Source organism: Microcebus murinus, chromosome 14 (assembly GCF_040939455.1).
Source record: "Microcebus murinus isolate Inina chromosome 14, M.murinus_Inina_mat1.0, whole genome shotgun sequence".
Taxonomy (NCBI): domain Eukaryota; kingdom Metazoa; phylum Chordata; class Mammalia; order Primates; family Cheirogaleidae; genus Microcebus; species Microcebus murinus.
This window is the reverse complement of record NC_134117.1, coordinates 8,955,677-9,244,034: the sequence shown is the minus strand read 5'-3', so window position 1 is coordinate 9,244,034 and position 288,358 is coordinate 8,955,677. Positions and strand designations below refer to the sequence as shown.

The following is a 288,358-nucleotide window of genomic DNA, read 5'->3' as shown; positions in this document are numbered from 1 at the left end:
TACTTAAGTTTAGCACCATGCCTAACAGTAATTTTTAAATTTACTTCTTAAAATACATTACTTCCTTGTACCAAAATGAGAACTGCAAGCATACTTAACAGAAACCACCAGATGAAGTAGAACAATGATGTTTAATAGGAAATTCTAATTTTTACCAAAAAAAATTACAAATGAATTCTTTTTAAAAAGATAATATTACCATTGATGTTTGCTCTAACTACCATTTCCTAAGCATCTCAACTTGAGATTCTTCATTAAATATGTTGAGAAGCAACAAGCATTTCAAAGTCTCCCTGAATTATCAAAGAACCAAAAATAAATCCCAAATTGCCTTTTAAGTGTAAAACGTGTTTTTTTTCCACTCCCAGTTGAAAAATGGCTGCAGAGGTTGTACTCACATTTTCCAAGCCATAAATCCTCTCCAGCTAGGACTGGCCATGAACGTTTTTAGCCTTGGAGAATATTTTTGTCAGAAAGATACGGCTGAAGGAATCAGGGAGTTGTGGTGGCCAATCTACACGTTTCCTTGGCTGCAGAGGTTGTTGCTGGGAACCAGAAGTGGTAATGCAAGGGCATTACCAAGATACAAGAAAGAAAGAGACACAACAACAACAGCAACAACTCCTAGAAAAACTCACACAACCCAGTCAAATCCAACAAAAACAATATGCATCAAGAGCCATAAAAAAGGTTCCTGTCCTTTGGCCCAGTGTTCCTGTTTTTAGTAATTTATCCTAAACGAAAGCAAACCACTGCAACATGATTTATAATAGCAAAAGATTATAGGCAACCTCAACATGTGACAATAAGGATCAGATAATTAAATTACAGTATGTCCTTTTGATGGGATGTTATGGTTCTGTAAAGACTACAAAAAGGCATGGAAATGTACTTATGATATAATGTTAATGGGGAAAGGATAAAATACATGAACCCTATAACAATTATGCAAGCAAATATGTATATATGGAAAAAGATTACAAGAGACTACATAAAAGTATAAATCATTGTGCTAGCATGGTGGGCCTACTCATTTTTTCCCCATGTTCCCAAATCGCTGAACTATTATCACATAGTCTTTAAAAAAATTAAGTCAACCATACACATTTTATGAGAAATAATTTCATTAATCAAGCTACACTATTACTACCAACTATACTTTTACTTGTGCTTTTTATGTCAAAATAATGGTCATCGGAGACCCCCAGTCAAGAAGCAGGGAAAGGAATCCTCGGGCCTTAGCTGAGAGTCTACTGGGATTCTGTTATAAACTTAGCCCTGAGAATAATTTTCTGGATAATGGAAGTCACAGAAGAGGCTCCTTCTACTTTCTGAACTCCACACACGTCCTGCTAATTTTTCTCATTAAATTTCTATTCCATCTCCTGGGAGGAAATTGCATGGGAGGAAGGTCAGAAGCCCCTTTTGTTTCCTACTGAGCCTTGGCCAGTGACTTACCCATCTGACCAGTCTATAGGGACATCCCCAAGCACTCCCTAGGCATGGCAGCCCCAGGCAGGTAAGCACGGACTGGCAAGAGGGCCAGAGGGACACTTACCCGCAACCTCAACACTTTTGCCCAGCATGCAACAAAAACTCCATGATGGTTAATTTTATGTGTCAACTCAGCTGGGCCATGGTATGCAGATAGTTGGTCAAACATTTGTTATTCTAGACGTTTCTGTGAAGATACTCTTTTAGATGAGATTAACACTTAAATCAGTAGACTTCAGTAAAGGAGATTGGAGTGGGTGGCCCTCATCCAAAGAGTTGAAGGCCAAGATGGGAAAAAGACTGACCTTCCCCAAAGAAGAGAGAATTCTGCAAGCATAGGCCTTCTGACTCGAACTGAACGTTAGCCCTTTCTTAGATCTCTGGCCTGCTGCTCCACCCTGCAGATTTTGTCTCTCTCTACCCCTCTTTGTGTGTGTGTGTGTGTGTGTGTGTGTGTGTGTGTGTATATATAGATATATACACACACACACACATATGTATAAAACTTCTGCATAGTCATGCACTGTATAACAATATTTTGGTCAATGATAGACTGCATATATGATAGTAGTCCCATAAGATTATAGTGGAGAGGAAAGATTGCTATTGCCTAGTGATGTTATAGCCGTCATAAGGTCATAGTGCAACACGTGTTCATGTGTTTGTGGTGAGGCTGATGTAAACAAACCTACTGTGCTGTCATATAAAAGTCTAGCACTACAATTACGTGCAGTACATAATACTTGATAATGATAATAAACAATTATGTTACTGGTTTATGTGTTTACTATACTTTTAATCATTATTTTAGAGTATACTTCTACTTAATGAAAAAAAATTAACTCTAAAACAGCCTCAGGCAGGTTCTTCAGGAATTATTTCAGAAGACGATATTGTTGTCATGGGAGGTGACAGCTCCATGCACATTATTGCCCCTGAAGACCTTCCAGTGGGACAAGATGTAGAAAAGAGATGGAAGACAGGGATATTGAGGATCCTGGCCCTGTCTACATAGGCCAATATGTGTGTTTGAGTCTTGGTTTTTACAAAAAAAGTTTAAAAAGCTTAAAAAAATTTTTTTAATAGATAAAAGCTTATAAAGATACAAAGAAAGAATACTGTATATGTTTATACAACCATACGCTTGTGTTTTAAGCTAAATATTATTACAAGAGTCAAAAAGTTACAAAAACAGCAAGTTTATAAAGTAAAAAAGTTATAGTAAGCTCAAGGTAATTTATTGTTGAAGAAAAAATACTTTTATAAATATTAGTGTAGCCTAAGTGTACAGTGTTTATAAAATCTGTAGTAGTGTACAGTATGCCCAGGCCTTCACATTCACTCACCACTCACTCACTCACCCAGAGCCACTTACTGTCCTGTAAGCTCCATTCATGCTAAGTACTCTATGTAGGCATACCTTTTTTCTTATCTTTTATACCACATTTTGACTGTACTGTTTCTATGTTTAGATACACAAATACTTACCATTGTGTTACAATTATTTATAGTATTCATCACAGTCACATGCTGTACAGGTTTTAGCCTGGGAGCAACGGGCTACACCCTATAGCCTAGGTGTGTAATAAAATATACTATCTAGGTGTGTGTATGCATACTCTATGAAGTTCACACAAGGACAGAATCACCTAATGATGTGTTTCTCAGAACACATCACGTGACTGTATATGCTAAGAGACACGTGACTGTATGTGTGTATTTTATATACACACACACATACACATGTATGTACTTGCTATTATACATACACACGTACTTCATCTCCTGTTGGTGCTGTTTCTCTGGAGAGCCCTGACAAGCACAGAGCCCTAATCCCTTAAATCCTGTGTGCACTGTCACCAGGTGTTTTGAGGACACCTGTTGAATGAGGAGGGAAGCAGAGAGCCACCCTTGGGTCCTAGAATGGATCTCTCTCAGGCCAGCTGCTTGCATCCTTCTGGGAAACTCATGTAAATAAAACACTAGCAAAATGATCAAAGTTACGGACTCACAGAGCTCCTGTCCCTTTATGCATGCAAGTTTTGTTGATATTTTCAATGTTTGTTAAAAAATCTTGTTTGACATTTCGTTTCCCACACCTGGTTCGCCTGAATCTGAGATCTATAACTGCACACCTGAGGATTCAACTGAGGCTGTTAGTTGTGGTGTCCAGTGAAATCACAGTTTTTATATTTACAAATGATTCGCTGATTCAATATGAAGTCCTAGTAATTACCAGACTTGGTCCTGTTCTCCAGTTTCCACCTTCCATATAAACATTGGTAGTACAAAAACAATATACTCATTTTTCTCTAACATGGGATTAATATTTAGTCTGGAACAGATAAGACCACCCCATCTTTTAGTGTTCTTTCTGATGAACCCTATTAATTAGTAATACATTAAAGAATTCTCACATTTCAAGACATATAACAGCTTATGTTTGAGTTACTATTTAATTTTCTACTCCTAACTTTTAAGGATTAAAATCTTGTAGTTCAGTCCAAGTTACACATTTTTGGTATTAAAAAAAATTACCCTATAAAGTTTTTCTTTTAATGGTAATAACAAAAGTTCTGATTTGAACACGACCTTTTACATAACTGGTTTCAATTAACAAAATGTATTCAAAACACACTTACTAGGTTAATGCATTTTGCTGAAATGAATAATTTCTTACTTAAATGATTAAACTGCCTGATTGTTTTATTATCCTTAAACCAGCTTACCCAGAGGAACACACACCTTGAACCCCAGGAGGGCAGCCATGCCAAGAAAAGGACATAAGATGACCCCATTTGAGGCTTAGGATTTCACTACCTTCATAGGCAGAAATCAAAAATTAAAAAATTTTCCATTTTTCATTCTTTATTTTACTTTCAGTGAAGACTATTCTGAGGTTCAGTCTTTTATTAAAAAAATGGTTAAGGGTCAGTCTTCTTTGAAACACTTGCTCTGGCATGGAGCAAATGAGACCCAATCTTCTTTAAGGTAGCATTACATTTATGCTTTGAGGAAGTCAGTCTACGGACAGAGGACATTAGAAAAACCACGAGTGCATTAGCTCCCCAGGAAGACAAATCCTACACCATGGACCACAAACACGGCATTTGCAACATGCCAAATATCCGTTTACATCCCCATGGCTGGTCTTGCATCACTTTTCTCTTAGGTAGCTTAAATTAAGTCTGTCAACATCAACCACCAGCTCACCTTCCTTAGGCCACATCTGGGGTGTAGATTGGAGATTCTTAATCCTAACTGCAGTCATCAATCAGACTGCAATGGTCTAGGGGGACTTCCACAAAGTGTGACTCCTGAGTCCCCCCCTGTCGGATCAGTTAGATCGGAACTGATTGGGATGGAGTCCGGGCTGACTCTAATGAATCAGGTAAGGTGAATGCCCAGACCCACAAGACAGACGGGCTCGCTACAGCAGACCTTGAGAGTCAGTGCAAAGAAACCTCATCTGAAAGCTGCGCCACAAATTATTCCGGGCCACATGCTTCACTGCCCAGATAACGAGAGGCGCTGGCTCCAGAGGTTCATCCACCGTACTCTTGAGGTACTTTGCTAAAATGACAAACCTTCCAAAGAATTCTCCAGAGTTTTATGTGTGCAACAGTTGAAACTATGTTGTGTTGGGTTGTTGTTTTTTTTCTCCCCTGAAAACACATGTGTCCTTTTGTTTCACGGTCTCACTTGGCACCAAGCACCGAGTTCATTTGCCCATCAGATTAGCTCGAATTACATGCTTTCACTGCTCCTACAAGCTAATGCAAGAGACCTACAATTAACTGTGGGCTGGTTTAAGCCCTAAATGGAACTAATGTCTGCCCCGACCAAATGCCTCAGGACCCGCTTTTTTTTTTCTCCCATATAAATTGCTATTTTTGTAGGCTGTCTTCCAGAAGTGGAGCCCCAAAACAAGTTGGAACTGTAAGCCTACTAGATTCTACTCACAATTATTGTTGAATCCTTGCCACTTTCACTGTCTCCAAAAGCTCAGCAAAATGCACAATATTGTCCTTATGATGGAAGATAGAATTGCCACCTTTAATGTCATCTCAAGTTCAAGTTTATATAATTGCAGAAGTGAGAGGAAACCACCAATACCCCTTTTTTCCATAGGTAGGTGTCATGTGTCAAGACATAACACGGCATAATATCGCCCATCTTTGTATCTGCAAATTGAAGAGCTAATTCATTTCTAAGGGAAAAAGAAATCTATTTGGCACTCATGTTGAAAATACCAGGAATGTTGGAAAATTCCAGCGCCAGTTCTAAAATGATGACAGGGTACACAAATTTGTTCTGGCTGGTTAAATTTTGCAAACTTCAGAAAGAGAAAAAGATGAATGGATAATAAGCATGATCCTTGCTTATGGGCCCCCATGGAAAAGTAGCATAATATCAGTATTACATTACCTTTCATTTCTATTACCAATGAGTTACTCTATGTCAGTCCCTGGGAGGAACAATCAGATAAAACCCTACCCAGCGCCTGTGGAATTTGCCGCTCCTGGCACCGGGACTGAAAGACCAGGAGTGAATCAAGCACAGCCACTTGTGCTTGGGGAGGTGGGAGGGTGGGGAAGAATGTATCTATGTAACTCTTCAGCAGAGCTGCAGGCTTCATTGGCCAAAGATCACGTTTCCCTCAACTGCTATCATAAAAGAACCAGCAAAGGCTCTCAATAATAGGAGTTGGAATTTGAAAGCAGGGTCCTGAACTTTCGTCTTCACTTGCTTGGCTCTGAAACCATGTCTTCTGTGATGACTTTAATGGAACGAATCGTATCCATTACTTCCCCTGAGATCCAGGCTCTCAGCCTGACATCCTTAATAGCCAAATTAGACTGCCATTTCCTGGGGCTCAACTTTTATTCTTGAACAAACCATACTGGGTGCATGGTCAAATGTTGGATTATACAGAAAGCCAATAGGTCCATTTGATGCTAAAGAGACAAGTATCTTTGTACTACTTGAAAAGTATCCACCCCTCTCTCATTTTAGCATTGAAACAAACCTGGAAGGGTATCTCCTAACCACTGTGGACCAATAAGCGCACCTGCCCTAAAAGCATGGTCTGTGTCCTAAGTAATTATACTGTCACCTCTGTGTACAAATTGGAAACCTCTGTGTTTCCAAATATGTGTAAATGATGTCCTAACAGTAACATGCAAAGTCATTTAAAAGCATTTCATCATCTAGAGTAGCTTTTTGACATCATGCATTTCATAACATTGGATACTAAATATACAACCACAGTCCATGAGCACCTGCAAGACTTTTTGATGTTATGTGTAGCTCTTCCATGTTAGGAATCTCTGAGCTAGGACGCCATCAGATCTTGTGGCTGTTTGAAGTTACATTCAGATCCCCATAAATGTTCTTTCAACAATTTGAGAAACAAAATGCTCCAATCTTCTCCTTCCTGTTACACATGCTGGTAGTGACACATCATGATGACAGTAATGACAATGGCATCGGGAACAGCATACAGCCACATCATGACAGTAATGACGATGGCATCAGGAACAGCACACAGAAATAACGATGACTTGCCTGAAGCTGCAGAGATCTTTAGGTTTGTGAGCTGAGGTCTCCTCCTTCAGTGCCCCTCCCACCCCATCATGTGGCCTCTGTTGGCCATTTCCATGAGATCAAGCTCACCTTTGCTTAAGGAATAGCTGAGAAGACAGGCTTTAAATCTCAGTTCTCCCTCTCACTAGCTGTGTAGCCTCAGGATGCTCATCTGAAAAATGGGTCCCCAGTGAGTTGGGCCATGGAGGGCCTTGGCCTCAGAGCCTGGTCAAGTGTTTGCTAGCCACACTGGCTGTTTCCTTCTCATAATCCCCTCTTGTCAGCTGATCTGTTCATCGTGCGCTCCTAAACAGATCATTTCAGAACATCTCCTCCAAGCCAGGCACTGACCCAGAGCACTGCTCTGTTTCTATCTCTTCTAGAAAATTCCCACATTTCACTTCTTCTCCCCCCATTTTCCACATTTTCAAGCTTTGCAGATTTGTTCACAATACAATGCTTTACAGCTCTGGATCTTTATTTATGGGTCCTTCCCCCTCTTGCCCAGGTAAGGAATATAGAATATGCTCCCTAGTTGCCTGCAACGACATGGTGAACCAGAGCCTGCATGTGTGCACACTCTTACACACACACACACACACACACACACACACACACACTCATCCAGGTACACATCAGAGACCTGTCAGCACGTAATTATCTTCCATGTTGATGGCTCTGAATTGCTGGGTGCCTTCCAGCTACATTCACTCTTCAAACTTCAAACTTGACTTCCTGTCCTCTGTGCAGCTGTTTCTGACTTCAGGAGCCCTGGGGCAGCAGATCTGCTCAGCCCTCTCAGTCTTGCCTCTTCTTGCCCCTATAAAGATTTGCTGCCCTGAGCTACACAATTTCCAGAGCAAACATGTAAGATGCTTTACAACCCAGCCTAGTCCAGGAGCAGAAAGCTATCTATCTTTCAGTAAAGCCAGTCCAACTGTTATCTTATTAATTTGTATTTTATTGGCCAAACAGTGCTTGCCCAGACACAGTGGGGCAAGTTTTACCCAGGCTATCCCTGTACAGGTGTGGCATGCAGTGCAACCTGGACCTGGGTGGTGTCATCCAACACAGGGATCCAGGGGGAATACAGGGGTGGGTTTGCTGAAATCAGCCACCTATGGGATACTCCTGCCCCTTTTTCTGCTTTGTGTTGTCCTCCCCTTCCCCTGGTGGCTTGGTGCAAGAGTAAATTAGGAGAAGTTACCTGGCTATGATGCCAGGTAAATAGGAAGACTATTTCAATGTACACTTCCCAAGGGAATGGTGGATAAGAGGACAAGCTGGAGGAGGGGTTAAGTGGTTCTGCAGAGCTGGTCTGACATCGAGGGGGAACAGTCAAAGGATCACTGTTCCCGCTGCTAGTCAAATTGTGCCAAGGTCTAGGTCTGCAGTATTATTCTGCAGTCCATCTGCACTTGCATGATAGCTTAATGCTTTCAAAGTTGACCTTGTTATAGGAAAATTGTTTGCATTTGGCACTTTGGGGATAATATGTAATTTCCAAGCCAGGGTGTGAAAGAATTGTAACTATTTGAAATTCCATATGCTAAAATTCATTCAAAAACTTTGTGTGTGACTCTCTCACTCTTTCCATTCCCCAAATAACCAACCAAATGAGCATTGTTGTTTTTTTTCTCCAAGCTTTCTGAGATCTTCACTAAAAAGCTCAATATGTGCTCATGACAAATACACCCCTGTGGCTACTTGCTGAGTGAAACAAACCCCAGCCTGAAAATACCAAGGCTTTCCTCTTTTCTTATGTAAATAAATCTCCAGATGGCTCATTTGTAAGACTGTGTTGACTAATTCGTGTTTTCTTTGTAGACAATCTGTTCCTGGTAACTATTCTATCATTGAAACTGGAGGTAATGCTTACAATTGCATTTAATAAAAAGTCTATCAGAACACTTGGTCCACAGGGGTAGAGCTGGTGGTGCCAATGCCACACACACACACACACACAAAGCTAACAATCCTTGTGCTGTTGCTATTGTTGTTGGACAGGAGATATTTTAAATTAGAGTCAGAAGAGAATAATTCAAACTTAGTATAATATCAGAGCTGGAAGGGGCCATAGGCTCATCTAGTCCAGCAATAGAAATGCATGCCATGCACACTCTTCACCCTTACTCCTGTCTAGTGCCCATGGCAGACATCACCAATCAATCATGCATGTCATCCTTTCCCGTTGGCTGAGAGGTAATTTCACAACTTGCCTCACCAAGTCACTAGCAATCGATCACAGGTAACATGTAAGATGATACACCTTTGCCATCACTAAGCCCTTCATTTTACTGATGGGGGCAATTGAGATGGTGACAATGGGAACAATATTATTCAATATCTCTTGGCCAGGCGGGGCGCTGTGGCTCACGCCTGTAATCCTAGCTCTTGGGAGGCCGAGGCGGGCGGATTGCTCAAGGTCAGGAGTTCAAAACCAGCCTGAGCAAGAGCGAGACCCTGTCTCTACTATAAATAGAAAGAAATCAATTGGCCAACTGATATATATATATATAAAAAATTAGCCGGGCATGGTGGCGCATGCCTGTAGTCCCAGCTACTCGGGAGGCTGAGGCAGAAGGATCACTCGAGCCCAGGAGTTTGAGGTTGCTGTGAGCTAGGCTGACGCCACGGCACTCACTCTAGCCTGGACAACAAAGCGAGACTCTGTCTCAAAAAAAAAAAAAAAAAAAAATATCTCTTGGCCAGTTAAGAGCATGAGTTTAGAGGCTGGGAAATTCAAACGGCAGTCTATGATATCAGGTGGGAAATTATATCTTCACTTTTGCTACCGCAGCTGTAATCTAGCATTTCTTTCATTTATGAAGGAAGGTGACAAACCACTATAGTATGAGCATATCTGACTTTGCCACCAATAGAAATCACAGATAGTTTCATGGAATATTCAGTTGTTACAGATTTCTCAAAATATCACTAATGCTCATTGCGAATTCTAAATTATAGGAGTTACTAGACTTGCAGCTAGATCTTATATTTTCATGTATTAAAAGCACATATATTACTATATCACAAATTTGTTTTTTAGTATTTTGATAATTATATTTCAATATATTTGGCTTCCTTTGTAACTATATATATTTCATTTAATCTATGTAAGGCATTGTTCTGAGAAGGGATCCAAAAATGTCATTGTACCATCACAAGGGGCCATGGCACAAAAAAGATGAAAAACTCCTGGTTAGGAGTAAAACAAAGTCCCTAAACTCTTACCTGCATGTTCTATCCACAAGAAAAGGGCCTCATCATAAGACCCCTGCCAATTTGGGCTGACCTGATATTTACTTCCGTATTATTAGAGATTTTTTTTTAGTTAAAAAGTATTCACGCTGAGTAGACAGAGGGGGGCTGGGGGGAAGCCAGAGATACATAAAAATAAAAAGTACAAGTTCCCAAGCTCCATTTCCCCAGTATAACTATCATGACCAATTTGGTATATGGCTGTTCCGACACTACACTCATTATGTAATAAAAATGGAATAAAACAATCTACGCTCTTCTACAGCTGGCTTTTTGCACTTAACAAATTGAAAGAATAAAGAATGATATTGTGGACATCTTTCCTTTATATAGCTTTGCCTCATTCTTTTTAGTGACTATAGTGTGTTCCACTACCTGTATGTACCCCAATTCATTTTACAAGCCCCAATAAAGGAGATTCATAATCCAAGGTTTTCCTGACCAAAGGTGACAGGGAGAAGTTATCATCTGAACCTGAGAAGCTTAGCAATCTGGCTTTCACATCTGCCACAGAGCTCTGTGAAATAGAGTCTACGGTGACGAAGGCAGTAGCGGAAGGGGTCACTGGTGAAATGAACCACAGGCTGCAGCTCTCCAGCCCAAGGAAGGGGCACTTTGTCCTTCGTAAACAGATGTGGCCATTCCAGCCCGCAAGCGTGTGGGGAAGAGTTGGAACAGAGGTAGGGGAGGATCAGTCCCCCAGCCTGGGGACTCCTGGGGGGAGTGGCCAAGTCCAAGAGCAGAAACCAGGCTCTGGGCCCTACCTGGTCCCAGGAACGCTGCAGCAGGCACGGCCATCCACATGTCACGGTTGGCCATGAGTCTGTCAGGTTCCGTGTGATAGGATACCCACTCGTGGCAGTGGGACAATGCCCCCGCAATCCTCTTTCCCAATTCTATTCCTTCCAAGGCTGTGCACAGCCCTGCAGCTAGGCAAACCCCTCCTACTTCACAGCCACTCGTGATCTGCAGGTTTGGGGAACTATTGTCATCACTTGCCTCCTCGGGGTGGATAAAACGGGGAGGAAGAAACTCTTGGGGCACAGTCAGTGAAAACATAACCTGGTGGACAGGGTCTGCTGAACACTCAAACCAGAGAGCTCAGGCAAGGCCAACACGAGACCAGAGGCCCCAGATGAAAGGGGAGAACTTGGTTTGAGAGAGTGAAGGGGCGAGACGGCAAGGCGCCCGGGGCACACATGGAGACCCCGGAGAAGCCAGCTCCCCGTCCGGTGGCTCCTGCGCGCGAGCACTGCTCTGGGAGCCACAGGCCCAAGCAAGCGCCCGCTGCTCCGCCAGGCCCCTGTGGTCCGGGGAGCGGCTTCCCCGCTGGGTGCTCGTTCCTCCAGCCACGGAGTCGGGGATTGGACGTGAGAGCACTTTTCACTGGACCCTCGGCAGGGCCCACCGCCGCCCGCCCGCCCCCATGCCTGAAACCCTTCTCCCCTTTCTGTGCCTGTGCGATTCCCACACGCCGGGCTGCCGCTTTCTCCCGCCCCTGCCTCGGCGAGACCGTCTCATTTCCCTCTGCAGATGCGCTCCCCTTCCCATCGCATCTCGCGTCTCCATCCTGCTTTGGGTTTCAGCACTTTCGAATTCCCTGGCTGGGAGTCAGCTCCTCTATCAGAGCCGGCGGGCTCCAGCCTGCGCCGCCGCTCCGAGCAGGGACGGAGACAAAGCCCGGCTTGTTCGCCGCTCCACAGGCTGCGAGTTTAGGGAACGGGGGCTTCAAATCTTTTCACGATTTTGTTTTGGCACCAGAGCGTCTGTGTTTAATTCTGCGTCTCCTGCCAGACCTGGGAAGCCGAAGTGATAATATCAACACGCGGAGGGACGGGGAGCGCGCCCGCCACCCCCGCCTCCCGCGAGGGTGGGGAGGAGGGCCGGGTCGCGCAGGCGCACATGCTCGCACATGGGAGGCACACGCTCACGTGCACGGGCACACGCACGCGCACACTGCCTCAAACACATTCACCCACGCACACGGACACATGTGTGTGCATACACACATACACACACGCATGCAGACACTGATACCCACACTCCCACAAATACACAGCCACATGCACACACAGCCATGCATACACACAGACATACACTCACCCACCCACAGACATATATTCACACCAGACACACACAGACTCACATATACAGACGTGTGTGCACACTGATACACACATATACCCAAACACATGGTCACACTCACACACAGGCACATGTTCCCATTTAACCATAGGCACACAGCCATGCACACACACAGACACACTCATACATCGAGACACACGTACACGTACAGATGCGCATGTGTGCACACTGACGTACATACACACACAGGCAAAGGGAGGTGTGGGCTCTGCACAGCAAGGAGTGCAGAAGTGTCACAGGGTGAGCTGTCACAGCTGACTCCCAGCTCCTAGGACCTGAGAGAACACAGTTTCTGGTCACGAGGCATCTCCGAGGGGCCCATCAATTAAGTTCAACCAATTAAGCAGACAGTTTCTATGGCGACGTTTACTTTTCTCAGCTCTGAAGTTCAGCAGCGCCGGTGTCCGGCAGATACGAGGTGGGTGCAAGCTGTGGTCAAGCGCAGCAAAGCGAAAGGCCCCTGATCTCTCTGGATTACTCTGCAGATAACTGAGTTTATCTGCTCTATTTTTAAATAACAAGACGTGGGAATGAGATGGCATTCGTTGACCTAGCGCACCCAACAGATGTCCAGAAGGTGTCAGCAAGGGTTCCGAAGCAAGGCCACCCCAGAGACTGTCCCATCATCCACTCATGACAACTGCAGTAAGATCCCCAATTCTCTCATGGAGCAAGAGAGGGCAACAACTCCCTGTCCCATGCAGTGGGGAGGCGGGAGGCCAGGTGAGATGGACAGGGCAAGTCTACCTACAGATTGGGCCCATGTGGGGACACAGTTGGCTTCATTGTCATTGTCATCTACCTCCGCAGTACCCAGGATCCCGGACAGAGGAACTTCAGATCATCTAAAAACTCACGATCAACACATATGCACATACGTGTATGCACACATGTGCGTGTGTGTGTGTGTGTGTGTGTGTGTAGCTGCAGACATCTTTTCATGCTTTCAACAGGAGAACCAGACTTAGGAGAAACAGGCTGCTGTGAGGAATGAACAACGAACATGCAATGCCTCACAGGTGCCCAGCACCTAGGAGCTGCCTAATCAAAGCGGCTGGTGTGGTTCTCATGTTCTTTAGGGTCCTAGTTATGCTTGGCTTCAGTCTCCCGCAGAGAGCTTCGCATCCCTCAGAGAATAAAGAATGGCCATGAAGGTGGGGGGGGCCCAGTACCCCAGCGTGGAGAGAGAGCGCTTGGGGGCGGAGGCCAGGCAGGCGGGGTTACAATTGGGCACTAGCTGAGCTGAGAAAGGATCAGCCAGCACCGACTCAAACCTCTCTTCTATCTGATGCATCAGACCGATTTTAAATGTGTAATATATAAAAATATGGAAAGGAGAACATTATCGTAGATGTGTTGAATAATGTTTATGAAATAGGTGAAATCAAGGCCGCTGTCTTTTCTGAACCGAGTGCACTGCCAACACCACTTCCCCCTAAAGCTGCTGGCCTGGCCGCCAAGGACTGGGGAGGGAGGGAAACCACCAGCCCGGGTGCCAAGGTGGCCACCCTTTTGTGCACTCTTTCTCCTGGGGCTTCACCTAAGGTGTTTCCCGGGACGCCTGCCTTAATCTCTTGGTCGCCTCTGGTTCCTCATGGACATGGAGACCCGCCCTGAATCTCAGTCCACGGTGACCCTTCTGGGCTGGAAAGCAGGGTTTTGGAAATGTATCTGCTTATCCAGGGAAAGCAGTATAATGTACTGGGTCTAGGATTCCGACAAACCCCCATTTAAATTCCACTCTGACACTTACTGAGGACCTTGGGCAAGTCACTAACCACTCTAAGCCTTGGCTTCCTTATCTATGAAATGGGGAGAATAAGACCTGATTGTGGAGTTACTGTGAGCATTAGATAAGCTTTTCTTTATTTGTTTATACTACATCTCCTTCCAGAACAGGGCTCTGTGTGTGCGTGTGCACTCGTGTGCGTGTGTGTTGAGCAGGGTGAGAAGAATAGGGACAGATAAATAAAGCTGAATCAGGCATCCCATAATGACACAGAGCAGGCCACCAACACAGCTCTGTCATTCTAACGCCTCCCCTTACAGAGTCTCTAAGTTAAGGTTGTTCAGCAGAATGCCACATTTCTTACTGGTAAGATCAGATAGAACTTTCTCCCAGGGATACACTTTTTAAAAAAAATTATAACCCTATTCCAGTCGACGCCTTATGATCAAAATGGATTCAAATAATCTCTTTGTGATAGTGATTTAAGGCTTATTAATCACTATAAATTATTTTGACACCCAAGTGAAAAGTCCTCCGTAACGCTTTTAGAATCCCATTTTCATTTAACGTTAATTAAAGGCCACTAACCGTAAAAGTATTAATAAAACCAAATTCCCAAAAGTAGCTCCCAGCTGACAGGCTTCAGCTCTGGGCGAGTTACGGGACCCTGAGCAAAACACAGGCCCTAATGAAATTTTAACCACGGAAATGTAATCAGCAAGACCGTGATAAAGAGACAGCATTTCTCAGGGAGATAATAGATACTTTCGATAATAAACTTTATGATCATCATTAGCCTACCTCCAGTGGTTTATGGCTATTTAGCAAAAGACTTTCAAATCAAACAGCCTTACTGCCACACTTTATTGTTGTTTGGGGACTGTATTTGATTATCCTACTATTAATAATATTGGGCCCAGTACACACGTTGAGGGCAGAGGAATGTGAGGCTGAGTCCAAATGACGATCAGAAAACAGAAAAGGTTCGTGCCATTCTCACGGTTTATGTCCCGAAAAAGTAAAGGTTGCCCACGGACTCCGTTCTGTAAGAAAGAGTGAATGTCAACCACTTTGCCGTTTCTTATTTATTTATTTGTTTATTTTTAAAGAAATTTGGGTTAGTCCTAAACACAGTGATGTCTGGAGCATAAGGATTAACTTTGGTTTTTTGTTTTGTTTTGTTTTTTGTTTTTTTTGAAACAGAGTCTTACTCTGCTGCCCTGGCTAGAGTGCCGTGGTGTCAGCCTAGCTCACAGCAACTTCAAACTCCTGGGTTCAAGTGATCCTCCTGCCTCAGCCTCCCGAGTAGCTGGGACAATAGGCATGTGCCACCATGCCCAGCTAATTTTCTCTATTATTAGCAGAGAGGGGGGCTTGCTCTTGCTCAGGCTGGTCTCAAACTGCTGACCTTGAGCGATCCTCCCAATTTAGCCTCCCAGAGTGCTAGGATTGCAGGCAAGAGCCACCATGCCCAGCCTCTGGTGTTTCTTTGATCTTGTGTCACTGGGGATGGACTGGTTGATCACAACACCCAGCCCAACTGCTCGGTGCCTTGTGAATGGCTGGAAGATAGAGTTCATGTCCTTTGGCAGCTCCACTTCTGAGGCAGCACCATGAAGCCACCATAGCAAAAGTCACGGCGCTGAGAGGAAGGCGCTGGGAGAAGATGGAGGCAGGCAGGCAGGTTTAGGTGCTGCCAAAAGGGCTTCAAAGTGTTTGCCATATTGTCTTTCCCTTCTCCAACTGGACAACCGAATGGAACCAAGAAATTTTTAATCTACATTTCAGGAACAAAAAGCCCCAATTGTACACCTTAAACACTTTTTGCTTTAGCCCACTGTCATCTGGAATTCCACGACTTACTGGAAATAGAAGCTGAGGCTGTAGTTAATAAAGATTTTAGCTCAGATTCTGACCTCACCTTTAAACGCTAGGGGCTTTGTTACTATTAGACAAGGCTCTTTGGGGGTGATGAAAGACCTCCCCTTATCTTGAATCCATAACGTTCTTGTGGAGATCTATTTTTAAATCATTTTTGAGTGCTGCTCACCACAACTAAGGACACGGTGCAGGGAGTGCCCATCGTCTAAAGTGAAGGTGCCCGTTGTAACAGCTGATACCCAGAGCAGCCCCGCAAAAGTCCTAGAAATCTGTATTCAGGGCCATCTCCATTTCTAGAGCTGCCGGGGGAGAAGGAAGAACTCAGACGTCCCCCAACTGCGTCCCTTCATGTAAGATACATCTGCATAAAATGAATGCGGAGCCCAAATTTTTGCTGGAGGGGCACACTCAGACCTTCCTCTGGGAGAAGGAAAGATATTGAGAGATGCCAATTTCAGCTATGAAAATGTCTGGGCCCATGAATACCATTCTTCCCAGCCATGGCAGTCACTATTTGGTCAGGGTCCCCTAAAGCACAACTTCCCAAAACATGAAACCCCAAGAGAACACTGAGATCCCTTTTGACAGGCAGCCCTGTCCACTTAGGTGGGCAGTGAGATCCCCCAGTGCTCTGCCCTCAGGTTTGCCAGCTGAGCAGGCAACAGTGAACGTGCAGAGCAGATGGACAGCCCCATCTGCTCACAGAAGTGGTGACAGGCCAGCCCCCGGCCCCCACCAAGTCACTTGAAGATAGGACTCAGTGGGCACATGACCAGCGTGTTCATAAACCCGTCAGAACTTACCCATCCGAATAATGGCTGTTCTCAAAGAGATCACTTTAAAAGGAATTATAATTGCTCTTTTCCTTAAAATCACTTAGCAATCCACTCTCCATAGTCAGTTCCCAAGCCACTGGTAAAAGTGAATCTTGACGATTAAATGACATGATTAAATAAGGAAGGTCTGCATGCCTACCATGGTGCTAAGTATACAGCAGGCACTTAATAGATGTTGACTGTTATAATTATTACCCTTCTGACCTCTTAAGATGTGGCTGGATACGCTTGGACAAGGAAGTATAAACCTCAGTGAGTAGAGGCTGTTGGTCACCCAAATTACTTTCCATCTTATTCCCATGAGGCCCTGGGAGCACATGAGCAACAAAACCACAGTCTCGAATTGAATAATGTCACTATGGTACAGAGCGATGACAAGGTAAGCGTGGGTCAACGCCTTCAGGAGCACAATGGAAATCACACATTTCATTCTGAGATCTACCCAGCTATGCCATGAGGGCTGAGGGTAATCATTCGGCCTCTATCTCTTCTTCCCTCCAAAGCAGGAGACAGGTTTCTACGGCAGAGATAAGATCACTTGCTCACCAAACCTGCTTCCTCTTCCCCCCATGCAGGAGGGCTGCATTCCCAGCATCCCTTGCAGTTTGGTTGGAACCACACAATTTCTGGTGCCATCTTCTTGCTCCCCCTCTCTCTCCCTCTTCTGAGCTGTAAGCATGGATTCTGAGCTGAAACCAAAGGATGGAGAAGGCCTGGTCACAGCTCAGAGAAAAGGCTCTTCCCCCAATGAGAGCCACCAAACCAGGAATATCAACGTAAGACTTTGTGAGAGCGAGCCATACAATTATGTCTTAAATCACTGAGATTTGGGGGGCTGTTATTAGCAGCTAGCACCAAGTATACTGATTACTATAATTCTCTTCCCATTAAAGTTCTAGGCAACTTCCTATTTGTATGACAGATCCAGGTGGAGAAGTAGATTAACTAAGACCTGGGTAAGGATGCCCAAGACTTTTCCCATCTAAAGCAACTTGGAGCTATAAACTGCAATCCAAAACAAAAAAAACAAAACAAACAAACAAACAAAATGCTGCTTTGTGTTTGTGGAGAAGGACTGAACACATAGACAATGATGGGTATCTTTGTAGATTATTTCTTACTTGCAAACTACTTTTGCAAGCAGTTCAGATAAAAATATCAATCATAGAAACTTAACTTTAGAGCTAGAAATTAGAGTCACAGGAAGCATTTGATTTTTCTGACCTAGAGAAGGGTTGATGGTTTTAGACCCATGTGAGATGAGGACACTGAAGCCCAGAGAAGTTGAAGTGACATACCTGAGGTCACTAACAGTTAGTAAAGGGGCCAGGGGCCACATCCTCCAGTTCTAATCCGTCCTGTCCCTTGCCTTTATAGTGTAAAAAACTAAAGCCCAGATTCTCAAGTGAGAGCGAGATGGTAGAATCAGATTTGTAGATTTCTAGGGCAGGCCCCAGGTGGTTGCATCTTTATGAACTGCATCTTTGAAAACCCATTTAATGGTTGATTCAGCACTGTCAGGACCTGACTTAAGACAAACAAAAAATCACTAAGGAAAATGGTGACGGAGACAAGCAGAAGGTAAATAGCTTCTCAAAGAAGCTGCCCACCTTGCATCTGGGGTACACTTGGAATTTCACTACTGAAATGGCCTCGATTTGACACAGAACAAATAGGATCCATCTCTGAAAAAGAGAAGGATATTGTTCTTTCACCAATGCTTAGGCCAGTTCAAATACTGGCTAAAGCAAAGAAGATATTTTCCAAACTGTCTATACGAAAATAATTAACAGGCTGCTAGGTAGTGAGTTGTTAAGTAAGAAGGCATTTTGTTCAGTTGCATATGCACAAGTAATTAGAAACTAATATGGATGCTTGGCCTTGCTCCTCAGGGAAAAGGCTTCATGTTAGAACAAGTGACCCAGAATGGAAACAAAGGCAGAGGAAAAGTCAAAGTCCTGCATCTCCTCTTCAGGAATAGGGAAGAGTAGGTGGAATTGGAGAAGGGGCCACAAGACAGTCTTGATCTTGAATGTCTACTTGGGGGAACCCAAATCCCATCCAACCAACCCAAGGTCTGGTCTTTCAGATGGAGACCATGAACCTCTGAAACCCAGGCCCCTCTGTATGACTCACATTGGGGGGCTGAAGAATGGCCCCCCAAAAGATATATCTACATCCTGCTCCCCAGAAACTGTAACTGTCACCCTGTTGGAAAATGGGTCTTTGCAGATACAATTAAGTTAAGGATCTCAAGACGGGATCAACCTGGGTTACACGGGTGGGCCCGAAACTGAATGATGGATGCCTTGGGAGAGAGAACACGAGAAGGTCACGTGAAGACAGAGGCAGAGACTGGAGTGATGTAGCCACAAGCCAAGGGACAAGTGAGCCACCAAAAGCTAGAAGAGGCAAGGAAGGATCCTCCCCTGGAGCCTTTGGAGGGACAGTGGCCCTGAGAACACCTTGACTTTGGACTCCCCACCTCTGGAACTATGAGAGCATAAACTTATAGTTTGTGTAATTTTTTTACAGCAGGCCTAGGAAATGAGGCAGGAGGCTGCCGGGAAGGGAGCCCCATGAAATATCTGGGAAGTTCCTCCAATCAAACCCGGAAGGCCCTGCTTCCTTGTAGAGTCCCTGGGAGATACTCAGCCATGACTCATGTATTCATTCACTCAGCAAACATTTGCCAGTGGGGATGTCTCTCGATCTTCGTCTAGTTCACAGGTTGGTGGAGAAGGGTGGTCTTGGGAAAAACTAACCAGAGCGCTGGGAGAAGCAAGAAAGGGGATACGACATGGATGGAGGCTGGAGTGGGGCTCAGCCACCAAAGGGGTCTCCCAGAGAAGAGCATGCAAGGTTGCCCCCTAAGGTCCCACTGTGAATGGATAGTTTTCTATCCTAAGAATGCCAGAGTTGTGAGCAGTATGCCTGCTCTATATTACTCCTCCTTCTCTTGCCTACACCCCTGACTCTGGGCAGGGAAAGAGGAGTGGAGGGTGGCAAGTGGTCTCTGCGGAGAGTTCAAGGCTCAGATTTTCTCAGAATTCTCTCCTGGGTCTTGGGTTGGGACCAAAGCTGCCATCGGCACAGTGGCCAGGTGGGAACACCTGGAACTTCACACAGTGGAAGTCGAGTCTGTCCAACAACACTGCAAGCAAAGGCGCCTAGCAGAAGCAAGAGCCTGCATGAGAAAGTCGTCTTCCTCAGCTATCACAGCCATCAATTAAATATGAAGGCAAGCAGGAAAAAATCCTCCAGAAAACCCACACTTTCCACTTGGTTTTCCTCAAATTGGAAAATGAAAGGCCAGTCATAATCTGCTGAAAATAAACTGTTGGGAGAATTCACAGAATCTGAGCATGGAAGATCAAATGTTGCAATCGAAGGGAATGAGGATGTTTAATCTAACCGGAAAAGAAAGATCCACACTGTAGAACAATTGGAATTCACTCTGTCTGTGCTTTTGTGACAGGAAACCACCAAGCTGAACATTAGAAATGTTCATTCAGAAATCCAAGTCTTGGTTTTTGATGGCTTGGGTCCTTAAAAAATAATGGCAGGCGCCAGGTCAGCCCTGAATAGAGGGTGCAGCGTGGAGAGCAGGCAGATGCCCACGTGACCTCCAGAGTCAAGTTCAAGGAGGGCCCGGGGTCAGCGACCCCAAATGAAATCGCACAACTGGTCAGCAGCCTTTGACTAAAACCAGTTCTGGGAAAGAGACGATCTCCCTGGAAATGTTTATAGCACATACTGGCTCCATCCTTTCCTGCTCTCCGGCGAGGACTGAATCCATTTTGCTCAACGCAGCATTTTTAGACAATGTGGGTTTTATGGTTTTTGTAAAACAGGGAGGAATGAATTGCAAAACCAAATATAACTAGAAATGGCTTTGTAATTTTAAAATAAAATAAATGAAAACAGTTCAGACCAAGGATTGCCCTCCAAGAGTGGAAACCCAAACACAATCACTTTCTGCAGAAATATAGGGGAAGGAACAGAAGCAAATCCAAAGGGACTGAGATCCAAAACTTAAACCCAATAAACTCAATAGTAGAAATTAAATACAAGTTATGAAAATCTTACCAACCCTAGAGGCTAGGAGTAACACACACAAAGAAATCTATTGTCCTTTCAGATTTTCATGGGCAAGAACCAAATTTGGATTTTAACAGCTTCCCAATGCTTTAGGAGTACAGACATTTATGTTGTGATAAGCATTTGTATCTGAGCAATCCTGTCTCTAGGAGCAAAAGAACTAAACGAACTGCAAATGCTTTGCAAACCCCCCGCTAAGGCACGTTGTAGGTCTGTCTAAATTATTCTGCTACCAGGGTAAGTGGAGGCATAAAATCTCGGTAGTCTATATTTACTCCACCTGTCTAAATGTCCAGAAGGAGAATGATTGAGTAAATTCAGAATAGCCACTTAAGAGAACGATATGCAGTCCTTTAGAAAACGTTTAGGAAGCCTGTATTGCTAAACAGAGACTGCTCATTATATAATGTTAAGTGAAAAGCAAAATTAAAGATTGGGGTGGAGAGGAACTACCCAAAACATTATCAAGAGCTGTCCTTGGGTGCTAGGATTAGGTATGTGGGTTTTTTCTATTTTCCAAATTTAATAATGTCATTAGGATAAAGAAAAAATGATTGATAGAAGCTTTTAAAAGCTTCCAGAAAAAATATGACCCTACATTATTAAATGTCGCCTTTCTTATAGGGATGCCAGGCAAGAATTTACAACACAATAAAACATGGAATTGTTTCTTACCCTAAACTTTCCTTGTTTGGGTCCCTGGGGAGCAAATTTGGAGGAAATTAATTAAGTGTCTCGTCTTGGACACTTTGGGTCTGAGATCTCTGAGATATGGAAATGACAATACCAGCTAAGTGGTTGAGTCTATAAACCTTCAATGGAGATTCTTTTTACTTTAAATATGGCAATCGGGGGACTATCCAGGGGAAAAAATACATTCCATCTTCACTTAATGTTTCTTTTGCTCACATACAAAATTATGATACAAAAAAAAAAAAAAAGAAGAAGAAGAAGAAGAAGAACCTGGCCAAACTTTCACATCTCACTTTAAATGCATTTAGGGTTTTTCTTTAAGTTTCTTCCCAGCTGAAATTCTACAGTTCCTAGGCAAATGCAAATCAATATTACTGAAACAGGATTCTTGCTTGCAGGGACTAGAAACCAACAAGAGAAATTATTGGGAACAAACAGAACTGAAGAAAGGGGTAAAATACCAGGCGTCAGAGAAAGAAGAATCAGAGAACCATCAGGAATTTGGGTAAGAGGAAATAATGACAGACCCTTTAGGGGGCAATTGTTAAAAGAATCAACTCAAATGGTGTCCATCCTTGTTCGATATGCAGATTCCCAAGAGAGGTCATTCTGACTGGCTTAGAACTATCATGAGCTCAAATCCTGGCCAAGAGAGGGCAGGACATCCCAACTGACAGTCCCACCAAGACTGCACATGAAGTAGGAAGATGACACATAACTTATATGAGAAGGAACGCATGCCAGGTAGGAAGATAACTAATATCCCTATCATCATCCAAACCCAGGACCCCATGCTACGTTTTACACAGATGTGGTGCAAAGAGAAAACAAGAGCAATAGTTACAACTGGGTCTATGGAAGCCCCTGTATGTTAAAGCCATGTGCATAACCACTGACATGTGGATGACTCTGCCTAATAAATACTTTGAGTATACACACTGCACACAAAACCCATGGCTCAGAGCTTCAGAAAAATCAAACAAGAAATTAATAACAAAGACAGTGACTTTGCAATTATGTTTATAAGCAAGGAGTTTAAAGTTAAATGAGCCAAATAGTGAGGGGGGAGGAAAACTCTTTTGAATTCGGTGCCTTGAACAATAAAATTAACAACAGAAGAATTCCCATTGTACCATGAGGCTGTGTTTTATTGACTTGTTTTTGAACTCTACTTTTGAACACAATGAAAGTTGTGTGTTTTGCAAACAAAATAAATATTTTTTTTTCCTCTCCCAATACTACATAGAAACCTTTAGGGCAAAGTTAAAATAAAACCTCATTATTTCAGATTCTACTCATTCCAGAATTATAATAATTTGGCTTGGGCTATATTGAAGCCTGCCTTTGTACTCTCTCTGAGTAGTGGTTTTACTAAACAAATCAATAATACAAACAAGATTGCTGGGAGGCATGGTTAAGGCTGCAGCCACAGCTTGCATGCAAATGACAGAGCTTCTCAGAGAGGTGTCTTAATCGTCCTCAAAACGGAACTGGCAGGGCTTGTTAGCAGCAAGTTCAAATGTCCACAGGCCCCCTGCATTTCTTCTAAAACTCTTCTCTAGTTCAAATCCTCACCCATTCCAGTGTTTTCTTTCCCTCTGTTAGTTCAATCAAATGTTGTTTGGCGTGCTTTTTAGGTGCGGAAAAAGTAGAGAGTAAGGAACCTGTTTGCCAGCTAGTCTTAAAGACAGGCTGCTGTTTCTACATCAAGGTGAGGCAGCAATAAGAAACGGTGAGTGGGCACAAACGCCAGCAAATGCATCTAAAGGAGCTCATGTCTTGAACGGAATGTAAAGTAATATCATCCTCTTACCAACATCACAAATTATTTATAATGTACTTTATTCCACCTCACCGGTACATCACAGAACATATGAGAGACAAACATGGCAACAACAGGAAGTGGTCACCACATGGTCCCTGTGCTCTCTTCGAGACATGGAATGTGAGCAGAAGTAATGAGTGGCACTGCCAGGTCAGGACAGGTAACGGGAAGTGTGCTTCCTCCAGCTTCCCCCTTTTCCCTGCCTGGGTGACTTTGGAAGCCCCTTAGTGAAGTAGTGAGAAGATGAAGACAGCCTAAATCTCTGACTTAGACTCTGATATGAGTTGCCAGATGGAAGAGGGACCCTGAAAAACACCAGCATGAGATGCCCAAGGATTAAATAAATACATTTTGCTCAAGGAAACACTGAAACTTTGTGACAAAGCCACAAGGCCTTGGAGTTGTATTGGTTGCTGTGATGCAGTTTAGCCCGTTCTGGCTAACACACTACCTATTATTATTCCCATCTCACAGACAAGCAAACTGAGACTCAAAGAAGACATATGATGTGCTGAAAATCATATTGACAGTAACTGGCAGGGCTCAGAGTATAGCTCAATTTCCCTAAGATCCAAATGTTAAGATGCTGCCTGACTGCATAAATTAATGACCAGCTGGTATTCAATGACAATCTGTACAATTAATACATGATGCCAGGAAAGACACCATCATTCTTAATATGTTTGTTTAATCCAGGGCCTCTTTAACTTTTTCATTTGCAGGCATTGGGGACTAAAGAGACGCTACACGCCAACAAAGCCCAGAACCTTCCACGAACCTCTGCTGCATTTCATTTTTCTTTGTGAAGGCTTCTTCATAAAAATCAAAAGAGTATTGTTAAGGGTGAGTGGTGAGAACAGACTTGGGAACCAAAAAAAAAAAAAAAAAGTAAATATAAGTCCAATTTTTCATTCTGCCAAATTCAAACAAACATCATTTTAATGACCTGGCAGCCCCCACAAAGTCAGCAGCCACCAGTTAAATAAAAAGCCCATTCATTTAGGAAAAGAAGTGTCAACATAGACATTTAACATAAGTCAGGTTTCCATAGCAGAGTGACCCTGTGCAGGGTGACAGGCACATGAGGGCTGGGGTTGGTTAAACAGCATCTCCCAAAGTAAATGCAAGGAACATATATAAATCTCCCCTCTAACCTGGACCCAACTCACACCCCATCTCAGGGGCAGATCTTAATGTAAATATGGGAACTTAGCTGGGATTTTCAAAGGTCTCCATAATTCATCAGTCTGGGAGGTAATGTCTCCATCAGTGTTCAGGAGGAATAAAAAGTAGCATCTACCAACTTTTCTTGGTAAGAAATATAAATTGGCATAGACTACCCAAAACAACCCAGCATACGCCTTGTAAACATACAAAGCTCCTAGAAGAAAACTTAGGAATACATCTTTATGAACTTAGAGTAGGCAAAGATTATTGAGAGAGACAGACACAGAAAGCAATAAACATCAAAGGAAAAAACAATTATTGAACAAAGTCAAAATTTTACATTTTTTGCTTGTCAATAAACACTGTAAAGAAAACAAGTAGGCAAGCCACAGACTGGAAAAGAACATTTGCAGCACACATTTCTGATAAAAGACTTGATTCTGGAATATACAAAGAATTCATATAACTCAATAATAAAAAGGCAAACAACCCAATAAAAAATAAGCAAAAGATTTGAACAGACATTTCACCAAAGAAAATATTCAAATGGCCAATAAGCACATGGAACAGTACTCAACATCATTAGTCATTAGGGAAATATAAATTAAAATGACAACGAATACTGTCACATACCCACCAGAATGGCTAAAATGTAAAAGACTGCTAACGCCAGGTATTGGCAAAGATATGGGACTATCAGGACTCACACATTACTGCTGCAGTATCCAATGTCACAGCCACTTTTGTTACATGGTTAAATAAGCATCTATCCTATGACCTAGCAGTCGACTAAGTATTTATCCAAGAGAAAGGAAAATACATGTCCACAAAAAAACTCATTCATAGCACCTTTATTCATACAATTACAGACTGAAAGCCACCCAAGTGTCAATTAACAGTAGAATAGATAAGTGAATTGTGATAGATTCATACAATGGAATACTAGACACCAGTAAAAACATTCAAATTGCAGAGACATGAAACAATATAGATGAATTCCCAAGACATAAAGTGCTGAATGAAAACATTATGCTGAGTGGAGCCAGACACAAAATAGTACATGCATGATGATTCCATAGAGTGTGGAGGGGGATTAACAGGGAAAAGTTACAAGGATACTTTTTGAGATGATGGAAATATTCTATATCTTACTAGGCGTCTGGGTTACACAGATACATGCATTTGCCAAAATGGATAGAACACTTAAAATCTGCGCATTCCACTATATGTAAATTATACTTCAATTTTTAAAATGCATTAGGGAAAAATTATCTTTTCTATATTAGGCCAAGGCTAAGGACAGACCGGTAAGAGAACTCTGGAAACATCTGAGGACAGAATCCCACCAGGAAGCAAAGGCCTCATCCAATCCGGGGGAGGTGGCAGGGGGTTTCTCCCCAACTAATTTGCAGTCTTCGACCAAGACCAAAAATACGATGATGACATTAACCAACCCACAAATCACAGTGAAAGCATATCTCAGACACCTCCTGTGTGTGCACCTTTTCAAATCTTCCCATTCAACCTTGCACTCCAGGTTCCACCGCCATGACCTCACGCCACGGCAGCCTGCAGTGCCTGACCAGGCCCTTAGCTCAGAGCTCCCACTGCCCGCCTCGGTTCTCTGATGCCCTGGGGCGGGAGCCAGCACACGCAAGTGCCTCCAGGAAGTGCAGGCGAGTTAAGAGCCTTGGGACCACCTTGGCCAGAGCCAGACAGGGAACTGGCAGTCAATGCGTCCCTCTGAATTGCTGTGCAGGCAATGCTAAGTGCACTTCCTCAGGCTCCTCGGAAGTTCCCTTGGGATGGAGCGCCCGTCACCAAGACAGTGGTCAGTTCAGTCACACATCCTGTTACTGACCTGTCCCCGCCTTCCCTTTGCCTCTCATGCTCCCTGGGACGACTTTTCAAATAAACCATCTGCAAGCAAATCTTTGTATCAGGCTCTGCCTTCAGGGGAACTAGGGCTAAGGCAGGCTTGTGAATGTACAGAAATTCACGTCTACATGCACAGATGCTTCCCTGGGTGCTGAAACCTTGTACAACACAGGCCCCCATTCGACTGGCTGCTTGCCTGGAATGCTGTCCCTTGTATAAACTAGCAGGAGACCGATGGTCTCCTGCTAAGAGTCAGCTCTTGCTAAGGTACACACCTTGATAGGAAGCATAGCAAGAATCATTGCCCAGTGTCGGCTCCAGAACCAACCCCTCTCTACCTCGGTAATGGACCCATTCCTGGGCTGAATGCAAGCCTGGGAGGGTCGGGTCACTGGGATTCTACCACTGATCCTGCTGCTACTGACTAATAACTAATAACTGAGTGAGGAACAGAACAACACTCCAGGGAGGCACCTACCTTGTCAAAGACAAGACTTAAAACTTGTGATTTTAAACTTTTAACACATTGACTGCCACATTAGAAAATTTTTCTGCCCTGGGGCTACAGTGTTTTATTACAAAAATAGAATAAAAACTTCAAAAACAAAATGAGCCTCTCTAATTTAATGAAAAATCTGTTAGTTTTTATTGTTTTCTGTGTGTGAGTTATATGTAACTCATGCAGCACTAGAATCAATTTTTACACTGCACGCCACTTGAGTTGTATGAAACTCACACACACTTATTGAATTTGTTTCAGAGAATTGAGTCTTCCCAAGCTTCACAAGGCCCCGGGCTCAAAACTAGCGTGAGTTCAAAACAATTCACGTAGCAGTTAATGTGTTAAATGGCTATTTTTCTAATATACAGTGAATTATGGTAAAATATCAAACAAATATTGAAAGAACACCAACACAGTGGCAGGCACCAATGCTGTTTCTGGTTGCATCTCTTGTCGGGCTCCATGGCCCAGCCAATCCTCAACCACCACCAGAGAGTGTGGGCTTGCGGGCTCACCTAGCCCTTCTCCATTCATCTGCTGTATTTACAAGGCTGCAAGCAAGGAATTTCACCCTTTGTATGTCTGTCTTTCTCCTGGGCAGTGACTCACTTTTTTTTTTTTTTTTTTTTTGCTTAAAAAGAGACTAGTTACTGAAAGACACAGTGTAAATATGACAAACCCATTCAATAGGGATAGTTCGTTAAAGTCAAATGGCTTGTTCCAACAGGTTTTCGGCTGAATTGCTTAATGTATGTTTTATGAAACTTTACAAGGCATCTGCCAACGTTTAGCCAGAATGGCGGGTTGGTGTGTTGGTTTTCCTCTGCAGGGAAGATTCAAGAAAATGGTAATGGGATGTGAGGACAATTACTTAGAAGCATGTTGATGAAGACTGGAAAACTAGATGAGGAGCTATTAAATCTGCTGGAATCGGAGCCAGGCTGTGACTATGCGTGGAGACAGGCAGGCTCAGACTCTGTCGAGGCACGTTGAGATCAAGGCCGGGGAATTCGTCAGCCTCAGCTCTCAGCTCCATTCTCACCCCGGATGCAGGCAGCGTCAGAAGCACAGAGAATCCGACAGAAATGCAATTTATATTTTGGAATTCCGGTGTATGCAGAGGAGGGAGATGAAATGCATCCTGGCTTTGATTGTGTTCTCTCTAGTTTACAGACTAAAGAGACTCTGGGTTTTGTGACAGCCAAATAGGATACAGGTCTCTACTGGGAGGAAAAATCCACCGCTAAGTGCACAAATGATTGTCCACAACTTCAGCTGCACAAACTTAAATAGTAAGAAGTCCTCACAAGTGCGTCATCCGAGGCTGTCTACCTCCTCTCCACATCTGACCACCACCCCTTTCCAGCCGCCTTCACCAAATAGGCACACTTTGCAAACTTTCGAGTTCCCTGCTGCTCCCTGCACACGCCAGGCGGTTTCATGGCTCTGTGCTTTCTGTCATCCTGCCCCTCCACCCTGAAACGCCACTCCTGGTCCCCTCATCTTTCACAACACAGCTCGTGAATCAGCTTCTCTAGGAAATTTCCCACCCAGACTTTTCAATTTGAACTAGACTTGCCCCTTTCCTCTCTGGGATTCCCGCTGTACCCTGTACTTCCCTGCATCTTGCACCCCAGAACGCTTGGGAGTAGAAGCCATGTCTGACTTCTGTCTGTACCTTCACTGCACTTACAGTACTGAGCGCATGCTGTGTTTTACGACTAAAGGAATGAATACTATACAAGGCAATTTGATCAGTTGAGAACGTGAGAAAATATTGGAGGATTGCTGCCTTGAAAAACAGTTGGAAGGACTCGGGGCTGCATTCATCTAGAGACTCCAGAGTATTGCGCACAAAACCCCGATAAAGCCAGGGAGAAAACACATTCTGCAAAATCACAAAGGCTTCCCCTACCCTGGGAGCCGATGCCGACACAGGCTTAATCCACAGGCTGAGCCGTGTGCCACTTCTCATTTCCTGATTAAAATGCACACTGGATTTCCAGAAGAAAAGTGCAGCCGAACAGATGCATGAGGAAGATAAGGGAAAAATCATTCAGATGGCACACAATGCAGGCTCTTCCACTTCGGACTTCACTAACTTATGACAATGTTCCTTCTAGAAGAATCTTGGAGAGAAACTGCACTTAGATCCTGAGAGTAACCTCTCTCGGACTCTGAAGGGAGGCGTTAGAAACCACAAAGTTCCTAATAACTCGGGGATCCACAGACCCCTTAATAATATTTCCATTTCTTCCTGTCTTCCTCTTAACCAGATCATGATTATACAACAAGCCTTATTCAAAGGCGCAAATTTTACCTCGAGCAAAATTCAGAGGTAAACTAGGGAAGGAACTAGCACAGAGAGAAGAATATAATTTAGAAATACTTTTCCTCCTACGTGGGGAGCAACTAGTTATTTTGGCATTGTTAAAAACAATGGTTTCCTGCAATTCATCAAAGAGATAAATCTGAGCACGCCAGACCTCTTCATTACCCCTGTGGCCCGACAAGCTCCTAAAGGCGAGGGGGCCAGTTTTCTGCCAGCCAAGGGACTCGGCCCCGCACTCCACAGGGGAGCGAAGGCTAAATCAGCCGGAAAAAGGTAGAGCTGCACAGCTCGGTGAGCACGGGTGCAGACAAGCGTGGATAATTTTCACTCCCGATACAGCTGGACTGACCACTAAACTGTCACCTCATATTGAGCCTGTAACTGAGAAACCACAATTATCCTTTTGAGCACATTTACGAGGAGACACGGGGAGCCCAAGGCGCTATGGGTGAGACTATGTAGAACAGGTGGATGGGGCAGGGAGTGAGGACTGTCACATGTGCTTCCCTGCGGGGACCAGAGAGGGAAGCCAGAAGGCCAGCTTCACGGCAGTCTGTACTATAACAGAGACAGAGCAGAGCAGAGGATGGGATGAGATGGAGGCGGAAAAAAAAAAAAATGGAGAAAGGCAAATGACTTCTTTACCAGAGTCCCGGCAGCTTCCAAGCTCCAACACTGCTAAGCCTTTAAGGCCAAAGAGGTAACTCTAAAGTCAAGGAACAGGCCGGGCGCGGTGGCTCACGCCTGTAATCCTAGCACTCTAGGAGGCCGAGGCGGGCGGATTGCTCAAGGTCAGGAGTTCAAAACCAGCCTGAGCGAGACCCCGTCTCTACCATAAAAATAGAAAGAAATTAATTGGCCAACTAATATATATATATATAAAAATCAGCCAGGCATGGTGGCTTGTGCCTGTAGTCCCAGCTACTCGGGAGGCTGAGGCAGGTGGATCGCTTGAGCCCAGGAGTTTGAGGTTGCTGTGAGCTAGGCTGACGCCACGGCACTCACTCTAGCCTAGGCAAGAAAGCGAGACTCTGTCTCAAAAAAAATAAATAAATAAAAATAAAGTCAAGGAACAGCCTTGTTTCTTTTCTGTCTTCCTTTTCTTCCCTTGCACAGGAAAAGTCACCCCCAACTAAATCTGACTGCCCGCCCTTTCCAATTTCTAGGCCTCAGGCAATGACACATGATTTTATCTATAGCACGATCCGATATTTAACTGCAACCTCCAAATATGATATGTATTTCTGACACTTGCTGACATGTTTGGGATCATGAAAATAATGAATCATTTACATTCTGTGAATTCCTTCAAAACTTTTCCAAAGCAATAATTCATTAAGGCTCCCTGCCCCTCCTCATTTTGAAAGCACAGATGAGTCCTGTTTCTAATTGTCTTCAGCAACTCCCAAGTTTCTATTTAGAAAGATAATTAAGTATTAAAATTCTCTGTTGCTTTCACCATTACAAGATTTTCTTACTAGTTCTTACTTAAAAACCCTGGTGCACGAACATCTCCACAGGTTTTACCTTGATCATAAATACAATTTTTTGGCAGTTTTGGATTTGGGGATTGATAACGCATGGCACTGGTGTTTTTTACATAACCTGAGGACTTCCATTTAAAGCACTCTCAAGGCATGGCCAAAGATTTAGGAGCCCATTTCTACAAAGTCAGCTATTAAATGTCTACTAATGTCAGACGTTAAAAAACTCAAGTGACCAGTGGAGAGTTTAATTCTAAGAGTGTGTCATATACAATTAGTTAATCTACAGGACAGGAGAAATTTCTAATGACAAGGTAAGTGCCAAGTGTTGAGGCAGAATAAATAGGTAAAAAGTGGCTGGGAGGAGTGGTTACAGCATCAAGAAAATGATGCAGTCCCAGACCGTACAGGCAGAATGTGTAACCTGGAACCCTCCTCCTTCCCTAAATTTTCCTACTCAGCTGTCCCAGGGAATTCCACGTTCAGGGAATAATACACCCCTGACTTGAGGTCAGTGAGCAGACAGGATTCATTTGTATGGAGATTGCTTTGTTCTATTCCGTGAAGCCAAGAATGTCTGCATTCACATTTAAAACAACAAAATCATCTTTCATAAGATGTTTTCTCCTTCAAACAGGACAAGAGAATTGAAGTATTATGTCCAGCATGGAATTTCAGCCCCTCCCCTTTTGACCTCCACTGACAAGGCCCTTTGTGCCTTTTTTACCCGGTGTCAGTAGTTCTCAAACCCAGCTCTCTGGACTGGCCGCATCAGCATCCTACGGGAACTTGCTAGAAATGCTGATTCTCAGGACCCCCTCCCCATGCCTGACCGAAGCAGAAACTCTGGGGACGGGGCTGCACGGTGCAAGTTTTCTCATAAATTCCCCCAGCGGTGCTGATGCTCGTTCAAGTATGAGAACCATTGCTGTTCATGAACCGACTCCCCTCAGCTAATTCTGGCCACAGTGAGGCAGGGGGAGAGAAAGCTCCGCGTTGCACTTGCAGGTAAATTCTAACAATTGCCTTTCTCCCTTTGGTGTTTATAGGTCTGCCTTATTCTTCCCATTGACTTGATGGGCACGTGTTTGACGTAGAACAATATGGCTCTGCAAACAGGGTGAGCATCTCATGCTAAGTTTTTTTTAAAAAAACAAATTTTATTTTATTTTTTTAGCCATTTCAGGTAACAATCCCCCACGTGGCCCGTAACACCCAGAACTCTGGTGAATGTTACAATTGTTTTGCAGACAGGAAGTGACTGCAGCATTAACACTATCCAGAAGTGAGTGGTGATAAACTCTGGCACCGCTACAAAAAGCAAAAACCAGACTCGGAGAGGCAGAAAGTCAGAGAATACATTCTGCAGTTGAGAGGAAAAACCCACACAAACTCAAAACAAAACCAGTTCAAATAAACCTCGTTCCTTGCCATCTATAAACACAGTGAGTTCAAGGGAGAATCTTTTGGCCCCAACAAGAACCATGGAATGAGATAAGATGTTTTCTCCTTTATTTTAATGTGGGGACCGCATTGGCGCCCCCATTATAAAGGCATTTCAAATATCCATTAATGATTTAATTGACTAATTCCCATCTTCCCTGACTGCCGTATTGGGTTTATCTGTGCAGCGCTTCCTGCTATTATCGCAAGTCTCTGGCAGCTTAATGAAGGCTGTGTGTCAGCAAACGCTATTTTTTAAAAATTGGAGGATAAACTTACAAGGGGTAAACGTTCCATTAGCCGCCGAGAGGTCACTCGTGCCCCGACTTGCCTTGCATGCCTGACACCACTGCCTCGAGGAGTCCACGTGGCCCCGGGCGACAGAGCCGTTAAATCTTGTCCACGGAGGACATTCCTCTTCTGGCTTGAAATACAACCTGATTAATGAACTCACCTTCTTCAGGCCCCAGGTACCTGTCACAGTACCCAACGTGACATTCTTTCGTGCTGAATGTTTTTACTGTCACGTAGAATTCCTATAGGAAGTCAGTGTTTTGTTTTGTTCCTCTTAGAACTTCCAGTCTGTTGTGACATATCAGAACTGCGAGACCTGGCCGGGCTTTCCAGGAGCAGGAATTGGAGTTCTAGTCTCTAACCCAACCCAGCTCCTTTCAGCGAGTTCAGGGGGATCGGGGTGTTTGTGTTGGCCGGCCGGCGCGGGGGCTTAGAGGCCGGCGGCGCCAGCCCAGGCACGGAGCTGCGCCTGGCCTGGCCGGGAAGGCATCAGCGTATCGGGCGTAGCTGCCCCTCGAGCTTCACGGCCAAGACCCAGGCCGGGGAGCTGGAGCGATCAGTGGCTTTAGGGAAACAAATGCCAACGGCGCAAGAATCAGCGTCCCCAAGGAAAGGTCAACAGGCCTCCCTGTTGTAACGAATGTAGCAAATATTTAAATAAGGATAATATAAAAATGTGTTCAGTCATGTTGATGTATCTCCAATTACTTGGCTTTCCCTCCGCTGAGTGGTTCAGAAACGCAAACTCGATTTCTGCTGACTTGTCAAGCCACACCGCTTCTATTTTCCTTCCTTGTGCATGCCTTTCAATCACATTTTACAGTCCCTTCCAAAAGGACCACAAAGTACAGCACCAGAGATAGTCTCAGTCTATTAAGCGGCCGAGTACAATGTTGTTTTATAACGCAAGGAGCACGAGCCAAGCTTTTGTACAACGCAGAGAAAAAGTCAAGGTTCTAGAGAGACCGCTCCGGGCCACGGTGCATGGCCAGGCCCTGTGAGATCCAGCTGTCAGGGCAGCTTCTTCCCTTTCCTAGACATGAGTCCCACAGGAATGAAGATGGGAACCTCGCTGAATTTAGCATTGCATTGTGTCTCAGCTGGGGGAGGGGGCCCAAGAGATCCCCTACATTAGCCCCAGGAAGCAGAGGCGGGGCCAGAGAAAGTGGACGGCCCGAGATTCTCAGGAGCCAAGAGGAAGAACGCCGGCCTGTTCTCCTTCCCGCCCACCCCACTGCAGGCACGCGCACGCGCCAGTTTAGTCGTAAGGGAGCCTCGAACCACGGTGGGGCGCTGGAAATAATCCCAGTGGGGTCTCTGGGTAGAGGGAAGCCTGTGGTTGAGAGGGGAGGTGCCGGGCGGGATGTGCTCCACAGGCAGGCAGTTGCACCCACCTCCATGTCCATCCCACTGTGTCTCAGGAAACCAACAGGCAGCAGGGCTCCCCTCCAACACCTGACCATGAAAAAGTTTCTGTGGGTGCTCCGGCACCGCTTCCCCCGGTCATTGGCTGCATCCCTGCCATGAAGCCCGTTGGTCTCTCGATGAGGACAGGAAAGCGACAGCCTTTAACTACAGGTCTTCTTCCAACTCAAGTTGTTACCATTTATTGAGCACATACTATGCACCAGGAGCTGCAGAGGTCCATTTCCTCTTTGCTCCTCACAACCCCTCCAGTGGATAAGCTTTGTAACTGCTCTATAAGTATTAATACTTGTGCTGTATCACTATCATATTTTTATTTTTTGTTGGCACTTAAATGTCAACAAGAATGGAAGTTCCACAGAGAGGTGACCTGGCCTCTCTTGTCAACAATGCTATTCCCAGCACCCAAAACAGTGTCTTTCACACATGGTAGGTATTTAATAAGTGCTTGCTAAGTGAATGAAGGAATCCTCATAGGCGCCGGAACCTGTCTTAGGGAGGTGAATTAACTTATTCAAAGCCATCCAACTAATGAGAGGAAAAGGTGCCTTTCAAATACAGGTATATTTTTATAAAGGTAATTAGATCCAAAGATGTGCTCATGATAAAGGTAACTGGAAACTCAAGACTCTCAATTATTCTACCCAAGGCCCATACAACGCAGGTGTGCTTACTTACAGGCCCCGACCTCTCTGATCCCTGAACTTGTTGTAGTGAGAAATAACAAAATTTAATACTTTTAATAGATGGAGTATTCTGCCTTAATGACATGTTTCTCCTACTCAGGAGACCGGTAATTTGTTATGAAATAGCATCTACTACTACTGACCTTACTTGAATGACGGAGGCTAAGTCAACACCAAAGCCATAGGAAAAACACTGGGTTTTTCAGATGAAGCACAGACGCTGACAAACTCCAGGTGCGCGCCCACAATCACGAAATGGACCGTTATTAGAGAATCTGCTAAATACCTAGAATTACAGCCTTCCACAGTAGTCTCATCGTTAGAGATGTTGATATAACAGAAATTGATTAGGGAAAGGAGTAACGCCTGCTTGGGGAACTGTTAATAGGCTTCAGGTTCAGGGACATTTATTGAACAAAGGATCTTTTCCAGATGCTCTGTGTCTTCACAGAAAAAAAAATAGTCACGGAGGCTGAAACCTGCAGGATGGAGGACGTGGCGTCGTATAAGATGGAGGTGGGAAAATATCAGATCCAAGGTTTTTCCAAAACCAGGACCAATACACCAGGAATCGTTGTAACCTAAGCTTAAGGCCAGAGTTAGAAGACCTGGCCTGTCAGAGGCCCCATAAAAATGCTTATTTTTAACTTTAGGAGGGGACAAAGGCCACCTCAGAAGAAAAGTCACGGGCTTTCAATTAATCTGGTTTGTACCATGTTACAAATAAAATTTAAGGAATCTAACAGCCTTTTAATGAAAAAAATAAATCTTCAGAAGTTATTATCTAGGAAACCTGGACATTGTCTGAGGACCAGGTTGCCTGTGACAACCTGCGTTTGCCGGGTGGGATTGCCAGGGGGTCAGGTATCAGCCCATAAAGTTGCTAATATGGCTGATGCAGCTCGACGAGAAGAAAAGCATCCATCAAAGTGGGAGGGTCTGGGTAGGCCAAGTGGGGGTGGGGTGGGAGGCCTGCTCCAAAGCCTTCATACCGCAGAGTGTCTCCCTGGAATTTTCTGTAGGCTACAAGGGGAGGCCAAGTAAAACCAGGTGCCAAGAACAGTTAAGGAGCGCTGGACTGGACCTCTCTAAATTAAGGACGCAGACCGCTTCCTTCCTCCGAATCGTAGCAACCGGAAATTTAGTTCTTTCTTTCAATGGTGACTTCAAAGTTTTAAAACCTCTCATTTTAAGCCGTCCGTGTTAGGTGGGAAACAAGAAAATAAAGACACATGGACATATATGTATAAATGTAGAATCATTTTGTCTTCCCTTCTGCATTTCAAAGGCAGATGGTTGAGTTTATCTCCTGCCTGGGTTCATGGCTAATATCACCATCGGCGCAGGCTAGTTTGCTCTCCTATTTTACTATTATATTGCCTTCCTACTTTTGTAATCTAGTACTGCCATTCCCCTCCTCCTACAGGCAACAGTTCAAATACATTTTTATGTATCCTCAAATGTGTAGATATCTCCAGAAAATGTAGAACTGTTTTTGTGTGTGTGTGTATAGTTTGATTTACATAAATCACATTGGGCTAAGGACCATACTTTTCTCCCTTTTTAAATTCAGTGCTAAATTTGAAAGATCTGTCCCTGTTGCTCTGAGTACCTCAGTTTTGTGGCCCTTGTCTACTGGGTAGTATCCCCTGATGCCCACCCACTACATTTTACTGAACAGTTTCCCCTCTGGGGGACACACAAGTTAACTCCATTTCCGCATGACACAAAGAGTAAGCAGCAAACATTCACGTTCATAGTTCCTCCAGATTTATGCAAAAAAATTTTCTGAGATCACCCACAAGTGGGATTCTGCATTCCTACCATAAACACTTACATCATTTAAGCCAGCCCTGCCTCAGTTGTTCTCCTGGATGTCTAACAAGTTTCCATTCCCAATAGCAGGTCACAAAAGTCCCTGTTATCCTGCATACTGCCGAACCACGGATATAAATTGCATGCAATTTTTGCTAATTAAAATGAGTACAGAATTTTATCCTATTCTTAATTTGCATTCCTCTGAATATTACTGAGTTTGAGCATCTCTTAATATATATGCTAGCCATTCACTTTTCCCTTCTGTGAATTGCTGTTCATATCCTTTGCTCATAATTTTCTTGAGTTTTTTTTTTTTTTCTTGTTTATTTGCAGAGTTCCTTGCATTCTAGATATTGATCTCTCTTTGGTCCTGGACATGGCAAATATTTCTCTGTTTTCTCATCTGTTAACTTTTTCTGTGTTGTCTTTTTTAATACAAAACTCCTTAAGTTTTGTGTAATCGGAATCATCGATTATTCCCCTAATGGTTTGTTTTATTCAGGGTATGTTAAAGAATCCTTCCTTTCCTCTCCGTCCCATATATTCTTCTATTACTTTCTGGTTTTACTTCTCACATTTAGGTTTTCCATTCACCCAGGTCAACTTTGTATACAATGTAAGGCTCTAGCTTTTTCTCTGTATATTGGGCCAGCTCTCTCAACACTTTATATTAACTATTAATACTTTGTCCTGTTGCCCATTGACCTTTATGACATCAAGTTTCTGCATATATTGGAATCAGTCTATGAGTTATTTCTGTTCAATAGGTCTATTCTTCTGTTCTTGTACCAAAAACACACTATTTTTATTTCTAGAGTTTTGTGCTATGTCTTAATAGCTGATAACGGAAGTTTTACTTCTTCTTTTCCAAAGTAAACATCAATATTCATGAACCTATACACTCCTGTACATAAAATACCTTTGTCACATTCCTAAATCCATTAGAATTTTGGTTTGGATCACACTAAAATTGTCAACTATTTTAGACTTGAAATCTTTATAATGTTAAAACATCTCATTCATATATATGATATAATTCTGTACTGATTCATCTTTTTTTAAATGTTATTCACAGAAATTATGTTTATTTCTTGTTAATTTCCATATGTTGTATAAATTTTGTTGCCATTATGAAGGCTCCTGGTTTTCTATTTTGTTCTGATTGTTTGCTGGTGTTACAGAGAGATATAATTGATTTTTCTGAGTTGATCTGTGTCTTGCAATTTCCTGAGCTCTCTTATTCCATTTTTTTTCCTGTTGATTCTGATAGATTTCTATTTAGATCATATCATCAGTAAATGATCATTTAATACTCCTTCTCCCATTCATTAGACTAATATTGCTTTGTTTTTAGCTTATAGAGTTGGGCAGTACCTTTTATATTATATTAAGCATCAGCATATGTTCCTAATCTTAAAAAGAATGAATTCAAAGTCTAAAGTATGTCGTCTGCTATAGGTTAGGGGCATAAATCTTCACCACATTAAGGAAGTTCCCTTCTGCACATAGTTTGCTAAGACATTTTAACATAAATGGATGTTGAACTTTATAAAAATGCTTTTTTAATATCTATTAAGATGGTCAAGATTTTTCTTTTTTGGATTAACATGCCAATACATTTTCTGAGGTTGAACCATCTTTGCTCCTCTAGGCTAAACCCTCCATGGCCATATGTTACTTTTACTCTTTTATATTTGTTTAGCTAATATTTCATTTTGCATTTTTCACATCTATGTTCAAAAGTTAAATGGGCCTTTAGTACCATTTTTGACAGAATTTGGAATCAAAAATACAATAGTTTCATAAAATGATGTCTAATGTTTCACCATTTTTCTGTTTCCCAGAGTTGTCTATTTCTTAAAACTTTGGTAGAACTTACTTTAAAACCACTGGATTTGGGGCCTTTGTGGAAAAAAAAGAGCTTGATTATCATTTTAACTTCATTATTGCTTATTGGTCTATTAAATTTTTCCAGTTTCTCTTTCACCAATTTTGGCATTTTATATTTTCCAGAAATGAATTTTCATGGAAAACTTCCCATGAAATTTTCCATTTCACATAGTTTTCAAATCTATTAATGGATAGTTTTTCATAATATTCTTCTATAATATTTTTCTCATCTGTATCTATTTTATTTCTTTTTTTCATTCTCTATTTTTGTTATTTGTCTATTTTCTCTTTATCCTAATCATTCCTGCAAGGAAGAAAGCACTTCTCTTATTAATGTCTTCAAAGTACTAGAATTTGGTTTTGTTAATCTTTATTATTTTTAGTGCACCTTAAATTTTTATCATAAATGTATAATATCTCTACTTCTTATTTCTTTGGATTGGTTTTTTTTTTCTAACTTCTGTTTAAACCCTTAAATAATTTGTTTTTAGTCTTCCTTGTTTTCAAATAAATGTGTCTAACACTATACTTTTTCACTAATTACCGTTGTAATTATCTTACAAATTTTGATAGGTAGTTTTTATAAAATTTCTGTTTGGTTCTAAATATTCCATAAGTTCCCTTATGATTCCTGTTTTAACCTGGGGTTATTTAGGTTCCAGACGTATGGTCTACTTTTTAGCTTTCTTTTGAAACACTGATTCCTCATTTTATTACATTTTTGTCAGAGAACATATTCTGCACTAAATAGTATTCTCTGGAACACAGAACCTTCTTTAGTGGCACAGTAAAAGTTGACTTTGTTTCTGTAAATGATTTTATTTTGCTGTTTCTTTGATACAGAATTTCATACATGTCTATTAGCTTCTCAGCTTATTGTATTAGTATTATTATTAATATTATTCAGATCATTTATATCTTTGCTCACCTTTGGTCTTAACCCATCAGTTTAAGAGAGCTGTTTTAAAATTTCTGTCTACAATTGGTGATTATCTATTTCTTCCTACAGCTCTATCGATTGTCATTCTATATATTTTAAGACATTATTATATCAAGTGTGTTTTTGTTCATAATGATTATATAGTACTCTACTGTTGCACTTATGTCACATCCCTCTTTGCCCCTTAATGCTTTTTTGTCATTAATTTTATTTCTTCAGATATGAATATTGCCATTCCAGCTTTCTTTTGGTTCACATTTTCCTGGTATATATTTTTTCATCCTTTTGTTATAGGCCTAACCCAATTCTTCTCTATCACTGTTCTCTTACTGATAAAATATTGCCAGATCTTATATGTTCAGTATCCAATCGTAACACTTCTGCTTTTGATTGGTAAGTTTATATGTAGTGTAACTATAGTTACATTAGTATTTATTTCTGTCATCTTAATATATTTTCCCCCCATTTATTTCTTACATTTCTCCCCCTCTCCTTTCCTGACTTCCACTTATCAAATGCTTTGCCTGTTTGAAACATATACATTCCATTTTAGTTTCCTGGTAGTTGCTTTTAACTTATTCAGATCCATAGTTATGTTTTCCCCCATTCATTTCTTAAACTTATCAATGCTTACATCCTGCACTGAACAAACAAGCACCTTGGCAAGCCCTAACCTGCCGCTGTTCTCCCCTCCTTCTCCTGGCCCATCTTGGCCAGGTTCATCATGTCTCAAATTTTAGCTTTGGGTTGTTATGCCCGTTGACAGTTGCAGTTCAGGAGACACACATTGGTCTCTCTTCTGGAGGAGGATGACTTCAAAGATGCTTCTCTGGGCTTTTCCTTCTTTACCTAAATAAACTTGAAAGTGTGTACAGCAGAGAGTGGGCTGCTTTCTCCCGGTAGAGCGTGGTATGGTTGTTGCCTCACAGGCAATTAACGAAAATAAACTTTACCACATGAAGGAACATCAAGTCATCACAAACAACACTTTGGCCTTGGAATCCTCGCGGGTGAGAAGGGAATGTTTCACCATTCCCAGGAGACAAGTGATCCCATTTTATTTCTTGACGGTAAGTAGCCAAGGGTGCTGCTTACCCCAAGTCCCAAACCACGCTCTTCTGCACAGTCAGGCACCCGTGTTTATGAAGGGTTGTAAGTGAAAGGTGCACAGCAAGCAAATATAAATAAGCCAAGAAACATACCCATAGTGTACAATTCCACAGGTGTATACTGCAGTACAACCATACTTCAGTAGTTTTATGTGTGTTTCTACACACATACATACACACGCACACGTGCGCGCACACGCGCTCTCACTCTGAGCAATACTTTAGTTCCAGAGTATAGTAATTAAACCAAACTATCTTGGACTCATTTTTTTAACATAAGCTCCGCATTACCTCGAACAATGGCATTCAGCAACAAATAAAAGCTATTCTGTTCAAGGGGAACCAATACCTAAAACATCTAAATCAGCAGTCCCCGACCTTTTTGGCACCAGGGACCAGTTTCATGGAAGACAGGAGCTGGGGTGGGGAGATGGTCGGGGGATGACTCAAGCACATGGCACTTATTGTGCAGTCAAACCTCTCTGCTAATGATCATCTGTCTTTGCAGCTGCTCCCCAGCACTAGCATCACCGCCTCAGGTCCACCTTGGATCATCAGGCATTGGATTCTCATAAGGAGCTGCAACCTATGTCCTTTGCATGTGCAGTTTACAGCAGGGTTCACGCGCCTGTGAGAATCTAATGCCGTCCCTGGTCTGACAGGAGGCGGGGCTTATGCGGTGATGGGAGTGATGGGAGCAGCTGTAAATACAGATGAAGCTCCGCTGGCTTGCCCGGTTCCTAACAGTCCTCAGCCTGGGGGTTGGGGACTGCAGACCTCAATGGCCCTTTTGCTGAGGCTCCCATTCACAGATCTTTGCATCAGCCAATCTGTTTAGCCCAGTCCTTCCTTTCCACGTGCTGTTTAAAATCTGTCTTTAATTGGCACATAACTGAAACTTCCCCAGGCTTCAAACACTTGTGGAAATAAATGATATTATGTTAAACCAATGCCCAGACTCTGGTGGTGCTTACGTTTCACCTGCTTATCTGCAAGAGATCAGCCCTCTGCCTCCGTCTTCCCCAGCTGATTCTGGGAGACCACAGGAGCATCTCACTACTTCCCCATCCAGCCTCCCTGGGGGAGCCCGCCGCCCACCGCGCCACCCAGGAAGGCACCCACGCCCGCTGCTCCACGGCCCGGGCGGTGTCACAGCCGCCCTGACGGGACCTCCCTGCAAATCCATGGCCAGATGAGGAGGTGGCTCCTCTTTTCTAACCTAGGTGCTTGGTCACCATCCAGGCACCCAACCTACGCTAACGTCCAGAATTTCACAAGTGAGTTGTCCAAACCACTCCTTCAGCTTCATTCATGGCCTCCTCTCTCCCAGGGCTCAGACTTCTTGGTCCGTGGAAACAGGCTGGGAAAGAGCACAGGTCACTACAGTCTCCACCGTTTCTCCCAGAGACACACGTACGATATTCTTCACACAAATCTCTGACCCCACAGCCTTCTCTAGTACGTAGGGATAAATGTTAAATCATCACAGACACTAAGTGATGGGAGAGGCACAGTTCAGACATAACCAAACCCCAAATTTTGAGTTAGACTTGGTGGGAACATTTACTATGCTGATAACTCCTTTCCTAACTTCTTCTCCCTGAAAAAATGCTGGATATTTTGAGATACTTATTTTATGCAACAAATATTTTTGACCTCCTATCACCAAGGTGGGAAGGTATCCCATGAATGATGTATATATTGATTCTTAGCTATGATAGTACTATTTTTTTTTTTTTTTATTTCACAGCTATGGTGGTTAAGAGTCCCCTCCTGCCAGGTACATGGTGGAACTGTCCTTCCCTGCCTTCTTAAGTTAGGCACAGCCACACTTAAAGCTTGGTTTGACCAATGAAAAGTGTGCGTAGCTAATGCATGTTCCTTTCAAAAATACACAATTGCCAGTGTGGGACACCATGGCACTCACTTTTCTCGGCCGTGCAATTGTGAACGCCCATGTCAAGGTGGAGCCTGGGTCTCTGAGTAACTATAAGGAGAAGAGTCCTCTCTGACCCACAGGGGACATTTAGCATGAATGGAAAACAAACCTTTGAAGTTTTAAACATCTGGGGGATGTTTGTTACTGTGGCATACCCTTGTTCCTCCTAATCGGAAGGGAAAATTTATGCTAGGAATTTCTTTAGGATCTGAAAATCCAGGGCTGCTGCCTGCACAAACTCCAAGTGGCATCATTTGTGCTGTGCTCTGTGAGAACTGCGTGCCTGGCGCACGGCCACTCACCCCGTGTCCGTGTCCCTGGAACTGGGCAGCACTTTGACAGTAAATAAATACACACATGTATTTCCTGAGTCCTCTCTGTCAACCTTAACCCATGAATGGGAGCATTCTTACTGGGGTATATCAGAATACTATGATTTACCATAAGGCAGGAGTTCTGAGCCAGGGCTGCAGGGGGGGAGGAATCCTGCTTCCTGGGGGACATCTGGAAATGTCTTGAGGCACCTTTGGCTGTCTCAGCTGAGGGCGCAGGATGCTACTGGCATCTGATACTCAGAGGTCAGGGTTGCTGACAAACATCCCACAATGCACAGGTGGCCCCCGCAACAAGGAAGTATCCTGCCCAAAACAACTCTAGTGCCACTGCTGAGAAGCCTTATATCAGAATCGTCCTCAGGTAGATAATGCTCACTTTATACTGATCAAATGCCCTCCTACCTGGCGAATAGAAAGGGGAAAATTTGTTTACCGGTCTAAAGCTCCAGGCAGTGGAGCATGACGTTCCACTCCTTAGTGTGGGCTGTACCTAGTACCTCCTTCCCAGAGCGCAGTACTAAAAGGGAGGGAAAGAGTAGCAAGCTCTCCAGGGGCGCAGCCTGGCACACGCTGCCAGCCAGGTGGTCAAGGTCAATGTCAACAGTGCTCAGTCTTGTTGATAGCAGGCACCCCTGACATGGGATGATGAGAATGGCACTTTACCTCCCCCAAACCCATAATGCCCATCTGAGCATGAAAAAAAGGAATCAGGAAAAAAAGTCCTAATTGAGGGACATTCTACAAAACGCTTGAGCAGTGTATCTGAAAACTGTCAAGGTCATCAAAAACAAGGAAAGTTCTGAGAAACTGTCACTGCCAAGAGGACCCTAAGGAGACATGACAGTTAAATGTGTTGTGATATCTCGGATGGGATCCTGGAACAGAAAAAAGACATTAGATGAAAATAAGGAAAATTTGAATGGTGTATGGACTTAATACAAATATATTAATATTGATTCATTTGTCATGGCAAATGTACCACACTAATGTAACATGTTAGTAACAAGGGAAACAGTGTGGGATACATAAGAACTTGACCATCTTTGCAATTTTTTATAATCCTAAAATTATTCTAAAATAATATTTTTTAAAAAGATGGTATGAGGGATGTTGAACTATAAAGAGTTCTCTGGCAGTTACAAAGGTCAAAGTGCAATTGCTCATAAAGAGATATTACAGAAGTCTATAATAAACCGGACAGGTGATCACTCATCAACTTTGATGTGTGGCAGTTCTGTCTGAAGACAAGGGGATAAGCCTGTGAGTGATTGAACAATAATTTTTTGAACACGTATTATAGGTAACATGCTGAGAAAGGACTCAAAATAAATGTGGCCTGCAGTTAGATTGTAATCTACTCGAACACTTACAAATGAGATGATTGAACAAGACTAAATAGTCTCTGATAAGATGATGTGAGTGCTGGTTTTCAAACTGTGTTCTGTTGAACCCATGACCTGCCAAAGTCTGGTCTAGATCTGTTTAAATATATTTAGAACTATTTTTAAAACCTGTAATAAAAAGCAACACAACACAACCGTCTTTTATAACCCGGCACACGGGGGAGATCTGTAACACAAGTCTACGTTTGGTTCTAAGAACAAAGCTTCTCCTGCCATCTCTGAACATACTTTGGATATTATAAAGTGACATTAAGTGGGAGGGATGGTGGCTTCATGCTCATCAGCTTACAAACACCTACCTCTATTTGAGCTCTTGCATAGAATTGTGCAAGTGAAGATTCCATACAATATTAGGCAAATTGCTTTCTCTCACACAGGTAAAATCGAGGGGGTAAAAATCAGAGCTGTTGGGAGAATTAAATAACCTAATTGACGCAAAGCCCTTAGCATGCACCTGGGACACAGCAAGTGCTCAAGAAATGCTAGTTTGCTTTTTTTCCCCACTATACTCTTTTCAGCCTGTTCTACTCACCAACCTTGCAAGAGGATTTATGTTCTAAAAACAAACCATGCTTGTTCACACTTCCATGCCCATACCTCTCTCTACCTGGAGCACATTCCCTTCCCCTCCAGGTCCTACTCGGATGACGTCACCTCCTTCCACAAACATGTCCCACCCAACACTCCCACACAGGGCACCTGTGGCCCCACAGCACGGGGACCACACATTTCGTATAATCCTCATGAAACCATGAGTAGTTTTTTTTTTTAAAAAAAAAAAAACTAATTTATTGATTAGGGTGAAATTGACACAATAAAATTAACCATTTAAAATACACAATTCAGTGGCATTAAGTACATCCACATAGTTGTGCGTATATCACCACTAATTTGAGACATTTTCATCACTCCGAAAGGAAACTCTGTACCCATTAAACAGTCACTCCTTGTTCCCATCTGCCCCTGCTCTGGCAACCACTAGTCCTTCTGTCTTATAGATTTACCATTTTTTGATGTTTCGTGTCAATGGAATCATTCAATATGTGGCCCTTTGTGTTTGGCTCCTTTCACTGAACATAATGTTTGCAAGGTTCATCCACGTGGTAGCACAGATCAGCACCTCACTCCTCTTTACGGCCCAATAATATTCCACTATGTGGACATGCACATTAGGTTTCGTTCATCTGGTGACAGATATTTGAGATGTCCACATCTCTTAGCTATTGTAAACAGTGCTGCTGTGAACATTATGTATAGTTTTTACTTAAATGTCTATTTTCAGTTCTTTAGGATATATACCTCGGAGTGGAATTACTGGATCATATGCTACTTCTGTGTTTCTGAGAAAACTCCAAACTCTTTTTCACAATGCGATCTTTTATATTTCCACCAGCAGTGCATGAGGGTTCCACGTTTCCATATCCTTGCCAACAGTTGGGATTGCCCTTTTTTTTTTTTTTTTTACCGTAGCCATCTTAGTGTGTATGAAGCAGTTTTCCACTGTGGTTTTGATTCACTATTCCTTAATGACTACAGATGTCGTGCATCTTTCATGTGTGTGGGGCCATTTGCGTATCTTCTGTGGAAAGATGCTGGCTGTTGGGTATTGCGCTGGTCTTGTCTTCTGGGCTACGAGCGCAGTGACAGTGGAGGGCGCCTCTCTTTCTTCTTTGAGTCTTTCATGCAAAGAGCAGCTGACATTATAGGGAAAAAGAGAAAATCTCCTCTTTTGAATATGGGCTGAATAAAGGGGTCACCTCGAGATTTGAGTAAAGAAAGGCCTGAGAGAGTCTCCTGATGGTAGAAGCTGTGGGAATCGAGGTGGAAAGGAACCTGCCGGGGAAAAGAGCACAGCGGTGAGGTGGGGCTGGAACCCGGAGGATGAGCAGAATCTCATCTAGACCCCCAGCTCTTCTGACATCTCCGTTGATTCATTTGTTCGTCAGTGCAACAAACAAATCCTGGGTCATTATGTCAGGCCAGGAGGTAGGAGCTTTGGCCAGCTCCTGTGTGCCTGAGATGAGGAGGGTGTCCACCCTGGAGACCTGACCCCCACCCCGGGCCCTCTCCCCTGCAGGCACCTCCCCATCCCCCACCTGGGTGTTGTCCCAACCTTCTGCCACTTCTCTCTCTGTTGAGGGAACTGTTGATCACGCCAAGCTGATGGCCTATAATATGTGGAAACGAGAACGAGATAAGGGCTCACAGTACTTTATTAGCTTATGGGATTCAGAACAGTATCAGATTTAAACCTGGTGCAGACTTGTTCTCCTTTTCTTTTTCCTCGCCTTTGGTTGCAATGTTTCCCACCATCTTCCAAATCCACTCTCCCAGGGTTGGAGCTGACACATTTGCCCTGGCTTGTTTCTTTGATTATTTAATTAAATAGCTCCAGGGATTTTCCAAAATGTTGAAATTCTTATTTCCTAACTCTCTATAACTGCAGTGCTCGATGGTGACCCTCAGCTCGCAGATACCATCAAAAAAATTATCATACATATTTGCACATACTTGAAAGTTGAAAAAGGCCTTTCACAAACACGATCTCATTTATTCTTCTCAAAAACCTGGAAGGTGTACAGGACAATACAGATGAGTAAATTAAGGCACAAAGAAGTTAGATGACGTGCCCAAGTACACACCAGTCATAGGTGACAAAGCCAAGGTTTCATCTTAGACTTCTTACTTTTAAATCTTCCAATATTTCTACTTATCCATAAGAGCTTTGAACAAATTAGAGCATAGAAACAAATAATAAATTATTAACATGATAGAATTACTTAGCAATCCTATTTTCTAACAGGTTAGCAATAGTTAAAATCTGGCAAACAGAGCTCTTTGCCTTAGTTTCCAATTCTCTTAACATTTTTCATATTTAATTTTTGGACACAAATTTCTTGGCAAGTGATCCAAACAAAATTTCAAACCTAAGCTGTACCCTTGATCAAATGACTGTTTTTCCCAAAATAGTCCATGGGCAAACTGTTACACGTTGTGCTCAGTGACCAGGACATAGCTGGCGAAAAGCACCATATAAAGTTTTTTCTATTTGCTGAGATGGTTTTGTGCTTGATCCTCAGGATTGCTCTTAGTAATTTAGTCACGCACGGCTCCGCGGCATATTGCTTCCTCGATGCTAATTTAAACCATGTCAGTGTGCTTGCAATATGACTGACAATAGCCAAAATTTTAAAAAAATGAATCGTTTCTTCGAATTAAATGTGTACTATTCATCTGTGAACATCATGCTTGAGATGCTAGTTAAAATTCTCTCTCCCTCTGTCCTTTTCTCTCCCTCCCCCCTCCCCCTTACCATTTCCTCTCCCTACTTCTACTCCCCCTCCCTCCCTTATCACACACACACACACACACACACACACACACACACACACACACACACACACAGTGCCCGTTGGATAATTTCCAAGCATCTAACATACACTGTTCCGAAGCAGGCTGGATTGGACCACACACACAATAGCAAATTGCCTAAATAAGTCAGATGCATAAGCAACAGCCACTCAAGTGCAGAGAATGTTTAAACTTTAGGGAAAAAACAATAAATTAAAGCACAGCCTTTCTTCTAAAGTGATTCCTTATTGAGGCTTCTGCTCTGAATTAGGAGGAGGTTGTGTCAGGGTGGTGTGCATATCTGGGGCCACCCTGGAATCTCTTTCTCCAGGATGAGTCAAGAGGCTCGTGGGGACAGGAAACAGAGAGCCCATGCTCTGCAACAGGACAGAGGACCAGGGATGGACCACACTGTCCTGCAGTTCACTAGGGTCACCTTTCAATCCTTTGAGAAAGACAAGCCTCTGAAGTGTAAGGTCATCCTTCTTATAGGTTTTCCAAGCTAGCCTGCCCTGTTTGCCTTCCCTGCCAGCAGCAGATACCAGACACAGCCAGAGTTTTCTTTTAGAAGTATAAGTAGACATGTCACCCCCATCCTTTCCGCTGCAAAACCTAAACTCCGCACCGTGACCTACAAGACCAGGCGCCTGCCTAGCTCTCCAAGTCCCCTCTTGCTCTCTCCCAGCCAGTCACGCTTGATTCTTGGGTTTCAGCCTCTCCTCCAAAGCTATTCTGCCCTGAGCCCTCTGCCTAGAACCCTTCCTCAGGATCATGGCAGGGCTGGTTCCTTCTCTCTGTTTAGGTCTCAGTTTAAATGTCACCTAGCTCGAGGGCTTCCCAAGCTGTCTGGGGTAGACTAGATTATGGGTCTCAGTTCTCAGTTCCCTGTACCATGTCCCTGCCCTGCCTGGTGTCTTTGCAGAAACTCTCACTATGGGCAGAGCAGCTGCTTCTCTCCACTAATATCAGTCATAGGATTTGCTTTGGCCAGAAACATGTGAGTGTAGGTGACAGTGGGCCATGTCCGGGCTGAAGCCCTAAGGGCTATTGTATGTCTTTGCTCAGCCACTTGCTCTGCTGAGATCCACCACGGAAGGTACGTGCCCAAATAGCTGCTGATTCCATTAGTCCAAGGTGCAGGAGGAACCCAAAACAAATCTTTGTTATCATAAGCCACTGAGATTTTAATGTTGTTACACAGCAAAAAAGCTATTAATAACACACTATGCAATCTAAAGAGCCCCTCAGGCTCTGTTGTATCGCTGTTTTGTTTTCATTATAGTGTTTACATTTCTAACATATATTTTCTGATTTATGTGTTTATTGCTCATTTCCTTCCTATCACTATAAGTTCCAAGAAGTCCTGTCCCTGAGCCCCCAAAACAGTGGCTTGCTCATAGTAGGCACTCAGTAAATAATCGTCTGTTAAATGAATGAATGAGATCCCAGTTCTTAACCTTAGAAGGATTTGTGTGTTTCCTAATCTGAAGACCCATATCCTATTCGGCCTGAGGCAAAGGACTGTTGTTTTTTTTTTTTAAGTTAAAAAAATCAGCTAACAAACAGCATAATATCATTATCTGAGGCAAACTTCATCAGAATTCTGATGTTCCCAGGAAACTGATAAATGTCTGGGTATGTCTCTTACTGGGGAAATACCAACTGGTCTTATGGTGATGCCAGGGCTAAGATGACCATGACGATGAAGGAGGAAGAGGTGGAGGTGGTGGTGGTGACGATGAGGATGATGCTCATGACAGTGCTGGTGGTAGTCGTGATGGTGATGATGATGGTGGTTCAGACCAGTTACCCCTACCCAGTTATCTGAGATTCACACCACCACACCCTCCAAACATACAGGGGAATTTAGTACCCACCAATTGCTCCTGGTAAGGAGACCTCTACTCAGTCTACAGTGCCAAGTACTATACTGGCAGTGGGGGCAAAAGTAGGCATGGTCCCATGCCCATGGAGGTCATAGGCTAGTGGAAGAGAGAGACTCACAATCAGTTGTCACCATGAGAAGGGCTACATCAGGGCAGAATGGTGTCATGACAGTCTGCAGGAGAGGACTCACCCCAGCCAGGAAAGGCATGCCTGAGCAGTGTAAGGAATTGGAACCACAAGATGAGTATGACTCACCCAAGCAAACAAGGAGTCAAAGAGGGTTCCAGACAGAGGGAATGGGGTGCAAAGAGCCTACCATGTAGGAAGAAGAGCAGCTTGGCCGGACTGGAGGGAGCATGGGGGAGCATGGTTTAAGATGAGGCTGCAGAGGATGGAAGAGGCCAAACTCAGCAAGGCCCTGTAGGCCAAGTTGAGGAATTCCATTTTTATTCTAAATAAGCAACAGCTGGAGAGTGTTAGGCCCTGGAGTGGCACGCTCAGATCTGCCTTCTGGAAGGATCACTCTGGCTGCTGTGTGGTGAAGGGGAGCAGAGGGGGATACTCCCCCAGGAGCTCGGACGAGGGTGGTAGTGAGGGGGGAGAGAACCACGCACACATCAGAGCTATTTCGGAGCCAAAGTGGTCCTGGGTGGAGACGAGGGAGGGAAAGGTGTAAGTGGTGAACTCCCTGTTTCCTGGCTTAGGTAATGGGGCGAATAGTGGTGATACTGAGACAGAAAACACCAGGTGAACAACAGGTTTGGGGAGTGGAAATCTGTTTGGACAAGTTGAGTTTTCCTTCCAAGAGATCAAAGAGATCAAGCAGACAGTCAGATACTCAGGCACGAGGCAAGGTCCGACAGGATGAAGTCAGTTTGTGATTCCCCTGCTCGGAGGAGGTGACAGTAGCTGTGGGTATGAACGAGATGCCACAGGAGACAACAGGAAGTGAGGAGACGATAGAGTCTGCCATGACCTTTCAAACTTGACCTCTCCTGGCCGGGGAGTAGATCAGATTCCGGAGGGATGGGGAGACGGGGGTGAGCCAGGTGGCTGGAGGGAGCTTGGAAGTCGAGGGCTGCAAAGGGGGAGAGGTGAACATTTTCCCTGGGGAAACCCACCGGCTCCCCAAATTGCCCTCCTCACATGTTGGAGAATCCTTTTCACTTGTTTCAAGTTACAGAAAATACTGGTAATAAATCTTTCGAGAGCAGGAATAGCTCTGAGTAAGGCCAGTTCCTGGAGCGCAGGACCAGCTGCTAGTTAGGAGAAGGCAGTGCCTGCTACCTAGGGAAAGGCTCCCTGGACAAAGAATAAAGGTCCTCCTCACCTACTGGAAGATGCCTAAAGTGTTTCAATGCCCGAGAAAGGTAAGGCATTGATTCGAGTCACACTGGGGCACCGAGTGTTGAGACTAACTGCTACCCTACAGTCGGCCAATCCATGCAACCACACGTGGTTACCGAGGACTGCACAGCACATGCTCTCCCCGGGGCCTGGGTGTGAGCAGAAGGAGCTGGCTCCCTCCAGCTGGGGTGGGAAGGGCACAAGCAGGAAGACCATAGGCAGAATAGGCTGAAGATTTAGACTCTGAAGACCACGTTGAAATCCTGGCCTGGCCACTTGATATCTGTGCAGCTCGGACAGTCATTCAACTACTCTTCAGAACTGCAGTGTCTCCATCTATAAAACAGGATGAATTACATTTTTTCAGAGGGTTCATGTGAGTATCAAATGCGATATTAGTTGAGAATGTGCCCTGAAACATGACAACAGAAGGCAGTCACGATGATTGTTTATATTCAAGATGTGGGACACAGGCCCTGCTGGGACTCCAGGCTGAGCATAGCAAATCGGAGTGAACTGAATTCTAAGTCCCAGGTCATTTCAGCAGCTACATAAATCCAGAGAAACACTGAAGCCATGTGTCGGCTTATGTACTATGGAGTTCAGCGATAAGCAGATACCTGGATGGTCTAGGCATTAATTCTCAGTTCTCTGGTACATGTCATCCAAATGAGATTGTTAATTTGTTATTCTACTTCATAGGGGATAAGACCATCAACAAAGTGGTGCTGTGAAACAACAAGAACGGAGGAACCAGGAAGAGAGGCTTATGTGCTGTGTGACCTTGGACAAGTCACTTAACTTCTCTGACCCTTAGTGTCCTTAAAAGTAAAACAGAGACAACTTACTAGGCCAAGTAGCTCTCTCCTAGTTGCTCTTTATCTTATGCTCTGTGTATTTTCTTCATAACACTTACCACTACCTAAATTTATCTTATTCATATTGCTTTTCATTAATTGGCTATCGTCTCTAAGTAGACTGTAAGCTCCACAAAGGCAGGAAAAATCTCATCTGCCCTACCCTGATGCACAGCAGAAATGCAGTAAGTGTTTGTGGGATGAATGAACAAAGGAATGAATAGATCCCCAAGGCATTAACCCTATTTTGCAGCTGGAATCCAAGGCTCAGAGACACGAAAGGCTTGCTCGAGGTCATGCTTGAAGGAGACGGAGAGGAGACTCAAGTCAAGGTCTGTTTAAGTCTCAAGCCCACAAGTCCTTCAGGGCTCCACTCAGTCTTCCAAGAGGAACATGGCGACTGCATGCCTGTGAAAGGCACAGCACTCCTTGAAACAGAAAAAAAAACCCCGATGCTCCTATGTGGCCTATAAGATCCTTCCTGCCTTAGCCCTGCTTCTTCTTTGACCTCATCTCATACTATGCTCTTTATTCATTAAGTTCCAGCTACATGAGCCTTGTCTAGGTCCCTCAATCACACAAAGCTTGCTGTCACCCCAGGGCCTTTGCACTTGCTCTTTGCTATACCTGGAGCATTCTTCCTCCAGATCTTCCTAAGGGTGGTGTTTTCTCATCATCAGAATCTCACCTCCGATAACAGGTGGGAGGGGTGGGTAGGGAAGAGGCATTACCTGACAACGTCAACCATAGAGGCCTCTCATGTCCACTTACCCCCCCCCCCAGTCATTCTCCAGTCTACCCACCTGTTGCAAATTCTTTACAGTCTTTATCAGTGTCTGCACACATGCTGTGTGTTTTGCATGGTATTGTCTGCATCCCTCTACCCAGCTAGAGTAAAAGCTTTGAGAGAAGGAGCATCAGCAACGCTGAGAACAGCACCTGGCACTTAGCACTGATTTACTTATTGCATGAGTTCTCATTCGTACGACAATTACTCAGACCAATTTCTGCTCTTCCGAAAAAGTCCTTTTCTCGGAAACAGTCACTCCATGTTGAAACGATGATGACCTGACTTAAAAAGGCTGTTCCAAGGACTCCAGTGAAATGGCACTGCATTTCATTTTCATCCAAAATCCAGATTAGAGTGACATCATTCATTGTTTTTTTTAAAAAAAAATATTTATTGCACAACTACTATGTCCTAGGAACCAGGGTTATGGCAATGAAAAGAGAGTTCTGACTCCATAGAACTTAGAGTCAAAGACAGACGTCTACCCAGGCAACGACAAGGAGGCGTGGCAAGTGTGTCCGGGCGGCACAGAGCAGAGCCAGCTAAGCTCACACAGGAATCGGCGGAGGTGGGGTGAGGAGATGACATTTAAGCTGAGAACTCACAGAAGAGATAGATACTTCAAGCACAGGGGATGTAAGTACGAAGGTGACAAATGCAAATGAATTCAGGGGCCCAGCAAGTACTGCAAATGAGCCTGGCCATCAGATATCGGCACACGACACACAGCATGCTCCCCATTTTGTTAAGCACACATGCATCTGGGCAATTTTCTATACTTCCACTTCTGATAAAGACAGAAATATGTCTCTACTCTAGGAAAAACACCAGGGTTTGATAAATTGCAAACTGACAGCTTCAGGGACAAAGAGAACAGGGAGTGGCAGGGAAGAGGAACTCAGGGTCAGCACAGGCCCTAGGTGGACTTGGTATAGCTATCTCAACAGCAGCTAGAAATTCAGATTTTTATTTTAAAAATCATTTTATGCTGACTCATAAAATATTTTAACAGTATATAAACCAAGCAAAACACACAAGATGAGGATCAGGCCTATGGGTACATAAAGTGGGATTAAAATAAAAGTTTCCAAACAAGGTCATTTTGAATTTGATAGAATTAGTACTATTCGAAACCACATTCATCTTGAAAGTGCCCGCTGGCAGTAATAACAATAGCCTACTCAATAAGAGAAAGTAGTTAACAAGTAAGCACTTTATTAAAAGTTTTAAATAATGGCATAATACTGGTAATCTAGATCTTTTCAAAATTACTGTAGTACCATATCCATGCACAGGCTAAATTTAATAAACAATTACTAGGATTCTAAGTACAAAAACATCTGTGCATTTTTTTGAGAACTTCTAATTGCAGATGTAGATTTAGAGAAAACCTTCTCATGAAGTTAATCTTAAGTGCATGATAAGGAATATATGGAATGTCATAAAGTAAATAATTAAGCCCCTCCCTTCCTTCTTAGAATGGGGGTGGGTGGTCTTTTCTTATATTTTTTTCCCCCGTTTTGCAAGTATGAACTCCGCGGAGCAAATGGTTTCTGTTCAACTATTCCACTCAAACACCCTTGTCATTCTTCAGCAAGAGCTTTATTTAGAAGTTCCCAGAGAAATGAAAGTGAGAAAACCCGGTTCATAAAGGGAATGGATATAAAGAGCTCCATTAATACAGCTGCTATGCCTGGAAAGTCAACAAAGCCTGATAATGTGTTTTATTTGGACCTATCCTCTACTGCGTGCTGGTGATAAGGAGGTACTTGGAGCTCAGACGTTCACTGCACTACACGGATTCAGCCCCTTATTGATTCTGAAACAATGCTCCCTTTCAGATCACACCCACTGAAGTGCATAGTAATAAGGCGGCACTGGGGGAAGACGCAGACAGGACTTGGAGCAACACAGTGGGGCTTTATCTCAGGTGCTGCCCACTGCCTTGTTGAGTCACTGCGGCCAATCCCTCTGCCCCCACCGTACCATCGCTTCTCTGTTTGCAAAACAGGGCTGGAGTGCTTGTTTGCAGCTACATGACTACTTCTTCTTTTGTTTTAGCCTCTTTATTGAGGTATGGCTGGGCTGCTGTGTAAAAAGCCGTGCATATTTGATCCATGCAACTCGATGAGTTTGGGCCTAAGAAGGCACCCGTGAAACCCTCACCACCATCAAAGCCATAGACATGTCAGGCCGGGCGTGGTGGCTCACGCCTGTAATCCTAGCACTCTGGGAGGCTGAAGCGGGCGGATTGCTCGAGGTCAGGAGTTTGAAACCAGCCTGAGCAAGAGTGAGACCCCATCTCTACTATAAATAGAAAGAAATTAATTGGCCAACTAATATATATAGAAAAAATTAGCCGGGCATGGTGGCGCATGCCTGTAGTCCCAGCTACTCAGGAGGCTGAGGCAGAAGGATTGCTTGAGCCCAGGAGATTGAGGTTGTTGTGAGCTAGGCTGATGCCATGGCACTCACTCAAGCCTGGGCAACAAAGCGAGACTCTGTCTCAAAAAAAAAAAAAAGCCATAGACATATCCGTCACCTGTCAAAGTTTCCTTCTGCCCCCATAATTATCATCATTTCTCTGAGGAACTCTGTAAGACTCAAGCTCTTGTTTTATGGAAGGCTTGGCGGCCAGCCCCCATACAGCCCATGCCGGCAGCAGCCAGAGTCCCAGAATCAGATTTAGAAGGGATGTCAACAGGCACCTGGTCCTACCATGGGTATCACGCCCAGAGCCTGCTCCGGGATCCCTCTTGTGGCCTCCACAGCCTGACCCCAGCCTGCAAGGACCTGCTCCACTGTCATCCCTTCCATTCCCCACCACCACCACCACCACCACCCTGTCATCCTTTCTGCTCCAGCCAGGCTGGACTTCTGCAATCTCATTCCAGCCTCCTGGCTTTACACTTGCTATTCCCTGTGCACAGGAGTGTCACAGGGCTCAGCTTAGTGTCACCCTTACAGTGACCTCCCCTCACCATCCATGCAAAGTTTTCCCCCTGTCACCCTCTGTCATGCTACCCCATGCTGTGTTCTAGTGAGCACGAGACACTGTCAGAAGTGATCTTGGTAATTATTTGTTAGGTTGTTTCCTTTTGGTGTTGCCTCCTCCAACAAAAGCTTCATGAGGGCAAGGGTCTTGCCTGTCTTGTCCACAATTCTACATCCCCAAGTGCCTGCAAGTGTGCCTGGCAGAATCCCAAGTGCCTTCAGAAGTCAGGCAGGTGACAGCAATCAGTGACAAGGTCTGGGCATACAGAGTGGGGAGGAGTGTGGCCTTCTGTGAGGCCACCCTCAATGAAAACCGTTCCACATGCAAATCACGTGCCAGGTCAAGCCAAAACACCAGGAGGTTGAAAGCTCTCTGGGTCACCAACTCTGACTTGGCAGAGTTTGTCTTTAAATGCAGTTCCCAGCGTGGTACCTGCTGAGCCAGCTGGAGCCTGGCAAGCTCAGAGCACACTCTCTCCCCTCCGGATCCTGTGTCCTCCTGGTTTTTTGTTTTTGTTTTGTTTTGCTTTCAGTGACTATTTTTCACCATTAGCAAGTATCATACACAACCAAAGAACCACTGTGTTTGTTTTCAAACTTGTCCCCAAAACACAACTAACTACCTTTTTGCAGAAAGTGCAACTAGAATTATAAATCAAATTTTAATCAAGAGAACTAAAGAATTAGAACAGACAGAAATCAAGAATAGCAGATTATTTAAAAAAAAAAATCAGTGATGGGACAGGGCAGAATGAATCATCTGATTTATTTTTTTTGACATGACTTATCATCTGAGTCTCATTTGGTGTAGACTACCAGTAGAAAGAAATTTCTTTCTCGAGTCTTGGAGCATGCACTCACAGACACATGCTGCCCAGAAGCCGAAAATCCACATCAACGGAGATTAAACATTTTGCTATAGGTTACCCGCAATCAGTGTAATCACCTCGGAGGTCTCTGAAATAAACTTTTATATTCACCAGGAGTAGCAGAACCCTCAAAGATAAGAAATTCATAGTCCTCAAGCAAATTCTAAGCAGATCTGAATCAGAATATCCTTTTGAGGTTGGAAAATTTGGGCATTTCTCTAGCTTAGAGAAAACCAAAAAGTAAAAGTATATGTCCTCAAAAGAGACTGTTTGCTCTAGGTTTTCTGTTTAATCCAAACCCAAAAGCTATGGAAACACATCAGAAGCAGGGCTATAGGTTTCATCCCAATTTCCACTGCGGTTGGGGACTTTTATGCAGAGACCTTTAAAATCTCAGGGTTTCCTTCTCCAAATCAAGTTCAAACCTCTGCAGCTCTTCTACCCCTAACCATTATAATTCAGGAATGGAATTAATCTTCTCTACATTTCTCAAATCAGAAATGGATGTGAAGAGAGTAAGGCCAAACTCAGTAAAAATCAAAGTACTGATAACCCAAAAACTCCCCCCCCTCACCCTCCCAAATTCTTTTTCTGGTTGGGAGACATTTGAGCGTCAGCTCTTTAACAAGAATGATTTGGGGGCTCCTTTAATTTTGCCAATATTGAGTGATGACTAAAAGCATTTTTGATCTGCAGACTTAAGTCTGCTTCAAAGCAACGTCTTTCATGGCCCGCCGTGGCTACCGGGCACAGGCAGGGATCGCAAACGTCTGAAAGAAAATCAGAAGCTCTTAGGATCATGACCGCCCCTTGCTGACAGAGCCATCACCCCATTTCATGTGGCCGAACATGGATTACTCCACGCCGAGACCCCCTCCCTTCCCTGACCGTCTTCCATCTGGAAACAAGATTCAAGCAGAAATGCAAAAGCGCTGGCAAAGCTGCTTAGGTTTTGGCATTCCCACCATTCCATTGTTTGGTCTAATTCGGGGAGGTCAGAGGAGGAGAGTTCAGAGGGGCACAGGGCTCTGAGCTACAAAGCACCAGCCCCATTGTTCCCAGAGCTGGCTCGCTCCCTCCCCGTCCTCTGAAGTGGGGAAGCCACCCCCACCTCGGTGGCCTCCCAGTCTCTGAAAGGCTCCGGCATCCGCTTCACATAATGCCGTAGGAGGAATATTTAGGTTCCCGGAGACAATGCCCTGAACAGTTCAACAGCCTCTCTCCAGGACCGAACAGCGGACAAGAAAAGACCTGGCCTGTCTCAAAGCCCTCGTCCCGGTGGTAGACTTTTAAATAAAGTCCTCTGGTGTCTTCATCCCTTTGGACTTGTGTAATCAAATGGACTAAACGTTCAGTGTCTTTATTACTGCATCATGGGGGCCTGGGCTGCGCTCAGCGCGGGGACAAGAGCTCTACCTCCCCTCCTGCCCAGAGCTGCAAACCCTGCCTGGAAACAGACAACCAGGAGGGGCCAGGATTTCCCTCCTTCTCCCATTGTCATGCAGAGGTTTATAAGAGGGGAGGAGAGGCATGTGAATGAGTGACACCAGCGTGTGGGAATGGGACATGAGCCGCATTGCAAAGCCAGAAAACTTTCCTTGGGGTGCAGGTTATAACATGAGGGCACATTTAAGGGACCTTCTTGGCAGCGGCTTTTCGGGGACTAATGTTGGGTTCTAGACAGATGCTGGCAGCTGGGTTTATACAAGGCTCAAGGTTGGATGGAGACAATAGGTCCAGAAAGCAGGACCCCCATTGTTAACCAGGAATAAGTGCATTAGTGATTCCTTTCCTAAGGATTTCTCTTCTGGCAAAGAAGTCTTTAATAGAGAAAACACACACATACATTATATATAATATATATATTTTATATATATATATTATATATATATATAATTACTCATCAAGTTACAACATTTTTTCTGATTCTAGAAGAAAAATAGTCCATTCGCTTTGTCTGATTACCCAGCAAATTGAGGGCAAAGGAAGAGCTCCCTGTTGAACTGGCCGAGGCCAGCTGAGCCCTGGCTGGGATATTCCTCCAGTGCTGCCGGCTTTTTCCCTTTCTTTGGGGCAGACCCCAAGATAGAGACACTGGGGAGGAGTCCTGGGCTGTGAATGGACCCCCAAGGGCTGCTGTCGTCGCCAGCCGTGAATGGCCAGGAGGCCGGCGATGGCACGAAGCAAACGAGATGGCCAGGGAGAGCCAGCACCCCAAGGAGCTCCGCCGGCCACGCCACCGTGCACCGCCACCATGCAGCTGGCGTCGAATATAAAGCCCCATAAATTGGTTACAGAAACGCAGGGCAGGAGGAGAAAGCAAATCAAAATGATCAAAAGCAGGGGCGCTTAATACCAATGGACACCTCGGTAAAACAACTGTAAAACCTGAGCCGCTGCTAGGAGTGCGAGGGTATCTGAGGATCTGCGTTTACACACAGAGCTGGAATCCGCAGAGCCGGCCACAAAGATGGTTTTGCTTTTTTGGTTGTTTTTTTCAATCTGCCGGTGACGATACTTTTTTTTTTTTTTAACTTCTAGATTGATTCATCTCTTTTAAATGTGGGGAACTCATCCAGCAAATATAACTTCTTCCAGTCTCTCCAGATTCTTAACATTAGTTCCACATTTTTAATTAATAACATTACAGTGTGTCAGATATCGCAATTTACAGAAGATGAACACATGAAACAGACGTACTTTGAATTGGCTATTTGGTGTTCTCTGGAGGGGAAGAGGCAGGAAGGGGAGCATTTGTCGCCACCCCCAACGACAGCGGGGTCTGACCCTGTTCTGAGCCCGGGCGGGCCCTTCCTGGGAAGGAGCCGCTCAACCATGTGAGATGAATTAACTGTTTAGGGCAGAGGAACCTGATACTGTTAGTTTCTCCTCGCACCAAAGTGGGGCTGTCAAATTGGAGTTAAGGGCAAGGCAATGACCCATATAATTTAGAGCTGGAAGAGGGGGAGATTGTTTGGATATATATTTGATGGCTAGATATCAAACAAAGGCTACTGTCCAAGGCAGAATGGAACAACCAAAACCTAACCATTTAATAAGAAAGTTTTATACATTCTTCCATGCCGAAAGATAATTATTTATTTAAAGAAAATCTAATCTGTTGATTGTAGGCACCAGCACTTGAGAATGTTGACTCAGCCTGCTCATTTTAAGACCGTAATCCATTTCTGGGAAGACAAATAGGGCTTGCCCCTCTTGTGATCACTGGTGTAATTCGAACGAAGCCCAATGGCAAAGACAGTCATTTCTTGGAAGACAACACCATAGAGACACAGAATGTTAGGTATGTAGTGAACAGGCATCTTGTTTTCAATTCCAGGTGCGCTGGCTCGTGGGCCTTACTTACTAATGATCTACATATTTTGCTGATTTTCCTTTTGAGGCTGGTGTTGCGTCCTATGTGTCTCTGCTAGAAACAAGAGCCAGAAAGGGTCCCCTCCTCCATGCCTTTCCCCTCCACTGGGCACAATCTTGCTTACTGCTCTTTCAAGTCTTAGTTAGAGCAACTGTCACCTCCGCTGAAGGTCTTCCTTGGCCAGTTCTGCATCCCTCCCCCAACATAATGAACCACACTCTCTTCTAGACTCCCATAGCACTTTGTATTGACAATAGCTAAGTCGCTTTATCTGCCCAAGAGAATGGAGATCATGACTTATAAGAGGGATACGAGGAAAAGATACCACGTGGAAGACGACACACAGTGTCTAGTGCACAGTGGGCATTTAACAAACATGGCTGCTTCTTTCCTCCTATTTATATCACTATTACAGCATATATGCTTGAATGTGTTATTTTACCTGTTCTGCTAGTGTCTTGAGTGCAATGGACATGTGCTGCTCTCTTTATTATGCCCTGAATCTAGCACAAAGCCTAGAACATAGTTATACATGATGTTTGATGAATGAGTTAGAAAGCGATAATGAGTTACTTGGTTTGATGAATATTTATTTAGCAACTACTATGTGCCAGGCAGTTTTCTAGGTATTGAGGACATAGGGGTGAACAAAACAGATACGACCTGAACCCTCATGGAAGTTACAGTCTAAGGCACAGTTGGGAGAGTAAGGATGATAATAAGCAACCATACGATGTCAGTTTCTTCGGGTGAGGGCAAGTTATGTGCAGGGTTCAGAGATGGATGGATGGAAAATTTGAGTGAAGTTAAAAACAGACCCACCAGTAACCCCATTTGGGCCAAGGGAAAACTAAACCGTAAATCAGAATGGTTCCTACAGAAGCCTTCCCGGAAACAAAGCAAAGTGCCCCAGTCCCGATGGCTGCCTGCTTTGCTGCTCTTCCCTCTGCCACCTAGGGGTCAATCGTCCTCCCAGCCCAGGCTCGAGGTGGCCTTCAGCACGCACACCTTCTGCATGTTCCTGTCCTCGCCCCTTGCTCAAGGGTCCTCCTTCCTCTAATCCTCGAAGCCTCGCTGGGATCCCACGTGCCTCTCACCACCCTGTCCAGCTTGAACACTGTGTATTACATGACCCCCCCCCCATAAAAGGTGTTTGAGATGCAATTATCGGGGTGTCCGCATAGCTCTCCCTCGTTAGGCTGTAAGTCATCAGACGCTGGACTGCCAGAGAATAGTTTACTTCCTTCAACTCCCCACAGAGTCTCAGCCCCAAATAAAATGAGAAGTGCTTTGTTTTGTTTTTAAATAAAAGAAGTGCCTTTTAAGTCCAAGATTTCAAAGTGCTCTTCGAACATGTCGTATTTATCCCTCCATGTAAGGGCTTTTGTTAGAGGGGACGGAGAGGCAAGTGCAGTGAAGTGGCTTGACCAAGGGAACGGCAAGTGTGCTTAGTAGACCCCACAAGAGAAGCGAGATCCAGAACGCCCAATCTGACGAGCACCTGCCGAAGCTTCAGGACACCCCCCCATGACCCTGCACCACCCTGCCGTTCTGCTCTGGCACCCCGTCCTGCCCCCAGCTGGTCTCACATCCCACGAGGCTGGTTCAGGAGCCCCACTCCAGTGGGAGCGGGCAGCATGCCTCACGCAGACCATGCTCTTTCTGCCCACTCCTCTCACTCCCTGCACACCTGGCTATTTTCCCTGCATAAACTCCCCTCCCCTCCCTCACTTCTGGGAATTAAATAACCATCTGCCTTTCAAGGGCCAACTCCACGGTCATTTTCTCTATGAAACCTTCTCAAATATCCCCGGCAAGTAAGCGCATTTGCCCTTTATGTAGAATTTGTTGTGCTAATTATAGGGCACATTCCTACCTGTTTTGTATCGATACTGCAAATCTGCATAGCCTGCATTCTCAATATATTCTCCAGCAAACTGGTATTAACTGAGTAGCACCTAAGTGGACACATAGGTACTACAGTAATAGGGTATTGGGCAGGTGGGAGGGGGGAGGGGGCGGGTATATACATACATAATGAGTGAGATGTGTACCATCTAGGGGATGGTCATGATGGAGACTCAGACTTTTGGGGGGAGGGGGGGAAATGGGCATTTATTGAAACCTTAAAATCTGTACCCCCATAATATGCCGAAATAAAAAAAAAAAAAAGAATGCTGATGTCAAAACTGTCTCATGTAGTTTTTGGATGGAACTTAGCATGACGCAAGGCAGGTGGACCCCGCACAGCTAATGCTCACTGAATGAATGAATGACTCAATCCTTGTTTGCGGAGGGCTCGTCTTTGACACTGACGATTTCTCCATCACAAATCTAGTAACTATAAAGATGAGTGAGTTAATTTTTTTCATCTCTGGGGCCTAATTGTAAGTCTCTCGAGTTAGATTTTTCTGTTAAAACACCTTTCAAAAGTCCCCTAGGTTTTGTTAATAAGACTAATGGAAATTTCATTTCCACCATCGCTACCTTCTAATGGAATTTTCCAGAGGTACTTTTCTTTCTTTATTCACTTTTTCAGACAAAATACTATTTTTATTTTATATCAATAACTTTAAACATTCAGAAACACTGATTCTAATGCATAACTGAAGCCAAAACTGCCTTAAAAAAAAATCTTAGATCTCAGAGATAGTGAGAGAAAAAGATTTAATGCCATTTTCCCTGTAATTAGGAAATTTCCAACGAGCAAGCTACTTGGCAACTCTTACGGAGATGTGCGAATATATTTTGCTTCTGAAAATTGAGGCCAGGTGAGCTAATTATTAATTTACATTCAGGTTTTAATTCCTGGAGAAGCTCTCTAGGTAACTTTATAGTCAATAACTCATTCCTTCTTGAAAATGGATAATTCAAGAACCAGGGAGGAGTTTTACAAAGATGAACATCAATAAGCAAGCCCATGACATGGCTCTGGGGGTAGTATTTACGCTGAACAGCACCCCCACACACACACACCACAATGAAATGTCGGCACTGGAGCTGTCTTAAAATAATTATTTTGAGAAACTAGATTTTTGTCCTATTAGAAAGTCTCTTTGAAGACAAATTAAATGCTATAATAAGTGTGCTCTCTCTAAATTGACCTGGAGAATTACTAGAAAAGTAATTGTTATCTACTAGAGTCAAAGCATTGATCTAGTTTCTTCTGTTTCCTAAATGGAATATGCTTTTCTACTCGGATAAACTGAAGTAGATGAAAAGGAAGGACACTTATAATCCCAAATAAGTTCCTTTATCTGGTTCCCTGAGCAATCGTACACACCAGGAGACTTTTCTCCTTCATGGAGATAAAATTTACATAAAATTTACCATTGCAACCATTTCAAAACGCAGAGCCCAGTGGCATTTAGTATATTCCCAATGTTGTGCCATCATCAATTCCACCTAGTTCCTAAACATTTCCATCACCCCTGGAGGTAACTCAATACTCACCAGGTGCCATTTCCCCTCCCCAGAGGACTCTGCTCACACCTCCTGGCAACCACTAATCTCCTTTATGTTTCTACAGGTCTACCTATCCTCGATATTTCATATAAATGGAATCATGCAATATAGGACCCTTTGTGTCTGGCTTCTTTTAGCATAAAGTTTCCAAGTTCATCCACATGTATTGGAATGTCATTCCTTTTTATGGCCGAATAATATTCCATTGTGTGGATATACCATATTTTCCTATCTATCACACCAAGTAGTTTTCTTCTTTCTATGGTCTGTGAGCAGTACAAAGATACCCACCATTTGGGGCATTAGTGTCCATTTCTGGTTTGGAAAATTGGGAGAAGAGCATAAAAATAGTATCCCTGTGGTAGAAGCAAGTTTACCAAATGAGGAAGGGTTTACTCCCATCTAAGAATAAATGGGTCAACAGGGGGCTCTGACAATTTGATAAGGTGCACCAAAAACCTGGAACATGTTAATACTGCAAGTAATTAGACATCTAAGGATTTATTCTAGGGAAATGAGATTAAAAACAAATATTATGTCCCAGGGTGGTTGTCACATGGTTACACATATTAGCAAAAATCTGAAGGTGACATAAATGCTTACCAAAATGAGAGCAACTAAAGAAATTCTGGCATGTCCTTTCAATAGAACACTCTGCAGCCATTAAAATAATATTCTCATAGGCCGTTTCAGACTATGAAACAGTGCTCACAATACATAATTAAGCATGAAGCACAACAAAAAGCTTTCTTTAGTACTAGGAACCCATTTTTTCTTAAAAAACATGTGTGGCTATGCATCAATACACACATGCTTGTGTAAGTAAATAGACTCAGATGCTGTGCTGACAGCAATCATCTCAGAACAGCAGGATTATGAGCTATTCTTACTCTTCATAATTTCTGTATTTCCCTATTTCTGCATTGCACATGCATGACTTTTAAGATTAGAAAGTCCTTTAGGATTAGAAAGAAGTCCATAGATGAGTGTAAAATCAACAAAGACATGGCCCTGGAGGCACCCATCCCTCCGTCCCTCCCCGAATCAGAGCTTTACTGATGGCCTGCCGGTTTCTTACCCACGACAGTCCGTTCATTATGTCTATAGTAGTGAATCCCTCATTCCCAAGAAGTCATTTTCCAGACAAAGTCTGAGCCCATTCAGCCTCATGAAGTAAGGCTGTGGCTTCCCCCAAGCACTGCCCTTCGCCATGGCTTCGGCGCCGCTCTCCCAACCACGGAGCCTCCCTTCTCTGCGTCCGCCTGTGACCCTCACCTGGCACCGTGGCCAGCCCTCCCTCCCCCTCTGCCCGCCTCCCCACCCTCTCCTGACCCCCTTTCCCACTACAACCTTTGAACTCTCCTTGCCCTTTCTGTCTGAACCATCACCGTGGCGCTTCCCTAACAGGACCTCGCGGTGGAAGAATCGGGTCCTACGTCCTCATCGGATTGTAAGCTCGGTAAAGGCAGAGCGGTGGAATCTTCTCTTGGGGGAGCGAGGGAGGGATCCTTAGAGAACGTGACCCCATACGCAGCACAGAGCACACACGTTGACTGCATGCGTGTCAAACGGACAAATGAAAAGCAGTTCTTCACGTCCAACGTTGTGTCCCTTTAAAAATCATTTTGGTAGGAAGTTTGACAGAATAGAATTTCCTTTTATCCCGTCATACAGTAGACAATTCAGAGAACCAAAGTCAGATTGCTACTTCACTCTTCATTTCTCAGGGATTTCTTCCCCCAAAGTGATCTGGCCAAGTCCCCATGGCCTCGGCCAACAAGGTGGGAGACAGATACGTGGAGTTGTATTTTACTCCTGGTTTCTCTCTTGCAGTCTCGCTGGTCACGGTGAAGGCCTCTGAACGGTTTGACAATGACATTCAACCCTAGGATCTGAGCAAGTAGTAGGTTCCTCCCTCCCCCTCCAAATCTGTGCATTTCAAAATAACTGAAGGGATATTTATAGAGATTTATTGACATGACAGAGATTTCATTGATACAAGGAAGTACAGCACAACAAAACGGAAATAGGTCTGTCGCAAGTCTTTGAGTCTTTGCAGACGATGAACTCCAACACGAGCCTTCTTTCCTCTTGGCTGTGGTGGTCCAACCAACAGCAGAGGTAGAAGTACTGAAACAGCAAGGCCAAAGTCCCCCACACGCACGCGCTGCAAAGTGACTTATGTCAACAGGTTGTGAATTCCTGCCTGGGTTCTGTAAAGATTTTTATTAAATTGCCGTAAGGATATTTTATTTTCCAAAGTTGAATCAGAACCTTCATAGAAACTCAAAGGAGGTCCGGTCCTCTTCCTCGTGGAGGGTGAAAAACGTCTCTCCGTGAGACAGGCTTGTCCTTCGCAAGCAACCTCCTGTCCCCCCGGTCTCCACCCTTTCTCCCCGAAACTCTCACTACTGATCCAGCCACGATGTCCAAGGGGCCACGCCCGTCCCCACAGCACGGCCTGTGCACACGCCCTGTGCACACGCCCTTCCCTCCACCAAAAACATTCTCTCCTCTCTCCCCTCTGGTCAACTGCAACGTCGCGTCTCAATGGAAATGTCACTTCCAGGGGCGAGTGCTCTCCAAATGCCCCTCAACCCCGGCGATCTCAATAGGATTCCCTGGTTTTGCTCCTGGAGAGTGTCCCGTGCTGAATTTTACTAGCAGTGAGCACAGTGTGTCCGTACACGTTTGTGTGATTTCTTATTTGAAGTCTGCCGCCCCGGCTGACAGTGTGAAGTCTGTGAAAGCTGGGAGTTTGCCGATTTTGCTCATCCCGGGAGCTGGCGCCTCGGAGGTGCTCAGTAAATATTTGCGGGATGGAAGAGTCGATGACAGCCTCCCCAACCTGGACTCGGACCCTCTGACCCGGCTCTTCGCTCCAGCCTCCTCTCTGCCTTCAGCAAACAGGCAGCTTCTGACCATTTCAACTTCCCACCCTGCACGTTCAAGCAGGGGACAGACTTAGCCCACCTCAGGTGGCACTGCAGGGGTCTGCGCATGTTTACTGCGGACTCTGAGACTGACAGAAGAGCCAAGTTACTGTGAATGTGTCTTCCAAATTCCCAAAAGAAAAATATGATCACACGGATGTGGTGTCACACACATGTGTCTGTTGGAGCAGCAGCACTCTCCGTGGTGTCTGTTTATTTCCTGAATGTTACGGTTCTTTTGGAAACTCAGATGAGTAGCGAATTGGACGTGGAAATGGCCGCTCCGCTGGCAGCCACCGGAGGTAAGGCGCGGCGGCGCCGTGGGGGAAGGGGCGACTCAATGCCCTGATTGTGACTGTGCATTCAAGATGGCTGCGGCAGGAAAGGCCAGGCTGAAGCTATTAGACGTTTAGAAGCTGGTTTAAAAAAAAAATTTTTTTTTTAAATGGATGATTGTATTTTTAGCTTCCTATAATTCACTGGATCCCTAGTAAATGATTCCTTTTAACATCTGCTGCTGACAGTTCAATATTCCCTCTGATAATGTTCTCAGGTGTCAACACGCAGAGCATCAAAGCTTTGATCTCCATGCAATAATTGTCATCAGTCGCCACACTTCGGAGACGTTCCCCTTGGAAACCCATCCAACAAATCGGACATTTACAGGGTGCATGTTTCAAATGTGGTCAGACTCTAAGGCCCCTGCCTAAAAATGGGCCTAAATAGCTTCCACTGAATAGTGCCAGATTCCTGACAAAAAATAAAAAATAAAAATAAAAAAATAACCCTCCACCCCCACCTGTTTCCCTCTCTCCTTCCTTAATCTGTATCCCCGCTTCTCTGGTTTTTATAAAAAAAAAAAAAAAGTTTGCAGCCCTGCCAAAGTCTTTTAAGAACCCTTCCAAGGAGCCTCGGACAGCCCTGGCTCTCTAAAAGGATGCCATTGTAAAGGCTCGCGCTCATATTTCAATGACATACGCGTATGTCTCGCAGAAACCAAGGTCTGTGCGTCTCAGGATTTCGCCTTAGTTAACCACAATTGCAGGGAAACGGTACCATGTTCATACAGTTAAATGTGGTAGCAATTACTCTGCTGGCAAAAGAGGAGGAGGGTCTTGATGGCCTAAGTCCTACGAGTCAGGATTAAATAAACGTGTCTCTTAGAGTTACGCTGATAACTTGGAATGCTCCCTCTGTGCCGTTTGATGCTGCAAGTGCTTCGGAACCGACATTTCTTGTAGACAAGCCCATTGTGACCTGGCCAGAAGGCGTGTGGGACAACTTCGGGGGGGGGGGGGGATAAATAAATCCATTTTAAGAAAAAAAGTCAATACATATGTGTGCATACACACACACTGATTGAGAAAACTACTCCCAAATAATCTTGAGCTTGTAGATTATTAAATGCTTTCAGATATCAGGAAATAACCTGAAAATTGCTTTCCTGTATCATATTTACCAAAATGGTGCTATCGAATACTTTAGGGAAGGAAAGATACGGGTCGGGTAACCTGAGCATTGTTTAATGGTCACCGATTTTACTAATGGCCAGCCAGTCTTTTGGATTTCATTAGAACACAAGAATGTGATAAGATTCCTGTGAGTGTGATAAAACTGGAGAGCCATTTTTAAATGCAATATGGTTTATGTTTACGATCCCAGTTCTAGTTGGAACAGAAAATAATTCCCTTTCTATATCTTTTCCCCAGTGGCTAGGATACCACATACAAATAATCGAGACAAAGAGCTTCACAAGTCAAAAAAATATAAACAGACATATAGATCCTATCACATCTTCTACCACCAAAATGTGTCAACTCCTGGTCTGGAAAACAGCAACTGTATGAAATAGGACACAGCAAAAGATCGAGTCAGGAAGGAAGCATTTTCCCAACATCAAAAATGGTGGAGAAGTCAGAAGTTTTCTTCTAATTGGGAATGACAGAGATACTGAGTTCAGAAATCCAATAATCCTACAAATTCACCAGTGTGTCTAATAGCTCTGGCCAGCCAGCCCAATGTTAAAAAACAATCCCTAGGAAGAATGCCCTAAAGGAAACAGATGAGGTGGCTACAAGGAAATAAAAATTATATATACAGCAGAGAACATTTCTCAGAATAAAAAAATGTCCTAAAAGAGAAAGAAACATTTTTAGATAGGTACGGAGGTGGGTAGGTGGATGGATGGATGAATAGATACCAACCTGCCTATCTAGGTAGATAGATGTAGATAGAGCTGAAGATAAAAATGCAAGCATGATTCATTTCCAATTTATCCCAGACTCTGAGAGGTAGAAATATGTTTCTTACTAGTTCTGGTTTCAAATAACTGTTTTCTACAAATCCCTTTTGAGATCAAGTGGCCAGGACTGACTCTAACACTTACAGAGCCCAGAAAAAGAAAGACAGAGGCCCATATTCCATAAGTATAAATATTTAAAGATCATAAATCACAGTAACAAATTGTTAAGTAAAATCCATTCTGTCCTCCCTTGACAAATACACCTCTGTAACCACTTGGAAGGCCCAGTTGGAATTGAGAATCCTCAGTTTCTTGCCAGAATGTTGAGGAAGACCCAGACCCAGCCCCAGCCCTGTGGCATGCCCTCCTCTCTCCTGACCCGCCACCAGCCCACACTATGTCACCTCATGAGCACACAGGGAATGTCCTGGCCCATGGATCCCAGATCTGCCTACAGCCACAGGAACACTCAGCCTTTGCAACCCATGGACCTGGGCTTAGCACTAGCAATTTCATTCACTCTCAGGAGGTCAAGCCCAGGGATGGTGCCACCAGGTCCTGGAAGCAAGTTGGGTATACCTGGATAGTTACCATGTGGGGGACATCAGGTGGTACAGGCTGTAGTCCTCTTGGTCCTGCAGATGCTAAGTCTATAGAAAGAAGCATGACAGCAGAAGGGCCACAGCAGGACTCTGTGAAGCCTGGGACCAGGCATATCTTGCACCAATCTAAGGCCAATATTTCAAGTAGCCGAATTCGTGAGTAGCCAGTGTAGATTTTGGAGAGTAGGAACAGGAAAGCGAATGAAGATAAGAGAAGGTAGCCTTTATGTTAGTTATCTATTGCTGTATTACAAATCATCCCACATCTTAGCAAATTAAAACAATGAACATTTATTATATCAGATTTCTCTGGATCAGGAATCTGGAAGCAGCTGGTTGGGCTGGTTCTGGTCAGGGACTCTCATGAGGTTCAGCTGAGCTGTTGGCTGGGGCTGTGGTCTCATCTGAAAGCCCAAGAAGGGAAGGGAGGAAGGTCCTACCTCCAGACTCACTCATGTGATGGTTGACAGGACTCAGCTCATCACAAGACTCTGGCAGAAGAGCTCCACTCCTTGCCACACGGACACTCCCCTGAGTGTTCTCTTGATGGGGCGGATCAGCTGCTCCCTCCCCCCCCCACCCCAGAGCAAGTGATCTGAGAGAGGAAGAGCACATCTGAGATGGAACCACAGTCTTTTTATAACCCAATCTCAGAAGTGACATACCACCACTTCTGCCCCAGGCTATTGGTCCCACAGACCAACCTTGGCACAGTGTGAGAGACAACCACACAGGGGTGTGAAGACAGCAGGCCAATGGTCCCATTCCCATGCAATGAGGATTTGGCCTCCAGCTTTGGTCCAGAGGAAGGAAGGGAGAGGAAAGGAGAGAGGGAATGAGGAAGGAACAAGGACAATTGCAGAATCATAGTGTTTCTTCAGTCTAACTCCACTTTCCACGCCCAACAGTTGCCTGAAGGATCAGTGGCCCCTTCCCTCACTTCTCTACAGATCAGTCCTTGGTTCTCAGACTTGAAGGTGGAATGCCTCTTCCTGACTACACCCCTCACCCTTCAAGCCACTGGATACCCCTCGGGTCCTGCCCAAATGTTCCTCATGCTATCTGTGAACAATTTCCTGGCTCACCAAATCCCACCTGGCCATAGCCCTCCTGCTCACCACACTCCTCTGTGGCACTTTTCAAATTCTATTTTATATATATATATATATATATATATATATATATATATATATATATATTTTTTTTTTTTTTTAATTTTTAGTTTCCTTATTGAATATGCAGCTCCAAGGCTCAGCTCTTGGGGGGTGGGGGGCAGTGGAACACTTTCCACTTGAATAGTAAATCATAAATACTGCTCTTGCTCTGAAGCCTTTCCCACATGGGACCCTCTGTCCACACACTGTCCCCTGCCCACCCTCCAGTCTCCCGTTTTGTGTGCCCCACCCGCAGGGCATGGTCCCTCGTGCTCCTCCCTCAGCCCGGGTCTCTAGCACCGGAGCATGGCCATGTAAGGTCTCGGGAGCCGTGTGACAGATCCCTGCAGATAGAGGCCCAGCCCGGCTGCAGCACCACGGAAGAGATTTCAGCCTAAAGAGAAAAAGTTCAATTTCTCTTTTTCTCCCATTCTCTTCCATCTAGCCCTGTAACCTTCTTCCTTAAATCACCCTGGAGTCACACAGAAAATGGAACAATGTCTGTCTAGGTTAAAAACCATTCTCTGTGAAACTCTGCATCGTAGCAACATCACAAAAACTTGGATTAATACATAGAAGTCATTTTAAGACATTTCTTTCCATTATAGCCTTTAGAAATACAGTCACTTAAAAGCTTTTTTTTTTTTTTTTTATTTCCTAAAAGGATAATCTTCCCCCCAGCCCCAGTAAGGCAGCCAACGGTAACAATATAAGCGATCTCTTGCACAGGAAAAATGGCTAAGACGTGTATTGATTCTGTACTTATTCTCTCTTTCATTACGTTCATAAAATCTGTTATAATTTTTAATAAAATCTCAGACAACTTATGACTACGACTGACTACTTAGCAGCTAGTAAATCATCCCTTATTTCTAGGGGTCGCTCAACACACACACCAGTCAAACGGAAGCAGAACCGTGGGGAGCGGAAGTTCGGATAAAGGCATGATGCTGCTGTCTGCCCCATCCCAGTGGACGGGCAACAGGATGCAAACCTTCTGTTTCTAAGAGCTCTGTCACAGGTGATTCAGGTCGTGATGGTCCACAGTGGCCCATGTTTATTGCCATCCAATGGCCACCTGGCCTTGTCGGGCTGTCTAGGGCCGAGCCTGAGGCCTGACACCCACATCCGCTGCTCGCCTCTGAATCCCCGAATCCCCACCCTGTGACCTTCTCACTGGCCACCAGGGTGTCAAATGCACAGTGAGTCAAGCGGCCGGGCCCCTGACTTAAGGGTCACAGACATCAGCTCGGTGCGACCCTGGAGTTCACAGGGCAGAGCGACCTCCTGTAGTGGACAGGAGGGAAGAAGCCATTTGTCCCAGGGCCTCCAGCGCCTGGAGGGAGAGCTGCTGGAAAGATCTGTCCCGGGGCACAGCCGTGAAGTCTCAGCCAGACAGCATGGGCTGGAAGGCCAGCCAAGCCACAGACTAGAGCCTGGTCTCCACCTGTGCCTCAGTTTCCCCATTTGCAAAATAGAGACAACAGCAGTACCTACCTCTTGGCATGGGTGTGAAGATTAAAGGAGAAATGAGTTTATATTTGTGACACCCTTAGAATAGAGCCCAGCACCTTGGAAGTACTACAGCTGTTCCTTGAATCAATCAATGAATAAAAAGTAAATAAATTAATAAATAGGCCATTTAAATCTAACAATGATTTTGAATTTTCCTTTGTTAAAGCTGAGGAATTCTTTCTTTAAATCAAATGTTACAGAGAAACCACATGTCTGTACTTTAAATATGTGTGTATATACTTATATATAACAAAGATCTTTGCCATGATTAAGATCAAATCTGCTGTAACTATACGCACAGGATATTATCTGAGATTTCACTCTACTTTGCCACTTGAAGGCAACACTCCTTGAATTATGGTGACTGGCTCAGATGGCCTCTGGACTGAGGCTCTGTATCGAAATCCTGGACTGCCGGACTACTGTCCCCCAAGCCCAGAATCTTCTGGTCCACAGGACTGACCCCAGCAGTCCCGACCCCAGCAGTCAGGACATGCCTGGCCAGCTCAGGTGAGTTCTCAGGGGAGGGACCGCTTTGCCTGGCACCTTCATCGTCCCTGGCTTTCCCAGGGACTCCGCCAGAGGGTGTGGCTTCTGTCCCGGAAGCTCTGAGCCAGTGCAGCTGCCTGAGAGAGTGACGGAAGAGTCCCCATTTCTAAAAACTCACCGTTAAGGTCACGCCTGACCACGGTGGGCATCTGAGTAGAGACGTCAGCCTGTCACCACCCCCACGACGGGGCAGTTTCGGGGTCAGGCAGGGTCATAGGGTGTCTGAGGAATTTCCTGGCGGCCTTGGGAAGTGGGTCTGTGGGGTCAGGAGAAGGGGACTTTGAGCTCAGGGGCGGTCGGCACAGCACCTTGAGGAAGCCATTTAGTCCTCCTTTCCCGTCCTTTCTTGAATGTGACATAAACAGAAAAATATAAATTAAAATTTTAAATTAAAAAGTGAAAATAGAAAAGAAAAACTAGGAACTTTCATTTTCGTTTTTAAGGTCACGGGCTTTTTTCCTCCTCACCCCTTGGCTATCCGTGTTGTCCGTTTGTTTTGCAATCTGGTGAAACGCCGTTATTTCAGGGGCTGCCTACGAAGGACCCCGGATAGCTCAGACAGAAACGTGCCTGAGATTAACGTGGCCTCGTTCACTAAAAGGGGAACAGGCAAAGCGGGCGCTGGAATCGCTTCGGGTCCGTAATTCACACCGCCGCCGCGGCTGTCGTTGACTTCATTGGAGCGGCTCTGTGGGTTGTGGCGATCCGTGTCGCGGACCACCCAATATGAAAATAAACTCAACCACTAATTCTTTCAGCACATGGCCATGCTGAACAAAACCAAGAGCAGCAGGCAGGCAGACCACGACCACCCTCCACCCCTGCAGGAGGTGATGTGTGTGTTGGGGGGTGGGGGGGTTCGGTCCCATGACGACTGGTCGCTGCCTCCTGGGTCACATGACCCAGAAGGGCCATGAGCCAGGCAGCCCCTCGGAGGCAGCAGCAGGACCTGGCCCGGTCTGAGCCTCTGTCTTCTTACTCGATAAGAGCATCCTTCATCTTAAGAGGTGACAATCTATTTACTCAACACCTATTTGGAAGATCACTCAACAGTTCATTCAATAAACATATTCCGAGTACCTAAGATGTGCAACGTGAAAACCAAGAAGACAACAACAAAGAAAAAGCGGATGAGAAGGAGAAGGATGAAGCAGAAGAAAAAAGATAAACTCCCCGCTCCAAAAGCCCCCAGTCCTCAGGGGCGTCAAATGTGGCAAGCTGACAAGTAGCCCATCAACACTAGAACCTGAGGTGCAAACTGTCTCAACGACACACAACAGGAAAGGAAGGTGAGGCACCTTCTCAGAGAAAGTGATATTTAAAAACTTGGCCTTAAGAGATGAAGAAATTCATTTAATGGAGAACTTGGGGGGAGAATATTCTAGACAGAAGAAACAGAATAAACACTCTGCACAGCACACAGTAGGTACTCAAACCACCTGTGCTGAATAAATGTCAAAAAGCACATTCTTCTCTTATCACCAAGGGTAGCACCCAATGTTCCAATCCTTAGAAAATTCAGACCATTCATTGAAAATGATAAATCAATATCTGAAAGAATATGGCTCTTTTAAACTTTATCAGAAAACCTTTCGAAAATTGCTGAACACCAGGATTAAAAACTGACTCCACTTGGTCACTGTTTCCTTGTGTACCTGAACTGGACCTGTCTCGGTGAAGGTACGTCTTCAGACCCCAGAAAACATTTCATAATCGTCACATTAGATGAACTGAGTTAAGGCACCCAGGATAAAATATGAGGGCTTTAGATTTCCGGCAGAAACTTCTTTCCGATAAACTTGATTAGGATAATTGGTAGATGGGATTTAAAGAAGAAAAAAAAAGGCATCAGGGGAAACCTGTCATATCAGGAATAATGTTAGAACATTCCAGGTAAGAATCAAAGAACAAAAGTAGCTCTTTGCTTCACTCCAAAGGAAATAGAGTTTGTTTCATCCAGCTGATTTCATTTTAAAAATTAGTAACTCACTGGACCACAAATCTATTTATCTTAAAGGTCAGTGCCTGTCCCTAGTTCGTGCTGGCCCACTGGGCTATGAAGGGAAAGTGTACAACACAGAGTCAGTCACCTCCTAAGACCAAAATCACAACAGCATTCAATGTGGGTCTCCTTGAAAACACTCATTGGAAGCCCTAAGAGGGCTGGAAAACACGGGAACTATAAGCGGGACTCGGGCTTTTATGGGGGAGGGGCAGTGGTAGGGGGGAGAGAGGAAGGGAGGAGGGGGAGGGGGGGAACACCCAGGAGAACAAGTACAAATGCGCACGTTTGAAATACCCATTGCGTGGAAGAGTATGCTTGTCCCAGGAAGGAGAGGGCTGCATAGCTATAACCCCCGGGTGTAATGAGCACAGTCCTCTCTTCCCACAAAATAACCATCTCTTTGCCCCAAGTTTAAAATGAACCTGAACAAAAAACATTTGAGATTCAGAAAGCATCGCTTCACTCTTTTGATATTATTCTTGAGTTCTGCACATCGCTCCGTTTCCCTGTTCCGGCCGAGCCCTGCCAAAACACACAGGGAGGCCCGTTCTCACGGTGCTGCCCAGACCAGGAAGCTCCAGAAAGCCTTCTTGTGAAACCAGAGCTCCATTTGCACACTCAGGAGATTTAGATAAGAGCCACAGGATGTCCTCAAGGGTTAGGTGCTCCTGGGAAGCCCAGTCGTACATGCCGGAGATTTATCCGAGGCTACAAGGGCCATCTTTGGGCACAGCCCAGGAGTCTCTCCTCCCTTCTCCTCCAGCAGCACCAAGAGGGCTTGAATCAGGTCCCAAATGGACCCGTCACAACGTTGACACCTGGAACCCAAGTCACCTGAATTCCTGATTTACAAAACTTCTTGCCTGTATACTGCTTCCATTTAAGAAGGCGGGTTGGGTTACAAACAGTGACAGGCTGATAACAAAAACACAACCAAGCCCTGAGCCTACACCCAGCACTGTCCTAGGTACCTGATTTGGTCCCCACATCACCCCTGGGAGCTGGTAGGATCACCACCATTTAACAAACAAGGACACTGAAGCTGAAAGAGGTTACAAATAACCTGCCAAAGAGATGTAGTTTGGAAGTAGAGGAGCCAGGATTCAAACCATTTATTCGGACACTGCCCACATAGCTCCACACTGGGGTGATAGCAAGATTTTCATTAAAAAAGCCACACCCAGGTCCGTTCAGTCTGCGTCCTGAACTCTGAATACCTTTAATGACAACGGGAACTGAAATCCAATTCTAGGCAGGACACAGTTCTTAAAACGCCATCACGTTCACCATACAGTACTATGCCAGCAAGAAAGATTTAACTCCAGAACAATTTTCCAACCAGCATTACAATTTCGAAGGCTTTCTGGTTGACCCCAGAAATCTAGGTCACCAAGAGCCACCACATCCCGAGCCTCCTTCCATCGAAGACCTTCCCAGTGCTCCTTCCCCAGCACGTTGGACGTGTCCATGGAACTGCACCGCACACACCAGCCAATGAGGTCTGGCTCTGTACCCAAGTGAAGACTGTTCCCCTCACCATCAGCGCTCCGGTGTCAGGGACTGAACATAATCACCCAGAAGACAAACAAGCACAGAGGCTGTCTGTTTCATTGGACTTGAGCGGCAAGACTTCATGTTCTCAGGCCACCATGTTTCGTCTTATGACCGAGGGTACATCGTCCTGGGGGCACTTTGGGAACTGTGCCAAGGCACCCAGGAAACCCAGCCCAGCGTCCTAGCCAGGAGCATGAATTTCTCCCCACAGGAACCCTAAAAGGGTACAGAGTATCGGGAGACAAAACAATGTGTGGGAGCTGGTACAACTGCAGGGCAAGGGAGAGATTTGGAGATTTGGGAGAGGTGAAACTTCTCTCCTCCAGTCCCAAACCGTTCCCACCGCAGAGCTGATGGCACAGGCTGGGATAGGGCTGGTACCGGGAGAGAAAGGATCGTAACACTTAGACAAAAGGTTTCTCAGCTCCTCTGGAATCTTTAGGCATCTGACTTTTTCAGCATTTGTTTTTGTCATTGGTGTTTATTTTGTGGAGGGCTTATTGAGGGCTCTTTGCTTACTGGAGTTTAAAATATTTGGAAGCCTTTATACATACGGAGATTTCTAGAATTCCTTACAGAGTGAAGAGGTATTGTCCTATCCATAGGGCCTTCTCAAAGCTCTAAAAAAAAATTCCAAAGCTTCTAACATTCTTAAAAATAGCTCTTCACCTGGTGCTGGAAGCGCCCACACACATCCACACGACAGGCACCTGGCTTCGACTTGGCCATCTCAGGTGACTTCCGCTGTCGAGGCTGCTACCCTAGAGGCAACTCATCCTTCTCCGAGTTGGACATGGTCTCCCTGTAGCTCCCACCCCCTTGTCCCGGCTTTGTCCTTAGTCACTGCAGTAAATAAACAAGTTTAGGCCCTCGACCAGAGTGATGTCTCTTGGTCCCTGTCTTCCATGACGAAGTTAGCCCAGCTGGGTTTGGAAGACATCTGTGGTTCCAATCAGACATGGGACAGTTTTACAAATAAACTATTGAGGAAGGAAGAACCACTTATCTACCACAAATCACTCACCCTATTCTCCTGTAGAAACCAGAATATCAAAAGACTTAAAGTTTCTTCTCTTCTCCTATTTCTAACAAAGTTGTTCCATAGCCCATCAACATACTCCTTAGAGCAGAGGTCCTCAAACTTTTTAAACAGGGGGCCAGTTCACTGTCCCTCAGACCGTTAGAGGGCCGGACGATAGCTTTAAAAAAACTATGAACAAATTCCTATGCACACTGCACATATCTTATTTTGAAGTAAAAAAACAAATGGGCAAAAACACCTGCATGTGGCCTGCAGGCCGTACTTTGAGGACGCCTGCCTTAGAGGGTTAGAATGCCAGAGCCAAAAGGAGAGATTGTAGAGCCCATTTCACAGGGAAGGAAGACTAAGCCCCAGACACTAAATTTCCTGCCTATGTGTCTACGACCACATTTCCTGAAACAAAAGCAGGGACTCGTGGTCTGGCAAGTGTGGGTGAGCTTGAGGTGGCCAGAGAACATTTGACACTGGAACTCTCCCAAATCAATGGGGATGTGGACTCATGCTATGCGAATAAGACGATAAACTATGTCTTCCTTACATACCTCAAAGGATTAATATAAAAATACAGGAGATAATATGGATAACATAACGTAAGATAAACTACAAAGCAAGAAACATTTCTCGTACCTGGCCACCCACACTTGCTTTCCTCACTCTGTCCTTGCGCCTGGAATGCCCTCCTCAAACCCCCCCCCCCATTTCTGCATGTTCAGATTATAGGATTTAGATCAAATGCCACAGCAGGAGTTTGCATCAATCTGACCTGAATTCACATCTTGACTTTGCCTTTTAGTAGTTCTATGACTTAGAGAAAATTCCCTTTCTGGGACTTGGTTCCCTCACTTATAAAATTATAATAATAATTGCTATTAGGAATTAAACTAGCAAATCCAAAATTTAGGCTACATTTTAATTTCATTCAATAGATTATCTTCTAGTTAGCTAACAGTGCATGCACAAATCACACCAGAACGTTGATGGCTGCCTTTACTTTCTCAGCTATGTATCTGTCACTCTGGTTCAGGCCCTGCCTTGAGCCTCTCTTCCTCTTGGGCAGAGCGCACCAGCTGAGTCAGCAGAGCAGGGACAGTGGGCAGGCAGGAGTGAAACGGAAAAGGAAAAATGAACAAGCGAGGAAATGAATGCATAAAAAGAACAACTATATCCCCAGCACCTGGCACATAGTAGGTACTTAATAAGTGTTTCTTATACTAATGGAAAACTGAAAATTAAATGTACAAGGCAAAAGGGGAACGCAGGGTTGGGGACAAATGGATCCAGAGAAGAGGCAGCAACCTAGCTGAGTTCTGAGGCTGTGTGAGCCCATGGCATTAGGGCAGTTCAGAGGAAGGGGGGAAAGAATAGGTTCTGGAAGCTTCTGCATACAAAGGTAAGGATGGAGAATGAAGATATATACAGGGCAGGCTTCATGAACATGTGACCTGGGCAGGCACAGGGCCCTGTGCTCAGAGGCACCATGCTTGGTTTAATTGTCTGCTGTCACCATCTTGAAATTATTAATACTTTTTGAACAAGAGGCCCTTCCTCCATTTTCATTTTATGCTGGGCCCTGCACCTTATGCAGGCATAATTCCTACCTAACTCTGAATATACAACAGCACTTTTTCCACTTACCCCAGAAAACCATTCATTCAAATATTTGAGATACTTGCACAGCCTCATCACCCCCTAGACTGAGTAAACTAATTGCAGGAAGGCTTGGAACTGAAACCATAACTATGAAGCAGGGAGGGCCTGTGGGCAAGGAGAGAGAAGGCGATTTGCATCTGATTTTCCTGGAGAGGCCCCTTTGTGCAGGAAAACAGTTTGTACCAGGTGACACTGGGCTGTTTATTATGAGCTGGGGCAAAGCAGGGACTATAAGCTGCAGGGTTAGTTATTTGCTGACATTCCAAGAAACATTAAAAGGAAGGTCACTCATGTGAGTAGGATCCAAGGGGTTAACTTTTCCCCATGTAAAACAGTAGGGTCTCAAAGAAGTTTTGCACTGAGCAAAATATATATATACAATACGACAAGCAAAGGGGGTTGGCTTTCAAGTCTCTATGTAAACATCACAGCTGACTTTGGAGTTCTGGAACTCTTACTCCTGAAAACCTTATATTTTATTTTCAAATGCCGTCCCCCCCTGCCAAGAAGTTACATTTTTCCCCTTCTTTAAATAAGCAGCAAGGATAATGGCATGATGAACAAATTTCATTTCTTCTGTTCAGCTTTTTCCATCCCGAGCGCGGCCTCCGCGGGGCCAGATGGCACCAGAGCAATTGCTAGTAAGTCAATACATCTGGCGACATTCCTGAAATGACAAATCTGATGGAGCGACGTCCAGCTCCTGCACAAAGCCTCTTTTCAGAGCACTTTCACTGGTACTCGTCTGCTCCGAGCAGAACCTAACGTGTGAAAACAAAATAAAGTCGCGCGCTTTCGCCGCCCCATGCTGAAGTTTCATTCTCGCTGCTTTTATTTAACGCGATTCTCCCCTTCCCCGACTCCTGCACCTCGGCCTGGAACTGCCTGCTCTGCAGCCTCTAGTCGCCGGTTGTGCTGGGGCTCCTAGGAGTTGAGCAGCCGGCAACAACCCTACCAGTCGTTGCGTTACAGGCTCATTCGGAGAATGGCCTGCGGGATAGCAGTGAGAGGTGAGCCCGGCAGGGAATTGGAACCCGCCCCCGCGCTGATCTTTCACCAGTGGAGTTTATCGGTTAGGCTTCGTGAGTGACCTCTGACCCCAGGAAGGACAACAGTCTGTTAGACAGCTGCTGGCATGGTCACAAAAACTGATGAGATATGGCCACAAGAAAAAAAAAAAAAAAAAAGAGGGTTTTTGGAATTTAGAGGTTTCGAAAACTCAAAGTCACTCCCCAGATATCATTCAGTTGGATCTGCCCTATTCAGCCAGCACCATTCTATTTTCGGCACCATTCTTCAGAGAAGTCAAAACCTGGTATAGATGTGGTCGTCTGGTCTACTTTAGCCAACATTTTTTCATAATCCTACTCAACTGAAAATTATTGCATGCCAACAACGTGTTAGACTTCAGGGTGTAGTGAAAAGCAATATAAGCATGGTTTCTATTCTTGGAAGCTCACTTCCATATAGTAAATTACTTATAATCAGCTTACTCTGGTAGGAGACAGATAATAAGAAAACAAAGGAATACACCTGATCGTTTGGTAGGGATAAGCATAACGAAGAAAATAAGAAGTTGTAACAGAAAGGGAGAAAGTAACTAGCCTGGTAAGTTTGGTGGCTTCAGACAGGAAGATCAGGAGAGCTCTTTGGCAGGAGCCTAAAGAACGAGGCAGCCCTGCAAAGACCTGAGAAAAGAGCCTTCCGGGCTAAGCTGTCTGCCTCAAGCAGAAACTCTAAGGAGGGATGAGCTTGGCTCAAAGAACAGAAGATGCAACGAGGCAGGGGCGGAGAAGTCACAGAGGAAGCTGAGAGCTTTGTTGGCCATGGCAGGAGCTTAGATATTATTCCAGTTCAGTGGTTCCCAGCAGGGAGCAATTTTGCCCCTAGGGGACATTTGGAATGTCTGCAGACATTTTTGGTTACCATGATTGTGGGGGCAGGGACTGGTGCTACTGGCAACTAGTTGAGTAGGGGCCAGGGATGCCGTTAAACATCCAGGACAACCCCCCACGGCAAAAAGCCCTCTGGCCCCAAAAATCAAATAGTGCCCATGTTCAGACACCTTGCTCTTAGTGGGAAAATAATGAAGAGATTCAATTAGGGAGATGGCATGATGTGGCAAAAAGAAGATATTGGAAAACAAAATATGACATGAACATCATTACTGATTGCACGGAAACATTAACTTGCTGGTGAGAACATTTGTTCTCCTGGAGAGAGGCATATAAACATCTCAGGGCCATAGTTCCACTCCCCGAACGTCCCCATGGATAGGCACCACCAAAGCCCAAACTGCAGCAGCCAACGTGACATCACTTGCCCGGGCTCGGGTTGCCGAAGACCATTGAAAACATGAACGGCAGGGTGCTCTCGACTCGGTCTTGGTGGTGGGCTCAGATGACCCGGCAGTAATTCACAGACACAAAATCTGTCTGAAGGAGAAAGGAGTTAAAAATTCTGGCCACAGCCAGCCCACTACTTCCACTTTGTAAAAGGCGGCAGGAGTCACTCTGAAATGTAGTCAGTACCAGCAATGTCCCATTTCCTTTCTTCAGGAAGGTATGGTTTTAGAATCACTCAACATCACCAGGGCCTATTAATCAGCGAAAGTGAAGATAAATGGCATTTACGGTGGTGCTATGTGAGTTCCTTCCATGGCTATTAATGTCCTACAGGATCCTCCCAAGCTAACTCTGCTCCTCCTTTCTTATTCCTTATTTCCTCCATCATAAAATATAGAAAATATGCCCCCCATATACTTGCTAATATGTTGCAATGAAGCCGTTGCTTAATCATTTTACGTTGAACATTCTAACACTCACAACTAGCTTACAAACTCCTTCCCAGGTAGAAATGAGATCTGCCCATCTTTGCTCACCTAGCTGTGCTCCCCGTCCCATCCTCCTTCCTCCAGTTTTGCTGTAAAAGGTTAAACTCTTTGTAATAGTCCAGATTTGTTTTATTAATAGGAAGCACTTCTCTCTTTGAAGTCAAACTCTGGAAGAATTTAATAAAGCATGTGAGGCATTTAGCATCTTAGGTAGGAAATGAAAAACACGTTCAAAAGTCAAATCAACCGGCAATTTAGATTATGGGCCCAGCAAAATTGAAGCTATTGTGTAAGACTAGGAGCATTCATTACATTTGGCAATAAGTAAGGATGTTACTTGAAAGTCAAAAATGCAAGATTTGTAATGTTTCTGTTCACATTCCGCTAAAGGATTGTTTCACCAACTCATTTCATTCATTTCACAAAAACACTGAAGGTTGTTTTTAAATGCCACCGCACTCTCAGTCTAAAGGTATAAACTATGGCAAAACTACTTTTAGGGATAATTTGTCAATCTCTAATAAAGTCAAAGATGTTCTTCCTTTCACATTTTATACTCCAAGAATTCTGCTTCTATAGACAGTTTCGTACAGAAGCACTGCCACGTGCCATGGACAATTGAGACTGTTCATTACAGCTTTGTTCAAATGGAAACAAACTGTACCTTAAACACTGGAAGAACTTAAAGCACATGGGATATTTAGCATCTTGAGAAGAAATGAAAAAATATGCAAAAGTCATACCAATTCCATATTTGGATTATGGGTCTAGGAGGTGTATGAGTAAATAAACTATGTTTTAGTTATAGAATAGAATTTCATTAAGTACAATGAACTGACAATATGCATGTATAACATCATTCATATAAAGTTTAAAAGCACATGAGGATTTATTGCTTATGAATACATACACATGGTTTAAAACATAAAAAAAAAACCACAAGAATAATTTACATTAAGTCCAAGTGTTAGAACTGTGGTCTGGAGGCATTGATTAATAGTGACAATATTAACATTTTAAAAACCCTGACATTTACGTAGCATGTGGACTGGGAGAGAGAGGATGGAGGAAGGATCAAACTTCAGCTACATCTGTAGTATGTTTTTTTTAAAATGGGATCTGAAGCTAATTTGATAATGCTTACTTTTTTAAAAATTTTAATTTAATTTAATTTTTTATTTTGATAATGCTTACTTTTGATGCTGGTATGTAAGTGACTGTTTTGTTGGTTTCTGGGCTCTTATTTCTGTTGAAAAGAATAAAGATCAAGAGTTTTAAAGTCCAAACTGAAGCCAAGTGTTAAAAGTTGAATGCTGCCCTTTTACCGTTCTAAAGCAGAGAGACTCTCTCTCCTGGTTATAATTTCTACTTCCCTAATCGCCTCAGCCCCAAATTCTGCAAATTTTCCTATTTTCCCCAGCCTATCACCTCTGCCTGGAAACTAATCTAGAAAACACGGTTATCGATTCTGAAGTTGCTCAAAATGCAAAATAATTGAATCATGGGGAAGGCATCTGAGAAAACTCAAAGCCTAGATTTCCTTTTGGTTCGACTTTTAGAAACCGGAGTGAGCAAGCACTCACCCCGAGATGCAGAACTGTGGTCTCCACACCCTGGGGGAGCACCGTACCGGCAACATTAACGCCAGCACCCAGGGCACGTGGCCGGCCCTTGCCACCTGCCACCTTAGCCCAGTGATGTCTGCCTTCCTCACCCACATAGGCCATGCACCACGTGGGGAAGGTCCCCTTTGTTTCCGTTTGAACAAAGCTGCAGTTATCCCTCTGCCACGTGTGGGGGAACCGAGGCACAGGCAGGATAAGTCACTTGTCCAGGGTCACACAGCTGGCATTGCAGGCAAAATCCTATTGCTTCTGAGCATACTAATCACAAAATCCCTCATCCCTTCCACCCGCCTTGAGCTGTAACTAAATAGGTTAAACTCCTGACTGGGTCCTTTGGCCTTTTAAGTATCAGGAGACTATAGAAAGTTGGCCAAAACTGCGGATCCGAGGTTTAGCATACCGACTCGGACCTGTGTCTTCCTGGCAGTGTTTGGAGCACACGTTCGTTTTCTTGTGACCGCCACCAGACTTGGATGTAGATCAGTGCAAGGACCAGGCTCTGCGGCTGAGGTCAGGGCAGGACAGAGGCCAGCTCCGTCCCTAAGGGACCAGAAGGGAAAGCAATAACAGAGAGGGAAGGAGTCCCGATTTCTAATCCGGGTGACACCAAGCTGTTGTGTCTCGTGACCCGCTGGGAATGCCCAAACAGTAGCCACGTCAAGTCAGAACTCAGTACCTACGCATGAGGACGGATGACCAAACCCTGGCTGCCCCACACCGCATCTGGCCTTAAAAACAGTAGGACAAACTACCACTTATTGGGCCCCTCTTATGTCCCAGGCACTGTCCTAGGTCCCTGCCTTACCTCATCTCCCTTAATCAGACAGAAACCTGTGGGTTCAGCATCCCAACTTCAGGTCACAGATGGAAAAACTGCAGCTCAGAGGGGTAAGCAGATTCACAGAGCTTCCCAGTGGCCGAGCCGGGATTAGAATCAGTTGCTCTAATTCCAATTCCATGCTCCCTGCTCCGCCCTTCCTGCCTCATCTTTGCAAGGCGCTTCTAGTGAGATGAATAATATCCCCACCACCACCACCACCACCACCAAAATATGTTCAAGTCCTAAGCCCTGGTACCATAAGTATGACTTTATTTGGAAATAGGGTCTTTGCAGCTGTAATTAAGGCTCTCCAGATGAGATCATCCTGGATTTAGGATGAGTCCTAAATCCAATGACAGGTGTCCCTATAAGAGAAAAGAGATCTGTCACACACAGACACAGAGGGGAAGGCCACGTGAAGAAGCACAGGAAGGTAGAGGCAGAGATTGGAGTTACGTTGCCACAAGCCAAAGAACACCTGTCCCAGCAGCAGGCAGGAGAGAGGCCAGGGCCGGACTCAGAGCCCCAGAAGGAGCCACCTGCCAACACCTGGATTCCAGGTTCTGGCTCCAGACCTGTGAGCAATACGTCTCTGCTGTGTTAAGCCACCAAGTGTGTGGTAATTCATTGCGGCCACCCTAGGAAACCAACACTCAACTGTCACAGGGCCCAGGAACTTTCTAAGTCACATCACAAAACCCTGCAGGTAGACGACCGCTGAAAGCAGCGTCCGGCTCAACAGTTTAAGTCCCAGCTGGCTCTTAGCAAGAATGCCCTTCACTCTGCTCTTTAGACTCTCAAAGGCGAGTGAGAGCACAATAGAAAGTGTACACTTCACAAAGAGCTCGCCATTTCTGCACACGAGAGTTAATTTGGTGTAGTTGGGGGCTGTTTCCACTAGCTAGACAACTGACACGGAGAGAGTCCGATTTATAGCGCCGTCTGCTAAGACGCGTCACCAACGCACACACTTTCACGCGGTCTCCTCTCCAGGCCAAAAGGGGGAAAATACAATTATTTGTGTATTAAATTAAATGTGGCACATTTCCCCCCACCACGTTCTAAAATCTCCAGTCATAGTTGCGATACTTTCAGATAGCCTTCGAATTCCAGCAAATCCACATTTTTAAATATCACTGCTTTATGCTAAGCTCCAAGCTGTCAAAAGGAAAAAAAAAAAGATGAGTCTCATTTCCATGGCCCCGCTGTGTGGTCTACTTGAAACCCCCTACTAAGGAGACTGTGGAAGTCACCCCAAGCTCTACTTCATTTGGGGCCTGGGTTATCGCAGAAATGACAGCTGCCATTCTCACGTGGAATAAGGGCTGGTAGGGCTGCCCTGTGTAGGCAAGTCAACAGAAGAGTGCTCAGTGGTGGCCACTGTCGCTTGTAACAGCAGAGATTACAGTTTTATAGTCTAAACACTTCTAAAATTAATGTCTTCTTGACATTTTCTCATATCTTTAATGAGGTGCTAGGTTATTAAGTGAGGGAATCTTTAACTATATTCAAGCTGTGGATGACATTTTTGCACCCAAAATAGACTGCGGGTGACGTTTCTAAATGAGAACATTGTTATCAAAAGATATCTCACATCTCAAAAATCCAAAAATGCAATGCCTTTCTCCAAAATTCTACTTCACTGAAACGAGTTCTTCATAGCAAATGTGACAAGCCATGTGGCCTTACAGAATGCTGCACATGTATTAGGACACACAGACAGCTTCGTGTCCCACAGCCCTTAGTACCTACACCATTGCCCTGAGTCACCCAAACTCTAATGCTTTTTGTTTGCAACCTTGAACATCTCCCTCATTCCCACTATATAGAATGAACCCCAGGGTATGGGGACTGTTCTTGACTTATCTGAGCAGTGATGGTAGACCATTTGGCTTCTCTGTCCCTGTTACCACACTCCAAAGTCTAGGGAAAGGCAGGGGCTGGCTGTGGGATTCCAAGGGATCTTAACCTGAGTTCACAGTATGTATGTATATGTGTGTGTGTGTGTATATATATACATACACACACAGTCCATGAACTTAGATGGGGAAAACAGCACATCTGATCTTTCTTAACCTCTAACTGAAGTTTGGCACTTCCTGTAGTTATGAAAGTAGGCAACCAACCATGACAATATGAGTAAGATTTAAATATCAGGATATTTCAAATTGTGTTATAGTTGCTACAGATATCAAAATCTTATATATACCATCACTATTCCAAAGTTACATGAGTGAGTAAACCTGCCTATGGCTCATTTAATACCGTTAAAACTATACATATTATGATTTTTAAAGTTTTGTTGATAATTTTATTCCTCTATATTCAGTTTCCCTTATCATCCTGTGCACTTTATTTTATGCACTTAAGTATGGTATTCTGAGGTTGCTAAGGGTGTCCATGGCACAAATATAGGCGAAGAATCCTCTGCAAAATGACCTGCAGCACAACCAGAGCTGCGCAGGCATCAGCCATCTCTCGGCACCCTCCTTTAGCCCCTCTGCAGTCTCCGGCTCACCCCTTGTCCAACTCGGCCCCCCTCCGTCAGCAGGACCCCTGTGCCCAGCCAGGAGGACGCTCCCTTCCCCCTCCCTGTCTCCCAACTCCCAAATGCCTTTAGCATTTTATTTCCTATGTTTCTTGTCATTAAAAGTCTATTTGGGAGGGAGGATTCCAAATATAGAATGATATAATATTGAATGTGCCTTTTTATTTTTTAAGATAGGGTCTCACTCTGTCACCCCAGCTAGAGTGTAGTGGCATTGTCATAGCTCACAGCAACCTCGAACTCCTGGGCTCAAGCCATCATCCTCCTGCCTCAGCCTCCCGAGTACCTGGGACTACAGGTGCATGCTGCCACGCTTGGCTAATCGAATGTGTCTTTTTCAAAGACCCAGGGTCTCCATTCTACTTCTCTCTCTGCAGGCCCATGGAGACGTCCACCACAGCAGCCTTCCAACTCAAAGCCCACCCCGCCTTCCGGCTCCATCAGATCCCATCACCCTGTGTCCCCACTCTAACACTGCCTCCATGACCAAGTAGAGACTGCTCAGGAGGCCAGGAAGCCTGTGGACAGCGACACAGTTTCACCCCCTGCATGTACCCACACTTTCCCTCGTCCCCTTCCTGGGGCCTTGTCCTAAGCTGTCCCACCTAGGTCTCGAGTTCCCCACCTGTCCAAACCACACCCATCCTCCAAGGCCAGCTCCCCCACTCACTGCCCCACAGACTTGCCCCAAACCTCCCTGGTGGGACTCAATCTCCCCTCTTCCTTTCCCTGAACTCCCTTTCTGCAACTGTAAAGCCCCTGCCTCACACCAGAGGTCAAATAACTTACCCCTCATGTGAAACAAAAGTACGTATATTCATCCCCGAGAAGAACAAGGCAATAGCACAGGGAATTCCTCCTGCAGGTCCACTCGCTAGAAATATACCTCAGAGGAACATCTGGGCAGACACGCACTTCTGCCACTTGTCCCGTGGGCACTACCTTCCCTGTGTGGGAATGATTCTAGACTCTAACGACGCACACTTTTAGGATGGCATGGCCCCAAACACGAGCCGACGCTTCTAGCTGGAGCATAGATGGATGAAAGAGCGGCCATCCATTCCGGTGCTGGAGAAGTCGCAGGCTGGGCGGGATCTGCCGAGATGACACCGAGCTCCGTCGCGTTTGGACTTTACGCAGTGTCGGCCTGTGGTCTAACTTCAGAGCTCCCCCACTTCTGAGACGTGGCTGCCTCTCTCATCTATTTGGTCCCTGCCCTACACCTTGAACCCTTCGAATTCGAGGATGTGTCACTGACCTGTCAGCCCCAGGACCCAGCACACCTTGAAGGGACATCAGTAATAACAGTGGGTACCTCCAGGTGAGCAAAGGGATCAAAGGTATAACCACCACCCTCTGAGTAAACGGTGATATTACTTACCCTCCCCTTGTCTGAACTTAAACACAGACCTCCTGAAAATACTTCGGGATCATCTATTCCCATCAACAAAATCATCATTCAACTGATGAGTGTATAAAGTTTCTAAAATTCTCAAATCTGACATTTCACTTTTCCCCCCATATTGAGAATTATAATGTCGTGGTAAAATGTACTGATTGAGCCTGGCACCGGCGTCTTGTCAGAAGTTTTGAACTCTTTTTTGAACTAGGTTCTCGTCTCTGCCACCTGCCTTTGAAAGAGGGCATGTCCTCATTTATTTCTGGCCACTGGCCTAGAAGGAAAGCAAACCAAATAACAATAACAATGAAATACACACTACATTAATTGCGAAAGGAAATGAGTTTTAAACAAAGCAAATGCTGCAGGCAACGAGTTGCCCGGCTGTGTTCTGAGCATTTCAAAGAACAAAATAGAAAATTGGAAAAGATCGATATCGAGGCAGCAGTGATCTGCAGCAGTCATAAATAAAGATGTCTTTCAAGGCACATTAACTGCTAATCACATCTCTGATCAAAACTAGCAGAACAGCTCCCCGGGCTCTTCTAAGGGGCTGCTGTTGGGTCCTCCTGAAAAATCAGACAGGGCAGCCTGGGTTCATCTCATGTAGATAAAAAACCTCCATTGTTTTGCTGCCGGTTAGAGAGATGGAGAATTTTGCAGAGGGTGTGAGCACGTGCTCAGTACTGTGCACTGGGTAACTTAAGGTACCTTCCAATCTGCAATTATACGGCTCAGAATAGTGCAGACTCTGCAAAGAGAAACGACAAAAGGGAATATGTATCATTCCTGAAAAGAGCCTGCTGGGGCACCAGCGTGGATTACCTGGCTGAGCTACACCTTGCTGTGGAGTTGGATTTCAAGGACTTGAGCCACAGCCCCAGGCCTCATGGGCAAGACCTCCCCCAGCTTTTAGGTAAAAAGAACAAAAACAAAAAACAGGCATGGATCCAGGGAAGGAGACCTCCAGCCTCTAGTCAACCACTCAGTTCGTCCTACGACTAAAGCAATGCAACAAACATCCACAAACTTCCTTGGGTCTAGGATTACTACTCCAACTGCAGTTTGTGGCTAAGCAACACCTACCTAGATTGAAAGCTGGTCAGGAATGCAGACTCTCAGGCCTTCCTCAGACCTACCGAGTCATCAGCTGCCTGACGACAAGATTCCTGTGTGATCTGTGGGCACATTACAGTTGGAGACTTCCAGGGAATGTGTCCTCACCTTTGGCTGCACGTGAGAATCACCTGGGAGGCTTTGGTGGCGATTGTTTAATATTGATGTCTGGGCTCCATCCCGAGATTCTTACTGGACTCGAGTGCAGTATGTGCAGGCATGTGTTCTAAAAAAATTGCCTGGAAAACAGCAAGTCCCAATAAGGATTGCTGAGTGCTCTGTACTGAGGACCTAATGCGCCGAGTATAATCACAGATACTCTCCCTGGGGTCCCTCACTGGACAAAGGAAGAAGCAGAAAAGGATTAGAGCAATGAGAAGGGCTTTAAATAACATTAGCTTTCAAGTGCCTAGCTTAAATTTTCTTTTTTCCCCTTTTTTAAGAAAAGCTCACCAGGCTGGGCATGGTAGCTCACGCCTGTAATCCTAGCACTCCGGTTGGCCAAGGTGGGAGGATCGCTTGATCTCAGGAGTTCGAGACCAGCCTGAGCAAGAGCGAGACCCCGTCTCTACTATAAATAGAAAGAAATTAGCCAAACAACTAACAATAGAAAAAATTAGCCAGGCACAGTGGCACGTGCCTGTAGTCCCAGCTTCCTGGGAGGCTGAGGCAGGAGAATCGCTTGAGCCCAGGAGTTTGAGGTTGCTGTGAGCTAGGCTGATGCTACGACACTCTTGCCTGGGCAAGAGAATGAGACTCTGTCAAAAAAGGAAAGGGGGAAAGGGAGAAAGAAAAGGGAGAAAGAAAAGGGAGAAGAAAGAAAAGGGAGAAGAAAGAAAAGGGAGAAGAAAGAAAAGGGAGAAGAAAGAAAAGGGAGAAGAAAGAAAAGGGAGAAGAAAGAAAAAAGGGAGAAAGAAAAGGGAGAAAGAAAAGGGAGAAAGAAAAGGGAGAAAGAAAAGGGAGAAAGAAAAGGGAGAAAGAAAAGGGAGAAAGAAAAGGGAGAAAGAAAAGGGAGAAAGAAAAGGGAGAAAGAAAGGGGAGAAAGAAAGGGGAGAAAGAAAGGGGAGAAAGAAAAGGGGAGAAAGAAAAGGGGAAAGAAAAGGGGAAAGAAAAGGGGAAAGAAAAGGGGAAAGAAAAGGGGAAAGGGGAAAGGAAAAGAAAAGCTCACCATATTCTTATACTTAAAACCCAAGACTTAGAGGCTGAAAGTTAAAAACAAAAACCCTTTATATCTAATCTCCCCTTTGCCTCCTCTCCTCTCCATGGAAGAGAAGACAATCACCCACCCTCGAACACAGGTCTTAATGTCATAACCCTAAGGCGCCTTCCAATTCAGACACCTGTGCTCCCCTGGGGCTTTATGTCATGACTTGGAGTCTCTTGACTGAGCATTTGTGGATCATATGCAGTTAGTCACTATGTGTGCAAATAGGAGATTATAAAAATTGGTTATAAATAACTGGGCGAGTGTTTCACCCGGCAGGCTAGACTATTGCACTAAACCCACAACACAATCAGAAGTACAGTCCATTTCCTAATCGACAACCTAATCCAGATTGTTGAAGTCCTATCTGGAAATCTACACTGAGGTTAAACAGGGTTAACCTTGCTTGGGGAAAGGCTCTCTACCTACAATTTATACCTACAGGCAATAAAAGAAAAGCTTCACAGATTTGGATATATAAAAGTTGTAAAAAAAAAAATTGTTTATGGTGTTATTTGCTATTCAAAGTCAACTGAAAAACTATAAAAAAGAATTCACAGTATATACAACAGACAAAGAGTTAATATCCCCAATATATAAAGACCTCTTAAAATGTGTGGGGCAAAGGGCTAAAACCCCCCCCAAAAAAAAACAAAAATGAAAATGACATAACCAGACAATTCACATGCAAAAAAACTAACACTGACCTTTGAATAAATGAAAAAATATTCAAACTCACTCATAGTTAGAAAAATTCAAATTAAAACATTACTGAGACACCATTTCTCACCTACTAGACTAACAAAAATTTGAAAATATGACAACATATTCTATCAGTCAGGCTGTGGGGAAACGGGCACTCTTGTACATTGCTGGTGGGAGTACAAACTGGCGAAATCTCTCCGGAGGGAAATTTGCCAATACCTAACAAAACTACACATGTACTTACCTTTCTACTCAGCCATCCAACTTCTAGAAATCTACCTTAAAGATGAACCTACAACAATATGAAAATACATATGCACAAAGTCATGTAGTGCAGCATCTTTAGTAACTGCAAAGTCTTGGAAATAACCTAAATGCTTATGCACAGGAGAGTAGTTGAACACAGTACATCACATAATGAAATGAATGCAACTATTTCTAAAAGGAATGAGGAAGACCTCTACATGAAGTGATTTCTAGGACACATGATATCAAGTGAAAAAAAGCAAAGAGCAAAAGAGTTCCTATAGTACATTATCCATCATACTTTTTTAAAAAAGGGAAAGAGGATATATTAGTTTGCTAGCACTGCTGTAACAAAATAGCACAAATTGGGTGGCTTAAATCTGTGGTCCCCAACCCCTGGACCCGTCCCGGTGCATGGCCCGTTAGGAACTGGGCTGTATGACAGGAGGCGAGAGAGCAAAGCTTCATCTTTATTTATAGCCGCTCCCAATCACTCGCATCACCGCTCCACCTCCTGTCAGATCAGCAGAGGCATTAGTTGCAGGAAGATAAGTTCAGGGCTCCCACTGATTCCGCATTATGGTGAGTCGTATGATTATTTCATTATATGTTATAATGTAATAATAGAAATGGTAATAAAGTACACAGTAAACGTAATGCGTTTGAATCATCCCAAACCCGATCTAAAGGCCATGCAGGCCGGGCGCTGTGGCTCACGCCTGTAATCCTAGCTCTTGGGAGGCCGAGGCGGGCGGATTGCTCAAGGTCAGGAGTTCAAAACCAGCCTGAATGAGACCCCGTCTCTACTATAAATAGAAACAAATTAATTGGCCAACTGATATATATATATAAAATTAGCCGGGCGTGGTGGCGCATGCCTGTAGTCCCAGCTACCCGGGAGGCTGAGGCAGAAGGATCACTCGAGCCCAGGAGTTTGAGGTTGCTGTGAGCTAGGCTGACGCCACGGCACTCACTCTAGCCCAGGCAACAAAGCGAGACTCTGTCTCAAAAAAAAAAAATAAATAAAGGCCATGCACAAGGATCCAGAAGGCCACATGGCTGCTAGCCCCTTTCACCTTGTGAGCACACAGTGGGAAGGTGCCATCTGAGAGGAAGTGGACCCTCACCAGACACTGCCAGCGCCTTGAACTTGGACTCCATGGGCTCCAGAACGAGGAGAAATATTAAATGAATTTCTGTTGTTTCTAAGTCATCAAGTCTAAGGTATTTTGTTATTGCAGCTCAAACAGAGAACGTAGAATGGTGGTTCTCAGGGGCTGGGGGAAGGAGACCTGGTGATTCAAGGGGTACAGCGTTTTGGTTTGTGAAGATAAAAGACTTCTGGAGATGGATGGTGGGGATGGTGGCACCACAGTGTGAACGTACTTAATGCCACAGCACTGGACATTTAAATGGTTAAAATGGTAAATTTTATGGTATGTATATTTTACAGCAATTTAAAAACAAAAGAACAAAAGCTAATGGGGCTCGACCACATCATCAGTTTAATTTACTCTGATGTGTTTAGAGCTTTAATTTCTCTCATTTGGATTATTCCATCCATCTCTGGGCTGTCTTTCCACCACCCACCTTCCCCCCAAATAATTTCTCACTCACAATGCCCAGAGGAATCTCCCAAGGAATAAACATGGTCAACAGCCCACTCCAGCTTAAGTTTTTTGGTGTTGGATTATGGTCAAGATGTTTCCAAATGAGTTTTCAGTACAAATGCTTTAATGCTCAAATTCATCCTCCTCGTGGTCTCCCATAGAGTAGGAAGGGACACAAATTTCTACTTTGATAGATTCAGTGTAAGAGCCATCACCTTCCACCCCAGGAAGCTCAGGCCATCTGCAAACTTTCTCACCTTGCTGCTTGGGCGCCTCCCACACGTGCTCCTCCTCCCACCTTGGACTGAACTGCCTTTTCCTTTGCCTGCTCTCCCTTGTTCTTCCAACTCCTGGCAGATTTTCCCCATGAAAACCTTTCTCCACAGCCCCCAGGCAGAGCTAGCCCTACTTTTCTTGTTCTCCCACTGTTCCCCAGCATGCTGTACAGAATGACACCTTAGCACTTCGTGCCACATCTGCGCTGCTGGCTCCGCAGAGAGACTAAGCTCTGTGAAGACCAGGAGACTCAAACCTACCCTGAGTTGTGACAGGAGACACATGTGTTTTCCAGCCAGTCGCGCACAGGGTTATGAACATCAGAACATGCTTGCCACTAGTCTGCCCCGGGACATGGGCTCTGGGGCAAATGCTTGGGTTTCCAAGCATACTGTCCCCACCCCTCTGTGGTTTCTCCATTCTGATCCTGGAGCCATAACTTTTCTTCTTAGCCCAGGTTTCTCCAGTTATCGAAGCTCTTGTTTTATTAATACAAGGAATGTGTCTTGCTGTGCTCTGTCCACTGTCCAGGGGCCAGAATCCTCAGGTGGAAGCTGCACCCGTTTTCTTGTGGACAAGGATGTAAGATGCAGACACCCTCGCCTCTCCAGACCTGCCACTTGCTGCACAGCATCCCTCCCCTCCCCCGCTGCCTCCCACCCTGGCCACGCGACACGCCCTACTGTAGATAAACACTATCTAGAGATCGAGCTGTTACCCAGGTCCACCTGGTTCACTGTTTCCAGAGCAGAAAAGAAATCCAGAAAACTCCTAAATTAACACAACAAAATTAACACAACGTAATATAATCCATAGCCATCTTTTCTACACATCTTAATTTATATGATTATACATAATCATTGCAACTGTTCCCCACTCCCAGTAAGAAAGTCCTACACTTTCATAAGCAAGTTATTTAACTTAAAAAGAATCAGCCACTGTTAACCTACAGCTTTTCTCTTCTGCCTCTGCCCTCCCTGGTTTGTAAGTTACATATTGTGAAAAACACATGCTGCGAAAGATATTGGCACTTGTGAAAATTTATGGCGTTTTAAAGTACAAGAAGGAAAGGGGACTGAGGGGGGATGGAGGGAGGGGGACATAAATGTCATCGGGGGAGTTAGTCTCCCTTGGAGCTCTCAGTCATTCACAGATTCATATGAATTTGTTAAATCAGATTGCGTCCCTCCTAAACCCTAGCTAATTGAGATTGCTTGCACTAAGGAAATAGGAGTTTTAACATAAGATGAGAAATGGGTAATTTGGGTTCAGTAATTTGGGTTCAGAGATCATCTGAGGGACTAGGGCAGGCTGGATAAAAATTTATATTTGGGGAATTAGGAGATTATGAAAGCACTGAGTGGAGGAGCACAGAAATACCCAAGGGGGTTCAAAAATGGCTTGAGAGTTTCAACAAAGACCAACAGTGAACTTTAGGGAGGCTCCTCAGCCTGCAATCCATGGAAATACTCTTCTCAAAATAAAAAATAAAAATAAAAAAATCAAGAAACACATTCTCACACAGGAGATAGAATCCTTGGCACCAAAAACATGAAAATCCCAGAATGTACTGTAGCCTTACCCAAAGGTCACAGAATCATGAGAATTTAGGCAGAATAAAAAAGGTCAGACTTGATCTCATCCAATGGTTCTCAACTTTAAGTGAAGAACAATTTTTAATGTCAGAAAACTGCATAAATCCCAACAGTATTTTATCTCCTGATTAAAAATAAGTACAAAGTTACTATTAATTCAGAAACTGAATTGATTACACTTTTAATCCTGAAAGCATCTACACATATTAGACACCAGTTGTGTGTGTATGCATGAGCTTTAGCGTGCACATGAATTCACAGAGTTTTCTATCCTGGGATCCTGCACATCATGTCCAAAACGGCACAGCAACCACACCTGGGTAGAAAATTCATCCAGCGAGTTTGGGAAAGGAGGTGCCATCCTCAAACTAGCACGACTATGGGAAACTTTCTTTGGAGAGAAAGACAAAGAAACCAAGATGCCATGTTACCCTCTCCGAGAGAGGTAGTGGGCAAGGGAAGTCTCGCTTTTGGCTGGGACACCAGAATGGAGAAGCACCTGATGCAATTCCTAAACCATTTGATTTCTGGCACAGAAAATGAATCATTGCTATTATACCTGGAGATTGTAACATGTGCTCCATTCTTTCCTAAGAGATATTTCCATTTTTATTAACTATGCATTTTGCAACATGACAGCCAAAAGTGCCCCTTCTTTTATGATACAAACAGCTAAATGATTCCTCTAGTCCCTGGAAGTGTGAGATAGCATGCCCCTTCACAAGGGACCCTGATCTCCAAACCCTATCAAATAAAACATTTTAGAGAGCTTGCTCAGCATAGACGAGAACAACTGGTGGTCTAGGGTGGTATGGTTTGAAGTCTCTACATTGAATTAAAGAACATCAGATAGTCTCACCTGAAACATCCATAAAAAGGCATTCAACTCTTTCTTAAGCTGGCTGGTAGGTACACAGACATTCTTTATTTTCTACACATCCTATAAAAGTTCTTTTGTTTTTGTTTAATATTTGACTTTTAAATTTTCCTTTAAAAGGACTGAAACAACAACAAAAATGTCATAACCAAGAAAGGAAAAGATGTCTCTAAATGCGAAAGTAATTGCACAGGACAGAGTTAGTAAAACCATCATAATGAGTAAAAATGATTCTGAAGGCAGCTGCCTGCTTTGTTCAAATATCAGAGTGAGGGCTTTGCAGAAGGGTGAGATTTTGGACTGTGTAGCAATACTTTAGTAGTGTTAGAAGGTGGGCTGAGGTAACTAAAGGCTATTTTTTTTCTTATCCCCTATAAGTTTGTTTGTTCTTCCATGATATGATAAAAATTTCTTGACCAATGGTTACAGAAATGAAATTATACAAAGCATGTGAAATAGCATGGGGCATGCTGCATGGGAAATGTCTAATAAGGCATAACAATTATCATCATGCTATGGGCAAGAGTTCTCTGTGGGTGGGGGGGGGAGAAGGAGTGATCAGTGCATAAAAACCCCAGTGCTATTATAGTTTGCTGATGTTGTCATAATTTTTATTTTTTAAACTCAGAAACCTGGGTGCTCACTGCTTACCCCAAAGCTACTAGTGAATCAGAATCCCCAGGGCTAGGATCTGACCATGTGCATTTTGTTTAAAGCTTTACAGATTTTCCAGTTAAGCTAGAGTAACAGGAATGGATTTCTTCTCTCATCTGCAACCACCAAAAACCCAGGAAAAATATAGGAAGCAACAGTTACGACTCTAGGCATGAGTAACAATGAACAACAATGATCCCTGGGAGCCTGCAATTGCCTTGAGAGAATTTGCAGGATGTGGCACAAAGGGGAAACTGAGGCAGAGCTTTACAGATTTCCTAAATTGAGGATACAAAGCTGAGAGTCTGGGAAGACCAAGGTACCTAGAACTCATAAGACAGAATACCAGAGAGAAATGAACTGCACAAAAAGAAAACCCCAGAGATCTACAGAGGATTCTGTTCAAAGATGCAGCAGAGTACTAACCAGTGCATGGGTGTAAAAAAACTACTCAAGACCAGGGAAAGAACCATACAAAAGGAATACAGAAAACAATGTCTGACACTCACACAGGACCAGGGTTCACGCTAGTTCCCTCCAGTAAGATTGGAAAAACTCACAATTCATGGGGCATTATACAAAGTACTCAGGAAGGTTTTGTCTCAGTAGTGGGGATTAATTAGTCCTACAATGAGCTCTTCTCTGGACCAGCTTAACAAATCATTAACTTAAGGAATTAAACTTTTTCCAAGTAACTTAACTGTATCCCAGAACAAAGCTCTAGAATATTTATAGTAACACAAAAATAGTGAGCACCTAACAAGGTAAATATCACAATGTCTAGTGTTCAAAGATTACTAGAAATAATATTTGTACCTCCATAATATGATGAAATAAAAATCATGTTCTAATAAAAAAAAAAGATTACTAGAAATACAAAAAGGCATAAAAACAATCCATAATGAAGAGATTAATCAATTGATTGAAACTGACCCAGGTGCTAGAATTAGCAAAGAAAGTGCATTAAATCAGTTATTATAACTTTTTGAACATATAAGTTTAAGCAGTGACATAGAAAAATTTTAAATCCCAAATTTAAATTTATAGATGAAAACTGCACTGGATGGAATACCAGATTAGACATGATAGAACAAAAATTAGTGAACTTGAAGGCATAATAGAAACTATCCAAACATACTATTTAAAAAAAACCAAACCAATGGCACATCAGTATACTGTGGGACAATTTCATGTCACCTAGTTTATGGATAATTGGAGTCAGAGGAAACGATACAGGGTGAGTGACAAAAAATATTTGAAGAGTAACTGAAACTTCCTAAACTTAATAAAAATTATAAACCCACAGTCTAAGAAGCTCAACAAATTCCAAGCAAAAGAAACAAGAAAACATTAAGACACACCATAATCGAATTGATAAAAAACAGTGATAAGGAGAAAATCTTAAAAGCAGCCAAGAAAAAGACATGCACAGAGGAACAACAACAAAAAAGAGTGACAGCAGATTTATTATTGGAAATAATGCAAGCTAGAAGACAGTGGAGCAACATCTTTAAAGTACTGAAAGATAATATATATCAATACAGAATTCTGTATGTGGCAAAAATATCTTTCAAAATGAAGGCAACAAAATAAGTAACATAGGATTTGATTACAACTCAATATAAAATATCCATGAATCCATACTAATATAAATGAATACTTGAATACATAGATGGGAGATAATAGACAAATCTCCCATACAGAAGAATTCCAAATAACTTGTATAGAGACTGCCCTCTCAATGAAATAAATCATAACTCCCCACCCCTTAAGCTGCGTGAAACAACTTTCTTCCAAAGAGCACAGTGTGGGAAGTGGTGGGGAGAGAAGGGGAGAAACTTCACATAAAGAAATCTGATAAACACTGCCTCAGCCCTCAGTGATTAAGGTCCACATAGACAGTGATAAGGCAAGTTGATAGTATGTAACCTTGGTATAATGTAATAAAAATGGCACTTAACCTGTGTGGTTTTGCCCCTAAAAGCCTATCACTATCACAAGACAAAGACACGAAAAATATCATATTGCAAGGCATTCTACAAAATATCTAATCAGAATGCCTCATAACTTTCTCAGATGTTCCTTGTTCTTTATGACCTTGAAACTGTCACACCCAAGAGGATCCTAAGGAGGCATGGTAATTAAATGTAATGTGGTACCCTGGATGAGCTTCTGGAACAGAGAGAAGACATTAGATAATAAGTTAAGAAAACACAAAGTATGAAATTTAATTAATGACATTGGTTCATTACTTGTGACAAAGGTACCACAGTAACATAAGATGCTAAAAATAGGGGAAACTGGGTGTGGGATATTTAGGAACTCTTTTTACTATATTTACAACTTTCCCAAAATACTAAAGTTATTCTAAAATTAATTTTATTAAAAATAAAATGAAGACAAAACAAATACATTGTCAGATATACAAAAGCTTGAAAAAATTACCAGGAGCTCCACAATATAAGCAATGTTAAAAGATGTCCTTCAGGCAAAAGGAAAATGATATCAGATAAAAATATGAACATCAATTGGATGATCAGAAATGGTTACTACATTTATAAATATAGATTTTATTATTTAAATTTCTTTAAAAGATAATTGACTTTTGTTCCACAAAGATGGATCAGCCCCATTCCTCACAGGTTTTTCCTTTTACAATTAAATGTTCCTGAACATAACTCCACCTAGAAAAGGAAGAACAAAACAAGCCCAAAGCAAACAGAAGAAAGGAAATAAGAAAGTACAAAAATCAATGAGATTGCAAACAGGGAAATCATTTAGAAAGTCAGGGAAACAAAAAGATAGCTCTTAAAAATATAACTCAATAAAATTGATTAACCTCTACCAAGACTGACAAAAAAAGAGAAAACACAAATCATCAGTATCAAGAACAAAACAGGGGATATCACTGCACAACCATTAAAAAGAAAATTTAAAAAAACTACAGACAACTTCATGCCCATAATTTTGACAACTTACAAGAAATGGAGCAATTCCTCGAAAATCACAAAGTATAATAACTCAGCCAAGGTGAAAGACAACCTGGATAGTTCTATAACCATTTTAAAAAGTTGAATTTGTAATTTACAAAGGTCCTAAAAAAGAAATCTCCAAGCCCAGATGATTTCACAGGGGAATTCTACCAAGCGTCTAAAAAAGAATTAACACTAATTTAACACAATTTAACTCTTCCAAAAAAATAAAATAAAATAAGAGGAAGGAATACATCTCAACTCATTTTATGAGATCAGTATTACCCTGATACCCAAACCAGAAAGACAGTACCAAAAAAAAAAAAAAAAAAAAGTATAGACTAACCTCTCTCAAGAACTTGGATGCAAAATTTCTGAACAAAATGTTAACAAGTCAAATTCATTGATGCATAAAAAGAATTATACACCATAACCAAATGGGATTTATCCCAAGTAGACAACACTGGTTGAGCATTCAGAAATAAATCAATATATTCCATGATATCAGTGGTCTAAAGAATAAAAATCATGTGATTATATCAATTGATACAAAATCATTTGACAAAATCCAACACCCATTCATGATTAAAAAAAAAAACTTAGCAAACTGGAAATCGTGGGGAACTCCTTTGATAACTCACAGCCAATATCATGCTTAATGGTGAAAGACTTAATGTTTTCTCTCTAAAATTGGAAAGAAGGAAGACTTGTACATGAATATTTATTTATTTGTAAAGCCTCCAAATTTAGAACAGCCTCACCGGTCATCAACCAATAAATGAATAAACAAATTCTGGCATAGCCATAGAATGCAATTCCACTCAAGCAATAAAAAGGTATGATTGATATACACAACAATATGGGATGAATCTCAAAACAATTACATCACGTGAAAGAAGCCAGCAAAAAGACATGTCATGATTCCATGTATATATTATTCCATAAAATCCAAAGTAACCTATAGCAACAGAAAGCAGGTCGGTGGTTACTGGTCGGGGCAGGGAGGGAGGGACAGGTGCTGCAAAGGGAAACCTCTGGAAGTGATGGGTCTGTTGTGATGGTTAAGGGTATATAAGTAGGTCAAACTTATCAAATTATATGCTTTAAGCACAGACAACTTATTATCAATAACTCAATAAAGCTGCCTAGAAAAAGAAAAGTGCTAAATATCTGAGTTTTATTTCTAATATGGTAAATATTGATAGATACCCTCAACCAAAAGCACTTAGAAGGCCTCACCTTTTAAGAGTATAAAGGGTCCTCAGACTGAACAGTGTGAGAACTACCCCCCTAGGAAGCGGAGATCTTGTCTTCTCATCTTTCTCAGCACCAGCTCCCAGCCCGACCCTGAGCACCCGGCCAGTCCCCAGGGGGTGCCTGCAGAGCCACTGGATGAATCTGCCCTGCAGCTGCTCCCTCGTCCTCTCCTCTGCTGGCTGGGGAAGTGCTTTGGAAGAGCAGAGGACCCCACCTTCTCTTACAGTATAGAGAGGACACTCTTTGAGCCATATCCCCAAGCCCCAGCCCTCCTGGGGGGCAAACTCTGGGCCTGGTTTCTGGAGAGTGGTCCTCACTGCCTCCTCGGGACAGAGACTCTCCTACGGCAAAGCCGGATCCCGGCGCAGGCCAGCGCGAGGCGCCATATGCTGGCCCTGGAAGCTTTAAGAGACACCGAGCGCCCGAAAGGAAAGAAACCTGAGCAACACTTCCCGTGGCCTGGGAGCCCCGAGACCAGACGTTCCAAGCGTCCTCTCCGCCCCCTTGGAGGAGCAGCTCACCCTCTTGGCTTGCCCATCTCCTGAACAGATAACTTCTCGAGGGTTCCAGGACTCAGGCTTATCTGGCCCAAGACAAACAGGCAGGAGCAGTAGGCGTGTTGCCTCAGACTCTAAAGTGCTCCCCGATAAGCCGGCTCCGAACAAAGAGGCCTTATGCTCCGCGGGGAGCACAGCCTGACAGCCGCTGCTCGTGTAGCACTGGCTGGAAGCGGGCAGGACGCTGGACGCCTCTACGATTACTACAAGATCATGTCCTTTAAACTCAGTGGCTCCTGGGCCACAGATCTGGGTGGCAAGTTGTCTGCTCTGGGTGAACTCTTAACCCGGGGAGGAGAAAGACAAAGGAGAACAAGCTTCTCCCAGTCTCATCCAAGGCCTACTCGTCCCCATCTCTTTTGTATCCCATAGGCCTCATTGAAACCTGGAGAACACTCACAAGCGCTGGGCTCCTAAAGCCCCGGGTTTGTGGACTCTGCAGCTCAGAGCCCCCGCCCCACCTCCACCTGCCCCCGACACGCACACCATGGGTCAGCTCCACACAGGCGCAGCTGGCTCTGCAAGTGCGTCCTGGCACAGCGTCTGCACCGGCTCTCTGAGCTGGGCCCAGAGGTGTCTTCACTGGGCCCTGGGGGCTCAGGCCAGCCCCACCCAGCCTTCTCCTGGGGGGCAGGGTGGGGGGGATCAATGGGAAGGAGACTTAGGCTCCATGGACACTCATGGAGCCCGTGACCAAGGCGATGGTCAGAGAAAGAAAACCAAAAGCAAGTGGAGCTGCGAAAGCAGGCCTCTCCTCCCTGCAAACTCGCCTGCGCTTCCCTTGATTAGGACTCCGGCCAGCAGCAGGGGCCAGCAGCAAACCCTTGTCAAGTGGGCAGAGAAGAAATACGAGGGCCCCACAAGCTCCTGAGGGAGAACCGGGGTGGAGGGAGGGAGCAGCGGGGGTCAGAGGGTAGGTGAAGAAAACGAGAGGAATAGCTCACCTGGGGAAGGGCCTCGCTGGAGGGCCGTGGTCTGCAGCAACATCACCGGGAAGTGGGTGGGAAATGTGAATCGCCAGCCCCCACCTCGGACCTGCTGAGTCAGAGCCGGGCCGGGCCCACCGGCTGCTTTTAACCAGCCCCCCAGCTCACGTGGAAGGGGCGGCGGTTCCCGGCCTTGACTACACACCGGTTTCACCTGCGGAGGTCCACGACCCAAACCAGCGCTGCCTGGGCTTCACGCCAGAGATTCTGATTTAATCATCAGTTGATTTGATGGGTCTGGGTACAGCCTGGGAATCTGAATTTCAGGCTTGGCCAAGTGTCAGGTACCTGGGGAGTTTCTAAAAAGTGCCATTTCTGGGCCCTCTCTCTGCACATAAGGAGTTGGAAGCTCTGGGAGAGGCTGAGCCTCATATCCCTGGCAACTGCCTCCACCTGCAATCACTGGCTTTGAGAACCACTAGCTCAGGAATGTTCTCCAAAGATTGATTCTTCCCAGCCTTGTCAAAAACACCCAAGCCTTCTAACACAGCCCCAGACCCCATTCAACCAACAGGACATTCACTCAATCGTCAACAGGTGGCATCTCGCATGCCTACCGCGGCCCAAGTGCAGATCTCGTACAAAATACAAAAACAAGTGATATGGATCGGTGAGCTGACCGCAGTTTATTACAAGAGAGTGTGGGGATGGGGAAAATAAGAAAGAGAAGAGAGAGAGATGGATACGGAAGAATTAGAGAGGCGACTTTTTCCTTACTACAAGGGGGAAATGCAGTAAGGTGAGTCAGTCGGGAATCTCTTTGGAAATACCCAAGAAGATCTGCCCACAAGCATAATAAGTGTGTTTCCCTTCCCACGCCCCCCCTCCCCACTCACTCCTGGGGAGGTTAAACAAATAATTTGTTTTGTCTTTTGAAAGGGGGTGTAGAAATCTATCACCAGGGGAAAATATTAAATAGCAGCGAGCCAGCTGAGATGCTTCCAACAAAGGTAAAGGCCAGAAACAGAGTAGACAAGGATCGTGATGAGGGTGATGACAGAGATTAACCTGTGAGTTACCTGCCAACTCCAGCTGCCGAGGCCGGGAGGGCGAGGCCAAGAAGTGGGCAGCACTGGGAGGGAGCCCGATAAATAGGAGTATTGTAATTACCTGTTTACGCGTCACTCTCCTCCGCTAGGCCCTGGGCTCCTGCAGAGCGGGGGCTTCTGTCTCCTGGCCCCTGGCTCCCAGCAGCTGGCACAGATCACCTGGCAGGAACCACCTGGCAAGTGATTCTACAAGACTTCTTCCGAGGCTGTACGTAAATAGCCTATTCTTCAGAAAGTTGCATAAAACCCTGGCTAAGTTCACATACACCTGGATGGCAGAGGCGGAACAGGGGACTGCATTATCTGAAAGGCCAGCACTGCACTGTGCCCATCCAGAACCACAGAGTGGCCTTACTTGGAAACAGGGTCTTTGCCGATGTAATCAAGGTAAGAACCGAGATGAAATCATGTGGAATGGGGGGAGGCCCTAAACCCAAGGAGACTGTCCTTATGAGAGACAGAGAAGGACACCAGAGACACAGAGAGAAGCCATGTGAAAACAGAGACGGAGATTGGAGTGACGTTGCCACCGCCAAGAAGGACCTGGACCTGCAGAAGCTAGAGGCGGCAAGCCAGGACCCTCCCCTGGAGCCTGCAAGGGCTCACAATCCTGCCCGCACCTTGACTTCAGACTTCAGCCTCCAGAACTGAGACAGAATAAATTCTTCTTGTTCCAAGCCATGCCAAGTTTGCAGCAATCTGTCCTGGAGTCCCTAGGAGGCCCTGGGTACGCACACACAAGCCGTACCTGCAGTTGGAGTTTAGTCCCCCCAACGACCTGCCAGGTGGGCGTAGGTGCACCCGATTTACTAGTAATGGGGACTAAGAACAGCTAAGAGTGTCACCCAAGTTGACATCTCCAGGAACACAAATCAAAGAATCGTTGCTTTCCTACTCCAGTAGAAAACGATCCCAAACAAAGGAAAAAGAACCACTGCCGTGCAGCAAGGACCGATGCACGGAAGACAGACTGGAGACAGGAGCGCTGTAGACAGCCGCCCGCCTGGCACAATGGTGACCATCACACACCAGGCAGCACCGCAGACACGCTCCTGGGGAAAACCCTGTCCGAGACGCCCCTGCAGGACCGCAGTGTTTATAAGCAAAGCCTCACCTTTTCAACTACAAAGACCGGGAGAGACAAGACGCATAATCAAAAAGAGCACATAAAAGGGAGAGGCACATATGCTAACCATAATGTGCTATTTCTACTTAGAGAAAAAGAAAAAAAGAGTCCACATTTTTCTAGCGTCAGTGTCTCCTGATTCTGTTTCAAGATGATAGTAAAAAGCTACTTGGATCTGACACCGGCATGTTAAGATCTTAAGAAGGCAAGAACATAATAAGGGAGATGTTAAAAAAAAAAAAACAACTTTTCTTCATTCTTGTTCTCGTCGGCACGTCTTTGAAGAGTATTTAAAGTGGCTGGAAAATACGGCCTTCCATATTTGGAATTCCTCTTTTTCTCCCACACAATAGAAAACGCTTGAAACTGTAAATGACATCCCCATTTGCCCCTGAAATTGTCTTGAAAGATTTTAAAGCTCCTGAAACATAATGGATGAAAAAAAAGACAAAATGATCCCAGTTGTCAAAGAACCTGCTTCTCTGCCTCCTCGTCCATGGGTGAGATTGGAGAATCTTCCATTGATCATGCAGGGCATGATAGGGTGGTGAAACCGGCACTGGGCACTTCAAACTCCAGCTCACTGACACCAGCAACCATAAGAGACCTTTGTTTTTACAGATTTATTTAAACTGTAGCTCTGCGTGTTCTGGACACGCCTTTGCTCCTCAGTCCACGCCCCTCCTTCTCTTCCACGCAGCCCTCCTTGGATGGAGGAGTGTTGGGAGCTGTGGACCACCATGCAACAGGAGGCAGGGCAAGGCTTTAGAAGACTCACCAGATTAGCAAATAATAACAAGGGATGCTCCAAATAATGCTTGGGACATACTGATGCTTAAAACAAGTATTTGTTGTTTAAAATTTAAATTTAACTGGACATCCAGTATTTTTATTTGCTAACTCTGGCGACCCTAGTTGGGAGGCAGCCAGGCCTGGATTTGCATGCCAGTTCTGCTCCTAGTTACTATGCAAACGTGGGCAGGTCAGCCGTCCGTCTCCTCTGCGGTACAATGCAGACAACTCCCCGCCACCTACAGTGTGATGCCCCGATCATCACAACAGGGCTACAGGGGGCCCCATGATCCACCCTTCCAGGTATGATTCTTGCCACCCCATTCTTTATTTATGCCATAGCAACTCCAAGATGCTTCTAGATTCCCTCAGGAGCCATACTCTTTCTTACATCTGTGCTCTTTTCTGTGTGGTTGCATTTGCCTATTAATAGAATATCATCCTTAGAACACATATGCCTGCACGCACACAGTCACCTGCATTCCCACCCTTTGCTGGGCTAACCCTTGTCAATCCTTTAAGACCTGGCTCTGGCACCAATTCCTCCAGGAGTCTCCCCAATTTCATTCCCGCATCCCCCTTACTCTTCCAACCACCTGAGAGCAAAACCAGAAGCTGCATGCCATGTGCTGCCTTACCATTTCCAAGGCATGAATCTAGAGTTCGTACACTGTGAGGCTGGCAAGGGTCCCATGGGACCTCTCCACGGTCATATCTCCACCCGCCTTGTGTTCTCTGCTCATCACATATAAAACTTTAAGAAAAATGATACTTAAAAGGAAGCTGATTGCTAATGCTTGTGAAAGAAGTTAAAAAATGTGTCTGTGCATGTACATGTGTGTTAAAAAAAGAGAATGCTGAAGAAAGACATGGTTTTTAAGCAGAAAATAGATTTTTTAAAGGACCTGAAGGGGCAGAGTGAACATCTCCAGTTTTTGCAACCCAACATTTATTCACCCTCTGGTAAAAGTCCCTGGTTTCTTCTAGAAAAGAAGGTCTTTCCCATTCTCAATCCATGGACTTTCAGATGAAGTTGATTCTACCCATGAGCCAGGACAAGGCAGGTGGCTAAGACCTGAATCAAAGCATCACCTGCCCCTGAGAACACATAACCCAGTTACAGTCATGGAAATGATGAATCTTGCTGGGACCATGGAGGGAACATACCTTTTTACAGCTGGACTTGAACAATGAAGATGAAACCTGTGGGCTCTGAAGCTACCACATAGAGCTAGAACATGAAGTCAACTCAAGGAAGAGCAGAACTAAGAGATGCCAAGGGACAAAAGCTCAATGACATCATCTGTTTCCTGGATCAAGCTCTATCTGAAGCTTACAGTTCCACCCTTCACTTACTAGGTTCATACATTCCTTTTATTTTTCAGTCACTTTTAACCAAATGTCCCTTATTAGGACAAGAAGTCCCTTCAATTTTTTTTTTTGAATACTCCGTTGTCTATTATGAACTTATCATTGATTCATGACTATGGGATTGATTAATCAAGGTCTCAGGACGTATCTTTCTTGAACATCAAGGTTGCCTCTACTTTCAGAGAATTAACCATTCTTTCCTTATTTTGTTCTTTACTAATTAATGGTTATTTAGTCAGGAATGCTTTCAGCTCCAGGTAACAGAATGCCCCACTGAAGGCAGCTGACACTATCTGTCGCCCATAACAACTGGGCTGGAGATTAACCATCTAAGGGTTGGTTAGGCAGCTCAACAATACCGCCGAAGACCTCATCTCTTTTATCCTTCTGCTTTGCCACCCTTACACATTTGTGAGTCTCTCCTCATGATCACAAGATGACTACTGCCGCCCAGGACATCAAGTCCTCATGTGCCAGTGGCCCATTCAAGCAGGAAGAAAGAGGGTGGGAACAAAATAGTTTTCCCCTTATAAGGCTCTACCTTATGTCAGGAAGGAAAATCTCACTCCAAATTGCTTGCACGCTCCCCATCAATGACCAGGTCTAAATTATAGGGTCCCTTATAAACCACTGACCAGCAAAGAAGGATGGAATTTCCATGGTTGGCTTAGACCAACCTTGATTCTTCTCAAGGAAGAAGAGAGAATAGTTCTGGAGAGGCATCTACCACGGAGGTCTTGTTAACCTACCTTCTTGGAGGCAGGATTTATAAGAAGAAAAAACACCAGGCAGGTGAATTCCAATTTTACCCAAGCCAAGCTCAGCGTTCTTCTTTGCCCTTAAAATAAGATCAGAATGAGCCAGAGGGAAAGGCACCGATGTTGAAGACTAAATTTGGATCCCCTGGAGCTGGAAGAGATGAGCGGCAGCCAGAGGGCTGGGCCTGGCCCGTGCACAACTCTATCTGCCCCTGGCAATGAATTCTAAAAATACAGACCTTTGTCACCTATTTTAAATAGCAAACTCCACATATATAATCTCTACTCTTTCCTTGCTACAAATTAATTTTTCATGAAGAGGAAGGAATGACAGATACCGTTTGCTTTAGCAGAACAAGTAAAGGTGACATTTTGAATCTTGGAGCTAGCATTTCCCAGCTGCATGGCCTGGGCAGGCCAATCCTTTCCTCTGGGCCTCAGTTGTCTCATCTGTAATATGAAGACGTTAATACCCACCTGTTTGAGAGAATTGCAGACTGACACAAGGCAATTTGGTTATTCTCGATTAGTAGGTTCTTTTTTTTTTTTTATTTCAGCATATTATGGGGGTACAAATTTAAGGTTTCAAAAAGCGCCCCTCCCCCCCCCACAAGTCTGAGCTTCCAGCGTGACCATCTTCCTGATGGTGCACATCTCACTCATTATGTATGTATATACCCACCCCCCTCCCCCCTCCCACCTGCTCGATACCCAATTACTGTAGTTCCTATGTGTCCATTTAGGATTAGTAGGTTCTTTTTGGTACGTATCGGTGGCCTCCAACAGTCAGATGTGGCTGGGGCAACAGTCTCTTCCAAACAACCTTCCTCCTGGGTTATAATGAAAGCTAATCTCAGACTGAATTCCGCCCCAGATACGAACATTTATTAGCAAGCTGGCAGAAAAACAGTTACACAACCTATTCTGTAAACTTGACAAACTCTTAGCTGTCCTTTTTGGTGCTTCGATTGCACTTGCATGAAAATGTCACTCAAGGTCAATGTTAAAATACCCAAGCTTTGGACAACAGGGAGCAGCAAGAACCCTCGGAAACACTAGCTGGACTGATCAGTTCAGAATCAAGCCTTGGGGCATCCTTACAAAGGATACAGAGTATTGGGCTCCCGATAGATTCTTCCACGTGCTAAGGCAGCTGGAAGATGCCTGTATAATATCACAGGCCAATCCACACACATTTAACACATAATTCATCAATAGAAGTAATTTCTCTCATCTGTCATGCTATTAACAAAAGACTCTGGTTTTGATTGTGAGGATACTTAAAGCCCTGCAGTAGTTATTTCTAGACAGTAGCCTTTGGAATAATCTTTCAAATACTAGCTGATCATCTCTGGGTGAGTCACCAGAGCTTCATATGAGATAATACATGAAATGCCTTGGACAGTCACTGGTGAATGCTAAGAACTCAGGGCATAGTGTGAGTACTACTCAAAATAAAAGCCAGGCCGGGCATGGTGGCTCACGCCTGTAATCCTAGCTCTCTGGGAGGCCAAGGCAGGTGGATTGCTCAAGGTCAGGAGTTCGAAACCAGCCTGAGCAAGAGTGAGACCTCGTCTCTACTATAAATAGAAAGAAATTAATGGGCCAACTAATAAATATAGAAAAAATTAGCCGGGCATGGTGGTGCATGCCTGTAGTCCCAGCTATTCAGGAGGCTGAGGCAGCAGGATTGCTTGAGCCCAGGAGTTCGAGGTTGCTGTGAGCTAGGCTGACACCACGGCACTCACTCTAGCCTGGGCAACAGAGTGAGACTCTGTCTCAAAAAAAAAAAAAAAAAAGCCAAAAGTGAATTCCTACTCATTTTCACTTGAGGAAATTGTCATTACTGGCGTGTATTTCCGACCTCAATTTCGTGAACACTGGAAGAAGACACGAGACTCCTGGATCAGAGACCAAGGATTTTATTTCCCTTGGCACAATAGGCAGCATGAACTTCATTTTTATAATGGGCTCCAAGCAAACCTGCCTGATGGTTGAGGTAAACATTATCTTTATATGTCTGGACAATAAACAAACATTTTTTGGTCCACAGGTAAGCACTACCATCTAAGGCTGTCCGTTAGACAAACATTCTAGAATAGACAGTCCAGAACAAAGGCTACAACGTGCCTCTGCTCATGAGATGTGCAGAGAATACATCAATTTCTTCCTGTCTCCTCTCAAACTTTAACAGTTCAGTTGGGCTCATCATCCTGGTCTCAGAACAGTTTCTCTTAACATTTGTGTTTCTCTTCCTGAGATCGCTCCCCTGCCACTCGCCTCCTCTGTTCCCCTCCTGCTATCTCCACCTGCATGGACCATTCTTACCTTTATGCCGAAAGGTGCCATCGCTCCTCGTGGGCGCTCTTCCCACTGCCCCCTTCCCTCCCTGCCTTCTAAGAACGCAGCTCTGATGGCGTCATGCCCTGGTCACACACTGCCTGTGGCTCTCTGTTGCCTTCAAAATTAAGTTCTAACCCCCTCATGTCTCTGCATTCCTTATTAAATAAGGAACATCTCGAAGAGAAAGTAACTGGGCCTTACTTATTTCACCAATGCTTAGTAATGCATATTCGCAGATTAAATTGCATGATGGTTTTCTAGCTTTCCGGTCTCTAAAGGTAAAAGACATAAATGTCCACCAAGCGTGGGATAAGTGGAAGGAAGGAAAAGAGGAAGGAGGAATAAGTGGACTCAACAGCAGATTTTCCTATTATGGTTTTTTGGATTTTTTTTGTTGTTGTTGGGGGAGGGGGTAGGTGTCTGCATTTGGGATTTTTGATTATTTATTTTGTTCAGTAGCTACAGAAATCTTTGTTCATTCAAAATCTACCCCAGACATCCAAAATGTAGAAGAAACACACTCCCTTGGCATCCCTTCCCAGTGGCTTCCGGCCAGAGGAGAGGGGCCGCTCCTTCGCCCTTTTAGGATGAAGAATTGAAACCCTACACTCGGAGAAAACGTGCCTCAGAAGTGAGATGACCTTCCTTACGGGACAGAGCATAACACGCTTGGTCTGACAAGTATGATTGTACTCGTAGGGGTAATATTTTAATTCAGGTCTAGTCTTTTTTTTAAAAAATGCAAGGCATGGGGAGAGTGTGTAAGGAGCTCCAAGGGAAGCCCAGTCATTCCTTTCCAAGTAATCCTCACCAGCTACAAGAGGGTGACCCCATGACCCCTGTTGATCCTGTTACCCAAGGTCAGCTCACACATCATTAAAAAGAGTCAGTTCCAAGTCATGGGCACTTTCCCCTAAAGACCCGATATTCTTTTGCTGTTAGCATCCTGTGCTGCTCAGAATCCTCTGGGCTTACTGGAATTTCTCTGAAGCATTTCAGATTCCTCGGGAATAATTGTAAAACATTAGAATTTCAAATAATAGCTTCAGGAGTGAGTGGCCTGTGTCTGGCTCTCCTCCCCCAGCCCTAGTCTCGTGCCACCTAAAACAGCTTGGCCTGCCATCCTGCAGCAGGCTGTCAGCTCCCATCTGAGGAAGGACAACCAGATCCGCTGCTCCCCTCCCCCTCTCGCCCCACATCAAAGCCAAAGGAACAACCATGAAATAGCTGGGTTGTTTAAGCAGGGCGGTGCGGGCGCCGGCTCTCACCAGCTCGTGAGAATACGTTCTACAGATCTCCCCCAACTCTCTTTGGTGATATCTGTTTAGTAGCTTGAAGTTAGCCATAGTGGGAGTATTTACACCATAGAAATCAGCAAACACTACAGGTCAGGGCTTCTCCCATCTCACCCCCACCCCCACCCCCAGAGCCTGTTGTTAACCACTTACCAGCACACCACTATTTTTTTGACAGCTAGCTGCAGCTTTTTTTCACCTCTGCTTCAATGCTGATAAATAGAAACTCAAACAGCCCATAATTTTTGCTTTGTGGCAATTATAGTAAAACTTCTACAAATTCCAGAAAATTAAAGAAGCATGACCTCTCCCATTGACAGCATGGGCCGCTTTCCTTTTATCAAGCTGTCTTCTAGAACCATCTCTCATTTCATCCACTAAAACACTTCCTAAGCCTTTCTCCTCGAAATGAACAATAAAACAAACTGGTCTTTATTGCTGTCTCTCTCCGGGCCCCCTTGAAATTACATTTTCCAGTCTATAGCAATCTCCTCTGCCCCAAGGAAGCCTGTGAGAGCAGCGCCAGGTTTGATCAGGTTTCACTCTGTTTTCATTAGCAGTCTTGCATGGACTCACATTCAAGAATTACTTTGCTTTATGTCTCTTAAAAATCTCCAAGTTTTTGTAAGGGCTTGCCTCACACGCTTCAGGGGGTTACGTTGCGTGATGAATCCCCAGCCTCTGTGACTCCGTTTCAGCATTAGAGAGGCACTCTCCTTCGTGCAAATCAAGGACACCGAACTAGCTTAAGTGTGCACCTGAGCTCACAGTCCATACCTGGGGCCGTGCCAGTGCAGAATTGCAGGCATCCATTCTCTCCACGAAGAAGTAGAAGCCCCAAGTAGTCAGCAGGCAGAAAGTCGGGGCTGAGCTAGCTGCCAAACCAATTTTCCTGAATATTTCATTTGTGCCTCCTATGACCAGAGGCTTCAGGTCCCTCTACCAGTGAATACCAAACCCTCAGCCTACTGAGGGACCCCTCGGATCTGTAACCAGTGCTTATCTGGAAGCAGGATGTCCCTTTTGCTCGCTGCAATACTGACTTTGACATAGCTGTTAAGAAGCAAAATGGTCTATGGTCCCCTGTCACCCTCTCCCAGAGTCCTTCCTCTCCTCCTTTCTGTCCCCAAGACCCCACTCCACAGGTTTCTCACTGGTGCTGTCTGGTCTCCACTAGGCATCAGCCCATGAAGGCGTGAGCACATGGCCCCTGATTGGAAACTCCTACAGCTAAAACTCCTTCACAGCCTAGGAGTGGAGCTCCTTGTGGACTTCAGTGGCTGGACAGGCAGGTGGGATGGAGAAAAAGAGGTAGATTTAGGAGCCAGGACCTCCCTATGGCCCATCCACACACCACAGGCAATCACCTGCTCTGGCTCCACGTGGGATCTGCCCAGTGGAAGACGCCACGTGGCTACAATTAACCATGCAAATCCTAACAGGGAGGAAACAGATTGTGCACTGAGTCCATCAGAGCCACCACTCCTCCAGAAGTGGGGGTTATAAGGAACCCATAGGACTGTCTTCTTCCATGTTTTTCCAACCAGGAGGTTGTGGATCAGACCAGCTTTGACCTTATTTCCAACCAGCAGGCAGAAGTGGCAGTAGCCGGGAAGGAGAGACGTGAAGGAGGCTGAGGGGTGTATGTACCTGCGTGCACATGTGCACACATCAGTGAACATGCTTGGGCATTTAGGCAGGGAGCACGTGGCAGTCATGAGCCAACAGAGCTGAGCTGATGGATGGACAATAAGAGACAAAAAAGGTCACTCGCTCCCCAGTGAGTCATCAGAAGTTCCTCCAACCGCGTCACCAACTGAAAGAGGTTAGAAACCTCTAATGCAGTGGAAGCCACAGTGAAATGATCCTAAGCCTTGCTGAAAACCAGCTTTTCAGTAAAACCTCATGTATCATTTGTCTCTGAACAGCATCCAGACCAATTTTTTCCATTCAAGGAATTTTCAAACCCATTTCCTTTTGCAAACATCATTCGAATGGGTGCATCGTGTGCATATCATGTGGTTCAGGGCCTGGAGGCAGTGTTTTCTGGTAGTGTGTGTGTGTGTGTGTGTGTGTGTGTGTGTGTGTGTGTGTTCAATCATGATGCTTGGCCTTTTTCTATGCTTGAAGCAACCTTTTACGGGCATAAGTACACAAGCCAAGTCCCAATTTGGCAGGCTCAAGAAATAGCTTAGCACCACGATGTACCCACCCAGCTCAATTTTGCACCACCAGAAAAAATAGCTCTGTAGCTAGGCATTGGGCTTTGGGATAAAAGCAGGAATTTTCTGACCCACAGCACAACCTCAGAACCACAGGGCCAAGTACTCAGAGGAGAGAGCAGATATAGAAACTTGGTTGATCATCCTCAGTTGTTAAAAAAAAATTAGAGTTCTGATGGCCAAAAGAACAATCCAGGCCCTAAATACTCACTGCAAGACAATTCAAGGAGCTTAGATATCACAGAGTTCTGTTAATAATTTTTTAACAGCATTGGGCCAGGGTTGTGGAGATCTTCTGGTTATACCTAGAGTCACCCCATGTTAAAGCTGAAAAGGACATCAGAAACTATGTAGACCACATTGGTTGCCTCCAGGATGGAAGGGAGGAATGATTGCAAGGGCAGTCAAAGGGGGTTCTGGGTGCTGGCATTATTCTATTTTTTACCTGGATGGTATTGACATTAACAAAGCCCAGTGTCTGCTTCATGGATAATCATATGTTCTGTGCACATTAATGTATCTATGTTAGTTTTTTTAAAAAGATTGTTCAGTCCCATCCCTTCTGCTTTGAACTAAATTGTGTCTTCCCAAAATTCATATGTTGAAACCTTAACACCCAAAATGATTGTATCTGGAGATAGGGTTTTGTCTTAGTCCATTCAGGCTGCTATATAACAAAATGCCTTAAACTGGGTAGCTTATAAACAACAAAAACTTATATTCTCACAGTTCTTGGGGCTGGGAAGTCCAAGATCGAGGCACCAGCAGATTCAGTGTCTGGTGAGAGCTCACTCTCTGCTTCACAGATGGTACCTTCTTGCTGCATCCTCAGTAGAAAGAGTGAACAGCGTCCTTGAAACTCTTTTATAAGGGCACTAATCTCATCCATAAAGGTTCTTAATACTATTGCATTGGATATTAGGTTTTAACATATGAATTTTGTGGGGACACAAACATTCAAACCAAGCAGGCTTTTAGGAGGTAACTAAGGTGAAATGAGAGCGAGGCCCTGACCCTATACAGTTAGTGTCCTTAAAAGGAGAGACACCAGAGAGCTTTCTCTGTTTGTCCATGTTCAGAGGAAATGCCATGAGAGGGCAAGGCAGCTGTCAACAAGCCAGGAAGAGAGCCCTTACCAAAAACCAAATGCTGCTAGACCTTGATCTTGGACTTCCCAGCCTCCAGAACTGTGAGAAAATAGATTTCTGTTGTCTAAGCCACCCAATCTGTGTTGTTTTATTACAACATCCTGGGCAGACTAAGACACCCTCACATTACAAAACAGCCAGGTGAGACCCACACAGCCGAGTTAGAGGAACAGGTGGAAGATTAGAATTCAGCATCCTCACTACGAATTAAATGCTCTATTATAATCTAGTGGTTAACACACAGCCTGCTGTGTTACACAGGTTTGTTGCACGTTTCCAAATGGATTGGAAACCATCAGCAAGAACTGTGTCTTATGTTTCCTGTCACTCATAAGTTCCTACACATGCACATGTGTACACACATGTGCTAAGATCACGGTGCATGTAAACCAAGCTGACCACCCACCATTCACCCTGGTTGTCACAAAAGAACAATACTGTTCTAGGTGAGCCCCCATCTCTGCTCTCACAGTTTCTCTCTTCTTATTCTCACTGCCTAGTGTCCTGCCTTGAACACCTGCTGATGGCTCCTTTGGTTTGAAGACCTACAGGTGCCTGCTTTGTCCCCCCTCCACTGGCTCCTCTGTGCATCCTGCTTCCCAGGGTGAGAAACTGCTCGTGCTATTCCAGCACCACCCCAAACCCTGATCTAGCCAAGTTCCATCCATTTCCATGACTGGGCACAGATGGGGAAGAGAGGAGGGGATTTCGTCTAGAATGGATCAATAATTGGGGACTGATCACACTCAGAAACTAAGCCCAGCTGGACAACGTCAAAGCTAATTGAGTAGAATGTCCAAGATGCTGGACCACTGGGAAAATGTTTTCAGGGTTCTGCCAGCTATAAAAATGAGGAAACTCAACACAGATGAAAGCAAGAAACAATGGGGGCTGGGATGGGAGAGGAAGGAGCTGACTGCCTCGCAGAACCTCCATGCCCAGGAGCCCGGGAGCTGGACACGTTGTCAGCTGAGGGCAGGAGAGGAGGTGAAGCAGGACTGACAATGGGATGACAGTCAGGATTTCCTCCCTGACCTAGACTTCCTTCCACTGACTTCATTCCTCAATGGCCTCTCCAACTGGGGAGCTGGGCCGGATGAACTTAAAGGTCTCTCTGTACCTTGGGGTCTTCTTAACTCATTTAAGAAAATAAAATAGTGAACACCACAAGTAACCACAAAAAATGTGCATTCCTAGAGAAGAGTTTTAACCTGGTATGGAGGGCTTTGTGCCCCATAAAGATGGATTTCTAGAGAGCCAAAAGAGACCTAGTTATGTAAAATGCAGAACGAAGCTAGCTGCTATGATACTTGGGATTTTTGCCATGGAAATAGTCTCATATTAGTCCTTGATCAGATTTTTTTATAGCTGGGCTTTCTTAAACAGGCGACCTGTGCTTAGGAAGGTCACCTGGGCTGCCAGGAGTCCTTAACAGAGTCAAACGCCAGCCTTTGCACATGGTCTATGCCTGTACATTCGGCTTTTCCCAGTGGCTCTGGTCCCTTGAAATGTCAGCCTAATAGAATCCAGGAATTCACGTCCGATCTCCACAGAGCCAAAGACCAAGGGCCCAATTTTGGCCTACGTTCCAACAGTAAAATTCAGCTTCAATATTGACACTCTAGATTGCTACTTCTACTGTTTTCTTAGCAATGAAATCCACAAACCTTCCATTTCTGAACCTTTGCCCAGTTTGGGGAACTTTATCTCGTGAGAGTTCACAGGTTTGAATCCAAATATAGCAGTCTTATAGACCTATCAAGATTTATTATCTATTTATGTCCACGTTTGCACCGACGGAGTTTTAACAGTCTCTGTTTTACCAGAAACCACGCAGACCCAGAGACTGTGGTTTTGACAACATTGATACCGAAAAGAAATATGCTATTTCTCCAGCGTTGCTCTGGAATGAAGCGACCACATATGAATCTGTTTCTTATCAATGGAGAGGCTGCTCCGTGTGATGAGCAGTCGGGTCCAGGCCCCTTATTTACCAGGGAGGAAGCATGCACCACATTGTCACACCTTGTCAGCGGCAAAGCACAACAAGAACCTCCACCCAGGGCACCTCGCACCACACCATGTTACCTGCTTCACATATCATGCGTGGCACGGCAGCTATACTCACAGTTCCATGCAAGCAGAGGATGATCATGGACTTTGGCTTCCTGCCATTCCCACCCCTCCTTCCTCATCTCAGCACCCAAAGAGCTCATAAGGAACATCAGGAGTTCTACCCAGAAGCACCACTCAGCATCCTGTAGCTTGCTTGCCCTGCCTGCGTGGCAACCCTAGCACGATGGGTCGGCACCCAATGTCCAACACCCATTCTACCTTCCTTCTTTCATGCCTGCTTGAGATGCAGAGGCTGGAAAGCTAAAAATTGCATTTCCCAGACTCCCCGACCACTGAGATTCTGGGTGTGATTTAGTCTCGGCCTATCAGATGTAAGCACGTGAGGGAGGAAGAAGGCAGGACGAGGCTTCTGTTGAATCTCCCTACAGATAAGCTTGGCCTCGGAGCATTTAGCTTCTCCGCAGCCACAGGCATTAGCATCTCTGGCTTTGTGGGTGTCAGGAAGCAGGGACATCTGTTTTGCTCACGTGGATCATAGTGGATGTGGCCGTGTTCTGGAGCTGGTGGAAGCAGCAGTTGCCCCTGCTTAGAGTGGCTTCTGGATTGTAGGGGTCAGTGGTTTCCTTTCCACAGAAACGCCTGCATCTTCCTTGGTGGTCAGTTCTGCACTCTAGATTTGGGATGTCTGTTTGAATGGTGAACCTAGAGTCTGTTTCTTCACCTTCTCGACAATTCTGTAAACCATTGAATACTTCAGGGGAAAAAACAAAATAAAACCTGCTTGCTTAAACAATGTGAGTTGATTCTGTTCTCTGCAACTGAAACTTGAGTGACCCATCTGGAACGAAAGCCTACACTAAATTAACCCGCATTTATGGAGCACTCACTGTGAGCCAGGACCATAAATTGGCGATCTGTATAACTCTCTCGTTCAATCCTTACCGATGGGGAAGAGAGAAAAAGGTCAGCTTGGTGGATAGCCCCCCCAACTTCCACAGCAGCTAGTCGCTCATACAGGACTAAGTGTGATGCACCTTGAGTCCCACCCTGGTTTCAGGAACATGCTTAAGTGTTCTGACGTGATGGAGTGTAGAGACCTGAGCCAAACAGCTGGGCTCACAGTCCCAGCTGTGTCATTTACTAGCAAATGCCCTAATTTCTTTGGACCTTGGTTTCTTTGCCTGCAAAGTAGGGATAAAATCGTCCATACCCTATAGGACTGCTGTAAAGATCACAGAAGCTGACATGTGTAAAACACCCATTCGAGGCGAGTGTGAGCTGCTGCTAAGCATTTCCCCCAGCAAAAGGAGGAAATTGGACTTTAAGAACTGAGTGCAAGGTGGCCTATTGACCCTTCTGACTCCTGTCACAGTAGAATGTCAGACTGACCCACACCTTGCCAATATTAACAGAGTCAGATATCAGCTGCAGAGGCAGCTGCAGAGGAACAATAAGACCATAAACTTGAAGTCTCTGGACCTAGACGTGACTTCCAGTTCTGTATCTTTGTACCTTGGTGACCTTGACCCGAAGTCACTTAAAATTTTTGAGTCATTGTTTCTTTGTAAAATTCCATACAACTGTCTGGCTTGCAGGTTGTTAGATTAAATAAGGAGGGAGGCCTAGCACAGCTCCAGGAAGAGCATTCCAGTCTTCGGGCTTCTTTTGGTTGGGGTGACCAAGTGCTGTTTAGCATAAATCAGGCAAAAGCGAAACACCCTGGTCGGCGTGCTTTGAGGAGGGGACGAGTGCAGGGCACAGGAAGCACAGCGGAGGAGCTGGGCTCGCTCTCCTGTCTCCAATCTGTCGCATCAGACATTCTCTCTCACTACAGACCGGCTTAGAGCTGTGATCGCCAGAGAGAATCTGGCTTTGACGCTGTCTCCAGCCGAGGGCAGCCGGTTGTCTCGCTTTGCTGGGGACCAGGGGGTTTCCCAGGATGTGGAACTTTTAGTGCTAAACCGGGCAGGTCCTGGGCAAACTGAAACATCATCCTACTCCATCCCCACATCCAAAGGTGAAAGACCAATTGGCCTTTAGAGCAGGTCACACAAGAGCATGTTAGTTCGAGCAGTAGCCATGTGAACTCTGGATGGGAGACGTCCCCAAGATAATAAGGAAGGGGACATCACGAAAAGAATCCCATATGTGTCCACCGTGGCCCCAGAGTAGAGACTCAAGGAGGGTCCTATATTCTTTCCTTCGTCATACATCACAACAGCCCTGCTCGTTGTACCTTTATAAGACAGTGGTAAGGAACTCAGTGGGATCTCTTTGACCCCAGAAAAAATGCAGTGGATTTGCATGTGAGAACTGAGTTTCACAGAGCATAAAATAAACATCAGAGTCAAAATACCTACAACCTCTGAGCCTTGTGATCTCACTCAGCACGAGATGTTCTCCTAAGACAGATGAGCAGGAGCGGGTGCCAGCTGAGGACCGGCAGGGTCTCACCTTTCACTGCAGAGTCACTTCAGGACAAGGACTGATCAGACAAAGGTGGTGGCCCAGCTCATGCAATCGAAATAGCGATTGCTCCCTTGCCCAGATGTTGCAGATAAGCTGGTGTTTTCACATTCTGGAAGATTATGACATGTATTTGAAAGATCAAGGCTCTTTGACCTAAGAGAGACAAACAAAAGTGATAAATAACACTCAACCTTCAGAAACAAAAATCATTTAGGTGGATGCACTGGAGCATGTATCCTTCACAGAAAGTTTTTTTTTTTTTTGGTCTTTCATAACGAAGAATTTCCATTAATGATTTCGTATTACTCATCGGAACAAGTCACTACAGCCAACAACCTATACAAACAGTGCCGATGGTGAAAAGCCCATTTCGCCTGGCTGGAGGCGGTCCTGTCTAAACCCGCTTGTCCTTCAGACGGTGCACACATTGCAGACACGCAGGGCAACGAAGAGGAAGCTTCTAGCGCAGAATGCAGATTTGAACAGAGAAGCATGACCAAAGATCTCAATTCCTTTCTGGAAAACTAGGCAACTTCCTCCCACCACCTCCCAGCTATTGAAACATGCCTGGGCTGCTATTAAACGTTTAGAGAAACTGTTGAGAGCAGTTTTCACCTGGGATGGACTTTAGCTCTTCACGCCAATTCCCCTGAGCGGGCGGGAAGGAGGTGGCCGTGACCGCCTGCTTGGACCTGCCGGTTCTGTGCGAAACCCCATGCCGCTGAGCGCACTGCTCCCACGGCCCATCTCTCACTCACGAAGGCTGCCTCTTCTTCTGCACCCAGTGTCCCTTTCCTGGCGCCATCCCCCCTTGACCCTCGCAAGACTTCCAGGCCACCATCCCTCCAGCCTCAGGCAAGTGGGTTTGTCCCACCTGTCACCCTTGCCTCTTCCCATCACAAGCAGCCCACGTGGCCGTTCCGCCACACCTCCTTTCTACGCCAACCCCGCAGTGACCTCGGAAGAAGCTGTGCCTACATGGGGACAACCCTCCTATACGCGCCTGCTCAAATCCCACCGACCTGGTTCTCCCTCCCACCCCGCCACGCGGGCCTTCGCTGTGGCAGGCCCCACCACACACGTTCAGACCTTCCTCTTTCAGATCCCGCTTCCCCCTCTGGCTGTTCTTCAATGACTCCCAGTACTCCACTTACGCGTCCTGTTTTCCAGTCACTCCCCCTTCCTCCTTCTTTTTGTTTTCCTTCATATCCAACTTAGGCTCAATGGATTTTTTCAAACCTTCTCCTACCAATACCATGAATTCTTTGCCCGTTATTCTTCCATGGCTATTACCAGGAGAAACTCAAACACCGCATGCACCCCATCCTCCATCCCCTTTGCCACGGGAGCCGGAGTACTGAGTGTTGTTGGAGTCGGGGTGTATCCAAAGAGATTAGAGCCGTCACGCAGCCACAGCATCACTGCATCAGCAGTATCCAGTTATGACTCCGTGATCGGTTCCATCTTCCATCCTCCACAATAAGTATTTCAAATACACATTCTGCTCAAACATCCTACCTATTCTCCACCCTTCTCACTTGCAGCAGGTGACAGAGAAACAAGAAACCTTGAAGGGGAATGTCCTCCACACCCACCAAGTCTCAAAAGCTGCCTACCTTTCCCACTTGCCCTCCTTTTAAAAAGGGGTGGCCCCATCCTCCTGGCCAAGGTGCGCCTCTTCACCCAAGTCCCAGCTCGAGCTCCTCCCCATCCTCGAAGCCCCGTGCTGTCAGCTCAGCCCTCACCTGGCACCTGTGCCCCCACCTTGATCCTCAGCCTCTTCCGCTAATGACGTCTCTATCAGCATTTAAGCCCCTCAAATCTCTTTTATTATTATTTTTTTCAGTAGATTTAAGGGGTGCAAGTTGAGTTTTGTAACATGTATGTATTGTATAGTGGTGATGTCTGGGAGGTTGTATTTTTCCAAGAATTTATCCATTTCCTTTAGATTTTCTAGTTTGTGAGCACAACGATATACACGGTAGTCTTAGATGATCTTTTATATTTCTGTCGTGTCAGTTGTAATGTCTCCTTTTTCACTTCTGATGGAGCTTATTTGAATTCTCTCCCTTCTGGTAAGTCTAGCTAGTGGTCTATCAATCTTGTTTATATTTTCATGGAACCAATCCTTCATTTCATTGAATAAACAAGCCCTGCCCTCCACCCCTGGCCACGCCAGCCACCACCACGTTTGTTGCCCTCCTTCGTGGCCAGACTTCGGAGATGGGAACTTGTGTTTCCCAAGCCTCACCTTTGGCCCACCTGAATCATGATCACTATCTAGGGAGTTGTAAAAATATGTATGGATGGAGCAGAAAAGAAAGAAGCCAGACACCTAAGACCATGTATTATACTGTTCCACTTACATGGCATTTCTAGAAAAGACAACACTACAGAAACAGAAAGCAGATCAGCGATTGCCTGGGGCTGCAGGGGAGGGGACTGACAGTGACTAGGTGCAGGAAACTGGTGGGGGGAAAGAAATGTTCTAAACCTGGACTGTGGTGGTGGCTGCATCACTATGTAAATTTACAAATACTCACCAGACCATAAACTTACAATGGGTGAATCTGTAATATATAAAATATATCTCAGTAAAGCTATACTTTTACATGTGCGTGTGTAGGTCTATAATTTTTTAAGTCATAAAGCAAAAGGAAAAGGAACCTCAAGAGCTTAGACCCGTGAGGACCAGACTAAGGCCTACGCAAGGAGTTTGAGTGTTTGAATGGAAACAAGGTGAGTCCTGCCCTTGATATTGGACTAAGATTCCCAGGTTGGGGAAAAGGGAGTCAGAAGGGAAGTTAACTTAGACAATAGTGTGTCCATAAGAAGGGGTCCCAAACCACCTCACACACATCCCCCCCCTAAGAAATGAATGTAGAGGAAAAATGAGAAAAATCCAAGAATAATTCCTGGAACACTGGGGTGGGAGGATCTATGCACCATACCCTGGGTGGAGCCCCAAGAATGTGGCGAAACTCCATGAAAGGAAAAAGGCAGCCCTATGTCTAGGCAGACAGAGCCTCAGCCCCTCGGCGAAGTCCCCGTGCCCTGGCTCAGTGTGAGCACAGCAGGTGTCTGCAGGGCACATGGCCTGGCACAGAGAAGCGGCGCACCTGGGGGGCTCACGGGAGGGAGCGAGGACAGCCCGGCAGCAGCAGACTCGCGGACAGCAGGCGCCAGCGTGAATAGGTGGCTGTTAAGGGCCCGGCCCCGCAGCCTCATAAGCCCTTGGGTTTTCAGACCGGATCCCAGGAAAAGAGGAGAGTTTCCCTCAAACGACAAAGATTTGATTTCTGCCACTCTGGGGTTTAAAATAGACATAACATTGACAATTCAGCTAAATAAAGGAGTCACCCTTGGAGACACTTGAGCTGATGCTGTGCACAGAGGTCGAGGCATCTCCCACGGGGCAGGCAGAGGGCCCGGAGACCGAAATGGGACTAAGCCAGCCTGGATCTGCCCAGGGAATCGGCACCAGAAACTTCATTCTCATAGAGGAACACAGAGAAATGACCCAAGAGCCTCTTAGAGCAACAAGCAGAGCCCATCCTGAGTGTTGAGCGTTTTCCCTTTTCTCACCAAGTCACTTGCTGGGGGGCAGAGACCGTGGGTGTCTGGGAGAGGGGGCAGTGCTGGGAGCCACTCGGCCCAGCGTGAGAACACAGAGAGGGGGACGGTGGAGGGAGGTGGCCTCTAAGGTCTGCCCTGGCCACGCTGGCACCCAGGCCTGAGACGGGGAGGGGCCCCAGCCCCTAACCCCCAGCCCCTAACCCCCAGCCCGTCCGAGAGCAGCAGGTCACGCAGGGATGAGCAAAGAGCGCCGGGCACACGGCGGGAGCCCGGCCCATCGCCGCCAGCGTGGCAGCCCTGCCCGCGCAGGTGAGCCCTCAGGGACACGCCCGAGGGATCCGGCTGAAGGAGCTCAGTGAAAGCAGGAGAACTGGGACTCACTCAGCAGTCATGTGACTCCGGGCAAGTTACATCTCCTCCCGGCCGTGTTTTCCTTCCTGGGGGAGGGCGGGGAGAGAGCGGCAGGGTGGATGGAGATCATGGATGCAGCTCCTTAAAGCTGATTCTATCGCCGACACCCAGGCCCCGGCCGCTCACACGGCACCTCCCAGGGGTTCGTTGTATCGCCCCAGACACGTCCCTGCTCCCGAGACCAAGACGCAGGTCACAGGACACCGTTCCCTTCTGCCACCCTCCTCAGCCACCTGCGACTTGTGGTTGCTTTCCTTTTTTTCATGCTGCCTGGACGAATACTAAAACCTCATCTTTCCCCAGCGATCGCATTGATTAAAGGCCTCAGTCTCTCTTCAAGGAGAGAGAACTAAGGGAGTGAGACAGAACCCTTGAAAATGGATGTTTAGCCAAAACGATACAAAAATCGAATTGTGCCATCCCAGAAGATGAAAACTATTCTCCCAGCAAAAAAAGTTTCTTTTTGCTTTTATGAGAAAGCATCACAACACAAATGCACATCCCGGGGCTGTGGCAGCGCGCTAGCACTGCCTGCAGAGCCTGCAGCCCTTGTACTTCTCCTCCTGAGATCTGGAAAATCAATGAGGAACCACCAGCGAGCTGCCCGCCTTCCCGGGCAAACGCTAACAGCAAGGTGGGCTGGGGGGGTGGGGGTCCACTGCCCCCCGCACCCCCCCCCCCCGCCTGCATGTGACCCCGATTCCAACCCCTGGTCAAAATGTCAGAGTACACACTCTGGCACTTGCTTTTCCACCTTCCCTGGGTTCCATTTCTTTTACAAAACTCGTATTTTTTCTTTTAATAAATCTATGCTATTCCACTTGGAGCTTTTGCCACAACTACGGTTTGGAAATTTTTTCTAACTTTCAGACAGCAACTGTAACAAAAATTCACACCAGCACGGGCTCCTCTTTTGGCAGGCCCACGCTAACAATCCCGTTCCAATTGACTCCCTCTGCTGAAGTTGATATTCTGAAATGGTCTAACACCCTCTTTATTAACATTAGGGCTAATTTCTTTTGAAGAGAGTTTAAAGCAGCCGGGGCCTTCGATTCGGGGGTTAATTGGTCTGTTTGCCACTGTTTGTCAGAACTCCCTTTAAAGAACATCTTCAAAGACTTGCTCTGATACTGGCCCCCGCATTGTCTGAGACGCCTCGAATGTCTTTATCAATGCCAAAAACGCAGTGAGTGAAAGGGCTTTTTACTTAATTATTTCTGAAAACCAAAAAGGGGATTCCATAAAGACAGATAATGAGAATTGACACAGTGAAATTAAAATGCGTGTTCAGGCAAGGAGAGCCGGGACTAAACTTCTAACTAGGGCAGGCACGTGGGAGAGTCCGTCCTGCCGGCCGGGCCGCTGCTGTACACTCTCTTTAAAGAACACTCGGGAAGGATGCTTCCTTTTCTTATCTCCCGGAATAGTTTCCATTTCAAACCCAAACTGATTGGGTTGCACAGGTTGCTTAGCAACCCACAGGACAATAGTATTTGGTTTGAAAATGCCAACATCTGCACATCATTCGAAGTGTAATTTTTAATTCAAAGCTTAAGTCTGGTGACAGGGAAGAAAATGTTATCTTTAAAAAAATGAAACAAAATTGTATTTCCTTATACAATTCCCCCTGCCCCCCCCCATCCCCTACCCCAAACAATTCATGAACTATGTCGCTGCTGTCCACAATTCCATGTCTACGTTCATGTTTCCTGTTTCTTTTCTGGGTAGATATGAGCAGGAAGGGTCAATGAAGTGGGATATTTCTTTAGGTGTCCAGAAGAAAAGTAGAAAAATAAATAATCCATTTTAAATGTATTAAATAATTAGGAACACTTCAGAGCAGAAAAGAAAACATATTTTGGCCTCCATTTTATTGAAAATTATGGTTATTTTGGATCCAAGTTTCTGCCCAAGTCTGATATAAGAATCAGGAAGTGTCTTGACAACCACCCTGTGAGGGGGCAATCAGTCCACACTAAGATATTATTTGCTACGTCTGGAGAACTCCAAACTATGTCTTTCCCCCAACATAACTGAACTGCAACCCCAAAATGAAATCAGAGAAATCAACTAGCAGAGAAACTCAGATACCCAACACCTAATGAGGAGTTAACTTTGAGATCTCTAAATATAGCTCATATTTTGAGGCTCTAGCCTCCATCATATCAAATCTATCCATGGCTGGGTGCCGGTTTTGGCCTAGCATACCTGGGAAATTACGACGTCTAGTTCTTGCCACTGTTTGATACATCCAGGTATCAATAAATTTGCATGTTCTTTGGGTAAAGGCACAACAAAAACCCCATAGGGGAATCAGATTCAGAAGGAATAAGGGCAACTCCAGAACAACACCTTTCTTTTAAAAAAATCCCAACAGCATTGCAAACTGATGCTATCGTTCAACTGGCCTCTGCTTGAGCGAATACATTAGCCTTCTCTCCTTCCAATCGGGACTGGTCAAATTACCTGCAGGAAAGCATAAGAAACCTTAAATCATTTGCTGCAAGAAAAATTAGCCAAGAGAACTCAAGCAAGAAGGAGAACCTAAGATCTCTGTTTTGAGGAGGGTTACCCTAACTGGACAACTTCTGAAGGGCTTTAGCAGGGAGATCTTTTAGCAAAATAAAAAAGTGCTTGGTGCTTTGATAAAACAAAAACACATATACACATTTTCCCTGCCTTTCAACATAACACCCCAACCCATTGTGAGGTTTTGGCCATTCCTTCTTTTTGCCAAGAGTGGAGATCTGATTACTGTTATCTCGCTTGCATAACTACAAATGTTATCATTACTTCTCCACTGATAGGGCTCTGTTTTACAAACACAATGGAGGACTGTATGTACACTTGCCCTCTCACCAGAAGGGCTGGTTTGAAAGAAAGGAAAAAAAAAAAGAGAGAGAGAAGCAAAAGAGCTAGGGGGCAGGGGACCAGGAGGGGCAGGCCTGCTGAATGCGCCCTTCAGAAAGAATTATGTGACAGGTTTTGCGTGTGTGCTTTTTTAAAGCTGCTGCTGCCAAAGCTAAGAATTGAAAAGTATGCAGTGGGCATCATGTCAGAAACACAATGATTTATTTTGCTGGTTCATTTTCAAACAAGAGCTTTCTCCTTATTCCCTGAAATGTGTTTTGGGCCCAAATCTTCAAAATGCAAGGAACAGAAGTTGTGCAGAGAGCCGGGTCTGATTCAAGATAAACAAGGATTCGATTATAAATATGACAGTGGCATATCCCTGGCCTCAGAAGAGCCTCGTCTGTCTGCCCAGACTGCAGGAGTTTTCTCCATCCAAAAAGGCGCAGGGGTAGAGGCGGGTCTCCTGGCCAGTCTTCCCGGCTTCATCGTCACCTGCAAGGTCGGAGGGAGGCCTGGTCACCGAGCCCCTCCAAGCCAGAGCTTGTACACACGTGTGCCCACTCCAGGTCAGGAGCGCGAGAACTGTGGCTTCTTTGTTCCCCTGGTTCCATCACACAAGGCTGAAGCTTCATCCTGTTAGTTCCCACTCTCTGTCCCACTCTTCCTCCACGATGACAGTTGCTGGAGGCTCACTCAGGCCTGGCTACGGGAGGTGGGCCAGGGAGCAAGGGTCTGGTCCTCGAGGAGGCCAGCTGCCTAGGCAAGCGCTCCCTTCCCTCCTGCCCTCCGCCCGCCCCTCTTGGCCACACTGGGATGCAGAGTCAGCCCTGGGATTGGCTAACAAACCTGTGCTTCAGGCCCTCCCTGGTTTGGGCCCTTTCTAGAATCTTGTACCTAATTTTTTTTTTCAACAATGTATTTTTGAATTGAGATCTACCTTACATATCATAAAACTCACCCCATTAAAGTGGACAGTTCAGTGGGTTGTAGTGTATTTGCAAAGGTGTGCATTCAGCGCCACACATTCCAGAACTTTTCACCACCTCCACTAGACACCCTGCCTGTGCTTACTTTTAACTTCATCATTTTGAATTCTGTTTCCTAAAGGGGGTCCTGAATTAAGCCTCAAGCCCCAGAACAATTAAATCCACCCTGGATTCGGAGACACTTAGGACAGCCTCGTAAAGATCCCCGGGCAGATCATTCTACTCTAGAACCAGATACCCTGGAGATGGTCAGGGAGGGGGGCACTGATCCCCTGACGCTCAGATCCCCACACCCTGCCTGGGGTTTCTGATTTGTCATCCCTCCCTCAGGCCACAGGCAGCCGTAGAGTCCCTTCTGGGGGACCCAGCTGGGCCTGATCTCTCTCCCTTCCCTGGGGTCTCTCCCCAGTCCTCAGGACTCTGGGGTGGGACAGCTCATCTCTCAGCTGTTTTGCCTTTTAAGCTCCAAGGGCAAGGACTTGGACTCTTGTTCTCTGAACTGTGTCGCAACGAGGCTGGGAAGAGGAAGAAGTGGCTGCCTTACCAAAGGTCACAAAACAACAGAAAGTAATGGTTACGAAGCCCACCAGGGTTCATTTGTCCAATTACTCCCCGGATAGATGTGGAAAGCACAGCTGAGACTTTCAGCAGCTTAAAGGTCACTGCCCAGAGGCTCATCAGACGGAGCAGTGCCAAGGGTGATGCCAAGTGACCTTGCAGCAGGCACCCTCCCCGACAGATACCCCCTGCCCGGATAAGGAGGTGGCTTTATCAGCCATCTTTTAAAAAGAGAAAGAAAGAAGAACCCAGGGAGGGCTCCCGTCTCCTTGCTTCTGCAACGTGGTGACAGAGGAGGGCCGGGCACTGTGGTTCGTGGGTGGAGCCCCTCCTTGGGCACCAGGGCCGGGGTCCTGGTCTACTGTGAAAGCATTAATTTAGGTTTGAATGCCAACTGACTTTGCATTTAATCTTCTAGGACTCCCTGGTGCCAACCCATTGTGAGAGCTCAGGGCTACACTTAATTTGTGTAGCTGCAGGGCTACACTTAATTTGTGTCTTTATTTCATTTCACTTAATTAAAAAGATTGAGAAATGGAGGAGCACACACACACACAAAAAAAGCCCATAATCCCCCCCCCCCAGGTGGCCAAGTCCAGACACCTGAGGTCACTGGCTGCCCTGGGAGAAGACTGGCCGAATGTTGGAGCCGGGCCAGGAGGAGGAGCCCAAGGTCAGCTTCTGACCCCGGGAGAGAGAGAGGGAGCCGACACCTTCCGGTCACTTCTGTGCCAGCAAGGGCAGAGCCAAGGCTGGAGCCACCCTGAAGTGGCCAGATAATGGCTATGACAATGACGATGGCAGCAGCTTCCTGTGTGTACCACGTGCCACGCACAGTCCTGAGGGGTTTATACGTGGGGCTTTGTTTATAAACAACGTCTCGTCACCAGTTTATGAGGTAAGTGCTGTTATTGTCTACTTTCCGCAGATGAAGAGAAAGCACATTAAAGAGGTCAGGAAATGTGACCAGGGTCGTACAACTAGGTCTTGAGAGAGCAGCGTGTCCACTCCGGTGGCCTCTGGGCCCTTAACCCCTGCTCGATGCTTCCTCGAGCAGGAAAAGTCACCAACCGGCTGCCTGCTGGTCCCAGGGCACAGAAACGCCCCTCCGCGCTTGGACCAAACACCGCAGTGGGTTTGGACTTCCCTCAGGTCAGGACTGAACATTTACTGCTTCATTTGCTGTGGGAAACTAAGGATTTCTTACCTCAAAAGTAACTACCTCAATCATCTAGGGGAGAAAATGCATCCCTATCTCACACCATATGGCCAAACAAGTTCCAACTGTATCAAAGATTAAACAGTACATTGAAATCATAAAAATACAAGAAAAAATAAAATAATATTATAATATTGGAATGGAGAAGGCTATTATAAGTAGCCACTTAACTCACAAGCCTTAAAAAGAAAGACTGAAGAACTTGACTGCGTGAATTATTTTTCCCCTGGGAAGAAAAACAACACTATGAATAAAGATTAAAGAGCAAGTGATGAACATACTATAGCAGGCGTCCTCAAACTACGGCCCTCGGGCCACATGCAGGTGTTTTTGCCCATTTGTTTTTTTTTACTTCAAAATAAGATATGTGCAGTGTGCATAGGAATTTATTCATAGTTTTTTTAAAACTATAGTCCGGCCCAACAACAGTCTGAGGGACAGTGAACTGGCCCCCTGTTTAAAAAGTTTGAGGACCCCTGTATTATAGGCACAGACCTCATTTGCTTCATAGATGCCTCCTATAAAACAAAGACCAGCAGCCAACAGAAAATATAGGCAAAGCCTACAAAATACTCGTAGCAAAGAAATTATACAACCAAACGAGTAAGATGTGCAACGTTTGAGGGATAGACATGCTTGAAGCTCTTACTCGAGGGGGGAGGGGGGCATGGGCAATATATGTAACCTTAACACTTGTACCCCCATAATACGCTAAAATAAAAAAATAAATAAAAAAAACAAGATGCAATCCAGAAACAAAAAAGAAATTATAAAAGTCTTTTAAAATATATTAAAAGGTATGCAACCTTGTTTATAGTAAGAAAATTTTAAATTAAAACTGTGCATCTGGCTGGCAAAGACATGCAAGGATGGGCACATCTTCTACCCGTGCTGGAGGGCGTGCACATCCACGCAGCCTCCAGGGAGAGCAACTGGGCAGCCGACATTTAATCGTGCAATTCCACCCTTTGGGAATTTAGCCTACGCATGTGCCCAGATATGGAGGATTACATATAAGAATGTGATTATATATAAGAATATGTATCGTATCATTGGTTTTAGTAGTAAACGATTGGAAGTAACCCAACTGGAATAGAGTGGACAACTGGTCAAATGAATTGTGGAACAGAAGCTACACAGATATAAAAGTGGATGAGCCCCTCACATGAAGAAGAATTAAGTTGGACCCTTACCTCACACTATATATAAAAATTATCTCAAAATGGATCCAAGGCCTAAAGACACAAGCTAAAAGGACAAATCTTATAAAAGAAAAATAGGGGTAATTTTGCATGATCTGGCATTTGGCAATGGATTCTTAGATAAGACACCAAAAGCACAAGAAAAAAATAAATTGGACTTCATCAAAATGGAGAACTTTTTTTGCATCAAAGGATATTATCAAGAAAGTGAAAAGACAGCCCACAGAATGGGGAAAAATATTTGCAAATCATATATCTAATAAGGGTCTTGTATCCAGAATATGTAGAGAACTCTTATAGCTCAGCAACAACAAAAACAAAAAATTTAATTAATAAATGGGCAAAGAATCGGAATAGACATTTCTCCAAAGAAGAGATGCAGCCAATAAGCACGTGAAAAGATGCTCGACATCATTAGTCACTGGGGAAATGCAAACTAAAACCACTGGGAATTGACTGCTTCATGGATGCAGAGTTTCTTTTTGTGATAATGAAAATATTCTGCAATTAGATAGTGGTGATGGTTGCACAACCTTGTGAGTGTATTGGAAGCCAATGAATTGTCTACTTTAAAATAGTTAAAATGATGTGTTTTATGTTATACAAATTTACTTCAATAAAAAAAGGATGAGTTTCTTTATCTACCAATAGGAGTAATCCCCAATGTATTTTTTAAGTTAAAAACAAAAAGTACACTATTACAGAAGAGTGGGTATATATACTATGATCTCTGTGTTTTTTAATGCATTAATTGACCAAGTTTTAATATATCTCATCGCCCTTGGAGGAGAAGCAGTGAACAGATCCACACCTGAGCCATCTGCAGACTCGGGGAAGCTCACACCCTTCTCCAAAGTGGATGTAGCTGTTGAGTGAGCACTTGCTACTAAGCCTTGTTTATGCAGAGTGCAAAATCAGTTAGACTACCCCATTCACCTGCGCTCATCCTGGGCCGAGTGCAGGCAGCTTGTGGCTGGGGCTCATGTCCTTTGGCACAGCCACCTTTTTTGTGCCCCATCATACCCAGCTGAGCAGGAGGCCCAGGCAAGCAGACCAACATGGAAGCTCATGGTATCCATTCTCTCTACAACCAAAGCACGGCCCACAGATGCCCAGACAGCCAGTCTGATCCACTGCAGTTGCTTCAGTTCAGAGGAGTGGAAAATTCAGTTCTTTTAGTGACTGCATGTTTGTGTCCCTCCAAAATTCATATACTGATACCCTAACCTGCAGGGTATTAAAAGGTGGGGTATTTGGAAGGTAATTAGGTTTAGAGGAGGTCATGAGGGTGGAGTCCCCATGATGGTATCAGAAAGAGACTAGAGCTTGCTCTCTCTTATGTGAGGATGCAATCAGAAGGAAGCCGTCTGCAAACCTGGGAGAGAGCCCTCACCAGACACCAAATCTGCCAGTGCCCTGATCGTGGACTTCCAGCCTCCAGAACAGGGAGAAACAAATTTCTATTTTTTAAGCCACCCCATCTATGCTATCGTGTGATAGTAGCCCAAACTGAATAAGAAGAGAGAGAACAAAAAGATTCACAGTTCTACCTGCCCAGCACAGGTGTGGAGTCAGCATGAAATGGAAGCCCCAGCCCTGCCCTCAGTTCCCAGGGGCCCCTAAGGTGTGAGCATCTCACCATGCCAAATGCCATTTTAGTGTTAAAAGATAAGCATTTTCCTATAGCATGACCCATGAATGCAAGCCAACTACTTCATTTGATGCTCAATTGAAAAAAAAAAAAGACCAAAACCAAAAAACTGTGATGAGTTCTAACACTGAAGGAAAAACTGGCTGAACATAACTTTTTGAGAGACAGGACAGTACTGTATTTTAGAAGTGATTTCAGGGATTTTCAAGGATAATTTTGACCATGTGTGATTCTCATTTCATGTGATAGCTTTACACTCCAACCCCTGAATTAAATGTGACTCCACTATAATAACAACAGGGTATAGCTGATGTCTCTAAATAGCACATGAGAACCAAGAAATGGGGACAGTTGTGTAGATAGTACCCACAATTTCCCCAAACGTCCCTCATCTTGCTCTCCCACAAGTATGTGCTGATCACATTCATTACCCAAGTACACAGATATTCAAAGCTTACTACATCCCTAGTGAGCCCCATGCAAAACTCCTCCGAACTTACAACATCTATAGAAGGTAAGAAATCTTGTCCTCATTGGTGGCAGAGAAACTTAGACTCACAAAGGCTAAATAATTAACCCCAGGCGAGTGGCAGAGTCAGTGGTGGCCAAAGCTCACATCCTATCCATTTCATCAATCTGCCTCCCAACTCCGGCCAAATCACACTGGTCATCTCAGCTCACCTGCCTTTTTCCCTGTGCTAATGTATTCCTTCAATTTACATCCAATTTAGTCCCCTCTACTCAGGCAGCTTCCTTAGCTGCAAATACCCACTGAGGACATCTTCTTAAGACCACATCTCCCCAGAGATATGTTACTTTCAGCTTGAGCACACGTGCCCCAACCAATCCAGTGGCTCTCTGAAACTTTGCTTTGCGTTGCAGACCACTCTCTCTAATGGCTTCTTAGCCATTCCACTACATTTCTAGTCTCTTTCTAACCCCTGGGTATTCCAAATACTGATCACTTCCAAGACTACCTGCAGCTCTTATTATTTTCCTGTCATTAACTTCGTGCTGGGGCTTCTAACCACCTAATACAGAGCCCATGCTTTCATTTCTTTTTCTGTCCTTGGAATCCGAAACATCTCCCAATTTACTACCATCTGCTACCTTAATTAATAGGCTGTTTACCTCCCCTGTAAGACCTCGCAGAGATTCTCTTGGACTCCGTCCCTAACTTTGTGCACATTGCAGGCTCTCATTAGTCTTGGTTTATAATCCAGCTTTCAATCTATTTGACAGCTCTCATCTCCAAGCCAATTTGAATTACATTTTTCTCGTAAGATTTCAAAAGACACAAATATGTTTTATTCGAGCCTGGAACAAATTGCATCTACAGCATGCCTACCCTTTGTCCACTCCTTTTACAATTTGAATGGAACCCCTTCCCCAAGAAGAAGAAAAGAACATAAATTGGGTTTGATATAAATTCACTGAGTCCTTCCCTGCATTGAAGTCTCAGGTTTGCACGACTATCTCCAAGGAGTTCTTTCCTCTACATAACATGACGGTGCCTCTGCCAGTCTCTCTCTTCACCCCACCACCCTCATTAGCAGGTTTGTATTTACACCGTGCAATTGTACCCAAATGCATAACCAGTAAATGAATGAAGTGACTGGTTTTATAACCCAGGCATCATTTACATTCAAAGGTGACCGATTAGTTGTTCAGAATAGAAAATAACCCATTATCAGAATTTCTGTTGTGACCTGACATCATCGTTTTTGCAAATGTTCCTTAAAATGCCACCATCCCCTGTTCTTTCTTCATAGGTAGAGTATAAAGACGGCGAGGAGGAGGGAAAAGCTGGTGTTTATCAAGCTCCCAAGCATGTGACTGGCTTCCTAAGCTTGATTTCCACGATGAGTTTCAAAACTGCAGATTTTGGCAAAGATGCAGATTTCCAGGTGTCGCTCCTAGGTATTTAGTCTAACCCAGGAGTTGCTGAGAGGGGCTCAGGAATCCATGTTTTTCTAAGGCCCCACAAAGCACTTGTTTTATTACTAAGTGAATTTGGGAAGCGCCCAATTTTCAAAGCAGCCCAGAAACATCAATCTCAGCCTTTTTCATCAGCCATTTGTCAGATGAGGAAACTAAAGCCCAGAGAATTAGGTCACTTGCCCAGTGTCACAGACAGACCAGCATTAAGGATGGGTGCCATACTAGGATTCTAGAGCCCATGCTTTCTCCATGATCCCCGGAGCCTTCATTTTGATGGAAATTTTAATTTTTTTTGTATAATCATTGCAAATATCTCAGCATATTATGAAAATGAATATTCATGCAGCAGTGCAAAAAGACATTTGGTGCACACCCATGTTCATAGCTGCATTATTCATAATAGTCAAAATGTGGAAACCACCCAAGCACCCATCAACAAATAAATGGACAAAATATGGTTTATCAATACGATGGAATATCATTCACCCATAAAAAAGGAATGAAATTCTTACACATGCTGCAGTATGAATGAACCTTAAAAATATTATGCTAAGTGAAATAAGCCAGATACAAAAGAACAAATATAGTATGATTCCACTTATACAAGGTGCCTAGAATAAACAAATGCACAGAGACAGAAAGTAGAACACTGGTTGCAGGGGCTAGGAGGAGAAGGAATGGCAAGTTACTGTTCAATGTGTGCAGAATTTCTGTTTAGGATGATGAAAAAGCCCTGGAAATGAATAGTGGTGAAGGTTACACAACATTGTAAATGTTGCAACTCACAGCAACTTCAAACTCCTGAGCTCAAGCGATCCTCCTGCCTCAGCCTCTCAAGTAGCTGGGACTGCAGTCCTGTGCCACCATGCCCGGCTAATTTTTTCTATTTTTAGTTGAGATGGGGTCTCACTCTTACTCAGGCTGGTCTCAAACTCCTGAGCTCATGGATCGTCCTTCCTGCCTTGGCCTCCCAGAGTGCTAGGATTACAGGCGTGAGCCACCGCACCTGGCCTCCTCTTGTTCTTAAGCAAAGTTTCTGGTACCTGCAACACTAGAAATTTTGACTACTACAGTGAAACATTGATTAAATGATTGCTAAGATTTCTTCTGGTTTTTAGAAGATCAAAAATAAAATTAAATCCTCTAACTCTGCAAAAGTCGTCCCCTACCAATTTAACCAACTAAAATATTTCCCTTTGTGAACAAAGTGTCTCATCTGAGGAACAGGTTGGCCATCCCAGGTGATGAGACACTTTATGGCTCCAGAATGCCCCCTGTTCAAAGATCAGATGAGAATAAAAGACAGGAGAGAGAGAAGTATGGAATAATTCAAAATAATTCATGTATGTTTTAAGTTCAGTGTGAGGAATTACTTAAGGGCATTTTTGCCTCCTCTTTGTTTTTCTAGATGATTTATCTGTTCAAGGAAAATGTGATTGCATCCTCCAGATCAAAGATACTGAAACGGGATGCCTATAAAAGAAGATTTTAGGCACACAAGGGTTGTAGCATGTGTGCTTCTACAAGGAAAAATGCAGTCTGTTCTGTCTGAGAAAGAAAGGGAGCAAGAGTCTCCCCTGCAAGCCTGGCATTTAGTCCTAGCCGAGGGAGTGCAAGTTGGAGCAGAAATGCAACGATTATCAGTTCCCATTTAGCCTACGGCTGTGCATCTTTGTGATGGCAGTGGACACTGCAGTGAGGGATATCCAAAAGCCAGCTAATTTAATATCACAGTGAAGGAAAACACCATTAATTTAGACGTAGAAGTAAATTAACAGTGAGTCTCCTGAGAGCGAGGAAAAGAGAACTCAGGCTGAATGCAAGACCTGCCAAAGCAGCAGGAATGGGCTATGCTTTCAATAAACACCAGCTTTTGTTAGCAATATTTTTTTGTCCCCTTTTAATAGTTAACCTGACCCCAGCTGAAGAATCCAAGATACTGAGTAGCCTATTGTGCACCTGGGGAAAACTTTCAAGCCCTTAATGACTTACAATCTTGATTTTGGCAATCATCTCAGTAATGCCAGTGTGACCCTCCTCCTCTCCTACAGCTCTGAGATGCTCCAGATCCACATAGAGCTTATCTCTAGCAGGAGACTCTGTTTTTTTGTGATTTTACAACATATCTTGAAGAAGTCTCGGTCTTATCTCAGACCAAAGTGGTGTCACTGCCAGCCCAAATATCCTAGTACGTTTCCCCCTCACTCAGCTGCTACCCCTGCTCCCTGCAGCCAGCCAGGTCCCTGCAGAGATGAAAATGCAACTCATTCAGGTCAATGATTAAATTGGAAGTTATAATATTACCAATTAAGTTGGAGCAAAGAGGGGGAAAAAACCCAAATTCCTCCAGAGGGTCACCACGATGCCTGTCTTCACAAACAGCACCCGGTTACCCCCCACCTGAACATGGACCGTCTTACGAAAGAGCTTGAGGAAAGTTCTGCGACACCTTGTCACCAGGGTCCCCACTTTCAATCTCAGAACAACTACTTATTGTCCCCTAAGCACATTTTTATCTGAGAGTCAGTGTGCTCACGGGCTGCAGAAGAAACCTTGCAAAGTCAAGTGCAGCTCTTGAGCTCACCAGCCCCCCCGAAGGGTCGGGAAGAGGATGAGCCCCAGGTGCGGAGCCCAGGAGACCACGCTGAGATTATGCAGAGTGTATACAAGTCAGGTGTGCTGAAGACAGGTGACACCTCTGAAGATTAAAATAGCTGCCGAGGCAAGGCATAGTTGGCGACAGGGCCAGGACAGGGTGCGCTTGGGGTGAGGAGGGACCCTCACCCCACTCACAGGTGCCAACCCTGCACTTGCATGAGCCCAAGAGAAAGCACATCCTCAAGACAGATATCCTAGGTGTCTCTCTTGCTGCATCCTAGTCTCAGCCCTGTGGTCTGCAGATCCCCAAGCATGGCAACAATGGATTCTGGCCCCCCTAGTGTGGCTGCATTTAAAATCCCACTGGGGACGGGGCAGTGTCGTAGCAAGCTGAAGCATGTCCACCTGAGCTGGCCATCAACTAGAGTTCACATGCTGCAGCCTGCCGTATCTTCTGACCCATTCCACCGTCCCCAGACACCTTCCTGTGGAATTCCCAGCCAAAAGAAGTCCCCAGTGGCCTGGACAGAAGAGCTGGGACTCCCTCCCCGCCAGATCTCACCCCAGCAGATTCCCCCGGCCACAGAAAGTGACACACATTGTTCTTGCTCCATTGTGCGTTAGAGGGTCCATTATCCCTGCCACGAGGGGCTGATAGTTCTCCAGTCATTAAACAACGCCAGCAGTCTTTTAAACAATCCTCTAATTACTAGTCTCCCCTCGGAATTACACCCTCCAAATCCTAGTTTATGCTACTGTAGCCTTTTAGGAGCTAAAGACAAGGGGAGGAAGATCCCAGGAAAACCTCTGGTCTGCAGTAATGATGTGAGTGGGGACAGTTTCCCAATAGAGTGGTGCAGTCAACACAGGAGGTCAGAGGTCTCCATGGGGCCATTCCGGCCCCTGAAGCCACAAAAGGCCTCCAGCTAAGGCCCAGGTTGGCAGGGGGGAATTTTTTACTTTTGGACACAGTGTTTTTTAGGGGGTTTTTAGAGCAGTTTTCGGTTTATGGAAAAATGATTAGCAAATACGGAGAGTTCCCACATACTCCCTCAAACACCCCCACTTTCCCTGTTACTAAATCTGACATTAGTGTGGTTCATTTGCTGCCACCGATGGGTCAGTATTGGTCCGTTATTGTTAACTGAAGTCCACAGTTTACACGAGGGCTCACTCTTGGTCTTGCATATTCTGAGAGTTTCAACAGATGTACAATGACACGTGTCCACCATTACGGTGTCACACGCAATAGTCTCACTGCCCTAAAATCCCTTGTGCTCCACCTGCTCATCCTTCCCTCCCTGCAAACTGGCAGGGTGTATTTTTGTCTCCAGTTTGCTAGAGAAATGTATATAGTTTTCTCTTTTTTCCCCTGAAAATAAATGTTGTCGATTGATTGGGATCTTAGTACTACCCCAAAGCTGAGCTCACAAACTGTCATGAAACGAGGCCAGGAATACCCAGTCCCCCCTCCCCAATTGTCCCCTGTATAGTGCAGAAAACCTAGAATATTCTCCAGGAAGCAAAGCAGCCTCTCTCCATGATCCCTGTGGCAGAGACAAGCTCAGCAGCTGCCCTTTTCTGGTGGAGAAGGACAGCGTATCCTCTTCTAACCTTCATATATGAGCCCAGGGATGGGCACCCATGAATTCTAGACTGTGCCAAAGAGGATGGACATGAATACCGGGAAACAGTGAAAACACAAAGAGAAGCCAGAGCTTAGCAACATGGAGTGGTGGTTCTCAAAGTAGCCCCCGGAGTCACCACTGGGGAACCCTGCGACCTTTTCAGGCGTTCATGAGTTCAGAAGGATTTTCATAGCAGTACTAGGAAGTTACTTGCTTCTTTCACTCTCATTCTTTTAAAAGTGTACAATGGAGTTTTCTGGCGCCTACATGGTATGTAGTATCACAACTGATTGAGCACGCAGATACAAGAATCCAGCTGTCTTCCATTAAGGCAGACAGCAGAGTTTTGCAAAATGTGAAAAAAATGCCACTTTTCACTTTTTTGTGTGTTTTCAGAAATATAGTTCATTTTTATTTTAAAAGTTATATATGTTAATATCTGATGGGTTTATAATTATTTTATGTGAAATAAATACTTTTAAGTTTTTCTGAGCTTTAAATTCTAATCTGATAAATATTAATAGGTAGAACCCATGTAACAAAAGCTTTTTGGAATCTTCAATAATTTTTAAGAGTATAAAGGAGTTCTGAGACCTAAATTGGAGAACCACTCACTGACAGTGGTTTGGAGTCACACAGACCCGGGTTAAAGACCCAAATCTGCCATTTGGATGAGTTATTTAACCCCTCTCCCTCCAGCCTTCGCTTCTGTGTCTATAGAATGGGGATAATAATGTTTACTTCATGGGTGGCTGCAAAGATTAATGACCTGACATATAAAAAGCACCCTGCGTGGTCCCTGGCATAGGTGATGCAGTCAGTAAACAGTGAAAGGAGGGTGAGAAGGAGAGGAGGAAAGAGGAGACTTAAAACTTCATCCCTGAGGCAGGCTGGCTCACACCTGTAATCCTAGCACTCTGGGAGGCCGAGGCAGGAGGAGGATCACTTGAAGTCTAGAGTTCGAGACCAGCCTGAGCAAGAGCAAGACCCCGTCTCTACTAAAAATAGGAAAAATTAGCCGGACGTTGTGGCACAGGCCTGTAGTCCCAGCTACTTGGGAGGCTGAGGCTGAAGGATCACTTGAGCCCAGGAGTTTGAGGTTGCTGTGAGCTGTGATGAGGCCACAGCACTCAACTCAGGGCAAGAGAGAGAGACTCTGTCTCAAAAAAATAAATAAATAAAATAAAACTACTTCATCCCCATCCTCAAAATGTGTATACAGAGAGAGTGGGGTTGTTCTATTGTGCATGAAACAATAGCAAACAGTAAAAGGGCTGTATCCCCCTCTGTGCGCTGCAAGCAACGGGTCAGGGCTGAACTTGGTGGGGAGACGGACATGCGCAGGAGAGGAAGGTATTCCTCCCTGCTGTCTGAGAGATCAGTGTGACTGAAGACCCAAGAGAAGCAATGCGCAGAGTCTGCAGGGCAGACCAGCCGCCTGCTCAGGCACACGCTTGCGTACACCCGCGCACACGTGTCCAGACTGAATGGGCGCGCATGCATGGGAGTGACCACGTCAACACCAAGCCTCTCGTGCAATCACAATACAATTAACGGGACCTTGGCACGGCACAGCCTCGTGAACACAGAGTCACCGACCATCTCCTCCGCTGCTCCTCCACCCTGTCTGCGCAGTCTGTCCCATGCCCCGCCCGGGGACCTGGACGCAGACCAGGCCCCGGGCGTCCGCACGTGCGGAATCCAGCTCCAGATGTGCGGGCGCCCCGGGCCACTCTGGGCAGGCACCCAAGAAGGAACGAAAGCCGCTGGCTCTCACAGCTTACCTGTAACCTCGCTGGGAAGAAGAGGCCTGGGGAGGGGCCAAGCCACTCTGCTATGAGTAGGAGAGACAAAGTGCCCGGGAGGAGGGCCGAGCCATCACTGGGATCCCAACAGAAACAAGGCGGCACATTTGAGATAGGACAGCGCAAGTGGCTGCGGACGGCGGGGAGGCGAACGCCAGGCAAGTGCAGGCGCACGGGGTGAGCAGAGCCCAGCGCTCGCCACCTGCAGCTGCTGCACCCTGGGAGCCGCGTGGGGCAGGGCCAACGGGAGAGGGGCCAGCCGGGGCCTTGGGTCCGTGGTAGAGCCAGCCTGAGGCGACCCCACAGGACGGGAGCTGGGAGTAGGGGTGGAAAGAACCAATATCGAAAACTCCCTCTTCCCTTCCTCGTTCCGAACCTCATCAAAGCCAGTGGCCGGCATGTGTGTCCCTGCAGCCTTTGGGGCAGACAGGTGGACGGTGGCGGGAGTGGTTCTGGGGGGCGAATGGGAGCTGTCCAGCCCAGCCGGGACGTCGCCGCAGGATTCCGAGCAGCTGCTGCACCCTCCCCTGCCCTGGAGGAGGCGACGCCCCGCTGCCCGCACCACAGGTCTCACCAGCAGCACATGGGCGCGTGCCCAGCTCGCGCAACCCCCCGGCCACGCCAGGCACTCGCTCTCCCACAGCGCCTCTCGCCCTCACGACCCAACCAAGCGGAAACTGGGACGCATGGACCCTGAGACTCTGAGAAGTGAAATAACCCACCGGAGCACACGGTGCTGGAGAGGGGCCAGGCAGGACTGAAACCCAGGTCTGTCGTACAAAAGCCCGGGCTCTGTCCATTCTGTCGTGCTGCCGCTTCCCAGAGAAGAAGACACGTGAGTCTGGCAGAAGGTGACCTCTGCTCAGGTCCCTGCATCCTGAAACCGGAACAATTACACGTGGCTGTATTAGCTGGGACAAGGCAGGCTAGGATGCAGTAACAAACAAACCGAATATTTTAGAGACTTAACTCCCTTCAAAAAGTTCATTTCTCGCTCTCATTACATGTCCAGTGCAGGGAAGCAGGGAGACTCTGCTCGTCATAGTCACTCGGGGACCAGGGACCCGTCTCAACACGGGCTTCTGCAGTTGCTGCAGCAGGGGAAAGGGAACGTAGTCAAGCACACCTTCTAACCCGCACAGTTCCTCACGCCACCTCTACATGCGTTTTATGGCCAGAGCAAGACACGTGGCCCTGCTGAACTTCACAGGGGTGGGGAAGTATGATTGTCCCAGGTACAATGTCTTAGTGACCTCCGTGCCAACTTTCCTTGGGCTCCTACTACACGCCAGGCATTGTGCTAAGCAGTTTGCATGTGTCACCTCGTTTGAACCCTGCAACAACCAATGAGGCAGAGTGTATTTATATCCTTACTTTATAAACGAGGACTACAAGGCATAAAGAGGTGAATAACTCGCCTGAGGTCACACAGGTAGGAGGAAGTGGGGCTGTGACTGGAAATCAAATAGTCTGACCACAGATCCTATGCACTTACTCACTGGACTCCGGTCGTTTATTGATCATTCAACTAATCATTTGTGCAGGGCTTGTATGGGAGGAATTGAGGGCACATGGGAGGCCCTAAGAGCCAAAGTCCCTCCCTTGTACGCCCCTGCAGTGCAGTGGGACATACATGCCATGCTGGTGGATTATATCTTTATAAGGCGCTGTTAGGGTCTTAGCCCCAAACCTCAAACCTGGAAGACAATGAAGGAGCCAAGTCTAAACGCCCCCCGACCCCGCCAGCCCATGTAAAGGGGGAATCCCCTCTGTGGCACCCTCTCCCCGCCCACTCCCTTCGCAGCCTCTGGGTCAACATCTTTTTCTCTGTGGGGACAGCGCTGCCCACCACGACTTCTTCACTACATCAGGCACAGGGTCTTCCCACCCTTGGGCCAGAGAGAACCGGGGTGACCCCTTCCTCGTGGTGTCCCCTTTCACATGTTTGAGAGCCTGACATGTTCTCCGGAGAAGAATCGGGTTAAGGCCAGATTTTCAAATGCCCCATCCTGCTCCCGGAGCACGTGCGTTTCTTTCAAGGAAGGCAAAGTTCCCGGCGCGTCCCCGGCCGGCCTGGACATGTCTGCCCGCGAGGGCGCTGCCTCTGCTGCTCTGGGCGCGGACGGCGTCGCCAGCCCGTTCCTGACAGCAGGCACGCCCTCAGATGGCATGGCCCGGCAGCCGCTCGCCAGGCCTTGCTGTGGGCGGGGCAGCACTCGCCTGGGGAGGTCAGCACGTGCTCTGGGGCCTGCGAGGAGGCCGCCCACCCGCCCTGCTCCAAAGGGACGGCACAGCACCCAGACCGTTAGCCAGTCGGTTCGAGTTTCCCAGGCATTTCCTCCCGGATTGTAAAAACTTCATTTTTCAGAGAAAACCATAGGACCACAGGTTACTAGATTTCTTTTCTTTTCTTTTCTTTTCTTTTCTTTTACTTTTTATCATAAAGATTAGGCCCAGGCACTAACACTTGAATTATTCTTTTTTCAAATAGATCCTATAAAGGGAGCATTGTGTAATCATAGTACTTAGTATAGTATTTGCCTACTACTTTGAGGCTCACCCAGAAATTTATACATATATTATTTTATTCTCACACCATTTTCATGAGATAGGTACCAATATTCTATCCATTTTATAAACCAGCAAACCAAGGCTTAGAAAAGTTCAGTGGCTAGTCCAATGTCACGCAGCCTTTAAATGAGGGAGCTGGGGCTTGAATTTCAAGTTCAAACTTACCATGCTGCCACTGCTGATACATGCTTACCAAATTCTACTTCAGGAAAGAATAGTTTCCACCTGTGATGATTTGGGGACTCCAGAATGGAGCTAAGATGTTTGTTCAGCAAGTATGTGAAGCATTTCTGGGAAGTTCTATTTGGGGGTGCTATGGTTTGAATGTGTCCCAAATATCATGTGTTGGTTGGAGGTGAGGCCTTTGGGAGGTAATTAGAATTAGATAAGGTCATCTGGGTGGGGTCCCATGATGGGACTGGTGGCTTTATAAGAAGAGGAGAGGCCTGAGCTGACATGCATGCTCTTGCCTTCTTGCAGGCCATGCCCTTCACCATGTTACGAGGCAGCAAGAAGGCCCTCACCAGATGCAGCTCTTCGACCTTGGACTTCCCAGCCTCCAGAACAGTAAGAAATAAATTTCTCTGTAACTTGCCCAGTCTATAATTCAGTTATAGCAACAGAAAATGGACTATGATAGGGACTTAGCCTAGAAAGGGACAGCAGGGTGGCAAACACTGGGGGTCCCATGGAGAGGGAATCACCATTCATCAAGAGCTTTTGGGTCCTCACTGTGTGCAAAGTGTCCTGTGATGACTCCAACCCCTGAGCTGGCCCCAAGCACCATCCTCTCTATCTGCAGAGAGAGCTCCTGGGACAGGACAAGGCCTCCCAGTGGAGAGGTGCACAGGCCTCTTGAGCCGGGACTTGGAGGATTAGGACAAGGGTGAGCAGGGGTAAAGGAAGGTGGTGGAGCTGCTGGGCACAGGCAGCCACCAAAGCCCAGGTAAGAATGCCATTGCCAAGGAATTTTTAATTCTTCATTCTTAAAAACTTTGGCAAAGCCAAGAGCATGAGAACACACATGACTCCAGAATGCACCGTAAACATCCACCTCCAACCCACCTCCTCCCTCCATGGTAGGTGCTCTACTAATAACCCAGTTCCCAGCAACGCCTGATAGGGAGAAATAAAGAGAGGTTTAATCTGAAACCTCAGGCACACCTGCACACACGTGCACACATGCAGATGCAAGAGCTTAGGTCCATCAGAAACCAGAGAGGGAAGGAGTTGCCTGCCTGGGTTCACCTGCAGCCTCTTACTGCACGTGTTTCCTTGTTTCTTCCTTATTAACTGTACACACCCTGAGGCTTGGCTGGTAGATTTCATGAGTCCTGGTATTCCTATAGGAACTGAAGACAGTAAATGCTTAATAAATGGTGATTGGTAGACTGAATGGAAGGGAGGTTGGCCAGAGCTGTGGCCAGAGGAGACCCTGAGTCAGCTGGTGGCACCATCATGGGCAGGCTGGGAGGTCTAGAGACCTCAGGTCCCTTCCCTACTCGGTCATCAGTTGATGGTACAAACTTGGGCATTGTTAGCTCCTCTCCAGCCTCAGTTTCCCCCTAAAGGAAAAGACCTAGCTCAGCTCAGACTCCTGAGACCCCTTGGGCTTTCTCTATCCCACCACCCCCAGGAGCGTCTCCTGGCAGCCCGGGGAGACCAGTTTGTCCAGCTCTCAGTATCTGCAGGTCTTTTCTGCCCATAGTTTCCAAGTCCAGGCAGCTAGCAAGGGAGTCCTCATAACTGGTGTGAAAAGCTCCCCGCAGCCGGCCCTGGCTGCACCGCAATCCCGCGGGCTGCCGGTCAGCACGGCTGGGTGTCCCAGAGGCCAGGAGGGGCCCTGCCCTGCACGGCTTTTATTTCTCAGCCTCATTATCACAACTGGCCTGTCACTCAAAGCCATCTTTCAGCACAGCCAGTCAGCCCAGGACAGACCATTGTTTTCAGACTACCACGCTTCAAAGTACATACCTGGCCCACATGTGCCGGGAAGGAAAAGTCTCCCCCCACAGCCAGAGGATGGACACCTTCTGGGCTTTCCCACCCGACACCTGGTGGGACGTTTCTGCTTCTGGCCGTTCCTCGCAGCATGCACTCTCCTCCTCCTTCTAGTAACAGCACCCTGACTTCCTTTTGGGGAATGACCTCCTTCCCACCTCCATGCAGTCTGACGGGACCCCCACTCAAGGTGCCCTGCCCTCCCAAGCCAAGCCATGGGCACCTGACCCCAGCAGAGCAGGCGGCACAGTCTCTCCTTGGAGTCCGGGCCAGGCACAGAGAGGCCACAAGGCAGGACCAGGCTGGTGCCCCTTGCTGCCATGGCAGCACCGTGGAGACACGTCCCTTCAGCTCTGCCAGGGCATCCCTGGGACAGCCAGGGCTCCAGTCCTTTTTGCCCTCTCTTCTGCCTTCTCTCTGGTTCCCCAGCTGCCCCCTCATTTTCAATTTCCTATCTTGTTGCCCCAAACCCCAAAGCCCTGAGACTTCCTCCAATTCCAGTCACCTTGAGGTAGCAGAGCACGCCCTGCCTGTCCCCGAGAGCCAGGCGTATGCCATGCCTTGACCACGGCAGGACGCCGCGCCAGTCCTGATGCACCTCCCAGCTGCTCGGCCTTGGGCTTGGGACTTGACTTCTCTGAACCTCAGTTTCCTCCGCTCTGAAATGGGAGAAAGTTTGCCTACCTGGTAGGACTGGGTGGGGGGTAGCAAACTGCACAGAGAACAGCCGCCTTGCACGGGACTGGAAACCTCACCCACGGTCACTCGGGAACAATTCGGATTAGAAACTCTCCTTGCTTCTCATCCATCAACCCTAGGATGTATTCGAGAAACACGACCAGCTTCTTTCTGATTCAGTGCACTGAAATCACCACGTTGCATTTTAGTTGTACAAAACACTGGGTCGCCAAGAGAAAGCCTTCCAAAACCCCTTTTGGGAAACGGACTCTTTTTCTGACTTGAAACAAGGAGGAGTCATTAGCCAAACTGAAATAGCACATAAACCTTAGAACCCACAGATTTGAGTGAATTCTAATCTTGGCCAAAACTGGCAGGAGTGAAGGAGGAGTGGGGGAGGGGGAGGATGAGTCAGAGATTCCACCCTTCAGAGGGGGCAGCCTAATATGGCATCGGGGAGCCACGAGAGACGACTTAGGTATGCCTGGACTTCCAGACTGGAGCCACGGCTCTGGCCAGGGACCAGCGGTGCCCCACACCCCCCACACACACACACCTACCCTCACATACACATGGAGTGGAGCCCCGGGGTGGCAGCCAAAACTGGGGGTTCAGATCAAGCAGGAGGGAACCAGCTGAGGGACTAGCAGCTCGACCCCAGGAAAGACGGCAGCCACCTTTCCCCCAGCACAGCCTGGCTCTCGGGCCGGACGTGGACCCGTCCCTGCAGGCGCCGTGCAGTCCTTGCTGACCCTAAGTTCTCCCAAATGCGGCCCTCGCCGAGTCTGTGAGACTGACACAAGTAACACAGAGGTGTCACCCCTCGTAACCTCACAGCACGTGAAATTTATTTTCAACCCTGGAGAAGGGGGCCTGGGCAAGGGAGGAACCTCAAAAGGTGAGATTTCTGTTGTTAGGATAGTTTTACAACTTAACGAAAACACAAAGAGGTGGCTCTTCGGGGACATTGGTGGCAGCAAAGCCAAGTTCTCACCTTGCCATGGCCTCTCCCTAGCTGTGTGACTTTGGGCAAGTCACCTTCTTCGTGCCTGTTTTTATCACCCGAAAATTGAATAAAGTAGAAAAATGGTTCTCAAACTTCAGCGTTCAGCAGAATCATCTGGAAGGCTTGTTTCCTGGGCCTCAGCACAGAGATTCCGATGCAGTGGGTCTGGGGCAGGGCTTAAGAATCTGTATTTCTAACAAGTCTTTAGCGCTATAGGACACCAGACTTCATTCAAAGGGTAAAGAGTCTCAGTGTCCTGTATTCCCAGCAAAAATCCTCCGATGGGACCAGCCCAGGTGCCACGCCCTTGCCAGTGCTGCAGCCGGCGGGGCCGGCGTGTGCTCAGCGGCCTGGCCTAGGCATCGTCTGCTGCGCCCAGGCTCCAGGTGGAAGAGATTTGGGAAGGGACCTAATTCAGGTGCCTGTAACCAGGGAAGACAGTACCTAAACCATCCCAGACAGATGAATTCCATCCCAGTCCTTCTAGGAAGGAGGTAATTACCTCGGTTCTCCGGACCAGGGTTCCTGGGGAGACTTCAGCAACACACTCTAGGTACACGGGTCATTCCTACATAAACCCATGGTCTGCAACAAGTGTGCAGAAAACAAGCTCATTCTTGCACAAAGTCTATTTTTGACTTCAAAGAGACTCCTAAGGAGCGTGATGATATGATGATGACGATGATGATAATGGCGGCAATGAAGGGGTTAATGTGTCCCTGCCTTTTATCCCTGAGAGTTTGACACACCCTGTGAGAAGTTTGTTCGAATAAGGACTGCGGGGTTTCCATGGTTTGCTCCCAAAGGCCTGCCGGCACTCTGTCAGGCCTTCTGTGACGCCCCAAGGGCGGGCAGCCAAGGAGGCGAAGGCCACTGGCGTTCCGAGTTTGCTCTACAGTCTGGGGTGCACATCTCAGGGCCAGAATGGATCCGGGGTTTAAGCCTCTACCATGACTTTTGTCTCACATTTATCCAGAGGTGATCAGGGCATCTGACTCGGGACTCGTGTACTGGAAAATAGAATAATGCCGGCATCAGCCAGCACGCAGGCTCTGCGCTCGGGCAGCCCGGATTGGGTCCAGGCTGTGTGACCTCGGGTAACACACATTACCTCTCTGTGCCTCTGTTTTCTCATCAGTGAATGGAATGCGAAGAGTGCTTACACCTCAAAGGCAGTTGTGAAAATTAAAATGTGTAAAGTGCTTGAAACGGTGCCTCGCACCTGACAGGCACTTTATAAATATACTTGCGACGATTCGATGGTTACTCAATTCACAAGACATGCACGAAGCACCTCCTATAGGTCAGACACTCTATTGGGTGACCGAAATTCAGAGTAATAAAGATCCGGAACCTTCCCTTCCAAGCGTTCATAGTCTAGGGGAAAGATAAGACCGGAGGGAGATTAACCACAACACCGCGTGATAAATGCGATCGCTGAGCGTTGTTGAATCAGGTGCTAACCCCACCTGGAAGAGGCCAGACAAGCCTTCCGGGGGACACGAGGCTTGACCTGGGCCTTGAATGCGTTTGCCAAAGAGAGCTGTCTGGGGGAAGCCGCTCTGGCGAGAGAGAGCGGGCTGTTTGTGCTACGGCAGGGCCTGGCCGCCCCCGAGTGACGGCTTCAGAGCCGCAGGAACACGAGGTTCCGGAGGGGGGGCGGCGTGTGTCAGGCCTGGAGAGGCGGTCAGTACGTTCCGCCGCAGAGCTTGGACTTTATCCGGAGGCAGCAGGAGCCAACAGAAGTTTTTAAGCAAGAGAATGGAATGGGATGAGAGATGACTTTTTTAGGACTGAAACTGGTAGCAGGGCAGAAGGTGGCCGGGAGGGGAGAGACTGGAACAGGCAGGCCCGTTAGGCTGCTGAGCCCAGGCGGGGCCTCGGCTGGTGGGAAGGAGGGGAAGGGTTGGGGACACTGTAGCTCTGCAGACAGGAAGGAAGTAGAGGCTTCCCGGATGTCAGACAGGAGGGGGAGGAAGGAGTCAAGGCTGGGTCTACAGTCTGTAGCGTGGGGGGCTGGGCCCAGGGCGGACAAGAGTAGCTACATGTTAGATGAGCGAGGTTTGCATTACGGAAGCAGCCACTTCTTCACACTTCAAATGTCCAGTGATTCTTGAAAAAAGAAAGTGAATAGATGATATGGAGTAGATTTTCAAAATTTTCCCTGAGAACAATCCTATCAGGCCAGGAGCTCTGTTTTGTGATCATTGAAACAATCAAGATCATTTTAAATACCTGTGACTGCCAAGGCTCGGAACAAGAGTCCCAAGCAAAACACCAATGGGAATGCAAACCCTCTCAATGCACAATTGAATCACGCCCACGTGATTTTGTCCGCTAACATAAATTAACACCCGCTGTAGGATTCTTCCAAGGCCCACGTTTCAGTCTGAACCCCGGCTGGGAATGATGGACAAAGTTCCCTTTTATGCAACCCTCTCCTTATAGAAAAAAAAGAGAGAGAGAGAGAGAGAAAATACCAATTTTAACCATGGAAATAAATATAAGAGATGATGGCTTTAAAATTAAAGGTTGGAAAAATGTCATGCAGCAAAATCCCAAACCCCAAACATGGTCGAGTAAGCCGCAAACCACACACATTTGCACTTCAAGACTGAAAGGTCTTTTGAAAGAGTCCTTGAAATAAAGATTCCCAGGTTCGACTGGGGAAGGACCGATTTTTTGGCCAAAACACATCTTTATGGCTGGGTCTGGAAGCCCAGCAAAGTGTTCCTAATGGAAACGTTGACCATCTTCTCCGCATACCAAACCAGCAAGAGCTCAGCTCTTTAAGAAAATAAGACTTTCCTTTGCAAGTAGGTCAACTGGGAAAGAAAGCAAGAGTTTCTTCTGGAAAGTGTGGGTTTTCAAATGGACTTTAGGAAAATAGCTCTCTTGTGGAATGGGATGTCTTGCTGCCCTCACTTCTACCTGAAGCCCAGCTAGCTGGGCACAAGACAGAAAAGGTAGCAAAACAGGAATCACCTGTTGTCCAGATGTGTCCTCTGCTAGCTGAGAATTAGTGATCCCGGGCAACCAGGCTACTCAGGAGTCACAGGCTGAGTGTCCAGAGAGAGCAGGAGACACATGAACAGGTGACACCGGCCAGGTGGGGACTGACCAGACCAGGGATGCTCACATGCCTTGTCTAAAAGGAACAAATGCTAATCCCCCACCCCCACTCCCAGGGATCAGGGCCATGCAGAAAAGTGGGCCAATGTCACCAACATCTGAATTTCTAAGAGAAGCACTTGAAATATGCATGTTTCTGTGAAATCTTCTGAATTTTAATATTGAGGACCAATTCCAGAGTATTTTAAACACAACATAGGCCAAACAAAGCACGGCTCCCTGGCACCGTTTGAGGTCTGTGCTCTGTTCCTCTGAACACTACCAAGGAAGGGTTTCAACATGTCAAGAGGAGGAGAGAAAAGAGAGGACCCTTTCTTTAAGCAACATCAAAATACTGGAAGCCAGGAGACTGGGGTTCCTGCCCCCGCGTGTCATTGGCCCAGCTGCCTGGCCCCTTCTCTGCGCCTCAATCCCCCGTCAGTGAAGAGAGGGAGCAGGGCGGGGCTCACGCTAGGAGCTCGTCTACACCACCCGGGCTTTTACACCTAGCCTCCAGGAGGATGACGTGCGGACCCCAGGAGGGTCCCGGCCTCACCTGAAGCTCCCCGGTCAGGGAGGGACTGTCAGGCGGTCCTCAGAGTGGCAGGTGTTGAGAAAAGACCCCCAGGCCTGGGAGCAGGCGGGACTGGCATTGCAGCACAGCTCTCCCGCATGGCCACTGAGTCGCTGTGAAGGTGACAACCCGCCTCCCTACGCTCTCTCCACCAGGGTAGTGATGAGGACCTGAGAAAAGCTGCCAGGAAGGTCACCATGCCAGCTCCCCTCTCAGCGTGGCGCGGCGGGGAACAGGCCTCACGGCTCCCGTCCCAGCCGCGTCTGGCACACCTGACGGCCCTCGGGCACGATGGACGCTCCCAGCAGACTATTTCGTGAGTCCCAGCTTGCTCTCCACCAAGCTGGTTGCGACATCACTGGAGACCGCTACCCGGTCTCAGATCTCCCGCCCCCCACTTCTGTGACAGGTGGAACAGTGGCCCTCCAAAAAGTATCTCCACGCCCTAACCCCCCGGGAACCTGTGAATGTGGGCGTTTTTGAAAATCTGCAAAGAAAAGTTTACAGCTGTCATTCAGTCGAGGATCTCCGGATAAGGTCATCCTGGATTATGTGGCTGGTCCTAGACCCGGAGAGACACACAGAGCCCAGACAGGCCTGAGGAGACCCTGTGAAGACAGAGACGGAGGCTGGAGTGACACAGCCGCAAACCAAGGGACACCTGCAGCCCACAGCAGCTACAAGATGACTCTCCGCAGAGCCCTTCGGAAAGAGCGAGGCCCTGCCGGCACCTGGGCGTCACACGTCTGGCCTCCGGAACTGTGACAGGATACATTTCTGTTGTTTTAAGCCACCAAGTTTGTGATAATCTCTTGAGGCAGCCTCAGGAAACTGATACAACAGCCTTAGAACCATCTCAAGAATGATCCAGAACTAACGCAACTTCCCGTCCCTAGGGCAGTGCTGGGCCCGTGGACATCGCTCCTGACCTGCCGGTGTGCCGGGGAGTAGGGCAGTGAGCCCAGACACTGTCCCAGAGGTCTGGCCCTGACAGAGCAACTTCACAAACCTGCTTTGAGACCGGCTTGAAGAGCCGTCCCTGAAGGTACAATCCCCCCTTCTCCTCGCCCAGAGCCAGCTCTACCCAGTCTGGAAATAGGGTGTGGCTACGCATTTCTAGAATGTACCATGACCCTTGGCTCTGCCGAGTGTCAAAGCACCTGCCTGATGGGAGCTAAGTTAAACACTCCACCCAAGGCTCCCTTTGCACAAACTCTGATAGCTTTTCAGCTTTGAAGCCGTCCGCATCGGCCAGGCACACCAAGTGGCCGCACAAGTAGGGCGTGGCTTCCTAAGGGGGTGCCGGGCGGGCGGCGGGCGATACTCATGTTCCTTCCACCGGGAAGGATGGGGGGCAGGGGCGTCAGGACTTTGGTCTGGCAGACTGCTTGGGAGATGGGCTTAGAAACAAAACTTCTCAGGCTAATGAGACCTCTTGGAAGTGGTCTCACTTGGGGCTTGGGAAACTTTGACCCTCCATGTTCATAATCAATCCCTTCAAATTCACCAAAGAAACCATTTGATCTACATAAAAGCAGTGTTTTTTGCTATGCAAAAGTAGCTCAGAGTCAATTCTCCAATTCTCCATACCGCCTTCCATGTCAACTTCAGACCCTCGATTCATCCTCTAAAGACATTCTGGAACCATCCATGCCCCCCCACCCTACCCCCACCCCCACCATTCTTGCCAGCTGCTGTACTCTTCTATAGGTGTGGAGCTGACCTGCACTCTCTCCTAAGATGCATGTGGGTCTCCTTTGAGATCTTAAATAACCAGAGCGCCCTATGTCCTGAGGCCACCAGAAGAATTCTGAATGTTTTCATTGTTCTGAAAAGCTGTGAAAGCCTGGTCTACAACCGCACACACAACCACAGATAACCGTGGGGCTGCTGGCCTGGGACCCCTTGCCAGGTCCTCCCCGCGCCTGCAGGTGCCAAGTAGGTCAGAGCAGGCCAACGGCGTAGGCTGCGTCCCGGCCTCTCCCTCACACCTGTCCCATCACTCTCTCACGCCCTGGGATCGGCCAGGGCTCCCCTAAAGAGGCCATGCACACCTGGGCTTCCTTTATTAGGGGTCCCCTCTTCATGTCATGTCTCCTGCACTCAACTAAGTTCACCTGCTTCCAGGTCAGAAAAAAGAAGGGCGTAGTGCTTGATTTGCTTCCAGCTGCATTTAGAAAACAAGGGGAACACCTGCAACCGGATCCAAGCACTGCTATTACCAGTCTCCATTCCCTGTACACGTGTGTATGTAGATTTTTCCCAGATCTGTTTACGTGGGGGAGTTGCATGATGATTTATGGGACAAGTGGCTGTGTCATTTCAAGCCTTCAGTCATCAGAGCTTTAGAGATGCTTTTAGCTCCAGTTAATTGGAAGCAAAAAGAAGTCTCACTCAGTTACATGTCCAGGCAAACTGAGGTGGCTCCGAGTCTGTCCTGGGATTGTCTTTGGGTTTGGAGAAGAGCTTGGACAAGGGTATGTGTGCCTGGCGTCCCATGCATGGAATGCTGACGGAAAAGAAAACGTGGCCAGCAAGATTGCGAGGAGGGTCATCCTGCTCCCTGAGCCCGGTGTTCCAGGCTGACCAAGGAATACAGTGTTACGGTACAAAGGTGCTCCTCAGCCGGAACAGGCCAAACAAACATCGCTCAAATCCGAATGTCAACCCCTCACCTCCCCTCCTTCTGGAAGAACCGCATTATTTATTTAGCCTTTGGTTTGTGGATCTCTGTGGCAACCCTGTTTAGAAGAGCTGTGGGCATGTTGCTGCATGGCACGCCAGGGTGACACGATGCCAGGAAGGCTGGTCGAGACATATCACATTGGCCACTTACTGTCTCCAAAGAATATTAAAACATCCCCCTTAGCCAAAGGGCTTTTTCATGACTTCCATTCCCATCCCCAGGCCTCTTGTTCAAGTGGACCCTCATTCTTGTTTTATTTAGAGACAGGGTCTCGCTATGCTGCCTAGGCTGGCCTCGAACTCCTGGGCTCGAGCGATCCTCCCTCCTCAGCCTCCCGAGTAGCTGGAATTACCAGCGCCTGCCACTGTGCCCGGCTTGGACCCCCACTGTTGAAAGCATCGCCCATCTCAGGCCCTGGTTACCTGCTCTGTCCTCATCCACATGTCACCCACAGGGGCCAGGCAGCCAACGGGCACACCGTTATCTACCCCAGAGGTCGCAAATGTTTTATCAAAGAGCGATGGCTGCTGAGTATTTTCAGCTTTGCAGGCCATTCCTGTCGCCACTATCCACTCTGCCGTGGTGAGAAAGATGAGCACAGCTGCGTCCCAATAAACCTTTATTTATGAACCCTGAAAAATTGGAACTTTATGTGATTGGCACATGTCACAAAATATATCTTTTTAAAATCATTTTTCAACCATCTAAAAATGTGAAAATGGTGCTTAGCTCGCAGGCAGCACAAAAGCAGGTGGTGAGCCAGGTTGCTCCCTGGGCCAAAGTTTGTCCACCCGGATGGGAGCGACAGCAGAACAAGCTCCCCCACCGCCCACACCCCCTCAGCCCAGCGATGCCACGCATGAGATTGCATTCGAATGTTTTGACTTTGCCTTTTTCCTTCATAGCTTTGGGTGCTACTGGGCGATGGCCAGCCACGAAGGAAGAACTTCTGCATTTGGGTGAAACTTAAATCCGCAGCCAGAGGCAACCCAGAGGCTAGTCTCAGGGGAGTCCAGACCACGCCAGGAGGGAGGCTAGGTTTCCCATTCCTCTCCTGCTGTGATCATGTGTGCAGCGATGCACATAGTGTTTTTTCGGAAGAGGCAGCAGGTCAAGTTGCAGAAGGATTTGAAAGGGCAGCCCTGAGCCTGCTGTCTTCTCCCAGTTACGCCCCTGCAGCACACACCTGCAGGAACGAGATATGATGACCCTCTCCACGCAACTCAGTGAGCTTATTTCAGCCTCTCCTACCCCATTGGGTGACCTGACCTGCGCTAACTTCACAATTCCTGAAGATTCAGTGGGGCGGCCCCTGAACAACACACAGTTGTACCACGTGGAGAAGCTCAGGCCCCTCCACTTTCCCATGTGCTGTTTCCCTTTATTGTGGTTCCCACGTTGATTTGCTTGTAGCAACAACACACCGGGAGCCAGAGAGCACTTCCGTTGCAGTAAACCCTCCTGGACTTTCGCTCCTGCTTCAGCCTTTTGGACTGTGCTACTGAAAACCACTGACCAGCTTGGTCCATGCAGTTCTAAAAGCATTGAATTGTCCCTTAAAGATTATATTAGACATTCATTGACTGAATAGTGTTTGTAAAGTGAATGCTTGTTTAAAAAGGAGAACATAACAAGTGGAATGTTGTATATACAATCTCATTTTGAAAAATTCTGATTATTTTCATTGACTTAAAACTTACTAGTTTTTGGTTAAAATTGTGGGAGACATGCATGGCCCTAATCGTATCTACAACTGACTAGCAATTTCACAAATAAACTTCATCAGTAATAATGACAATTTTATATATAAACACATATATATTTTTTATCTTTTGTCTCAGTATCTACATCTCTGTCTATATCTATATCTTACTGAGAGAGAGGGTGCGTGAGTGCAGGTAATATTCAAGTGTTATGTAGCAGGTGCGGTGGTTTGGTACGTCCCAGCTAAAATCTCACTGAACTCAACAATCATTTGAGATAGGCATCATCTGTCAGCCCATTTACAGACTAAAAACTTTTCCTTCATTTATAAATCTGTCAGTGTCCTCTCTCCCTTTCCAAATGTATCACGCTATGAATTTTGATTCGTAAAGCATGCATGTTAAGTGCCCTCAACAAATTAATTAAAAGAGGAAAGGGAGCCTAAAAAGACAAGGCCCCGAAGGAGACAGTGTTCTGAGCCACGGGAGGAAAAAAAATCACTTACCCACATGTGCATCTTTAGCTAAATTTTGTCACCGAACTGCTTCATGCCCTGGGGTTTCCCTTGGCAGGTTGGCAGGGATCCACCGTGGCCTTTCATTGCAAAGGTTCGGAGAGGATGGTTTCCCAGGGAGGGACGCTGACCACCCTGCCTTCCACTGTCTTCTACAGCACCTCAAGGGACCCTCTGAGACAGGACTTCAAGGCAATTTGGAGGAACCCATTGGAAACCCCCAGAAACCCTGAGCAAAAGGGGCATGAGAAGGGCCCCATTCCAGAACGTCCCCCCAGACGTGGATGGCCTCTGCTGTTCTTGCCCAGGATGGACTGCCAAGTCCTTTCAAGGCTTCCTGGGGATGAAATATGAGAGAAGATACACTTTGCTTTCATCTTTAAACACATCAAAAATAAATAACACCAAAACGCAGGCAGACAAAGAGGACTCCAATGTGCATACATAAGTAATGGTGCATTCATCAGTCCCAGTGGAGGGCCCAGCTTGCTAGACTTTATTTGGTATAAAACCAGGGAGGTGAGGTAGAGATGCACTCGAGAATTGCAGCCAGAAAGAATCCATCTCTTTGCACGACGGGGCAGTGCTTCCTTCCTCTCTCAGCCAAGAGAAAAGAGATGGAATTAATCAGTTTCCTAGCTTCTCTGTTCCATGAAGATCCACTGAGGTGTCTTAGTGATCTTGGGCCATTTCGTAAGTGCAGAAGTTAGGCTGATTAGCTGAAGTTATCTTTTTCTGGAAAACCAAGTTAGGTACAATGTATCTTTAACCCATGATCTGAGTGGTATCTCCTCAGCTATCAAATTCTTAGGAAGACACTTCACATCCACTAGGATGGCTATAATAAAAAAAACGTGAACAATAATGAGAGCTGGCAAGGATGTGGAGGAACTGGAACCCTCATGCACTGCTAGTGGGAATTTAACAGAGTGCAACAACTTTGGGGAAAGCAGTCCGGTTGACCAGAGTTACCATATGACCCCACAATTACACTCCTAGGTATATACCCAAGAGAAATGAAAACATATGACCACAAAAAAATTTATACAGTACATGAATGTTCATAATAGCACTATTCATGATAGCCAAAAAGTAAAATCTACCCCAATGCCCATCAATGGGTGAATGAATAAACAAAATGCAGTATATAGATCCACATGATGAAATGGGATTTGGCAATACAGAGGAATGAGGTACTGTTACAGGCTACAATATAGATGAACCTTGCAAACATTATATTAAGTGAAAGAAGATGGGCACAAAAGGCCACATATTGTTTGATTCCATTTATATAAAATGTCCAGAACAGATAAACCCATAGACAAAGAGCAGACTGGTGGATGCCAGGGGCTGGGAGAAGGGGACTAGGGAGTGACTGCCAGCAGGAAAAGGGTTTCTTTCTGGAGTAAGTGTTCTGGAATCAGTGGTGATGGTTGCACAAAACTATAAAATACTGAAAACATTACTTAAATGTACCAAAAAAATTATCAGGAAGAGGATAACTAACATTTATTATTTTCTGCCAGAGCCAAGCCCCTACAGGTAAATGTCATGGTAAACATGAGGCTGGTGAGAGCCTATTTTACTAGGGAACTTGCATGTCCAGACAGAAGCTGTGACTTGCTCAACATCACCCAGCTGTAAAGAAATAAACCAATCCCATCCTGCCCAAGCCCACCGTCTTTCTCCTGTACTGCACGAGGCTACAGCCCTGTTTCATTAGACCATTTCCCAGCCATGTGACCCTCAGGAACCTCAAACTGAGCCCTCTGGACCCGGCCTTTCTAATGCTTTAATGACACAGTCCAAACTGGTGGACCAACTTCTTGTTTTCACAATGGTGGCTGGGTCCTCAATCCGTAGCTGTTCAAGTCAGCTGTTCAAGTTTACATTTTACTGTAAGCGCATATTTAATTTCCTGTGTGTGGGGCTAAGGAACTTCCCGCAAGATCAGATGCGGAGAAGATCCCTGAGGAGCCCAGGGAGGGATGGAGAGACTGAGTGGTGGATGGGGGTACCCTGTTCCCCTAGAAGCCACAGAACTCCCCTGAAGGTGCTGCTCCTCCACCCTGCTTCTACTGCCTCCTCATCGTGCCAGACACCACCACCGGCTGGACTATTCGAGGTAGCCTCTTGAATGTGCCCTTCCCAGTTGGAAACAGCAGGGCCCAGGCACTGCCCATCCAAGATGTCTATCGTCTTGTGGTTCTTCACAAATGAACCAATCTCGTGACCTGATGACACTCATATGTGGTTCAACTAACTCCCAAGGCTTTCCTTAGGTCTTGGGGGTAGGGATGGGGAGGGCCAAAAGCGTACCAACCCCTGCCTGTGTATGGTCACTTGGGACAGGTCTCAGAAAAAGGAAGGTACTGTCTTTCCTGTCTTCAGGTACCATACTCCCTTGTTTCCCTTCATGACAAACATCTCCTTCCAGATAATTCAAGAATGAAAATAGTCAACAGCTAGTTTAGGAATCTTGCCCACTCACCTCCCTGAAATGGGCAAGAGATATAGCAGTTCTTACTCCCATTATAATCTACACCGTCAAGGCCATAAACTGCCCTTCAGTCTCTGAAGTAGGGAATGTACACTGTGGTCTGCGCAGAGAACCAGCCCAGACCCTGAGCCTTGCTTTCAATACACCTGCGTACACTCCTGCTTAACAGGTGACACTTTTTAGGCAGCTTCCCTACACGTGCCCTATTTTTCTAATAACATTCTTTTGGTGGGATTAGAGCCCTGTTCCACTATTCATAATAAGGAACAGAAGCACAGGAGGTTGGCAAACACAGAACCAGGACTGGAGGCCACTCTGCTGATGGCTGGAGACCTCACTCCACCACTGATGGCCTCAAGCACGTCAAAGACCCAAGGACAGCACTGTTTGACTGCCTACAGCCCCGGAAGGTTCTATGTGCAGGCTGAGGTGCCGAAGTCAGCCTGTTTTGCTCCCCTTTCCTGGTGCTGATGAGACCGGCCAGCAGGGAGCCTCAAGAGTCAGATTCGCATTTGTTAACTGACAGGCAAATATCCCTTGCCCTGGTCAGATGCTCGGTGGGATGAAAAGAAATATTATTTTAAAATGTGTCCAAGTTTTCTTTTGGAAAATCTGAAGCCAATCCTTCCCTCCGTACATCATGAGGAAACCAGCCTGGAAGGTTTCATGATCCCCAGAATCCAGAGAGTTCGAACATCTCTCCTATTCGACACCTCTCTGCTGGCAAAGCTGTCTCCCATGTGGATCCTCTGGGGAGCAGGAGGGCTCAGAAAGGAACAATAACTCCTTGAGGTTCCAGTAAGCAACCAAGGGAGGACTTGGACCAGGGGTCCTCAAACTTTTTAAACAGGGAGCCAGTTCACTGTCCCTCAGACCATTAGAGAGTGCACACTGTGGGCCCAGGACGAGTCGGCTGCTAAGCAGGACAGGCAGTGGTGGCAAAAACACCTGGCGGGCCAAATATATGTCCTAGGTGGGTGGCATGTGGCCTGCGTGCTGTAGTTTGAGGGCACCTGGCTTGGACCAACCGATTCTGATTTTCCATTGGATCAACCTGCCCCACCTCCTGCTGGCCTTGGCCAATCCCCCTGCAGGCAGCCGCCCCGCCCTTCCAGATCTGCCTCTCCTTCATTGGCAAACCACGCCCAGTCACCACCTAGGAGCACAGGAAACCATCCGGTAGGACACGAGGATTAAAAAAATAAGCTGCGTGACATTTATTTTGTCTTGTTAACATTAATATCCGTAGAAACATTTTTATTGTCAGTATAAAAATTAACAAGTTTTATTAAATACTTTCTCCAATTTTGTAACACGTAAAATCAGTGTCATCTGCATTCATGTCGCATGGCTATAGCAAAGTGAGTGGGTGTTTCGAAAGCAAAACACAATACTTTAATACAGAATGGACGACACGGCGATGTTCTCTCTGGCGTAGGTGTTAGGAGGGATATTTGGGAGAGGTCCTACCAAAATCAGATGGAAGCAATCCCTTAAAAAAAAAAAATGGAAGCATCCCCCCAACACTATCAGCAGAACAACTTTGAGTTTCCATTTTCTGTGATGGGACTTGAAGATCCTAAAAGGCTTCTCTAATGCCAAAGAATCTGGAATCCATTATCAGAATTCACTGAAGAGAATACAGGCTAATCTGATTAATGTGCAACCCGGGGGAGAAGTGCACGCGCTATCATCTCAGCCTGTGCTCTAGGAATGGATTAAGGCATCTTTTAAAGAGGACACTGGTACCATTTTGTCTCGAGAAGTCCAGTTAAATGTCGCACTGGCCCAAAGACAGACCTGCATACAAAACGAAACACCTTCCTATTAACGGGTCCTTTTACCATGGGCATTGGTGGGGATTTGGGGGAGGTAGGGGGTGTGGGGGGGCGTTAAGAACAATCATCTGACAGCAGAGTTTAAACACAAACAAATCAAAACTTCATTTTTCCCAAATTAGTCATATATTGTAAATATTTCTCTTTTCAAAGGATCTGATACCTAGTTAAGTCCAAGCAATAGATTAACTAGTCTGCTGCACTGCCTGTATAGAAATGCCACTTAAATTACAAAAAAAAAAAACTATAAATGATTAATTGTTTTGTATATTACCAATTCATTAATAAATTAATGTTATACCATTTTCCCTGAAAGCAAAAGTATTTTTCCACCTCTGCTCGGTGAAAATTAAGAAATTCTGTGTAAGAACAGCATTTAGCAAATAGCTATTTAAAAAAAAAAAAAGAGAAAGACCAATTTTCTAGGTGCATTGGGACATCCATTTAAAATCAATACAAAAAATAATTCCTTGTAAATATATAATATATATTTATACATAAATTTGAATATATTTACATACATCCAGCACCTATATACTGCATTTGTGCTCCGTAAATGTGTGCTGACATATATTTTCTCCAATTATTACAAAATTAACAAGGAAGGCAGCAGGGGCGTCTGCCTTGAGTCCGACTGGTCCACAGCCAGTGTCCGGGGCGGGCCGGAGGGCAGCGTGGTGGCCTGTGGCGGTCCATCCGCCCAGAAGCGTTCTTCTCCTGGTGCAGACTGCAAGTTTTCAATTGTATACATCTTTACACATGTGCCGATTACTCTTCCGATTATTTACTCCTCTGATCCATATATACAAGCGGAGACGACAAGCTCTGGGAGGCGCGGCCTCCCTGCTCAGCGCAGGCCGGTCCCTGGCGCTGCCCCGTTTGGGGACAGGCGGACACGCTCACTCATGTCTTAACACTGCCGTTTCTGTGTGGATACTGAGGAAGGCATGGTTCGTAAGGCGTGGGGTCTGGAGAGAAAACAGAGTCATCTCCTGAAGAACAAGAACTCCTTGTGTCAGGGGAACTAGGAGAATACTGTTCGAGAGGCTGACTGAGGTCCAAGTATTCCTGAAAGAAGGGAAGAGAGACGTTTTATTTCATCTTGTGTCAGGGTAACAAGGTGAATACGGTTCAAGAGGCTGACTGAGGTCCAAGTATTCCTGAAAGAAGGGAAGAGAAGAGTTTGATTTCAAACACAGGCTCTTGAGATGATGCTATCAGAGGCGGGGGGGGGGGGGGGGGAGGGCGGGGCACCCCTGGAAGGCCGACGGAGACCCGGCCCCCCGACTTCCACAGAGACCTCCCAAGACCCCAGCCCAGTTATTTACGCCAGGCTTCCCTCAACTTTTCTCATAGAATCCGTCAAGAATAAACTACTGGCAAGCGGAGAACAAGACAACCTGCTGCACTGCAGGGCCCGGGCGGGCAAGCCCCCTCACGGGGACCTAAATGACCCGCTCCCTGTACACCTCCTCGCCGAGCCCACGCTTCAAGTTCGTGCACCCAAAACCGCTGTGGGTCCCCAGGACCCCTTTAAGCAGTTGAGTCCATGAATATTCATTTTCTGAATTACATTTTACTATTACAGTTTCCTGGGTAATTGAAGGGAATACGCCTTCATTCGGTGGGTAATTTAACAGATGTAACTCATTACTCTCAGAAGCTCTCTGAGTTGAAAATGTAAACAGGTTCAAAAAAAGGCTTGGGCGGACTCATGTATGTTAAATCCATAATGGGCCATTAAAGGAGAGTTTAGGAAAATAGAGGTTAAGTTTCAGAGTTTTGAAGGTTTGAAATTCGGAAGGTCTTTTCTGCTCCCCAAAGCATCACCGGATCGCCCCAGGGTGACACTTGCCCCGACTCGGGTCTGGCAGGGCCAGGGCCCGCAGGCTGTTTCTGTATGGCCCACGGGCTGCACATAGCTTTTTTTTTTTTTTTTTTTTTTTTTTTGAGACAGAGTCTCGCTTTCTTGCCTAGGCTAGAGTGAGTGCCGTGGCGTCAGCCTAGCTCACAGCAACCTCAAACTCCTGGGCTCAAGCAATCCTCCTGCCTCAGCCTCCCGAGTAGCTGGGACTACAGGCACGAGCCACCATGCCCGGCTGATTTTCATATTATATATATTAGTTGGCCAATTAATTTCTTTCTATTTTTTTTATGGTAGAGACGGGGTCTCGCTCAGGCTGGTTTTGAACTCCTGACCTTGAGCAATCCGCCCGCCTCGGCCTCCCAGAGTGCTAGGATTACAGGCGTGAGCCACCGCGCCCGGCCTGCACATAGCTTTTAACGCGTGTCAATGGTTGAAAAAAATTAAAAGAGGAAGAATATCTTGCGGTATTAAAACGATACAAAATTCATATCAAATTCCAATTTCAGGGTCCATGAAGTTTTACTAGAACACAGACACACGTTGATTTACACGTTGCCTGTGGTTGCTTTTGTGCTACCATGGCAGAGCCGAAAATAGTCACTCTCTGGCTCTTTACAGGAAGCACTGACTGGCCAGTGCTCTGAAGCTAGGAACAGATTTCTAAACTGGGGGACTTCTGGGTCTCCACTGCCTCAGCGAGGCTAGCACTTTGGGAAGGTTCTGCTCACACGTGCAGCCAACGACTCATTGCAGTGTGGTTTTGCAGCGAGGAGGGCAAAAAGTGCAGACCACAGCACAAACGGCCTCAGTGTTATCAGAAAGGAGCCCACGGAATGTTGGCAACTACGCATTTTAAGAGACACACACACACACAAAACAAAACCCCACTATAATTCATCACCAGGGTTGGCAAGAGAAAGAGTCCCCATCGCAGAAGGGGGATGTGTCAGTTCCAACAACATCAGCATGAACCACACAACTGGAAACAAACACGCCCACCACATCAAAAGAGCGCTTTTTGCTTACAATGATAAAAATGAAATTTTGTCCTAAATGGAACCATTTTTCTCGAGCATATGGTAATGATTTTCAGAAGGAAAGAAACTTCGATTTTTATATCCGTTAGACAATATGGCATTCTGCTATTTTATTTTAGGATGCTAGATACAAATTTGAGTATGAACGGACCCACGTTAAATGTAAATATATAAATAGGTCCCATTGAGCACAGACGTGGGGTCATTAAAACAGACTTTTAGTGCTTTCCCCAGTTTCTAAATGAAGCCATAAACTTTCAGATCTGATAGGAAAAAATAGGGATATCAATGGATTCCAAGTCTAGGGTTAAAAGAACTTATACTGGAAACAACAATTTTGGCAGAAGAAGAAAGTTAGGATTTTTCCCCCCCTTGAACTGTTCCTTTCCTTTCAACTTCTGAAGGTCAGCTGTGTTCATTTAAATGCAATCTCTCCCTTGATCCAGCCCAAGCCACAGTGAGACGCACAAGATAAAGTTGCTGGGTTGAGGCTTGATATCACTACATTTGATTTTTTTTTTTAAAATCACTTTAAAATAATTTTTTAAATCAGAAATTAAGTGTATTATCTTCCTTCTAAAATATTTGGGACACCTTAACCTTTTTCATTATTGAGACAATTGTGTGGTTTTGGCTTTTTTTTTCCCCCTGTATAAAGGAACACCGTTCTGCATCCTCATTAAACATCCCCAAATTCATCCATTAACAATTTCTTTCTGCCGTGGGTTTTACTGGACTTGATGGGTTTTTTTCCCCTTTCCTGGCCGGGGTACATATACTTTCCATAATCATAAAAGCTACTCTATCTGCATACTGAAGTAGCTACTGACATGGGGGCTGAATTCGGACCCCATTTCAGGGTTTCTTTTTTTGGCCAAGATTATAAATATTTTATAGAAAATAAATATTTTAACAAAAGGTACAAGTTTTCACTTAAAAATCATATAAGTCATTCATTGTAGAAAACTATTACATATACATGGAAAGAGACTACAAGCCACAAACCATTACCAGACAGGATCACAGAGAACAGTGTCGTGTTATATAGAAGCTGGAATTAGAGAGCTTCATTGCATCCAATCGGAATATCATCAGCTCACCCACTAACGACCAGGCCGCAGGATGGAACTAGCACACAAATCCAAGCTCCTTCCCACGCACGCCAAAACATTGCAACCTAACGTTTCTTCCCCTTCCCCACTCTCCTAACACACCCACACCACCACCAGCTACAGTGAGGGCAGCCGCCGGTATGTCCTCAGTCTTTGGTTTCATGAGTCAGAACTCACAAAATGAAGTTCTGAGAAAAATCATGATTTGAGAGGAACACATAGTTTAACTGTGTCTGACCCCCTTTGGAAAAATGATAAACTATACCCCAGACTCCAGCCAAAAACCAACAGGGCGCTTGTATGCAAAAAGCAATGCTTGTCTCCCGGTACAACTGGCTTCTGGAAGGAGGGTCTTACCTCATTGGTCGTGAGAGTGAGAATCCGGTCTAAGTCCTCTACCAGCTGCTTGAACGTGGGTCTCTGGGAGGGCACTGCATGCCAACAGTCCCTCATCATCATATACCTGGAGAAAATGGATTAATTTTTTAAGTACCAGGTACCTGGCTACAGACAGTTTCAACAGGCAATATGGAGATGTGACCTAAATTAGGAAAATGCATCAGAACCTTCCAGTCAACTACATTAGGGGGTGTACACTTTCCCCAAAAATTCCCTGCTTGGCTCCTCTGAAAGGCACTTTGAGTCACAAAAACATCACTTTACCAAAATGTTTCAGGAAGTCATCTATGTCACCAATAAAGATGTGTCTGTATGTTTTTCACTGGTATCCATGTAACCGTATGACATAACACAATGATACACCATCTTTTTTTGAGACAGGGTCTCACTCTGTCACCTCAGCTAGAGTGCAGTGGTGTCATCATAGCTCACAGCAACCTCACACTCCTGGGCTCAAGCGATCCTCCTGACTCAGCCTCCCGAGTAGCTGGGACTACAGGCGCATGCCACCACGCCTGCCTGATTTTTCTATTTTTAGTAGAGACGGGGTGTTGTTCTTGCCCAGGCTGGTCTTAAACTCCTGGCCTCAAGGGATCCTCCCACCTCGGCCTCCCAAAGAGCCAGGATTACAGGCGTGAGCCACCACACCCGGCCTGGTATCACGCTCTGGTCTCCAGTCTCCCCTCCCCAAACACCCCTGCCTGGACCGAAGCAGCTCTGGCACTATCTGCCTGACACTTGGGGTTTTGTCTTAGCAATTCTAGTTAACAAAGGTTCTTCAGTTAAAAAATAAATAAATAAAGTTTGAAAACCACGGCTTTAAGGTAAGGATTTTATGAATTAATCTGTCACCGCTGGGCTGTACACTGACTTCCTGCTGAACCCTCAGGCCTGCGTTCCCAGGCCTTATCTTGATTGTGGGTTTCGACAGACCCTCCGTGTCAGGGAAAGCAATGGGAATGACAAGAGCACAATAAGTGCCTTTATATAATATACTATAAAGTGTGGCCATTCATCAGACGTCCACTGTACACCAAAAAGCACTCATGGGATTACGGGTGTAAAATCCCCGTGAAACACCACACAATGGGCTGCAGTCTCTGGGACAATCGCTGTTCTCAGTTAATCTTGGGGGGGGTGTGGAGAGACTCCTCTCAAAGCACCGTTCTACCGCACGGGGCACACGTCACAAACTCAGCATAACCCCACTTAAAAGTGTGAGGTAGGTTTTTCTAGAAACCAGCTCACGGTTTTATAGGCAGATCTGGTACTCTAAGGAGGGCAGCTGGACAAACTTTTAATTCTCTGTGCTAAAATACGGGTGAAATACAGGTAACCAGACGCTAGTTCATTCACTCCGAGGAAATGTGGTAGACGCCAATCTGTAATGGCAATTTGCAATGGTCAAAGAAAGCTCTGGAAACACCCGTTCTCCCCACTCGCCCGATGGGGAGAACACGACCAGTAAGGACAGGTTTCATCCGTTCCTGAATCCCATACTGTGCAGGGGCAGCCCTGTGGCTTTCTAGCTGGTTTCCTGACCACGTGTCTTCCTGCCACTCTGAGTGGGGACACAGCAAGCACAGCACAGTGACAGGAAGGCCACTCCGACTGGCCCTGCCAGGAGTCAGGAGCCCTCGGCTGGGCGGCTGGACCCCCTCTGATTTAAAGCCAGCTCCGTACACCTCCGAGAGGCGTTCTTTCTTTTGGGACAGGTAACGGTTGTCAGTGTAGCTACGTAGCTCAGTTCCGGGATTGAGCCCAGAAAGCTTCAGCGATTCTTCTTAGAGCATGTGCAGAAAACTGGGGGGCCTTGGAAAACGGAGCTAAGTCAGGCAGGCGTTACTGGCGTGGCGCGTCCAACAACGGTCCTTACAGTTCATTGGTGCAGTTAGCCGGCTTATCCATCCTGTGTCCTTCCTTCAGCAGCTTAAACAGTTCCTCCACGGGAATCCCTGGGTAGGGCGAGCCCCCTAAAGTGAAGATCTCCCACATTAACACCCCAAAGGACCAGCTGCAAGGAAGAGAGAAAACAAACATCACTAACCCATCTGAATCGCAGGAACCCAAACATGCCCAGTTAAGAAAATAAACATCCACTGGCTTCTTAAGTTCAAAGACAAATGAGCCCTCCTGCAGCTCACCCCACATGCCCTTTCCTGCCCCACAAAAAGCATCCCCAAATAATGACAACATGGGATGTTCCAATGGAATTTTCCATCTGTAGACAAAAAGTCAAACCGCCATCACTCTAAAATGAAGTTGCTCGTCTTAAATGCGGTGTTAGCGATGCGAGGATGTCGATTTCTAAGTTTCAAAGCCCTCTATGCTCCTTCCCAACTCTTGCAGCTCCCTGCGCGCCTGCCCCAAGGGCTGTGATCCACCTGGACGGGCAGTGGGCAGAGCAAGGCTAGCGAGCCCGGACTGCGAGGTGAGAGCTGCCCTGCATGGCCGGGGCAGCCCCTGTTGCACTGGGGTCCCGAGGCTCCCTAGGAGGCCAAGGCAGTCGGCACAGGGCTGGGGACGGTGGGGAGGAACCCTGGCCCCAGAGGAGCTTCCCGCAACAGAAACTGAAAACATCTCCCAGGGCACGATCTACACTTGACTTTTCAGAGACCCACAGCCGGACTTCCTGGGCCTGGTTCAGGTGACTCAATCCCTGGGATGCTCAAAGCAAAGGACCCGAGTCCACTATGTCGTGGGCGCTCTGGAAACTCGCCCTCCTGGACTCAAGGCGGGGAATTTCAGCAGTAAAGTTACAGAGCAGAAGCAGCCGCACAGCACAGGCAGAAAGAGCCTCTGGGCCTCAGTCTGCTCACTGCAAAAATGGGGTCACAATGTCTCCTCTCCAGGGTTGAGGGCAGCAACTGCGGTAGCAGAGAATCAATGCTGACTGCAGAAATCCTCCTACTCACACAAATAAAAAATAGCTCAAGTGATTTTTTTCCAAAAACCATTTTCCTTTGGAATAATTATAGACTCATAGCAACTTTGACCCCACTTCTCCCAATGATAACATCTTTCAACTGAATTTCCAAAACTAAAAAAACCCGCTGCAGTCTGACCCTAATAGTGTTTTTAAGTATATCATAACAGAAGTGTTACATAATCTCTACCGTATTTCTAGAATGTTATCAAGGATGCTAAGACGAGACCAGGCTTTTTTTTTTTTTTTTGGAAGGATAAACACAGTGAGCAGACCCCGTGGAGTCCATCCCAGCAGACTGTGCCTCACTCAGCTTCACCCTTGAAGGACAAACGTGGGTTGGGGGACATATGACAAATCGCCCCTGAGAAGGAAGAGTTTCAGGATTACTTCTTGAAGGAGGTGAAGAACACGCCAAGAGCTTGGCAAAATAGATAGCAGCTTTGTAGCCGCACATCCGTGAATACTTTCGGGGGGGACTTCCGCTCTGGCAGGAGGAGGTTAGCGGTTCCACCTCCCGTGCTCTTTGAAGCCAGGCAGATTAGTGACAGGGCATTGGTTACCAGCCTACCATAAAATCCGTCCTTTCTCAGGCCTGCTCCTGCGCCTCCTAGGCACGTATGAAATGCGGCAGCCACCGAAGAATGAAGAAGGGCAAAGAACATACAATATTTTTTGCAACTCAAGCCCATGCAGAAGCCAGAGGAAACGGAGTTACTTACACATCACTCTGGTGCGTGTACACCCTATCAAAAAGGGCTTCTGGGGCCATCCACTTGACTGGAAGTCGTCCCTGCAGATGGAGGAGAAAAGGTGAAAACCAATAACAGGTTTTTCAGCAGGCTCAACAGGTCCCGGCCCTGCTTAAGAGCTGACATTTAGGTGGTTTTTAAGCAGTCAGTTGTTAGAACAGCAAAAAGCTCCATCTAGGACCCTACATAATGCGTGAGATGCACAGATCTGGGGACGTTAATAAAACCCACCCCCTTGGAGTCTCGCTATCGGCCATCTCCGCAGCACACAGACATTCCTTCACCAACTTGCAGGCAAAAATTAACCCAGTGACTTCCAAGCTCTCTCATCTTTGCCTTGAAGGTTCTTGACAAGAGCCGGAAGAAAATCCTAGAGGCTGCTGGTTATTCTGTATGTAAGAGTGTTTCCCATTTACTAAAATTATCTTAGATAGAGCCTAAATTTGCCTATTGAGAGTATACGAAGAATAAAGCAACAAAAAACCCAGGAAGGGGCCCTCACGAGTCCCGTCCGCCTCTCCGCATCTCCGGCCTCTCTTCCTGGAACGTTCCGCGCCCACCCCGCCCCTCCCTCCGCAACGCGCCCCAGACTTACATTCGTGGTCTTTTTGTAATAGTCGATGTTGTTGATGTCTCTGGCCAGCCCGAAGTCGGCTATTTTCATCACGTTGTTTTCTGTCACCAAAACATTTCTGGCGGCTAGGTCTCGGTGAATACACTGAAATTGAGAAACAAGGCCGAGAAAGACCTAAGTTTAAAGCCCTTCCAGGACAAAAAGAAAATATATTCATTTCTTAAAATGCAGACAGCAAATACAGCTTATGTCAAAAACTGGTTGTAGTGTGAGAGACATAGTGTGGCCAAAAGATTAAGCTGGTCAACTGGGAGCACCCAGGAGCCTAGATCACCACACTTGTTTTCTAATAAAAAAAATGAGTGAATAAATGAATACAGCAATCACTGTGAAGAGCAAAGGTAGACTAAATAACCCCACTCCCTCTTCTGCAGTTGCCCGACCATCCTAGTGGACTCCTTTCAGGCACATACAGATGCAAATTAGATCATCCTAAAATCTTTTATCTCAACACACACTCTCCTGGCCTTTATAGCCAAATCACCAGAAGAGTTGGTTAAATTCCAACATCCCATCTTCTTCACCCGCCGGTCGCTTCTCAGACATTCGAGCCCGTTTGCCATCCCGGCCCCTCCTAAAGTTTACGGGGAACCTCTCAACTGCTAGGCCCACCCGGCCTCTTCCAGCCCTCGATGTTTCCTTCTTGCCTATTTTTGAAACCTGGCCCTGTGCCGAGTTCTGCCCCATCCCCTCCTCCCAGCTCGTTCTCTCCCTCTCCCCCTCCCACCAGCCCTCTCGGACCCTGGCGGGCTCCCTCCTCCTCCGAGCCTACAAACAGAGCAGCCGCCCCATTACATGTGTGTATTTCCCTGTATCCTCAGATGGTGTCAGTTCTTAGACGCATTCATGTATCTGCAAACTCCATCCTGACCTCTCTCCTGAGACCCCGGTTTTCATTACCAACTGCTACGGGACATTCCCACATTGATGTCCCCTTGACACCTCAAATGCCAGGTTTCTACTCCTTTCATTCTCACCCTCTCTGTCTCTCTTCATCAGAGAGGCGTGCGCCGGCACTGTTCACTCTCCTCCCGGGTCCTGCTCACTTCAACTCCAAGTGCCTTCCAATTTGTCCCCTCTACTGCTCTCCCACCGCTAATCCCTCAGTCCAGGCGGTCATCAGTGCCCACCGCTGCCCCATGGCCTGCCACACTGCCTGCTAGCGGGTCTCCGTGCTTCCAAACCCTATGGCACCTTCTGCGCTTCCCACGCTTGTGTTTCTGAAATAACCGATCCTGCCCCTTCCTGGGCCTCCCATGACCAATGCCCATCTATCCGTACTCTCAGTCCACGCTGTCACCACACCTGGCCCACACAGAGGGCTCAGCCTGTGTTTGTCCCGTACATCAGGACTAAATGCTGGAATGCTAGCTACAGAGCAACTAACTTATCACCCTGACACTCTTTGGTCTCAAAAAGGTCTAGGTATTAGGACTTTCGTTTTTCCTTTCTACAAATGATATGCTTTCGTACGCGGCTGTGTTTTAGTTACGCGTTAATATACGGAGATTTCATCATGGCACGTGGTAACTGGGGTCCTAAGTCATCACCCCCTATTTTGGGAAGCAGTAAGGTGTACAGAAGTAAGCAGATACCCCCATCGAAAGCGTTTACACAGGCCGCTGGCAAAGGCTGGCTAGCATAGGAAGCAAAGAGTCTCATCAATCCACTCGACAAGGCTGAAATGGGGCTGGTCTCAGACACTCCAAGAAATGGCCAATTTAAAAAGAAGCAAGGTGAGCAATCCCTGAAATATAAATAAGGAGTTACTTTATTCTGCCCCAGCCCCAGCTGATCCTTGAGTCCACACGCTTCCGTGCCCGCCACAGGGGCTGAGAGCAGAAACGGGCAGCAGGAAAGCCTCGCCAGCACACCTGCTCTGGCCAGACTGGAAGCAGGAAACGTGAGAGCTCCCAGACGCCGCCGGGAGGCTCAGCTGGGGCGAGAGCCCCGTTCCCAGTTTGGGAGGGCCCCTCAAATTGAACTTCCAAGCCCCGGGCCAAACTCTCCCGGTGGCGTGTTCCCGCCGGCACGAGCCCCGTGCGTCTGGCAGGCTGTGTGGTCAGCAGAAGGCGCTTCCCACGCACCTCGCTCGGACCACGCACCGGGCCCAGCTCGGACCGAGACGCCGCCCACGGCCACCGCCACCACCTTCTCAGCAAGAGAAGAATCTCGCACGATCCCTCATCCCAGGACGCTAGGAAACACCAAAGCCCGCCCCCTGGGTTGAATGAGAGGAGACTTGGAACCAATAACCAAGAAAAAGAAAGTAGGCAAAGGCAAGCCAAATCCCGTCATCCACAGAAACCCGAGTTGTTCTCCAGCACAGAGAGCTGACCCTGTCGTGTAATCGGGGCCCGGGACAGTTTGGGATTCCATTTTTCTATCCATGAAGGTCAATGGCTGGCTGCTGAGTGAAGACTAACACCCTGTGACACAGACAGTGTGCTGGGTGCCCTGGATGGCAGATCACATTGCATCCCCATGGCAACCTATGAGTTGGGGATTATTAGACCCATTTTACAAATGGAGAAGCTGAGGCTTCCTTTTAAAAAATTTTGCTCAGGTTTAACACTTTGGAGGTTTAATTGGGTTTGGGATTTGGTTAAAAAAGAAAAATTAATGTGCTTTGGAGATTTTATAAATTGTGTAAGGCTCAAATACCCCATTACCTAATTGTGTTACTGTATATACCACAGCATTTCTTTACTTATCTGTCTACACCCCCTTCCCCCGCCCCACACAAACTCACACACCACCAAAAGCTGCCTGAGTTCAGACACGGCATGTTCATTTCACCATGCCTGGTGCTGAGCAGAGTCTGCGGCAGTCCATGCCCATTGAGCTGACTTCATAGTTACACAACCTCGGTGACAGTGCACTTAATAGTTGTCTGCCCTCTCCTTCCAGGAAGCCAGCCTCTAACAAGCCCACAACTCCCTGTTGTGAGAGGATGGGTATGGCTCATACCTGGTAAGGCCAGGATCTGACCTTTTCCCTTGGTCTTCGTTCTCCTCCTTGAAGAATAAACCCTCCAGTTTTGGAAGCAGGCTCCTCCCAAGGGGACCATTCTTAAAATCTTCATGTACCACTAGTTTAAAACCTACTCTAGGTCCTTAATTGCAGGTGGCATCTAGCAAGGGGCTTTGGAACCAGTCACTGCCCCAAAGCCATGTGATATCCCTCTCAACTTGGGCTCTTATGCCAAGTGGAGGTGACGAGCTCATGCTGGGCTACTGCACAAAGCCTCCAGCACGGGGAATCTCATGGTCCTGCCTTGGTCCAGAGAGAGGCAGGGGTCACCTGCGAGCAGGGGACAGCGGGTGGAGGACCGGGAGGCCTAGGTCTGGGACCAGCCACTTCACCTTGTGGACCCCCATGTCCCCATCTCAGCAGCGAAAACAGTGATTCCGGCACATCTGGGCTCAAAGGTTGCTGTCACTTCCTGACAGTCCTCAGCATCTTTACCCATACTATGGGGACCCTAATGCCACCAATTTCAGAGTTGTTCTGAGGGTACGTAAGGTACTATATGTCAAGTGCCCGCCTCCTTGCCTGGCAGACGTCACGCTCTCCAAAAGTAGTTAGTACCTAATGATAACAATAATTACCACTATCATACCACTACTAGTAAGGGCACTTCCATTCTTCCATTCTAAAATATTAATACACTCATTTGCCCCATTTCAAAAAGTTTGTCTGACTCTTACTTCTCTCTCTGCCACACTGAGCAGCTCCAGAACAGGCAGGATCGCAGAGTCCTCGGGGCTGGCGGGCCACCACTGGCTCTAGGGCTGGACCCAACAACTTCCTTCCTTGTTCTGAGCAGAATGAGGGCACCTGCCGCTCCCTCCTCCCTGGGAGCCTCGTCCCGGCTTTCTCCCCTCTCAGACTGCTCCTGCTCAGCCTCCACTGCTATTTCTTTCCTGCACACACACTAGCCAATCTCTGCATCTGAGTTTACCTAGGGTTTGACTTCGGGCTTCTATTTTGTCCCCTTCTAAGCTGCTCCCCAGGTGATTTGTTCATTCCCATGGCTTAAAATGACACCACCTGTGCCAGCTCCCAGATGTTCAGCCCAGCCCCGGGAGCTGAGCTGCAGCCTGCAGCTTCTTGCTTGACATGTTCCCTTGAGTGTCTCCCAGATATGTTCGAAACGAGCTCTGGATTTTCCACCATCTATGCCCCATGCCCCGCCCCCATTCCAAATCCTCCTTTATCCTGGGAAGCTGTGCCACCATCCAATTCCTGGAGCTAGAAATCTGGACGTCACACTTGATCTCGCTTTCTCTCCCTCATCCCTCATGGATCCATTAACTATCCCGATGGCAACACGCATCAAACACCAACCTACTGGCTTCTCTCGGTGTCTTTGGCCCCATATACCCACAGCCCAGCCCCAACCACAGTCACCTTTGCAGGAACTCGGCCCCATCATTCCCCCCAGCAGTGAAAGTCCAGGGTCCTCGCCTGGGTCTTCAAGGCCCCAGGTGAGCAGGGCCTCGTCCCACTGTTTGTCTCCTCCACAGCACGTTTCTCAATTTTTCTTTTACATACTTATTTTCATCCTCACGTTCACTGTCAATCTCTCCTTCTGTCACCCACCCACCTACTGTCTCTGTCCCAAGAGATCAAGGACTGTCCACTCCAGTCTCCTCACCAGACACCCGGACCAACAGCCTGAGGGACCCATTGCCCTGGGAACGTGTGTTGAAGAACTGTGCGAAATGACCAGGCCGGCACTCGTAGCCCGTGGCCATCAGTAGTGGTGCCCTGCTGGGTGCAGGACGACTTCCCCCACCGCACGGAGTGACCAGGACCAGAGGGTCCACGCGTGCGGCTGCGGACAGGCTGCCCGCCCCAGTCCTCTCCGGGAATATGGCACAGCTACAGAAGAGGTGGGATAGTATAATGGATGGTCACCTTGGCCAGACTTGTTGTGTACGCTTTCTCTCTCTCTGTCTCTCCACACACCACACACACACACACACACACACACACACACACACACACACACCCCATAAACATTTTTTATGGCTAAACCATTTAAAAGTGAGTTGCAGGTATCACTGCTGCCTCACACCCCAATTCTTTAGCATTTCTCTCCTACCTTAACACGATACCACTCCCATCTGCCCCACATCAACACTGATGCCGTAATACCATCGGGGATACTATACAGCCGTATTTAGATTCCAAGTGTTCACAAATGTCCTTTTGTAAGAGCTGACCCCCCCCCACACACACACACACAGGATCGTAGCCAGGGCCACACCGTTGCATTTAGCAGTTGTGTGGTCAGCCCCCTTTCATCCAGACCTGTCTCCCCGGCCGTTTTAGACTTTCACAATGCCGACACTCTGGGGCTTCATCTTGTCAAACGCCCCACATTCTGGGGCTGCCTGGTTGTTTCTGGATGCCAAAGACTTTGGACTGGCAATCTGCCCTGCCCGTCTGTGCACGCACACCATCGCAGAACCCAACGCTGTGCTTTAACCACTTTCCTAAAACCTATACAACACTGGGAACTTTTACAGGGAAAAAAATTTTTAAGTCTTAAAATTCTAAAAAGTCTTAAGAGAGTCTTGGGACTCTCTTAAAAATAAAAATTTTTAAAAATTAAAAAAAGAAATAAACAACCTAGAACATGTGGTAGCTCTGGGCCATGTTCCTACATGACCAGACAGCGGGACTGAGGTGCAGCGGCCCCTGGGATCTCCCAGTGATCTGATGGGCCGCCTTGCTCACCCATGCAACTGGCATGGCCTCACTGTGGAGACCTGAGCCTGTGACCCTTCAAAGTAGCCCAGGCCCCCAGGTGACAGAGGGTCCATATCTACCAAAGGACCCCACCCGTGTGGGCACCCGAGGGCTTCCTGATGCCGGAACAAGCTCCACCACAGGCAGTCCCGGAGCTCTCCTCCCGGACTGTGGGGCTAGGGAAGGGTCTCTTGGGTCATCTGAAATGTCCCCCAGGACATCTGGGCACCTGTCTAACCCCTTTCAGAATAACTGAAATGTTTAAAGTTCCATCGTGAGTGGCATGCTTGGAATGTAGGCAATTCACCTCAGGGGACCTGGCCAACTTCTAACCACAGAGGGTCACCTGCCAAATGAATCAAAATAAACTCAGACATCCAGGACTCAATGTTGCTCAAATACACCTTTGTTTGATCTTTATTCTTGGACTAGTTAATGTCATATCAAACTCAAAACCCTAAACACCTAAAGTCTATGTCTAGAAACTGAATAACCACGAAACAAATGAAGCCCCCTCCCCCAAAAATCACCCTCCAAACAAGCCATCCCCCATCTGGAGAGCTGAATCCCCCCGAGAGTCAAACCTCGCCCTGTCTCAAAGGAAAGACACCTTTTCTGCACATCTCTGCAGTGTCATTACAGGTTTACGAGGCTTCCCTGGCTTCACAGAGTTCGTTAAACCCGAACGTGAATAACGCAGCAAATATTTTCCAGGTCACACAAGACAAGCAAGGGCTTGATCTAGCACATGAGCACATTTCCAAACTGCCTGTTTCCTTCAAAGACATTTCTAACTGGATTCTATCCAACCAAGTCGAATGTGGAGGACTCACTTTTTGGGAAGCCAAGTACTCCATGCCCCTCGCGAGCTGGTAGGTGCAGGACACCAAGTCCTTGAAGGTCATCTGCTCCTCGGGCACACGGTTAATGTCATAGGAGTACTCCATTCCGGGTGGCCTCCGGGCCCGCAGGTATTCTCGGAGGTTGCCTTTCGAGGCGTACTCCACTATGACGTAGAGTGGTCCTGCGGAGGGAGCAGAGAATCCCTTAAGACAGAATCCAGGATCTGCCCCTCAGCAACTCGGAGAGGGATTTTTAGTTATCAGGACCCCAATGCTTTTCATTGTTGTTGCTTTTCAGAAGTTTTAATGTACAGAAAAGCACACATGCAAACAGAGTAACCTGCACCCTAATCTACCCAAAATGATGAATAACTCTTGGTCATGACAGCCTCAAAGGCTTTAAGAAATACACAAAAACACAGTTGAAGTGTTCTTCCTGACCCTCTTGGGAAGCAGCGGCTATTGAATATTTGCTCCCTCCAGTATATCCTTCTAGTTTAACTAATCTTACATACGTATGTGTATCAATAAATATTATTTTGAATGACATAAATGAACAATAAAGGTAGAGTTTTACACCATTTTCTCCCCATACATTGCCCTTTTGGAACCCAGCGAGGCTGATAAAAGTAAGTCTAGATCATTCCTTTTCACAGCTACACACATTGTATCCTATAAGTACACCCTACTTTATTCATCCATTCCCCTTTACTCATGGGCATTTGCTTCTAGGTTTTGGCCATAACAAACAGTAGGTAGCAAACATTCCTGTACATGTTCCCTTGCACACATGTGCGATAATTTCTGCATGGTATAGATCAGAGTTGGCAAACCACAGCCTGCAGGCCAAATCCTGCCTACTGCCTGTTTGGGTAATTAAATTTTATTGGCACACCGCCAGGCCCATTCATTTCTGTACTTCTAGGGCTGCTTTCTCACTGGTATGGCAGAAAAGAGTCATTGTGACAAAAAAAACCGTAAAGACTACAAAAGTCTAAAATATCTACAGTCACCCTTTACAGAAAAAAGTTTGCAGATTCCTGAATAGATCTAAAAGAGAAACTGCAAAGTCAAAGATAGGCATTTTCAAGTTTATTAATAACCGTCAAATTGGTTCCTGAAGTGTCAGTAAACAGCCAGTGGAATAAGCTGCAGCCTCACCCCCCTAAGGAAGAGAAAGTGTCCCTTCCTACCACTCTCCCCACTTTTAAGCTATTCCTGGAGCTCAGCCATCTGTTGTTGTCCAAGCAAGACGTGGGTTCCTCAATCCCCTGTTTTAAGGGAAGAACTTCTCAACCAAAACGCAGAATCTTATTTTGAGAAATTTCTCTTAGCACTTACGAAATAAAAACACAAGGAGACTGACTTTCCTAAAACGCCCTCCTGGTTACGATCTAGAAATAACAGGACCCTCTAGGCCCTCAAATCAGAAGTCGCCCGCCACCCACCTTTCCCCAGTCCCCCAGGTACAGGCACAGAGTCCCCTTTGTGTTCCCGGCCTGGAACATCTTCCTAAGGGCATTTTAAAGAGATCTTTAAACATGCACTCGAGGGGCTCTGGGAGCAGGATCTAAAAGCTTGACTGTTTCCAAAATGGTTCTAACGTTAAACGGTGGAGTATTTGGATAAAAGCATTTTTTTCTTCCTACTCACCATCCTGAGTACAGGCTCCAAGAAGATTTATGATATTTTTGTGTTTTCCAATCATCTTCATCATCTCCATCTCTGACACCAGATCAGAAAGGTCTTTCTCCGTAGCATCATCTACGAACATTAGGTACATCGCAAATCAGTTCGCACCCTTGAGCTCACCGGCTCCCCTGTTAGTTGCCCAAAACTTAGTTAAAACAGCATGAAATTGAATCTTAGAGCCAGAAAAGACTTTCCAAGTCATCTCTCTCATTTTATCAGTGAAGGGACAAAAGGCCCAGAGAGGTCTAGAACCCAGCCCTGTGATGGGAAGGCCAATTCTTTTCCAGCAAACGTCACAAGTGTGGGGATGTTTTCCTCGGTCGTGAACTAATTCCATCCTCTGCTATAGCTAAAGTGTCTCAGAAAACCCTATCAGGCCGGGCGTGGTGGCTCATGCCTATAATCCTAGCACTCTGGGAGGCCGAGGTGGGTGGATTGCTCAAGGTCAGGAGTTCAAAACCAGCCTGAGCAAGAGCGAGACCCCATCTCTACTATAAATAGAAAGAAATTAATTGGCCAACTAATATATATAGAAAAAATTAGCTGGGCATGGTGGCGCATGCCTGTAGTCCCAGCTACTCGGGAGGCTGAGGCAGGAGGATCGCTTGAGCCCAGGAGATTGAGGTTGCTGTGAGCCAGGCTGACACCACGGCACTCACTCTAGCCTGGGCAACAGAGTGAGACCCTGTCTCAAAAAAAAAAAAAAAAAAAGAAAAGAAAAAAGAAAACCCTATCAAACTCCACAGTGCCGGAAAGCAACTCTGAGGACAGCGAGAGAGAACAAGGATGGGGACATTTCAAATCACCACAGACTTTCTCCAGACCAAGCATTCCTCACCCGACCCCTAGCAACCCTTAGCGTGCTCACAGATGGACCCGGGGAGCACCCCATAACTGTGCCCACGGTGTGCATGCATGTGCCTTCTTAGCACGTGAGGGGCCACGACTTCTAGTGGCTTCTCGAAGGGCGCTGCGACTCCCATCCTAAAAAGAGTTTCGTAAGCCTCTGCTCTGTAATTTCCAGCAGGAACGGCACAGACCCTACCCACACGGACTCATAGTTAACTCCTAGTAAGTGACCAGACTCTTTCCCACACTTCCCCTTCAAGTGAATTCAGTATGGGAAAAACTTGGCTTACTTAAAAAGGATGAAATAGGGCCATGGACAGGAACCATGTGGCAAAGAGCTTGCTGGCTTCACACAAAAGGAGGAGCGACGTGACTGTGTGTGCAAAGTGTACGCGGCGTGGATGGGGAAGGAAGCCCCCGCCACACGCGGGGAGAAAGCCACACTGTGGACACACGGCACGGGATGTCCCCCTCTCTCCCGGCTCTTAGCCATCCACTGGCTACAGAAAAAGAATACACCACAAGGGCTCGGGGGCTAACGTCCTCCTACATCCTAAAAAGGAAGGCTGCCAGCCTGGGCACAACAGGAGAAAGAGAACCCCCGGAGCTTGCTTTCTGCCATACCCAAGTCGCTGTGAGCCCCGTTAACAGAACCAGAAGTTCTGCCAAAAGAGACACAAAGCCAGGGGCTGCCTCCGTTGGTGATGCCACGACACCTCAGGTGAGAAAACACAGTTCGCCTCCCTGGCATCAAGCCCCAAGGTGGGGAGCATCTCAAAACACCCTAGATTTCCTTGGGAGCCATTCAGATCAATAGCTTTAAAAAAATCAATATCTTTTTGACTATTTCCAGCCTGCTATTTCCCCAGAGGGAAGGACGGTTACCATCCCATGAGAACCCCCGAAGGGGAGAAAAAGGCTGCCCCCGGGGCGCCCCCACGTGCAGGTGCCCCCAGCCCAAGGTCAGACCTCCCTGCCTGGGAACGTGGGAAACGCTCCGCCCGGGGTCTCCTGCCTGAGATCCCCGCAGTGGGATTTATAATGTGACCGTTCCCCATAACTCTTCTCATAAAAGGATACTGTGGGAGGAACAAGTTAATGGTTAAAAGTCTTCAAGCTCCTAGGACACAGGCATGGAGCAGGGGTGGAAGGTTAATGCAGAAATGCTCAGGCTCCCACGAGCGCGATGCCACGTTTCCATCTCAGGGTGACTGTCACGTGTCACCCTGAATCACCCAATCCTGTTAGTGCCTTCTTAGCTTCCAAGCGGCTCTCCCAGACCAGTGTCATGTTTACTCTGCTCCTCACACGAAAGAGGTGTTCTTCTCCCCAAGCCTCCGGGCCGCCTCCAAAAATGCCCATTTCCCTTCACTTGCAAGTTAGGGTTTGGCTCCCGCATCCCACATCCTAACCCCCATCTAAGTCCAATCACATAGGAGTCGATATTTTCTAAGCACGTAAACATGGAGAGAAAATGAACAACCACGGCCATCTAGAAGGGGCGGGAGGCAAGACCGCTTTCTAACAAAACTGGCTTTTCTTTCTGATAAGTACACACAAGCTCAAGAAAAATCGTCTGTCCAAGATGCTGATTTATACCGGACACTTCTCAACCTCCAGGTCAACTATGTGCTCTCTGACCCCCTGGGGTGCTGGAGTTCACATGCCACAAAAGGAGCATTCTTGATAAGACTCTCTCCCCTCCCGCCTCTCCACTCACCTTTCAACATCTTCACCGCCACGGTGACCGCCTCCTTGGCCTTATCTTTGTCGATCCCCACGGCTTCTGCCATGACCACTTGCCCGAAGCAGCCTTCCCCCAGGGGTTTGCCCAGCGTCAGCCTAAACGTGTAAATAGGGGATTAGCACAAGCACCTGGTGAGGGGTGTGGAGAGGGAAATTCCAGAACCAAATATAAAAATCTTTCAGCGGCTTGCAAAAGCACTGCGTATTTATCATATGGAACTAATGAGGCTCGGGGTACACACACGCTCGAGTATTTTCTTAGTGACGTTTTAGAGAATGTCAATTACTAGTGGAACAGCTATTAAATTTCACATTTGTATTCTCGATTTATTTTCTTTACGGAAGGTATCCTTGCTAGTGAGGTGGTCAGCTTTCCTAAGTGCCAGCGATGAGCTTTTGATCTTGAGCCAATTAAATATTTGTAATTTAGAATGGCTCAAAGAAAAACGTTAAGGCTGTTCTTATTTTTTTTTTTGTCCCAGTAAAGTGGGGACTTTAAAATGACTATTATTCAAATACCGATGGATTTTATGGTCACATTCCTTGCCAAGTTACAGGATGTGAATCTTAAAAGCATTTTAAGGAATCTCTAATTTTTCACTAAAGAAAAAAAAAATTCAAATAAATTAGGGGAATATTATTTTGACCTAAGTTTACAAGTCCTTATGACTACATACAATTAACAATGAAGGAAATCCAAAGTGAACACAACAGATTAAATTTCTAAGCGTAAAAGTTCTATATGCATGATATGAATAGCCAAATTTCATCCTTAGACAACTCAGAAATCAACATAATAGAGAAGTCTTTGGAATACTTATAAGTGTAGTTTTTTTTAACTTCAGCATAATACAGCAATGTCCTGCACTGCCATTAGTAAACAGTATTTACGGTAAGCACACAACACCTTGCAAAAGCTCAGCATAGAGTCGGGGTGCCGTGTATGCTCTGCTGAGGTCATTTTGTTTCTTTCTATCCAGAACCAAAATTAAATTTAACATCTTGGCAGAAAATAAACATTTGCATTGGAAAAATGGCTAATTTATGTCCCACTGCCCTGCTACTACAAGCATAACAATCCTTTCTTTGTATAACGTCTGCCTCCGATCTAATAAACTGCTTCTAAATAGCCTTCATTCATTGGAAATCTGTTCCACCTACGTTTGTGAAAGGCTGTTTCGAAATGTTTAGCACTCAGATTTTCCACACTCGGGGTACCCCCGGGTGGGAGCTGAGAGGTCGGCACACACAGACTCCCACTGTTGACTGCGGTGTCTGTCACAGGTGGCAAAAAGGGAGCCTAAAACTGCACTTTCTTAAAATATGATCACAACTCCCTGATTCAATCACATACACACAGGAATGTGCGCATGAACCCACCTCTATAATCACACACACACACACACACACACGAGAGCGGGCAGGGTTCACAAGAAACACCCTTTCCCTCTCCATAGTCTGCAGGTGAAGAAACCATTCTTTTTGTTTTCTCTAGTGCCTCCCCAGTAAGTGTCCAATAAACATGTCTTGAGTGAATGAACAAATGGTCTTTTCACTATAGTACACAAATAAGCTGGAAATTATCATCACTCTGACTGATTGATGTCTATACAGTTACTCCATTCTAGCTTACGGTACATATTAGGGTCTCTGCATCGGCTGTTGGGAAATAAAACTGATGTGAAGTCAGGTGATTCAAAGTCCCAAGTGCCACAACAGCTACCTCTCCCTTCCAAATAGAGCTTGTCATATCTCCTCTCTGGAAAAGCTTATCTTTGTGTTTCCAAATTTGCATATGTATATACAAGAAGCGCATATTAAAGACTTCCCTAACATAATCCCAGGGAGCTCCTGCAGATGTCAAGACAAACGGGGTAGCTGTGTATAAGCAAGTCAAGAGCTTATTCCAGTGTATTTGGTGCAGAAATATAGTCAGAATTTCCACCTTCCGTTACTTTCAGGCTGTTAAGACTCTAACTACTGTAAGAAGTACCCCAGAAGTGAGCCGACAGCCCCTCAATGACCGTCACACTGCATTTCAGAAGGTGGGTGTGGGGGTTGGTCCCTGCCTAGAGGACGAGGGCTACCACCGCCTCTGTGCCCAGCACAAGGATCTTGCTGAGGTCTGCAGTTCAGAGCTCCCAGGTTACCAATATATGACGGGAAAAGGAAGGGAAATTTGCATGAGCCAAGAATCATGCCCAGTCCTGGGAGGTCTGTATTACAACACTCATTTTTTACAAGTGAAGTTCAGAGAATCCGGAGACTCACTCAAGGTTGCCCAGCCACTGGCCGGCACAGCCAGGACTCAAATCCTGCCCAACAGAGCCCAAAGTATGTGGACTTCAAGCCCGACCACGAGACACACAGCTCCCAACAATGCCATCAACAAACCCCAGGTGGCCATGCTTTGACCAACCATCTGATTATAACACCTCTCTGTCATCCAATAATTAAAATATTATAGACCACAGAAATCAGATATGAGGTGTCATATTTGAAGATTTTCAGCCCAACATGACATTAATAACCATTAGAAAACAGCAACACTGGGTAAAGATCCTTAAGGCAATTTATATTCTGCATCTAATTTCTGCACAGAAATGAACCATGGAACAGTCATGTTCTAGTAACCAAAAGTTAGCAGGTCAGATCTGTTTTATAAATTGGAGGGTTCTATTTTTAGTCCATTTGACTGGGTTCGAATTGCCTAGAAACTTAAAAAACGGCAACCAATGCCATCTTGTTTGGGGGCCAGAAAGGGCTTAGTAGCTCTGCTTTACAGGAGCTATTAAAAAAAAAGTCCATTCTCTTATTTTCCAGGAGTTGGTTATTTAGAAACACAATCTTACTCATGTTGACATCATCAGAGCAAGACCTCTGCAATTAAAGGTCATAGAAAAAAATGTTAATCTGATAACCCCATGTACAGCTAAGTCTCCCTTCTGGGAAATGCCCGGTAGAAGTACTCACTTGTCTCTTGGAAACTCCCATTTTGGGTCCTCCGGCAGTTCGTATTCAGAGACCCCCGCCAGCATGGGGGTGTCCGCTGTTGAGGAGAGGCGTGTTGTTATCCTCACCAGCGGGGTGTTGGAGTTCATGGAGGAGCTGGACTCGGCAGAAACCTGGATGCAAAATGCAAAGACCCTGATGTAATCCTGGCTCCACCAGAGAAGGCCGGAAGTCTGCGAGAACCCAGCCAGTGTATCGATTCTTAGAAAAGAAGGCGGTGAGGGCCGGCCAAAGCCATGAACTGAAATAAAAACCACTGGATTCTGATTCCTCTGTCCTCCCGTCCATGCAGCACTAGATTTCATCCAAACTAGATGTTCCTAAGGTCAGGTTTTCAAATAAATGTTTATATCATGTCTGATCAAAATATGTCTTCTTTCTGTCCTAATTCCTCCAAAGAGTCCCTGAGGACATGCAGACAACCCTCACTGAGTTCATTATTGCCTTTTTACTTATACCTGTATTTGTATTGGAGACACCCCCCCTCCCCCAATAATCAATCTCCTCCTAGACCTGCTCAGATAGATCATGGGTCAATGCCACGTGCTTATGAAATTTCACAATAGCTCTTAGGAAGCCTGCTTGTCCATGTTTCCTCTGTCTTTTGAAATGTAAAACAGAATATCTCGAGGGAAGGGCTCTAGGATTTGGATATGAAAGACATTCCAGTAGCTACCAGTCCCTTTATTCAAGGTAACCCAAGACGCTGGCATTGGGGGCTACTTGGTTTCTCCCCAGTCCTTCTGGAGACACATGGATGCCAGGCCATTCAGCGAAAACAGGCTGCCTCCTGTCAACTGCAGTTCCAGAAACCAGTGCGCTGGACACATGGGTCGAAGTGTCAACAGAAAGAAAACTATACCTTTATTCATAATCACACAGGAGAGCCCCTCTCCCAATATGTCATTTTCTCGTTTATCCTGATCCATTTCAGTCTGCATCTGATAAAATGATTATTTCATAAATACAGCATCTTCCCTTGGCTGGTTTCTATAAAGAAAAACTCATACAGCTCACTGGAAAGCTACTTGTGAGGATCACTACCCACTCTTGGTCTGATCGTGGGCTGCTTGAACACTGTGAACAAGATTCGGCCCAAGAGTGTTGGGATGTGAGGTTAAATGCGACCCATCCAAGCAGCCCACCTGCCCACCTTGGCTTCTGTCCCCTGTACAACTGCACAGGTGGACAGCAGTCCCCAGCTGCACTTACAAAACACCTTTTAAATGGAGCTGGCAAAGACTGAGTCCAGATGAACACATTCAGTCGGGATGAACTTCCACAAGGTGAGTCCTGGACCCTTCTCACAGAGAAGCTCCCCATTCGGAAAGCCTCGATTCCCTTCCTTTGCAAACCCAGGCTGCCCTTAACGCAGGTTGGAAACTCAAGAAGATGTCCAAGAATAGATTGCAGGGAGATCAATTTAGGAATAGGGAATTTTTTTCAGTATTAAAATCAAGAAGTAGGCCATTTCTAATAAGGAATTTCTATTGTTTTTAAAAATGTACATGGGTACACTTCTGAGCAGTCCTTTGGCAAGAGGGGGGTGTTAATTTTGGAGCTCAGCGCCCCACACCCAGGTTGTGCAGGCAAATGGAAGAAGCAGGTAGGAAGGGACAAGAAGGCAAATGGGGCTCCCGTGGGATCCATCCTGCTCCCCACGGATGTCGCGGGTGAGGCAGAAACCCCACCTGGGTGAACAGACAACTCCAAGTCCCCTCAGTAGAGGTCACGTCCACGTGGTGTCCGACCTCACTGTACTGAGCTAACTTCGTCTGCAGAACACGTCGGAAACCGGGAAGTTTCAGAGAACATCAAGACTTCCAGCTTCCACTGTCCATACAAATGGTTGGAACTCCATCCACAGAGAAGGGGCTCAGAAAGATTCGGGAACAGGTTTGCTCCGCCTTCCCCAAATCCTTCCGTTTACCTAACTCATTCTGCATCAGGGCCATGTGCTATGGGTGCAGGGGGAGGGTGGCACTTTCAAAGAATAAAAAGGTCTTCTGAAAGTTCTTCCACATGAACAGGCAAAGATTGCCACTCATTGCATCAGGGGCAAGAAGCTCCAGCCAAACTAGTAGAAGTCAGACTAGCAATGAGATACCACTGGCCCCGAATGGCCAAGACCAGGCAGACTCTGCAGCCTAGACACCCTCTGCATGGCTGGTAGTGTAGCCTGTCATCGCTGGACACCAGAGTTCCTCCAATTCCACTATCGGGGTGCACGATGTGCTTCACTCAGTGAAGACGGGGAACCGACTGGGCAATCGCTGGGGCCACAGTCCCGGATGACCGGATTGCCCAACAGGCAGAGGCAGGTCCAAGCTCCTGCACCTTGTCCCCGAAACTCACTGCCCTGGTCAGCGAAGCTTACGGAATAGGATGTGGGAAGGCAGCTTTGCCACAGTGAGGTGTGAGAACACAGGAATTTAAAAAGTTTCTGGAAGGATATATAAGAGACTTAGCAGTGGTCACCTTTGGGGAGAAAGATTAAGGGTTGGGAGATGGGGTAGAAACTATGTTTTATTTCAGAACTTTCTAGACCATTTGGATTTTATTACCATGTATATGAATTCCTTTTATGTTTCAGAAGTAGTACTTTCTTTAACAAAAATATTTTTTAGAATAATAAGGATCTGAACTGAGGCATGAACAAGGGGAAAAGAAAACGAAGGGCATCTGCTTGAAATATACTGACTTTTAAAACAGGTTAGAAATTACAAGATCGTTGGTTTCGGCCCTTCCTTCTGCTACCAGGCTGGGTTTGGTGGCTCCTCTGCGTCCTACAGTGTTGTGCCCCCTTGACCGTGCACAGCCAAACAGCCAACCCTGGCGCTGCCCTCCCTGTTAAGTGTGCATGACAGGGGACCCCGCGTCAGGTGGGCTGCACCCCAACCAACCACAGCAACACGGGGCTTGTGTAGCGAGACTCTCGGGGTCCACGTCCAGTTTCAACACAGGATGCCACTTAGCTTTCCTAAACCCAGTTTTCCTCATCTGTTAAAACGGAGACAGGAACAGCTCCAACTGCACAGAGTTAATGCGAGGATGAAATGAGGGGAAAACCCAACAAAATGCTCAGTGCTGAGCCCAGTTAATATTTGCTACCAACACCACAACATTTTTTCTGAGCATCTTTAGAATCATTTGCAACCCAGATCCAAGAGAACATACAGTGGCACCTCTCTCTGGATAACTTGGAGCATTTGGAACCCAGGGTTGTTCTGTATATAAGATACAGGTGGCCCTCCGTATGTATGGGCTCTGTATCCACGGATTGGACCGACTGCAGATAAAAAATATTAAAAATAAAAAATAACAATACAACAATAACAATGATACAAATAAAAATAAATCCAGTGGCACAACGGTTTACATAGCATTTACAGTGTATCAGGAAATTATAAGCCAGAGGTGACTTAAAGCATGCAGGAGGATATGTGTAAATGATATGCAAATACTACACCACTTTATACAACGGACCAGAGCAACCACCGATCTCAGTATAAATAAAGAATCCAGGAGCTGGGGGGACAATGTCTCGGCAGGAAGAAAGTCGGAGGGTAAGAAAGTCCTAACAACAAATGTGGCTTGGGGGCTGCTTCAGAACAGGGAAGATTAACATGCAGTCTGCAGTTAGCTGCTCTGTAGCTAACCTATGACCCAAAAGGAATCTACATCCACAAACCCGAGGCGAAGGTTCACACGGGTGTACACCTTTCCCCAAACGGAGCGTCTGTGCTCAACAAGAGTTCAACGTAACAGATTTTAAAATAGAAAATCTAAAAATAAATAAAACGGAAAACCAGTACAAACTCTGCTTTCATTATTATTAAAATTTAAAAAGCATGTTTATAAAAAAGGACTACTTATGGGAATTCGGTTCAGATGAAGCATAGCAATTCGGATTATATGTACAAATCTGGAAAATACTTTTGTAAAAACACTATGTGTGGTGAGGGTGGGGAGGTAAGAAAATGCCCAAAGTATAAGAATTTGATTGCTCTGTCTACTGAGGTATATGTATATCTTGATTTTACCTCCATGCATTTTTACTATGCTTTTAAAATCCCCTCTGGGACCATTAAATACGACTGGCTTTCTCTTCCCAGCCTCTGCTCTGCACTCGAAGCAGTGGCACGGGCCTGGCGCCACCCCGGCAGGCAGCTCCCTGGGGGGACACCACGTTCCCCCGGAGCTTCCCTTCTCCGAATCAGACCCTCCAGTCACGCTCGCTGCCCGCCTCTGACATCCTTCTACTTCTTCGGCGCTGTGAGATTGTTGTCTTTTTTGTTTTGCACAAAACCATAATCTTCCCTATCAGATATTCTTCGATTTCTACCTAGAAACGTCAATTAATAATTCGAAAATATCCCACTGTTCTCAGTAAGTACATTGCTTATGATCAATGCTAATACTCCGGTAAACTGTTTTCCCACTCCCAAATCTTGGCAGGCATTTTTTTTTTTTTTTTTTTTTAAAGCACGTATTTTTTACGATCTACAATTCAGCTTCCTCACTTTCTGGAATCTCTTTACCATGTGCCATAAATCAAGCTTTTAAGTAAATGTGCTTTTCGTATATTTCCATAGTACGGGAGATTAAGTGAGGAAGTGGGTTTTTTTTTTTCTTTTCTTTTTAAAGGGCCACCAAGAAATAGTGCTATCTCTTTACACTGGATTAAATGTGACAACTCGAAGGGATCTCGCTGTGAACAGAGCAGGGACCCCACGGGGGAGAGATGATCAATACTTGCGTGTTTTCACCTGAGGACAGACAAACACCCTTAGTTCTCAGGCCACCAAACAAACCCTGCCTCTCAGGCTGTGACCACCTTCCCAAACCAGAACTCGAGGCCCAGGTATTAACACTCTTCTGCTATGATATAAGCCTTGCCTAGCACTCTCTATGGCCAAATGAAATGCTCTCAACACCTTAAGCTGGGTGACCAAGATAACACTTAAAGGGGTTTCTAAGGCTCCGTGTTTTTTCCTCCATAACAAGTGAGGCAGTTTATTAGACACTCACTTTTCTCTTGCCTTTTTACTTATACCTGTATCTGTACTGGAGACCCCCCCCCCATAATCAATCTCCTCTTAGACCTGCTCAAGATCATGGGTCTGAACAAGTCTCCACCTCCCTCAAGCCCCTGCCCCGGATTCTGGGAGTAAACCCATCAGAGCAATGACACGCCAGTCCCGACCGGCTGGTTCTACCTGGAAGATCACATCAGCCAGAATCCAGGTCAGCTCAGTCAAACTGCCGTGCCTGCCGGCGGGGGAGAGCAGAAAAAGGAGAAGAGCGTGCGGGGCGGGGGAGGCTGGGGAGCCACGTGAAAGGGCAGATTCCAGGGCAGCCGTCCGTGACCACTCTGATCACCCAAACGTTTTCTGGAACCACGGAGGCTTTGTCAGACCACCTGACTGAGCAAGGACAGAGAAAATTCCAGGATCATGATGCTCAGCTGCCAGGTGGGAAACGAGTTTCCAGAAGCAGAAGACCCCTGCACGGAATTCGGAGTGTTTAAGGATCATTAATGCTCGGTGGAGACCTGGCTCCTGGCACACAGGTTCCTTCCTCCCCCTTCATCTTCCTCCTTAAAGATCCCCAGGAACATGCCATTTGCCTCGAAGGTATTGTTACCAAAGATGACCTTGAGTGCCCTTGACTTTTATCTGGTTTGCCGTTTACCTGTACCCGCAGCTGGGAGTCTGAGAAAAAACACCCTGCAGCCCTGAGCCGCTGCTGGCAGAGGGAGAGGGCGCGAGCTGCAGGGAGACGAACTCATCGGCCGTAGCCAACCGTAAGACGGTTCCATCTCCATCGTGCCTCATGGAAGCTTCAGGGCCCGAGACAGAACCTGATGTGCTCACTGAAAACCCTATTCAACAAGCCCAGCAATGCCGTGTGTCTCCGGAATGAGCATCCTCCGTCCCCCCTGCACCCCCTTCCTGTGCCCCCCACCCCCACCACCCAATGATGTGTGGAAAGAAAACACGGAAAGTGCTGCCCCCTCCCCTTAACTCATAGGTGTGCAAAGACTGCTTCGCAACAGCCACTGGCTGCCCAGCACCCCGTGCAAGAACCAACACGCTCACACAGGTGCCCCCTGGGTCGGCCGCTGCTGGTCTCATGTAAAATGCTGAGCACCAAAGGAGCGGGAACAGGTGTCCAAGTGCCCCGCACGATGTCCGAGCCCTGACGCCAAACGTGGGCTGAGCCCCTGTCAAAGGAAACAGGGAGATGCCACGTAACACCACTCCCCCCCGTCACCCAAAAGATGCTTCTCCTTCTCCAAGTGAAGCGCATAAAAAGTCTCAAAAGATTCACAGCTACAAAAAGATGACTGCAAGAAAATGTCTTCGTTGGTACTGGAAAAAAATATTTTTGCTCAAAAGAAAAACAAACTGAAATGTCTGTCTCACCCCAGTTAAGTCCAGTGCAAATTAATAAATGTCAAGAAGGAAAAACTCATCAGGGGAGCAAAAAACAAACTTGTCTTGTTCTAAAAAGAGAACAATGAGGGATTGAGAGAGTCGAGTGAGATGGGGGGTGCGGGGGGAGGGGCGAGGGTCAGGCCAGGAGGACACCGAACGCTACCTGTGTCGCAGGGGAGGCGGGGCCAACACAGAGCACAGAAGAGTGGGCTCCTAAATGCCCAGAAACAACCCATCCTCCACACATCTGATTACAGGCTCACCTGTCTCCAGGTAAAGGCACGTGTGGCATCCCTGTGGTATCTGCTCTGTCATCAACAGATCTGCGGGCCCTTCTGGGGCTTTTAACCCTCTTTTATCCAGACACCCAGCAGGCATCTCCTTCTCCACCGAAGGGACTGTGCTTGTTGACGCCACGCTGTGAAGACCCCACAGGAGCCCCATTCCGCACCCACACAAAGAGCTGGGGTGTGTCAATCTCCCCCCAGCGAAATTAATCTCCCAGAGCTTTTATTTTTCTATGGGGACTGGTATCAGCTTCTCTTATACGCCTTGACCCTACTGAACACAAGGCCATGACATTTCAAATAAAGGCCCCCAAAGAACCGTGGAGCCACTAGCTAACATGACATGCAGAGTCTCACATGGAACGTGGGTTAGCCCAAACACTTAGCAAATCACGATGAATCAAATGAAATAGGGAAGAAAAAGAGGAAGGAACCCCACTGCTCCCTCTGCTTACACAGGGAGGCTGAGAAAAATGACCAACTTTGGTGGAGAAGGATGAGGAGGAAAAACCAGTTGAGAAAGGAAAGAGAGAAAGGAAAACACAATGACTATGGCTGAGTTAAGGAGACTTTAAGGGCATCTGCCTCTTATATTAAGTAAAAAGAAGAGCATTGTAACAGTTGCAGAAAAATATGATGAAATAATTAAGGGACAGTGGCCTAGCTACACCAAATTACGAGTTTATGCCCCAAGGTAGCATTTTTCCCTGTTAGAAAAAAACTAATAGACATGGGAACACCACTCCCTTTTGTCAGCTCCCCAAGTCGGATTCTCGAGATGGTGGCCCTAAGGATGTCCCAGGGGTGACTGGTAAGGAGGGAGGGGAAGGCTGGAGTGCCTACTCCACCTGAAGGCCACAGCACCACCTGGCCAGGTACGCGTTATCTCAGGACTGGACTCTCCCAGAAACTGGTCAGGCAACTGGCCCCATCACTGCTTCCCTGGCTCCAAGAATGACAGTGGTGTCACTCAAAGTAACAACAGCTTTCTTGGTGGCAGAAGTGACCCAAGCAGCCCCTTTCTTTCCTTGCTCTTAGCACAATTTAATCATTTGCCTATACTTGACACGCATTCCAAATTCTATCCTCAGCCTCCACGAAGAAAGACCTGCTTGAAACACGGCTTCAAAGAAGTTAACAAGGACCCATTCAGCCAGGAGTTTGGAGCTGGGTTGAGAACAGCCAGAACTGTGCCAAGCCTGCTGCTGACCAACTGGTTCCTAATCCTTCCTAATACTTTGTCCAGAAGGTGACATTGCTACCTGAAGTCCCAGGAGAGGCAGGGCTGGGATTAACCCAGAGTTACTCAAAGTGCATTTTAGGATCACCTGGGGACTTGTTTAAAATGCAGATTCCTGGCCCCGTCCAAGGATGAGACTAAGGAATCTTAGATTTTAAGGATGAGATGAGACTAAGGAATCTTAGATTTTAACAAGTGTCTCATAAGTTCTACTACAATACACACTGAAATAGAGCCAGGGAGTTAGCCATTTTACTTGCTATTTCAAAAAGAAGGCCTTTATTGGCACCAAGTTCCAAATGTTCTTATAACCACTTTGCATTCTCATCTGTCTTTCTCTTACCTCTTTGTGAACAAGCAGGAAAGAGTCAAAGCATTTCCTGCCCTGCCCACCTTTGCAGGGCTTTGGTTTATGGCAGAGGTGGAGGCTCTATCTTGCCCCATTTCCCAAACCAATCAGGAGGCATACACAAGCAAAAAGTATCCACCAAAGACCAAGCTCAAGTTTAAAAACAATCTGTTGCTGGTTCCATAAAAAAATCATTCTACCACTGAATCGGTAGCCACACGCATGAACTACTAACAACATAATATGTGCATATGATTCTATTTTAAGCAGACGGGTTAAGCCAAAATTCAGTGTAAAAAGACATCGTGCACCAGTTTAAATCAAGCAGTAGGTCAGATGCACCCCTGTACAAAGGTTTCTGATCTTAACTTTAAAAATAAGCCAAAGAGAACTAGAGTCTCTTTCCTACTAGTGGCATAAGCCCCATGAGAATAATTCATGCCTATCTCAAAGAAGGTATTAAATCACAGGAGACATGCGTGGCCTATACTTCAAAGAGGCCACTATACTCGAGTTGTGCCAAATGCACAGAGGAAATTGCCCCCAGAGTGATTTTCAGTCCTGCCGACTAGTGCTCTGATTCTTATATTATTGTCCATTCTTGCCCTTCAAACCAGACCCCGCTCATCCCAGCCATGCACCACGATGAGGCTCTCCAAGCTCAAAACACTAATTGGGCGGCCACCATGCGGCATGACTGGACCCACCCACACGTTGAAGGTCACGGAATTAGATGGCATCAAAGCAGAGGAGGAGATCCAAGAGCTGGCTGGGTCGTGGGACAGGAGTAAAGGTCTTTAAACTCTTTATCTACTTTCTGTTACCTGTCTCCGCAGCGGGATGCGCTTGGTCAGCTTGTGCACAGCTGGCTGGCTGCTGAAGTCCGGCTTCTTCGCCGTGGTCTTCATTCGGCACAGGATGACTGTGACCACCATACAGGCGATCAAGAAGACCCCTATGCAGTAAATGGCTATCTCCAGGTAGTCTGGGGAAGCTGTGATCTCCTTTTCTCTTACGGGAGCTGGATTGCAGTCACGGGGGAGGAAGAGATAAGCAGGCCACATCGTTAGTGCACCGCATTGACGCATCACAGCACAATTGAAGGAACCAAAAGGCCACGACCCTTCCCAAGGCAAGGTGGGCGTCCGGGCGTCCCACAAACTCAACGCTGCAGAGTGGCATGGGCCATGGCCTCTGGGGGCCTCTTTCCTGGGCTTCTCCCAAGTGAAAATGACTCACCAAGGGCTCCTCATTTTACCACGAGGGCCCAGGTGATCACTGTCTCTAGCCTAGTGGGCACCTGCAGTCTGGTGAACAGCTGCCACCAAGTTACAAAGGGCAGGCCACAAGGCCACCTCGTATTAGATGTTCGGGCAGGGAGGACAACCAGCTTACAGGATGGTCCCTGAACACAGACCAAGTGAGAAATTCTTAAATATCCACAATGCCCACTTTTGTTTCTAAGGAGACAGTGAAAATGCTTCAGTCTTACGTGGGCAGGCTCTTCTAAAGGAAGACTAGATACGATTTACCCCAGATGCATACAATTCCACACGACATAAACATTCACCTAGAAAGCTGGTCTGAAAAAGTTTCAGTGAGTTCTTTAATACAGTCCAGCATGTTATTCAATTAAACAAATCAATGCATTAAATACGTAAGACTGAATTGGTTATAGTATAAAATCATTAGGTCTATAATGTATAAAGTTCATAATATTCCTTAATAATCATTTCAGTTTTTGTGTATCTGGTTATACTGATACATAACTACAACTTTCTTAAAGAAAAAATATAAATGGTACTGCATGTGCGTCTACATATAATTACGTAATTTAGCACATTCTTATATCAACTTCCAATGTCTGTCCTCTCCTTAGTCCTCAACGATCAATCTACAAGCAGTGTATTTCCAAACGGTATTTTTTTTCAGACTGCGTTCTTAGTTAATGTGCTAGTACTGTCAGGCAAACCAGTTGAGAAGTGCCAACGAGGCACTCACAGAATGCAGTACTGCAAGTCAAAGCAAGCGCCACATAAGCGGCATCTCATTGTTTCAAAGCAAATGTTTCACAGAGCAGACTCACAACAAAAGGAAAAATGGATGCAATGGTATTATTTAAAGCTTATACATTCTATTCAGAAAAAACACTTGCAAGACAGTCAAAACTCTCAGCAGCAACAGCACAAAATGAAACGATCAATTTATTTTTACTAGATACAAAATAAGCATGCAGGTAGGCACTGTACGCTTAAAAATAAGGAATTAATAACTGGAGTGGAACATCATAGGCTAGCAGACCACAGTCTACGCAGTTTCACAAAGGCAATGGCAGAGAGGCAGGTGCACCAGAAAGAACAGCATTTAACAAGACAGTTTCACTAGAATAGAGACGTCAGTTAAATATTCAGACAGCGGCAATGTTTAGGCAACGGGGCTTCACTGATGTCTATTTCTCCGGAAGGCAGAAATAACATCAAGCCCAAGATGGCAAGAGCATGCTTTGCAATAAAAGCAAACAAGAGTCCATTCTATCGCAACATGCAACAAGCCACCGCTCCCCGAGGGAGGTAACACACTGCTTCTGTGCACCCGACGTTCAGAGGAACTTCCTCCCGGGCACCTCGACAGACACCCCTCTGCTCCCATCTCATTAAAAATACAAAGTGGGATGGAAGGTAATAAAAACATATGGGATTTTTGCAAAATGGAATTTGAAATGAGAAAAAAAAAATTACTTTGAATTTCACAAAGTAATTTCTACTTCTTCCTCAAGAGAAAGGAAGATGGGCTCATTTATACACTGGCTCAATGACTCACTGGAAACATAAGATCCCTTTAAGGTTTTAAGGGCGAAATTGTACTTGATCATAAATGTGAGTGTGGGATCTCGTCGTAAGTGAATTTCCAAGGCAATTTTCTTATCCCTGGGGGATAATTTTTAACATTTTTTTTTATCTTTATGCAAGGATAAAAGGGGCCATTTCTGCTAACAGAAGCTGTGTTAATTTTATAGCAATCAACCAAGGAAAGGGAAAAAAACCCAGAAGGAAAGAGCAGTATGTACCTGGCAGAACTGTCAACCATGCAGAGTGAAAGGATATCCCAATAGAATTACCCGCCAAGCACGTATACTCCCCCGCATCCTCAAAAGTTACATTCCGAATATAGAGAACCTCAATCTCTTTGTCCGTGGTGTTAACACCGGCGGCCTAGAAAACAAGGGAAGCGAGAGAACAGGCTAGACGACACAGGAATGATTGTGGAAGGGGCCACGGAACCACGAGGCGTCGCCCCGGGGGGCTCCAGGGGGTGCTGGCCACCGGGAGATTCCGACTGCAGCCCGTCCACAAAGCCCACAACCAAGAGACATTGAGCGACACTGACCAGCTCACCTCCACAGGCCCGTCACCACACCGGCGTCACCACCTAGACATGCACGCGATCAAACGCATGGAAAAATCGACCCACAGAGGCCTATTCTCTTGGCCTGTGCTTTCGTTTGGGGGACTGGGGGGAAAGGCCAAGCTGAGGTCTGGGCCTGTTGGCTGCAAGCCCCTGCCTCGGGAAACGGATGGATCTCTCTAAACTGCTGTGTTGGGAAACAGAATGCTGCCGGGAAGCCCAGGTGGACACCTCCCATGGCCTCCTGGCCCGTTGGAAGCCAACCAGGGTGGAAGATTGTCTTGGTGACCAGCTCTGGCTATTTTTACTTTTGCAAAACCATCTTGCCTTACATGGCATTGGAAAAAAAATGGAAGAAAGTGTGATCTTGGCAACAAAAAAGTTGGGCTTTTTCTTCTTTTTTGATATAAACATTTGCATGTGAGTCAGATGGGCAAAGTCAACTTTATGCCTTTGATGGCATCCAGTTGAACATTCATTCGGGAAGATGCACTCCCCTTAAATTTGGGGGAGCAAGGTCAAGGACAGCATCTCCTCAGGATCAGATATGCAACCAAAGAAATGATGCTTTGTTGGACAAATCAGATCATGCCAGTATGTCTCTAAAATCCTGGGGTAGAAGGAGATATGAATTCTACCAATATTCAAATGCTGCAAATTTAATAGGCATGTAGGTGTGTGTTTAAAATGATGCTAACGTACAGTAATGATGGGAAAAGTGCAGCCCAAACAAGACAAACCAGAAGGAACAACTTGAAAACTGGGTGGGGGTGGAGGGTAATCCTTAGAAGAAATTAGAGCAAGCACTTTGAACATCGTGGGCATTTTTCCATGGCTGCTGGCATTATACCAGCTGCATCACCAAAGAAAGATTATCATAAATATACCAAGGCCACAAGAGTTAGCCTATAAGCTGCCTGCAGTCTCCCAAAGCACCGAGTTTTTTCAGCCTTCTATATCCAGCTTTTCTTTTTTTAAAAAAAAGACAAAAACAAAAACGTTGTTACCTTGCTGTTTGGGCAGCACAGTGAGCCAGGCAGACTGGTTGGCCTGCCCTATATAATTGGAGACCTTACATATATACTCCCCAGCGTCCGCCTCAGTCACATTGAACAGAGCCAGCACTTCTGCATTGGAACTATTTATCCCCGAGTGCTAGAACAGACACAGGAGAACAATATAACGGCCAACCGGGAAGGACTTAGCGCTGTCTACGGTCCCACCACCAACACACCACAAGAAAACAACCTCCATTATACCTAAACAGTGACATTAAAGGGCTGTGGCCCTTGAAAAAATAAAACAAGTCAAGTGGTGGACAAGGGAAAGGCCTGGCAGGGACAGGTGAAAGTGACCAAGGTGTCCCATGGCCAGGGGAAATGGGTCGGCAGTTGCCCAGGGTGGTCATCTTTCCCCAACTTTTTTGGTTCTTGGTACTGTCAACCGGCGAGAACACTTCATTAGTTGAACCACTTATGGGTCTTTTGGGGAAAAAAAATGTTCCTTTTAAGGATGTTCTCCACGAGCAACTAAATTTGGGAGACATTAACAGGCAGGGAGCTATGAACTAGCTGTGCAGACTTGGCTGCCACTTGCTGTCACCCTCCCGAAGATCAAACTAGATCTAAAAAATAAAGAGGCTGATGCTATGACAATGGGAGCCTGCAAAAACACCAAACAAAATATACAAGAGGAAAGATATTTTCCTCATTCAGCACATCCCTGGTGCAGAAACATTTCCTAAAGCTTACTGTGGAAATCCCGTGTCAATGGATTTCAAAGGTCAAGGGATTTTTTGAAAAAGAAAACATAAATTGTTTCTAAAAAGGGGCTACAAAAATTGGATCCCATCATATTACTAGAAAATAATATCAGAGAGACAAGAATCATTGGTACAATGTCTTGAGCTTATGAAGCTCTTCCCATCTGCTCCAACCCGTTTGTTCTGTACAACCACCCTGTAGGGGAGATAATATCGTGATCCCCACTTTTATAGACGTGCAGCTAAGCCTCAGTGTCTAAGATCTCAGGGCTGATACAAAGCTGCACTATTCCATTTCCAAGTTTAGTAGTTCTTCCCTACTCCAGGGCTCCCTTCTGAAATGTTACTAGCAAGCCTAATCATCTGCTAATTCCTTAACATGCTCTCTACTGGCCAGTCAAAAAAAAAGAGAGAGAGAGAGAATCCTCTTCTCTCAAATGCAACAGGAAACAAAAGAACCTGTGGCCAAACCCACTAAGGAGACCCCAGTTGTGGGCACGTTCAGATTCAGAAAGTCCTCACCTTGAGAACCTTGAGGTAGGGCAGCCCGTCGGGCCCGTATTTACTGCCGTTCTTTTCCACGTGCTTGATCCACTGGATGTGGGGCTGGGCATCGCTGTAAACTTTGCAGACAAACTCCACGTCACCTCCGACCACCGTGGAGGCGTTGGCCGGCAGTCCGGCTTGGAGGATGGGCCGGTGTGGCGACCGCTCTGACGGAGAGAGGGAAGGAAGGAGGGGCAGGGATGGGAGAAGGAGAGGCCAATAAATAAGTCGTGTTGTCCAGAAGGCTGTCCGTGAACTCCAGCCAGAAGGGCCTCAAGTCTGCTGGCTGACTCCCTTGGAATAACACCGCGGCCCCATGCAGAACAAAAACGACTTCAAAGGACACCGCTGGAGCATGAGTCTTGTGAAAAGAATACTTATTTTGGAAAATCGGGGACAAGAGCTTATTATATTCAAGTTATTAATATTTTCTGTCCTTGGCCACCTAATGAGTAAGGGGAAAGATTTCATTCTGACATTCTAAAAGACAAGTGTCAGGGGAAGAGGAGCCTCTTCACTGATTTCATTTGGGATAATCTCAAAGACCCACCTCGATCATAAGCTTAACATCATGGTCAAGTGACAAGACTAACTTTAAGGTCACCTTAAATGCCAAAAATGGCCCCTACAGGCACAGCGTCTCCCGATACATTTCTAGGATGCTCTGTGAAGACATCCATCCCTTGTTCACAAAATTAAATTAAAAGCTGAAGCCCAAAGTTGTGACCAGACCACACTAACAATGGGCTCATCTCTTTATTATGGAAGTTTTCTCCATTCATTCTTTATTCTTTATTCACCCATTCATTTCTTTGATGAATATCAAATGTTACTCTACAACAGGTATTTACTAGATGCACAAGTTCACATCCCGTAGCATGTTCATTACCACACTATTCACAATAGCCAAGACACGGAAACAACCTAAATGTCCATTGACAGACGAATTGATAAATTAAAAATGTGATCTACAGACACAATGGAATACCGTTCACCTTTTAAAAAGAAGGAAGTCTTGCAACGTGTAACAATGTGGAAGGCTAAGTAAAATAGGACAGTTATAGAAAGACAAATACCGCATGATTCCATTTATATGAGGTGTCTAAATTAGCCACATTCATAGAATCAAAGAGTGGAATGTGGGCTGGGGCAGAGAAGGATATGGAGGTTTGCTAATCCCGGGCATAAAGGTTCAGTCGTGGAAGATGAGTAAGTTCTAGAAATCTGATGTCCCACACTGGGCCTACAGTCAGCAAGAACGTGTTATACACTTAAAAATGTGTTAAGATGGAATGCGTTTAGTGTTTAGTCTCATGTTTAGTGTTCTTACAACAATAAAATAAAATGAATTAAATTAAAAGAATTAAGTAACGGACCAGACTGCTGCATGATCATGTCCCTATAAAAGCACTATGATTACAAACTTACGGGAAGCTTCCTACATGGCAGCTCGGTCCAGAGCCACACAAAACCCAAGCATGGGTCCATTCACAAATACAACTCCATCCCACAGGCCTGCGCCTACCAGCCTCCTCCCTGTCTTCCTGCCCCAGCTGTGGGTGACCCTGACTTTAGCCTCCAGCTTAAAAAACAGCCAAGGGAAACACGGAGATCCCAGCAGCTCCACACACCAGGGATGCCTCCACACTGCACCTGAGAGACCCTGCGTGCTGGGCTGGAAACAGCAAGTCAGAACAATAGCTACCTTCGCCTTCCTGTATTTGGGCCTTTCAGATGAAAATATCATTGAGTGGAATTTGTTGGACGAGAGCCAGACCACGTGTAAATTGATTTTACTGCATAAGCAACTTGCTGGCCTTTAAAAAACTTTGGGAAAACGAAGAAAAAAGTTCTGGGGGTTATCCCTAGCACATTTTCATTCCAGAATCTCCCACCACTTCACGGACACCGACATTTTCACATTAAAAGATAAGGATTTCAGAGACCCGAAGAAGTCATTCATTTGCCCCAATGTCACCCATGTAGGCTGAGCAAAGGACCAGAAGTCAAGACATCTAGTGTTTGTGGGCAGAAAATCTCAAAGCTGGGTCCCTCCAAACATCACATGAAACCCTTGTTCTTTGGCTGAAACGCCAGCCCAGGGATGGGCCACAGCAAGGACCACAGGGACCTCCTGCCAGCAGCTGGCAGTGACCGAGGTCTGGTTTCATCCCCACTAGCTCATGCACGTGGGAAGGATGGAGTTAAAGCCACACACTCTCTCTTCTTCTCCCCACTCCTCACCAGGCCTCCTACCAAGAGACTTCTCAGCATGAGGTGAAGCTGTCCTCTGGGCTGGGTACTGCCAGCCAAGTTCACAAATCATGCTCCTTTGTACCTGGCCAATCTTAAGAAGACTTACTCCTTTCCCATCAGAAAAGCCAACTTTACCTACCAATTCATTCCCTGGCTTAGTTTTCTAGTTTTGCACTCTCGGGTGCACGTATGCATGTATGTATGTATGTGTAGGTGTGTGTGTGTGCGTGTTTTAAGATAAACACTTACAGCGGGCCTACATATCTATTCTTAGAAACCAAAGTACTCCACAGGCTTAAATGTCATAGGCCAGATCAACTGAATTTCAAACCAAGTCCTCTCTCTTAAACATACTTGTTTCTAATAAATCGTTTCACAAGCAAACATTGTGCATGTAATACCAAATAATGATGCCCCGTGAACAATGAGTGCTTTCATACAGCCCGACATCTCCGGCCCGAGCCAGCCTTCCACGGGGAATGTAGTCGCTGGGCAACACTGGCAAAGCCCACTACAGAGCTGCAGTCTTGTTTTACTTGTGGTCAAAGTGCTGCTGAGCTCCAGTTATTAAGTTATTCCATTGCTATCTGGACTATTTTAAGTTATTCCATTGCTATCTGGACCATTTTCTCACACACACACACACACACACACAAAACCAACCTTCGCAATGGTTTAATGTTATTACATTTGCAAATTACGGCATTCCAAATGCTACACGCTTACAGTCTTGAATTCATCTTTTCAAATTTTCTCACCTTATACAAAATAACCTCTTAAACCACCCCCTCTCCCCCTCGGCCCTTTTCTCACTTCTGGTACAAAAACTGCAAGCAGGATCACTCTGTAATAGAAACCTTACACTGTCTTCCAAAACTTATTACAGCTGCCTTCAGTATAAAATGAAACCTTAGAGAATGTTATTTAAAATGTTTTTTAAAAGTCAGTAGGTCTCATGTTTCGTTTCTCCACATCAGGCTTTGATTTCCTTTGCAACCTTATTCTCTGCCCTTAAACAAGTCGGAGAAGGAGGCCTGAACGTCTTGGAAAAGGTCCCTGGGTGCCAGCATCCGCCCACCGAGCCCCGCACTCTTCTCCCGCCCTTCAGCGATCTGCTTCCCCCCGGAGTCCGCCGGAATCTTAAGAACGGTGATCAGGAAGTGGATGACAGCCCCTGGACTCCTGTTCTAACTTCTGAAAAAGTGAGGTGACGGCAGAGTGCAGACGGCTGATGAGGACGCAGGCTGGGCAGCATGGGGCCCCTCCACTTGGGAAGGCGGCAGAGGCAGTGGGAACCCCAGAGCCCTGGGCAGGCCAAACCCCTCAGGTTGGCAGCTTTTTGCAGCGAGCTGATACAGAGAGAGTTAGCCGGTGAATTATATTTCTGGGTGTGGACTGAAGCCCAGGGCCGGCTCTCCTCTTCTTCCAGGTGATACCAAAAATCACATCTTCTCCACCAGGAAGGATTTACAATTTTAGGCAAGGTTATCTTATACATGTCTAACTCTCAGATATTATGTATATAAAACAGATCTTTCTTTTTCAGGGGGTGGGGAGCAGGCAGGGGACTAGTGAAATAAATACACGGAAAACAGGCTGACGCGCAGCTCGCCTCTGTTTCTTTACTGCAACGTGTATATTTTTTTCTGAGTTCAGCAGGTTGCAAAGGTACGGTGCATGGACCTGGAACGGGATGAGAAACTTTAAAATAGCAATTCAAAGGTCCCTGTGTGAATTCCAAGAGAAGGCAGACTGGAAAGCAGTCCAAAGGGTGCGGCTGCTGCCGATGGGACAGTTGGCTGCACTGCTGGAATGAGGTTCCACCAAATAAACGCGTAGTAAACACAGGCTGAAGTGCTTTAAAAACGGCATTCCCTCCTCCGTTCTCTCTCCCCCGCCCCTCTCTCTGTCTCACCCCTTCCTTCAAGTGTCCACGCCGCTAAAGCAGCAAGCCCAGCTGCTGAGAGTGTAAACACTGAGATGGGCGCTCTCGAGCCCTGCTCTGTAGCTGGGAGCCATAACCCAACTCCAGGCTGCAAGAGGAAAACACAGCCTGCCTCATTCCAAAAGGCAATTATTGAGAGAGAGAAAGAGAGAGAGAGAAAATACCTGAGTGACAAAGAATAAATCTTCGTTAATTGACCACTGAAATTTTATAACAGGCCCGTCCTCCTCTGGACACGGTAATATGTTTGCTCATAGGAGATCTACAACTCTTGCTCTCACACAGCAAAGGCCATAAAGAACATCCACCAGGCAGGGAGGCCTCATGTCTACAGGCTCAGTAAACACGCATCCCGGAGAACCGGGCTCTTAAATTACACCTATAAATTAATCAAGCCCAGAGTCGCTGGTTTCCTGGCACACACTGGTCTCCCGGGTATTTCTCCCCAAAAGTTAAGCGGTGCTTGCCACAGAGAAGCGTGTCAGAGCCACTCTCCCTGGCAGCCAAACAGCAAGAGAGACTCGAGTCGCGCACCGAGTTCCCAGTACCGATCTGGGAACAGCCAGTCTCCTGCTCTCAGGCACCCATTCGTTTAAGGAGCACGGATAACCTTGCCTGCTCTGTCTTTAAATTAAAATCAAGATTTAATTACCCTTCCTCCAAAATGGCAGTTTCTTAGCAACTCCTAAGGGCTGAATAGGGAAAGAACATTCTGCGATTTGCAGGACAAGTGAAAACAACTGAGAATTCTTTTTCTGAAGCCTAGCCTAGCTTTTTTCTGAAGAGTAGGCGGTGGTTGCTTTTGTTGCATAAAAACGCACTAAACCAGTTAGCAAGAGGCACGGTTATTAGGAGGAGGAGGAGGCAGATCAAAGCCCTCTGAAGTTTGAGGAGCCGGATAACCTGCTAAAGGCCTCACGCTAATTACAATTAGTGGAATGAGTTCATTGCCTAATGGACTCAAACCAGACGGGCTAAATCTAGTTGGGTTCTGAGTTTTGTTTTGTTTTCCCTAAGCTTTCTGCAGCCTCTGGAGGTCAGCACAAAGGAAGGTCAGAACTAAAACTGACCAGCAGAAAAGGGCAAGGTGAGGATGGGAAGTAGTACTGTACTTTCAGAAAGAGGCCAGGTGCCGGTGCCCCCAGCCAGTATTCTGGCATGTCACCTTCGAGAACAGATGACTAACCTGGGGTGCTGGGCAGCCTGAATTACTTTTTTTTTTTTTTAAATCTCATTTCTGTAGAAGGTGACGGGTTTGCTGCTCTTTCTCCCTCACAGGCTTGGCTGCATTGTCCTTTCTGAATTTTGTTCTTCTCTCCCCTTTGCTGTCTGGTCACCCAGGTGTCCCCATCTTCTCCCTGGACACCTGGCTCTCAAAAGTCCTGAAGAATTGGGCCAGGGATCAGCTTCCTCTAAAGCACACAAGTCTCTCTGCAGAGACAGCAAAGTCTTCAGAACAAGCCCGTTTGGGAAGAGAAAGATGAGGTGTCTTCCCTCCTGCACTGAAGTCACAGAGTGACTTCCGGGAGGCTGCACCATGTGACTGCAAATGCAAAACACCATTCATTCCTTGGTGCTGGCTCTACGATATGGGCAAGCCCGGCACAGTGCTGGCGGGGCTCAGCCTGGGAAGGCTGAAGCGGGTGGAGGCGAAGTACCTTCCCTAATTAATGTCACAGACTATATTATTTGGCTTGGGGCTGAGTGGCTTCTACCAGCTGGGTATCAATTTGAGTCTGCTTGGGCGAATTACAGGAGCGGGATCATGTGCTATTTACACCCTAAATGTTGAAGACACCCTGAGCTCTGCTCCTTCAAAAAGTTTAACCAGAACTGAAGACTCTTTGGTGACCACAGAGTTACGCCAAATATAGGTTCAAAAATGCCTTTCCTTTTGTTAAAAGGAGATGTGGCTTTGGAATACTGAAAAAGTTCTAGAGGCAGATAGTGGTGATGGTTGCACAACAATCTGGATGCACTTAATGTCACTGAATTATACAAAGATGGTTAAAATAGTGCATTTTTACATGATGTATATTTAACCTCCATGTTTTTAAAAAAGGAGGCATGACAAAGGTGACAATATCACAGAGGTAACAAGATATATTTCCAGGGTGGTGGAAAACCTACCTTCTCAATTAGCTAAGTGTATTTACCTTGTCCAGTTTACTAAATGAGAGCTTTCCTCTCTGCCAACACAAAGACTTTGCACAAGGTCCCTCCCTACATTGTGCTTTGGTTTTGATGCTGATGCAAAACTCAGACGTCAGCCTCCTTGAGCTCCCTCCTGAGGGGCCGGGGTAAACACAGCTGACAGCGGCCTGCAGGGGACCCACATCACAGGGCCCAGCGCCCCACCGCTGGCCACAGGGGTGCAGCAGCTTTCAGGAATGCAAGATCCTCAGCTGGTGTCTGCATAGCTGGGTTTCCTTCATGGGAAGAATATGTTGGAAAAGTTTAAAACAAAAAATGGTCCAAGAATTAAATATACTCTCGTGTTACAAAAGCTGAACTCCTAATACTCTGGTATCATCTCTCAAATGATTTGCAAAGAGGCTAAAAACCAAACCACTGGGGAGACCTCGGTCAGAGACAGCACCACTCAACATGAAGCTCCTTAGCTTCGAAATATTTGCAAACATCTGTCAAAAAGGATCCAGTTAGGCCACCTTGAGAAATCTGTCCTAGAAAAATACTCACACAGATGCCCAGTAAATAGGGGTGTACGAAGCTTGTCACCGTAGCATTTTTTATAACTGGAAGGCAAAAGATGTACACAACCTAAATATGATTTAATAAACTTCACCGTGTCAATGACAGGACGGCATATCGGCCACGTGTGAGGATGAAGTAGATGGACATGCACAGACGTGGAAGAATGTCCACGTAGAAAGGTTGACAGGTTTCATCAGCTCTCACCACCTAAAAAGCCTTTCTCCTAGAGGGATTCTGGAGAGACCTATCATGCTAATCCCTCACACGCCTTGTTTTGCTCCTGGGGAGGTTCAAGCAGAAGGAAAAGCTTTCAGCCCATCTGAGCAAACAAGAAACGCCTCCCTTTGCTGTGAACACCATGAGGTGTTGAACGACAAACCCTGCTTGTTTTCTTGGGGACAAAACTCCGAAACTGGAAATAACTGTGGTTCTAGATACCGCTCAGCACAGCATCCCCCAAAGAGAAGCTTCTGAACGGTCAGCCAGATCACAAAAGGCCACATCCAACGCCCGTGCCCCTTCTCACTGCCCAGCCTGGTGGGAGGCCTGGAGCCAGCCCCTGCCCCAGGGAAGGGTCAGCGATGGCCTCACACACAGAATTATTTTCTCTGTTTCTCTTGACCAGAATATAAAGTTTAAAGGACTGAGTCCTTCAGTGTTCGGTCTCAGGGCAGAGTGTATACTGAACCAACAAAATGAGAACTCCCTTTCTCAAATGAAGCGCAACTTTCAAGAGATCCCTCTAGAATAGTAACCAATGCCTGTCTTCTCAAAAGATCCACTCTCTCCCTGCCGTGATGGGGGCTATGTCTGGGACACAATCGGACCTGCTGATCTGTCTACTTAGCTGGGAGGGACAGAATTCCTACAGGCCTTGTTTGAGAGGATCCTATATGGGAGGCAGTAGGAGAAAGAAAGAAAAAGCTGGAGTTCCATCGAGATCCAGGAGTCTCCATCCCTACTGATCATCTTCTCATGGTGACAATCTGGGATCTTTGGTGCTGTGAAATGAGGACTCCGTGAGGGCACATGTGGCCCATTCAAGTGATGCTCACCCTCTGGGTCAAGCACAGGCTGCACTGACATACCATGTGCTCCAGAGATAGAGGCTTCATCATTGCAAAGCCATAAATACAGACAATCCCGGCTGGAGTGCTCTGCTGTCTCCCTCCAAACCACGGAGGTGAGGTTCTCGCTGCCTCGTCTCTCTCTCCTCAGCAGGTGAACCAGACCCAGCTCCAGCAGCAGCACCAGCACCCTCAGCACCCCTTCCCCGCAGCGGCCTGCATTTGACCAACCACGGGGAAACACGCACAGCAACTCTCAAAGCCACCCTTCCAAATCAAACCTGCTCTCCAAGTGGGGAGCGCATTCATATTTCAATGTCCCACCTTCTCCCTGACTGTGAAAGTTACCAAACATGAAGGCCATGAATAGCAGAGTCAGTTGTTCTAAGAGGGACTCCACAGAAGCAAACCAGATTTAAGAAGGGAAGAATACAGCGGTGTATCCACACTCACATCTTAACAAGAGTTAGCATAAAATTTCCTAACTGGGAGCCTTTCAGTTTATGAAGGTGGCCATTGATTAAGTCGTATGAGAATACTTCTGCGGATTTCTCGCTTTGGAATTTGCAATACACTAAGAACCACAGAACTCCAAATATAAGTAATTCATTAAACTGTTTTTCCATGATTTCTATTCAGCACGTAACGATAGAAACCTTGCTGAGCTCTGGCACTCAGCTGTGCACCGTGACTGCCATCAATGAATTCACATCTTCGTGGCGAGTTCACGTGCCCAAGCTCTGATAGAAGTAGCTTCCTCTCTGCCCATCCCCGCCCGGATCTCCAGGTAGGGTGAGGAGACCCTCTTCTTACATAAAACTGTAAGACATTAACTTGATTATGACACTTCTACATCCTGTTTGCCCACACTTAATGCCAAGATTAGACAACAGACCAAATATCAGCCCTCTCTCCAGCCACCTCACGCAGGCCCCCTGCCAGAATCGAAAGCAATCAATAGGGCTTCCTTCCTCCACTGCAGGGCAAAGGGCAATGAACGGCTTGCAGGGAACATGGCAAAAATGCTGATACCGCAAAGTTCTAACATGTCCCGTCCACACTGGCATGTGCGTGCTCCAGCCCCAGGGGCTGGCACCGACACCTGCTCTCCACGCCTGGAAGGAATAACTCCTTGCTGGTATCAGTTCTGCGGGGAAGTCTGGATTTGCCAGTCAGTACATTTGGTGTGATCTAGCTGCCCGCTGACCAGTCTTGGCCCCCAGGAATCCCTATTGGGAAACAGGAATGACAAGCTGCTCTGCAGTAGTCAAAAGCTCATTAAACAGTAGCCACTAAAAGAAGTTTTGAAATCTCTGTCCTGGAGGGAAAGATAGGACTGACCCCTGCTTTCATGAGGGATCGGCCAAGCGTGCGTGTCTCTGTCTAGAGACGCAACAGGAAGTATGGGACCACCTAATGATGGCGACCAACAGTCACATGGTACCCTCGATACTATAGAAAGCACTGCGCCCCCTACCACCTCCTCCTCCCAACAGAGCTACAAGGAGAGCGGGCCATCACCCCCATTTTACAGATAAGGGAACTGAGGCTTAGAAGTTCTGTGACTTTTCCAAGGCCACAGAGCTAGCAAGCATGAATAATCTGCATGCTCCTCCCCCATGTCATTCCCACCTGAACCTCCAGAGATGCTGTCTGGCAGGGAGTGGAGACCCTTGGGGGCTGGCTGTGACAGCGATGGTTGGGAAGAGGAGGAGGCCACTGGGGCCACAGAAACAGCACCACGAGTCTGCTCCCTATGCAGCCCCCACTCCAGTTCCGTGATCTGCTGCTAACCACACAAGCCCACTTAGAGAGGCAGTCGCTGTGACCTACTCCCTGGCATGCTACCTCAATCCATTCTTAATAGAGGGGCTTTCTACCTCCCTCCAGCGAGATTTCACAGCTCCAGAGCTGGCACGCAGAGCCAGTATCAGGATAAAACCTCAAGTCTTAAACTTAAAGCAAGAAATGCAAAAGAATTTGTTGGCAGCGAGATCATGAATATGGAAAAATCAAATGAGGCCTGGCCAGGAAGCCTCTAAGTCAGGAGGCTTCAAGGCCAGAGCCCCGCCAGGATCTAGGGAAGGCAAAAGTGTTACACCTAGACCAGAAGGTAACGGCCAGATGCTCAGTGCGGTAAAATCTCCAGGTACACAGACTCTTGTCCTTTAGCTACCACCACGGCCACTTTTCATCACACCACCAAGAAGCAAGGCTCTGTCCAGGAGCCATGGTATAGCAGGAACGAGGACTGAGAGTGGCCTTCTGCCAGGGCCAAGTGAGCAGGAAGGATGCAATTCTGACAGCTTTGCTAATAAACTCACTGGTTAATTAATTAACGAGGCCACCACGTCTTCATTTACTTGGCTACTACTTTGTTCCAAACCCACGATAGAGACTCCCAACTTCACACCGCAGGGTAGCCTAAAGGACCCTGACTTGCCTCTGTCCCCTCTCCTCTGCTCTGTGACCACACTGGGGACTCCGTCTCCCCGGGACAGGGCTGCCCCAAGCAGTAAACAGTTCGCACAATTTCTCCTTCTCCCGCCAACGCCGGCGTCAACTCCACAGTCGGGCTTATCAGTCAGCGTCTGGAATAAAAGACGCTCCGCTCCTCCTGACCACACACACCTGACCGGGGCCAGGGCCGGGACGGGTTCCGTTGTGCTTTCCGGCTGTGTCCCATCACGTCCGGAGCTGCGACACGGCGGACATGTCAGGGGCGAGTCGACAGCGCCGTCCCGGTCTGCCGCCAGGCAAGTCGGGGCTGGTGGGACGCCTCAGCGGTCTCCGCCCAGCCAGAGGTGACGCGTGGCCCGACGGGCCCCCAGCCCTCCCCTGAGACGCTGCCTGCTGCTTACAGCTGTCACTCGGGGGGCACAGCAGAGGGCAGGGACAAATTTCTGGAAAGTTAAACTGGTAAACGGAGAAGGCACAGCTGGCCATGGCAAATCCAGAGGCGCTGTTCACACCTCCACTGAACTCTGCTCCCCAAAATATCAAATGCCAGGCGGAAAGCTCATCTGGCGGTCAGTGGAAATGCAGACCTGCGACACCCCAAAGGGGCAGAAGTTCATGATTCAAAGCCAAGGGGTCTCTGTGAGTGAGGAAGAGCACCTGGTGTCCTGAAGACTTCCACCTTTCTCTCTCACGTGTTTGTTTTCTGCAGCAAAGAGCCGGAAGTGGGGTCAGGAGTGGCAGCAGCTTCTCAGAGTCTGGCTGCAGCAGGCGCTGCTGGTCCACACCACTGTCACCACGGGCTGCAGCACGAGGAGCACTCATTCGTCCAGGTGGGCGTCCACACGACCCGGCCCGAGGCCCCAGCTCCAGGCACCTTCTCCAAGTCCTCAGCAAATCACTTACCCCAGCGGGACCTGCGTTTCCTCAACCCGGAAGCGGGGTGAGGGGCACAGGCGGAGGTCGAGAGGCCGACTCAGTGAGCTTTAAGTACTCAAACTCCACGACGCTCTCCTGCAAGTCCAGCCACCACGTCAGCCTTGGGACAGCCTCGACCACAGCACCGACCAGAGGTGGAAGTCTCAGCAGGAGATGTGAATGTCAGCCGCTGGCCGGTTCTGCTGGTCCCAAATGGCATTCTGTTTGTCGAATAAGAGCTCTGATTGAGTCTCGTAAAAGCTATGAAAGATGCCTTCTTTTTTTTTTTTTTTTTTTTTTTTTTTTTATATCTTTTTCCTACTATCACAATACAGTGCAGGGACAAGCAAATGAAAGAGGAGGGAAATTACTAGAAAAAAGTATTGCGGTAGATAGTCCAGCAGGGACCCAATGCTTTCATTAATCTCAAAACTGACTCTGAGCAACTTTATCAGGAAAGATGACTGGGTAGTTAACATTTCTGAGATCATTCCTATCTTTGCCTTCATTCTTGAATGATTAGTCATGCATAGAATTCATTCTCCTCAGACGTTTACTGTCCCAGTCCAGTTTGGATTTTATTCTTTTGAAAACCTTTTTCTGGTTTTTTTTTTTTTTTTCTGTTTGGATTGCAGGAGTTTGTCGCACGTCATCTCTAACTTTCATACCCTGCTGTTCTTTTTCTACTTGGCTGCCATTCTTTTTTTTTTTTTTTTTTTTTTTTAATTATTTTTTTTATTTTGGTATATTATGGGGGTACAGATTTTAAGGTTTCAATAAATGCCCATTTCCCCCCCTCCCCCGAAAGATGCCTTCTAACCCTCAAAAGAATCCTGGTATGGAAGGGAGGAAACCGGCATCTGTTGCTGGCCCACCCACATGCCAGGTGGATATTTTCATCTGCTAACCGCAAGGACGCCTCGCAACCACTGCAGCAGGTGAATTACGGCCCCGAAGAAGGCCATCCCTGTCCTAACCCCCCAAACCTATGACCATGACCTTATTTGGGAAAAAAGGTTGTTGCAAATAAGCTAAAAATAGTGTGATTAGCTCATCCTGGATTTAGGGTGGGCCCTAAATCCAATGACAGGTGTACTCACAAGAGAAAGAGAGGGAGATTTGAGACACACACAGAGAAATGATCGCGAGAAGACAGAGGCAGAGGTTGGAGTGACGCATCTACAAGCTAAGGAAGGCCACCAGCCACCAGAAGGCATGAAACCTGCAACACCTTGATTTTGAACTCTCAGGCTCCAGAACTGCAAGAGGATAGATCTTTGCTGTTTTAAGCCGGCTTGCAGTAATGTGTCAGAGCAGCCCTAGGAAATGAATATGACCACTGCAGGAATGAGGCAAGTAGCATCCCTCCAACTGCACCAATGATAAAGCAGAGGCTTGGAAAAGCTAAATAACCGGTCCCAGGTTGTGGCTTCCTGGTGGCAGGGCCCCGTCAGAACCCAGGCCTTCAGCACCACTCGCTGATGAACGGGGGCAGAGACTTACCACCCCCCTGCAGCCAGCTACTTTAGGGGACCCCATTTTGTTATTGCCACAATTACCGAAATGCAGGGTGTCACACTAATTTTCCCTTGCAGTAAATAGCTGAAAAGTAATGGTGTCAATTTTAATGAGGATCAAGCAAGGCTCCTAAAAGGGCTCCCATAAATGAAAGCATTTCCCTCACACACAACAATGGCCCGCTGTTTAATTCCAGAACACAAGAATGTCACTTAAATTACACGGCTTTTACATTAAAGCGCCTGAGGGAATGCCTTTTCCAAGGAAGAATTTACAATAAAAAGATCTCACCCATGTTGATGCTTCGTAATATCAGAACCACAAATCTACGCGCCATAGCAACAAAGGTAAAACCTCGAAGAATGGGAACAGGAACAGGACGTCACTTTCGCTGGGAAAGAGTTTCTGGTTTTCTGGGAAACAGAGAGGTAGCCGAAAAGCTGTGATCACACAGCGATGTTTAAATTCGAGCCAGTGGGGCCACCAGAAACTCACTGCTTAAGCATGAATCCTTTTTGTTTCCATTTGCCGAGATGTTCAGAACGCCTGCCAACCCTGTAAGTCTACATGAGACTCTTTAGCTGACTCAATTCTTATTTTATTAGTGCTTCTCAAAGCAATTACTAGGGTTTTGAGCAGAGATGAGAGTATTTCACACCTCCATCTTTGCTGAAAATGTCTTATACTCCACTGACTTTTGGCTTCTATTTATAAAGAAGGTTCAAGGCTTGGAAAATTATTGGAGTTGAGCTTTAATGGATATTCCCAACCAGCATTGTGTCATTATTGGCCCGCGTGTAGCTGGGCGATCTCCCAAATTTGTGACATAATCAGGCCTCTCTCTGCATTACTCCATACACTCCACGCTCCCTCCACGTTACACCACTGAATCATACGCTCTTTTCAACAAGACCGATTGCCAGGGGATTAACATTAGACAGCACAATTCCATTATTCAGCAGCCCAATTCAAATCCCAGCCCTAAACTCTAAGAGAGATTTCAGGGCTTCACAGGGATGAGCTGCCAGAAAGCTCAAAAGGGGAGGTGGGGTGAGGGGCTTTTGCATGTTTTACATAACAACTCAACCTGGAGTGGCCCTGACATGGCTCCCAGATTCCTGGCATGGCCCCAGCCAATCTTAATGAACGATTTGTAGATTTGTAGACCTATATAAAGCCACAATCCCAGAAGACTGTTACAGCACAATTATTTTTTCCCATAATAAATTACTTAATTTCAAAATTAGGTATTTAGAACGTTTAGCTCCAAATCTAACTTTCTGCACCAAAATAGAAACACTTTCGTGTCAATTTCAGTATCCATGAGGCCCAAGGTAAATTCCAAGTCCTGTGCTCTTTGACCGACGGATTTATGGTGCATCAATGCCAAGACAAATGTTAGCCATTTTGGTTGGTCTCATAACTGTGTTGCTTCTCTTTGTGTTTGTCTTGTAAAATAGCTAAACATAGTAATTCTCACTAAGAAACATACCACAAGTATCTTTACAAGAAAAGACATTCTAAGACTCACTCTTATGAATATCCACAGGATCAACTTCATCCAAAGACCTATCCAATTTCACATTAAGCCTTTCGAATAACAAGACTAAACTGTTCAAATAAATACTTTTTTTCACTGAATGCTTATATGCAAATGGACGTAAAGACTGTATCATTCTGTCTAAGGCAGGGGTGTCTTGTAGATTTAATTTGATAGAAAATCAAAATGGTTTTCAGTTTAATTTTGTTAACCTAAAATTTAAATTGCACAAATCTATGCAATTTGGTTAATCAAGCATTCAGAAATTTCTTTTAATGGGGCCCTTTGGACAATTCAAATATCTATGGGGTCTCTCTCTTCAAAGAGTACATTTCATTGAAGGAGAAGAAACCCCACACGTGAGACAGTGGCAGGGCACACACACAGGCAGTGACGTAGGACCAACGTTGTTGACAGAGGCACAGGGTTTGGGCGTGTGTTTGTGGCGTCACCAACAGTCACATGAAGGCAAAATGAATCAGGGTGAACTTGGGGTTGAGACTTCGGCAGAAGTCAGCAACCTGCATGTGGACAAGGGCAAACCCAAAAAGCTCGTGGTGGCAGGTAGAGAACCACAGTATGTGACAACACAGAGAGAAGGTGACTCCTACGTGGATGAGGTCATGACCCACCATCCCTGCAACAATGACATGTCCCAGGTGTAGGTCCACACATTAGCGATCCTCCAACAAGGCAGAAAACACCCTTTCTTCATCAGTTACAACAAAAACTTCATCGTAACAGGCAAAACCTGGGAAGAAATTTGGCCTTAACATGTTTAATTAAAATGGCCTAGTTACCTGTGCACTCTAACTAAAAGGTACTTCTAAGCTCACATATATGGTGCCCTTTGCACAGGGGGAAATGGCTCCTGGGAACAGACAGTGAGCTGGCACTGTCTACTAATGACTTTCTTCTCAGGGAAGTGAAGGGCCCTTTTTCCAGCCAGCTGCAGGCTCACTCCTCATACCTGTCCCTTTAGTCTTCAGCCAGCATCCTACACTTGTCCCTCCTGGAGCAATGTTGCCTCTCTTTTAAAAACAGAGCCCTCCTACCATGCACGTGTACCCTTTTCCTGTGCACGCTGACATTCTTCAGAGTCATCTCATACCACATGCATCTTACACAGGATGACCCCGCGAGGCTCCACGGCCTGGCTAATCGGACAACAGAGCACTGTCAAATGGCAGAGAATCCTTCTCCAATGACAGCGGTGTGTGAAAAAAGAGTAAGAATACACCAATTCTCCTTAAACTCCTGGGAAAAACAAGACTCGCTTTCATGATTCCAAATGAGTCGAGCCAGGACAGGCCGGTATGCAGCTGCCGCCGCCAGGAGAAGCAAACTCACCCACGACATCGAGGTGGTAGGTGTGATTGATGGACCCGTAGCCATTCTCCACCACGCAGGTGTAATTGCCTTTGTCAGACGGGACCACACTTTCCATGATGAGGCTCCAGTGCTGGTTGCGTACCTGGAAAGACCGAGGTAAAGGTGGGTGATTTAACGATCTCGGCACAGGATACAAAGTACTCCGCTTTTTCTTGATTTAAAGAGAAGTGGGAGCAGGCAGGGAAGGCAGAGAAGAGAAGAATCACCCGACTTCTAAACATTCCTAATACTAAGTACTCAGCATGGTGACAAATGGAAACTGTCATCACCATGATGGTGAATGCCTGTGAAGTGAATACTGGCACATGCAGATGGGCAGGAGGACTGGGGGGGGGGGTGCAGGGTAGGTCTGTCCCTGCCGTAGATTTGAGAGACCCTCCAGGAGGGGCCAGGGAGCCTGAACTCCAGCCTGCACAGCACCAGTGCCCCTGGGCAGCTGAGCAACCGGCTTGCCATCCACTGGGAACCCTCAGCCCCTAAAGCACCAAGGAAGCGTCTAGAGCCAACACTAGTGAGCACTTTTGTATGCCAGGCCCTGCTCTGAGCCCTTCTTCCTGCCTTAGCTCATTTAATTCTCCCAAGGAGCGCGTGTGGGAGGCACTAGTTTCGTTCCTGGAGGCTTCTGGTTTGAAAGCTCCTCATCTCTTTCCCCAGGGCCCCCCGGCGGTGTCTGGAAGTCTCAAGGAGTTTCAGCTGGGAACTCAGGCCTGCCTCTCCCGCTTCTGGTGCTGGTGGCTGGAGAGACGTTACGTGTTCCCAAGAGACATACCCAGAATTCCAAATATGGGGGCAATGAATCCTCATGAAACTTAAGTTGTATATCCATCTCTTCACGCACTGCTTAAGACTTCAAAGATAAGCAGCACATGTGAAAGTAAATTAGTGCGATTCCTGCCCATGGTTCTGTCGATGCACAGACTGATGTGCTTTTAAAATATTTCCATAGACTCAAATTTTCAAACAAGCATGAGTTTTCCTTACCAGGACAAAATGCAACATTCGGTATCTTCCCGGTACAAGGCTTTGACATTTTTATCCAAATCACCCTTTACAGGTATTTTGGACAAGGCACTCTGGAGAAATGAAATGAAAACCCAAAAAGCCAGGACCTACTAACCTTAACTATCATTTCGGGAATTTCAACTGACCTTCTCCACGGTGCCCTGGGCATCTCAAGCGTTTGGGGCCTTAGTCACGGAAAAACCGATAATACAGGCAGAGCCTTCGCAAGCACGTGAGTGATTCAAGGAACTAAACTAGAGAATGAAGAAAACCATCTTGCAGCTGCTGCATTGTAAAAAGGGGAGGGCAGAGTGCTGTCCACTGTGCAAAGCAGCGCCAGCGACCGGCCTGCCCACAGGGGTACGACATGACAGGAGCAGCGGCAGCCCCACTGCTTCCACGCTGGCCGCTCAGCCCTGCACAAGCCATCGCTGCAGAGCGGAGTGATCGCCGCTGCGTTCAAAGCAAGATCGCTGCTCACTGCTAACAGTCTCATGCAGGGCCACTGGGGTGGAGGCTGCACTCTTTCCTTCCTAACAGGACACAAGCAGCGCTAGGTTAGGACAGTCCTGGGCAGTCACTTTGCTCAGCTGCTGCTGTCACGGTTGCATCAGCATCCAACGTGGTGCAGCTGGTGATGGGGAGCTGAGCCTCGCTGCCACAGGTGACATGAGTCTGAAGGCAGCTGGCGGACAGTGGAGAGTCTGCACTCTGCGTCAGAGGAGACCCACTTCCTGCTCTTGGCTGGGCCGCAGACTTGTAGGAGAACCAAAACGAGAGGCGAGGTCTCCCCTTAGGAGAGATGAGCACCTGCCATGCAGGATGGGTGTTCCGAAGGAGGAGGAGATGTGGCTGCTAAGTTTTCCAGCGTGACGGGAATCCTAGATCTAAATCCTGGCCCTGGTGCTACTCTGCAGCGGCCCTGCTAAGAGCACGGAAGAGGCAGGGATGAGCCCCTTGACTGGACTGGAGGCAGATGGGCCCACAAGGAGACCCTCTCCCCCCACCCCAAGCTCTTAGGGGTATCAGAAATGGTCCTCTGCTTGACTCTGAGGAGCCAGTCACATGGCGGGTAACTTAGGATATAGCCACAGGCCCTGACGTCACCAAGCCACGTAATCCAGCATTTAGCCCTGCTGTAAATATTCAGTTCTTTGAGCCCCCGCTCAAATGTCATGCCCATAAGCCCTTAATCACGGCCAGTGCCTGTCTCTGGACCCCATCCAAACTGTCAATGTCTTTCTTGCAGCCTGGATCCAGATTTGGCACATGGTGAATTCCAAATGGAGTTGAACCTGAATTGCACAGGGAGGGACACTGGCTCCCTGGCCCAGACATTAAATCTTGGCATATGCAGCTCAGCATGCTGCTCCCTCCTTTTTTTTTTAACCCCAGGGCATATGGTCAGCTGAGTCTCTCACTGGGGCCATGGCATTCCAAGCAAGATCCCTCTACAAGGGCACGTGGTCCCTGAATATTTACTTCCTGGAGATGTACCACAAATATTTAATAAGTTAACATTTATCAAATGCTTTTACAATGAGAAGCACATTTACCAAACAGGATGTTTCTGCCCTTCCAGAAACCTTGGTACTCAATCAATATTGCCACCTGCAGTGCTGTTAATATTAATTTTCTTACACCATCGCTCCAGTATTTGATTCCTTGACATACCACCAATCCCAAATTTTATGAGCTGTGGCATTTTCCAAATGGATGCCCTTGGAAGCCACCAACATTTGAAACGCTGGACACCTTTGTAGGGGATATCCTACCATTAATCAGCCGCTGCTTAATAGCAAACTGAGGCTATGCAACAGGAACTTTAAAAAGATGGCAAACAAAAGCACAAAGTTTGAGTTGTTTTCAATCACTCTGTTTCTACAGCAATATTTAGTATAAACCTAAAGAAACTATCTTTCCAACAAAAATGTAAGATATGCCCTTCAAGGAGTCTTTCTAAATTCCTCAGATTTCCAGTGCTACAATTCTCTTGCCAGTTAGGCTAAATGCACACACCCCATCTTTGCTTTCACACAACGGGGAAGGTAATACCCAATAAACATATGAAAAGATGCCTACCCTCATTTACGACCAGGGAAATGCAAATTAAAACAATAATGAGACACTGCTATTCACCAGCTGATTAACAAAAATTAGATAGATCAATGTTATTCAGTACTTGGTAAATGTGTAGGAAAATAGAGACCAAATTGAGAATGGGAACATAAATTGAGAAAAACCTTTTTGTAAAATAATTTGGTCGTACCTATTAAAATTAGCAATGCAGATTTTTCTGGACCCAGTTAAATCTACTTCTAGAAATCCAGCCCACAGAAAATAGCATAATTACTTCTAGGCACATGAACAAAACTGTTGCTTCAAGCACTGTTTGTAACAGCAAAAAACTGGAATCCATCAAAGAAGAGAGTTATAAACATAGTTTATCCTATGTGAATTAATGTACAGTTCATTCCAACGGAATAGTATACAGCCATAAAAAGAATGAGGCACTCTTATGTTCAGACCTGGTAAGATATCAATATATAATTATCGATAAATGAAAAACAGATTGAATGCAAATAAGTGTATTCATGATTCCATTTTATATAAAAAAAAAAAAATACAGACACACGCACAATCCTGTAGAAGCCTGCAGGCCTGAAGGAATAAATGTGACTTGTATGAACATCACTAAAATCAGAAAGAATGTCAAATTGTTAGCAATGCACGTTATACAATTAAGTAGTGGGATTATGAATGTTGTTTACTTTCTTCTCATTTTCACCTCTCAAACTTGAGCAGAAATCGCTCGCACACATGACAAGAAGTAAAATAATACAGCTCCTCCGACACCCTCTCGGTAGGTGCCGCTCTGCCACTGAGCCGCAGCCTCTGTCCCTCCGGCAAACCAAGCACAGAGGCCAGGGAGCAAAGAAATCCCGTGCCCACCCACACAAGCACAGTTCTTTACTTTCATTCCTGCCCTTGGCCAAATCTTTGTGGAATTCATCATTATTTTTCATCTGCCAAGTAACAGACTAGGAGAGCATGGGCTTCAAAACTCTCGTCACCGCAGACTTTTAAAAATAACATTTCAATACAGAAACAAGGCAGATCGAAGCTGATGGCCTAAACTCTCGAGTGTGGTACAAAAAAACTGGATTCCACACACATTGCATACCCTGTCGATGGAGAGACAAAAGGTGGCCCCAACAGGTATTTTTCAAAATTTCTCTGTAACTAAATCTCTCAAGGTGCCTGTTAAATTCCTAGCTACCTCCAAGCAATGACTGGGAATGCAGATTTGGTTTGCGTGATACCAAAACACCTAGGTGAAAGGTCAAAGACTCAGGCTGTCACCTGGATGTTTGGCTTCCACGCTGCAAAAAAAAAAAAAAAAAAAAAAAATCCAGACTTTTCCAAATACCCAGGTGTTCGATAGCAAGCAGGATAAACACACAGAAGCTGGTGGGAAGTTCTACTCTGTGCCAGGTCAAATGCCGTGTCCCTGTGATGAGAAATACTGCCAAGATTTTCGTCTACCAGTATCGGGGTCCAATTTACCCAGGAATGCAGCAATCCCTTATAACCCTGGCCTTCAGGAAGGCACCCCATAGCTGCAATTCCACAGACCAGTTGTCATTAAGATGCACGTCTTACTCGCCCCCATCCCCCCCCGCCCCCCCCCCAGTTTCAGCAGGTGCCTGGAGGGCTACAAACCATCCCTCCCAAACGTGTTTGTGCAAATTGAGCTTACATGTGTCAAGGACTGTGGAGGCAAACACCTGTTAATGCTTAAACCTCAACCTTGATAGAAGAAGTTTGCTTTTCAGGAGGTGTCCAGGGAAAAGGGTGGGGCGATCTGATCCTCTGGACAAGTGAAAGAAACTCTTCCCTCCACTCAGTAAACAGCCACTGGATCTCCAGAGGAGGTGGGAAGTGAACTACAAAATGCAAGGCCGTTTTCTTAGATGCCTGTTGCCTTAGCACTTCAAAAATCTCAGGATCTTCCTCAAAAAGCTAAACAGAAAAATGCCCTATGACCCAGCAATTCCACTCCTAGGAATAGACCCAAAGGAACTGAAAGCAGGGACTCGAACAGACGCTCATACACCAGCTGCAACGTTATTCACAATAGCCAAAAGGTAGGAACAACCCAGCGTCCATCACCAGATGAATGGATAAACAAAATACGATATATCCATACAGTGGAATATAATTCAGCCATAAAAGGCAATGCAGTTTTGATTCACGCTGTGACAAGGAAAACCTGGAACACATTATGTTACGTGAAACAAGCCAGACACAAAAGGACAAATATACTATGATTCCACTTACAAGAGGTAGCTAGAATAGGCAAATTCATGGCGACAAAAAGTAGATTTGAGGTGACCAAGTGCTGAGGGGCAGGAGGGGAAATGGGGAATACCTGTTTAATGGGTACAGAGTTTTTGTTTGGGGTGATGCAAAAGTTTTAGACAGATATTGGTGATGGTCATACAACACTGTGAATATAACTGATGTCTACTAAACTTAAAAATGATCTAACCAGTAAATTTGTATGTGTATATTTTACCACTATTTAAAAAACACTCTTAGCCCACAGAGGTCCCGGAAGTTGCGAGAAGAGCATCGTACCCCCACCGTGCTGTCACCAGCATACCTGTGCCAGAAGACCTTCACGAGCTTTCAGGAGAAGCCATGATCGTCACTGTGTTTCTCATCTATCAGCAACAGTGTTCTTACAAAACAGGCAACCAGGTTTGAAGACAACAGTTTAGGAAGAGCATGAACCTTGGTGCAAAACCACCTGGGTCTAAACAGCAGCTCCGCCACCTCTGGGGCACAGGAGCCTCCCTCGGTAAAAGGACAAAATAACAGGCTGAGTGACCCGCCACTTAAGGGGCACTTGGACAGTCCCCACACAGGGGAGCAGTCAATAAATGTTGGCTGATATCAACCCATGCCTGTTTCCTCATCACAGACTGATTGATCTGGGAGATTAAGACTAAAACATCTTGGCTGAGAAAAATCTCAAGAAAGTATAAATATGCCGGTAAGTACGTTAGTCATGACTGTCCCCTAAACACACTTGCAGGTTAAGCATAGGATTTACATCAGAAAGTCTTTAAAATGACATCTAAGTAACTAACCTAGAAAATGTAAACCAGTTTAGCAGTGATGATAACAAAACATTTTTTAAGTTGTCTTATCTGAAACAGACTTGGAAATGAGCGGCCCATCCTCCGTAACGCTTTGCTCTCTGCCAAGGGGCTTCGTGGGAATATCGAGCCCTAGGACACATGGTGCTGGGAGCTTTTGTGCTGATTCCACAGCCATGTTGAAGAGTCCGTTATCCTGAGATTGCTTTTGGTCTATGTTCTTGGTACACTTCAAAGTGGTGTGAAAGATAGTTTTTAAGAATCGCCCCTGCTTAAGTCATTACCTAAGAATGAGCTGGGAATTTAGGTGGTCTATTAATTATCTCAGTGGTCTTCTTGCTTTTCTGCATTAAATAGCAATAACTGTTCAGAGTCCTATGAAATATCTAGCCATAAAGGTAACCTCTTTGTAGAAAAAAAAATGTGTGCTGTTGTTTAAGATGAAAAATGGCTGATGCTGAATTATGGTTATGCTCTTAAATCATAGTTCTTAGAGCTAGCAGGGATCAGATGTTCGGGATTATTTTCCCAATCTTCTCGTTTTAAGGTAGGGGATCTGAGCCACACAGAGCCTTAAATGCTCACCCATGGTCAAAACCGATGCAAAAGCCCAGGAATAAGGACAATTGGGGAGATATAGTCATGACTCAAGTCAAGCTTTACGATTATATTAAATTAATTACACATTAATAACATCCAACCAGCCTTTGCCCACATACTTAAAAAGAATAATAATTTGACTCTTAATCACCTAAGAGGGCTCAGCATGAATTCTTTAATAAACAAGACTGAACTGCAGGACCCTACATTGTTCTATTGGCCATTTTAATTAAAATGAGCTTCCTGTCCCATTTCATAATTCTCTCTGATTTTGTTTTGCTTCTTTTGGTTTTCCCTTCTCCCTTTATTGACCACAGATGCATACCGTTTCAAAATAAGCTGTAACTCAGGGGATGAGGGCCAAGGTGCCCAACCCATGAACAGGTAGAAAGAACCAGAAGGACAGACCACCAAAGCACAGTTGTGGTTTATGGAATGAGATTTATGAAGGACAAAGAAAAATAAATGTTTGTTTGCAGAAGCTTTGGGGTCTTTGCTTTCTGAAAAAAAAAAAAATGTATCTTGGAAAACTTGACACTTTGCTTTTTTTTTTTTTTTTGAGACAGAGTCTCAACTCTGTTGCCCAGGCTAGAGTGCCATGGCGTCAGCCTAGCTCACAGCAACCTCAATCTCCTGGGCTCAAGCAATCCTCCTGCCTCAGCCTCCTGAGTAGCTGGGACTACAGGCATGCGCCACCATGCCCGACTGATTTTTTCTATATATTTTAGTTGGCCAATTAATTTTCTTTCTATTTTTAGTAGAGACGGGGTCTGGCTCTTGCTCAGGCTGGTTTCGAACTCCTGACCATGAGCGATCCGCCCGCCTCAGCCTCCCAGAGTGCTAGGATTACAGGCGTGAGCCACCGCACCCAGCCTGCTTCTTCTTTAAATAAAGTGGCAGGTGGACATGAATCGGAGGAGTGGATTGTTTAGATGTCAGGCCCTTCACATTTTCAATCAGGTCTCTTTCCTTTTTGGGAAGTGCTAAAGAATGAAAAGTACAGAAATTGTACAGAATGAAAAGTGCAGAAATTGTACAATTTATAGGTCCTTCGGGTGAAATGTTCGGAGGCACATTTCTTTAAAAGTGTGCATAAGTAATGAAGAAAATATCAAAGAGAAAGCCCAACCCCAGGCCCATGCTCCCCGAACTCTGCCCTGTGGGACGGAAGCAGCCCAGGGCCAGCCAGGGTGCTCGGAGCCACGTGGGGAAGCCGGCAGGTGGGTATGGGCCTCTTTGACCTCCAGTGACTTCAGGACCTGGGTACCTGGGGTTAGCTTAACACTTCATTAGCAAGGATTATGCTTTATGTAACTACGGAATTTCTAAGAGTTTCCAGTATGCCCCAAACGAATGCCCAGTGCCAATACTGTTGTGAAAGCCCCTTACTCAATCCAGGTTAACCACCTCTGCGTGTGGCGAGCTGACCTCCCAGGCCACCCCGCCCCTGGGCCACAGCCTCTTTGTCCAGCAGAGAAAGTCTGGGAGGATAAGAAACTCACCCCAGTCACAGCCAGCACACCATACCCAAGGTGTCATACTCTCCCCCTTTTGCCTTTTTTTCATAAAGCAAAGCATATTTAAAATTTTTGTTCCCATATACTCAAACTCTAATTCTCTTTCACTCCAGAAACGACTCAAATATGACACAACAAAATCATTTCAGTCGTCTGTGCTCCACGGGGATAGGCCATTAAAGGCATTGTGTTGGGCGGGGTCCTCATTTTGCTTTTAGAATATAGGAGCCCTTCATCTAGCAGGATGTTGGCATAAATAATTAAAACTGAACTGCACCTGTTAAAAATCAAGCAGCATTTTCTCATTAGGCACACTTAGTCTTCCAGCATATTTATAATCACAAATTCAGATTTGCAAAAAGCTCCTTACCCAGAATAATGATGCCAGTTCCATTTATTTTGAGACCAGGAGTCTCTGGGGCTCAGCATTTCTCTTTGTACCTATTTGCAAGGCTGTCTTAATTGAAGAAATTAGTTAACCACCAGGATTTTGACCACTATGCTCACACTTAGATTGTATTTAGATAAATCTTTGGAAGTGCATCAATTATGTGAGTTTTCAGAGAGCATGCGGTGGTTCCAGCAATCATGATTTTAGTGGCACAACTCTTCCTTTCTAATCAGCATCCCCAGTGAAAGCTTTGTCTATTCGTTATTAACAAAGAAAAATTGTCTTTTTTAAAAAGAGCCAACCTTCCAATCTCATTGTATCTGGTCTAAGGACCGAACCAAGAACAAAAGGGCAAATCCCTCCCCTGCCTCCTGGTTCCACCAACAAGTATGAGTCGTGGACGCCAACTAAAGCATTTCCACTCCCAAGCTTCAAAGGTGCCCACCTGCCAGCAAATCGGCCTCACGGCTGTTTCACACATCAACCGCCCCCTACCTGCCCTTAGAAATTTACTCACAGGCTTTCCCCATTTTCCTCTGGCTTTTGACCTCCAGATGTTATTTCCTCAATGTTAAAACAAAAAGGCAAACACCTTGCAGAAGCAAATACTCCTTTAAAGATGAATAACTCTGTATGGTGTTTCAGCAAAGGGCGTTAGGGCACTTTTGGGTAGAGGGGAAGCTCATTTACCAAAGGCAGGGATGGAGTGGGGCTTCCTGACATCTAAAGTGAGGCTGGAACTGACACCAGACACGGTCCTTCCAGACATCCCTCTGCTGCCACCAAGAAATCCCCTCCCACCTGGCTTTTAAGGACCTGGGGTCCAAGCTGAAGTGTCTTCCATTCTACCCACTGTGCAGCTTCCCCAGATGGAGCCCAGTGATCCCCACGTCCCCTAGCATTCATGTCCTGGGGCAATCTCCTCCCTAGTGACTTGCTTAATGATAGAAACATGCAAAAGTAGTGATGTCCCTTTCATGACTGTGTTACAAAAGCCTGTGACTTCTGTGTTGCTCTACTCTCTCTCTCTCTCTCTCTCTCTCTGGCTCCTCTTGTTTGCTCACCCTGGTGGCAGCTGCCACCATCAGCCACCCTAGGGAGAGGCTCATGTGCTAAGGAACTATGGGTGGCCTCCAACTAACAGCTCGTGAAGAACGGAGGCCTTTGGTCCTACAGCCTGCGAGGATAGGAATCCCAACAGCAACCACGTGGGTGGCTCCCACTGCGTCCTTCAGATGAGACCCCAGCCTGAACTGACCCTTGATCACAGTCCCAGGAGAGACCTGGATGGAGAAGAAAGACTCAGCTAAGCCACACCTGGATTCCTGACCCAGTAAATGGTGAGACCGTAAATGTTGTTTAAAGCCACCACATCTCAGAGTGATTTGTTATGCAGCAAGAGGTAGCTAATATGCCCACTTATGTTCCAAATGCAACAATGAATTTCATAATAAGGTTTCCCTAAGTCTTCCTCATATGTTAAAGTCTTAAAGTTCTCCACTTCCATAGTAACAAACTTGGGAGATTCCATCTCTCTCTTTCTGAGACAGACTTCCTTCCAACTCAGACCAGAATCCTTCCCTTTATCCTTATTCTCCCAAAGAGCCAACATCGCCTTTGCTTGCACATCCGCGGGACAGCACACAATCTTGTGACTGTATCCCTATCACTGCCCCCATGGCCAGCTCTCCTGCTGCCTCCCCTGCTGGACTAGGAGCTGCTCGAGCCTGGGATGGCGCCTGGCATGGAAGGTGCTCAACCAACGTTTGCAGGATGGGTGAGCAAAGGCTAGAAGGAGCATGCCCACTCTGTAGGGAGACGGCTGTCAGTCTCAAACTCCCCAGGGAGTGATGAGGCTAAATTTCATGGCACTGTGTGACAGGCTCTTCAGAATCCTTGAAAAAGGAAGACAAGGGACGGCCTCTGTCATTTCCACCCGCTCTGTCTTAATGAGTAATATTTCGTGCTCCAGTCTCTAATCCAACTCCATTCACTATTCATGCAATCCTGCTCCAACACGGCAACGGGACTAAGGCTTCTCAAATTCCGCCCCAGTTTTAGTTTTACAAACTATAAAGCATATAGAAAACAGACTCTCAACTTTCGACCTTTCTGTTATTAAACTTTCCTCCCATAAAGAACAATGCAAATGGAGACTGCACTTTAAAATTACAAGCAAGTCCAAGGTAATCTTTTCTTAAACATCAAACATTGACATGATCGATTATGATAATTACTGATTTTTTTAAAAAAAATTCCTTCTAGTTCCTGCTGACTTTCAAGCACTTTAAAAAATAAACAGGAATTTAAGAAATAGAATATTTTGAAAGCTTAGTTCTACCTTGTAGCCTCCGATGCGATGCTCCTGCTTAAATTCCTTTCCGTTTTTCAGCCACCTCATGGTCGGTGTTGGATTCCCCCCAGCTGGGCAGCGAAACTTGACAGTGTTGGCCGCAGGAACAGCATGTAGCCGTTTTTCCATCTTTTCTGTGTTTGTCCAGTATGGGGCTCCTGTTTTGGAAAACAGCATTAAAATGTGGATAGATGAATAGCTTCATCTCCATGTGTAAACTACAACCAGGTAAGATCATTTCACTTCGTATATAAAAGATCTGATAGTTTTTACATCTTCGGGTAATATTTACATTTGGAAAATAGTTTCAGAAGTTTAGTCCAGCTGGCCTAGCCGAAGGTCCCAGAGAGGGACTACTTATTGGTTTATGTCTATTAACAGGAAAAAGCGTTTGAGGCCCGTTCTCTCTCTTGTTCTTGGTGCCAGAAAATAATTTCATGCCGAATCGTGCTTTAAAATGCTGCTTTTATACACAAATTAGCCACACATATAATAACAACAGCCGAGTCCTCCCAAAGTACATCATTTTAGATTGCCACACCTATTAAACACATATACACACTCGTAACTAGAAGTTGTCCCCCAAAAGTCTCACCAACTTATTCATGTGAGTTTTAACAAACACTCAATGGTATAAATTATTCTATTATGACAAAATAATCCAGGGAAGTATCATGAATTCCCCAGCATTTTATATGACAAATCAAAAAAAATCAATATTATTTTCATTTTTTTAATTAAAAAAACCCTTCTTTTTTCTCTTCAGTGGAGCTTAATGAATACCATTATCCTACCACCATCCCTAAGTGGATAACTTGATAGGAGGCCAGCAATTAAATGTCATGTAAAGTTGTATCCTGTAAATGGCCCTTGAAGTCATAAATACAAGGGGATTTTTTTTAACTCAAGAAAAGAGGTGAGGTTTTAAATCGCCAAGTGCATTTTATCTAAATAAGAGCCACAGCATCAGTCTGAATCTCACTGTGAATTTCACCCCTGCTGGTACTGGTGATGACCACGACCACCTGACTGCTTCTGCTGTGCTAAGCACTGCTTGATCAGCTCCTAACATGCCTAACACATGAATCCTCACAGCCACCCGGTGAGAAAGGCACTACCATAATCCCCGTTTACAAGTAGGTAAACCGAGGCACAGAGAAGTTAATTAACCTGCCAAAAGGCACGAAGCTCGGAAGCAGCACAGCCAGGATGTGAACCAAATCTGTCTCATGCCAGAGCCCACTGTCTTCAACCCCACTCCCCACGGTTAGGAAGAGCCAGCTTTTCCAGGGGTTGGGATCCGGAATCCAGACCTTCAATCACTCTGATGTTGGAGTCTAGAGTCTGGGGGAGCCCACTTGGGCCAAAGGCACACTCCCTCCTTCACTACTGTCCAGAACTTCCAATGGAGTCTTGTATATAAGTTAATTTCCCACGTGCATGCTTCTGTCTTTGCAAACTGGTAAATCCAACTCCCTGCATTCCCCGAAAGCATCCATCAACAGGGCTTTGCCGATACATAACTGTACTTATTTCTGATAAGGGTTAGACTGAGCGACAGCTCACATACCACAAACCAGAGGCAAAATGGTCCTAGGCAGGGACTTTGTCTCTGACACACATTCAGAAGTCTGCTCTATTCTATGGGTGACACAGCACGCCCCTGGCGGGGGTAACCATCCCCTTCCCTTAGCAGCCAAACCCTGGTACAATTAGGCATGGGAATCACTGCATCCAAAGCCCCTACCCCAATCTGCCTTGTGTTTTCTCTGGAAACCTGCTATAAAAGGTGGAGCTGAGATTTCCTAACAAGTGCATACAGTATCCTCCTTATCCCTGTGCATATCTAAGCGTCAAGGGATTTAGGTGGCAACTATGTAATGCCAAAACGGTGCAAAGAGACAGAAAACTTGGGGGTCATGTATGCCAGAGAGAGAAAGTAGGCAGGGAGGGCCAGAGGACAAGGTGCTGTGGTCTTTCCTTTGCGTCCCCAGCTGCATTTGCAATGAGCAGGTGGCTTGGGTGTCGCATGCCCATAAGCACACCTATTCTTTTGGGGGCTCACCAGGGGGTACTTGATTCCTATTCATCACAAGACTTCCAGGGCCTGGCACATACTGAAACAATTTCAATAATCTTTCATTTTAAAAGCTTCTACTTAGAAAAATCCATCCACAGCCACAGCCACTGAAAAGAAACCATTGAGAGCACAAAACAAATAATGAGCTTTGTGGCTACACAAAGACTTTTACAAATCTGACCTAAATGAAAAGCATACCTCATGCTGTCAGGTGTCTGCACTCATGTCATTTGTTTAAGTAAACACAATAGCCTATTCATATGAATTAGCTAAATATTAATGCAGTAACTTTTTCAGATAGCCTCAATTACACTGAGCTGGTCTTTGGGAATGTCTTTTCTTTTTCACATAAAAGAAATCAACAGATATGTGCTTATATACCATTGGGCATGATTTTTATGTTCCCTAAAATGTCATGAAGTAGGATTTAGCTTAAGGAACCAGGAATGTTCTTCTTTTCCACTTAGCCATCAGTAAGGCTGCAACGACACGGGGATGCCCCAGACCACGTGTGCCTGTACAGCCCTGACCTGCAGCAGCAGCACACTGGCCACCGCCGCCTCTGTCTTGGTGCCTTAGCAATGATTTAAGGACTAGGGTGAAAGAATTTCGCTGGAATTTCTGGCAGGAAGCCACTTTCCTAGGATGAGGTTCCAATCAGCAAAACTGCACATATAAAATCTGCTCTTGCAAAACAGATACACAATCACGCAGCAGGGTATGAGCACAACGCTTCTCATCAATGCGTCAGAGATCCAGGTGGGCGGGGCACCCACACAACTCATCACCAACCCTCCCCCAGGACCCCGCCCGTCTGAGCAGCTCCAACTCTGCCCAGCGCTAACACAGGCAGGACAGTCTCCCTTTGCCATGTCCAGCTCATGATTATCTTTAACGAACTTGGTACTGGAGGGGAGGGACTGTTTTGTTATTTTACAATGGCTCATCCTGAAATAAACTAGCTTTATGTGAAGCTTGAAGAAACTGGAAGATCTAGAAAAATAATAACACTCTAAGAAGAGCCCTACTGTTTCCTTCATCAGCAGCCTCATGTCCTCTGTCTTTCCTGCCACTTTTTGTCCTCTACGCATGCAGAAAGGCCATGGCCTCCAAAGAACTACGATGCCACAGGAGAGAAGCACAGTCCAGGTACTTGGACGAGCTCCTCTACAACCTAAGGATGCCTCCTTTACATCAAGGCTCAGGGACAGCTTTAACAACTTTCATTTGGAGAAGGAACTGGTTTAACAAACTAAAGACACACAAAAGCAGAGATGACCCCTGCACGGAGTACACGCTGAAGACAGCTGCTTACTCAAAATCTTATTTCAAATGAATCTGCAAGCCAGGAACACATCGGGTTGTTTTGAACTCCATATACCTTCCTTGGGGTATTAGGAAGAGCGGGTTTAAAGTCAATTAATAGAGGGAGAGTTGTGTGATAAACCTCGGATGGCAAAGAAAAATGAATTGTACTAAATCACCTGTAAAGCAAACGAGTTGACCTCAATGATAGGCATGGTCCCTTCTGATATAACATGTAGCAAAAGAAAAACGTTCTGTTAGTCATTAAATACTGAGGATGAGCAGATTAAAGGAACAGTAAGACCCAGCCACAATAAATGAATGAAAATTCCATCAAAGGTGTTGCACACCTGCCTACTTACTACCATTTTCTACACCAAAACAGTCATCGCATAGTAGTGACAATACTAAGCAGAATTTTACTTTAACACAGCAGAAGTTTCTTAAGATATGGTGAGTTAAAGAGAGATTTAGAACCCTGTAGAAATCTCCCGTGAAGTACTCCAGTGCAGCCTCTCTTTACCAACCATCCCATGGGGAAGATTCACCATTTTTTCCTGGGCCGCTTGTCCATTACTGATGGGCTTCCGACACCAGGGTATCTCAGCACTGAACAACATTCCATTTGACGTCTGCTGACCAACAAGAGTGGGGCACCCAGAGGGTACAGGTAGAGGCATCTTCAGCCCATGGAGCAGGCACTCAGCACTTATCAGACGGACGGATGGATGGGGGGCGGTGGGCAGATGGACCAATGGCTGTTAAAAGCCTTAGCTATATAATGAAGGAGTTGCTTTATACAGCACCTCCTAGTTCTAACATTCTTTCCAGGTATCTACATGCTCGGCAGCTATTGATCCTGTCAATGAATGGTAGGACTATAGGGTTTCTTCTGGCTCTGCAATTTAAACTTAATGAGAAACCATAGACTACGAGGCCTGCTCCCACAAAAGCCCTGATGTATCCCAATACTGACACCTAAGGTTTACAATCTACTCTCTCTCTGGAACCAAAAAGTGAGAACACGGCCCAATGATTTAAAGGAAAAACATGGAATCATGTTACCAGGCTGTACCAAAAGAGACTCGTGACCATCTGGCCCACAGGCTGATGTTATCAATGTCGTCCAGAAAGGTTAAGTGATTTGATCAAGGTCACACAGCCAGAGGCCAGGCTGAGGCCAGACCCGTCTCCAGCTCCCTGAGCAGAGCTATTGCAACCACTCCAGCCTGCCCTTTGAACTCTCCCATGGTAATCAAGTCAAAAGTTCAAGATTTATGTGAGTGGTGGATGCTGATGACTGCCAACTGTATTTTTATTGATGCAAAAATTTTTGAAAACACAGCCTGTTTCAGCTCCTAGATTAATTCTCACAAACTCCCCAAAGCCCCACTAAGGCCTCTGTCTTAAGTCTATAATTAGGGCTTTTAAAAATATCACTAATCAGAACATTTGAATGCTTTGACCCCTGACAGCAGTGGGGTAGGGGGGGGTGGGGATAATGTCTCTGAGACCTCCCCACTGTCCTTGCAGTAGACGGCAATGCATCTGTTTCCATTTGGCATAAACTAAGAGAAAACAAATCTACCAGCACATGAAGAGGTGAGACAGGGTATATAATTAGGACGGGCTATGTCTGTGGTTTTATTTGATAAATCTCATTAAAACAACAACTCGCTGGCCAGCAAGGCATTCAGTCAGAAACACATGTTTTAAAAACCAGGCAAGTTACCCACAAGTGAAAGGACCGAGCCCACTGGCAGACCAGCGCGCCCATGGGAATTCCCAGGATCTGCCAGCAAACTCCTCTGGTCATCAGCTATGCCTTGCGCAGGGCGGAGACTGAGAAAGAAAAGAGATTCAACCCAGCCCACTGGGTAGAACACCAACCATCACCAGCCTCTGGGACAAAATGCCCAAACCAAATGAGTGATGAGGTTTTACTACAGAGGGAATTTCCAAAAATTTAGGAGGCCTATGTGCTTTGTTTTTCTGTTCTTTTCAATTCCTAGAAACTTCAACACAACAAAGAAACCTGCGGTGACCAACTTAGATGTAATCTCTACCAAGTAAAAACCCCAGTTAGAACAAAGTTGGCTTCCCCCTGCTATTATCAACAGGTTAATCAATGAAATGAGTTTGGAATCTCAGGCCAACTACCTTCGTTTTCCCCTAATTACTTCCAAATAAATAACCTTTCTCTCTGACATGGAATCGAGGCATGTGCAGGTCTCAACAAGACTGAAACCAAAATAGAAAATCACCTTGTCGCTCTCTTCCCTCAGTAGAGAGAACCCCTCCAGCAGCGAGAACCCTAACACAGCCATCTCACCATCACTTGCCTCTCGTTGGGCAATGGACCTGAACTTTTTGTCAATCGTGATCTGCCCGAGAACTACGTCTCAAGCTCTTCAAAAGCATTAATCCCTTAAAGGCAAGCTGGAGGTGATAAAAAAAAAAAATCCCTCGGACAAAAGGAGCATACAGTGTCTGCCTATTTGCAGTCAAGATAACCCGTTAAGATACCTAGCACCTAGGGAAGGCAAGGACTAGTTAAGTTACACTTTCCTATGAGAAAAGGATAGATTCTGACCCTTTTAAAACCCTCAACCTGGATGCATTTCAAAAATTAGCATTTGAAATTGCAACCTTCTGTCCAGAGAGAAACGTGTTGCCCTGATGGGCCAAGGCAGCAGCACTGCTTCCGGGCAGCCGGGCTTGCGATGACATCACAGGACTGGTCCGCTCGGGACACGCCTAGCTGGCAAGGTGTGAGGTCATCAGCTAGTCAGCTGCTAAAATATGACCCAGGAGTGCCCTGCACGTCTGTGATGGAAGAATTTGACTTAAACGAGGGGGTGGGGGGAGATCAGATCAATCCAATCAGCCCACGACCGGGTCTGGAAAATGCATGTGCAACAGGATGTTAATAGACGCTGCATTTTTAAAAAGGGTCTTACGGTCGATAAATTTGGAAAGGGTCAAAATTAAACAGATGTTTTACTACAGATCTTTTCAGAGCTTGTACTATGCTAACGGACACTGTAAGTCTCCAAGAGAGAGTCAAAGCATTTTCCAGCTTTATTTCAAAATACAGCTCAATTTTGGCAGAGCGTTATTCTGCACGAGGGTTCCAAGCAACATTCTTTGGGAAACACCAGCTTATTTTCTTACTGTACAGAGCAGGTCTGAACGTTGCTCTACTTTTAATGAGATCCATAAAAGATACATGTGAGGACTGTTATTCCACAAAACATTCGTCCAACATGGTTCTTGCCCTCAAGAAGCGAAAAGTCTACTGGAAAAGGTGGCCTGAAATACTACATCATATTGCACATGGTGCAATAAAACAGAACACGTGAATGCTCCAAAATGAGCCCCTGATCTGCCAGTGAGAGCAAGGAACTCCTCTGCAGAGAGGCCAGCTGCCGAGAGGGACCTGGATGATGGGTTAAGAGCTAAGAGCGACCTGAGTACGGCAGAGCATTCCTATAAAACTCAAACAAGACCCTGACGTTACTGGATACCAGAACAACCCTGCCTTCCGATTGTTATTTCTGCCACTATATTTGGCTAGCATGCTTTCTGTACTCTGTACACAACCCAAAAAGTTCTGCCAGGCAGATACGCTGGCCTTCTTAGAATTCACCACCAAAATTAAACAAACAACATACAGCATTCCAGCAGAGGGAATAACGTGCAATGTATTTTTCAAGCCAGAAGATACAGAAATATGTGATATCTCAATCCAAAAGAAAAAAAACAAACTCTTCAGAACAGCCCAAAAATGTCACTGCCAACACAGGGTCACTGGACCATCATTTGTTGCCGTTACTAAAGAGGACAATTCGAACACACCCCAGTGGCATTTCCAGGCAATCAGAAGGCACCAGTGAAATCAATCTGGACACGTGGGCGTTTTCCAGGTGGCTGAAAATGCAAAGAATTCGGTGCTTCTGCAATTTTCCCTATTCATCGGGTCAGGCATTTGACACTTGAGGTGGCAAAAAATTGTTTTAATGGCAACATCCCCTTCCCTGCCTTGCCAATCACCCTGGCCGTGGCATTCCTCTGTCCACACAGGCCACAGCTGCTTAATCTCAGCCGCCCCAGGCTGCACCTGTGAGTCAGGCCGGCCTAATCACACTAACAGATGGCAGGGGCCAAGTAGCCAGCTAAGAACTGCTATCACTTTAAATAGCATCTAATGTTTCACAGGCACCAAAGACAGGCACCTCCCGACAGCAGTATCTCCCTGGTACAGCTAACACCAGCCCTTAATCACGGCAGAGCACCCATTTCGGGGGCAGAGTTGGTGTCATTCGAGAGCTAATTACAAAAAACCCTGCTTGCGGGGTGAAGGCATGGCAAGTGCACTGGGCTGGCATTCATCACACCGAGCACCCTGCTGCCCGGCCGGCCCTTCTGCAGGGGCACCAGACAGTTGGGACTAGGTCACAGTGAAAGGCCAGAGGTCCACAGCACTTGAACCACTCTATACCTTGCTGTTGCATTTTATTACTTCACGTGGCTTCGTGGTGGCCTGCGATTAGGCAGGGTACTCGACCACCAGGACAACGCCGTTCCCAGGCGCGCCAACAAAACCAAGCTGGCGGGATCCGGTGTCTGGATCCACAGTGGTGGCACTGACACGCAGGTATGGCTTTAAAGCCGCAAACAACCGTCTGCGCACGCCCACGCCACCCGCTTCGCCACCCTGGAATGCCCAGCGTGCGACAGGCCTGGGACTGAATCGCAGCTCTGCCTTCCGCTCACTGAGTCCCAATGTTCCCATCAATAAAACCAGAATAAATGCTCTCTCCACCTTATTGCATTGTTGGTGGTGCTAACTGAGCCAGCAGCCAGCACAGAGCCACCCAAAGCCAGCCCTCCGCTTCACGCCAGGAGAACCGCAGAGGAGAGCCACTCCCTCTGCCGTGTCAGTGCTTTCAGTAAGTAACATAATGACCTTCTTACCAGGCTGGTACAAACCATCACAGCAGACACGTTCACTGACCTTCTTGCCCACTGCTTTGTGAACGAGACCGCCAACAGCAAACTCCCACTCCAGGCGGATCCCCGCATGCCAATCCCTAAGCCAGGGGCTCACACTTTAGTGTGAATCAGCATCACACTAACGCAGTGGGTCTGACAAGGGGCCTGAGAATTTTCATTTTTAACAAGTTCCCAAACCATGCCTATGCCACCGGTCCAGGGACTTCACTTTGAGAACCACTGCCCTAAGCTTCCTCTTGCCAAAAAGTAAAAAATGCACAAGCCAAAATATTTTTCCGTTTTGCCCACGCTGCTCAGAGACTCAGGGACAAATCCAAATTTTCACTTACCTAACACATTTATCCCAGGTGCCTGACAATATCTGTTTTCTCTTCTTCCTTTCAAAAGCTCTGGGCTAAAAGACAGCCTTTTCAACAAACAGTGCTGCAACAACTGAATACCCACTCACAAAAATGTGAACCTAGACACAGACCTTGTACTTCTCACAAAAATTAACTTAAAATAGATCACAGGCCTAAATGTAAAACACACAACTATAAAACTCCAGGAGATTACCCAGGAGAAAATCTAGATGACCACGTGTTTGAGGATGATTTTAGATACAATACCAAAGGTACAATCTATAAAAGAAAGACTTGATAAGCAGGACTTCACAAAAATTAAAAATTTCTGCTCAGGGAGAGACACTGTCAACAGAATGAAAAGACAAGCCATAGAATGGAAGAAAATATTTGCAAAAGACATACATGATAAAGGGCTATGATCCAAAATATACAAAGAACTCTGAAAACTCAACAGTAAGAAAACAAACAACCCAATTCAAAAATGGGCCAAAGGACTTAGCACATACCTCACCAAAGGAGATATGCAGATGACAATTAATCATATGAAAAGATGCTTCACACTGTATTTCATCAGGGAAATGCAAATTAAAACAATGACGTAACACTATATACCTATTAGAATGGCCAAAATCCAGAACGCTGTCATGAAACGCTAGCTAGGTATGGACAATAGGGACCCTCATCTGTCACTGGTAGGAATGCAAAATGGTACAGCTACTATGGATGGCAGTTTGGTGGTTTCCTACAAATCGAACACACTCTGACCATATGATCTGGAATCAGACTCCTTCATATTTACCCTAAGGAGTTGAAACCCATGTTCACACAAACACCTGCACAGACATTTGCTGCAGCATTCTTCATAACTGTCAAAACTTGGAAGCAACCAAGATGCCCTTTAGTAGGTAGATGGATAAACAAACTGTGGTACATCCAAACAATGCAATATTACTCAGCGCTAAAAACAAATAAACCATCAAGCCATGAAAAGACATGAAGGAAACATAAATGCATACTACTAAGTGAAGGACGGCAATGTGAAAAGGCTACAGTCTGAAATCCTTTTGAGAAAATGCAGCACACATCACATAAGCAAAGAACCCCAAGGCCCAACGTACAATCACTTTAGGAATATTCCAGCCGTGTCATTGGCAAATGCAGCTAATGCTACTTTTATTTTCTTTACTGAACAAACACAAGCAATCACTCTTCTGAGCACTGTATAAACAGTAACTCATTTAATCCTCATAACAACTCTATGAGATTTAATATTATTATTCTTAGTTTTTCCCATTTTACAGGTGAAGAAACTGGGCACAGGAGTTAAATGAGCAACTCGGAAGTAGAGGAGCAGGATTCGAACCCAGGCTGCCCCATTCGAGAGCCCACGCCATGTTCCTACTCACCAAAACAGTGGCCTCGTTCAGTGGCCTCTCAGGTGTCAGTGCTCGGGGTTAACTGCCTCCAGTAAGCACACCCTCGGCCCCCTCTTCCACCAAGGCCTACGAGGTGGGGCACCTCCTTTCCCTCCCCTCAGCACGACGCACACGTTTTGGAAGGCCCAGGTTTCTCAGCCCCACCATGACTGGCATTTCAGACCAGATAGTTCTCTGGGACGGGAGCCACGCTGTGCATTTTAAGATGTTTCCCGGCAGCATCCCTGACTTCTGCCCACTGGATGCCACTAGCACCCCCCGACCCCGGTTGTGACAACCAAACATTGCCCGATGTCCCCAGGGAGCAGAGAGGGGGGCAGTCACCCCCAGGCTGGAGCCAAGCGCGGATCAGCGGTTACAAAGAAAACCAAGGTGTTACGCGAGTCTGCTATTTTTACATCTCAGAACAGCAAGAAGCCAAAGGGAAAAGGAAAACCAAGGAAAGCGGTAACTGCTCTGAAGAGCCAGCGGCCACTGTCACGAGAAGAAAAGGGACAAACGGTAGAGAAGGTGTACAGACACAATGGTTTATTTGAGGGTTGAAAGTCAGGAGAACAGACACAGCGGGAAAGGCAAGGGCCGCGGAGACAGCGCCGCGCTGGAGAGTCGACAGGACAGGTGACAGGCAGGACTCCCTCCACGCTCCTCTGCAGGGACCGTCGGAGCCGGGCGGTTACTTACTCTTGCTGTTACTGTTCTCACTGACAAAATCCTCAGGGCCGTCTGTGTCGTCCTCGTCATCTCCGGATGAGATGGCATCTGCATTCAAAAGAACATATGCATGGATGTGTTTTCGCAAAGCAAAAGGGTGCAATCATCTGCATACAGCTTAGACCTCCTCTGTAGCGAACTCAACCACCCAGGAACCTACAGGAAAAGCCTGGGACCGTGTTTGGTTAAGACAGTTTTAATGGCTTGTATTTTCTCTCCATGATGACAGTCGGTCAAGGTTGTGATTCTCAATGTTTTCTGCTTCTACATTACTTAAACATGCCATAAAATTGGATATACTGGAACTGGGCTTTAAAGCTTCAAATAGTGTGCAAGTCTCTGACAAATGTACCAACTGTAATATCCAAAGACTTTTTTTTCCAACATAACCTTTCAGGATTCAGGGTCCCCTTCAAGAAAGGAATTCAGTCCCTAACAAAACTTAGCCCCCGTGTGGCCTTTCTGATTGTCAACTCACACTCTGAAAGTGGGACTTTAACTCAGCCACAAAGAAGGCCTGTCCAGTCCCACTCACTGCATGGAAGGAAAATCAAGGAGAGAAACTCAAATTTAAATAAAGGAATCGGAAATCTTTAGCATTCAAATTTCGACCCTGTGTTTCAAATGCCAAGGGTGTTAGCAGTATGGAGGGGGGAAAAAGGTATGTTTTTCCTTATATAAAAGCTGTCTTAAAAAGAAAAACGTTGCTTTGTGTACGAGAATTCTGTCATTCTTAATGACCAGCCTCTCTGGTGCACCAGGTCCCATGGAAAAAAAATCTCAGAAACAGATCAATAACCCATGGTGAAGCTGTGTGCCTAGCAGCCAATTAGCAGGAATCGCTATGATTTCACTTGGCCGAAAAAATTCTACACAGAGAACGGCTACAGAGAAGAGAGGGCATAGAGCTCGCAGGCCAACTCACCTGTGACATTCACCATGAAGTACCAAGTGTCACTGTCTACAGTCCTAGCGGCAGTGCAAGCATAGAGGCCGGAGTCTCTAGGCGTGGCGCCTTTTATCTGCAAGTATTCCCCAATAAGCACTGTCCTATTGTTGGGCCCCACGTGTACCCCATCCTTAGTCCAACTGATCATGGTGGCATCTTTCAACAGGCAGCGCAACTCTAGCGACTCCCCTGGCGCGGCCACGTACACTTCCGGTTGAGAGATTTGGTATTTGGTTGGTGGCTCTGCAGAAAGGTGGGGGAGAAGGCGGAGACAGATGGGAAGGAGGGAAAGGAGAGAACGTCCAACAAAGGTCAGTGGAGGCCTGTTGATTCCCAGGAAGAGCTGTCCGTGCTTTGCACGTGGCCCCGCAGGCGCCCGTCGCTCCCTGGAAGCCGGGAAGCCGGGAAGCAGCCCCCACTCGTGGACCAGACCGGGCACCTGACACAGCAGCCAGAAGCAGCACCCAGCAAAGCTGTCCTGCCTTGGCTTCCAGGTACATGCAGGGCTCGGAAAACAAACCGAACCCCAGCGTGGAAGGATATTTCGCAAGAAAACGTTTCGCAGTCAACTGCCGGTCCAAAGCCTGCTTGCACCGTGACACCTGGAAAAGTCTATCACTGTGGCACATGTTATTTGTAAGAACACTGGGTTTTACAAACGTGTGCATTCAACGTGACTACATGTAACACACACACACACACACACGCAAGCACATGCACGGGCACACGCGCACACACACACACACACACACACACACACACACACGCTCTTAATTATCTATTTACTTGTGCGAGACTCGGCCTGTCCTCGCAAAGCCAAGCTCCTTCGATCGAAACATCGCAAACTCAAGAGAACCTGATGGATCCCGGCACAAAATGGTTTGCTGCCTGGAATTTTCGTGAGCTCTCAAGTTCAGATCAGTGCTTAGCAGGAATCAAGACTTAATTCTGTGCTGGGTGAGCTGGGACATGCTGTTTTTTTTCTCAAAACGGTAAAAGCTGGAGGCCTCAATACCTAACACAAAAAGAACAAAATGCCCGGACAGCTGAGAGGAGGTCTCCCTCCTGCGTGGCCCTCACCCCACCTTACAAAGCGGGATCCCACCCTGCCCACCACTCCCGCCACACGCACCCGGGCTCTGCAGCCCCCCAGCCTGTCTCTTCCGCAGGGACACTCCTTCCTCCCTCTCATCCCTGCTCAACCCCACCTATCCTTCAAGGCCCAAATCGAGCCATGCCCTCTGTGACAAGGAACAGGCCTACCAGTCGCCCTGCCCAGAAGTGATCTCTGTCCCTCCACCGTACGTCTGCCCACGTGGGATGTGCCACATTTCTTACAACGCCCCATCTCCTGAGCAGACACCAGCAGGCGTCCTCAAACTACAGCCCTCGGGCCACATGCAGGTGTTTTTGCCCATTTGTTTTTTTACTTCAAAATAAGATACGTGCAGTGTGCATAGGAATTTGTTCATACTTTGTTTTTAAACTATAGTCCGGCCCTCCAACGGTCTGAGGGACAGTGACCCGGCCCCCTGTTTAAAAAGTTTGAGGACCCTTGTCCTTGAGGGAAGGCTCGGGTCTCAGGGTGCTTTGTGTTCCCCACCCCGGCCCACCTGGGCCACCCTCGGCATACACAGGGAAGGTGGCCATGCTGAACGGGACCACAGTCCCCAAACATGCAGGGCAGGATGAGACTCTAGAGCAGGGGTCCTCAAACTTTTTAAACAGGGGGCCAGTTCACTGTCCCTCAGACCGTTGGAGGGCGGTTGGAGAGTGCGGCGCACATTCCACACATGCGCACTGCGGGCCCGGGACAAGTCAGCTGCTGAGCAGGACAGGCAGCAGCAGCAAAAACACCTGGGGGGGGGGCGGATAAATGTCCCCGGCGGGCCGTATGTGGCCCTCGGGCCATAGTTTGAGGACCCTTGCTCTAGAGGATCCAACCCAGAAAAGGAAAGTGCTGGCCTCTCAGAGCAGCCAGAGCTGCTGGCTGGGGTAGCCTCCAGGGTCCGTGAAGCGGATTTCATCCCTACAGCAAGGACTGCGAATGGTGCCCGGAAACACACGGCTTCCCAGCACCGGGCAGCATCCCTGGGCAGCTGCCTGCCCGGACCCCACGCAAAAGGACGGTCTCCCACACGAGACGGAAATAAAGTCAATTCAAGTTTTGGTCCCACTGTTAAAGGGGCAGTGAGGGGCAGGAGCATCCAGTCCAAGAATGCCCCCACCACCACCATCCACAGCCCACGGGGAGGCCCGGGCCTTCCTGAAGGGGCAGCACCAACGCCAGACAAGCCGAGAGAGGCCCAGGCGCTAGCAGTGCATGCACCTAAAGACATAACCACGACAAAAGGAAGAAAACAGAAGTTAAACCGAACATGGACAAACACACCCCCAACACAAGGGAAACCCCCGAACAGCCTGCCAGCTGACCGGCGGGTTTATGTTCCAGAAGTCGGTTTTTCTCAGTCGACAGTTATTTATCGAACACCTACTATGGACCAGGCTTTGTTCTGGCTGCTCAGGGAGCAAGAGGAGACAGGACAAAGCCCCTGCACTATGGAGCTTCCAGTATGGTGGGGGTGACAGACAATAAAAAAATCTACAAAAAATATAAAGTACATGAGGGGGGTCTCAAGTGTTCGGAAGAAGAATGTCACGTGTTAGCAAGATAAAGGAGGTGCAGAAGTAATAGGTGAGGGCTCGTTCCATAGCAGGGCTGGCAAACGATGGCCCCTGGGCAAACCAGCCCTACTGGAACTCGGCCACGCTCATTCCTTAGTGCCCGTCTGGGCCGCTGCTGTGTTACCAGGGCAGAGTTGAGCAGTTGCGACACACACCCTATGGCCCGCAAAGCCTAAAATATTTACAGTCTGGCCTTTATAGAAAGTTTTTCAGCTCCTGTTGCATGAGATGATCAGAGAGGCTTCTCCAAAGAGCAGCCGTCTGAGCACAGACGTAAAGGGCAAAGCGAAATTTAAAAGACGTTGTCGGGAACTTAGCCAGAAGGTTCTCAGATAAGCTCTCCCAAGGCTGGTTGAGTCGTGTCGTGGCTGAATTGAGCGACTCAGGGAAATACGTCAAACACTGAACACTGAATAGGAAAAAGGACAGGAAGAGAAAGAGAGAAGGGGACGGTTCGGTTTGGCCCCCAAACTCAGAACATCTCCCATTCCCAGGGTCCGACAGTCACCGATTCGTTCAACAACCTGGCCCAATCCCTTTCGCAGCTGACTGAAGCAAGGTTCGGATGTCATTGGGGTCCCATGTCCCCAACAACTAATGACTGAAACAGCACCCACAGTGTTGGAATGAATTTACGTGGGATTGACTGGCGTCATAAAATAATCAATATTCATTATGACCGCGCTGCATGACCAGCAAGTCATCAAGAATGCTGTGAAATTCCCCTTGCTCTGAGTCAGAACTGGTCAAGGATTCCGGAGTAGGGGACAGAAGCAGCAAAGCTCCCCTCCCTTAAAGGGGAGGCGACTGGGGCCCCGCTGTCCTGCCCCGCAAACAAGGTGCAGTCCTGTCCCCATGCTGTGTGGTGGAATGCTCTGACACTGCATTAGGACAGGAAAAGAAAGATAAGCAAGGCATTTACAATTGTGATGCAGAAAAATCTCTCTCGGGACAAAACTAGAGTAATGACTTATGATTTCTCCATGTTTAAAGGAAAGTGTTTGCACTAAGAATCTTTTCCTTTGCCTTAAATCAGCAAACCGCAAAGTCCTGCTGCAACCAGGGATGTCTGAGCTGCTAGACCAATGTCGCCAAAAGGACATCACCACGTGCTGTTCTGGAAGGAAGAACACGGGACTGTGGGGACCTATGTCCTCAGGACGCGGGAGATGCTTGGCAAAGGCCGCTGAGCCTGAGCCCCCGCCCCTCTCCGTCCTGCTTAACCTCTCGGCCTCGGGTTCCCCAACTACTGAAGAGCAAGAATACCCACACGCCAGGCCACGGAGCCAAAGACAGCAAACCTGATCTTCCGACAACCGTCACGACCACGTTCTTCAAAGCTGAAAACGCCACAATCTTGAGCACCATGATTTGCAGAGCATAATCCAAGAACACTTGGATTTGTATCTCTAAATACAAAAAGATACTACTGATGGGCTCCCATCTCAACAGACAGGATGATGATGCACAAAAAATGTTTTTTTTATTTCCGGTACAACCAGATCAAAACTGTCATCCAGTTTTCCGAGCTTCAGGGAGAGTAATAATCTCCCCCAAATACATTAATAAGGTAAAGACATTTACCCATAAAAGCAAGCCCTCCCGACTTCACAGTCTCGATCCAGTAACGGCTGCCTTGGGAAACTCTGAAGGCAGGGACTCCTCCCTGCCTCCCCTGAGTGGTCATTTCACAGAAGCCCCACGTTGGGGTTCAGCAGCGCCGTTAGCAAACAAGCCAGCAATGTTCCCAGGTATCCTGGGATGACTGCAAGCACATGGCAGGGAGAGGGGAGAATGGGTGGATACACACGGAAGAAAGGGAGGAAGAGACTGGGGAGAAACAGTAAGAAAAGAAGGACATAAAATAAAACAGGCAGGGAAAGTGTGGGGCCACAGCAAGGGAGGGCCCAAGGACAACCCAGTCGCCTCCCCGCCACCCCGCCCTCCGAGCATGCAGGTCCCTGCACATGGGCACACATCAAAGGCATCTCAGCAGGCCACCTGCTGTCTAGGGGCTCTGGATGCTCTTCACCTTCTTGTCTGAATGTTCCAGGTGACGTCACCGCCCACTCCCTGCAGATTCGGGCTCCCCAAGCCCTCACCGTCCCTGACACCAGCGATGCCTCTCCTGCCCTGCCCCGATGCGCCTCCCCAACGCCGATCACTCTCCACAGCCGGGGCCACCCCCGACTCCACATGCCTGCTCCGTGAGCCAGGACCTCTGACACGGGGCAAAAATCCCCTGGAAATGTACACGATACCTTTCATAGTAACATTAACGTCCCCTGGGTTTACTGTTTTCTGGTGCTGCGGCACACTTTTCACCTTTCCCGTGCGAATCTGCGTGGCACGCACAGCCCAACATTTCCCTGCTCTCCTGCCAAGACAGGGCGGGGAGAAGTTTCCAGAAGCTGCTTTGCTACACACCAAATGCTCTTTCAGAGGCTTCCACAGATAGAAAATATGTTTCCACATATTTTTCATACACTAAATTAAAATTCAAAAAAGAAGCAAGCAAGCTGGAACACACACACACACGCTAGTGTGGGACATCGTCACTGTTACCTACAGTCGCTAAACACGCAAGGGGCTGAGTTTCCTGCCATGGCCACGCCGCTGTCCGCAGCCCTGCTGCATCTGAATTTTCTCCCAGAAGTTTCCAGCACGCGGGAAGTGCCAGCAGCATGTTATTGGGCAGCCTCTTCAGTAAACTGACTCCTCTGACAGTAAAAGAATGAAAGAGATGGGTCCTTGTACAGCTAGTCAAGAAATAAATGGTCTGAACAAAAACAGGCATCTGCACGTGGCCTGTGTGTCATTCTCCCCGGGCCACCTTCCTTCCCTGAGAAACTGCTCATGCAGCTCTTCCTCGGCAGCCAATCGGAACCTGGCACTGAGGGGCCTTTGACTGGGGAAAGAAGGAAACCGAGGCAGGGGCGGCCTGATCCTCCATGTCCCTCAGCAGATCAAGGCGGAGGTCATGACCTGTCAGGGCGACATCACACTGACTGTCGCTAGCTACGAGCTGCATGAGTTTATCCCCCTGTAAATAAACATAGAGAAAAAAAACCCTCGCTGTGTGTGAATACGGCCCTGGGAGGGGGGAACCCTGTGAAAGTCAAAAGGGCTGTGACTTCTGTGACTTCGCTGGACACGTCCAGCTGAATTCGTCACCACTGTCATCGGAGGGTTGTCACGAGACAGTGGAAACAGCTCGAGGGAGCTTGGAAACGGTACGCTATTTCAGGTAACACTTTATGTTGCCAAACCAGCCATAGCAGCACTTCAGACTGTCACTTTTTATAATGTTTGCCTATAAACTTCTCCCGTGTGGTTTTTGAAATGGCGCCCACGTGCAAACAGAGAACAGATGGGAAACCCAAGCCTTGCCCTGTCCAATCACGCCGTGGAGGATGGACGACAGATTTAAACTGTTAAGGAAGAAGAAAGCAGTGTGTGCCCCTGGGACAGCCCACTGCGTCGCCTTCACAGATCCGGCCTCTTCGGGGGTTTCCCCGGGAAGGAGTCTTTTGCAACGTCGAGACGATCCTGTCTCAAGGATGCAGCGGGGTTGCGCTGGAACATCCGGCCCACTGAGGTTTCCCCTCCCCCAGAGTCACAGGTGTCCAATCCCTGAACACATTCCCCTGGAAAGTGGAAGAGAGGGAGAAAGACAGAGAGATGCCTGAACAGATTCCTCTGGAAGAGAAGGAGAGAGGAAGGGGCGGGGAGGGGAGAGCAGAGGCAGGCTGCTGGGCGTGGGCTGCAGGGCTGAGTCTGCCGCTGGCTGCCTTGTGGCACAGCTCATGGCTCCTGTAGGAGCTAGAACAGGAGCACTGAGGACAAGAGCAGAAAAATGGCCTTGAGCCCCTGGTGTCCTCCCAGACCTGCTGCCACCTTGGACAAGAGGAATAAATGTCACCGCTGTGGGACTGCCAAATGTCTCGACAGAGGAAACACACAGGGGCAAGCTGCAAGTGTCACTGCAGAGCCACAGCGCAGGAAGCACGTGGTGAGTGACCACTGTGCCTCCCTGTCCCAGGTAGCCCCTCCTGGCCCTCCTGGTCTTTAAGATGTCCCGCAGTGGCCACAGGTGGTCCCGGTAAGAAGTTTTAACCGGCTGATACCCAGTTCTCTGTCGACAGGAACAGAGAGGGGGTGTGCAGGGACAGACAGACGGACATCTGGCAGGGGCAGCACAGCCTTTTAGTGACCCACGACGTTCTGCAGGACAGGGGCTTTGGAAGAGCTCGGCCTCCGCTTTCCTACGGCACAGCCTGAGTCTCGCTGGCGTCAGAACTTATCAGCAGGATGGTCTAAAGCCAGTGGGGGCCCCAGGATGAAGTCAGACAAGATTACACTCGTGTGCCCCACCAGGAGGGCTCCGTGCACACAGACACCGAAGGCGGCCCCGGTGGGGCTGGCGGCTGCAGCTCAGACACCCTCATGGGTCCCCCTGCACAAGAGCAGACTTGCAGGAAGACAAAATTCCTCACATCAAACAGAGCCCTTATAAGGCATAGGTACTACTTGTTCTTTAAGGGGGCGTGGAGGAGACAAATACTCTAAACAATATAAATTTCTCTACCTCAAGAAATACGGCCACCATAAAGACGAGGCACAAAAATAAGTCAAGGCAAGGAAAAACAGAGCTGTGAGCAGTCTGAAAGGCTGTGGTCCTCCCTCCCCGCCAGTCGCAGGGGACTTAAACCTCTCCTCGTCCGATCACGGGTGCCAGGAACAACCACTAACAGCTACCTCTGCCGCGGCAGCCTGACTGTTCCAGAAACTTCAGACGGGCTCCCATTCCTCGTGATCAGATGAGATAATGGCTAATGTTTCCAATATGGTAACCACAGGCAAGTACGTATTTAGGCACAGCGCTCGCACAATTTAGATCTGTCTTTGGGAGACATGGTGAACAGCTCTCCACTTCGGAAAGAAAGTATGTGGTTGCCCATGAGAAAATAAAAATGTGCAAACAGTAAAGAGCCTGACAACGCACTCATTGAAGAGTGAGTCACCTGGGTCACCCAATATTTGCACCCAAAGGGGAAACCTTCGCTCCCTGCTCCGTCAGCATCCCCCTCTTCTGATCCTGATGTTTTTAGGCTGTTCCTGACAGTGTTCTCCAAAAGTCAGAGAGGCACAAAGGGAACGTGTTTCCCCTGGTCCCAACACGCGTATTGAATTCTTTCAGTCATTAGAGTAAAATTCCCACTGGACCACCAAGATGCAGGTATTGGATCAGTACCGTTTGCATTAAAATCCCTAGATATGGGCAGCTTTGCTTGAGCAAGAACTTCAAAATTGAGCCCTTTGTTCAGAAAGCATTTTTCCCAAAGCGACAGGCCATTAGATTATATAGTGCCCAGGAAGTAGAAACTTGCGCTACAAGTTATGTCAAAGTCCTCTGCATGCCCCGGCTGGGATGTACAATGAGGAGTCTGTGTGCACGGCCGCCTGGCCAGGCCGGGCCCGAGCTCTGGAAACACACTTGCTGGACACGCCAGAGGAAGCTGGTGCATCTTAAGCTCTCTGGAGCTTCTAAGGGCACTGTATTCTAGGGGAAACGCTATCATCAAAAGGCCAGTAGGGCACCCACAAGGAGGTGAAGGAGTGAATGGGACGCCTCTACCTTTATCGACACAATCCTAAGGTCAAGAGTGGCCTTGCAGGGTTGTTGGCTATAAAATGAACATACAGCATCTCCGGTTCTGAAACCTACCCCTCCGCCCCCAAAACGGTGCTCACCCTGAGGCAGCCCTCTTCATTTTATAAAATGGTGAACCACCTGTCTAATCAGACACTCCTTAAATTCCTACAGCCAAATCGAGAGCCCCTCATGGCACCTAAAGGAGCTCAGGAAATTTTACCCCATCAGGTCTCCTTGGTATAGAGAGCATTTTGAATTAAAGGCCCTTAGAGATCAGCAGGCCCTTGGAAGAGCTTTTCCTCTATCTGCATAAAACCAGACAGAACCATCGAAAAGAAAAGCTGACTTCCTTTCCCCGCCCTGTTATCAACATATTGCAAGAAAGAAGATCAAGAATGCAAGCAGGCCAGGCCATGGCTCACGCCTGTAATCCTAGCATTCTGGGAGGCCGAGGCAGGAGGATCCCTTGAGCTCAGGAGTTCGAGACCAGCCTGAGCAAGAGTGAGATCTGTCTCTACTAAAAATAGAAAAATTTAGTGGGGTGTGGTAGCATGCACCTGTAGTCCCAGCTACTAGGGAGGCTGAGGCAGGAGAATCACTTGAGCCCAGGAGTTTGAGGTTACTGTGAGCTATAATGATCCATGGCACTCCTGCCTGGGCAACAGAGTAAGACTTTGTCTTAAAAAGAAAAGAAAAAAAGAAGAAGAAGAAGAAGAAGAATGCAACCAGACCAGACCCAAATCATTTTAAATACAGTATCTGTCTCTCGGGTTCATTTAATTTCCAAAGAGAATCATTGATAAGTCAATCTGTTTCCCCCATCCATTCATTCTGCCAGGTATCTATTCATCTTCCCTAGTAACCATTTATTGCTCCTGAACAAGATAACCTGGACTCCTCATCTTCCCCCTACCCTCTAAAATGAGAGCATATAGATTTCTGGACCCCACCGGGATACTGGGTCATCACTGTGAGTCTGTCTCCCCATGTGCACAGTGAACATCTCTTACTCTGTATTAATCGGCCTTATTGTGAGTTGGTCTTTCAGCAAAACTTCCAAACCTTCATTCCTGCACACCTTAGCACGAAAGCTGAGGTCTCATTTTTGTCCCTTCCCTGGTGACTCTTCAGAAAAGGTGAGGACAAGGCTGGGATGTCGAAGTACTGACCGAACACACCTGAACTCTGCCACTTCACAGACTGCACGACCTTGAGAAGAGCCCTCGCTTTTCCAGTCCTTCACTTTACCTGCCCTGCAAACCAGGGACAATAACACCTGCCAGAGTGAGCGGAAAGCACCTCACACCTTACCCGGCATGTAAGTGCCCACCATGGGAAAGGCCTGCCAGTGGGAGTCGCTATTCCTTCGCTAAGCATGAAAGAAAGAAACAACCGGGTTTCTCAACCAGGAGAATGAGAGGTGAGAGGGGAGAGGGGACAGGGGAGAGGGGAAGCCTTCTATTTCTCAAACCCCATTCGCACAGTTTAGGGTTAACTGTCTTCGGTATCATTCCGCTTTCTGCTGGGGTGCACGCAGGTGTGTGTGTGGGGGGGGGGTGCTAAGCACAGGAACGTGGCAGGCAGGTCTTCATGCCTTCCTAGGAAACTTCTTCCCGCCCCTCCTGTACCCGTGGACATGCTCAGAAGCCCACCTCTGGCCCTGCTGGTCCGTCCCCTACATTCCGATCTCCCGGGTGCCTGCGGCTTTTCCCGCCTCCTAGTGGATGCCACTCAAGTCCTGGCTTGCAGGTTCATATTTCCACCTGCCTGGGGGAAGGAACACATTACCTGGAGGTCCTACCCACAAGCAAGTGGCCTGCCACCTCCTCCTCCTCCACTGGCCTCTCATGGAAGGGAGTCCCAGGGAACACAGCAGCCCAGGCGCTGAGGCCTGGCTGACGCCCCCTTCTCCTCTCGCCTGTCCTCGGATCAACACCCGCAGCCCCTCTCCTCCTAAGCTGACCTCTGAAATGGCTCTGAAACCAAGCACAGGCAAGACCGCATGCCACAGGTCCCCGCTGGGCGCCATCTCTCCACAGGGTCTCCAGAGACGCGCCGCTGCAGATCCATGTGGCGATCTTCTGAAAAGCAAACCTGACCTCTATTTTCTAAAGAAGGCACAGACCACTCCACACTCAGATACAATGAGCCCCCAAAAAACATCCCCTAAGACATGCGCCAGGCACCACGTCCCTCACTTCCTACACAATGTTCCCTCCACCTACATGCCCACCCTGCTACGCTCGCTGGCAGGCTCCTACGCAGCCCTCAAAGTCCATCTCAGATAACCCCTCTGGGAAAATTACCCTGACTCCCACTAAGACACTGCCTTGCTCCCATCTCCAAGACACCACAGCCTCTGTCTGTCCATGTAGTATTAGCACAACCAGATACAGTCTGCCTCTGGCCCCCAGCCGGCCCACCCAACAGGCATACAGAGAGCTTCCGGAATGAGTTCAATGCAGCGCTCCTCAGATGTGACTGTGCATAAAGACGGGTCCAAGGACCACAGTGCGAGAAATTCAGCTCTAGTGTCCAAAGACAAGATGCGGGGACCTGCTTCTGCCAGGAATGCGTGTGTCAGCGTGGGCAGCCCTTCACGTCGCTGAGCCTTACAGTCACGGTTTACAGACCGGAAAAACACCTCCAGGCTTGCCTGCTGCAGGTCAAGGTCACCACAAGGACAAAACCAGAGGCTGCCTGGGAAGGCCTTTGTGCACCTGCGGGCAACCAGCCAGGAGGGCACTCCGGGCTCCCGTCCGCGGGTGAGAGCTTGACACTAGCTGGTCAGCAGATTGATTTTTCCAGCCATGTGAGAACCTCAGTTTGCAATCCTCTGCCTTCAAAACAGGGTTTTCTTTCAAATGAACAAATCTGTCACATCTTATGTGTGTAAGTTACCTAAGTGGGGATTTCTAGGAATGTTCCCAAATGGGACTAAACATCGGAAGATCTTGTGACAGTAGTCATTATCAACACCCAGGTATAACACCTGTCTGACGAACTTGCTAAGGGAAGAGCCTGTGGCTTATTAAAATACCATCTACTATTCACAGATGCAACAGATCTGAGAGTACCTGACATTTACACGTGGGGCACAGTAACATCCCCCAGAATTCCCTTGGGTGAGGATCCCAGCGGGCTCAAGAGTTGAATAACTCGTCCCAACCCCACAGCATGCCAGGAAGAGCCCTGCAGACACCAAAGTGTGGGCAAGAGGCCCAAGAGCTGTGCCTCCACACAGCCCGCCAGCTCGAGGGCCTGCACTGCTGCGAGTCTGGGTAATGGCCCGCATTCCAGAGAGCATGCCCCAGAGCTGGCAGCCGGACTACATTCCAGAGGCAAGGTTTCAGGGACAGGGACGGTCACCTTTCCACACTTGGTGTTACCTGTGGCTCCCAGCAGCTGATGCAGGGACAAGCTCACCTCCCAGATACTGATATAAACATTCAATAAACGGTGTGTACTCGAGCGGATGCATTTGCCCTGTGTGCTCCTGAAAGGCCAGACCGATGTCCAAATCCTATTTGACATCTTCCCCAAACGGGCAAGTACTTTAAAGTGGCCCCAGCTACAAAAGAAAAGGAAAAAAAGGAAAGGCCGGGGGGAGGTTAAGAGTTATTCCACCAGGGCAAGGCTGCCTCCTGCTTTTTTAACTGGAGACCTTTTGGGGGTATTGTTCGGCAAGTTTATTTAAAGGGCTCGGCCTTTCTCCTCTCAGCAGGACCCTGGTTCTAATACTCCTTTGGTGGCTGCAGATGTGTCCCAGGACCAGTGCCCCCAAGCAGCACCCCAGCCATTTGCAAATGAAGGGACGGCAGCTGGAGCTGGGAACAGATGGCCCTCCTCATTTGAATGGGTTTGATCTGCCTGCTCCGGGCTCAGCAAGTTCGGGCCTGGCCATAGCCAGATTTGTAGGCCAAGGAGTGTCATCAGTGTCAGCCAGTGCAGCTGGGTGGGAAAGGCCAGGCAGGGAGGTTTTCCTGAATCACTTTCAGGCAGAGGGGCAGGGAGCCTCTGAGGTGGGCGGGACATATTCCCAGCAGGCTGTGCAGGGCAGGACCAGAGAAAGGCAGGCTGGAGCCCCAGGGATCACTTTTCTCTGGTGTTCTGCAGAGAAAAGAAAAACTCCCCCCCAGGGATCCTGTGCTGGATGACCAAAACCCACATTAATTCAGGAAATTCCAAATTAAGAGATGGGCGCCACCATGGTTAACCTTTCTCCCCTACCCTAAACCACATATTTGCATAGAGGTAAGAGCTTTAAGAAAACAAACTTTGAAGAGTCGCCACCTCTCTGCAGAGCCCCTTTCAAAACTCTTGCAAGCAGCATTCTGGTTGGATCTCCAAAGGGCTGTGCCTGGGAGGAGGCAGAATCACCATCCTGCCCAGGCGTGGCCTGGCTCCCCAGGCCACCCAGCCCTCCGGCCATCTCCCTGCCTCCGCACTGGCCTGGCAAGCGACTCTGCCAACCGGGGGAGGTGCCGGAAGAGACGGCCAAGGAGCAGGCTGAAGTGACTGGCTCAAGTGCAGGTTGGCAGCTGTCAGCGATGCCCTAGGCCGGCCTCCTCACTGGAACCTTCAGGGGCGAGCACCTCCCAGTAAAGGTGGTCACGTGGCCACCTCTGTTCAACAGAGGAAGCCAGCAACGGACAGCGGAGAGGCCAGGCCCTGGACAGTCACCTCAATGGACAAGGGTTGACCTGGCAAGCAAGGTGGCTATTGAGTAGGGCAGGGCCAGTGCAGGAGGGTTTGCTGGAGAACCGGGCTAGGTGCCCAGCCCCTTAAGGAGGAGACCGCCCTTGGGGAGCTGCATAGGCCGAAGTCCCCAGAGAATCCTTAACGGGGGCACATGCTCCAGCCCTGCCCTGCCCTACCCAGCACGCTGGCCCCTCGCGGGTCCCGAATCCTTTTGAGACGCACCTGCTTTTCCTTCCTAGCATCCTCACCTTGGATTGAAACAGGCCCCTCATTTTTGCGATTATTTGACAAAAACCTATCTCCCCCACTCAACAGCACTTGGAACTGTTTTTTGGTTGCCATTCTACCCCCACAGAGCCTGGCACACAGTCGGGTCCCAAAAATTATTTGGGGGATCAAATGGGTGAGGAAACTCAGCAACTCCCCTGCAATCCGGAAAGCCTATCTGCACCACCTCGCCCCAGCCAGGCTCTGCAAGGAGTCATCACACCCCGGCTGCAAGTTTAAGAGGGAAAGTTGCCGTGTCTCCTTCCAGTGAGGAATTCCAGCAAGCTCCCACGTGGAAAAAATGCCCGAGACCCCAGGGTGTCCTGCAGTCACTGGGCAGCGACCAGGGCAAAGTGCGGCTGAGTGGCCCCGCCCCGATTCGCCTTCACATTCAGCTGGAACCAATCAGAGGTCACTTGTCTTTTTAACTACCAAACTGAACTTTGCTTGCTTTAAAAATGGACTCTATCCCCTGACCTCTTTTTTCCCCTCTAAGGACACTTTTCCTGGCCAAGGCTGCAAGAAGACTAGGTGTTTCTGCTTCTGCCTTTTCATTCTTGGAATCTTTTTTTTTTTTTTGGCTTTCCTATTCTCTGCTCCAAATCCCTACAGGGAGTGACCTTAAAAGGGCCAGGTAGGCTTTGGTGCCTGTTGTTTCCAGGACCACAGGTTGCAGGAGTCCCAGGTACAGGGGTCTCTGCAGATGGGCCTTGATTTCCCACCCAATTGCAAATCAAAAGTGCCGGGGGAAAAAAAGCTCGACATAATATCCAAGTGGCAACCAAAAAGGCTGACATTTAGTAGGATCCAGGTCCAACCACCAGAGGTACCTGTGATAAGGAAGAACTGGGGACAGCCTGCTCTGCTAAGGTGGCTTATATGCCAATGTGCAATAGGCCAATAAGCCACATCCACCAGAGGCCTTTCTAGAAGAATCACAAAATGTCATTCTTAGAATGTTTTTACTGTCCAAGATTTTTCTTCAAATGACTTTAAGAAAATTAGGTGTGGGTATGTGAGAGAGAAAAAGAATCAACCGGTAGTATCCTTACAAGTTTAACAGTTAAAGGGCAGATTTAGGAAAAAATGAGATGGTTACCTGACTATCCCACAAAAGATCCTCTAGCTCAGAAAGGAGGAGTCAACTGGGAAATTTCTCCTGCACCAAAACATTCACCCAAAGGCCTGGTTCCACACTCACTAACTAGGGATCTTGGAGGAATCATGTCTTCTCCATGAGTTTGTTACCTTGTCCATAAACTAGGAACAAGAATACCTGGGATCTGCTGGATTATTAAGATTAGGGATAATATAGGTCAAAGTACCTAACATAGCCAGCAGGCACCTACTAAATGGTAGCTACTGTGTTTCCCCCAAAATAAGACAGGGTCTTATATTTATTTTTCCTCAAGAAGACACCCTAGGGCTTATTTTCAGGGGATGTGTTATTTTCCCCTCAAAGCCTCAGCTTGCAGCACGCACAGGATGGCCAGGACCTGACAGGGGGAGCCAACCTTGTTGGTGGGGCTGCCCGCACCTTTCCGGTCACCTTTGAGATAGCAGCTGTCACGATGGGGGCAGATGAGAAGGGCTGCTCAGTCTTCTTTACTGCTCCGCGACGAAATGCATGGGTTGTGCAGATACGCTGCATAGCCACGCCCATCACTAGGTCTTATTTTCAGGGTAGGGCTTATATTGCACAAATACTTAGAAATCCTGCTAGCGCTTATTTTATGGGTAGGTCTTATTTTCGGGGAAACACAGTAGCTATCATCACCACCATCCTCATCATGCTCATCATCATTATCTCAAGGAATGGGCTGAAGGAGCATGACCTCATTCATCAGCACTGGCCCCCCAGCCTGTCCCGTCAAGTAACCCCCTAAGGGGTATAACCTGCAAATGACTGACTGTCCAGCTCTGCCCCCTTCAGTACTATGGGCCCCATCCCAATTCCCTGCGCCCGCTTCCAGGCAGCCTGTGCCCCTAGGAATGCCCCAGAGGATGACCAGGGGACGTCACTACCGGCAAACGCCACAAGGATGATCATAAGGTGCTACAGAGCTCCCCTCATCAGGCTGGACAAAAGCAGAACATGCTACACCCCACCCCACCCCACCCCGCCCAATCCCATAACCTCTCCCTATCGCTCCTCACGGGGCCTGATGACAACCCTTTGGAAGCCTCAAACAGAAAACTCTTCTGCCAAAATATATTGCTCCTCATGAAGTGCATGCCCTGCTCCCATTGCATAGCTGCAACTGACTTTTTACATCAGGGAAGAAAACAATGTCAACCTTGAACCCTCCGGACCGCAAGATGATCCCATTCCGAAAACCCAGGGCATTTGCAAAAGCCCGAGATAATAAAGAGGGTTGGACAAATCCGGAGCCTAGAGTTACTTTTCTATTTTAATTAATGTAAATGCTTCTCCACAGAAGATCTGCCATTGTCTATTGTAGGGTAAACATCTTATCGGTCCAGGAAATATTGGTTTTAAATTGGCTTTGACAAGAAGGTGGAATAGGGAAGAAATCAGCATTTAGTGAGCACCTATCTTGGGCCAGGAGATTTACATTCCATTTGCATTTAATCTGTACATTCACCCTTCCTGATAGATAATATCTTTGAAGTTCAGAGAGGTTATCTCATTTTTCTGAGGTCGAAGCACAGTAGATAGTGGAGATTTAAACCTAGCTCCCAAGGTCAAATTCCCTCTTAGTGGATAAGTCTCCATAAAGCATACTATATGCCGTTCAAAATAATTTTATTTATTTCTATTAAAAAATGTCAGATGCAGAAGTTAGATTAATCGCGCAGGGGATTCAATCTGAGTGGTTTTAGATGTGAATTACTTACAACATCTAGGTTACATATTCGACTGTGCCTACTGCAACCAACCAAGAATGCAACACGTCTTGGTGGAAATCCAGGAGGCTTACTTAGCAGGCCGAGAAGTCTCCCCAAGGCAGCCACACATCTTTGGAGCAATTCCATGGTCAACTGACAATCTGAATTTTGAGGGTGTTCAAAGCGTTTAAACCCTAAACTTAACCATTGCAATGATCTTGACATTTCATTTCATAGCAACCCCCCTTGTATACACACACATAGTTGGCCTTTTCAATGTCTGGGTATTTTTTAAACATTACATTTGTCAAGTATGGAACACTTAACAGCCAATTGTCATGTGTAAAACTAGGTCACATATAGTAATACAGGAGCTCTAGGGTTAGAAAATAAGCATGATATGATTCCTATAGAGTTTATTAGTGTTAGAGATCAGAATGGAGTTGTTTCAAAAAAAGGTGCTACATAAATTATACAAATAAATATGTCCCTCGCTCTCACTGCTGAATCTATCAGCATTTTCCTTAGAAGCTACTTTTAGCCTCCTCATAAAATACATGTTCACCATAACCTGAAATTCCATATGTGTGCATTCTGTTCAGAATGACTTGGAATTTACCCCTCTTTAGTTGGACAAGGGGTTAAAATAAAGAATATGCCCACATCATCTTAGCTCTCTGTCTCAGAACTATCCAAAAGAATCAGGAATTTTTAATATTCACATGATATGGTAAAAGTCCACAATGGAGTAGAATTACTTATGAAATTCCAAAGTGGAATAAATAACATATCCAATCCCTTAAAACTCCTCCACAGTGCAAGTTTCCCCAAACCAAAATTACTGAAAATCTAAAGCTTGCCTATTTTACTTGATGCACACTCTTCGAGGATAACCATGGCTTGTCCTAATGAGTCAATACCTTTTTGTATGAATATATAAATGGTAAAAGCTTGACGTCATACAATTAGAAGGAAAGCCTATGGCCACCACTTACCACTGATGGGGCTACCATCTGGGATTTTCTATCATGTCTTAAAAAGAGGTGGTAACAGATCAGAGCATGAGAAGATAAACTTGAAAAAAACGTGACCCTTTATTAATTTCAGAAGGTGACATCTCCAAGACTGAAGAACACACCACAGTGCTGTGTCCAGCAGCTTGTTCAACCTGACCTCTCCTTAAAAGAACTTGGCCTCAGGCCCCCCTTCCAAACCCCTCACATTCCTTATTCCAACCTCACATTCCCTAATCCAAGAAGGCCAGAGCTACAACCTGGCTGGGTCACTTCGTGTCCACCTAGTTTAGCAAGAGGAGTGACCAGTTTGTGGGGACTTAGGCTGCCAAAAAGCCTGCGTAAGGTTTCCCACCAAGATAAACATTTTCCCCAAAATGGAACCCGAGTCATACACAGCTTTGAAAACTCAGGCTCAAGAGCTGCTACCAAGTCAAAGCTGAGTTCTTAGGGGTTTGTTCTTCCTTGACAGAGTCATCTTGGACATCATGATACTGACACATAATGAAGTGCTCAGAAACCAGCCCCTTCAGGTAGCTGCTAAACTTGTAGCCCTCACGTAAGCCTCACTGTTGAGCCACATACAGCCTTCAACAACCATCGCTATCAGTTAAAAGAAACTACCCTAAGACAACAGGTCAGGGAGGAAGACTTCCATGCTAGCAAAGCTGAAAAAGTAGAGCCATCTCTAAATCTCATGTGGGACATAACAAATGGATAAAAAGAATGTAAAGTCTAAGGCTAAAATCATCCCATTTTTTAAAAATTCAATTTATTTGGACAGTCCCATTTCCCAATTTTTTTTAGGGAAAAAAAATTAAAAATAGAGACTGTGGACATTTTTGCACAGCCACATAAAACCCACTGGATCAGAATGATCTATGGAATAGCCTAACAAACTTCCAAAAAAATAATCTCAAACCATAACAGTCACACACCAGCTGTATTTCCTACCTAGTTTATCTCGCAGCCCCCAAAAACCTATTTCCCATGTTTTCCTTTAAAGACTAAAATTAGCTGAAATGGAAATGTAAAAGTAAGCTAGACTCTGATTAAAGGAGACTGGTATTCTTTTAACAATAATCTTTGGCTAAATAAACACCCAAATAAACAACAGTCTGCAAGCTGGAGGTCTAGTGGATACATTTTATAGAGAATGTGAACATTAAACAAAACTCTTCCAGTTTAAACAGGACCCCAGTTATTTCATAACCATGTAATTATTCATTAAGTCTGATATTGGAAACATCTCATATTGGATTGTTCTGGTTATTTGAATTCTCACCCTCAACTAGATAGGGAAGAAGGAACAAGTCTTCAGTTATGGGCTGGTGGGGGCTTTTTGCATAATAGGCATTCAGTCTTTTTAACTGGTTGATATAAACAGGCAACACACAAACACACACACACACACAAACACACACACACATACATCAGAGCCAGTATAGAAATGATACAAATACAAATTCTCTGGGCTTGCCAGATTTTTGCTCTAGAAGTAATATTAAACATAGCTCTTTGTCTATGAATTGTGAAATACTTTACATACTAATAAAGAATGTGTACTTCATTGTGTATTTAACTGCATAAGCCTGCATTTGGTTTAATTGACCAAGAATAAGTCCTTGTTCCTAAGCTAACTATCAAGTTACAGTCAACTCTTAAATATTAACACTCATTGAGGAACAAAGATGCAGATAATGCGAAACAGAAGATTATTTTAAATCATTCACTCTTGGTATGCGGATATATTCTTTTTTTCTTTTCTTTTCTTTTAACTTGCAATTAAATGCGTGTGGCTGATGTTATGGTATTTACAATACTTCTAACAAAGGACTTAAACCACGCTGGAAAAATCTCACTTAGGAAGGTCTGCATATGGACCCCATCCTCAACTTCTCTGCTGTTGAACTTTGGACCAACTCATACTGGTCCACGACAGCATCGCCTCTGTAAAGATTGTCCAAATAAATTGAATTAAAAAAAAAAAAAACATGCAAACTACTTTTTTCTCTAAGTTGTTGCTTTTCAGAATCACACTTTGTGGAGGGTGGGAAAGTAATTAAGGGTTTGGGGTTGGAAAAGCCCTTTTATTTCAGCTCCCACTGGGTTGGTGTAAACAAAAATGCTGTTAATGTCAACAATGACTTAATTAACCAGAGTAAGGTGACAATGTCAGAAAGAACTTGAAAGTAAGAGTTGCTCAGGGTAATCAAGCTTGACTATACTTTAAATATTTAGGACATTAATCAACAGAATAGTATTTAGCATTGAGATCAGCCCCCACTTTGAGTCAATAACTGCGTTTCCCACCCTTCTGTTGGTCCCCTATAATAATGAAATGACCAAATGGAAATAAGCATTTTTAATCTGAAATATTAAAAACGAAAATCTTCTAGAGATTGTTTTCTTAAGTCAATTGAGTAGACCCAACCCCACTGCTACCTCTTCAGAAAGTGCCCAGAGGACAAATGACATACATGCTATGACATGACATATGATATGACATTGCACAAAGCTGAGACAACTGGACATAACCTTTCCTTGAAAAGGCCAAAGAAAAGGATCCTCTAGTGTCAGGGCCCAGGCTCCTTCCTGGAACTTTTCAGTCACATTTTTTTCCTGCCCAACAGAAATTATCTAAACTCAGCTTCCAAATAAGCAAACCAAAAAGTCTTTCCAAGATAGGGCCTTGTGCAACAGAAGGTCAGGGTTGAACTTGCTGCTAACCAAAGCTCTTGCTATATTAACCGTGGAGGATGGACAGATGGGGACACAGACACACAGACAACACACACTCCAATTGGACACCACAGGGCCTAAACCCCAGCCCACTTCCAGCTGTCAAAAACTCCTATCTCATCTTTAATTCAGTTACCTTCCTCATCACCTCTGGCACCAAAGCAAAACTCCTGCAATGGAAGGACTGGTGGTCTTAGAGCCCACATCAGTTGCCAACATCGCACTAACGGTGAGAGGAGCCCGGACCCTACAGAGAACAAACACAGCTGTTTTCTTCTCCACTGGATCCAACAGCCTGGATGGTTCCTGACACCGTGGCAACTGGCAGAGCCAGCCCACAGGACTGCAAAGACCCACGTTCCCAGCTCACTGGAGACAACGATGACAATACCATGCAACAGGTGCTTATTAGATAACCAGGCCCTGTGCTTGCTGCTCTTTATATCCAGGCCAAATTCAAATCTAGTAACCACCTTTAGAGGTAGGTAGTCAAAAGGCTTCTGAGGATATTAATAGTCATTGAATATTAGTGAAGAGACTCTAAAGATAATCTTATCAAACCCTCAGATGACAGAAAGGGAAACTGAGGTCTAGGACCTTCCATGCTTTTCCAAAGCCTTCTCCTAGTGGGATTTTGCACTTTCCTCTAAATCATCTCCATTTTTTTTTTTTTAATGTCTCACAACTATGGATACAAACCTCATGGAAACTATGAACCTAGAAAAATGCACAAAAGGACCTTCACAAAATATTACTTACAATTTCAGGGACTTCATGAACCTCCTCTGACCCCTAAGTGCAAACGCAGATCTAGGTTGGGAAGACCTGCTTCCAACGACACACACATTATTGGACACAAATTCTTACATGAAGACCCATCTGGGAGGCTTCGTCCCTTTCCAGTTTCTTCCTTCTCTGCCTCCCCTGTCTCCCCCTACATGCACACACACATTTTAAACTCCCTTCGATAATTATGTACTGTAAAAGAAATCCTCCAGAACCATTTTATACTCTACGTTGAAATAAGCTCACAATAACGCTGCCCTGAAAATCCAAATGAAAAATGACAGTTTTTCCCTAACCTGGGCCCTTCCTGAAGCCCACACTGTAAGAAATCCCAGCTCAGCTTCCTCAGTTTGTGCTGCGCCACGTACTCAAGGGAGAACCAGCAATTAGGGAAACATCCATTTTAATTATTAGCAAAATTAAAGAGTACAGGCATGACTTTCAGAAACTGGAAACTTTCCCCCCCCTCACATTAAGCCTTTTAAAAATGCATCACCATTGCAAATTACATTCGTCCTGATGTCCCAACACAAGTCACAAACAGGCAGCTCCATAATCAGTCTAGAGCAGTGGCCTGCACAAGCTTCAGACACAAACCCCTACCAGATTCCCTTCCCAGGGACGGAGATGTGGTAGGCCGATGTCACCACACCTGTTAATTATAAAGCCACCACGCCTCTGTGTAACAAAAAGGTCCCCAGTCTCACAAAACTGCTTCGGGTGATAAGTGCTTCGGTCCTTATCCCTTACAGACACGTGCACGGGGTCTTCCTGGGGGGACCACGTCTCCCAGAACGCTCAGCTCAGCTGGAACACAAGCCTCCTCCACGGATGGCCCTGGCAGGGCTAGGGAGCCTGAGCTCTCTGTCCTCCCCCAGTCTCCCCCCTGGCTGAGCGTGCTGCCCACGCACCCCACGCCCAGGCTGTGTGCCCAGAGCCGCTCAGCTGACCCCAGTTGCCACTCAGGACAGCAGCGGGCTCCCAGAGCCAGGCAGGCTCCCAGAGCCAGGCAGGCACCAGGTGGGCTCCCAGCAAACAGGTTCATTAAGTGGCGATGAGTGCTAGGATCTGCCGTTTTATTCTCGGATTACCACTCGAAAAATAACTCAGCTACCAATATTCCCTCCTGATGACAGATTTCAAGGCAGCACCAAGTAGAGGCTTGGCTAACGTTGTCTCCAGAGGACCTGGGAGAGAGGCTCCAAATCTGCCCAGCTGAATAATTCAGCCTCGTGTAGTCCTCACAACCGGCCTTATGCCTTTAAAATGACATTTCCAAAGCTGAAACACCAATGCCTGCCTTGCGAGATCTGGAAGTTCCCAGAAATGGGAGACCCCCTGACATATTCACTTTCAAGTTTACCCAAAATAGAATCTGCCACTCTGTGAGGCATTGCTTAAGTACTATGAATTACAATGGCTAAAAAAAAAAACCTAATGTGTCAAGCCTCTCTCCATGCTGAACTTCAGAACCTTCTTTGCTCCTTAAACAATGAAAATAAGACGTCAGCATTTCAGATGTTGGCAATTTCCCTTACAGGTTCCTTTTGTCAGAAAATAGCAATTCTTCACATTGTAAGCAAGACTCTCGCCCGAACGGTGCTGCAGGAGACTACAGATGACATTCATCCTGCATCCTCCCACGGCCGGCCCTTCCACAGCTCTCCCGGGCACTGGATAAAGGTGAACTGCTGCTGCCGCCTCCCCAGCACAGAGCAACACACACGCCAAGAGACCAGCCAACTATACCATCCTGCCCGCAGCGCTGCAGCTAAGAACCTTCGCTCGTAACCTCCGCCCTGGGGGAAGCCGAGAGACCCTCTCCCGGTGCTTTCAGAAGCTGCATTTACAGCTCAAGGGCAGCCGATTCCAAAACAGGCCTTACCATAAGTGCCACTCCCCCCAGCCAAATCCCAAAACAAACTTGGTACCCTGAAAGCAAAATTAAACAACTTACCTTCCGGCTCTAATGTGGTATCCTCAACTATATTGAATGAGGGCCGGGCCAGGGACAAGGTTGCCATGGTGACCACAACCAGGAAGATGAAGTGGCCCCAGCTGACCATGGTTACAATGCCAATCCCCGGTCCTCTTCCATATCTCCATATGGACGTTAATCCCATCTGCACACTTCCTCTACGAGCATGGACTGCCAGCAATGCCTTCAGCCTGCGGTGGGCTCAGGGACCGAGGTGCTGCTGCTGCTGCTGCTGCCGCTGTCACAGAAGGAAAGAGATTCGGCGAGTCAGTGGAATCTTCCCCAATTCACTGAAACCCAAGTGGAATAAAACCATTTTTCAGCCTCTCAAATGTGTGCAAACAGAGTTCTTTTTCATTCTCTGCAAAAAGCCTTCCAGCCTCACCTTGGAGTCCCAGGTGCCTCCACCAAACAGGTCCACAAAACCTGTCAGGCTCATCTTTTTAAAAGCATACTTTTTAAAGACAGAGATAAAACAGAAGCTGCAGGACGCCAACAGACACCCGCGCCGCTCCAGTTAGGCGAAGTGTGCTCCCTTCCACTGCCCGCTGTCGCCCCTCCCGCCCTCAAAAAGCAGAAGCAACGTGACCTTAGTTTCAAGGGCAGCTACAAAAAGCAAGTTAAAAATGCTCGGGTTGGCAGAGCCAACCTCGTTCACTTCTCTCAGTCCAACCGAGCTTCAGAAAGCTAAACCGGGAGGCGTCCGCTCACAGACCTGCATTTCTGCTCGGCTGGGGCTGAGCGGTTTGTTCCACCCTCACTGTGGTTCTCAGGAAGCAGTGAGAGAGAGAGATCAGCAAAATCAAAAGAATCCCAGGAAGGCTATGGAAAAATTCCCACCAGTTTACACTTGTCAGGATTCATTTTCAAGTGCAGAAGCATATGTCAACGTTTCGCCAGGCAGCCGCTCAGGAAGAATGAACCGAACAGAGGCGCATGCAAAGCAGCCAAACCAAAAAGGTACTCGAAGCCTGAACTCCCTGCCACTGTGACTGAGTGGCAGCCCAGACCCCTAAATGTCTTCGGTCTCTGCAGAGGGGGTCAAGAAGCAGAGCAGATGCAAACTTTGATGAATAATACAGGAGTTTATTAATAAGGACGATACGTAAATTATTGTCATGGTGTGCCGCCGGACCAGTGTGTCTCTGAGTACGCTAACCTACTGGCTGAAATCTCGGCATAGCAGTTACAAGGGGGCACGCGACTTGCTCCTCTGTTCATGCATTTCATCCAAGGCAAGGAGAATTTTCCAAGAAAGCTTCCAAACAACTTTAAATGCATTCAGTGACCTCAGTGACTACATGTAAAGTCAAAATGCACAAACTTTACAAGATTAGGCGCAGAGAGGCCTGTAATACAAAAACTCTCTAAATCGTGCGATTTTTGTTTACCGGACTCGATGTTTCAAATTATGACATAGGATTTCAACACTGCTGGAGCCTCCCCAAAGCTCTATCATGAAAATTGCTCCTTTTAGCCTAGACTGAGGATTAAAGTGGGTGAGGGCAGAAAGGATGCACCATTTCCAAAGGAGGAAGAAAGAAAACCTCTGCAGCACAGAAAGCTCCGTCAAAAATGGTCGGATTCACAGCAAAAGCAAGAAAAGGGTACGTGCATGCATGCTGTCAGATGGCTGTGTTTTCAGAGTGCTTGCAGGGTTTTTCCCCCCAACATTTCTTTCCTCTTAAAATCGAGAACCTCAAAAGATAATTCCAAATCTATTTCTACATACATGTGGGAGGAAAGTATACAAACATTCTCACTGATTTACTAAGCATTTCCAGAATGCAGGGGAATTTTCTACTTTGAACACGACCTCAGGAACAATCCGGAGTCCTCACAGAGGTTTCGCCCCAGGCTGTTCCACCAGCCGCAGCACCCACGCACCCCTGCCCAGAGGAGCCTCCTTAGCTCTAGATGGACAGCGGTGGACAGAGCCCTCCCCTGAATCTCATGGCATCCAGTCCTTCCAACAGCTTGCACTGGAAACTTCCATCTCAGCCACTTCCAGGCCCAGGCCCCACGGCAGCCCCCTCCCCACATCTCTGGAAGGCAGAGACCTAAGGCAACAGGTCTGCACAGTCCCTCACCCCAGTGGACAAAAGTATGGCGCGACCTCCTAGGCAGGATAATTAGGTCCCGAGGCCCGGTGTTGGGAACACAGGCCCAGCATGCTGCTGGCGGCCACAATCCCGGCTTCCTGCCTTCAATACCATAATCCTTCCTGGAGTCTGAGCCCCAGTGAAAGCCCCAGCGTGTTTATTTTTCCCCTTGAAAGGGAACTCTCTTCTCAGCCTGCGCGGAGGAGTTGTCACCCTCCCTCTGATGGATGGCTCTTCCCCGCCACCTCCCCAAACCCCTTCCCTTTTCACCTCCGCACAAGCCTGCCCCTAAAGACAGGCAAAGTGACAAGCAAGAAGAGCCTGGCTAGGGAGTGGTCCCCATGCCAGGCCTGCGCTGGGCTCTCCAATTTACCAGACATTCCCAAAGCCCCCACCCTCCAAGAAGGTGCCCACCGGTGCCCGCCAGGTCGGGCTTCCACCTGAGGGGTGATCCATCTGCTGCCAGCTCCCCCACGCTGAGCACCTGGCGTGTGTTGTTCCCAGGTAGGTTTCACACCAGGGAAGTCAACAGTGCCAGGCAAGCTCAGGGTGCCGGGCTCCCCGCTGCTCCCCAGCACTGAGTAGGGCTGGGAGGTGTCCAGGGGTCAAGTCTGGGGATGGAAATTCTTCAACACATTGAAATCTCAAAAAACACAGGCTGCCCAGGGCCACAGTCCCCTCCAGGTCACCGCTGGCAATCCAATAGGCACATGCACGCAGTTTAGGGGTGCTCCGCACCACCCGGTCTCAGGGCAGCACTTCTTTCATTAGTTTGCCTGGAATACCCCGTTTTTCTCCCCCTTCTCGGGGCGCTAAAGAGCTCAGAGAAATCTGCATTTTAATTGACATTCCAGGGAGAGGGGCGCCTGATTGCTTTTCTATTCAAACTAAACAGGCTTTTCAGATGAAAATGAGTCGAGGCCAGTGGAAGATTTATAGGGATTTGGGACTAGGGGGACAATGGAGTTTTAAATGTTGATAGCGTTTCACACCAAACACATAATGGGTGCCCAGAGTGTGAAAGCAGGTTTGCCTTTAAGGGTAGGCTTTGCTGAATTGGGAGAGAGGAAGGAAGGTCCGGAGAATAGTTTGCAAGGGAGCGGGCCGCGAGGAGAGAGCGGCAGAAGCTGGTGGCCCCCGGGCGGGCCTCCTGCGCCCAGCCAGGGGTCGGAGCCCGCGCCACGCAGGGCCTCGCTGCTTCCCCGCGCGGCCCCGCCGCCGAAAGAATGAGCGCGCAAGTTAGGACTCGCCGGCGCTTTCGACATCTCCGAGCGGCGGCGGCGGCGGCGGCCGCAGAGCAGGCGGGCGAACTGGGAAAAGTCGGTCCAGCTCGCCCCCTAGCCCCAGGCGCGCCGCGCTCCCTCCGGCGCCGACCGCGGCTGCGGGCAGGGGCGCCCGGCCCCGAAATCCGGGAACCAGGGCCGCCGCCTCCCCAAAAAGTGCCATCCCTGTCCATCGCCACCCCTACTGGGATGTCACCGGCCCCGCCCCAGCAGCTCCCTCCCAAAACAGGGTCCTCCGCGAGGCCAGAATAAGACCGGGCAGGAGCTCCCCCGGCCCGGGGATGAGGCACCCCAAGGATGCTCCTGGGGGGCCTGGCCTGTGGGGCCGTGCCACCGGCAGGCACAGTCCTGGTCCGTCCGTTCCGGGGTGGGAGGAACGCGCCCGGCCTGCGGGACTGCGCCTGCCGGTGTTTGACAGGGAGGGGGGTGTCAGCGCCAGAGGCAGATGTCAGCATCTGGCTGGGGGTGGAGGAGGCAGAACTTCCCAAACGCCAGCCGCCGCGCGCACCCAGCTCCCCCATCACCTACGCAGCCGAAGAGCGAGGACAGGTAGCGCCCTGCACAATGCCCGTTCTCCCGCGCCCCCCGCCTGGGGACAGAGCCCCGGCGTCCCGGCTCCCCGGCGCCCACTTTCCCGGCGGGCGAAGCTGCCCGAGACGCCCGGCACGGCGATTACCTTGAATGGCAACGCTCCTCCGCGAAGTGTCTGTCCCGCGCCCGGCGTGGGTCGGGACGGAGCAGGCGACGAGGTCGGGGGCAACTCCGGTAACAGTGGCCCTCGCGTCCCCGCCAAGGGCGCCGAGGCTCCCAGGCTTCACGCGCGCCGCGGGCCGCGGAGGAGCGCGGGCATGACGCCCGCGGGCTGCCCTCGGATTTGGGGAGCGAGAGGAAGAAAGGACTCAGGCGCGGCGCTCCCTCCGCCAAACTTTGCTGGCGAGTTGCGAACGCTCAGAGCGCGCAGCAGCGCTGCGGCCTCCGGGCCCCCGGGCTCGCGGCCGGCCGCGCCAGCCTGCACAGGAGTCGCCGCGCCGGCCAGGTAGCGCATGCAGCCCGCGGCGCCCGAGCTTTGTGGCGGCCGCGCGCTCGCTCCCTCCGCCCGCCGCCCGCCCGCTCGGCTCTCCCGGCGCTCTCCGCCGCCGCCGCCCGCGCCGCCGCCTCCTCCCCGCGCGGGTCACGCCCCCGCTGAAACCCGAGCCGTTTCCTGGACGGCGGCGCCCGCCCTGCCAATCAGCGCCGCGCGCCCGGCCCGCGCCCCGCAACGCTCCCGACGCCTCCGAGCCGCGGGACACTGCCCGGCCGGCGGGCGAGGGCCGGCGCGGCGCGGGGGACGCCGCGGTGCCCTCCGAGGAAGGCCGCGCCCGCGCCCGCGCCGCCTCCCCTTCCCCCCTGGCGAGGTGGCCGGCGCCTCCCGAGCGGCTGCGTTACGTCGCTTTCTGCCGAGTTAGGAAACAAATGACACTGCGCTCTCCGCCTGCTCTCCCGCAAAGAGATTAAAATGCGTCTGCATGGTACTGCGGGGGCGAAAAACTTAATGCAACTGAAGCTTAAGGAGGAGAGGAAGCAACTTGAGGATATTTGCAGGACATAGCACTTTTCTGTCCTAAACAATAGAAATGAGAAGGGAAAAAAATGAATTTTTATGGGGGCCCTACTATGGGCAGGGTACACTAAATAGATGATTCCATTTAATCTGCACGACCACCCTGCAGAGTAATAGTCTCAGTTTCTGATTTAAAAAACTGAGAATCAGAGAGGTTAAGTAATTTGCCCAGAGTCACACAGCTGGCTACTGGCAGAGCCTGACTTTGAACGCGGCTCTTTAAAAAAGTCAAAAGCTGCAACAAAACTGTGTTGTTTAGTAATACAAATTTGGATTGATAAGAAGAAATTCAAAAGTCTCAAGACTGAACTGTGCCATAAATAGCTGTATGATATGGAGCAAAGTATTTCCTCTCTTTGAATCTTAGATGCAAAATCTTAGGTGCAAAATCCTATTCTTCAACTGAACACCACCCTGTAACTGGTGAAAGTTCATGTTTTCCTTTTCACTAGGCTGTGTCTTTAGGATAATTTATTTTTAAATATACTTTTTCTCCTTCATTCATCCATCTCCTCATCAGTCATGCTTAGGTTCAAGACCATCCAGATAAAAACCTTAATTATTTTTCTTTAGAAAAGGTCACTAAACCCCAGATGGAGCAGTGAGAACAAAACTAACCTGGAAAATCGACCTTTCCTGCATTTAAAAATGCAGTTGCACCTGGGTCACCAGCATTGCACACTTCATAACATTTACAAAAATATTTTTTCAAGGTGCCACCTGATTAGAAAATCACTTTTATTCACAATACACCATAGAAAACTTACATGCAAATGACTTAAAAGCCAGAAGTAACAAAATCCATTTAAATACCTCAAGCAAACAGCTATGAAATTGCATTTTGGAAATTTGACAACAAAAATAATAGTTTGATTTTCAGGCAAATTTATCCATCTATATACTTGGTGAGTGAAGGATGTTTTTGCTCAAGTCCTCTAACCTGGATCAGTCCCAGAGCCTTTTAATTAACATATGCCTCAGCCAGGTGACACTCAGCTATTCTGTCCCACCTGGGATGTTCTGACCATACCAATGTGTCTTCAAAGTCTCAGGAGGACTTGCGTGGCTGCAAGTCCGCCTGCTCAGAGCCGGCACCTCCATCTTCACGTTCCCCACCAGTGGGAATCTCAGTGTCTCCGGGCAGATTCCTTTCCCATCCTGCAAGAGCCCATCAGCCATTGAAAGTGCTGTTAACACATTCTCACATAAATTAATGGTGCAGGAAGCTGCTGTCCCTGTCCCCATTCATCAATGGCTTTATACCGCTGAATGGAAAGGAAGCCTTCCCCTGAAAATGACAAATAAGAACACCTACTTTAATGTCCAGACACAGTTTGCAGAATTTACCCTTTATAGAGACGAAAAGACACCAATCCATCAAGAGCCCCTTACCGCCTTACGAAACCCACAAGCCCGCAACAGGAAACTCTTCCGTTTTGAGAAAAGCAAAAGCATGTTTGGAATTATTTTTTTGAAAAAAATCAATTCTGTCATCATATTCAGTCTTCAAGTGACCTCGGACGGTCCAGGAAAGTCTTCACACCAACGAGCCTTCTGAATGAGAAAATAATCTCTTTACAGATTTTTTTCTCTTCCCTCTTCAAGTAGCTGGAACCCCTTTTGTCAATGGCCTCCCATGAATGGTGTTGCTAATAAGCCTATTAATGAGCTTCCACCGCGGAGTGTGAATAGGTAAATAAGCCCCAATCTGTTGAGGTTCTGGGGAAAGGGCAGAAAAGCCAGCAAGAACTAAAGGTGACAGTTTGAACTGAAGTACGAACACGCCAGCACCAGGTTTCAGCTGAAAGAACCGCCAGACAAGGCCACATTCACAGCCCCTGCACCCCCTACTGAGGTCCCTTTTCTTTGCAATTTTCCCCCCTTTACAAAATGTCTTGAGTAGTCACCCTTTTTTTTTTTTCTCAAAAGCCCTCGAGACGCCCTTCTTTTTTCACTCTAGTAATGATACATCAATGGGAAGGAAGAAAAATGAGGACACCAGAACTCTGATGTCCCGAAAGTTTCAAGAAACAAATTGTGCTGCAAGCTCATTGGTTATGGGAAGAGAAAAGGGAAGGGGTGGGGCCTCTCTTTTTTTAAAGATTTGGAATTTCTCTTTTAATAATTTGTTTTATAATGGGTGGCTGTTCCTTCGCCCTAGAGAGAAGTTGGATGAATAAAGGCTGCTGACATGAAGTGCTCGTCAGCTTTCCAGTGTGGATCCGAGCTCCCTGCAAACCTAGGAATTTCATTCTCTAAGCTACAACTCAATAATGTCCAGGGCATAAAAGGAGCTCTCAAAAGGAGGGGTGGAGAATATTCCAAGGACTGTGGTAAGAGTGCCCTCATTCCTGGAATGAGAGGAGGGGCTGGGGCCCCTGACAGCCAGGGCCCATCTTCAGAGAGCTTGTGGCATTTAACTGAAGCAAAATCATTGAGCCTACTACCCAACATCACCAATGATGCTAAACTTAGAACGGGGTCTGATTCCCAAAGCCAAGGCTTCCCTGGAGACAAAGTCCTTCTGGAAGTACAGCCTCACTTTGGTGAAGGGGCATGATGGCTTTCTTCAGACGAAAGGTTAGGTGCCACCATGCTCTTCTCGCTCAATAGCTGTGTGACCTGTGGCCAGTTACGTGAGGTCTCTGAGTCTTCCATTTTCTCAGCTGTAAAATGAGGAAAATAAGAGTTCCTATCTCGTAGCTATTTAATAGGATCACTAAGATTAAATGAGTTAGGACGTGACAAGCTCTCAGACATTTTTATTCAGATGCTCCTCATGGTTTTGAGAAACTCCTGGGCTCATGAGAAAGGCTGTGTGTTTTCTCCAATTATTGTTAGCCATAGACAGGAGTCCACCCTTCCATGGAGTCCACCCTTCCACTTTCCCTTTGCACAGTTTCAGTTACCCTTGATCAGTTACCCGAGGTCAACCATGGTCGGAAAATAGATGAGCACAGTACAATAAGATATTTTGAGAGAGTGAGAGAGACCATAGTCACATAAATTATATTATAGTATGTTGTTATAATTGTTCTATTTTATTATTAGTCATTGTTATTAATCTCTCACTGTGCCTAATTTATAAATTAAACCTTATCGTAGATATGTGCATATAGGGAAAAGCATAGTATAGCCAGGGTTTGGTACCATCAGAGGTTTTAGGCATCCACTGGGGACCTTGGTGTGCATTCTCCAAGAATAAGCGAGGACTCTTGTGTTATTCTTTCCACCTCCCGGGCCCACTGGGAGGACTAAAGCGATTCAGTGAAAAGCCTAGAACCTACTAGAACCACAATACCTGGTTATTACTATGGATCTGGTTTTCACATAGTCTGGAGACATTACTGCTAACTTCCCCATCTCCCCTCCTGGCCCAGCTGAACAGCCTGACAGTGTCTACCCAAGACCCCCTGAGAAGAAATGCATCCTGGGAAGGCAGTCTGAGTCGTCCGAATGGCCATCCGATTGGAAGGCACCGCAGCGCTCTCTGGGCCCCACTGCTCCCCTGGGGATGGCGAGGGTAGGGCCAGGCAGGAGCACTTTTCCCACTGGAGGACAAGTTTGTCCTCAAGGAAAGAGCTTCTGTAAAACCAGGAGGAACATCTGAATAAGAATTGCCAGTGTGCCCTGTTACGACCATTCACTGGATTTCCGAGTGGCTTCAGTGGCATGAGTTGGTATTCCCAAGGGGACCGGGCTGAAAAGCAAGGAAATGCATGTTAAATCCGAAAGAAACCATCAAGTTTGACCCCTGAATTTTACAAGGAAGGGAAGTGGAGTGCAGAGAGGTGACGCAATGGGCTCGAGGCCACTTCGCTGGTTGATCGCAGGGAAACCCAGAAGCCTGTGTTCTCGCCTGGGCTGGGGTTCACTGCAGCTGCCACTACAACAAGTCAGCCATGCCAGGTGAGTCTCACCCACCCAGTGCCAGGTGATCAGGCTCTTTATAGGTGATTCCACTCCTGTAGAACAGAGGTATTTTGAGTAGCAGTCATTACCTTCCAAAAGGTTACTATTTCCAGAAAATAATTACCTATACACCATGGGTTCAGCCCACTTCTCCTCCTTCAAATGCTCCAAAAACAATGTGTGAGGGTTATCATTGCTGTTACTGTTTCAAAGAGCTTTCAAGTTCAGGTGCACCTTCAGGTGCATAAGATTGTCAGACATCTCTGTCACACACAGTTTCATCAGCTGAATTTGCAGAGACTTCAAAATAGGGGAAGAATTAAGGGCCAATTTGTGGCTCATTTGATGATTCTTATGAATAATATAAAAACAAATAGAAGTGGAAGATTCTTAAAAATCGCTAAGGCTTGCTTTTGAGAAATTAAGACTTGTTACACTATTCCTTCAACTTTTCTGGGTGTATAAATAATTTCATAATAAAAACCGGGGGGGAAACTCCAGTGGAGGACATTATGGACTCTGGTCTCAGCACTGCCGTCCCTTTGGTCACAGGCAAGTTTCTACTTTTGGCTCCTGGAATCTGCCAATCTGAACACATGAAGGAGAATGGACTGGTCTAATATCTGGTTGGCCAAACCAGCTAGATGCAATGTCTGCAATGCCCAAAGTCTCAAGGTGTCTGACTAGCAATATGATGTGGCAGAAACAGCACTGGGCCGGGACATCCTGAGTGTTCATCCCAGCATTGTCAAGGGCTAACTCTGCGATTCTGGAAAAGTGGCTGAACATGCCGTGCCCCACCCCCACCTCTGGCTTCACCCTCTTTCACATAATGGTGGTGTTCCCCTTCTAGCTTAAAAGGTAAATATGTCTATGAATATTCCCTGCCTCCACCTAGAGGTCCAAAGAAGCTAGAAGTTGTCATTTACCCATAACTGAGGGCTGAGCTGGTGTTACAGGAAGTCAACATGTACTTGAAAGTGTTTCGAAACCATAGTCCAGGCACCCTGCTGTTGACCCCAGTCTACTGGTAACGAGTATCTACCGGAAAAGTCCTCTAATCCCTGGCCCATTGCTGTTTAAAGGCAATTTATGGCATGTCATTTCTTGGCTGCACGACTCCATGGCCTTCCATCACCCCCGCCCTCCACATGTCGTGACCACATCCACCACCACAAGGCCCCCCCCCGCACTGGAGGGAAACTCTGCAAGTGGCTTCAGCCAGCGTGGGGCAAATTAGGATGAGACTAGCAATGACACGCCTCTTCTGTTCCCGCCCCGCTCGTGCCCGCGTCGCTGCTGGGAGCTGCACTACATCCCATATGGTAGCCACTGGCCAATGTGATTATTTAAAGTTAAGTTAATTAATCTTAAATAAAACTTGAACTTCAGATCCTCAGTGGCACTAGCCTCATTTCAAGTGCTCAACAGCCACATAATCTCAGGGCTGCCAAATTGGGCAGTGCAGCTATTACAAGGCATGTTCACCATGGCAGGTGCCGTATTGGAGAACACCCCCTGCTTCCCACCTCCTCCTCCAAGAAGGCCTCCATGGTCGGAGGAGTCCTCAGGAACAGCTCCTGCCTTCCTCCCCTGGGTCCCAGCATCACCGTGCCCTGGACGTGGCCTTCTTGCCTTACCAGTGGGGGAAGCGACGAGAACTCTACTCCTGAGAATGAGAACAGTGCTGGAGATACGCAGAATAGGTCTTTGTACAACAAAGACAACGCTTACTGTTGATGGAATGGAAACGATTTGGTCTGCCGAGTTGCCTGGTGATCCCGGGGGTCCCCTTGAAGCAACCCCTGTTCTCAGTAGAAGTTTCTGTGGGCCCTAACTTCCTCTCTGCAAGGATTACTGCTCCCCGAAATCCTCAGAAACTCACAGCTGCACACTGAGCTGTGAGCCCAGAGGGAGGACGGCCTACTGAATCAAGATGACCGTGCCTTAGAGAACGCCCAGTAGAAATTGACCTTGGACAGCAATTTTGGTGGAAAGCAGTTCATTGGGGACCACTAAATTATAAGACCCAGAAAGGCCCAGCCTGTGTCTCCCATCATGGGATTCCCAGGGCCTGGCCCTGCCTGGCTATTTGGGGGCAGCTTACTGAGCGGCATTTGGCCGGAGCAGGCCCTCAGCAGGTACCTGCTGACTGCTGATGACTGTAACTTAGCCTCTTTGGGGGCTTCCTAATCAGGGCATCTTCGTAAGTGCAAAGAAGCACAATCACAGCGTTTTGGACAGTCAATGAGGTCTATTTACAAGTTAGGGGATTAAAGCCATTTGGGGACAAGGCCAGGTTACCCGCGTGTGGGAAGCTACCTTGCTTGCAGGGACCTGTTTCCGGGTGCTTTCCTTCCTCTTTTCTCTTGATTTCTGCGTTCAAGGTTTGTTGCACTGTTTCCCGGGGGCGTGTATCTGCCTTGTCCAAATGTGAAAAGAAGTTCACTTTAACAAACCAAAGGGGAGAAAACCGATGCTGCCAGGATCCTGGTAAGCTCGGGGAAGGAGCGGAGGATACAGAGCAGCACACATCGTAAAACCGCAAACCCAGTAACCCTTTTAGGGTCCCAGAGCTCTTGTATTTTGTCCCCAGGCTGGGGAGAAAGGCCGTCAAGGGGGAGCGATTTCTTTAACAGATTTCTAAGAGCAGTGCTGAGTAAAAATTAACTCCTTCGCGGGGCCGGATGCTGGCCTGGCGCGGGGGCCGGCGCCCGGGAAGCAGGTGGCTCCAGGTGAGGGAGGCCCAGGTCCCCGCGCGGCCTTTGTTCTCCGGGCCGGGCGCGGGGAGCGCGGCGGGCGCCAGCGCCCCCGTGTGGCCGCGGGCGACCCGCGCGCGAGGGCAGGCGTGAATCCGCGGGGCTGCAGTGCCAGGCGGAGGGGCGGTCCCCCCAGCCCGGCCCCGCAGCCGTGCCCGCAGTGCAGGCGACGAGCGATCGGGTCGAGGCGTGCGTATCTGCAGCAGGCGTCCAGGTGCTTGTCCAAACACAGCTGGGACGGAACGGAATGTCCTGCCCAACGGCTGGCGCGCGGGCCCCTGCAGGGACCTGGGGGGCAGTGGCTTCCAGTGGGCCTCGCGGGTGGCTACCCCGGGCTGCTGCTCTGCACAGTGTGGGGCGGCCCAGGGAGGCGGCCCCGCACTTTCAGCTTGTGGAGGCATCTCTCCACCTGAATCAACAGCAAGGCTGAGACCCCCCACCCCTTCCCCCCAACCCCCGCACCCTCGGGCTCCCGTCCCACCAAGGCAGTGAGTGCCCAGCTCTGGGCTGTCCTCTTGTGAAAGCCACCACGCCTCCATCCTTCCTCCGCTGTAGGGGATAGGGACCTGTAGGCTTCTGAGGCAGCTTCCGCCTCTGGTCTCTTCTCTGCGGGGCACCTGCCCAGAGGTGGGGACCACCGTTGCGCTCATGCGTCAGGCTGCTCGGAGTTCCGGGGGCTCCCCATTTCCAGGGCAACTGCCCTCTTAGCGCAGAGTGGGTGCTTGGTGGCTGACGTTTAGGAAGTGCATACTATATTCCAAGCAACCGTGATCGTGGCTTTTAATGGATTGTCACATTTCCATCTCAAGACCTCTGTGAGGTAGTCCTACCTCGACCCCCATTTTACCAGTCGTGCTACGGAAACGCTGAGAGCTCGTCCAGGCTCACCCAGTCAGGAGGGCAGGTGCCTGCCTTTGGCACCTGTGCTTAGCCTCGTTTGGCCAGTATTCCCCGAGTGAGTGCCGGGGCCAGGGCTAGGGCCAGGGCGGGGCAGTGGCTTCAGCTGGGGAGTGGCAACGCAGGCCAATGGGGCTGACTCTTCTGAACCTTCAGAGAGGCGGGCCAGCCCACCCAGATGGCTGTGGTTGTCCCAAGTTTTAGATGTTGGCTCCTTTTTTAAAAGTGGGCCTGTGGGTCTGCAGGTTGCATTCTCTGCGTCCTGCAGTGGGGTCTGCAGTCTAGCCGCCTGCCAGGGGCCTCACGTCCACCCTTCTTGCCACGTTCTCATCTGTAAAATGAAGTGAGCCCTGCTTCACAGCGTCTGTGCAGACTGAGTGCAGTGCTCTAGGTGAAGCGCGGGGTTCGTGGCGAGTGATCAATACATGTTGGTTGGCATCATTTTCTCCAGGGCGGAGGCGTGTAGACCTCCGCTCTGTTGCCCTGTCCTAAGCCTGGCTTTATTTCCTGCTACTTCTCTTTGCTGCGTGACATTGGGCAAGTTACTCAGCCCTTCTGAGCCTCTGTGTCCTTATTTGTAACCTGTGAGTATTATCTGCACCTGTCTTCAAGGTTCACCCCAACAGTATTGATTGCAGTAGAGCTTACGTTGTCCAGGGCAGAGAACTTGCTCTCTTTCTTCTAAGGCCCCCTCGACATCATTCTCATGGTGATGCTTGGCTTCTTTTTTTTTTTTTTTTTTTTGAGACAGAGTCTCGCTTTCTTGCCCAGGCTAGAGTGAGTGCCGTGGCGTCAGCCTAGCTCACAGCAACCTCAGACTCCTGGGCTCAAGTGATCCTCCTGCCTCAGCCTCCCGAGTAGCTGGGACTACAGGCACGAGCCACCATGCCCGGCTGATTTTTTATATTATATATATTAGTTGGCCAATTAATTTCTTTCTATTTTTATGGTAGAGACGGGGTCTCGCTCAGGCTGGTTTTGAACTCCTGACCTTGAGCAATCCGCCCGCCTCGGCCTCCCAGAGTGCTAGGATTACAGGCGTGAGCCACCGCGCCCAGCCGATGCTTGGCTTCTTATGGTGGGCTTATCTTGACGGCCAGCAAAGTCTTCATTTTATCCAACTGAGGCATCGTTTGCTTTAAATTCTCGTTTGTCTCATCCTCTGTGGACAAGGAAAGGGTCTCTTCTCTCTTTTTTTGTAAGTCTCCTCTGTGTGCTTCAAAACAGGAATTAGGACAATTGTTACCCTCATTTCCTCCAAATAAGACAAGATGCCACTTCAGAACACTGCGGGGTTGGGTTTGCCAAATTTAACTGATGAAAATACAGGATGCTCAGTTAAATCTGAATTTCAGATAGATGACAAATAATGTTTTGTGTATAAATAGGTCCCCAATATTGCATGAGCAAATATTGCATGGGATATACATATATTAAAAATTATTCATTATTTACCTGAAATTCAGATTTAACTGAATATTCTATATTTTGTACAGCAACCCTATGCGGGGTGGAAGCCACACTCACAGGCTGACCCATTTGGGCAAGTCCAAGGGCGGCAGGCACTCTTCCGGCAGAATTAACTACCTTCTTCCTCCCAGACCTATGCAGGGAAAAGTCCCTTAAGGATGGGGAGGGCTGACCGGAAACTCTGTAATATTTTCCTTGGGATTGGTGTCTAGGGCCAATTGGTTTTGTAGTGATTAATTTGCATATTGACAGAGCTATTTGAATATTTGGTGATAATTATAAGCATCTGTTATACATCTGTGTTTCCCCTTGAATGCAGTCATGACCCCACCCGGTTGCGCCCACACTGTGGGGAATGACACGCTACTTGGTCACCAAGTGCATATGCAGTGTGCAGCTGTGGTCAGTTCCCTGGGCAGTCTTGCCACAATGGACGGTCCCCATGAGACCCCAATCATTTAAGGCACCAGTTCCTCCAGGAGCCAAACAGAGCAGTGAGAACCGGCAGGTCGGTGGCCACTGGTCTCCGGTGCCTGCTCGGGAGCGGAAGCCTGGCCGCCGTCCACTGCTCAGAGCCCAGGGACCACATCACCGGGAATGATGTCTCCTAGGCCTTCTGGTTTCTGCCTTCCTGCCCACGGTTAGCATGAGGGTCTTGGAGGGGTTGGCAACAAGGCCTGTGATAGCAGCCACCTCCGCCACTGTGGCTCCTTCACCCCAATCTCTGCCGTCCTGTGGGGAGTGGCTATTGAAATGGAACCTGTGGTCCAAGACAGAGGCAGACAAGCTGCCCGCTGCGAATGCGCTGCCTCCCCCGCTGGCTCTCTGGCTGTCTTCCAGCTCCAGCCCTGCTCTCTGCGCCAGGCCACTGGGTCCCCAGGGACTTCTCATGACCAGCGATCCCTCAGCGTCAGCTGTTGGCTGTCGGTACCACTCCTATGCCAGCGCTGGGGGCCACAGACATCCCTCCTTTCCTCTCTGCTAGCTGCTTGTCCCGTCATATCAAGTGTCCCGCCCCGTATCTGGACTCTGTTTACCCAATATCCACCTTTGCACACGTTCCTTCAGCTTCAGACAGGGAGGTCGTGTGGACTTTGGGTTCCCACAGCAGCGACTCTGCCAACCAGCTCTCTGACCTCGGCAAGGCCACCTGCCTCGGTGCCCCGTAGCCGCCTCTGCTTCATGGGTGGTTTATTCCCCTCCTCCAACACGCACCTGTTACCCCATGGTTCTGCAGGTCAGCAGGGCTACTACGGTCCTCGAAGTAGGCGAACGAAGCCAGTTCCTGGGCAGTAGTGCTCAGGCCCCGCTTCCCTGCAGGTGTCAGCGGGGAGCCTCTCTCCGCACCCCTCTGCGTGTTCAAAGCCAGCGAGGACGCAGACAGCCCCTCACACTCTGAGTCCTTCTGACTTCGCATCCCTCCTCCAGCCAGAGAACATCCTCTGCTTTTAGGGGCTCCTGTGATTAGATTGTCTCCACTCAGATAATCTCCCTGATTTGAGATAACTTTAATTCCATTTGCAAAGTCCCTATTAGCAGATTCTGGGCACTAGAGCATGGATGTCTTTGGGGGGCCGTTATTCTGGCCACCAAAGATGGGGTGACAATGTTGCAGGGTAAAACAAGGTGTATCAGTTTCCCAAGGCGACACAAACTGGGTGGCTCAAGACAACAGGAATGTGCTGTCTCCCAGTTCTGGAGGCCAGCAGTCCCAAACCAAGGTGTCGGCAGGGCCACACTTCCACCGAAGCCTTAGAGAGGGACGCTGTCTCCCCTCCTGTGGCTTCTGGAGGTTGCCGGCAAGCCTCTGCGTGCCCTGGCTTTGCTGTCTGTCATCTGCTGCCTCTGCGGTCACCTGGTGGTCTCCCTGCGTGCCAAGCCCAAACTTCCCTCTTCCAGTAAGGACACCAGTCATATTGAATCAGGGCCCACCCTCCCGACCTCCTCTTAACTTGATGACATCTGCCAAGATCCTATTTCCAAATAAGGTTACATTAGATACTGGGGCTGAGAACTTCCACAGGCATTTTGGGAGATAATTAAACCCACAGCACAGGGAATGCTGGAAAAGCACTTAGCACGGGGGAGCCTGGCCTTGGCTGGCTTAATAACCAGTAGCAGTTGGCAATGGGTGGGTCAAGTCTCACATGTCCTCTCTGGGTCGCTGTGGGCAGGGATCCTGATAGCGAGTGCATGTGGAAGAAGGGCTGGGGACACCGTGCCTCCCCTGGCCCTGACTGCCCCCTTCCCGCTGTGTGCAAAGTCACCCAGCCCTTCACTCTGCCTATGGCAGCCTCCCCCTTCTCCTGGGCTTCCAAATCCACATCTTGGCCAATCTTCAAGTCCCAAGAGCTCTGGGAGGCCACCCCTCATGGACTGCACCATTGGCAAAGTGGGCTGTGCTGCCCAGCTGGCTGAAAGCAGAGCCTTTGCATTAGGAAACTCAGGTAGAAAACTCCACTCTGCCAGGGAGAAGTGAAGATAAAGCCAGGTGCTGAGGCCAGGGCCGGAAGGTTCAGAAGAAGAGCCATTTTCAGGCAAGAAATCGCACACCCTCTGCCTATCTTGGTGCGATAACAATCTGCCTTGTAAACACGAACTGCTCTTCCTAGAAAGAAAAACAACAACATCCAAACACTCTTGCCAAGTCAGCCCTCCAGGAGCCATCCTTCTTTGGGGTCTGCATTGCGTGGAAGGCTCTGGGTATTGGCCGATTACCACACTCGCACATTCATTAGGTTGGCCTTAAAATGCAAAGGAGGAAAGGTTTGCTAGTTTCCATCAGCAGTCCAGGAATCTCACTCTGGTTTTCTTAGCACCTCCACGTTTAATAAATTCAAACACGTGCAGACGCAGAGCGGTCCCCAGCCACAGGCAGAGTTTAGTGGAGAGCAAAGGCCTCGGCAGTCGTGCTGTAGGATGCCTTCCAAACACTTCAGCATCCTGACCTCTCTCATTTCCGCAACAGTCCTTAAGCTCACTTCCCCAGGCACAGATGGGAACAGAGCTTGGAGGACAGGGAACAGCTGTTGCTGCCGGGGGGAATGGAAGCACAGGCAGGCTCGTTCAGGGTTGAAAGATGCCCCGAGGGATGTCACCGTCCCCCCCTCAGGACACTGCCCCTCCAGGCTCTTGCCCTGGTGCTGGAGGTCTCCAAGGGGCCAGTTCGATCACGTGGGAATGGCCAGAGTCTAACACGGGGCCTGGGAAAGATGATCGTGCTTTGAATGAACAAAGAAATGAAGACCTGGAAGTGATTTGAGGCTGCCAGAGAAGATTCTGGAAGCCGCCCCCACCTGCAGTTGAGGCTTGATCTCAACCCCACCCCGGTAAGCAGGCTGTCTGCCTCCCACAGGCTCACCCCAAGGCCTGGCTAAGGGCAGCACCTTCAAGAAAACGGGGCCACCTTTCCTCTGCAGAGCGTGCGGCCCTGCAGGTCAGATTTACATGATGTGCATCTGGAGCATAAATGAACTTCATTTTCCAGGGCTGCCAGTCTCTAAACATGCAGAAATATACTTTCGTTCAGAAACTTAAAAAAATAAACAAGTGTGATGATGTTTGACTGCATCTTCCTAGCGTCAAGCCTGGCCCCGACAACGCGCCTTTCAGCCGGTTAATAAACCCGGTTTATGGATCCCTCCTACGGGCCGGTGTGTAAAAGTTCCGCTCTGAGGAAACGCTGCCTGTTGGGACATGGCGGGGGGGGGGGGGGGGTCCACGCAGCAGATCCTCCTAGACAGCAACCGGCTGAGTCCAGGCAGCCCCGAGGCACAGGCCACGCGACCCTTCACATGATCTGGCAGGGGTGGCCCCCAGCCACTGCCGCCAGCCTCAGCGCAACTGAGTGCAGGTGAGTGCAGGTGAGGCCAGGTGAGGCCAGGGGAGGCCAGGGGAGCAGCTCTGAGACTGTTAAGCTGAGATCACCTCTTTGTAGTGACTCTGAAGGACTTTAGGCGGGCATCTGCCACCTCCCATGCCTCTGTCCCCTCCTGGGACATGCAGACAGGAGGAAGAGGAGATTTGGTTCTAGGCTTCACCTTCTCTTAATCTCAGAGTGGACAAAAGTACCAGATGACTTCCTCCCTTCCTGCCTCGATCTGAGCCACCACCGAGAGGGTACGTGTATGGTGCCACCCCACAAGGTGCTTTCCCTAAGGGGTCCCCGGAAGCCCTCTAAGGTGGTCAGTCACTCATCCATTCACTCATTGGGCGCCCACTGGTGCTGGGTGTGCTCTTGGTGCCCGCTGGTCACACAGTAGTCAGCAGGACAGTGGCCGCCTTCAAAAGCCCTATAGTCCAGGGGCCACAGGATAGAAACCCAGAGATGTCTTGAGGTCTCACATAGTAAGTGACAGAAAGAGACACAGAGTCTAGGTCTGGTTCCCCGATGGAGGGTCATTCTACCATTCAGTGGGGTTGCATTAAATTAGAGATCAGGGTTTTGCGCCAGGAAAAGGTGGAGAAGGATGGGAGAGAGGGTAAGAGAGAGGAGGACAAGGCAGGAGGTGGCAGGGGGACAGCCAGTCTGAACGTCATCCTAGGCCATGGTCTGCCCTGCAATGGTGACAGAAATCGGGAATCAGGAATCACTATTCCCTCCAACACGTTCCTGAGCACTGGCCACGGTGTCAGCACCTCGGCACTGAGGTGACAGTCTGGCTCCCACGTCAACCCTGCCCCTGCATTGGTGCTCACAGAGCGAGCTCAGCTGCAGCCTGCAGGAAACCCTGGCGTGGAGGGCTAAGGAGAACAGTCTCCAAAGCCTCTCCAGAGATTCCACGGGAAATCCTGGCTGAACAAGGTTGTTGCCTTCAGGGCTGACCTTAGACCCCACCCCCTCTGCCTCCCACAGGTGGAAGGGGCCTGGGCGCCCCCAACACCCTGAAAGACATCTGGGCCTGTTCCGGCTCGCGTGGGCAACGCCAGGAGCCCTGAGGGGAAACAAGTAAACGGCTGTGGCTCCCGAGCTCCTGGGGGTGAGGAGCTCCCCCCTCAGCTGCCTCAAGAGCTGGTGGCGACCACGCTCGGCCGGGTCCCTCACGGGGCATCGCCCTCGTCTTGTGAGAAGCCCCTGCTCTTCCCAAGGCCATGCCACCTCCCAGGACAGCCCATGTCCAATGACAGTCATCAGTAGGGTGACCAGAACTATCCCAGTTTTGAGATTGAAAGGCCTGTCCCGGGAGCTCTCTCAGTCCTGTGACAGTTGGTCACCCTAGTTGTTGGGGTCAGGTGGGGACACAGGAAGGTCCCTCACCCCAAGAGAGATAATACTCTTGAGAGAGAAGGGCCACAGGAGCCCCAAGGTGCCTTTGCTGTGGCCAAAGCACAGCTCACCTCACTCCTCCATGGTTGGGGATCCCAGGGGGTCTCCCCAGGGAGCTCCCTATGTACAAATCTCCACCACAGAGTCTGCTTCATGGGGGACCTGCCCTGGGGCAGTAAGTAGCAAAAGTTGAATTTTTGTTTGGTGGCATATGGCTTCTTAAGTTTGCTCAGCAGACATGGCAGCCAGGCTCATCCACAGCCAGCCATCTGCCGAGATCCCTGTGCCCACCTGTCCCTTTGTGAGAGGTTTCCATCCTTCCCTCAGGGCTTCCCTTCCTGCCCATGTGATGGAGGCTTGCTTGAAATGACAGTGGATTAACATCCCTTTAGTTCTGAAGGCTCTAGGCATCCCTGGAATGGGCAAGAATGCCTGGGGTATTGCTAAAATGGGGCTCCTAAATGTGAGTCTTAGAGCAGCCACAGAAGCAGCCTGGGTTCCCCAACCCTCTCTAGACTCTCTCTCATGTCAAAGATGAATAAAAACAACATTTGGCATTTTGTCCACATGAACCAAGATTTGACTGTAAAAAGCATCCAGATGTTGCTAGCAGGTTGGAGGTAGAGGTGGGAAAGACAAGCAAATAACATACAATCCACATCATGAAAATAGCTTGAGAAGACCACCAAGTTAAGAAGGGCTTTGTAATACTGGAGTGAGGACAGGGCTTGCCAGGTGATGTGGGGGAAAGTAAGATCACCTGCCTGTGAAATGAAAGGTACATAAAGTGTCTGCAAGGGTTCCTTTGCTTTTAACGTTGAAGAAATCACCAATCAGGTCCAGTTCTCATTGGAAATTTACATCTTGGCCAAACCCTGCACTTTATAAGAAATGAGAGAAAAATACATTCTCTGCCTTCTGAAATCTTAACAAACCCATATTTAAGTTTCATAGTTATCCATTCCTTTATAACACCCAAAACATAGTAGCTTAAAACAACCACCATTTTTTATCACTCACAATTCTGCAGGTTGACTGGGCTCAGCTGGGTGGTTCTTCTGTGCTATAGTGTCACCAGGGTCTGCATCATCTGGAAGCTCAACGGGCTGGAATGAGCACTCCCCCATTTATTCACATGGCTGGCAGCTGAGAGCTCAGGTGGACTCTTAACAGAAATACCTCAGTTTTCCTCCATATGGCCTCTCTACCAGTTTTGAGCTTCTCACAGTGTAGGGCTGGATCCAAGCAAGAATGTTTCAAGCAAGTGAAAACAAAAACTACAATCTCTTAAAGCCCAACTTTGGAAGTTACCCAACATTACTTTGGCACATTCTATTGAGCAAAGCAAGTTAGAGGTAGAAAGAGCCTTCACCCCTTGATACCATCTTTAATTCTCCACAGGTGGTCACCATTAGGGGGCTGGAGAATGACATTCCACTCTGGCCACATCATTATGGTGCTATGGACCCCAGTTTGTTGGCTAAAGACCCACAACAGGCTGGGCAGAGGGATCAGTCACGTCACAGCCGTCAGGGAGATGAATGACCTGGAGCACAGAGTCGAGAAATATCTTCCTCCTGTGAAAGACTGTGATGGGGGTGGGGCTGGGTTTTGAAGTCCCACTGACTTGGTCTAGCTGCCTTTTTCATTTGTCCTTTTGAGTTTGAATGTCCCCAGTGTGACAAGGAAGTCTTCATTGATTGCAAACTCCTACTTTGAGTCCACTGGTGAGACCAGAATAGGAAACCCACTTCCTCTCCGTAGCTCTCAATCTCAAGCTCCAAATACATTGTTCAACACCTGTTTTCCATGAGAAGTCACAATACTCTGAACTAAAAAAAGTAGAGCTTAATCCTATGGTTTAATTCACGTGTGGTAAGTTAAGCCTACATAGATAGGCAATGCACAGGAAAGAGAGACACATACTTGCTTTTGTTTTTTAACTTATCTCTTAAAACTTTTAAAAAATTTTTGTCACCTACCCCTGCCTGATTTCACATTCATAGACTGCAGATCCTACCTCTTTAGCCCAGCAGGCATCTCTGAGCTGGACCCGCAAGGACCTCCCTGCATGCCTAGGGGGCCAGTTCCATCAATTCCTTGGGCAAGAAGGAGGAGGGGTGTGGATGTCAGAAATAGCTTTAAAGCCTCCCTAACGAGTAATGTGAAACCCACACCAGATTTCCAGAACACGGTCTCTCACTGACAAGGCGATCCCAGCATACAGGAAGGCAAAGCTAAAGCCGCAGCTCAGCGCTGTGCATCTCCACAGCATAGCAGCCAGCTGTCTCCACATATTTTTCTACTTTCTTTTGCAAGGCGTTCTTAAAGCAAATTGAAAACCAAGCAGAATGAAATGGGAAAGATGGTCGGTTTCTACATCAAGGCACATTGGGAGGTTATTGGAGCATTTGATAAAAAGACATGGTGTGGACAAAGGTACAATAACTAACCAAGAAACTCCAGACAAGTTTCACCAGATTGTCTATTCATTTATTGTTTATTTGTTCATTCAACCAACATTCATCAAGCACCTGGTACGCCAGAGCCAGGGACAGCGGCCAGGGGGAGTCTTGGAGTGTGCAGTCAGGTGGGAACACAGGTGTTGAACAGGCGATTATTACAAGCATGAGGAGGGCCATGGAACGGACCCCTTTCTGCAAACTGACCATGTTATCCATTTCGTGTATCAGTAAAAAGTCACAATGATTTCGATTCTGCAGCTGTCAACCGAAGTCCTATCTGAAAGAGTATTAATAATATATTCTGAACAAATGATTCAAGAGCCAGTGCTGTCTGCTGTGGTGTTTTGATTGCACACAGTCCCATGCCTGTGATGGTGACCTTGCCACCAAATATCTACAACGAGTCGTCGGTAGATGGACACTTGACCACAGAGAAAAACAAGTCACCCCTCCGTGACTTGGCCCCTCGAGCCCATCAGACTAGTGACTCACTGTTGCTTAGCATTTTTCTTTGGCCAAAAGATAGGGCCAAATAGGGTTGGGGGAGAGTCTGGGTCTCCCAGGGGATGCAGTCCCCCCGCCTCCCCCAGCTCAGCCACTGAGGAGCCAAAGGCAGGTCACTGCCACTCTCTGGCTTCCGGTTTTCCATCTGCGAAGTTGGGTAGGAGGGATTGCCTGGCCCTGCTTCTCACTGAGCTCTCCAGAAGCAACAAGGAGGTGCCTGGGGCTGGGCAGTGGGGGGCAGGGGGATCCCCTTAGGGAGCCGGCTCTGGTGCCCCAGCCACACTGCGGAGAGGAGGACCCTTCTGCTGTTTCCTAGTTAGCAGGATAAAAAGCTCACCTGGTGTGGGCCGGGGAAGGTTGCTGGGTGTAGGCCGGGGAAGTCCAGGGAGGACTCAAGCAGCTGCCCCATTGCTGCGAGGCCAGCCCTGTTGGAGGAGCATGGGTGGCCATGGGGTCACTCTGATGAACCATGGAGCCCCATCATGACAGAGCAGATGCAGAACAGTTTTGTGCGTATGTTCTAAGGAAGGTGAAGGTCAAAACAAGAAGGATGGAGTTGAAGGGGTGCCAGGGCCAGCCCCCAGAGCAGCCCAGGAGAAGGACCCTGTCCCCATGCAGGTCAGTTTTGGGGGTGACCCTGAGCCAGGCATGTCAGTGTCTCTTGATCTGGGACTGAAGGCAATGAACACCCAGTTACAGATGTCATCTAAGTTGGGTTTTTGCATCAGATTGCATGTACAAAAGAGTTTCCCTGCTAAAATAAATGTGATAACCACAACACTAAGTGACTGGAGAGCCCCAGCCGATGACAGGCCCTTTCCCCAAGGACAGCATCTAAGGGGAGCCAGGGAGGGGCCTGCAAAGACCTGCAGAACTTCAGGCCCACGGGCAGCTGCAGCTCGACCTGCAAACCCAACCCAGTGGCTTTAGCAGGAGCTGTGGTAGAGCTCAGAGGTGTCTCGACCAGCTGCCAGGGCTGTCAGGAAACTTAAGCAAATAAATCTACCTCTGCCATTAAAAAACAAAATTCTCTTCCAACTGGGCATGTGGTGTGACAGGGACAGAACAGCTCTAGGATGAAGCTGGGTTTGAGATGCACTTGTCCAGAAACCACGAGTTGTGTCTCTCACCCATTCATTTCACCCAACTCAGTCCCACCTCTTCCTTCCTGAGTCCCTGAGAGCTGTGCCCAGCCCTCAGGTCCCCAGGGTGCTGTGGAAGGAGCACGCATTTGGACAAGATCACACCTGAGCCCTGGCTAAATCCTAAAGAGCATCTACCCTCCCATCCCTGGTGGTCCCCTCTGTGCACGGGGCCAGCAACACCTGCCCTGCTTTCTTTGCAGCTTCATGACGGTGATCAGAGGAAAGAGATGGTGTTAATATAATGAGCGTGTCAGATCTAGAAGCCTGGAGTTTACCCAACCTTAAGATAGATAGACCAAGACCCTTAGTTGTGGGTTTGGGGGAAGATGACCGAGAGTGGCGTGTAGTGTAGGGACTCGAGGCAGCATCCACAAAAGTGCGGCAGTGACAGTGACGGTCGGGAGTCATGGAGAAGGAAGCCTTCGATAAATGAACATCACTCAAAGTCAGTATCTAGAGCAGCGCACAGGGGCTCTCCTTCACCGACCGCAGGTGAGCGCAGAACCTGCACCTGCCACCTTGCCCTCCCACCCTCGGACAGGATGCTGAACCGTGCTTCTTTATCTTGAAGTCCCTGCGTTGAGCAAACCAGTTGTGCCTGGAAAGGCTGTGCTGCTCCTCGAGCCCCTCGCAGATCTCCGGGATTTTCTCTGGCAGCAGGGTTGGGGCATCCCTGGGAATCTGACCCACATGTGTGCAGGATAAAGAACAATTATCAAGCCGAAACACGCCCTGCACCCAACGCACCTACTTAATTGGTGCTTTCTTAAGCTAATGTTTCAGATTAGCTCGGCCTCCCCAAAGCATCCCGTTGGAAAGGCAAAGCTGGTTTGCTGCGAGCGCTGACGTGCCGTGTGTGCGCCACACATGCGTGAAAGTCTCCCAGTGTGTGCCACGGGCATGGGCCTAATTAATGATGCTTTTAGCTTATTAGCAATAACCAACTGCACATGCAGAACTTTTTGAACTTGTTTCTGGAAAGCTCTTCTGAACCACAAGACTAGAATAGAATAGCAGACACTCTATAAATATTTGCAGAGTGACCGAACATCGCAGAGGTGGTAAAGCGTAGTGGCTGAAAGGGGTTAAGACACTGGCTTCAGACAGATCTAGGATCTGGGCCTGAGAATTTTGCTCTATTTGTGTGACCGGAGGTGACTAAACTTACGTCTTCATAAGCTGAAGTGGTTAAATAAAATCATCTTTATAAAGCATTTTATCTGGTACAGAGGAAGTACTTGAAAAATGTTAGCTGTTGAAGGTGACCATGTATGCTGTGGCCCAACAGGGACACTTTCAATAGTGACTAGGGCACTATCATAATTAGACCAGAACAGCAGATGTATAAACCAGGACTGGCCCAACAAATGAAGCTGTGGTCAGCCTAGCTGTTGTTTAATAGAGGAAATCATTAAAGATCATCAAACCCAAACCATTTACTTGACATATGAAGCTAGTGAACCTTGAACAGGTTAAGAGTGAACTGAAGTCACCTTGCCTATCAGAGGAACACTGGTTCAGGGTCACATTGGTTTTGACCCTGAGCTCAGGGTCGCACTGGGGGTGCTACGCTCCCAGCTATTTTCTCCATGAACACTGCAGAAAGGAGGTATGAGGAAGTGGCCCCAAACCCCCATCAGAGTTCTGGCAGGTCCTCATTCACAAAAGATGGCAGAGAACTTCAGAGAAGTTAAGAAACTTGCCCAGGGCCACACAGCAGCAGGTGCGGTTGCCGGCATTGGAGTAGCTTGTCTCCTTCAGGCCTGAACTATCTTGCACGGAGAGTAAGATGCTGCCATGTAGTTTCTCACACCATGGATGGTGGGTAGCATCCTGATTTTGGTGAGACCAGCAACTTACTTTCAATTCGCCTGTCTTCTTGTGGCGTGTTTGTGTCAGAGCTCACTGGTTCATCCCGATTATCGCCACACGATGCCAACATCCGGGGCAGAATTAACTGCTCCCGTTCATGGCCCTATCCCAGTATGATGGCGTGTTCATGTCTGTTTCTAGAGACTCAGCTCTCCAGAGAGACGCTGTGCCTGACACAGTGGGTGGCACACCACGGCTCCCAGATAAACGTGTGCCGAATGTCATCTTCTCTGCCTGTCGTATCACTAACCCTCCAGCGGGAACTAACACTGATCTGGCTTCCCCTGTCAAAGGATGAAAACTCTCAGAGGGACCAAAACATCTCTGCTGAATGAAATGTCCTGCCTCCAGGGAATGGCAGCCCCTACTAAGTACCTAAACCTAGTTTCCACCTGATAGGTTTCCCCATTCAGGTAGTTCTCCCTGAGATGCGTTTCCATGTCTCTCTCACATCCAGGAGAATCACTGTGTATCTCGAATGTGTGCTGGAGCTGAGCCGGCTCCTCCTGGCTCACAGGAGCCGACTGTACGTATCTCTTGCCAAGTCCACGTTCAGGGAAGTCACACGGAAAGACTGCAACCGGCCATGGTGGGAGCATTTACACCATGGAAATTGGCAAACGCCACAAAACAGGACTTTATTTTTTCCCCTTAGAGAACCCGCTGAGCATTTGCCAGCACACACTGCAGATGTGGCACCAAACCCTCCTCCTCCTCCTCCTCACTCTGCCTGCTTGCATGTGCCTTCATCCTCTTTACCCACCGCTCAGTCTCCCTGGTGTCTACCGCTCCCTCCATCCTCTCCCAAGACCCGCCTGGGTGCCTCTCAGCTCTTCTGCTCGGCCCCAGCAATCGTGGGCAGTCAGCACACCGCTGTTACAGAAGAGGTATTATCTGTAACAGAATGTTTTACAACCAAGTTCCCCCTGGAACGAGTCAGTTCAGTATGCCGCTTGTAAAAATGTGTTTACAGAATTTCTTTCAGATCTATGCTCTACACATGCCTTTACTTGCTAAAAAAATTATCCGATTGCCCTCCACATCCCCCCCTCCCATGTCCCAAACAAAGTGTGATCATCACATTTTTTAATCTCCAGCACGCCCTGTGTCTTGTCAGGCGTCCGCATATGGACTGAGTTTCTTTCAAACAGGCTAAAGTTTCTCATCTCTCAATTTAGTCTTTATGGATCTGACGAGGGCAAAAGGCATCCAGCACTTCCAAGCCAGGCTCCCAAGAAAAGGCTCGGCAGAGCCCCCCAGCTAAAAAAAAAAAAAAGTCTCCTTTTGAGGGACACTGATTTACAGAATTAAGTTACTGCCAGACTTCTCAAACGGATGGTCACAGACCGTGGCAAAACTCTGAGGCTGAAATGTGAGCTGCCGTTCTGCAGCATGCATTGTGATTTTTAGCAGAGCCTGCTTAAATCGGGAAGCTCCCATCACAGCACTACCTTTTGTTTCCATCAGTTTCCATGCTCTGGGGATCCTTTCTTTCAGGAATGATGAGTAAAGCCTGGTGCTCTGGCTGGTTTTCCCCATCGACATTTCTTTACAAAGGTTTTAAAAATCAGAAGTTTTACCTTGAAGAAAAGTCTTACATAAAACTCTATTGCCCTCATTGCTCATTCTGACCCTGCTACATTTAACTGGTTTGAGTCCTGCGTGTTTCCATGAGAAGATGCAAGCCTCTTCAAGCCTTGAGATGATCACGTCTTATTAATTTAGCTGTAAATCAATTATTTTGGAAACAAAACAAAGAGAGACTATGGAAAATCTTGCTAAAAATAGTCAATCAATGAAGTGGAATAGTTGGTTTTAAGACAATTAATTATGCAACAGTAATGTTCTTAATCATCTCTAAAGGAAACTATTTGCTCATAGTACTAGAAGAAATCAAGCAAAGACCTTGCCAGGAACCCTCTAGTCTAACCCCGTCACGCACTGCCTTCTGGGCCTGCCTGTGACTTACTGGTCTCACGGTGGGAGTCCCGGGGGAAAGACAAAGGGAACCGGAAGCCACATTTTGGCCACCTGGGTTTCGTCAAGAAGAAAGAATCCAAGCAAGTTTCTTGAGTTGGTGGCTCCCTTCAGCAGGGAGGACAACCCCAATGCTTGTCCAATTTTCCCAGCTTGTCACTGCACAAAATCCCCGCGCTAGAATACACGGCCAGGTAGACTCTGCTTTCAGGAAGTGATGTGCGTGTAATAGGTTAGGGAGCCACAGTGCACACACCCAGGAGAACCCAAAGTGCACACAGATTATGAGCTTTACCACAGATCTTCACCGCCATCTGGTTCCAACTCTTCATTATGGAGATGATGCATTATGGTGCATTTATTGAGTGCTTGCTGCATGCCAGATATTATACAATTCTAAACACTGTACACACATACACACACACACACCCTTTTTTTATTCTGTGTTCTAGCTCTGCCCCAAGCTGTCCAGGAAACAGTTTTTGAATTAGTGCTCTGGGGTAAAGTCGTGCCTGCCTCACAAAAAGCAACACGTGTCATGACTCTAAAGCAGGACTTGGCAAACTTCTTCCGCAAAAGGCCATTAGAAATTATTTAGGCTCTGCAGGCCACACGGTCTCTGTTGCAACTAATCAACTCTGCCCTTGTAGCAAAAGCAGCCATGGACAATATGTAAGTGAATGAGCATGGCTGTATTCCAACCAAACTTCATTTACGCACATTAATATTTGAACTCGTCGTTTTTACTGTGGCAAAGTATAAAAACGTAACATTTTATCATTTTAACAATTGTTAAGCGTTCAGTTCAGTGGCATTAAGAACATTCACATTGGCCGGGCGCTGTGGCTCACGCCTGTAATCCTAGCTCTTGGGAGGCCGAGGCGGGCGGATTGCTCAAGGTCAGGAGTTCAAAACCAGCCTGAACAAGAGTGAGACCCTGTCTCTACTATAAATAGAAAGAAATTAATTGGCCAACTGATATATATATAAAAAATTAGCTGGGCATGGTGGCGCATGCCTATAGTCCCAGCTACTCGGGAGGCTGAGGCAGAAGGATCACTCAAGCCCAGGAGTTTGAGGTTGCTGTGAGCTAGGCTGACGCCACGGCACTCACTCTAGCCTGGACAACAAAGCGAGACTCTGTCTCAAAAAAAAAAAAAAAAAAAAAAAGAACATTCACATTGTTTTACAACCATCACCACCATCCACCTCCAGACATTTTCAACTTCTCAACCTGAAACTCTGTAGCCATTAAATACTAACTCCCCTTCTGCCTACCCCCATCCAGTCTATAAATCTGACTACTCTAGATACCTTATATAAGTGGAATAATATGATATTTATTCTTTTATGTCTGGCTTATTTCCCTTAGCATGATGTGAATTTCATATCCTTTTTGCATGTCACAAAATATTATTCATCTTTGACATTTTTCAATGATTTAAAAACATACAACTCTTTCTTACCACACAGGCTGTACAAAAGCAGGTGGCAGGCTGGATTTTGCTCGTGGACCATAGTTTGCCTCTCCCCGATCCAAAGGTTTTCACCTTAAATGTGGATCTGACCATCTGCTTTTTACAGGTGTTCCGAGTAAGGCACAAAGAGGCCACGCAACTTGTCCTCGGGAACAGAGCTGCAAAACAGCCATTCTCAAACCACAGGCTGGGCATCTACACCCCTAGTTTGTTCTGGGAACAAAGGAGTCAAGTTCAGATCCCCCAGTGTTTTCGGCGAAAGTGGTTCCACGCTGGGTGACACGGTTAGAAGTCACCGTTGTTGCTGGTGGTCACACAGAGGAGGTTTCTACAGCTTCCCCTGCTGGAGAGGGGCTTGGCGAGACCTGAGACACTCTACACTGGAAGAAATGTCAAGTATGCACTCGTCCTCTGACTGTCGTTCAAGTCAAACAGACCGGGCCAGACGGTGAATAGTCAGCTCTATTCACTCAAGCCCTCCTTTCATTGGGGCATGCATTACTTTTATATACGGTGACTTGCCAAATGCTTAAAAGACACATTTTAAAGAATAACAAACACTACTCTGTTCCTTTCTGGTGGCGGAGGGGATCTTGGGTTTTACAGCACGGGGCTCTCGGGAACTCCCAGCCATGTCCTTTCTTCTCCCCAGGACGTCAGAGCTTGCCCACGTGGGCTTTTCCCCAGGCTGGCCCTGTTGGTGGGACCGCAGGCAGGGGAGCTGGGGGAGGCCCACTGAAGGGCAGAGGCCAGCCTCGCCCAGGCCCATGCAGCATGCAGACTGTGCTAAATATCAGCAGCTGCTGCTGCTAACCCTGCAACTATGATATGAATGTGGCCACATGTCATCCCGAAAGGCATTCCTTCTGCAGGAGCTGCAAGCCAAGTCCTGCATCAGGTGCTCAAGGGATTTGAAGGTGAGACTGGCCCTCAGTGGGTTTGCAGGCCAGGAGAGCGATGATGCCTGTATATTGACAACTATAACACAAAGCAACGTATTCACACGCTGCAGAGCTGCAAGGTAAAGTGCTGGGGGTGCTCCGAGGAGGAGGTTGCCCCAAGCCTGGGGAGGAGTAAAGGGCTGGAAAGGTACAGGGCCAAGCGGCTCTCCTGTTAAGTCCTCAGAGGCCTTTTTGGCAGCTGGCTGGACCCTGACCACCTCCTGCTGCCTGGACCCAGGGCGTTGTCCCATTGTTCAGGATCAAGCTTCCTTAGCCTTCATCATCAGTCCCTTGGCCCAGGGCTCTCAGCTGACTCCACAGGTCCTGAAGTACCAGAGCATCACGTCACCCCGCTCAGGCTTCCCAGAGGTAGAGCCCAGACCCAGGCCACAGGCCCCAAGGTCAGAAATGTCATTCCAGGCACCTACCTGCAAGAAAGGCTGCCCATGTAGGGAGACCCCTATTGGCAGCTGGGGGCAGCTTTACCAGCCCATCTCAAAACCCCGGCACCCTGATGATTGTGCCTCCCCCATCTCTCTGCCTGCAGAGCCTAGTGAGTTGCAGGGGCCCCGGACAAGAGGAATGGATCATGGCAGGTCACAAATACTCAGGTGCTGGGGAAAGACGAAGCAAACTGCAATGGAACCAGAGTAATCTGAAATCTCAACAGGAAGAGGAGTGCCTAAAAGTCAAATATGGGGCTTGGTAAAAAAGAAGTCCAGTGTTTGAGCTTTCCCATTTTCGCTGCATTTAAGTAGAAATTTTTGTGCATTGCACTATATACTTCTCTAACATTTAAGAGAATTTTGATAAATTTGGCAACAGAAAAAAAGCTTCTGCACAAAGAAGATCATAATCCAAATTAAACATCAAGCCAGGAAAATGATCTATAAAATACATAACAAAGGGTTACTATCTTTACCACATAATCAACTATTCCAAAGCAAGAACAAACAGATGCTCAATTTTTTAATGGCAAAAAACATGAAGAAGTTCTAGTAGAAATAGAACTGATTGATACATATTTAAAAAAATCAACTTCCCTAGTAATCAAAGAATTTCACGTCGTTAAAGCAACTTGTAGATATAATTTTTTACCTATAAGAAGGGTTAAGGAAACTAAAAGAATACCTTTTTAGCAAGTTGCAGAGACAAAATCACAACACCCATATATTTCTGGTGGAACTGAAATTTGGTCAACCTTTCTATTAAGAGGTGGCAGTTTTCAACATATGTCAAACATCTTTCTAAATTGTGTTTAGCTCTTGTCCAGTAACTTTACATATAGGATTTATTTTGTAGAAAGAAGTATGGGTGTGCACAAGAATTTATATAAAGCCACTCACTGCATTATAGATTATAATAGTGAAAGACAGGAAGCCATCTAAATGACCAACAGTGAATTAACTGAAAAGAAAGATTCAAACAATAAAACAGTACATACTGTTAAACTTTTGAAAAAAGTTTAATGACATGGAAGGATGTTCAGGGTAAATTAAATCAAGAGAAGTAAATTGTAAAACAGTGTGGTATGGTGACATTTTTGTGAAAAAGAATCCCAACTAGTATTTATTAATAGATAGAAAAGCATCTGGAAATATGTACTCTAAGATGTTAATGGAAGTTTTTTCTGAATAGATGGAATTGTGATTTTTTTAATTCTTTATTTATTAGTATTTCTATTATCTGATTTTTTTGGCCATGATCGTATTTTTTTAACAAGAAAAGATTATTTTAATAATAAAGATATATATATAAAAACAACACTAGGCATAACATTTGCAGCAAAAAAAAAAATTGTTGAAGACAGCAATGGTAAAAAGAGCACATACAAATGCATGTGAAATGGAAAATTATACAACAGACATTTCAACAAAGATGAATATATTCCTAGTTAACAAAGGTATGGAAAACATCCAGCATCATTAGTAATGAAAAAAAAAAAGCAAAATGAATAAATGAGAAGGAGTAATTCTCCAATTTCTAATTAGTTAAAGCACTCAAGTTTTTAAAAATATATATGTATATAACTTTTTAATTGGAAAGCACTATGCATGTGCTTTATGTAAAAAGTTTAATCAACATAAAAGGTTCAAGTCACACGTTAAGTCCCACCATCCAGAAATCATAGCATTACTATTTTGTAAACATCATTCTGAATTTCTCTAGGGAATGAATGAGCTGAATAGCACCATATCATAATGCCATATAAGAATAAAAAGAATTCAAGTTCTTTTTAAAATTTGAATGAATTTAAATTTTATGGAAGATAAAAAAACTGAAGGGATTTCTGAACTTCAAATAAATTTCTTTTGAAAAGAAATATGGTCAACCCTCCATACCTGTGGGTTCTATATCTATGGATTCAACCAACCAAGGAACAAAAATATTCAGAAAACCAGAATTCCACAAAGTTCCAAAAAGCATACTTGAATTTGCCACACATCAAGTACTATGTTGAACCCATGGTAAATGAAGTGATGTGTTAGCATTGTATTGGGTATTATACAATTATTATAATTATACATCTAGAGATAATTTAAAGTATTCGAGAGGCTGTATATAGGTTATGCAGATACTCTGCCATTTTATATCAGGGATTTGAGAATCCTTGAATTTTGGTGTGTGTGTGGGGGGTCCTGGAACCAACCCTCATGGACACCGAGGGACAGCTGCATTAGTTCTTAAAAAATTCCTCCAAGGTTTAAAAAAAATGGTGATTAAAAGTCATGAAGTGATTGGAGTCATTAAGCTTTT

At 46.7% G+C, this 288,358-nt stretch overlaps 1 protein-coding gene and 1 long non-coding RNA gene across 17 annotated transcripts; both read right to left on the bottom strand.

Moving 5' to 3' along the window:
• Nucleotides 1–15,053: 15,053 nt before the first annotated feature.
• LOC105870806 (uncharacterized) lies at nucleotides 15,054–32,849 on the bottom strand. Its single transcript, XR_012922939.1, has 3 exons — nucleotides 32,637–32,849; nucleotides 17,479–17,621; nucleotides 15,054–15,258 (listed from the first exon to the last, which is right to left on the bottom strand). It is a non-coding gene; the product is annotated as an uncharacterized LOC105870806 (long non-coding RNA).
• A 124,424-nt stretch (nucleotides 32,850–157,273) lies between these two features.
• Nucleotides 157,274–260,447, bottom strand: FGFR2 (fibroblast growth factor receptor 2). Of its 16 annotated transcripts, none has more exons than XM_012763636.2 (18): nucleotides 259,992–260,447; nucleotides 255,910–256,168; nucleotides 233,229–233,495; nucleotides 232,274–232,351; nucleotides 221,400–221,569; nucleotides 210,342–210,465; nucleotides 194,552–194,742; nucleotides 193,275–193,422; nucleotides 189,681–189,883; nucleotides 180,508–180,659; nucleotides 177,509–177,630; nucleotides 174,901–175,011; nucleotides 173,239–173,429; nucleotides 166,607–166,729; nucleotides 165,982–166,052; nucleotides 164,210–164,347; nucleotides 162,292–162,397; nucleotides 157,274–158,986 (listed from the first exon to the last, which is right to left on the bottom strand). In XM_012763636.2, the coding sequence occupies exons 2-18, from the start codon at nucleotides 256,073–256,075 to the stop codon at nucleotides 158,822–158,824; spliced, it is 2,526 nt and encodes an 841-aa protein (XP_012619090.2). In that variant the 5' UTR covers nucleotides 256,076–256,168; nucleotides 259,992–260,447; the 3' UTR covers nucleotides 157,274–158,821. The 16 variants fall into 16 exon arrangements, with proteins under 16 accessions (XP_012619090.2, XP_012619093.2, XP_012619092.2 ...); XM_012763639.2 differs by having other exon boundaries at nucleotides 189,687–189,883; XM_012763638.2 differs by lacking the exon at nucleotides 193,275–193,422 and adding an exon at nucleotides 191,930–192,074.
• Between the last annotated feature and the right edge of the window lie 27,911 nt (nucleotides 260,448–288,358).

Coding starts and splice junctions, on each gene's coding strand:
- FGFR2 (XM_012763636.2), bottom strand. CDS start 256,075: ATGGGATTAACGTCCATATGGAGATATGGAAGAGGACCGGGGATTGGC. Junction 210,466..221,399: donor ATCGCATCGGAGGCTACAAG/GTAGAACTAAGC, acceptor CGGTCTTTCCAG/GTACGCAACCAGCACTGGAG. Junction 158,987..162,291: donor TCACTCTCACGACCAATGAG/GTAAGACCCTCC, acceptor CCCTTCTTTCAG/GAATACTTGGACCTCAGTCA.